Source organism: Saimiri boliviensis, chromosome 10, assembly GCF_048565385.1.
Source record: "Saimiri boliviensis isolate mSaiBol1 chromosome 10, mSaiBol1.pri, whole genome shotgun sequence".
NCBI lineage: Eukaryota > Metazoa > Chordata > Mammalia > Primates > Cebidae > Saimiri > Saimiri boliviensis.
In genome coordinates this window covers 29630638-29866301 of record NC_133458.1, presented here as the reverse complement: position 1 = coordinate 29866301, position 235664 = coordinate 29630638, and the positions used below count along the sequence as shown (strand labels likewise).

Sequence of the window (235664 nt, the reverse complement as noted above, 5' to 3'; positions counted from 1 at the left end):
AACTACGCAGTCTTAGGTATTTCCTTATAGCAATGTGAGAATGGACTAATATACCAAGCTAGATATGTAGCTGAGCCCCCGTTTGACCCCAAGCAGTTTGGGTCTGGAACTCATGAACTTAGCCATCACACTGTACTGTCAATATTATGCTGTCTTCACTATGCCATAGCTATCTTGGTTCACGTTGTATGTGAAAGATGAGCCAGTAGATCCTGCCAGTTGTGCAAGGTATTGCATATTAAAATGCTATGTGCAAGTTCATGAAGTGGAAATGGAGTTGCTCAGTTAGAAAATTTTAATTGAGATTTCACTGGGCTCTAGAACTTAAAGGAACCTTAGACATCATCTAGAATTATCACCCTAGCTATAAAAACAATGCACACAAACCATCCCAAAAAATGATCTCACTTCCCTTTCATTGTTCATTGCGGCAACCTAGGTGACACATTTCTTTTTTATCCTTAAAAGTCTAGCAGTACATTGTAATGCTTAACGTAAATCCATTTTATAGTTTAAAATTCTCTTATCCTCAAGGTGGCAGAACACTATCTCTCATACACACGTACGCATATACAGTATATTATTGCTGCATCGCCACCCCAGAATTGGTGGCTTAAAGCCATTTTATGTGCTCTCAATTCTGAAGATTAGTAATTTGGGCTGGCCTTGTCTATGGTCACTCACACAGATGCTACAGTCACCTAGCGGTTTGACTGGGTGCACTCACATGGTATTTGGTGTTGGCTGTTGGCTGGTCCTCTATTCTTGTAGCCTTTCATTCTCAAGGAGAGTAGCCTGGGTTTCCTCATATGGTGGCAGCATGCCAAGCCAGTACAGATTAGAAATTACAAGATTTCTTGAGGCCCTCAGTTCAGAATTTACATGCTATCACTTCCACTACATTTTGTTAGTCAAGTCAAAGAGCCAGCATACATTCAGGAAGTAGAGACTTAGACTCACATCTTGCTTGGAGAAGCAGCAAAATCACTTTGCAAAAGGATATGCATTCAGGAATAGGAGGAATTATCATAATGATTTTCACATTTAATTTATCACAATATAATTATTTTGAGAATGACATTAACTAATTAAAGCTGCTGATTTTTTTTAATGCTTTAAGAAAGTAAAACAAGAAAACATTAGACTTATTCTTTAAACTGACTGAGTCAGTTTGGTGGCCTTCTATAAGTAAACTTTGGCGATTCCTTAAGTTTTCCTGCTGGACCTGTTTTTCCCTTGTTTTTCTTGTTTTAAGATTCATTCTTAGTTTTCCATCTATTCTAAGCAGAACCTACTAAAACACAGATGCTCCTCTCTATAACTCCAAGGTTTCTACCTTGGGTGCCTGACTAGATAGCAACATTGATTAAAATCTAGAAGAGGAAGAACAGGTTTGGTGTTCTTCCTAACAGGAACCTAACATCAAATAGAAGCAATTAAAGTTCCTAAAGGACCTGTGTACTCTGGTCCAGATTTCGCCAGCTTTGATTATGATGTGGCATTTTACAACACATAACTAAATCCAAAATGATGCAGAAATCAAATTATGAGCCAAGATAGGGTCTGAGATTGTAGAAAGGGTCATGGACAAAATGATTTAGAAGGACAAATATTAAACTGTTGATCTATTACCAATTATGTAGATCATAACACCTAAGTATTTGGCAAACAACATAACAGGAAAAACGAAGATAATGCTTTCCCTAAAATACTTCTTTTAAAGAGGGAGGGGAGTAGACCTAACTGGGTTGCTAGCCTGGAGGTAAGCTCCCTACTGGGGAACTGCTGACATGACTTCGTATCTTCCATTCCCGGTGCTAAAAGCACTCGTAGGTCTTGCTGGCCAAATGACACAATGATGCATGCACAGTGCTGCCTTGTGGCTATCAAACCATACCTTACAGATCTTTGATTTAAATGTATTTCATATAGCATTTAAGCAAATTCCATGGGGGAAAAAAAGGTTTTTGTTATAGTAAGTCAGCTATTACAATAATAATATTATTATTATTAGCTATATTGCAATCTAACGATAACTAATGATAATTTTGTCACTTACTGAATTCAGACAATTGCTAAGTGCTGTATATTTTTCCATCAAATCCATACAAAGATCCTGGGTTAGATATTATCCCATTTTACCAATAAGGAAACAGACAATGAGTGTCTGAGCTAAACCTAGATTTTTTTTGGTTGTTTTGTTTTTTGTTTGTTTGTTTTTTGAGACAGAATCTCCCTCTATCACCCAGGCTGGAGTGCAGTGGCAGGATCTCGGCTCACTGCAACCTCCAACCTCCACCTCCTGGATTCAAGTGATTCTCCTACCTCAGCCTCCAGAGTAGCTGGGATTATAGGCACATACCACCATGCCCAGCTAATTTTGGTATTTTTAGTAGAGATGGGGTTTCACCATGCTGGCCAGGCTGGTCTCAAACTCCTGACCTTCTGATCCACCTGCCTTGGCCTCCCAAAATGCTGGGATTACAGCCATGAGCCACCCATGGCCAGCCAGACCTAGATCTTTAAGTCTAGATCTGTCTGAGTCCAGAGCCTGTGCTTCAAGTTACATATATATTCTGATGATTCCTTAAGTTTTATCTCCAGGTCGGACCTATTTCTAGATCCTCTAAATTCTACTTGTAACTGCCCATAAGACAGACCATCCAAATTTTCCCAGGCATGTCAAAATTAGCCAGACCAAAACTGAAATTTTCTTCTCACCAAACCTGTTCTTCCTCTTCCAGATTTTAATAAGTGTTGCTATTTAGTCAGGCAGCCAAGGTAGAAACCTTGGAGTTATAGAGAGGAACATCTGCAAAGATGCCAAGTAATGAAAATTACCTGTGTACAAGGTTTCTCTTCTCACTTGTCCCCAGCATCTAACCTGAAACCATACGCTATTGGTTATACTTCAAAAAGGCCTAAGCAATACAGTTTCCCCTCTCCATATGCACCATCAGTCTTCTAGTCCCAAACCTTACCTCTCTCTGAACCATTGCCACAACCACCTTTGTGCTCTCTCTATCACTGATCTCTGCCTCACTCCAATATTCCACACTATCAGAATTACAGTCCAAACAAATCTGATGTTACTCCATAATTCAAAATCCCCTTTGACTGCCAGCTGCATAGACTAATAAGTCAAATCAACAAAAAGCATTAGAACAAAGATTGTATTTTGGAGCCAGAAAGAATCTGAGCATCCTATCTCCATCACTCACAAGTTGTATGACTCTAGTGAGAATCTCTCTTGAGCAAGTGAGAACCTCTCTTGAGCCTTAGTTTCCTTCACCTATATGTTATTTTCTGAGTTGTAAAAATCAGTTAATGAAGAAAGCACCCAGGAGGACCTAAAATAAAGTACACCTGATCCTGCCACAACTTCACACACTTTATGTTCCAAACACATTAGATTTCTTACCCTGTGCAGAAATTCAACAAAGCAAAAATTAATTAAACTGGATGGGGAGGGAGAATAAGAAACAGGGGAATTTTAGGGGAAGAGAATAGAGCTGTTGGTTACATAAGGGTATCAGTTTGTTAAAACTGGACTACTAACATTTTTCAATGCATGTAAATTTAGCTTTAAAAAATGTAAAAAGTAATAGAGTAGGAGTGGATATGGGTGGCTATATAGATGATACAAGAATGGCAGAATTGATAACAGTGGAAGCTGTGTGATAAGTACAGGAAGATTTCTTATACTATTCTGTTTATTTTGGGTATGTTTAAAATTTTCTGTAAGTAAAAAATATGAAAATATGTTAAACCTTACTGACAAATAAATGCAAATTAAAATCACAGTGAGATAACACAATATACCCAGCAGTATGGCTAAAATTAAAGACAATTCCAAAGGCTGATTTGGAATTCCTGTTGAGAAGATGGGATGTGGAGGAATGGGAACACTTATAAATCGCTGATGAGGGTGTACAAAACTGTTTTGACATTATCTACTAAATTTGAAGATGTCACTATATTTTGACCTAAATTTTACTCCTAAAGTATATTACACCAGAAATGCATGCACATAAACACCAAAAAACAGGTACAAAAACCTTCACAGAAGCTTTATTTGTGATACCCAAAAACTAGTAACAATTCAAACATTCATCAACTGAATGGATAAATTATGGTAAGTTTATATACTGGAGTATGATCAATGAAAATGAAAAAGTATGGCTACATAAAACAATGGATGAAATCTAAAAAGAAAACAGTGTGGAATAAAAGAAGTTAAACATAAAATATACAGATAACATATGATTCCACACATAGACTATATGATTCCACAAAAGTAATGAGTGGTTACCTGTGAGGAAGAAGAAAGTGGCAGTAATTGATTGGAAGAGATCACAAGAAATGCTTCTGGGAAATTAGTGATGTTCTACTCCAATAGCTGTGTGATGGTGCTATGTCCCTTTTATGGGAAATCATTAAGTTGTCATATGTGATCGTGCATAATTCTCTGTATGTTTTACACCTGTTAAAATTTTTTTAACTATATATTGTTTAGAAATGCATTCTCTTTTTCAAGTTCTGGGATACATGTACAGAACATGCAGGTTTGTTACATAGGTATACATGTGCCCTGGTGGTTTGCTGCACCCATCAACCCATCATCTATGTTAGATATTTGTCCTAACGCTCTCCCTCCCCTTACCCCCTACCCCCTGACAGGCCCTGATGTATGACGTCCACCTCCCTGTGACCATATGTTCATTGTGGCATGGTTTAAAATAGCAAAGACCTGGAACCAACCCAAATGCTCTTCAATGATAGACTGGACAAGGAAAATGTGGCACAGAAACTCCTTTTTAAATAATTATCTTGATAATCTTACTTAGGTTTTAGAAATTATCAGTGTCAAAGCAAAAATAAAAGAGTAAACTGAATTGAATTGAATCTGTAAAATAATTAGAAACTAATGATCAATTATGTAACTGTAAACTACCTTTTGGTATACTCATATGTAAGATGAAGTTAGAAAATGCTTATCATTACCCTGTGATAATTATCAGTAAATCCATTCAAACAATATTTCCTGAGCATCTGCTATATTCCAAATATCATTCAAAACTGATGAGTAAGACAAGGTCTCTTCCCCTATATTCAACAAAAATTTACTTAGTGCCTATGTGCTATGTCCTAGGACTACATCCATAAATAAGATACGAAGTTCCTATGCTCCTGGGGTTTACAGTCTAATTACTGAAGTGCTCCAATTCTAACAGCAGAGGCATGTAAAGGCATATTTTTTCATGGTAATCACATAAGCCAGCCACAAGAGATGATTGAAGCCAGGGAATTTTTATGATATCTAGGTAATCAACAGCAACTTTTGGACACAAGGAAGGAGTGTTTGCAACATTAGTTTTTAAACTCACTTGAATTAGGGAAGAGATAATAATAATTGATGATGATAATGTAGGTTTGTTTCCAAGTAAATAGTATCATGTTACCAAGACTTATTTCTTAAAGACACCTGACTAATAGATTATCTACTGTGACATATAAGCAGGGTAATTTATCCTAAATCATAAGTTGTAAATGCTCTCCAATAAGTACCTATTCCTAATTGAATAGGTACTTATTGGAGAGCTTTGTGTTTGATATTATATCATCAAAAGGCATTTTGAGTTTTGCATTTATTCTCCCAACTGTTCCTCCTTATAGCCAGGAAGACTTACTTGCAAAAAGGCTGCAGTTCAAGACGGTAGAATTGAATGAAGTTAGCTCTTTTATGTGTATGAACTTGTTACTCTAACTTCAATCACATCCTATTCTCAATCAGTAAATCTGAAATCTCTGGAAAAGTGAGATTATGTCTCATCTCTAATGACAAAACATCAGAAAAAAATACTCACTTTTGACGTCTAGGAACTGAGTGAAAAGTTAAAAATTCATGCCCATACCTCAAGTCTTAATTCTAGTTGAACACACAGACTACTATGTACCAGACCATAACCTACAACAAATTAAAATGTTAATTAGATGGCTGGTATTTGCATATATGATCTCTCTAATATTTTAAATAATTTCTAAAATAGTGCCCTGATTTACAAAATGATTATATTTTGTATATTTTTAATTGACATTCATTTTTCTCAAACTCTATTATATATTCTATTCAAATGAAAATTGCACATCTTGAATCTGAGAAAACTCCGGAATCAGAGCATATGAAGGTACTTTACAAAAAGGCAAGGAGTTTAAGGTGTTTTTTTCCAGTTCTGTGAAGAAGATCATTGGTAGCTTGATGGAAATAACGTTGAATCTGTAAATTACTTTGGGCAGTATGGCCATTTTCACAATATTGATTCTTCCTAACCATGAACATGGAATGTTTCTCCATCTGTTTGTGTCCTCTCTTATTTCGTTGAGCAGTGGCTTTGTAGTTCTCCTTGAAGAAGTCCTTTAAGTTCCTTGTTAGTTGTATTCCTAGGTATTTTATTCTCTTTGTAGCAATTGTGAATGGCAGTTCGTTCTTGATTTGGCTCTCTTTAAGCCTCTTATTGGCGTATAGGAATGCATGGATGAACCTGGAAACCATCATTCTCAGCAAACTGACATAAGAACAGAAAATCAAACACTGCATGTTCTCACTCATAGGTGGGTGCTGAACAGTGAGAACACATGGATACAGGGAGGGGAGCATCAAACACTGGGGTCTGTCGGGGGAAATAAGGGAGGGACAGCGAGGGGTGGGGAGTTGGACAGAGACAGCATGGGAAGAAATGCCAGATACTGTATAGGTGATGGGGAAGAAGGCAGCAAATCACACTGCCATGTGTGTACCTAGGCAACAATCTTGCATGTTCTTCACATGTACCCCAAAACCTAAAATGCAATTTAAAAATTTAAAAAATTAAAAACAGGAAAAAAAAGTCAGGGAGCTTAGTGAGTGTTACTTCTACTTTCAAATCAGCAGCTATAGTGAACAGACTAGAAAGCAATTTTCAGTGTTGTGATCGTCATATACAGAGTGAAGAAAAGGTTCCGATTGCTGAGCATTTTGAAAAAGAACATCAGGAAATTACTACCTCCACTCAGGCAGACTTGTTTTTTTTCTAGTTAGGAGTAAACCCCACAGAATCCATAGTGTCCACATTCTTGGCAAGACGAGTGATGCCAGGCAGTACTAAATTATCCTGTAATACCTAGATGCTGAAGTTAATAGCACTGTTTTCAATGGCATAGAATGGCACTTTCTTCTTGGTTCTTTGTGACCAAATACCTAAATCTAGTGTCAGTCTCATTTCTAAAATAAATGCCTTTGTAAAAAAGTGGGTCAAAGTTCAATGTGTTTATAATGATCTCATTGCTAGAAAAGACCATGTGCCCTAGCTGTCGTTAACAGCAGTCTCATTTATGGGAACAAAATAGCTGTATGTTTCTCAGAAGATTTTTTTTTAAAGGAACAACTATTGTAGGATATTTAAAAATTCCCCCATCAGTGTTAGTTCTCTTTTCTTAATCACTTATTAAACTGACAGCTATAATTCAGGAAGGTGTGAAAAGATATCATTGAAACCCCTCCTTTTTAAAAACTCTTGTCTTTCTAGTCTTAAGAAACTCATTTTAAACACACAGCCCAGCCAGACGAATGAAGATAAAAAATACTGCTCAAGTAAGCTAGGTAAGTAAAATTAATGTCTACAGATTGTTCACTAAAGGCCAGACTTCAAGACTACACAATATATCCATATAAAGCAAGTGCACTTGTACCCCTTAAATTTATACAAATAAAAATAAATATTGTGAAAGTGCTATATTTTACTTGGAAATGTTTGAAACATATCTAGACTTTATTTTATTTAACTGTTCCTTAGGATGCCACTTAAAGAAAACAAAGAACTCCCAATAATTTACAGAGTCTACAGAAGATATTTTATAGTCCACTTGTTCATCCTTGCATCATCCTTATGCTTAAAAGAGATAGTAAATTTCCAAGAAAAAATATGAAGAGAGGCTGGGCCTAGTGACTCACACCTATAATCCCAAAACTTTGGGAGGCCAAGGCTGGAGGATTGCTTGAAGCCAGAAGTTTGAAACCAGCCTGGGCAACATAGGGAGACCCTCATTTCTACTTAAAATTTTTAAAAATTAGCTAGGCATGCTGGCATTTTTCTGTAGTCCTAGCTACTCAGGAAGCTGAGGTAGGAAAATCACCTGAACCCAGGTGTTCAAGATTATAGTAAGCTATATTCACACCACTGTACTCCGTCATGGGCCACAGAGTGAGGCTATCACAAAAAAATAATGTGTACATATTTGTGATATGTACACATTAATGTAATATATGTGTACATATATGTACATACATGATGTATACATATATAGATATACATATGAGATGTGAGATTAAGAGAAATACATATGAGATTAAAGGAAAGAAAAAGCTAATTAACACTTACTGAATCACTATTCTGTATGAGACACCAGCCTAGGCACTTTACATCCATTATCTTCCTTAGGGAAGTATGAGCCAAAACAAATGATTAACCAGCTTTATTTTAGCCTTCATATGTTCCCTAAGCATGGAGAGAAAAGGAGTTACATATTCTCTCCGATAGCTTTTTATGTGACCTAGGAAAGAATCACTGTTTCCAATCTTTCTTTAGCTTTACTTACACAGGAGGTTGTTGCAGATTCATAGAAATTGTCATTATGCACCCAGAAGAAAATGTCTTGACACGCATGGCTATCTACAAACCCAGTATTTTGGCTGGATCATGATTACTTTAAATAAACCACACCTGAAATACTGAGATCTTTCTGAACACCACACTTTACAGGAAACATAAAGAAATGGATACCCATTCACACAGGGAGAGGACCTGGAAAGGGAAAGAGACTTGAAACCATGTCCTGCATGGAATATTTGCATGAAGTGGGGAGATTTTGCCTAGCCAACGAAGTCTTCAACTGTATAGAGAGTGTTATATGGCAAAGGAATGTGTTCTATGTACTCATCCTTGCTGGGGTGTGAGAAGCACAGGAATGCCAATTCCAATGCAAGAGAATTTTCTGACCAAGCTGTCCTGTAATTGAATGAATTGCCTTGGGAGGTGTTAAGTGTCCAACTTTGGCCAGAATGTTAGTAGAAGTATGGTGAAAGGGATTCAAACACTTGATGGAAACTTGGAGTAAAAAGGATGGTTTTGGGGATCCGACTTTCAAGATGGCCGCCTAAGAACAGCTCAGGACTTCAGCTCCCAGTGAAAGTGCAGAGGGTGAGTGGACGCCGCGTTTCCAGACGAACTCTTATTGCCCACAGACCAGGAGATACCCAGGCAGAGGGGTCGCCAGCGTCGCAGTCCCAGCCGGTGCGGCTGTTTTGGCCCCCGCGGGGCTGATTCCGCCCGCGCGGCTGCTGTGACCACTCCCTGTTGCTGCGGTTCTCCGTACAAAAGCCACTGGTCTGGGAGCCCTCTTAGCTGGCGAGCAGAGCCTTGAGACGGCAGAATAGCCCATTCATCTGAAATAGCGAGCCAGGCCAGGAGATTCCTAGGCAAAAAATCCGCCAGGAGCCGGCGCCGCGGTTCGAGCCGACTCCGTGAGTCGCAGCACGGGAGATCCCGGCGCCTTTTCAACAAGCGACCGGAACGCGGGGTCGTTCGACTTAAAAGAAAAGACTCTGAGTCAGGGAGCCAGGTGATCAGGCTCGGTTGGTCCCACCCCTCCACCCCCAACAACAACGAAAACAAAAACAGTAATTGGAAACCCTCTGGGTTGAGCCCTTCAAACCAAGCACAGCTGAACCGGGACGGTCCGGCTCCGTGGGGGAGGGGCTTCCGCCATTACTGAGACTCTCCACCGCTACGAGGCAGGCTGCCTTTGCCGAGGCAACCCGCCGTTGCCGAGGCAACCCGCCACAACAGAGAGAGTCTGCCATAACAGAGGCGGGGCCACCATTGCCCAGACAGTTCTAACTACGCCCATATAAAAAGGACTACAGGGAAGAGCTCAGGGCAGCTGGGCGGAGCCCACAGCAGCTCAGCAAAGCCCCTGCGGGCAGGCAGAGGCTAGGCGTGCTGCTAGCTGGGCGGGTCCGACCTGAAAAAAAAAAAAAAAAATCAAAAAAGGCAGTAGTGCAACGGAAACTCATAAAGCTCCAACTCCCTGGGACAGAGACAGACAACAGGTGGATAAACCCACAAAAATGGGTAGAAACCAGCGTAAAAAGGATGAAAACTCCCGAAACCAGAACACCTCTCCTCCTAAAAGTGATCACAACTCCTCACCAGCAAGGGAACCAGACCGGATGGAGAAGGAGGGTGATGAAATGACAGAATCAGACTTCAGAAGATGGGTAGTAAGAAACTACAATGAGCTAAAAGAACATGTTCTAACCCATCGCAAAGAAAATAGGAACCTTGAAAAAAGATTGGACGAACTGCTGACGAGAATGGACAGCATAGAGAGGAGAATAAGTGAATTGATGGAGCTGAAAAACGCAACACGAGAACTTCGTGAAGCATGCACAAGCTTCAACAGCCGAATTGACCAAGCAGAAGAAAGGATATCAGAGGTCGAAGACCAACTCAATGAAATAAAAAGAGAAGGCAAGAACAGAGAAAAAAGCGCAAAAAGGAATGAACAAAATCTTCAAGAAATGTGGGACTATGTGAAAAGACCTAATCTACGTCTGATAGGTGTACCTGAATGTGATGAAGAGAATGAATCCAAGCTGGAAAATACTCTTCAGGATATTATCCAGGAAAACTTCCCCAACCTAGCAAGGCAGACCAATATTCAAATCCAGGAAATACAGAGAACACCACAGAGATATTCCTCAAGAAGAGCAACCCCAAGGCACATAATCGTCAGATTCACCAGGGTTGAAATGAAAGAGAAAATGCTAAGGGCAGCCAGAGAGAAAGGTCGGGTTACCCACAAAGGGAAGCCCATTAGACTCACAGCAGATCTCTCAGCAGAAACCCTACAAGCCAGAAGAGACTGGGGGCCAATATTCAACATCCTTAAAGAAAAGAACTTTCAACCCAGAATCTCCTATCCAGCCAAACTCAGCTTCATAAGTGAAGGAAAAATAAAATCCTTTGTGAACAAGCAAGCACTCAGAGATTTCATCACCACCAAACCTGCTCTACAAGAACTCCTGAAAGAGGCTCTACACATATAAAGGAACAACCAGTACCAGCCACTCCAAAAACACACCAAATGGTAAAAAAGCAGCAACACAATCAAGAATCTGCATCAACTAACCAACAAAACAGCCAGGTAGCATCAAAATGACAGCATCAAATTCACACATAACAATACTATCCCTAAATGTCAATGGACTAAATGCCCCAATCAAAAGACACAGACTGGCAAATTGGATAAAAAGCCAAAACCCATCAGTGTGCTGTATCCAGGAAACCCATCTTACATGCAAGGATACACAAAGGCTCAAAATAAAGGGATGGAGGAAGATCTACCAAGCAAATGGAGAGCAAAAAAAGGCAGGAGTTGCAATTCTCATCTCTGATAAAATAGACTTTAAAGCAACAAGGATCAAAAGAGACAAAGAAGGACATTACATAATGGTAAAAGGATCACTGCAACAAGAAGAGATAACGATCCTAAATATATATGCACCCAATACAGGAGCACCCAGATACATAAGGCAAGTTCTTAATGACTTACAAAGAGACTTAGACTCCCACACAATAATAGTGGGAGACTTTAACACCCCATTGTCAATATTAGACAGATCAACCAGACAGAAAATCAACAAGGATATCCAGGACCTGAACACAGACCTGGAACGAGCAAACCTGATAGACATTTACAGAACTCTCCACCCCAAATCCACAGAATATACATTCTTCTCAGCACCACATCACACCTACTCTAAAATTGACCACATAATTGGCAATAAATCACTCCTCAGCAAATGCAAAAGAACAGAAATCATAACAAACAGTCTCTCAGACCACAGTGCAATCGAGTTAGAACTCAGAATGCAGAAACTAACTCAGAACCGCACAGCTTCATGGAAACTGAACAACTTGCTCTTGAATGTTGACTGGATAAACAATGAAATGAAGGCAGAAATAAAGATGTTCTTCGAAACCAATGAGAATGAAGACACAACATACCAGAATCTCTGGGACACATTTAAAGCAGTCTCTAGAGGAAAATATATAGCAATGAGTGCCCACATGAGAAGAAAGGAGAGATCTAAAATTGACACCCTATCATCAAAATGGAAAGAGCTAGAGGAGCAAGATCAAAAAAACTCAAAACCTAGCAGAAGACAGGAAATAACTAAGATCAGAGCAGAACTGAAGGAAATAGAGACACAAAAAACTCTTCAAAAAATCAATAAATCCAGGAGCTGGTTTTTTGAAAAGATCAACAAAATAGACAGACCACTAGCCAGATTAATAAAAAAGAAAAGAGAGAATAACCAAATTGATGCAATAAAAAACGATAAAGGGGATATCACCACAGATTCCACAGAAATCCAAACCATCATCAGAGATTATTACAAACAACTCTATGCACATAAACTAGTAAACCTGGAAGAAATGGATAAATTCCTGGACACCTGCAACCTCCCAAGCCTAAACCTGGAAGAAGCCGAAACCCTGAATAGACCAATAACATGGTCTGAAGTCGAGGCAGCAATAAAGAGCCTACCACCCAAAAAAAGCCCAGGTCCAGATGGGTTCACAGCTGAATTCTACCAGACATACAAGGAGGAGCTGATACCATTCCTTCTGAAACTATTCCAGACAATCCAAAAAGAGGGATTCCTTCCCAAATCATTTTACGAGACAAACATCATCCTGATACCAAAACCCGGCAGAGACTCAACAAGAAAAGAAAATTTCAGGCCAATATCCATGATGAACATAGATGCAAAAATCTTCAATAAAATACTGGCAAACCGATTGCAACAGCATATCAAAAAGCTCATCCACCATGATCAAGTAGGATTCATCCCGGGGATGCAAGGCTGGTTCAACATACGCAAGTCCATAAACGTAATTCACAACATAAACAGAACCAAAGACAAAAACCACATGATTATCTCGATTGATGCAGAGAAGGCTTTTGACAAAATTCAACAACCCTTTATGCTAAAAACCCTCAATAAACTAGGTATTGACGGAACGTATCTCAAAACAATAAAAGCTATTTACGACAAACCAACAGCCAATATCATACTGAATGGGCAAAAACTGGAAGCATTCCCTTTGAAATCTGGCACTAGACAAGGATGCCCTCTCTCACCACTCCTATTCAATATAGTACTGGAAGTTCTAGCCAGAGCAATCAGGCAAGAAAAAGAAATAAAGGGTATCCAAATTGGAAAGGAGGAAATCAAATTGTCTCTATTTGCAGATGACATGATTGTATATCTGGAAGACCCCATCATCTCAGCCCAAAATCTCCTGAAACTGATAAACAACTTCAGCAAAGTCTCAGGATACAAAATCAACGTGCAAAAATCACAAGCATTCCTATACACCAGTAATAGACTTCAAGAGAGCCAAATCAAGAACGAACTGCCATTCACAATTGCTACAAAGAGAATAAAGTACCTAGGAATACAACTAACAAGGAACGTAAAGGACCTCTTCAAGGAGAACTACAAGCCATTGCTCAACGAAATAAGAGAGGATACAAACAGATGGAGAAACATTCCATGTTCATGGTTAGGAAGAATCAACATCGTGAAAATGGCCATACTGCCCAAAGTAATTTACAGATTCAATGCTATTCCCATCAAGCTACCAATGACCTTCTTCACAGAACTGGAAAAAAACACCTTAAACTTCATATGGAACCAAAAGAGAGCCCGCATAGCCAAGTCAATTCTAAGCAAAAAGAACAAAGCGGGAGGCATCACACTACCGGACTTCAAACTATACTACAAGGCTACAGTAATCAAAACAGCATGGTACTGGTACCAAAACAGAGATATAGACCAATGGAACAGAACAGAGGCCTCACAGGAAATACAACATACCCACAACCATCTGATCTTCGACAAACCTGACAAAAACAAGCAATGGGGAAAGGACTCCCTGTTTAATAAATGGTGTTGGGAAAACTGGCTAGCCATGTGCAGAAAGCAGAAACAGGACCCCTTCCTGACACCTTACACCAAAATTAACTCCAGATGGATTAAAGACTTAAACATCAGACCTAATACCATAAAAACCTTAGAAGAAAATCTAGGCAAAACCATTCAGGACATAGGTGTAGGCAAGGACTTCATGACCAAAACGCCAAAAGCAATGGCAACAAAAGCCAAAATAGACAAATGGGACCTAATCAAACTCCACAGCTTCTGCACGGCAAAAGAAACAGTCAGTAGAGTGAATCGGCAACCAACAGAATGGGAAAAAATTTTTGCAGTCTACCCATCTGACAAGGGGCTGATATCCAGAATTTACAAAGAACTAAAGCAGATCTACAAGAAAAAAACAAACAAGCCCATTCAAAAATGGGCAAAGGATATGAACAGATACTTTACAAAAGAAGACATACAGGAGGCCAACAAACATATGAAAAAATGCTCATCATCACTGGTCATCAGAGAAATGCAAATCAAAACCACATTGAGATACCATCTCACACCAGTTAGAATGGCGATCATTAAAAAATCGGGAAACAACAGATGCTGGAGAGGATGTGGAGAAATAGGAACACTTTTACACTGTTGGTGGGAATGTAAATTAATTCAACCATTGTGGAAGACAGTGTGGCGATTCCTCAAGGACTTAAAAATAGAAATCCCATTTGACCCAGCAATCCCATTACTGGGTATATATCCAAAGGATTATAAATCATTCTACTACAAGGACACGTGCACACGAATGTTCATTGCAGCACTGTTTACAATAGCAAAGACCTGGAACCAACCCAAATGCCCAACGATGATAGACTGGATAGGGAAAATGTGGTACATATACACCATGGAATATTATGCAGCCATCAAAAACGATGAGTTCACGTCCTTTATACGGACATGGATGAACCTGGAAACCATCATTCTCAGCAAACTGACACAAGAGCAGAAAATCAAACACCGTATATTCTCGCTCATAGGCGGGTGTTGAACAATGAGAACACATGGACACAGGGAGGGGAGCACTACACACTGGGGTCTGTTGGGGGGAAATGGGGGAGGGGCGGGGGGTGGGGAGGTGGGAAGAGATAGCATGGGGAGAAATGACAGATACAGGTGAGGGGACGGAAGGCAGCAAAGCACACTGCCATGTGTGTACCTATGCAACAATCTTGCATGTTCATCACATGTACCCCAAAACCTAAAATGCAATAAAAAAAAAAAAAGGAAAAAAAAAAAAAAAAAAAAAAAAAAAAGGATGGTTTTGAAGTTAATTCCAACCCTACCAGTGTGCAAAAATGAAAGGGATAAGACTGGTAATTGAACCAAATCTTCATGCCTCTGAACTCATATGCATAGAAATATAACAAATCTGAATAAAGTTTTCTCACATGAACCATGCAATAAGAAGTCAGGTTTTGACCACCCTAATTCAAAGTTAGAATATATTTTTACTCTGATTTCTTTCATAAACTGAAACACTAAGCAGCAACTTGACCTATTAACATCAACACTGAGATCAAGCATTGTTAATCCTCTGTAACTATCAAGTACATAATTCGATTGATTGAGCACCTACTATATACCAATCATGGTACTAAAGTTTGGGGGATATAATGGTGAACAACAGCAAAAAAAGTGATCTCTGCCTTCATGGCATTTATAGGCTAGTTTAATTGCTGTCTCCCACAGATGATATGAAGTCTACTGTTTTTAGTATAGCTTTCATTAATTTACTTTCTGATTAAAAATAATCAGTTTTTCAAAATAAGTTTTAAAAGAAAAAAGCATTTTCCTTCTATTAAACATTCAGCAGAAAATCCATGATTATCAATCTAGAAGTTTCCAATTTACATAATTTGAGAAACTCTACTTCTACCAAAAATACATTACTGCTTATACTTATGGAATTAGTACAAATATGCATAATATGTAAGAATGTTTTTTGCTATGACTAATTTATATAGAATAAGTAATTTGCCTAAAATATGATTTCATTGAAAATACAATTACTTATATAATCAAAAATCACTGATGAAAGTTAATCAGCTGGCTTTTTGCAGTCTTCATATAAGTAACACATGACTAGGTCAGGATTTGACACATTTGTGGTTATTATATCTAGTTCTTACACATACTGATAGTTTGATTTCTACAAAACCAATTTGCAATTGAGTGAGAAATCTGGAAGTAGGATTTAGGTTAGGAGGTAGAAAAAAAACTTTCAAGCTTAAATTATATAATTTAGTTGATTAAAATTACCAAGAATAATATATTAAAGAGTCCATAGGGATAGTCCATGAAGACTTAAGTTTCTGCCATATACACAGTCACATTCTAAGGAGACGAATTCCTGTATTCTTGCCAGGGCTCATCCAGAATCATTTATAGATAATCATTGAAGGTAAAATGACTCCTTCTACATAATGATAATTGATTAAACCAGTTATCATTTTATCAGTCACAGTCAATCAAACACAGTCTGACACATGGTAGGCACTCAATGAATACATAAATATTCTCTCTAGAGAATATAGAAAGAACATATATATAGAGAATATAGAGAGAGAGAATATATACATATATATGTATATATGTATATATATATATATATATATATATATATATATATATATATATACACATAGAGAGAGAGAGAGAGAGAGAGAGAGAGAGAGAGATTGCTCTGTCACCCAGGCTGAGTGCAGTTGCACAATCATGGCAGCCTTGACTTCCTAGATTCAAACAATCCTCCCAGCTTAGCCTGCTGAGTACCTGGGACTACAGGCGTGCACCACCACACCTACTAATTTCTTTCTTCTTTTGTAGGGACAGGTCTCGTTATGTTGCCCAGGCTGATCAAGCAGTCCTCCTGCCTTGGCCTCCCAAGTGCTAGAATTACAGGTATGAGCTACTATGCCCAGCCTCAATGAACATTTTTGAATGAAGGCACAAATGGACAGAAGTGGAAGTAAACTCAGAAATAGCATAACAAGGACTAAAGAGAAAAATGACTCACTCACTGACTCATTTAATAAATACTGACTGATTTCTATACATAGATTAGGCACTGTATATCAGACACTGTTCTAGGGTATGTATGGGTAAAAAAAAACAAACATGATTACATTGGCCCTCAAGAAGTTTACAGTCTAATTGAAGAGACAGATATTCATCCAAATATAATCCAAAATCACCAAACATAATATGCACAATATGATCAGTCATGTGGTTAGAGATATGGTGCTAGGATAGGGTTTAACAGAGGGATTTGACCCTGCCAGCAAGGTCAGGAAAACCTTGCTTAAGGAAATAAGGGATTGCCCAGCTAAAGTGCAGTGGAAAAAATGTTTTAGGCAGAGGGTCTGGCAAGTGCAAAAGTCTCCATGCAAGAATGAAAGCTAATGTGACTGCTGCACAGTGGCTATAGTATGGGAAGAGATCAAGAAGAACCTTGTAGGCCATGTACAGGTGTCATTTATCTTAACAGCAAAGTAAAGACATCAGAGTATGTAGCAAATATATAGATTTGCTCACTACACTCAAATGTGCACATAAAATGTGGAGTTGTGTTTGTGTGTACTTTTTGATTTAGGTATCATTGACATATAATAAAATTTACCCTTTTAAAATGAACAATTCAGTGGGGTTTAGTACATACATAGAGTTGTGCAGCCCTCACCACTATCTAATTTCAGAACCTTTTAATTACCCCAAAAAGAAATCCTGTACTCATTAGCAGCTGCTTTCTATTACCTTCTTCCTCCAGTCTCCAGCAACCATTAATCTGATTTCTAGCTCTATGAGTTCACCTACTCTGGACATTTCATATAAATGGAATCATAGAATATGTGGCCTTTTGTGTCTGGCTTCTTTCACCTAGCCTAATGCCTTCAAGGTTCACCTATGTTGTAGCATGTATCAATACTTCATTTCTTTTGAACACCAAATAATACCATATGGTACTAACATATCACATTTTTTTTCTTTTTACAAAGCAGACATTTATTAGCACCATTTCTTTGGTAAAATTTCTAAAGAAACAAATTCAAGACAAAAATCCCTCCAGTAGGTAAGAAAATATTGTTTCAATTCCTTCTGATCAAGTGACTTTAAATAGATGAATTTCCTGGTATGTGAATTTTATCTTGATAAAACTGTTACTAAAACACCATAAGGCACAATATTGTAAGGGATAGTCCTAAACACCACGAGACATCTGATATCCCTGAACCTGTTCAATTAAGTGCCAGTCACATTTCCCATTTGTTGTGCTAATAATACCTCCACAGAGTTCCAAAACATCCTCTAGTGAGAATCGTTGAATTGTGTATGGCATACAAAAATTCCACTCGTTTTGGTGGACTAGAAGGGAGGAGACAGAAATGAGGGTGGGAAGGTTGTTGAACAAATTCTCATCTTTGTTTTATTCAATGGTTTTTCGTGTATTCACAGTTATACAACCATCACCAGAATCTTAGAACATTCCATCACCCCCAAATGAATCCTATACCTATTAGCAATCACTCCCTATTTCCCATGAACTCTCCATCCCTAGGCAATCAAAAACCTACTTTCTGCCTCTATGACCTATGTTGTATACTGAATATAAATGGAATCACACAATATGTGACACTTCATACCTGACTTCTTTTATTTAGCATGTCTTCAAGGTTCATCCATTCTGTGCTTCATTCATTTTTATGGCTGGATAATATACCATTGTATTGATATACCACATTTTATTTATCCATTCATCCATTGGTGAATTTGGTTTGTTTTCACTTTTGGCTACTATGAATAATGCTGCTATGAACATTCATGTACAAGTGTTTGAGTGAACATATGTTTTCACTTTTCTTGGGGATAATCCTAGGTGTATAATCCTGGGTCATGTGGTAACTCTATACTTAACCTTTTGAGGAAAAGCCAGACTGTTTTTCAAAGTAGCTGCACCATTTTACAATCTTGCCAGCAGCATATGAGGGCTCCAATTTCTCCACATCCTTGTCAATACTTGTCTATCTTTTTTATTAGCTATCCTACTTGGTGTGAAGTGGTATCTCATTGTGATTTTTTTTCATTGTGATTTGATTTATATTTCCCTGGTGGCTAATTATGTTGAGAATCTTTTCATGTGTTTATTGGCCATTGGTATATCTTCTCTCAAGAAATATCATGGCTGACTTTTGAATATCTCACTAGACTTTCATAGAGGTGAAAACATTGCTTATCATTTTCTGAGCTTAGAGTCTAACTCCAGTTTACATGGAATCATGAAGTCGTTTTGCATGGTTTTGATATGCAGTGAATTCAAGAAATGCAACCATCATCCACATTGTGTGCCAATTATGCCTTGTTTTATTTGGAAGCTTAGCAATATTTGCTCATTATTTCAGAATATCTCATCACCAGTGGCAGTGCCCCCATAGTATTTGAATTGCAGGTTCAACATCCCTTTCTTTATCAGTCTGCATTTGTTGCTGTGGAGCACAAATATGCATCAGATGGAATTTGAGACTCCTTTTAACAGACTTAGAAATCCAGAACTATACTTGAATGTTAACAATAAGGGTTGTTTAAAAATATTTTATATAATTTCCAACTTACATATTTTAATGTTGTATAAAATGTTATCTAAGTTCTGAAAGCTACTTAACTACTAAGATTAAGTAATTTTTAATGGTTTGTTGGTTTTCAATCTTTCTTTGACTCTGTCCTCACAAGCCCGTCAAGTAACCCTTTTGGAAGCCCCTTCTGATGTTATTTTCTTTTTTAATCTGCCTTCTTCCTCTTTGCCTATCTAAGGATATAGTATCCAAATTCTTTTTAAATACCAAAAATGAAATGCAGTAGGATTTTAAGACAGGAGACATGTTTGTGTGTGTGTGTGATACAATCTGTCCAATGTCATAATAAAGGGACTCATTTTACATTGTACTAACAAACAAGACCAAATTCATTTGTACAAATATCATAATTCCTCATTTTCTCCTTTTCAACTGTCTGTAATTTGTCTCGGCTGTTATTCACACTTCAAGTACGGTTATTTCCCCTCTTTCTCTTATCACATACAAATAAGTCTGATCTTTTATTACACATCCTAATTCTAGTTTACATTTTCATTTCCATTGTACTTCTGGTCTTTCATTTTCTTGTATTTCTTACACAGAAGAGTTTCTTACTTCTCTTAAATTCAAACTTTTTCATCATAACAAGAGAGAAGCATCTAACTGTTTCATTATGTCTCCTAGACTAGACATGCCCAGGCATTTACACATTGAAAGACTTATTATTTTATAACAAATTGCTTTCCCTTTACGTCTCTTTTTTATTTGGCTTAGGTTATTATATTGATTTTTGGAAATTATATGTAGAGATAATTTCTGGTACCTATGATTTTCATTTCAGAATTAGAAAGGAGGCATTACAAAACATCAGTTATGAAGATGGGACTCTGGGTTAAAAACCACTGTTCTACATTGTATCTTTATCTACACCAGGGCTGCAAGCTTCATGGACTGGCTATCACAGGAGGAAAGGACATTTTCTCTGCTCTATGGCAGGCGCGATGATCTCGGGTGAGTAGGCTTGATTCTTGATATGCTAAAGGAATTTAGGTAAATAACTCTACCCCAAGCCTAGTTTCATGATTAAAGAAGTCAGGTAACTATTCTCTCATTCCCCCAGAGCAGTAAGTCTCAAGGCACAGCTTCAGAGGAGGAAGATAATAAAACTCATGATTTAAGGGACAGATTCAAAAGTATTATTTTAGTGATTCCTAGCTATAAATGTTTTAAGCAGGGTGGGAAGCAACAATAAACTCCAGCTGCTGTGAAAGAATGTTAAGAATCAAGCTCCTTTATATCCTAACTTTATAAATTTATTATCTTCAAGTAACATAGTTGCTCAGCTGTGGTCTGGAGCTCTGCAGTGTCTCACTAATAAAGGCAGTGATTCGAACAGAAGTCTAGTTGCTGCTGCATGAACTGGAAAATACAGAGGCTTTATGCATCTCGCCTTCTCTCCCTGAATCTTCTGATTGTATTTGTTTTAATATATGATTCAATAAAGTTGAACTAAATCCAGTATCAAGGTATCTTCTATAATTGTTACATGGTTTTATAGCAAGGGGAGTCACATTGGTCTGTGTAAATTGTTTAATGCAGGTTGTTTTATTGATCCAGCCACCAATATGGCTATGACTTTCCAGACTAGAGAGAAATAGAGTTATCAACTGCATTGAATCATTTTGGGGAGAAGGTGAGTATAAATTGTAGATTATGGAATAACCTAAGTCCAAATGACCAGCAAGAAAAAATTTCTGAGAAGGATCATAGAATCTTTTCAGGGGACATATTCAATATATCTATGTCCATTGAACATACACACAGAGAGCGAGGACAGGAGACCTGGATTTCTTTGTGCCTTTCAGAGGATTCCGTGATTCTTTAAGAACTGTAACTAAAATAGAAAAATTTAGGGTTGAGTCATCTGCTGGCAGATTACATTATTGAAATTGCTGGTTTATTCTGTATACCTTAGTGACACATGGTTCCTGTTTTTTTTTTCTTATTTGAATTAGTCAGTTCCTAATAAAATGGAGAATCTTTATGAAATATGACTTCTTATCTTACAGATTCAGCAATACTTCTGCTTACTATATTAGTTTTCTGGGGCTGCATTACAACACACCAAACAGATTGAGTGGCTTAAACAACAGAAATGTATTGTCTCATAGTTCTGCAGACTAGGAGTACAAAACCAAGGCCTCAGTGTGGCCATGCTCCCTCTGAAGGCACTAAGGAAGGATCTGTTCCAGACCTCTCTCCTAGCTTCTGGTAGTTCCTTTGCTGTGGGAGCAGAACTCCAATCTTCCCATGATATTTCCCCTGTGTGTATGTACCTCTATGTCTAAATTTCCCAGTTTTGTAAGGACACCAGTCATATTAAATTAGGGATACACATTACTCCAATATAATCTCATCTTAAGCAATTACTCTGCAATAAAACTATCTCCAAATAATGTTGCATTCTGAGATACTGAGGGTTCGCAATGCAACATACACATTTCTTGGGGAAGACACAATCCAACCCAAAACACCTTTTTGCTGAAAACAGTAATGCCTTTTCTTTGAAAGTGTGGCTAAACAAAAGGAAGTAAAATAGTGGTTTTGAATAGTGGTATAGCAACCACTACTTCTAGTTTCAATTTCTAGTCCTCCTGCTTATTATTCTTCTTGATATTGAAGCAGAAAAATACCAGAAGTCTGGCACACTTATGTGTCTATAAGTTACTCTGAGTGGTTTGTTTTCATGTGAGAGGTAATAAAATACCAATAGAGCTACAACTACTTGTCATAGAAGAATATGCAAAATTACCAGCCAAACTTCAAAGATTCTTTTAGATTTGTGCATATAAACACTGCTGATACGTGCCTCAGCTTCCAGCTGCCATTTTCCTCAATGTTAAGAATCTTCAAAGCAAAGCTCAACCCAAGCAAAGTTGTCAGGCAAAGGAGAATTGCCTTTTTGCCTATCCCCTTTCCCTCCACTCTGGCATCTCCTCTCCTTGCACAGCATGCTTAGGGCACTTCACTGTGTCTTATTTGCCTTTCCCAGCCAGGATCCTCTGAGGTCCTCTAACTATTCTGCCTCAGCCTTGCAATTTGGCCAGCCTGCCTCTAGCACTCAGGATTCATTATCAAGAGTTTACTTGGAGAAATCTGACAGCCCTGGATTTCCTTAGGATCAGACTAAGATGCCTTCTTTGAGCACAGTTACCAAAACTCATGAACTGACCCATACTAATGTGGTAGTGAAAGACAGATGAAAGGAGTTACCCAGAATCCTTCCAAACCTTCTAGATAAATCCATGTGTCAAAGAAAAGGAACTTCTGGAGACAATGGGGATGACCCTGTTATATAATTCAACATAGTGGCTTTAATTGGGAATCTCAGGCAAGTTCAGCTACATAATGTGCAAGGTCTAGTGCAAAATGAAAATGCAGGACCCCATGGTCAGCATCCAACATCTGGGCAACAGGCAAGCTCAAAGGACTGTCACCTTCATGTCAATATATGTTCAGTACCTTGATTGGGTGTGTTCAAGAGGCTTCCACCAAGTCACCTGTGCAAAGGGTTGTGGCATTTCACAATGTGAAAGGGTGTCAAGCTTGGGTTGGAGAGAGCTGCCACCTTGTCCTGCCCTGAGATACCATAGGGCATGCACAGATTCTGGCACTCCTTGTACCTGCACCCAGGACCTAGTTCCTGGCCCAGGCAGAGGGTGGCACTGGTCATAAGATGAGACTGGGAAGGAGACAACAGGGCAGGCCCAGGGCACCAGGTGCCAAAGAGCAGGCAGCAAGAGAACCTGTCCAGGGAAGGTAGAGAGGTAGCACTTTGTGTAAGTCTAGGCTCTGTGTCTCCAGCAAATGCTTCCTTGCTCCAATCAGATGTCACTTAAAAAACATAAAATCAAAGATAAAATTATTGGAATTTCAAGATGGCAACCACAGAGCATTAAACCCCAAGTGCAGGGAGTCCACAGCAAAGGGAACAATGTTTTCATACAACTAGGCCTTTGTGGTATTTCTTCAATCGTGTCATCATAAGAGACACCAAAACATCCTGCAAAGAGTATAGGATTTGGAGTGAGAAGATCCAGATTTGTGTCTTGAGTTTCAGACTTATTAAAGAAATGGCATTATCATTAAACTGTTCAAAACCATGTTTTTACCATCTTATGATGGTCTCATATTAGGTGTTATCCTCTAACGGCTAAACTGAATAAGGTTAGTGTCATAGAGACCATGAGCTAGCTACCAAAATCTATTTACCTTATCTTTGGGTACAGAATAGACTAGATTTCCCACTCTTCCTTACAGGTAGGCGGAGTCATATGACTGAGTTCTTTTCAACAGAATGTGAATGGAAATGACCTATGCTACTTCCTGGCCAGGCCCAGAAAAATCTCCCACAGCAGCTTCTCTGTGAACTCCGTAGACCGGATGGAGCTGACAACGGGGCCCCAGAAAGAGGAGTTCTTAACTAGAGGCACGTGGAACCCCAGAAATTCTCTAGATAGAATTCAAGGACTCAACCATGTAGACGAGAAAAACCTTTAAACTTCTATTTCACTGACCTCTATTTGGGATGCAGCACTTCCTTTCACTATTAATATAGGCAACAAAGCACAGTGTAATGAGCAGCAACTGACACTTTAACCAATAAAAAATCACCAGTGTTGTCATATTTTGTTATAGTTGCAGCAGACATCTCAAAATACAATGTATTCTCATCACTACTGTGATATTGTAGTAATAATTACATCCACAGCTAACTCTTACTATTTAAGAATGAACTAAAAAGCACATATACTAGCATATGACAAATCAGGTCTTTTAATATTTTTGAAACTAGATTTCAACATAGTTTTTATTATGTTATCTTAATATTTAATTTTATGCATTTGTAAACATTATTGCAAGAAGGAAGTCTTGAGGCTTGACCAGACCTCCTAAAGTGGCCCATGACACAAAAAGTTTAGGAACCCTGATAGGATTACGCTAAGGAGAAAAAATCTACATAGAAAAGGTTATTTACTATGTAATTCCATCTATATGACACTGTGGAAAAGGCAAACTTACCAGGACAGAAATCGGTGAGGAAAGAAGAAGACGGTTTATAAAGAGGCACAAGAGTACTTTTTGAAGCAATGGAAATATTCTGTATTTCGAATGTGCTGGTAATTACACAACTGTATACATTTGTTAGAATTCATTGAAATATATGCCTAAAAAGAGAGAATTTTACTACATCTAAATTATACCTAAATTTTGTAAATTCAACTTTAAAAAAAGAAAAAAAAAAGCCCTGTTAGGAGATAGCAGGCTCACAAGATTAAAGAAGCTGGCATGATGTCTTCAAGGAGAGCCACCCACTGACCTGAACAACTGCCCAGGGCTGTCATGTGAGAGAAATCAACTTCTGCGGTGCTGAGTTTGTGTGCTTGAATTTATCTGTTACCACATAAATTTAGAATGCCCTTACACATTTAGGAAAAGTATTTTGTACAACATAATACAAATGTTGGAATAAGAATATTCACGTTCCAGTCCTGATGCTGTTAGTCAAGAGGTCTGCATAATTTGGACAACCACTTAACTTCTCTGAAGTTCAATTTCCCCATCCATGGAATGAATGAAGTTGATAATAACCACTCACCCCCACACAACCCCTTTCAGTATGTTGTAAAGATGAGAGACTGCATAAATCTTAGCCTAGAGCACCAAACAAATGAAAAGCTGTTATTCAAGTAGTTACCTACTCTGATTATATCTGGATCATTACTTAATGTATTGGTAGTCCCAGCCCTATAAAATCTAATATTATACTTTCTTTAGAAAAACTATTTCTCAAGGTTTCACTCTCTTTTTTCAGCAAGTGATTTTCATATCTCAAAGTTAGTTGAGATGATCAAGACCATCTGATCCAACTCTTTCATTTTCTATTTCTGCTTAGGGTAACAAAATGAAAGTAATTGCATGGTTTTCTTCTGAGTGACAGAACTGGCAGCTCTGAGCCACTGCTGAAAAAGAAGATCAGAAAATCCCCACATTTTGAGTCACGGCTACAGCTGCTGAGGGCCAAGACACCATCCCACAGAACTCCACCATCTGGAAGAACTAAGGAGGAAAGACCTCGGAGAGGAGAGGTCACAATTTGGGAGGCTGCAGTTTTATTGAAATGAGCCTATTCTCTTCCTTTACAATTGGGAAGCCAAAGAAAGTTGATCGGAGAGATTGAGTATCCCCAAACTCTCCCCACCTCAACTAAGCTAGAGACTAGAGATAAAATATTGTCTAAGAGTGGATCAGGAACTGGATTAGTGAAGGGGCTGATGCTGCTTCAGAGACTGATGATAGATCTGAGAGGTTTGCCTGTGAAGGGAAACTTCCATTTCCACTATCGGCAACAACAAGGATTCTTGAATGCCTATGGGCCAAGACAAGATGACACTGCTAAAGGAGCCTAATCCTTAGCAATCTCGCTTCTACTCCACTGAACAATGGCCAAAGAGCCAATGGGACCCCAACAGCAAGAGGCAAGTGGTCGGGACCAACTGGGGCAGGGGTTGCAGTCATGATAGCTGTGGTGTCCAAGCCAGATGCCTGATGCCGGTGACTATGCGAAGATGAGGTCCCTAGTATAGCTCCCTTACAGGAACCAACAAATGCACCTCAAAAAATCAGGTGCATTTGCTACCAAAAATGCAAATGTGTCAAGAACCAGTCAGTGTTAGAGAATCAGGAACTCAGTCACAACAGAGTGAAAACTACTACCTCATCATAAGTCATTTTGTAAGGAGACCCCTGCCTCTACCTTTCCCACTCACTTCCTACCCCAGCACCAGAGGGGAAGCAGTGAGAAAGGAGGGGTGAAGAAAGGTGTCTCAGATAGTATCTGTTGGATGTGCTCTCTCCACACTCCTGCCAGCCAGCCCCAAATCACCACTCCAGCTCCTGCCACCACCACCATCACTACCACTACCATCACCACTACCACCATCACTACACCATCTACACCACTGCCACCATCACAAAAACCATTTTTTTCTAGATGGAATTTTGCTCTCTGTTGCTGAGAATGCAGTGGCATGATCTCGGCTCACTGGAACCTCCACCTCTCAGGTTCAAGTGAGTCTCCTGTCTCAGCCTCCTGATAGCTGGAACTACAGGTGCCTCACACCACAGTGATGACTACCACCACTACTATCACCACCACCATCACCACCACCACTACACTGTTGCACCATCACTACCATCACCACCACCACTACCACCACTACTATCACCACCACCATCGCCACCATCACCACTACCACTACACCACTGCCACCATCACTACCATCACTACCAACACTACCACCACTACTATCACCACCATCATCACCACCACTATCACCACCATCACCACCACCACTACACCATTGCCACCATCACTACCATCACCACCACCACTACCACTACTATCACCACCACCATCACCACAATCACCACCACCACTACACCACTGCCACCATCACTACCATCACTACCAACACTACCACCACTACTATCAGCACCATCATCACCACCACTATCACCACCATCACCACCACCACTATGCCATTGCCACCATCAATACCATCACCACCACCACAACTACCCCTATCACACCACCACCACCACTACACCATTGTCACCTTCACTACCAGTATCACCACCACCACCACATCACTACCACTACTAACATACCACCACCACCACCATCCCACCATCACTATCAGTAACAAGCAGCTAGAACCAGAGGTCTTACCAGTATATGTGAGGGAATAGTTAGAGATTCGGGCCAAGCATGAATTTAATACTGAAAAGTGAATACTACTGAATCTTAAAACATGTTTAATAAACTGTCTTAACAAATGTGTGTCTTCAAAGTTGTGGAAGTGCACTACTGTGCCCCAAAAAAGCCCATTACCCAAAGACAGAGCATCACTTGAAAAAATAAAACTATTTCATGTTTATACCCACAACATTTAGACTTTTTGATAGAATAAATAATAAATTCAATAAGTTGACATTTGCTGAGCACCAAGTAGATCTCAAGCACTTTAAGACTGGCATTCATTTAAACATGATCTCTTTCACACCTAGGAGAACCTCCTTGTTATAATAGCTCCCAAGCCAAGGTAAGCCGATGAAGTCTTCCCAATTCTAATGATAAAATAATTGGTTTGACAAAGGACTATGTGTAAATGTATTTTAACAAGTGCAGTTACTGGTCAGGCAATCATTAATGCCTCATAAATTAAGACCATGAGGCAGGAACAAAAGGTCCAGTGGATCTCAGAATTTTGCCAGGGAACTACTCACCAGGGCATCAGCTTGTTGGTTAATGGATGCCCACACAGCAGAAAACGTGGGATGTGAACATTGCTTCTTGCCACTAATGCATTTAATTAGTGGATGATCAGTATTCATTTGCAGAACATAAGGACATCTGTTCTGAGACATGTATTAGTAGCAAAAGCAAAGTCATGACCAGTTGCTTCCCTCTGGGTTTTGATGGTGGTGTTTTGGGTTGTTTTGTTTTTTTTTTTTTTTTTTTTTTTTTTGCTCTTATGTAGACAAAAGTTCACCATGAAATTACTCACCAAAACAGAAACTGAAAAACTAAAGGATAAATTCATCATAATCCTTCATCAAGCCCAGAAGGAAAAGGACCAAAATTGCATGCTTTGACATTGTTATGGGTTGAACTGTGTCCCCCTAAATTCATATGTTGAAGTCTTAACTCCCAGTACTTAATAATGTGCTTGTATTTGGAGATAAGAGTCTTCAAAAACGTAATTAACGTAAAATGAGGTCATTAGTGTGGGCCTTAATCCCAAAAGACTGCTGTCCTTATAAGAAATAAAAATTTGGGGGCCGGGCGCAGTGGCTCACGCCTGTAATCCCAGCACTTCGGGAGGCCGAGGCGGGTGGATCACGAGGTCAAGAGATCGAGACCATCCTGGTCAACATGGTGAAACCCCGTCTCTACTAAAAATTCAAAAATTAGCTGGGCATGGTGGCGCACGCCTGTAGTCCCAGCTACTAGGGAGGCTGAGGCAGGAGAATTGCTTGAACCCAGGAGGCGGAGGTTGCGGTGAGCCGAGATCGTGCCATTGCACTCCAGCCTGGGTAACAAGAGTGAAACTCCGTCTCAAAAAAAAAAAAAAAAAAAAAAAAATTTGGACACAGACACACACAGAGAAAAGAGCATGTGAAGACATAGGAAGAAGATGTCAAGAAGAGGGGCCTCCAAATAAGCCAATCCTGCTGATATCTTGATTTCAGACTTGCAGCCTCCATAACTGTGAGAAAATAAATTTTGGTTGTTAAGCTATTCAGTTTGTGGGTACTTCACCACAGCAGCCCTAGCAAACTAGTACAGGCCATCATTATTTTTCAACAGTATTTTCACTTAAAATCATAGGACTGTAGAGTTGGAAAGTACCCAAGCAACCATTATTCCGTCCAACTTATCATTTTATGTATAGTAATAATAACTAGCAGTATTGAGTGCTTAGTGTGACAGACACTGTAAGGCACATATAATATATTCTGATATTTACATCAACTCTGCTGTGTATTTATTGTCATCTCCATTTGTACAGATTCCCAGAGCCAGTGAACACCAGAAACTTGGATTCAAACTCTGGTTTGCTGGACACCAAATTCCTGAACTCTACAACACTACATAGAAGTGAGTTAAGCAATTTGCATCAAGTTAATAACCAAGTAACAGCAGAACTAGACCTAGAATGAAGGTCACCTAACTCCCAAACCATATCCTGCCTCAATTATTAGAAGGATTTTTTTAAACACAGAGTTTTATAAAGTGAATGGGCTGGCACACATTGCCTGGTGAAGCTGTGAGACCCACTGGATGTGCCTCACCACCACCATCTACTGCCACTACCACCATCACCACCACCATCACCACTATCACTATCACCACCACCACTACATCACTGCCACCATCACTACCATCACCAGCACCAGTATCATAATAGCTAGCAGTATTAAGTGCTTAGTGTAACAGACACTGTAAGGGACATATAATATATTCTGATATTTACATATCTCTACAATATGTTTACAAGTATTTCAATGAGTATCTGAGGATGAGTACATTGGAAAGCGTGTGAAGCGTCCAAGGACTGGACACTGATCAAAAGCAACAGAACCAGGACAGGACATGCCGATAAGGTTTAAGGTTTGAAGAGTAATCTTCAAGCAGTGGGGTTTTGAACATGAGGAACATTTTTGCCATACCTGCAGATTCATAGGCTCACATATACCCTAAAGCTTTTATACAGTTGGTACCTAAATAGGAAATTCTGAGATTTAGGAGAGTTTCTTTTGAAGGAATTGTTTTTCCTCTCTCATGCTTGTAGAGCTTTAAGTTGTACTCTGCTTTAAATAGAACTCCTATAGTCTACACTCAAGCTTTTTCTTGACATTCACATTAAAACTGGATTATAAAATTTCATTTTAGAAATCTAAAATAAAACCTACAGTTTATAACAGTGTGTGAAATATCGTGAATGAAAAATGAAACTATGTTTGCAGAGAAACTGCCCCATCTAAGCTGCATTCATGTGTCAGTGGTCCTCAAAGTGGGCTTCCTGGGCCAGCAGCATCAGCATTGCTCAGGATAGAAACTTAGAAACACAAAGGCTCAAGCCCCTCCCCTGGGCATTTTGAATGAGAAACTGCAATCTGTGCTTTAATAAGCTTTCCAGGTGATTCTGACACACATTTGTCTTAGAAATGGGCCGGGCGCGTTGGCTCATGCCTGTAATCCCAGCACTTTGGGAGGCCGAGGCAGATGGATCACGGGGTCAAGAGATTGAGACCATCCTGGTCAACATGGTGAAACCCCGTCTCTACTAAAAATACAAAAAATTAGCTGGGCATGGTGGCACGTGCCTGTAATCCCAGCTACTCAGGAGGCTGAGGCAGGAGAATTGCCTGAACCCAGGAGGCGGAGGTTGCGGTGAGCTGAGATCACGCCATTGCACTCCAGCCTGGGTAACAAGAGCGAAACTCCATCTCAAAAAAAAAAAGAAAAGAAAAGAAAAAAGAAATTCTGCCCTGCAGATACTAAAATGTTTTTAAAAGTCTTGAAATACTGAACTTCAAAATCTTGAACTACTTTACTACGTAGCTTAAAAGGGAAAGTTATCATAATGACCCATACCAATTGTTAAATCATGTTCTTCTATCAAAGACGCAACACCATCTGTGGAAGTGATTCCTGTATGTTGGCCTTTTAGGTGCCTTTGAACAACAAGAGTCTGTGAGCATTGAGGGAGAACAATATACAAAAATAATCATGTAATTATAAATCATTGGCACTAAATTTTCTTAAATGTTTGATATACCTACAAAAATATCTTTCTGGAACATTATCTATTCCATAAAGCATTCTGAAATCTAAGGAATACACCAAAATATTAACAATCGTTATCACTGAGCAGGGAAATTATGGGTGAATTTTATTCTTAATAATTTATATAAATATTTTTCTTAAAAATATTAAGGTAAGGTTAAATAACCAATATGAGGTTCTATTAAATTCAATAAAAAGCCATTATTTATAATGGCTGTAGCCAGATCCAATTTTAATAGTAGAGAAAGGGTTTTTTTCTTCCTTTTATTTTACATTTGAAGGTACATGCGAAGGTTTGTCACATTAGGTAAACACGTAACTTGGGGGTTTGTTGAACATATTATTTCATCACCCAGATATTAAGCCCACTATCCAATAGTTATATTTTCTACTACTCTCCCTCCTCTCACCCTCCTCACTCAAGTAGAACCCAATGTCTGTTGTTTGCTTCTTTGTGAAGAACAAAATTTTTACAAATAAGTTTAATGGAGGTGAACTGTCTCCATATTGAAAACTACAAAACACAGGTAAAATTATAGCCCATATTTATGAATTAAAAGAGCTAATATTAAAATGCCCATGCCACCCAAAGTGATCTACAGAATTAATTCCATATCCATCAAAATTCCAACGGCATTTCACAGAAATAACAAAATTTCCAAAGTATACATAGAACCACAAAAGGTCCCAAATAACTCAAGCTATATATATTGCTCCTAATCCTATCCCTCTCCTATCTCCCCACCCCACAACAGGCCCAAATGTGATGGTCACCTCCTTGCGTCCATGTGTTCTCATTGTTCAACTCCCACTTATGAGTAAGACGATGTGGTGTTTGGTTTTCTGTTCCTGTGTTTAGTTTGCTGAGAATGATGGTTCCCAGTTTCATCCATGTCCCTGCAAAGGACATGAACTCATTCTTCTTTATGGCTGCATAGTACTTATGGTGTATTCCAGCATGTATATGTGCCACATTTTCTTTATCCAGTCTATCATTGATGGGCATTTGGGTTGGTTCCAAGTCTTTGCTATTGTGAACAGTGCTGCAATAAATATAAGTGTGCAAGCGACCTTATAGTAGAACAAGTTATAATCCTTTGGGTATATACCCAGTAACAGGATTGCTAGGTCAAATGGTATTTTTGGTTCTAGATCCTTGAGGAGTCACCACACTGTCTTCCACAATGGTTGAACTAACTTACACTCCCACCAACAGTGTAAAAGCGCTCCTATTTCTCCATATCTTCTCCAGCATCTGTTGTTTCCTCACTTTTTAATGATCACCATTCTAACTGGCATGAGATGGTATCTCATTGTGGTTTTGATTTGCATTTCTCTAATTACCAGTGATGGTAAGATTTTTTCATGTTTTCTGGCCATGTAAATGTCTTCTTTTGAGAAATGTCTGTTCATATCATTTGCCCACTTTTGTCCACTTTTTGATGGGGTTGTTTCTTAACTTGTAAATTTGTTTAAGTTATTTGTAGATTCTGGATATTAGCCCTTTGTCTGATGGGTAGATCGCAAAAATTTTCTACCATGCTGTAGGTTGCCTGTTCACTCTGATGATAGTTTCTTTTGCTGTGCAGAAGCTCTTGTTTAAGTAGATCCCATTTGTCTATTTTGGCTTTTGTTGCCCTTGCTTTTGGTGTTTCAGTCATGAAGTCTTTGCCCATGCCTATGTCCTGAATGGTATTGTCTAGGTTTTCATCTAGAGTTTTTATGGTTTTAGGGCTTATGTTTAAGTCTTTAATGCATTGCAAGTTAACTTTTGTATAAGGTGTAAGGAAAGGGTCCAGTTTTAGTGTTCTGCATATGGTTAGCCAGTTTTCCCAACACTACTTATTAAATAGAGAATCCTTTCCCCATTGCTTGTTTTTGTCAGGTTTGTCAAAGATCAGATGGTTGTAGATATATGGTGTTATTTCTGAGGCCTCTTTTCTGTTCCATTGTTCTATAAATCGGTTTCGTTACCAGTAACAAGCTGTTCTGACTAACTAGACATGTAGTATAGTTTGAAGTCAGGTAGCGTGATGCCTCCAGCTTTGCTCTTTTTGCTTAGGATGTCTTGGCTATACGGGCTCTTTTTTGGTTCCATAAGACATTTAAAGTAGTTTTTTCTAATTTTGTGAAGAAAGTCAATTGTAGCTTGATAGGGATAGCACTGAATCTATAAATTAATTTGGGCAGTTGGCCATTTTCATGGTATTGATTCTTCCTATCCATGAGCATGAAACGTTTTTCCATCTGTTTGTGTCCTGTCTTATTTCCTTGAGCAGTGGTTTGTAGTTCTCCTTGAAGAGGTCCTTCACATCCCTCATAAGCTGTACTCTTAGGTACTTTATTCTCTTTGTAGCAATTGTAAATGGGAGTTCACTCATGATTTGGCTCTCTATCATTGGTGTATAGGAAAGCTTGTGATTTTTGCACATTGATTTTGTATCCTGAGACTTTGCAGAAGTTGCTTATCAGATTAAGGAGGTTTGGGGCTATGACAACAGGTTCATAAATATACAATCATCGCATTTGCAAACAAAGTCAATTTGACTTCCTTTCTTCTTATCTAAATATTCTTTATTTCTTTCTCTTGCCTGATTATGCTGGCCAGAACTTCCAATACTGTGTTGAATAGGAACGGTGAGAGAGGGCAATCTTGTATTATGCCAGTTTTCAAAGGGAAGGCTTCCAGATTTTGTTCATTCAGTATGATATTGGCTGTGGGTTTGTCATAAATAGCTCTTATTGTTTTGAGATATGTTCCATCAATACCTAGTTTATTGAGAGTTTTTAGCTTGAAGGGGTGTTGAATTTTATTAAAGGCCTTTTCTGCATCTATTGAGATAATCATGTGTTTTTTGTCCTTGGTTCTGTTTATGTGATGGATTATGTATATTGATTTCCATATGTTGAACCAGCCTTGCATCCCAGAGATAAAGCCAACTTGATCATGGTGCATAAATTTTTTGATGTGCTGCTGGATTTGGATTGCCAGCACTTTATTGAGGATTTTTGTATTGATGTTCATCAGGAATATTGGCCTGAAATTTTCTTTTTTTGCTGTGTCTCTGCCAGGTTTTGGTATCAGGATGATGCTGGCCTCATAAAATGAGTTAGGGGGGAGTCCCCCTTTTTCTATTGTTTGGAATCGTTTCAGAAGGAAGGATACTAACTCCTCTTTTTATCTCTGATAAAATTTGGCTGTAAATCTATCTGGTCCTGGGCTTTCTTTGGTTGGTAGGCTATTTATTACTGCTTCAATTTCAGAACTTGTTACTGGTCTATTCAGGGATTCGACTTGGTCCTGGTTTAACATCAGGAGGTTGCATGTGTCAAGGAATTTATCCATTTCTTCCCAGATTTTCTATTTTATTTGCATAGAGGTATGTATAGCATTCTCTGATGGTAATTTGTATTTCTATGGGATCAGTGGTGATATCTCCTTTATTATTTGTTATTGTGTCTATTTGATTCTTCTCCCTTTGCTTTATTAGTCTGGCTAGTGGTCTATCTATTTTGCTAATCTTTTTAAAAAAGAAAAAAAACAGCTCCTGGATTCATTGATTTTTTTTTTTGAAGGGTTTTTCATGTCTCTATCTCCTTCAGTTCTGCTCTGATCTTAGTTATTTCTTATCTTCTGCTAGCTTTTGAATTTGTTTCTTTTGGTTCTCTAGTTCTTTTAATTGTGATGTTAGGGTATTGATTTTAGCTCTTTCCTGCCTTTTCCTGTGGGCATTTAGTGCTATAAATGCCCCTTTAAATACTGCTTTAGCTGTGTCCCAGAGATTCTGGTACATTGTGTCTTTGTTCTTATTAGTTTCAAAGAATTTATTTCTGCCTTAATTTTGTTATTTATCCAGTAGTCAATCAGGAGAGGTTGTTCAGTTTCCATGTAGTAGTGTGGTTTTGAGTGAGTTTCTTAATCCTGAGTTCTAATTTGATTGCACTGTGGTCTGAGAGATTGTTCGTTATGATTTCTATTCTTTTGCATTTGCTGAGGAGTGATTTATTTCCAATTATGTGGTCGATTTTAGAATAAGTGCAATGTGGTGCTGAGAAGAATGTGTATTCTGTTGACTGGGTGTGGAGAGTTCTGTAGATGTCTATTAGGTCTACTTGGTCCTGAGCTGAGTTCAAGTCCTGAAGATCCTTGTTAATTTTCTCTCTTGTTGATCTGTCTAATATTGACAGTGGGGTGTTAAAGTCTCCCATTATTATTGTGTGGTAGTTTAAGTCTCTTTGTAGGTCTCTAAGAACTTGCTTTATTAATCTAGGTGCTCCTGTATTGGGTGCATATATATTTAGGATAGTTAGCTCTTCCTGTTGCATTGATCCCTTTACCATCATTCAATGCCCTTCTTTGTCTTTTTTTATCTTTGTTGATTTAAAGTCTGTTTCATCAGAGACTAGGATTGCAACCACTGCTTTTTTGTTTTTTGTTTTTTTTGTTTTGTCTTCCATTTGCTTGGCAAATATTCCTCCATCCCTTTGTTTTGAGCCTATGTGTGTCTTTGCATGTGACATAGATCTTCTAATACAGCACACCTATGGGTTTTGACTATCCAATTTGCCAGTCTGTGTCTTTTAACTGGGGTATTTGGCCCATTTACATTTTAGGTTAATATTGTGATTTGTGAATTTGATCCTGTCATTATGATGCTAGCCGGTTATTTTGCCCATTAGTTGCAGTTTCTTCATAGTGTTGATGGTCTTTACAATGTGGTATGTTTTTGCAGTGGCTTGTACCAGTTTTTCCTTTTCATATTTAGGGATTCCTCCAGGAGCCCTTGTAAGGCAGGCTTAGTGGTGACAAAATCTCTCAGCATTTGCTTATCTATAAAGGATTTTATTTCTCCTTTGTGAAGCTTAGTTCAGCTGGATATAAATCTAGCCATTCGTTTCTTTAAGAATGTTGAATATTGGCCCCCATTCTCTTCTAGTTTGTAGGGTTTCTGCAAAGAGATCCACTGTTAGTGTGATGGGCTTCCTTCTGCGGGCAACCTGACCTTTCCTCTGGCTGCCCTCAACACTTTTTCCTTCATTTCAACCTTAGTGAATTTGACAGTTATGTGTCCTGGGGTTGCTCTTCTTGAGGAGTATCTTTGTGGTGTTCTCTATATTTCCTGAATTTGAATGTTGGCCTGTCTTCCTAGTTTGGGGAAATTCTCTTGGATAATGTCCTGAAGAGTGTTTTCCAACTTGGTTCCATTATCCCTGTCTTTCAGATGACCAATCAAACATAGGTTTAGTTTTTTCACATAGTCCCATATAGTGTTTTCCAACTTGGTTCCATTATCCCTGTCTTTCAGGTGACCAATCAAACATTGGTTTAGTTTTTTCACATAGTCCCATATTTCTTGGAGGCTTTGTTCATTCCTTTTCATTCTTTTTTCTCTAATGCTATATTCTAACTTTATTTCATTAAGTTGATCTTTAATCTCATCTTTTCTTCTACTTGATCAATTCAGCTATTGATACTTTGTATGGTTCACAAAGTTCTTGTGTTGTGTTTTTCAGCTCCATCAGGTTATTTACGTTCTTCTCTTAACTAGTTATTCTAGTTAGCAATTCCTCTAACTTTTTTTCAAGGTTCTTAGTTTCCTTGCCTTGGGTTAGAACATGCTACTTTAGCTCAAAGGAGTTTGTTATTACCCCACCTTCTGAAACCTACTTCTGTCAATTCTTCAACTCATTCTGTATCCAGTTTTGTTTCCTTACTAGTGAAGAGTTGTGATCCTTTGGAGAAGAGGTCTTCTGGTTTTTGGAATTTTCAGCTTTTTTGCACTGAGTTTTCCTCATCTTCATGAATTTATCTATCTTTTGTCTTTGATGTTGGTGACCTTCAGACGGGGTTTTTGTGTCAACGTCCTTTTTGTTGATGTTAATGCTATTCCTTTCTATTTGTTAGTTTCCATTGTAACAGTCAGGCCTCTCTGCTGCAGGTCTGCTGGAGTTTGCTGGAGGTCCATGCCACACCCTGTTTGCCTGGGTATCACTAATGGAGGCTGCAGAACAACAAAGTTTGCTGCCTGTTCCTTCCTCTGGAAGCTTCATCCCAGAGGGGCACCCACCAGATGCCAGCCAGAGCTCTCCTGTATGAGGTGTCTATCAACCCCTGCTGGGAGGTATCTCCCAGTAAGGAGGCACAGGGGTCAGGGACCCACTTGAGGAGACACTCTGTACCTTAGCAGAGCTCAAGCGCTATGCTGGGAGAGCCACTCCTCTCCTCAGAATCAGCAGGCAGGAATGTTTAAGTCTGCTGTGGCTGCGCCCACAGCCACCCCTTCTCCCAAGTGCTCTGTCCCAGGGAGATGAGAGTTTGATCTATAAGCCCCTGACTGGGCCTGCTGCCATTGTTTCAGAGATGTTCTGCCCAGAGAGGAGGAATCTAGAAAGGCAGTCTGCCTACAGTGGCTTCATGGTGCTGCAGTGAACTCTACCCAGTCTGAACTTCCCGGAGGCTTTGTTTACACTGTGAGGGGAAAACAACCTACTCAAGCCTCCATAATGAAAGATGCCCCTCCCCCTACCAAGCTTGAACATCCCAGGTTGACTGCAGATTGCTGTGCTGGCAGCGAGACTTTTAAGCCAGTGGATCTTAGCTTGTTGGAATTCGTGGAGGTGGGATCCACTGAGCTAGACCACATGGTTCCCTGGGCTTAGCCCCCTTTCCAGGGGAGTGAATGATTCTGTCCCACTGGCATTCCAGGTGCCACTGAGATATGAAAATAAACTCCTACTGCTCTCTTGGTGTCTGCCCAAATGCCCACCCAGTTTTGTGCTTGAAACCCAGGGCCCTGGTGGTGTAGGCACTTGAGGGAATCTCCTGCTCTGCAGGAATCTCCTGCTCTGCAGGTTGTGAAGACAGTGGGAAAAGCATAGTATCTGGGCCAGGGTGCTCTGTTCCTCATGGCACAGGCCCTCATGACTTCTGTTGGCTAGCAGAAGAAGTTCCCCAACCTTTGGGCTACCCAGGTGAGACGACACTCCACCCTGCTTTGCTTGCCTTCCATGGGCTGCATCAACTAACCATTCCCAATGAGATGAACTGGGTACCTCAGTAGGAAATGCAGAAATCAATCACCTGCATTGATCTCCCTGGGAGCTGCAGACTGGAGCTGTTCCTATTCGGTCATCTTGCCAGCCACCCCAGGTTTTTTCAATTGACATAAAAAGCATTTTTAATAAACAGAATTGAACAAATTCATTGTTTTCCATTGCCTTTTTTTTTTTTTGCCTTCGAACATGTGATGGATGGACTGCTTATATTAGGTGAGGATTAAGTAGAGATTATTCTCGTGAAGAAGTCCAAATAGACTTATTTTAATTATAACTGAATTTATTAAAATATTGAAATGTTTCCTACTCCAAATAAAGAATATGCTTTGGAATCTATAGAGAAATTCTTTGTATAATACACAGAGTCACTGTCTATAATTTCTTGTCATGCATGGGCTGCTCCTCTCTTTGGTTGCGTGGCAGTTATACTGTAGTAAAAGAGAGTCATATTTTAGCGGCTTGCTTTTTATTGCTGCAACTGAGATTAAAGTTTTTTATTTTCCTCACTTTGATTCTTTAAGATGTTTTCTTTTACATAGACCTATTGTTTTCAGTTTTAAATGTTTTTCATTTAGATTTCTTTTAGGTACTTCCTGTGAATTTTATGGGTCTCCATTCTTATTATTGCTGTGGTTGTCATTTCTGAAACCAATGAAGCATAGCCTTTTGCAGGGTTGCCTTGTACCAATCTAGTGAGCTACAAGAAAGTTTGGCATTCCGTTTCTCTACAGTTTCCTACCCAGATAATGATTATGTATGTAATGTTGTTAGAATAACTTTTGAAATTCCAAATATGATCTTTTTTTATGTTCATTTTTGGCAATTCCCAAATACTCTGCTATTGTCTTTCTATTATGGCTTACTAAAGAAAGCACAGAAGTAGAGTCAAAAGCCCTGGATTAAGTCCAGTTTCCACCAGTTACTGAGTCTATGAATCACTTAACTTCTTTGAACTCCACTTTCCTCAGCTGTAAAATGGGAGTTATATTAACAACATCACAGAGGTTATAAAAACAAATAATATACTAGTAATGCTGTAAAATGTTAGAGTGATTAATTTTACTATTTTCTGCCCTGACTCAAGTGCCCCAGGTAGCATGAATTAAAGGGAACAGAAAGAGTGTAATTCAAAGGAATCAAAATCTGTCTTCAGAACAGAGCTTAGAATTTGTCCTTGTCACCTTCTCATTTCCACATATACACCCTACACTTACCTTACATACACCTTAACCTTTTTCAGCTTGTGATCTTTTTCAGGTGGTTTGCTTGAAGTTTTTAACCAGGCCTGGGAAGATTATTCTGAGCTAGAAAGCTTCTAGGATGAGGTTGAGTGGTGGCAGTAAAAAATTCCAGAAGAAAACAAAATCTAAATGCACCCTAGAACTGCCATCATCTATCCAACCTATCTAGTTCCTCTTCAGAAATCACTGCCACATTCTCTTCTCAAGCCAGGTTGGGGATAGATACACATTTTGAGAAAGTAACAAAAGCTGATGCATGGCTTTGCATGTATGTACTTAGATATACATAGGGTCACTTAGTCTCACAGAGATCAAGTGGAGTACTGGAAGGTAAGGAACAAATGAACTTTATGAAATGTGTGAGAGACATGGTCCCAGAGCAACTTCTAGGAGTTTGTCAAATCAAATAGAAACATGTCTATGGGGAGGTCTGAGAGAAGCGTAACAAAAGTAATAATCCTAGGCCACTAATACAGGAGATTGAAATGAGCTTGATAATGACATGGTGATTGGTGGTAAGTACAAATACAGGAAGGGATGCAATTTAGCGCTTAGTCTCTCTATTTCATTGTATTGTTTCCCCCTGTTAATTAAAACATTCATCGTTTGGAAGATACTTGATTTACTTTCTGAGATCTGTTGGTATTTTGCAGAATGATAAATTGTTTTGCACTAATTACAATTAATAATGATGGAAAACAGCATTCCATCAAAAGCATGTGTGGATTCTGTGTACCTAGTGGGATAATATAAGAATGAGAAAACTTTTATGACACTAAATAACTCAATACAGTCATATTGAGACATGGTCTTTCAATTTATCTACCTATGTGCAAAAAACAACAATATTTATTTTATAAAGATGTGATGATGGTGAACAGGGCTAATGTTTATAATACTGAAAATACTGAAGGTTAATTCACTTTGATGAGTTTTTCCATGATGAGGGCAGAGAGGGGAAAGTGTTGTGAACATTTCTCATCTTGAAGAGAAAAATAACAATATTCATTTTGTAGCCCCAAAAGGCAAAGATTAAATGCTCCTTTATTTTAAGTAAAAAGGAGATATTATTATCCTCTATTCTAAAGACTGCAAAAGATTTTATGTTATTCATAGACTGTGTGCTTATTCTTTCATTAGGCCTTACCAATAGCAACAGAGAAAAAATTCTTTCATTGACTCAAGAAACATTTATTGAGCATTTATTTGGAGTTCTATTTATTAATAACATATGATTCCTATTATCAATACAGATTGAGTATGTTTTTAAAAATTCTCTTCCATTCTAAAATAATTTTTAAAATAAACTGTAATCATCCATTTCAAAGTTTATTCTGTGGTCTAAGCAACAAAAATACAGTTTGCTCATGAAGAAGAATGACTATGAGTTTTAATTTGAAAGACAATTTGTAATTTTTGGTCCAAACATTTCTCTATATAAAATGTTTCAAATTAAAAGAAGTATTTTTAAACTATAAACTGTTTTAAAAAAAGATGTGAACTATAACCAAGAAAAATTATTTAATAGATTATAAGTAATAATGTTGTATTAAATATCAACTTTAATTCCATTGAAGTAATAACAAAGGATCTTCAAAGAGAAAGACTTACCACTGGTCCACCCTCATTTTTTAAAATAAGGCATTAAAAAGTAGTTGTTTCAGGCTGGGCATGGCTGCTTACACCTGTAACCCAGCACTTTGGGAGGCTGAGGCTGGAGGATCACTTGAGCCCAGGAGTTTGAGACCAACCTGGGCAACATAGAGAGATCCCATCTCTATAAAAAATTTAAAATTTAAAAAAAAGGTTTTAAAGTATTTGTTTTAGGGTATAATTAATGTCTATTCAATGTCAAATATATAATAACCCTTCTAGATTAATAAAGGTTTTACATCCCCTAATTTGGCTGTCCCAATATGCATGTTAACCACTTTTGTGCAGACTCATCTATCAATGAAATCTTCCCCAGAGAAGATATTGCTGCATTATGGAGGGTGATATCCAGCCATGTTACTTACTAATTGGTAAGTAACAAGGGCCTCTCACCAGCATACCACAAAATACATGGTAGATTGTGGTTTAAAATCAAAGAATTATGACCACCAAAGTTAACAATACCTTATCCAGGACATGGAACTGATTTAAGAAATACATTAGAAACATCCTCCCCAATTCCACTGTATACATACAAAATGATGAATCCTTTTAATAGGAGGAATAGACCTAAGCAAGCCTTCCACTAGACATAATCCCCAAAATCACAGGTGGTTCTAATCACTTTAATTATTATTATTATTATTTTTAGTAGAGACGGGGCTTCACCACATTGCCTAGGCTGGTCTTGAACTCTTGAGCTCAAGCAATCCACCTGTCTTGGCCTCTCAAAGTGCTAGGATTACAGGTGTGAGCCACTGTGCCAGGCCCTAATCACTTTAAAGCTACTAAATTTGCTACAACAAAGTTAAATATTACTAAATCACCACTATTAACAAACATTTCTGTAGTGTCTATGATGAGTAAAACATAACACACGCTTGTATTAAGTCTGTCACACTGCTATAAAGAAATACCCAAGACTGGGTAATTAATAAAGAAAACAGGTTTAATTGACTCACAGTTACACATGGCTGGGGAGGCCTCAGGAAACTAACAATCATGGTGGAAGGCAAAGGGGAAGCAAGGACCTTCCTTACTTGGTGGCAGGAGAGAGAAGAGGCGAGGGAAGGAGGAACTTGCCAAACACTTATAAAACCATCAGATCTAGTAAGAACTCGCTCACTATCACAAGAATAGCATAGGGGAACCATCCCCATAATCCAGTCACCTCCCATCAGGTTCCTCCCATGACATGTGGGAATTAGGGGGATTAAAATTCAAGTTAAGATTTGAGAGGGGACACAGAGTCATATCATATCAATGCTGCTAGAAATATACAAATAAAACACAATATCTGATCTCAACAAGCTTCTAGGGTTGCTAAAAAAAAGCATATACATTGAAAAGCGAAGTAAAATATAACGTAGCATGAAGCAAGTTATAGCACTAGATGAGCATTAGAGATAAAGAAAAAGAAGCTAGCATTTAATTATAGTCTATTATATGTCTATGAACCAGTCACTAACCAGGATACTTTATATAGTTACATGCTTAATTGAAATTTTAAGAAAATAGAAAGATTCTATCCTATGGAAGTAATTCATCACTTAAAAATCCAGTCACAAAATGTTCCAAAGCATTATTTGTGACATTGACCAACTGAGAACATTCCAGATATTTACTAGAAAAGAACAGTACAGAAAATTTTGATGCAACAATACGGAAAAATTGTATGTAGTCATTAAAGAAGAAATTTACAAATCAGTATGAGTCAGTATTTCCCAAGTATGAGAAAATGCTAACTCTAGTATACTAATTAAAAAGAAGTATCGGTCAAGGGTGGTGGCTCATGCCTGTAATCCTAACACTTTAGGAGGTCAAGGCAGGAGGATTGCTTGAGGCAACACCTATGAAACGGTCTTGCCAAAAACGTTATTCTAAATCTAAACAAGGCTTTTATCTAACTTCATTGATAGAAAATTCAGGGAGCAGAAGAACAAGGTAAATGTCACCTCGAGGAAATAGTCACCCACCAGAATGTGGGAAATTATATAAGACTGGCCTTTTCAAATGTCAATGTCATGAAAAGAGACTAAAGAAACATAACAACCAACTTAATGGCCATACTTGATTGCATCCTGGTTCTTTTAAAAAACACTTTTACGCTGTTGAGGTAAGTGTAAATTAGTTCAACCATGGTGGAAGACAGTGTGGCAATTCCTCAAGGATCTAGAACCAGAAATACCATTTGACCTAGCAATCCCATTACTGGGTATATACTCAAAGAATTAGAAATCATTCTATTGTAAAGACACATGCACAAGTATGTTCATTGCAGCACTGTTTTCAATAGCAAAGTCTTGGAACCAACCCAAATGCCATCAATGATAGACTGGATAAATAAAATGTGGCACATATACACCACGGAATACAACGCAGCCATAAAAAGGGATGAGTTCATGTCCTTTGCAGGGACACATATGAAGCTGGAAACCATCATTCTCAGCAAACTGACACAAGAACAGAAAATGAAACACCACATGTTCTCACTCATAAGTGGGAGTTGAACAATGGGAACATATGGACACAGCGAGGAGAACATTGCACACTGGGGCCTTTTGAGGGGTGGGGGAGCTAGGGGAGGGATAGCAGGGGGTGAGGGGATTGGGGAGGGATAACATTAGGAGAAATACCTAATGTAGATGACAGGGATGGATGCAACAAACCACCATGGCATGTGTATACCTATGTAACAATCCTGCACAATCTGCACATGTGTCCCAGAAGTTAAAATACAATAAAAAACACATACACATTTTTTAAATCAAGAGGAAAATTACCTGTGATTATGCTGAAGTAACTACTGTCAATATTTTGGTATATTTGGCATAATTTTTTTCTACACATATTTTAAACTATTTTTTAAATTGCATTTTAGGTTTTAGGGTACATGTGAAGAACATGCAAGATTGTTGCATAGGTACACACATGGCAGTGTGATTTGCTGCCTTCCTCCCCTTCACCTATATCCGGCATTTCTCCCCATGCTATACCCCCCCCCAACTCCCCAACCCCCACTGTCCCTCCCCTATTATTTTAAACTTTTTATGATAAAAATAAAATCATTTTCAAAAGTTCATGCTACAAACATTTAAATCTTTTTATACTGAGGACTTTGATAAAATTATATTGTTGACAGCTTATATTTTTCTACTAAGTATGGAAAATCAATGTCATCAGTTTAAAAGAAAATTTTGCTGCAAATTTCTGAAAGCTTGGTAAATTCTATAGAGACATTGCACTTTCCAGAAGAGTCTAATTTAAGTCTAATTAGATCAACACAAAAATTTATATTCAATTCAAAATAATTAAAAAGTATAAGTGATATTTATATAGAAGTACAATTTAAGAAAATAGAAACTAAAAAGTACATAACTACTACTGTAATCACTGAAAATACACTGAATAAGTGGTTGAACAGTCTTTATGTATATATCCAAATTGGTGCATACTTCACCAAAGACTTCATCAAAACAAAAATATAGGTTGCACCCAGTGGTTTATACCTGTAATCCCAACACTTTGGGAGGGAGGCTAACGCAGGAGAATTGCTTGAGCCAGGAAGTTTGAGGCCGCAGTGAGCCAAGATTGTATCACTGCACTCCAGCCTGGGTGACAGAGCAAGATTCTGTCTCAAAAAAAATTAAATTAAATTAAATTTAAAACATGCTGAAAACTAAATTTGATTTTTATAGAAAAAAATTCTGTAATTTCCAGTTTTGTCTTAATTATAATATGCTATTTTTATAATCAGAAATAATAAGAAAAGAAAATGCAGGCATTGGGTAGAATTGTGTGTGAAAAAATAAAAGCCTAAAGCCTACCCATTTAAGGCAATTGTGATATGGGCTATTGTTGCTTTGTTTCTGACATTATTATTATTATTTACCTTTTCTGAGATTGAGTTTCGCTTTGGTTGCCCAGGCTGGAGTGCAATGGCGCAATCTTGGCTCACCATGACCTCCACCTCCCGGGTACAAATGATTATCCTGCCTCAGCCTCTTGAGTAGCTGGGATTACAGGTGCTCGCCACAACCCCCAGCTAATTTTTTGTATTTTTAGTAGAGACAGGATTTCACTATGTTAGCCAAGCTGGCCTTGAACTCCTAACCTCGTGATCTGCCTGCCTCAGCCTCCCAAAGTGCTGGGATTACAGGCATAAGCCACCACACCCAGCCTATTTTTTTTATTTTTATTTATTTTTATTTTTTTTTTTTTGAGGCAGGGAGGGTTTCACACTGGTTGCCCAGGTTGGAATGCAGTGGTGCAACTACAGCCCACTGCACCTCTACCTCCTGGGCTCAGGTGATGCCCCCACCTCAGCCTCCCAAATAGCTGGGATTACAGGCACATACCACCACACCCAGTTAATTTTTTTGTATTTTTAGTAGAGACAGGGTTTTGCTATGTTGCCCAAGCTGGTCTCAAACTCCTGGACTCAACAATCCGCTCACCTTGGCCTCCCAGAGTGTTGGGACTATAGTTGTGAGCCACCACGCCCTGCCTGACATTATTTAATATATTAACAGTTTCCAAAAGGAAGCTCAAGGAATATTAAGTCATATTTCAAACAGTATCCTGGCAAGGCAATAGGAAGTGCCACAAAAACAGCCCAACCCAGACACAAACTGCTCACATCATTCAATAATAAACACGGACATTTTTTAAATCTTGAAAAAATGCAGTTCAGTACCTCTGGGGAAATTCTTTTCTGCATAGTTATTCAATAATAGAGAAGACTGGCAAGCAACAAATGGCAAGGAGGAAAAACAATGGAGAAACGGGACAAGATCTTTGAATGATAATGAATAACAAGTTAGAGATTAGTTTCCAATGACGTAAGTGAAGAACAGGTCAGTGCTGATTTGGACTAGGTATAGAGGCAAAAGGCTGCCTGCCGACACCATCTAGTCCTATGCAATGTTCAAATTGAGAACGCAGGACAACTGAAAACAGTAGGTCTAGGAAAGCATATAAATAGGAGCCTTCAGGGATTCATTCATAAAAAAAAAAGAAAGAAAGAAATTAAATATGCAGAACCTGCCAAGAGATGACAGAATGAAGAGATAAAGTTACAAAAATATGTAAATGATACTAATGCCAAGAAGAAAATGTTTAGCCCAGAGATAAGAATAATAGAATTAAATACATTAAGAACTGAAAACAATTGTGAAAATTGTTGAAATGGTGTCACTGGTCCATCTCTTACCACCTGCCTTTACACGCTACTTCGTAATTTGATAATTATATTCTCCCAGTCCTGGTGACTCACATAGGTTAATTCTCTTCTCTCATAGTCAGGGAGTGCCTTAGGCTGCTTAAATTCCTTAAATGATTATTTAGCACAATAGTGTCTAAATTTTGCTGCACATGAGAATCATCTGGGGAATTTTTAAAGTCCTAGTGCTCAAGCTATATCCCATACCTATTAAAGCAAAGCATCTGAGAGCCAGAGCTGAACATCGGTATACTTCCAAGAGCACCAGGAGATTCCGATGTGGAACATGCAGCAAAGTTTGGAAGCTGCCGGTAAGGCATGCAAAGACAAATGTTGGGAGCTCTACTGATTACAGAATTCATGCTCATAAAAGTATTTCAAGAAAAACTTACCCCACAAATGCAAACAGCTCAGTCAAATCCTGTAACTTCTACATAGGAAGAGGCAGGAATTGGGACACTATAGGCAAAAAAGTATCAAGATGAGAGAGTCAGCAACCAGAAGTAGAAACTGGTATATTGTACCCCAGATTGAGCTTGGTGGGGAACCTTTGCTGGAATTTGTGATGATTGATTCCATACTGGCTAAAAATGAGAATATTGTTTTTTTACCTTGTTTTTGTGGACAGTAATTGAGAGTTTAAATAACGTTATTGTTTGAAACCAATGGCATCAAAACTATCTTCATCATTAGTCAATGGTGGTTTTATATCAAATTATCAAAACCAGTTTTGAATTGTTTCCATTTCCTTTTTGCTTTCTGTCTGATAGAGTATTTATTAGCATCCCCCCACATAATAATTTGGAGGATTTCTTGAATCACTGTAATTTTTAAAATATATGCTATAATGTAGCTATATAGATTTAAAAGTGATTTGAAAAGCATATAAAGTTGACTTCACTTGAAAAGTCTATGATAAATTGTTTTGAGTTTCACTTTTGAAAGCAAATTTATGATTTATGTGTATATATTCAAGAGGCCAAAGATTATCTCCTCTGTCTCAAATATTGTCCTTTACCAAAAGCTGATATATTCTTCCCTGTTTCCATTCCATTGTCCACCAGTCTCTCTAATCTGTCTTTACCCTGGTCCTCTCCATGGTCCCTACCCCTCAGTGAGAAGGAATTTCCCAGACCAGAAGGGAAGGCTTAGCCACCTAATTTAGGATAGGAGTAAGATCAATGTCTCCCACAAATGGCCAAGTCTGATCTATCCTAGGGAAGTGGAGAAAAGATGAGACCCGGTAATCCTAGCAGGTCTGACTTGTAGCTGCATACCCACTAACAAGTGGGATGGGAGCTTCTTTTCAGAATGGTCTCACTTCTGTAAATTCAGTGACCCAGAGCTGAGACTGATGCATTCACCTACAACCCTTTCTATGCCTCCTCATTTGAAGGCCATGATATCGCCCTTTGCAATTTTGGTTATCTGGTAATGAACCATCTGACTCCTTAATCTCAGCCCCTTACTCTCTTTGACTCCACTGAATTTCATTGTTTCCCATCTCTTGAAGTCCCCAGATGGTCCACATTCCGGACTCCTACATCGCACAGCCCTAAAACACACCTAACAACTCAGAATCCTCCCAGTGAAATAGCAGCTTGTCTGCCTGTTCGCATTCATCTGTTTGACCAGCAATTATTGGACTGCAACTATGTGCTCTGCACTGAGAGTGTAGCAATAACCAAGACACAGATAGTCCTGCCCTCATGGATGTCGCCATCTTTCTCACATTGTTGTACACAGTGAACCTAGTTTTTTCCCCTTCGTCAGGTTTCTAATTCCCTCCATCTTTAAGGCTCTTTCCAAGTGTACTTCATTGAACCAGCTTAAGTGTCTATGTTCCTTGGGTGTAAGTATTACAATGCCTGCTATACTAATTTCCAACTGGCTCATTCTCATGGTGTACTTTATTTTCTATTTTTTTATTTTTATTTTTATTTATTTATTTAAGACAGAGTCTCACTCTGTCATCCAGGCTGGAATTCAGTGGTGCAGTCTCAGCTCACTGCAACCTTAGTCTCCTGGGCTCAAGGGATCCTCCCAATCTCAGCCTCCCAAGAAGCTGGGATTACAGGTGTGTGCCATCATGCCTGGCTAAATTTATTTTTTGTACAGATGGGGTCTCCTTGTGTTGCCCAGACTGGGCTTGAACCCCTGGCCTCAAGTGATCCTCCCTCCTTGACCTCCCAAAGTGCTGGGATTACAAGCGTGAGCCACTGTATTCAGCCACCCAGTCTGCTTTTTCTGTTCCTGTTCCTAGATAACCACAAACACAAAATACCAAGAACACCTTTTACCACCACAGGTTGATATTTTCTAACTACAGAGAGGAGGGAGGTAGGGCTCCTGCTAAGCAGCAATTATTCACTCCTTCTGTACTTTATTCCCACAACAATTCCATCTCTACCACTCCTGTCAAGTCTCTAATCTCACCAGTTATCTGGTTTCCAAAAGAAGCCCTCAGCATGAGCTTTTTCACTGACTGTCTTCCCCACAAAACATTTGTTTTGACAACTCTCCTTTGAACCCCTCCTTCAGTATAAGAGAAAAGGAAAAAAAATCCTCCTCCTCTCCACACCTATCAGAATCCCACCTGCAGCCACTGCTTCTGGTACTTTTCCTTAGCTAGTCATAATTGTTTAAAATGTACCCTGTGGAGGAAAATACAAACCAAATGATATAATTCAATATGTACATATGGAATAGAAGGACATGTATACAAAAATCTGTGAAGGATGCACATCCAACTGCCCATGTTGCTTACTGTTGACAAACTGTACTGAATTGGAGTGGGGAGGATTTCAGCAAGAATCTATTTGTGTGTTACTGGCACAAATTAAAGTAATTCCCAGAGCCTTTAGAACAGTCTCACATGATTATCAGCTATTTTAGATAACAACAGTTTAAATATACACACACATTAAAATAGATAAATATTTTAGCCAAACTATGACATTTCATCCCAGTAAGACGCTTACCTAGCACCTTTCTAACAATATAATCCCTTAATCAACATTTCAGCATCTGTAACTTACCAGAGCTATCTGGACTGAATATAGATATTTGGAAGTCATCAGCCTATCACTGGTCAATGAAGCAAGTGAACTAGTTGATATCACCCTGGAAATACTTATAAATAAAAAGAGAAGTGATGCAAGATCAAAACTAAGAAAAATGTTGACACACAAGGTGAAACAGAGGCACCCCTGAAAGATGGAAGCAGAAGGTATCTCTGCCACTTTTGTCACTGTCTGCTAGTCCATTCTTCTCATCCCATGGCTATGGTGACACTATGTCATGCTGTTCCCCTTTGGCTTGTGGTCCTCACCCAAATCTCATCTTGAATTGTAGCTCCCATAATTCCCATGTCTTGTGGGAGGGACCTGGTGGGAGATAATTAAATCATGGGGGCAGCTCCCCCATACTGTTCTCATGATGATGAATAAGTCTCATGAGATCGAACGGTTTTGTAAGAGGAAACCCCTTTCACTTGGTTCTCACTTCTCTCTTGTTGGCTGCCATGTAAGACATGCCTTTCACCTTCTGCCATGATTGTGAGGCCTCCCAGCCATGTGGAACTGTGAGTCCATTAAACATTTTTTTCTTTATAAATTACCCAGTCTCATGTATGTCTTTATCAACAGGATGAAAACGGAATAATGCAACTATTTATTCATTTAGCAACAAAATGATCATCGGTGCTACAGCTTGAATGTGTCCCCAAAACTTTATATTTTGAAATGCTAATCCCCAAAATGATTCGGAGGTGGGACTTTGGAAGATAATTAGGTCATGAGGATAGAGCTCTCATAAATAGATTAGTGTCCTTATAAGAAGAGATCAATTTCTCTCTCTCTCTCTCTCTCTCTCTCTCTCTCTCTCTCTCTCTCCCTCTCTCTCTCTCTCTCCCCTGGTCTCCCTCCCTCCCCCTCTCTCCCTTTTCCTCTCCCTCTCCTTCCCCTTCTCTCTGCCATATAAACATTCAGCAAGGTAACTGTCTACAAGCCAGAAGTGGGCTTTCACCAAGAACCCAACTATGCTGGCACCCTGATCTTGGACTTCCAGACACTAGAACAGTGACAAATAAATACTTGTTGATTAAGCCACCCATCTATGGGACTTTTATTATAAGTAGCCCAAATTCATCAGGACAATTGATGACCCTGGCTCCAGCAGATTCAGTGAAGTGTCTGTATAGAAATTAGAGAATACCTGACTAGGGAGTGACTATTAGGTGAAGAAGTGGAGACAAGTGTAAATTCAGAAAAGTGACAGCAACAAGGGAGAGGCAGAGAAGTAGCTATGGAGAGATGGAGGTCAATGTGTGACTTTTCATCAAGCTACTGGCATGTATTTAAATTCTAGTGGCAAGGATCTAGCTCACAGGGAAAGGATAACAATTAGCCGGCATCCTTAGCACTCTTCAAAAACACATTCGGAAACACCACAATTGACTACTGCTCACAAAATGTGATGGCCTTTCCTCAGTTCTTTCTCCCTAACTTTCTGCAGCATTTAGTAAAGTCAATCATCCCCTTCCTTGAAATTCTCTCTTGGATTCCTTAATATTTTTCATTCACCTATTTCTCTGCCTCCCTTCTCTTCTGGCTTCTGTTTCCACTGATTGGCAGTGTTTATTCCTCAAGGAGCATGTCCTTGACCTTTGAGTTTTTCACTCTGTGTTCTCTATTCAGTCAGTCTGACAGCAATGATTTAACCCATCATCTCCTTGCTAATAAGGCACAAATCCCTATCTCCATGGCCAACTTTTCACCCATGCTAATTCACACATTTCCAGCTTCCAACAGGATGACTCCCCTTGCTTGTTATTATCCTATCCAAAATTTAAACCATTAGCTTTTCTACTGAAACAAGCTTTCTTTTCAAACCTTCCCTAATTCTATCAATTAACATCATTCTCCTAGAAACAGAGAATTGAACACTAATGGACACTGAATCCACTGATTTCTTTTTATATTTTTTTTATCACTGCCATCCCTTCCTTTTTGTTCCTGTTTTAACGTCCTCCCTGCAGAATCTTTTTTTCTCTTTCCTTCTTTTTTCTTTTCCTCCTTTCTTTATTTTCTTTTTCTCTTCCCTTCATTCTTCCTTCCCTCTGGGTCTTATTTCTCACACACACACACACACACGCACACACCAGCTTTACTGAGATACAATTCAGCCATTTAAAGTGTATAATTAGCCAAGTGCAGTGGCTCATGCCAGTAATCCTAGAACTTTGGGAGGCCAAGGCAGGTGGATCACTTGAGGCCAAGAGTTCTAGACCAGCCTGGCCAATATGATAAAATCCTGTCTCTACTAAAAATACAAAAATTAGCTGGATAAGGTGGTGCATGCCTATGGTCCCAGCAACTTGGGAGGCTGAGGCAGGAGAATCACTTGAACCCAGGAGGCAGAGGTTGCAACAAGCTGATATCGCACCACTTCACTCCAGCCTGGGTGACAGAGCCACAGCAAGACTCCAACTCAAAATAAATAAATAAAGTGTATAATTCAATAGTTTTTGAATTATCTTCATTTTGAAGATGAATGCCAGTTCATCAAGGATCATATAAGACTAACGTGATGAAGGCTTAGGCACTGATGCCTTCATCACTGTGATGATCCACAAAAGACGTTGTAAACCATAACTCTTCTTTGCTGACCTCTGACCCTCTAATGTTTGGGGTTATAACAGGATTTTAAAAAGCATTAAATCTTCTTTTGCTTAAGTGAGTGGTGCTTGGACTTATTCTGTCTGCTTTGCTTAGACTAATTGGAAAAAACTTAAGTGGTCTTCAGAAGAAGGGAGTAACCCTGATATTATAAAAAGAACCCTTCATACTCTAGCTATAAATAGAACCAAGATCACCAAAAAACATTTTTTATATTTTATTCATTATATCTAAACTTGTTTGTTTCTATTGCTATCAATCACCTTCAGAAAGAACTTCAAACTCTTCAGTATGGTATCTATGGCTCCTGTGATCTGGTTCCACCTTTTCTACTCAGATTTCCATCATCTTTTTTCAGTACCAACACACTTCCTGGTATCCACCCCTCCTGCCTCCCAATTGTGTTATACTAACTCCCAACTCTGCCAGAGCTATCTGACTTTTTCTCCCTCTGAACAGATTCCCCTTCCCCCACCCTCTGCTTTTTCAAATTATGTTGCAACTCAAGCTCCTGGCAAATAAATGACTGGGTTGGGAAGTCAAGAAGCTACGCCCAAACTCAGTGCTTGAACTCAATAATGCGGTATGTTTCTATATCCTGTCATTACATTTTAGAAAAGCAATTTAGTAACAGATGGTGAATGCTTTCCATTTCTTAGCTATACACTTAACAATTTTCTTTTGGCCCTAGCTTATTAGTTTTATTTTTTTATTCCTCCAATCAAAAATTTAATGTCAAAAGTTATAGAAGTAGATGCTCCCAAGAACAGGAAGAATAGAGCAGTTAAATATATAGTACTCAAATATGTATTTTCAAATATCTAAAATAATAAGCAAAATCAACAATGCAACAACCAATGCCCTACCTAACAGCAGACTTTTTAAACCACAAAGAAATATGGGTAAAGAATAATAAATACTTACTGTTCAAGCTATTTTGGTTATCAACTTCCTCAAACTGAAAGTATTTAAAGTTAAGTTAGTGATTTTCCCAGTAAACCTAAAGAATACTTAAAAACTTTCAAGAATTTTAAAGTAAAGATTTAAAGTATCTTTTGTAACCCATGTTGTGGTACAATAAGTAAAGGTCTTAAGAAAATACCAAAACCTCACTAACCAGGTATGCTCTCAATAAATCAAACCCTAATTTTATCCAAATTCCCTTAAAAAACAGTTGACAAATAATCAAATACTTAACGTATTAAGGTGAAATACTATTTCTGTCATCCAAACTGGCTTTATTATCTAACTATGTCACACACACATAGGATTATACCATTTCCTATTTTTTTGAAAGTACTCACTGCAACAAGATTAAGGTTAGATGGACACTCTCAAACACCAATGTAGACATATAACTTGGTTCAACCTTACTTGAAAACAATTTAGCATTTTAAATTATCTATCCTGTAATCTTACAATTTTTTCTTTAAATGTTTAATGATTACCTAACATTTTGTCAAATGCCCATATCTCTGGTTATTTAATTATTCCCCTATCATTTAATATTTATATTTTTTCTAGAGAATGCCATCATAAATGCTGCAATGAACATTTTACATAAATTTCTGACATTATTGTCTTTGGTTAAATTCTTAGAAAATATTGTAGAAGGTGAAGGATAGAAGAATAGTTTTTAAGGTTCTACTTTTAATCAAGCCTGTAGAGTGGAAGTTCTCCACAAGGCGAGAAGACGGGCTCTTAGGGTCGGAATTTTTGTCATCTGCTCTGTTAACAGCTACAACCACAGCATCTGAACAGTGCTTGGTACATAGTATGCCCCTTAATAAATATTTGTAGAGTTAATGATTGAACAATAGTCATACATGTGCAAATTTTGACACTTGCCCTTATAAACTTCTGGGAAGACATCTTAACATGTCTTATTAAGGATGGCTGAAGGCTCACTAGCACTTGGTGAAAATATACCATGTGCAGTTATGAAATTTGGGCAGACTCATCCAGACAGTCTGTCCTTGAATTTTAAAAGAGATAGTACTTTTTTCCCATGATGGTGGATTAGAGGCTTTTAGTGGGCCTCTACCACTTGAAAATAGCAAGGTAGTACATAAAGATCAACTCTGTGAGCTTTAATTGAAGAAGGAAAATGGGACTTCACCAGAATTGTGAAGGACACCTCAGATTCTAGGGAGGAGAATGTGGAAACAGCCACTATAATGCATCTGGCTGATGAAAGTAAGTGAAGCCCCAGTATGTGAGGAAGCAGAGAGTCCCTCTCTGTGACTCACCTTTCCATTGGGGATCCAAGCAACCCGGTCAAGGAGAAGCTTTGTTTTTCCCAAGCCCTGTAGCTAATGTGGGGAGAGGCTTGGAGACTCTGTGAGGGAAAGACAGTAGGAAAGCTGCAGACATTTTATCAGAGGTGGGACCAAGAGCTGGATGCCATTTTTAATCCAGGCACATACAACGGCAGCCATTCTAAGGCAATCCAACAGTGTGACTGTGCAGACATTTTAGTTTCAAGCCAGAGACTGAAGCGCCTGCTCTGGAGAAGGGTAGGGGCCGCCCTAGCCAGAACTATGAAAACCACATCAGCAGTAGGTACTGCGATTGTGCTTTCTCCTATCGCAAGCCTGGAGCCGGAGGAGAGCAGCTACAGCTGCAGTTTCTCCTCAGTAACCAGTCTTGCAGCCGGGGCCAGCTTGATGACCTGTAACTGATCTGCATGTGCCACTGCTGGGTACCCTAGACTGCTCCCCTGAGAATGTGGTGCAGTGGGGCCCTCTCTGTTCCACTCCAAGGCAGATTTCCTAGCATTCAGGGCACCCATTCACCTAGTTCAGCAGCCTGAGCCACCTCAGCCTTCCCAGGCATAGATCATGGTGCAGCAGAGCTCTCTCCACTCCACACCCAGACAGATCTCTAGGCATTTGGATTCCACTCACCTGGATCAGCAGCCTGACCTGCCCCACCATTCCCGTGCAAAAATCCTAATTCAGGGGGGCCCTTTTGCTGTCTCTGCTTCATGTCAAGGCACATCTTCAGGCATTCAGAGCACCTGATCATCTGGTTCAGAAGGCTGAGCCTCACATGACCCTTTCCTGGACATAGATAGTGGTGGAGTGACTCTCCACTCCATGCCCTGGCAGGTCTCCAGACATTCGGAGCACCTGCTTGCCTGGTTCTGCAGCTTGAGTCATCCCAGCTCTCCTGTGCAGAGGCCTTGGGGCACGAGGGCCCTTTTGGGGTTCCATATCCAGGCAGATCTTCAGTCATCTAGAGAACCCACTATCCTGAAATAGGAATTTAAACCACAAATGCAAAGAACTTGGGACTGAAGAGGTTTCCCTGCTCCATGCCTAGACACACCTCTAGGTGCTTGGTGGTTGCCTACTGGATTCTCCTTTGGTGTTGGTGCTTGTGCCTGTCATCAGGAGATCTATAGGTGGACCTGCCGAGTCCAGCCCCACCCTTCATGGACCCTGCCCCTCCACTGCTGAGTATGGAGTTCAGACCACTGCTCATCCCAGGCAACAGAGGACAAAAGAGAGCCTCTGCCAGTAAACAAGAATCAAGTACATGCCCAGTCACATTGGCCATAGCAGCTCTTACCTATAACTGCCATCTACTGGCCTGTAAGTCAAACTGCATTGCCCAATATAAAACCTGCTGAAAGAAGTGCATAGAGCTATAGAACCAAAGCCAAAAGACTCTACCCAACATTCTCTGCAGTCACACTCTGGGGGTACAGGGAAGGAAAATGAAAGAAAAAAATAATATTATTATAGGGGAAAAAAGAAAAGGAAAAACCCCTACCCACATGGAAATAATTACAAAAATTAGGAGTGCCACTATCTCCAGATGAGAAAGAATCAACACAAGAATTCTGGCACTATAAAAAATCTGAATGTAGTGACACCATCAAAGGGTCACACTAGCTCTCCAACGATGGTCTTTAATCAAAATGAAAACTCAGAAATGACAGAGAATTCAAAGCATGGGTTACAAGGAAGCTCAATGAGATACAAGACAAGGTTGAAAATCAACACAAATAAACTTCTATAGCAATCCAAAAAATGAAGAGATGGATAAACATCTTAAAAAGGAATCAATCAAAAAAAAAAGGAATCAATCAGAGCTTCTGGAATTGAACCTTGTAAAGCAACCACATAATAGAAACTACACAGCAATCAACTAATAACTTCACAATAGGATCAAAACCTTACTTATCAATATTAACCTTGAGTATAAATGGTCTAAACACCTCACTTAAGAAATTTCAAAATACAATTGAAAGCTTTATCAATACACTGGGCAAAGCAGGGGAAGAAATTTCAGAGCTTGAAGATTGGTCCTTTGAATGAACCCAGGCAGACAAAAATAAAAAACAATTTTAAAAGAATTTTTAAAACTGAACAAAGTCTTTGAGAAATATGGGATTATGTAAAGCACCCTATTGGCATTCCTGAGAGAGAAGAAGAAAAAGTGAGCAATCTGGAAAACATATTTAAGGAAATAATTCAAGAAAACTTTCCTAATCTTGCAAGAGAGGTAGATATCCAAATACAATAAATCCAGAGAATGCCTAAAAGATATTATACAAAATGAATGTCAATAAGGCATATAGTCATCAGACTGTCCAAGGTCAATGCTAAAGAAAAAAAATCTTAAAGTCAGCTATAAAAAAAGGTCAGATCACATACAAAGGGAACCTTATTAGGCTAATAGTCAACTTCTTAGTAGAAATTTTATAAGCCAGCAGAGATGGGTGGGGGGAGTATGCTCAGCATTCTTAAAAGAAATTCCAAGTAAGAATGTCATATTCTGCCAAATGAAACATCATAAGCAAAAGAGAAAGGAAAGCTTTTTCAAATAGGCAAGTACTAAGGAAATTTGTTACCAGTAGACCAGACTTACAAGTCATAAACATGGGAAAAAAAGAATACTTGCTACCAGAAAATCACACTGAAGTACATAGCCCAAAGACCCTGTAAAGCAACCACACAATAGAAACTACAAAGCAATCAACTAATAACTTCACAATAGGATCAAAACCTTATATATCAATATTAACCTTGAGTATAAATGGTCTAAACACCCCAATTAAAAGGCACAGAGTGGCAACTTGGATTGAAAAAAACAAAACAAAACAAGATCCATCTGTCTGCTGTCTTCAAGAGACCCATCTCATATGTAATGACACCCAAAGGTTGAAAGTAAAAGGTTAAGAAAGACCTACCATGCAAATGGAAAACAAAAAAGAGCTAGAATCTCTAAGATGAAATAGACTTTAAATCAACATCAGTAAAAAAAGGACAAAAAGGGCATTACATAATGGTAAAGAGTTAAATTTGACAAGAAAACTTAATTACCCTAAATATATATGCACCTAACATTGGAGCACCCAGATTAGTAAAACAAATATTTCTATGCCTACAAAAAGATTTAGACAGCCCCAAAATAAATTGAGAGACTTCAACACTCCACAGATAGCATTAGACAGATCATTGAGGCAAAAAACTAACAAAGAAATTATGGACTTAAACTCAACACTTCACCAATTGGATCTAATAGGCATCTCTAGAATACTCTACCCATCCACCACAGAATAAACAATTATCTCATCAGCCCACAGAACATATTCAAAGAACAACCACATATTTGGCCATAAAGTATGCTCAATAAATTTTTAAAACTTAAAATTATACCCACCATATTCTTGTACCACAGTGAAATAAAAATAGATATCAATACAAAGAAGAGCTCTCATTTCTTTGAAGTAAATGAAAACAGACACAACATACCAACTCTGGGATGCAGTAAAACCAGTGGTAAGAGGAAAGTTAATAGTGCTAAAAGCTTATATGAAAAAGTTAGAAAGATCTCACATTAATGACCTAACATCACCCCCAGAGAAATTAAAAAAACAAAAACAAGAACAAGCTAACTCCAAAGCTAGAAGAAATTATAAAATCAGCCTGGGAGTGGTGGCTCAAACCTGTAACCCCAGCACTTTGGGAGGCTGAGGTGGGTGGTCACATAAGGTCAAGAGTTTGAGATCAGCCTGGCCAACATGGCAAAACCCCATCTCTACTGAAAACACAAAAATTAGTGAGGTGTGGTTACGTGTGCCTGTAATCCCAGCTACTTAAGAGGCTGAGGCATAAGAATCACTTGAACCCAGGAGGCAAAGGTTGCAGTGAGCTGAGATAGCACCACTGCACTCCCACCTGAGTGACAAAGCTAAACTTTGTCTCAAAACTATAAAAAAGAAAAGAAAAAGAAATAAGTAAAATCAGAGTAGAACTGAATGAAGTTGAGACCCAAAGATGCATACAAAAAATCAACAAAACCAAAAGTTAATTCTGTGAATGGATAAACAAGACTGACAGATCACTAATTAAATTAACAAAGATTAAAGAATGAATGTCCAAATAAACACAATCAGAAATGACACAGGTGGTATTACAACCAATCCTGTAGAAATACAAAAGATCCTCAGAGACTATTATGAACACCTCTATGAACACAAACTAGAAAATCTAGGGGAAATGGGTAAATTCCTCAAAACATGCAATCTCCCAAGACTGAATCAGGAAGAAACTGAAATGCTGAACAGACAAATATCAAGTTCCATAATTGAATCAGTAATAAAAAACCTATCCACGTGGATTCACAGCTACCAGACATACAAAGAGAGGTTGGTACCAATTACCAAAACTATTCCAAAAAATCAAGGAGGAGGGACTCCTCCCTACCTTGAAAGGTTATGCAAAGCCAACATCACCCTGATATCAAAACCTGGCAAAGACACAACAAAAACAGAAAACTACAGGCCAATATCCCTGATGAATATAGATGCAAAAATCCTTCACAAAATACTGGCAAACCAAATCGAACAGGACATCAAAAAGTTAAATCACAATCAAGTAGGTTTCTTTCCTGGGATGCAAGGACATCAAAAAACGTGATTCATCACATGAACCAAAAAGAAACAAAAGCTATATGATGATCTCAATAGAAGCAGAAAAAGTTTACAATAAAATCCAATATCCCTTCATGACAAAAGCCCTCAACAAACTAGGTATCAAAGGAAAATACCTCAAAATTTTAAAAGCCCACTCTCACCATTCTTATTCAACATACTACTGGAAGTGCTAGCCAGAGCAGTCAGGTAAGAGAAAGAAATAAATGTGATTCAAATAGGAAAAGAAGAAGTCAAACTATCTTTTTTCATGGAGGATATCATTTTATATTTAGAAAACCCTAAATATTCCACCCAAAGGTTCCTGGAACTGACACACAACTTCAGCGAACTTTCAGGAAACAAAATCCATGCAAAAAATCAGTAGCATTTCTACAAACCAATCATATTAAAACAGAGCCAAATCAAGAATACAAACCCATTTACAATAGCCATAAAATAATAAAATACCTAGTAATACATCTAAATAAGGAGATGAAAGATCGCTACAAGGAGAACAACATGCTGCTGAAAGAAATCATAGACGACACAAACAAATGGAAAAACATGTCATGCTCATGGATTAGAAGAATCAATAGCATTAAAATATCCATACTTCCCAAAGCAATCTAGAGTCAAAGCTATTTCTATCAAACTATTCGTGTCGTTTTTCAAATAACTAAAAAAAGATTCTAAAATTTATGTAGAACCAAAAAGGAACCCAAATAATCAAAGCAATCCTAAGCAAAACAACAAAGCTAGAGGCATCACATTACCCATCTTCATCCAACACTGTAAAACTACAGTAACTAAAACAAGATGACACAAAAACAGGCACATTAAACCAGTGTAACAGAACAGAGATCCAAGAAATGAAGCCATATCCTACAGCCACCTAATCTTCAAAGTCAACAAAAATAAGCAATGGGGAAACAAATCCCTATCCAACAATCAGTGCTGGGATAGCTCACTAGCCACTATGCAGAAGAATGAAACTGGACTTCTACCTCTCACCATACATGAAAATTACCTCAGGATGAATTAGAGATTTAAATATAAGACTTCAACCTATAAGAATCCTAGAAGAAAACCAAGGAAACACCATTCTGGACATCAGTTTGGGGAAAGAATTCATGGCTAAGTCCTCAAAAGCAATTGCAACAAAAATGAATTCACAAGTGGGACCTAAGTAAACTAAAGAGATTCTTTCCCACATAAGAAACTATCAACAGAGTAAAAAGACAACCTAAAAACAGGGAGAAAATATTCACATACTATGCAGCCAACAAAGGTCTAATAACCTGAATCTATTAGGAACTTAAACAATTCAAAAAGCAAAAATCAAATTATCCCATTTTAAATGGGCAAGAGACATGAATAGATGCTCTTAAAGGAAGACATACAAACAGCCAACAAAAATACAGAAAAAAAAATGCTCAACATCCTTAATCATCAGAGAGATGCAAATCAAAACCATAAGGAGATACCATCTCATACCAGTCAGAATGGCTACTATTAGAAAGTCAAAAAACAACAAATGTTGGTGAGGCTACAGAGAAAATAGAACACTTATACACTGTTAGTGGGAATGTAAATTAGTTCAGCCACTATGAAAAGCAGTTTGGAGATTCCTCAAAGAATTTAAATCAGAACTACCACGCAACCCAGCAATTTTATTACTGGCTATATATAAAAAAGAAAATAAATCACTTTTCCAAAAAGATACATGCACTTGCATGTTCAACACAGCATTAGTCACAATATAAAAGACATGGGATCAACCCAGGTGCCCATCAATGGTGGGCTGGATAAAGGAAATGAGGTACATATACACCATGGAATACCACATGGTCATACAGAAGAATGAAAGAATGTCCTTGGCAGCAACGTGAATGCAACTGGAGGCCATTTCCAAAAAAAAAAAAAAAAAAAAAAAAACACAGAAACAAAAACAAATACTGCAAATTCTCACTTATAAGTGGTAGCTAAATATTGGATACTCATGGACATAAAGATGGGAACAACAGACCCTAGGGACTACTGGAGTGGGAGGGAAAGAAGGGGGACAAGAGTTGAAAAACTATTGGGTACTAGGCTCACTACCTGGGTGATGAAATCAATCATACCCCAAAATTCAGCATCACACAATATAACCATACCCCTGACTCCAATATAAAAGTTGAAATTATTTTTGAAAAAAGCATGGTGCTGTAAAAATAGAATATATACATATAAAAATAAAAATTAACTTCAACACTTTACAAAAATTAACTCAAAATGGATTACAGATCTAAATGTAAAAGCTAAAACTATAAAATATCTAGAAGAAAACAGAAAATCTGGGAGTAAGATGGCCCAATAGAAGGCTCCATCAGTGGTTCACTTGAACAACTTGAACAACGATCCATGAAAAAAAAAATGCACCTTCATAAGCACAAAAAATCAGGTGAGTGGTCACAGTACCTGGTTTTTACTTCATATCGCTGAAAGAGGCACTAAAGAGGCTAGGAAAGAGTCTTGAATTGCCAATGCACCCCTCCTCCATCCCCCAGCTGCAGCCATGTGACACAGAAAGAATATGCGTGCTTGGGGAGGAAGAGCACAGTAACTGTGGGACTTTGGAACTCAATGTTGCCCTGTCACAGCAGAAAGCAACACCAAGCAAAATTCACCCAGCACCCACAGAGGGAAGATTTAGACCAACCCATTTATCACCAGAAAGTGATAGCCCATCCCAGCAGTCAAAACCTGAACTCCAGCAAGCCCTGCCACCATGGGCTAAAATGTTCTGTTATCCTAAATAAACTTGAAAGGCAGTCTAGGCCATAAGGACTGAAATTCCTGGGCAAGTCCCAGTGCTGTGATGGGCTCAGAGCCAGTGGACTTGGGGGACATGTGACCTAGTGAGACACTAGCCAGGGCAGCCAAGGGAATGCATATACTACCCCTCTCCCTACCCCAGGCAGTGCAGCTCACAGCTTCAGGAGACTCCTTCCTTCTACTTGAGAGGCAGAGCTGGAAGAGTAAAAAGGACTTTTACTTGCAACATGAATACCAGCTCAGTCACAGTAGGATAGGGCACCAAACAGAGATTTGAGTCCCCATTCCAGTCCCCAGCTCCTGGATGACATTTTTAAATACATCATTGGCCAGAAGGGAACCCACTCCCTTGAAAGGAAGGACCTAGTCCTGGCAAGATTTATCACCTGCTGACTAAAAGAGATCCTGAGCCTGAATAATCAGCAGTTAGGCAGGGAGGGCTCACTGTGGGCCTTGAGTCAGGTTCAGAAATGTACTGCCTTCCCAGCTGTGGTCACTACAGGGAGAAAAGGAGAGGGACAAGTAAAGAGGACTTTGTCTTGCAGCCTAGGTACCAGCTCAGCCACAGTGGTTGATATAATTTGGATATTTGTCCCCACCCCAATCTCATATTGAAATGTAATCCCCAGTGCTGGAGGTGGGCCCTGGTAGGAGGTTTTTGCATCATGGTGTGGATACCTCATGCATGGCTTCGGCCATCCCCTTGGTGATAAATGAGCTTTCACTCTGAGTTCACACAAGATCTGGATGGTTAAAAGTATGTAGCACCTCTCCTCCTTGCTCTCTGTCTCACTTGCTTCTGCTTTTGCAGTGAGACATGCCTACTTCCCCTTCACCTTCTGCCATGATTAGAAGCCTCCTGAGGCCTCCGCAGAAACTGAGTAGATATGAGTACCATGCGTCCTGTGAAGCCTACAGAACTGTGGGTAATTAAACCTCCTTTCTTTATAAGTTACCTAGTCTCGGGTATTTCTTTATAGCAATGCAAAAATGGCTTAATACAGTGGGGTTACAGCGGCAAGCAGACACTTGGGATTCCAACTTCCAGGTCTTGGCCCTTAGAAGCCATTTCTGGACCTGCCCTGGGCAAGAGGGGAGCCCACTGCCCTGAAGGGAGAGTCCGTGGCCTGGTGGCATTCACCATATGCTGATTAAGGAGCCCTTGGGCCTTGAGTGAACATCAGTGGGAGCCAAACAGTATAGGCCATGGGCCTGGGGTGGTCGTGACCACAGAGAGAGACTACTGTGCTTGTGGAAAGAGGAGAGAAGAGTGGGAAGAACTTTGTCTTATGGCATTGGTGCCAGCTCAGCCACAGTAGAATAGAGCACCAGGTAGATTCCTAAGATGTCTGACTCAAGGCTGTGGTTCCTGGACAGTATCTCTGGACCCAGGAAGAACTCACTACCCTGAAAAGAAGAACACAAGCCTGGCTAACTTCATCATCTGCTCATTTTAGAGCCCTAGGGCCTTGAGGGAACATAGACAGTAGCCAGGCAGTGGTTACCATGGGCCTTATGTAATATTGATTGCTGTGCTGGCCTCAGGTCTGACCCAGTACAGTCCTAGTGGTGGTGGCCACAGGGGTACTTGTGTCACCCCATCTCTAGTTCCTCAAAGCTCAGCACAGAAAGACTACATTTGTATGGAAGAGAGTAAAAGATGAGAACAAGAATCTCCACCTAGTAATCCAGGGAATTCTTCAACATTTTATCCAATACCACCAATGTGGTACCTCTTCAAGTCTGCAGGAGCCACAGCATTACTGGACTTGGGTTGCCCACTAATGCAGATATGGCTGCAGTGACCAAAAATTTAGATCACAAAACCCAAGTCCCTTCAATATTTGGAAGGATGATTACAAACAAGCCCAGATTATGAAGACTACTATAATAAATACCTAACTCTTCAATGCACAGACACCAACAAACATCCACAAGCACCAAGACTATCCAGGAAAATATAACCTCATCAAATAAAAAAGTAAGCCACCAGGGACCAATCCTGGACAGACAGAAATATGTGATCTTTCAGACAGAGAATTCAAAATAGCTATTTTGAGGATTCAGTGAAATTTAAAATAGCATGGAGAAGGAACTCAGAATCCTCTCAGATACATTTGACAAAGAGATTGAAATGATCTAAAAGAATCAAGCAAAATTCTGGAGCTAAAAGTGCAATTAACATACTGAAAAATGCAACAGAGTCTCTTAAAAGCAGAATTGGTGAAGAAGAATAAAGAATTAGTAAGCTTAAAGACATATTATTTGAATATATACAGTCAGAAGAGACAAAAGAAAAGCATTTAAAAGAATTAAACATACCTAGGAAATCTAAAAAGTAACCTCAAAAGGGCAAATCTAAGAGTTCCTGGCATTAAAGAAAAGGTTTCCTAGAAGATTGTATCCAGAAAAATATCCTTCAAAAGTGAAGGAGAGGCTGAGCCTGGTGGCTTACGCCTGTAATCCTAGCACTTTGGAAAGATGAGGTGGGTGGATCCCTTAAGCCCAGGAATTCAAGATCCGACTGGACAACATAGAGAGACCCCATCTCTATTTTTAAAAATTAAGAAGAAATAAAGTCTTTCCCAGACAAGCAAAAGCTGAGAGATTTCATCAACAGCAGGCCTGTACTACAAGAAAGTTCTAAAGGGAAGTCTTCAATCTGAAAGAAAAGGATATTAATGACCAATAAGAAATCATCTAAAGGAATAAAACTCACTGGTAATAGTAAATACATGGAAAAACACAGAATATTATAACACTTTAATTGTGGTGTGTACATTACACATATGTTGAGTGGAAAGACTAGAGATAAACCTACTAAAAATAATAACTACAGGCCAGTCTTGGTGGTTTACTCTTATAATCCCAACACTTTGGGAGGCTGAAGTAGGCAGACCCCTTGTAATTTTTTTTAACTAGCTGGGTGTAGTGGCATATGCCTGTAGTGCCAGCTACTCAGGAGTCTGAGGTGGGAAAATTGAGCCCAGGAGATCAAGGATGCAGTGAGCCATGATCACACCGCTATACTCCAGCCTGGGTGACAGAGCAAGACTCTGTCTCAAAATAATAATAATAATGACTACAACAACTTTTCAAGTAATAATCTAGAAACAGAAACAACAAAAAGTTAAAGAGTGGGGATGAAGCTAAAGTATAGAGTTTTTATTAGTTTTCTCTTTGGTTGTTTATACAATCAGTGTGAAGTTGTCATCAGTTTAAAATAATGGATTTTAAGATATTATCTGCAAGCCTTATAATAAGCTCAAATCGAAAAACATATGACAGACACACAAAATAAAAGGTAAGAAATGAAAACATACTTGTAATAGTCTGTTGTGACACTGCTAATAAAGACATACCCAAGAACAGGTAATTTATAAAGGAAAGAAGTTTAATTGACTCACAGTTCCACATGGCTGGGGAGGCCTCACAGTCATGGTGGAAGAGCAAAGGACATCTTACATGGTGGCAGGCAAGAGAAAATGAGATCCAAGTCAAAGGGGAAACTCCTTATAAAATCATTAGATCTCATGAGACTTATTTGCTACCAGGAGAATAGTAGCATAATAATAACTGGAGATTTCAACATTCCTCTTTCAGTATTAGACAGATCATCTAGACAGAAAATCAACAAACATTGGACTTAATCTGTACTATATATTGATCTAATAAATATTTACAGGACTTTTCATTCACTGTCTGTAGAATATATACTCTTCTACTCAGCATGTGGATGATTCTCAAGGATAGACCACATATTAGACCACAAAAGAAGTCATAAAAAATTCAAATAAATGAAAGTCTATCAAGTATCTCTTTGGACCACAATGGAATAAAATTAAAAATCAATAACACAAAATGAAAAAAAAAGAAAAATTTTTTAAAAATCAAATAACAGGAGGAATTTTAGAAACTACATGGGTGCAAGGAAATTAAACAACATGCTCTTGAGTGGCCAGTAAGTCAATGAAGACATTAAGATGGAAATTGAAAAATTTCTTGAAAAGAATGGTAATGGAAACAAAACATACCAAAATCTATGGGATACAGCAAAAGCAGTACTAACAGAAATGTTTATAACTATAAGCACTTACATCAAAATGGTAGAAAAACCTCTAGTAAACAACCTAACAATACATCTTTAAAAATGAGAAAAGCAAGGGCAAGTCAGACTCATAATTGGTAGAAGAAAAGAAATCAAGATCAGAGCAGAAATAAGTAAAACTGAAATGAAAAAATACCAAGGATCAATGAAACTAAAACTTGGTTTTTTGAAAAGATAAACAAAATCAACAAACCTTTACCTAGACTAAGAAAAAAAGAGAGAAGACTCGAACAAACAGCATCAGAGATGAAAAAGGAGACATTAAAACAAATACCACAGAAATTCAAAGGATGATCATTACAGGCTACTAAAAGCCAGTATATGCCAATAAATTGAAAAGCAATGGACAAATTCCTAGATACATATAATCTACCAAGATTGAACAATGAAGAAATAAAAAACATGAACAGACCAGTAACAGTAATGAAATTGAAACTGTAATAAAAAGTCTCCCAGCAGAGAAGAGCTTGGGATCCAATGGCTTCACTGCTGAATTCTACCAAACATTTAAAAGAACGAATATTAACTCTACTCATATGATTTCAAAAAAATAGAGGAGGGAATGTTTCCAAAATCATTTTATGAGTTTTACTGTAATACCAAAAACAGGCAAAGACACATCAAAGAAAGAATACTACAGGCCAATGTCTTTGATGAACACTGATGCAAAAAGCCTCAACAAAAAAACTAGCAAATAAAATTACACAACTCATTGAAAATATCATTCATTATGACCAAATGGGATTAACCCCAGGAATATGTGGATAGTTCAACATATGTAAATCAATATGATACATCATATCAACAGAATGAAGGAAAGATGAACAAAACCATAAGATCATTTTAATTAATACAGAAAAAGCATTTAACAAAATTCAGTATCTCTCATGACAAAACCCCCAAAAACTGTATATAAAAGAAACACATCTCAACACAATAAAAGGGATATCTGACAGACCCACAGCTAGTATCATACTGAATGGGAAAAGAATGAAAAGACTTTCCTCTAAGATCTGGACAAGACAAGGATGCCCACTTTCACCACTGTTATTCACCATAGTACTGGAAGTCTTCAATAGAGCAGTCAGACAAGAGAAAGCTATAAAGACATACTTCCTTTCCATCTGAATTGAAAGGAAGAAGTCAAATTATCTTTGTTTGCATATGATATGATCCTATATTCGAAAAAAACTAAGTTTTCCACAAGAAAATTATTAGAACTGATAAATTCAAGAAAGTGCAAGAGACAAAATCGACATACAAAAATCAATAGTGTTTATATATACCAACAGTGAACAATATGAAAAAGAAATTTTAAAAGTAATCTCATTTACAATAGCCACACATAAAATTAAATACCTAAGAATTAACTTGATCCAAAGAAATGAAAGATCTCCATAATGTAAACTATAAAACACTGATGAAAGACATTGAAGAGGACACCAAAAATGAAAAAATATTCCATGATTATGGATTGGAAGAATCAATATTGTTATAATGTCCATACCACCCAAAGCAATCTGAAGATTCAATGCAATCCCGGTCAAAATACCAGTGATATTCTTCACAGAAATAGAAAAAACAATCCTAAAATTCATGTGGAATAACAAAAGACCCCAAATAGCCAAAACTATCCTAAGCAAAAAGAACAAAACTGAAGGAATCACTTTACCTGACTTACAATTATACTACAGAGCTACAGTAATCAAAATTGCATGGTACTAGCATAAAAATAGACACATAGACCAGTGGAACAGCATACAAAGCCCAGAAACAAACCCACCTACCTAGAGTGAATTTATTTTTGACAAAGGTCCCAAGAACATACACTGGGGAAAAGACAGTCTCTTCAATACATAGTGTCTATCCATATGCAAAAGAATGAAACTAGACTGCTATCTCTTAACATACACAGAAATCAAATTGAAATGAATTAAAAACTTAAATCTAAGATCTAGAACAATGAAACTACTAGAGTAAAACATTGGGAAAAATCTCTAAGAGATTGGTCTGGGCAGAAATTTCTTGAGCAATATCCCATAAGCATAGGGGACCAAAGCAAAAATGAACAAATGGGATCACATCAAGTTAAAAAGCTTCTGCACAGCAAAGGATACAATTAACAAAGTGAAGAGACAACACACAGAATGGGAGAAAATATTTGCAAACTATCCATCTGACAAGGGATTAATAACCAGAATACAGAAGGAGTTTAAACAGTGCTTTAGAAAAATATTAATAATCCAATCAAAAATGGGCAAAAGGTTCGAATAGACATTTCTCAAAAGAAGACCTACAAATGGCAAAAAGTATATGAAATGGGGCTTGACATCACTGATCATCAGAGAAATGCAAATCAAAACTACAATGAGATCTCATTTCACCCCAGTTAAAATGGCTTTAATCCAAAAGATAGGCAATAACAAATACTGGAGAAGAGGTGAAGAAAAGGGAACCCTTTCATGGGAATGCAAATTAGTACAACCACTATAGAGAATAGTTTGGAGTCTCCTCAAAACAAAAAACTAAAAATTGAGCTACCACATGATCCAGGAATCCCACTGCTGGGTATATACCAAAAAGAAAGGAAATCAGTATATTAAAGAGATCTGCACTCTCCATGTTTATTCCAGCATTATTCACAATAGCCAAGATTTGGAGGCAACCTAAGTATCCATTAACAGACCAATGGACAAAAAAATGTAGTATATATACACAATGGAGTACTATTCAGCTATAAAAAGGATAAGATCCTGTCATTTGCAACAACATGGATGGAGCTACAGATCATTATGTTAAGTGAAGTAAGCCATTCACAGAAAGACAACTTCTCATGTTCTCACTTATTTGCAGGAGCTAAAAATGAAAACAACTGAAGTCATGAAGATAGAGAGTAGAATGATAGTTACTAGAGATAGTGGGAGAGGGATTATCAACGGGTACAAAAATATCTAGTATTTGACAGCACAATAGATTGACCCATCAACAATAACTTATTGTACATTTAAAGACAACTAAAAGAGTACAACTGGATTGTCTGTAACATAAATAAATGATAAATGCTTGAGGTGATGTATATTCCATTTACCCTGATGCGATTAATACTCATTGTATGCCTGTTTTGAAATATCTCATGTAGTCAGGCATGATGACTCAGTCTGTAATCCCAGCACTTAGGGAGGCAGAGGCAGGAGGACGGCTTGAACCCAGGAGTTCTAAACCTGCCTGGTCAACATAGCAAGACCCTGTTCTCCACAAAAAGGGAAAAAAGACCAAAAAACTTTCACGAATTCTGTAAATATATGCACCTACCATCTACTCACAAAAATTTTAAAAATAAAAAACAGAAAATCTTATTGATCTTGGGTTAGGCAAAAAACTTTTTAATACAACACAAAAAAATATAAATTCTAAAAGAAAAAACTGACTAATTGAACTTCATCAAAATTTAAAACTTTTGCTTTTCAAAAATAACAGTTTGGTAAATAAAAAGATAAGCCACAAACTTGGAGAAAATATTCATAATACTTATATCTGATAAGAAACTGTGTCCAGAATAAAAACAATTTATAGCTCAACAATAAGAAGATGAACAATCCAATTTTTAAATGAACAAAGGATAAAATAAAGAGTTTCTAAAAGATACATAAATAAGTATCTGAAAAGATGCTCAACATAATTACTAATCAGGAAATCATGAGATACTAACAAAAAAACCCTTAGAATGGCTAAAATTAAATATTGACCATTGTCAAGGATATGGAGAGACTGGAACTTTCATACTTCTCTGGTGGGAATGCAAATTTGTTTAGCTACTATGGAAAACAATTTGGAGGATTCTTATAAAGTTCAATATATTTTTACCATGTGACCCAACACTTCCACTCCAAGGTATTTACCCAAAAGAAATAAAAACATAGATCTACACAAAGACTTATATTCAAATGTTCATAGGCGATATAGTCATAAAAACCCCAAACTGGAAACAACCCAAACAAAGGTATTCATCAACTGATCAATGGATAGACAACTTGTAGTATATTCATAGAATGCAATACTACTCTGCAATAAAAAGGAACAAACTACTGATACAGGAATTAACTTAAAAAGCATTAGGCTAAGTGAAAGAAGCCAAACACCAAATATTTCATTTCTATGAAATTCTAGAAATAGAAAAACTATAGGGATAGAAAGCAGATTGGTCATTACCATAGGCCATGCTGTAGAGTGTTGGTGGACACATGGGAACTTTTTAGAATGATATAATTATTCTATATCTTGATTGTAGTGACTGTTATATGATTACATACATTTTTCAAAACTCACTGAATTGTCCACATCAAATAGGTGGATTTTATTGTATGTATATACCTCAATAAAGCTGATTGAAAAGCCTCTAGATAATAATAGTTTCTTTTTATTTTTTAAAATAGGGAATGAAAGAAATACTCTAATGTGAATATTTTTATGTGGATGGGTAATTGGCTTTATAAAGATGGGAGATGATGGGGTAAATACTGAGTAAAACTTTCCCTGGGTAGAGATGTGTCAAGAACAAGATTTCTTCCCCTAGAGACTAGTGCTCAAATTGATCTTATTTAATACTAAGATAAAGAAAGATGACTGTGTAGAAAGCAGAATTTATAGATGAGCTTTAAACTTCCTTCAGTGGTGTATGTCAAGTGGATGAAAATGAATTGCTGGATGATTTCATACTGAGTACATAAAGATAGGTAATACATTTTAGGAAAATCCATTTAACCTATATTAATACTATTATAAGGGCTCAAGTTATTTTCTTGGGATACTTTAAATTGTTTCCTGAAAATATTAATAACTATTGTAGACATGATATGGTATTCCAGTTAAAAAAAGAATTTGTCATCTTTTAGAGGTAAATACTGAAGTATTTATAAATGAAGTTATATGGTATCTGGGGTTTTTTTTAATCAACTAAAAATTTATTTAATTAGGCATAAAGTTACAGTCACATTTGTCTAAAACCACAGTAAATAAGTATACAAATATTGTCAGGTTTCTTGCTGTGGTTCCTGATGGTCAGTAGCAGGCTTATTTGAAGGCAGAGTCAACCCTGACAGGGACTCGAGATCAGTCAAAATTGCTTTATAGAAGAATACAAATACTGTCAGCTTTCTTGCTGTGGTTTCAGATGTTCAGTAGTAGGCTTATCTAAAGGCAGAGTCAACCCTGATGGGGATTCATGATCAGTCATGCTATTTTCGAGGAGAACACAAATACTGTAAGCTTTCTTGCTGTTGTGCCAGATGTTCAGTGGCAGACTCACTTGAAGACAAAGTCAACCCTGATGGGGACTCAAGATCAGTCCCCATCAAGGGATCATATGTTGGAGAATAACACAAATACTGTCAGCTTTATTGCTGTGGTCCCGATGTTCAGTAGCAGGCTCACTTGAAGGCAGAGTCAACCCTGATGGGGACTCAAATTAGTCACAACTACTTTAGAGGAGAACACAAATACTGTCAGCTTTCTTGCTGTGGTGCCAAATGTTCAGTGGCAGCCTCACTTGAAGGCTGAGTTAACCCTGTTTGGGACTCAAAATCAGTCACAAAGACATTAGAGGAGAACACAAATACTGTCAGCTTTCTTCCTGTGGTGTCGGATGTTCAGTAGCAGGCTCACTTGAAGGCAGAGTCAACCCTGATGGGGACTCAAGATCAGTCACAACTACTTTAGAGGAGAACACAAATACTGTCAGCTTTCTTGCTACGGTCCCAGATGTTCAGTAGCAGGGTCAGTTGAAGGTGGAATCAACCCTGATAGGGACTTGAGATCAGTCACAATTATGTTGGAGAACACAAATATTGTCAGCTTTCTTGTTGTGTCAGATGTTCAGTGGCAGGCTCAGCAGAAGCCAGAGTCAACAGTGATGGGTACTTGAGATCAGTCACAACTACTTCGGAGGAGAACACAAATAGTGTCAGCTTCCTTGCCATGGTGCCAGATGTTCAGCGGCAGGTTCACTTGAAGGTGGAGTCAACCTTGACTGGGACTCCAGATCAGTCACAACTGCTTTAGAGGAGAACACAAATATTGTCAGCTTTCTTGCTGTGGTCCCAGATGTTCAGTAGCAGGCTCATTGAAGACTGAGTTAACCCTGATAGGGACTACAGATCAGTCTCAACTACTTTGGAGCAGAACGAAAATATGGTCAGCTTTTTGCAGTGGTGCCAGATGTTCAGTAGCAGGTTCAGTTGAAGGTGGAATCAACACTGATAGGGACTTGAGATCAGTCACAATTATGTTGGAGAAGAACACAAATATTGTCAGCTTTCTTGTTGTGGTGCCAGATGTTCAGTGGCAGGCTCAGCAGAAGCCAGAGTCAACAGTGATGGGTACTTGAGATCAGTCACAACTACTTCAGAGGAGAACACAAATAGTGTCAGCTTCCTTGCCATGGTGCCAGATGTTCAGCGGCAGGTTCACTTGAAGATGGAGTCAACCTTGACTAGGACTCCAGATCAGTCACAACTACTTTAGAGGAGAACACAAATACTGTCAACTTTCTTGCTGTGGTCTCAGTTGAGTAGCAGACTCACTGAAGACTGAGTCAACCCTGATAGGGACTACAGATCAGTCTCAACTACTTTGGAACAGAACACAAATATGATCAGCTTTTTTGCTGTGGTGCCAGATGTTCAGCAGCAGGCTCACTTGAAAGTGGAGTCAACCCTGAAAGGGACTCAAGATCAGTCACAACTATTTCAGAGGAGAACACAAATACTGTCAGCTTTCTTGCTGTGATGTCAGATGTTTAGTGGCAGGCTCACTTGAAGGCAGAGTCAACCCTGAAGGGGACTCAAGATCAGTCACAACTATTTTGGAGAACACAAATACTGTCAACTTTCTTGCTGTGGTGCTGGATGTTCAGTGGTAGGCTCACTTGAAGACCAAGTCAGCCCTGAAGGGGACTCAAGATCAGTCATAAGTATTTCCGAGGGGAACACAAATACTGTCAGCTTCCTTGCTATGGTGCCAGATGCTCAGTGGCAGGCTCACTTGAAGGCTGAGTCAACCCTCATGAGGACTCAAGATCAGTCACAACTATTTCAGAGGAGAACACAAATACTGTCAGCTTTCTTGCTGTGTAGCCCGATGTTCAGTGGTAGGCTCACTTGAAGATGGAGTCAGCCTGATGTGACTTGATATTAGTCCTAACTACTCTGGAGGAGAACACAAATATTGTCATATTGCTTACTGTGGTGCCTGATGTTCACTGGCAGGCTCACTTGAAGGCTGAGTCAACCCTCCTGGGGACTCAAGATCATTCACAACTATTTTGTAGGAGAACACAAATACTGTCAACTTTATTACTGTGGTGCCAAATGTTCAGTGGCAGGCTCACTTGAAGGCAGAGTCAATCCTAATGGGGACTCAAGACCAGTCACAACAATTTCATAGGAGAACACAAATACTATCAGCTTTCTTCCTGGGGTGCCGGATGTTCAGTGGCAGGCTCACTTAAAGGCCTGCCACTGAATACATGGCACCACAGCAATGAAGCCGACAGTATTTTTGTTCTCCTCCAAATTAGCTGACTGATCTTGAGTCCCCTTCAGGGTTGACTCAGTCTTCAAGTGAGCCTGCCAGTGAACATTCAGCGCCACAGCAAGAAATCCGACAATATTTGTGTTCTCCTCCAAAGCAGTTGGGACTAATATCAAGTCCCCATCAGGCTGACTCCTTCTTCAAGTGAGCCTCCCACTGAACATTTCGTACCACAGCAATAAAGCTGACAGTATTTGTGTTCTCCTCCAAATTGGCTGTGACTGATCTTGAGTCCTCATGAGGGTTGACTCAGCCTTCAAGTGAGCCTGCCACTGAACATCCGGCACCACAGGAAGAAAAGTGACAGTAGTTGTGTTCTCCTCCAAAACCCTGAAGAGGACTCAAGATCAGTCACAACTATATTGGAGGAGAACACAAATATTGTCAGGTTTCTTGCTGTGTAGCCAGATGTTCAGTGGCAGGCTCACTTGAAGGCTGAGTCAACACTGAAGGGGACTCAAGATCAGTCACAGCTAATTTGGAGTAGAACAAAAATACTGTCAGCTTCATTGCTGCAGTGCCGGATTTTCAGTGGCAGGCTCACTTGAAGGCTGAGTCAACCCTCATGGGGACTCGAGATCAGTCACAACTACTTTGGAGGAGAACACAAATAATGTCAGCTTTCTTGCTGTGGTGCCAAAGTTCACTGGCAGGCTAAGGTGAAGGCAGAGTCAACCCTTACGGGGACTCAAGGTCAGTCACAACTATTTCGGAGGAAAACACAAATATTGTCAGGTTTCTTGCTGTGTAGCTAGATGTTCAGTGGCAGGCTCACTTGAAGGCTGAGTCAACACTGAAGGGGACTCAAGATCAGTCACAGCTAATTTGGAGTAGAACAAAAATACTGTCAGCTTCATTGCTGCAGTGCCGGATTTTCAGTGGCAGGCTCACTTGAAGGCTGAGTCAACTCTGATGGGGACTCAAGATCAGTCACAACTACTTTAGAGGAGAACACGAATAATGTCAGCTTTCTTGCTGTGGTGCCAAAGTTCACTGGCAGGCTAAGGTGAAGGCAGAGTCAACCCTTACGGGGACTCAAGGTCAGTCACAACTATTTTGGAGGAGAACACAAATATTGTCAGGTTTCTTGCTGTGTAGCTAGATGTTCAGTGGCAGGCTCACTTGAAGGCTGAGTCAACACTGAAGGGGACTCAAGATCAGTCACAGCTTATTTGGAGTAGAACAAAAATACTGTCAGCTTCATTGCTGCAGTGCCGGATTTTCAGTGGCAGGCTCACTTGAAGGCTGAGTCAACCCTCATGGGGACTCGAGATCAGTCACAACTACTTTGGAGGAGAACACAAATAATGTCAGCTTTCTTGCTGTGGTGCCAAAGTTCACTGGCAGGCTAAGGTGAAGGCAGAGTCAACCCTTACAGGGACTCAAGGTCAGTCACAACTATTTCGGAGGAGAACACAAATATTGTCAGGTTTCTTGCTGTGTAGCTAGATGTTCAGTGGCAGGCTCACTTGAAGGCTGAGTCAACACCGAAGGGGACTCAAGATCAGTCACAGCTAATTTGGAGTAGAACAAAAATACTGTCAGCTTCATTGCTGCAGTGCCGGATTTTCAGTGGCAGGCTCACTTGAAGGCTGAGTCAACTCTGATGGGGACTCGAGATCAGTCACAACTACTTTAGAGGAGAACACGAATAATGTCAGCTTTCTTGCTGTGGTGCCAAAGTTCACTGGCAGGTTAAGGTGAAGGCAGAGTCAACCCTGACGGGGACTCAAGGTCAGTCACAACTATTTCGGAGGAGAACACAAATATTGTCAGGTTTCTTGCTTTGTAGCTAGATGTTCAGTGGCAGGCTCACTTGAAGGCTGAGTCAACACTGAAGGGGACTCAAGATCAGTCACAGCTAATTTGGAGTAGAACAAAAATACTGTCAGCTTCATTGCTGCAGTGCCGGATTTTCAGTGGCAGGCTCACTTGAAGGCTGAGTCAACCCTGATGGGGACTTGAGATCAGTCACAACTACTTTGGAGGAGAACACAAATAATGTCAGCTTTCTTGCTGTGGTGCCAAAGTTCACTGGCAGGCTAAGGTGAAGGCAGAGTCAACCCTTACGGGGACTCAAGGTCAGTCACAACTATTTTGGAGGAGAACACAAATATTGTCAAGTTTCTTGCTGTGTAGCCAGATGTTCAGTGGCAGGCTCACTTGAAGGCTGAGTCAACACTGAAGGGGACTCAAGATCAGTCACAGCTAATTTGGAGTAGAACAAAAATACTGTCAGCTTCATTGCTGCAGTGCCGGATTTTCAGTGGCAGGCTCACTTGAAGGCTGAGTCAACTCTGATGGGGACTCAAGATCAGTCACAACTACTTTAGAGGAGAACACGAATAATGTCAGCTTTCTTGCTGTGGTGCCAAAGTTCACTGGCAGGCTAAGGTGAAGGCAGAGTCAACCCTGATGGGGACTCAAGGTCAGTCACAACTATTTCGGAGGAGAACACAAATATTGTCAGGTTTCTTGCTGTGTAGCCAGATGTTCAGTGGCAGGCTCACTTAAAGGCTGAGTCAACCCTGAAAGGGACTCAAGATCAGTTATAGCTAATCTGCAGGAGAACAAAAATACTGTCAGCTTCATTGCTGCAGTGCCGGATTTTCAGTGGCAGGCTCACTTGAAGGCTGAGTCAACCCTGATGGGGACTCGAGATCAGTCACAACTACTTTGGAGGAGAACACAAATAATGTCAGCTTTCTTGCTGTGGTGCCAAAGTTCACTGGCAGGCTAAGGTGAAGGCAGAGTCAACCCTTACGGGGACTCAAGGTCAGTCACAACTATTTTGGAGGAGAACACAAATATTGTCAGGTTTCTCGCTGTGTAGCCAGACATTCAGTGGCAGGCTCACTTGAAGGCTGAGTCAACCCTCGAGGTGACTCAAGATCAGTCACAACTATTTCAGAGGAGAACACGAATACTGTCAGCTTTCTTGCTATGGTACCGATGTTCAGTGGCAGGCTCGCTTGAAGACAAAGGCAGCCTGATGGGGACTTGATATTAGTCCCAACTACTTTGGAGGATAACACAAATATTGTCAGCTTTCTTGCTGTGGTGCCAGATGTTCACTGGCAGGCTCACTTGAAGGCTGAGTCAACCCTGTTGGGGACTCAAGATCAGTCACAACTACTTTGGAGAACAAAAATAATGCCAGCTTTCTTGCTGTGGTGCCAATGTTCAGTGGCAGGCTAAGATGAAGGCAGAGTCAACCCTCATGGGGACTCAAGATCAGTCAAAATTATGTTGGTGGAGAACACAAATACTATCAGCTTTTTTGTTGTGGTGCTGGATATTCAGTGGCAGGCTCAGTTGAAGGTGGAGTCAACCCTAATGGGGACTCAAGATCAGTCACAACTATTCCAGAGGAGAACACAAACACTGCCAACTTTATTGCTGTGGTGCCAAATGTTCAGTGGCAGGCTCACTTGAAAATGAAGGAAGCCTGATGGGGACTTGATATTAGTCCCAACTACTTTAGAGGAGAACACAAATATTGTCAGATTTCTTGCTGTGGTGCCGGATGTTCACTGGCAGACTCACTTGAAGGCTGAGTCAACCCTGTTGGGGACTCAAGATCAGTCACAACTATTTCAGAGGAGAACACAAATACTGTCAGCTTTCTTGCTGTGTAGCCAGATGTTCAGTGGCAGGCTCACTTGAACGTTGAGTCAACCCTGAAGGGGACTCAAGATCAGTCACAACTATTTCAGAGGAGTACACAAATACTGTCAGCTTTCTTGCTATGGTGCCGATGTTCAGTGGCAGGCTCACTTGAAGATGGAGGCAGCCTGATGGGGACTTGATATTAGTCCCAACTACTTTGGAGGAGAACACAAATATTGTCAGATTTCTTGCTGTGGTGCCAGAGGTTCACTGGTAGGCTCACTTGAAGGCTGAGTCAACCCTGTTGAGGACTCGAGATCAGTCACAACTACTTTGGAGAAGAACAAAAATAATGTCAGCTTTCTTGTTGTGGTGCCAATGTTCAGCGGCAGGCTCACTTGAAGACAGAGGCAGCCTGATGGGGACTTGATATTAGTCCCAACTATTTTGGAGGAGAACACAAATATTGTCAGGTTTCTTGCTGTGTAGCCAGATGTTCAGTGGCAGGCTCACTTGAAGGCTGAGTCTACCCTGAAGGGGACTCAAGATCAGGCACAACTATTTCAGAGGAGAACACAGATACTGTTAGCTTTATTGCTGTGGTGCCAAATGTTCAGTGGCAGGTTCACTTGAAGACAAAGGCAGCCTGATGGGGACTTGATATTAGTTCCAACTACTTTGGAGGAGAACACAAATATTGTCAGATTTCTTGCTGTCATGCTGGATGTTCACTGGCAGGCTCACTTGAAGGCTGAGTCAACCCTGTTGGGGACTCGAGATCAGTCACAACTACTTTGGAAGAGAACAAAAATAATGTCATCTTTCTTGTTGTGGTGCCAATGTTCAGTGGCAGGCTAAGATGAAGACAGAGTCAACCCTCATGGGGACTCAAGATCAATCAAAATTATGTTGGAGGAGATCACAAATACTGTCAGTTTTTTTGTTTTGGTGTTGGATATTCAGTGGCAGGCTCAGTTGAAGGCGGAGTCAACCCTGATGTGGACTTGAGAACAGTCAAAATATGTTGGAGAAGAACACAAATATTTTCAGCTTTCATGTTGTGGTGTGGATGTTCAGTGGTAGGCTCAGTAGAAGCCAAAGTGAACCCTGATGGGACTCAAGATCAGTCACCACTATTTCAGTGGAGAACACAAATACTGTCAGCTTCCTTGCTGTGGTGCCGATATTCAGTGGCAGGCTCACTTGAAGGCTGAGTCAACCCTGATGGGGACTGGAGATCAGTCACAACTACTTTAGAGGAGAACACAAATATTGTCAGCTTTCTTGCTGTGGTCCTAGATATTCAGTAGCATGGTGAGTTGAAGGTGGAGGCAACCTTGACAGAGACTGAAGATCCGTCAAAATTATGTTGGAGGAGAACACAAATACTGTCAGCTTTCTTGCTGTGATGGCAGATGTTCAGTGGCAGGATCACTTCAAGGCAGAGTCAACCCTGAAGGGGACTCAAGATCTGTGAAAATTACATTGGAGGCTAACACAAATTGTCAGCTTTCTTCCTGTGATTTCGATGTTCAGCGGCAGGCTCACTTGAAGGTGGAGTCAATCCTGATGGGGACTCGAGATCAGTCTAAATTACTTTGGAAGAGAATCAAATACTGTCAGGTTTTTTGCTGTCATGCTGGGTGTTCAGTAACAGTCTCATATTAAGGCAGAATCAATTCTGAGGGAACTGGAGATCAATCTGAATTATTTTTGTTCACTTGCAGGGTCATTAGAAGATGGAATCAACCCTGCAGGGATCTCACTTCTCCCTTCAGCATATGGGGCTAGGGAGGAAAGATCCAGGTCTTGGTGGAAGGTAAGGAGGAAAAGCCATGGGTGGATAGGCATTCCTCATTGAAAATGGAGCATATGGTGGACCTGGGAAATCTCTTGGTGGAAAATCATGTGGAGAAACTCCCAACCCGATTCCTGGAGGAGGTGGGGGGCAAAGAGGTCCTCTTCTCATATCGGTAACATATGGGTAATACTCTCTGCCAAATCCTGTTTTTGGAACATCAAGTGCAGAAGGATCTTTGTGTAACATTTTGAATTTAAACTCCATTTCAGTTAATTTTTGTCTCCTGTGAGCATTTTCTTTCCTGAAATCATCAAGGATTCCTTCAGCAGTCTGAGCTGCCAACCAATTTTCATGTTCTTTTTTCTTACAGGAAGTCATCCACCCTTGGTAAGAAAGAGTCATTCTTTCCAACTTTTCTCCAAGATCTTTGGCTTGCTTTCTATAGTTCTCCAGCTGGTCAGTGGTATAGTTGATCTTTCTGTCTACTTTAGAAAGCTTCTCTTCACTCTCTAACTTTTTATAAAGTCTCATTGAAGTTTCTTGATATAATTCAGTCATTACTTTAAGTTGCTGTTGAAGCTTCTGATTCTCACTTTCAAAATGTGTGCTTTCTGACTGTAAAGATGCTTGTTCAGACTGAAGATGTTTAATACGGTCTCTAAGATCTTTCTTCGTTTTATTAATTTTGGACAACTGAATATCAATTTGGTTTTTTTCTTCTTCTATAGTTTTTAAATCAGTATATAACTTAGCACCATGAATCAGTTTCTTCAAAGCTCCTTTTGGAGTATCATCTAAATAGGCACCATTTTCCAATCCATTGTTCATTTCCAGTTTCAAGTTATGATCATCCATTCTGTCTTCTCCAGGCATAGCAGTCCAATCTTTCATCTTCAGCAAGTGTTCAGTCGGAGTCTTGATATGATTGTCTTTACCAATTAGAACTTGTTCTGTGTGCACTTTGGAGTCTTCAAATGATATTTTCTGTTTATTAAGTTCACTCACTTGTTCTTTCCATACTTCAGTTTCTTGCAAAAGCTGTTTACAGCTTTCCTGAAGTTGATAATTTTCATTCAAAGCATCTTTTATGGCTATATGCAGTTGTTCTCCATTCATTTGAAATATGCTGGAGGTCATTTTGGCTTCTGCTATTTGTGATTTGAGGAATTTTGAGTGATCTTCTAGTGACTCTATCGTTTTTGAAATATCCGCTACCAACTTATCTTGTCCTGTATATTTAGATTTCTCTTCCTTTAACTCTTTTTCTAGATAGAATATTTCATCCTCAACTTTAGAAATGGATCTGTTAAGCTTTTCACAGGCTGCCTCCAAACTTTGTGCTTCTGCTGTCTCCTTCTCAAAGCTGTTATCCTCTAAAGATGACTCTACCTCATAGTGCTCATACTCTTTTTGAACATGCCTAGATTTTTCAAGCAGTTTACATTTTTGTTCAATTAGTTCAGAAAGCAGTGCAGCAAGCTTTTTCTCTCTTTTTACATAAAGCTGACTCCTACCTGATCTGATACTTCTCCACAAAAAAAGGGGAATAGCAAAAAATCCAATAATACCTGCCCATACCACTAATTCCCATGGAAAACCATTAGAATTTGATAACATACTTTTTAGCAGTGCTGCCACAATCCTGGGTAGCTCGTAGAAGACCATCCCCAAGTCTGGCTGAGGGGTAGCTCATAGAAGACCATCCCCAAGTCTGGCTGAGGGGTAGCTCTGGGCTCCTCCACAGTGCCAAGGCTGTTCTGGTGGTCACCGCAGTAACCCCAGCCTGTTGGGGTCACAATAAGCACTTGGAACACATAGCCTTCTGTTTGGAACTGGAGCGGACCACTGTGGAGCTGGCTGCAGGGGGAGCTGGGGGACCCAGGAGGTGGGGAGCACTGGAGAACAGGTAGCCTTCAGTCTGGAACCTGAATCAATACCTGGCAACAAGAGAGGACCACTGTGGAGTCAGCTGCGGGGGGAGCTGGGGGATGTGGGCACCCACAGGCCTCACAGGCCCACACTACCCACCCTGATCCCCTTGTTACACTTTACATCCTAAGTGCAGGTCCGGACCCGAGCCCCATTTAACTGTTTTATATTGGTAATATCACATTGTGTTAATTACTTTAGCTTGTTAATAATAAAAACCTTTGTCAAGGAGAGACTGCTAATTTGTATTTCTTCAAAATTGCCTTGGCCATTATTGACATTTTGCTCTTCTATGTGAACTCTACTATCAACATATAAAGTTTTATTTTAAAAAAGATCATTTTAGCTGTTCTTTTTTTATTTTTAGAAACAGGGTCTCACTGTCACCCAGGCTAAAATGCAGTGGTACGATCATAGCTCACTACAGCCTCAAAACCCTGGACTCAAGAGATCCTCCCACCTCTGCCTTTCAAGTAGCTAGGACTACAATTGTGTGCCACCACACTGAGACATTTTGGCATTTTTAATTGCATTATATTTACAGATATTTTGGGACAAACTTCCATAGCTATGGAAATTGATTTCTTTGTATCATGAAAGCAACATTTTCCCCCTTTAAGATTATCTTTTATGTCCTTCACAAACATTTCGTAATTTTCTGTTAATGTTTTGTGGTTTTTGTGCATACTTTGTTTTTATTTATTTATTTATTTATTTATTTATTTATTTATTTATTTTTGGTAAGAAGGTCTCTTTTATTCACAAAGTGGTGGTGGGGAAGCTCAAAGGTAATCGGATTCAGAGACAGAGTCACAGCACTAACGAACTGGAACCTTCATCCACATGGTAGACCAGTCACTTAGGATGGACTGAGGAGGTGCTGCCTTTGTTGAACTCTGCCACACCCACACCATCTGTCATGCCCTTGGCTCTCCCAGCTTTGAGAACCCAACTCCCATTCCTTACATGGGGTGATTTATACAGTGCCCAGGATATTTCTTCAGAAGAAAGAGCTGCCTGTCCTCATTTTTTTAACATAATGGTAATTCAGTGAGGTTGTGGGGAGAAGTTAGGGGTGAGGGTGGCTAGGAACATGGATAAAATAAGATTAGATATGTACTGATAACTGTTAAAGCTGAATGGTGAGTACAGGGTGTTTACTTTTCTATTCTCTTTATTTTGTGTATGCTGTGGTTTGAATATTTGTCCCCTCCAAAACTCAAGTTGAAACAATCCCCAATGTGGCAGTATTGAGAAGTGGGGCTATTGAATGGTAATGGAGTTGATGGACTAGTGGGTTAATGGATCAATGGGTTATCATGGGAGAATAACTGATGGCTTTATAAGAAGAAGCAAGAGAGGCCTGAGCTAGCATGTTAGCATGCTCAACTTCCCCCTATGCAGCCTCCAGACTCTAGAAAGTCCCAAACAACAAAAACCCTCATCAGATGTGGCCCCTGACCTTGGACTTCTCAGCCTCCATAACTGAAAGAAATAAATTCTTTTTTAATATAAATTACTCAATTTCAGGTATTCTGTTATAAGCAACAGACTAAGACTAAGATAGCGTATGTTTCAACACCTCCATAATAAAGAGTTGAATTTGTTTGGTTTTTAGTTTTCTGGGGGAAAAAAATAACTGTCTTCACTTAGATGGTTTAGCCTGGAGTCACCCGGGACTCAACTAGATGGTCCATAAGGAAGTCAAAATAAGTTGAAATTAGGCTCTCTAAAAGTGTCTTTTTAGGGCAAGGGCATGGGTTAAACAGCAGAATCACCAGGGATGCTCATCTATTCTAAGCTGAGGATCTCTCCAGAGGATTTAATTTGATTGAGTGGCAAGTTCAGCAGGTATCACCTGACAGAGGTGACACCCGAAGTCTAATGGGTACAGGTTTGTGGTTCGGAACCAATCTGGTTCTGTGCTACTTGAACTGGGTTCCAAGGTAAAAACTGAGGCTTTAGAAGACAGTATTCAATCAGTTGGGGAAAAGAAAGTACTACATAGACTTTAGGATCCCTGCCAATGAGAAATCATTTTGGCAATACCCATAATCAATGGGAATGGAGAGGGTCACCACATTATTCTAACAGGTTGCTGTGAATCATAAACCCAACAGAATGCTAGGATCAGGCAGAACATGGAACATAAAATTACTCCATCTCATACATTAATTGCCAATCCTTAAAAAATACATACTGGAAATTAAAGAAAAATTAGAGAAGTAAAACTATCTTATTAGAAAGTCAATGAAAATCTATGTAAACAACAGATCAAAAGATGACAATTTTGGAGATTTGAATGCTGTAAAATCATAGAAATGTAAATACGGTAATATAGACGTTTTCACTAAATCCTAGTATGCCAGACCTAGAGAATGCAACTCAAAGCTTAAAAGACATAATTTTATCTCAATGAAAGGAAGTACTACTTTATAAGAACATTTCAGCTAAAAACAGGAAAATCCTCATGCAGGGTTTAACTATCAAATAATAAAACATAATTAAAGTAAGATAGGGTGTTTGAGAAAAAAAAAATCCTAAACATTTTGAGGCTGACATCACAGAAGTCATCTAAGCTTTTTAACTATGTATCAATTGGCACTACTTCCAAGGCTGAGCTGGACAGATCATCTGTGTTGCCAAATACTGCAGTTCTTAAATTTTCAAGATGTGAATAAAACCTACAAGTTACTGCTAGAATGGCTATTGGTCCTTGTATATACAAAGAGTCTCCATTTCTATAGTTAGACATGAGAATACACTCTAACCAGGAGCAGAATTATGGGGCACTGTGCCATCCCAGCCACCATCCCCTGAAAACCTACCCTTCCGGCTATGTAACTGTGTAACAGCTACCACAAAATTTGTACCTTAAAACAGCATCCAATTCGTTTCATAGTTTTACAAGTCATGAATCTGAGAAGGGCTCAGCTAGGTGAGCCTTCTGCTCCATGTGTCATCAACTGGGGTCACTCGTGCTATTCAGCTGGTGGCTGGGCTAGCCCAGAGTATCCATGATTCTTCTTTCATGAACCTGATGTCTCAGCAGAGATTGCAAAAGGCTGGGTTCTGCTGAGTCTCCTTCCCTCCCTATGTAATATCAGGGTCTCTCCACATATTTACTTCATCAGAGTAGTTAGACTTCTTATCTGACAGCTGACTTAAACTCAGGTGCCAAGAACAGAGGAAGCTGTCAGACCTCTTAAAATTCAGGCTCACTACTGGCATCATGTCACTTCTGTGGTACTATGCTGATCAAAGAAATCCAGACAGTCTCAGATTCAAAGGGAGAAGCAATGGATCTCTCAATGGCAGTTTTAAATAACTTGAGGCCATCTTTAATTCACCACAGATGCCCTTAAAAAAAAAAAAAAAAAAAAAAAACTGTCAGGAACTGAAAGATATCCCTGTCTACATTTAAGGAAACCCAGAACGAAATTTTCCTGGACTAAATTCTTTTTCAGAAAAAAAAAAAAAAAGATAAATAGTTCTACATACTTTAATATTCCTGTCCTTAACCCAGCAAAAAGAATATTCCCAGGCACATATGGAAGTGTTCTGTTCCTCAGCTTGTGTGTAGTGTTATGTGTATGTCATATGGAATATGCATCCATCACATTCATGTGTTGAAATTCTCACCCCCAAGGTGATGGTGACCAGCCTGGCCAACTTAGCAAAACCCAGTCTCTACTAAAAATACAAAAATTAGCTGGCTGTGATGGCAGGTGCCTGCTTCAGGAGGTTGAAGCAGGAGAATTGCTTGAACCCAGGAGTGGGAGGTTGCAGTGAGCCAAGATTGTGCCACTGCACTCCAGCCTCGGTGACAGAGCAAGACTCCATCTCAAAAAAACAAAAACAAAAACACGTCAGGCTTTCAGGAAGTGATTGAGTCATAAGGGCTTTCAAGAATAGGACTGGTGCCTTATAAAAGAAGCCTGAGAGACCCCTCACCCCTTCTGCTATGTAAGGACACAAAAAGAAGGTGTCATCTATGAACAAGAACACAGGCCTTCATCAGACACCAAATCTACTGGTGACTTAATCTTGGACTTCCCAGCCTCCAGAACTGTGCAAATAAATTTGTGTTTCTTATAAGCTACCCAGTCTATGGCATTTTGTTACAGCAACCCAAATAGACTAACAGAGGCATCTCTTAATACATTGCATCACATAATTATTACAAGAACTTGGTAAGCAGAGATGATTAATCCAATGTCACATACTATGACCTGAATTTGAAACCAGGTTTATTATGACTCTAAAGTCTACAGTCGCATTACAAATGTAGTAGATAAATAAGTATTGGCAAGAATTTGAAGCAACAGAACTCTCCCACACAGCTGAAGAAAGCATACGCTGTTGTAGTTATTACAACCAATTTGGAACACACTTATTCAAAAGCAGATCTTGGGTGACCCAGTATTTCCAATACCAGATAAATTTCCTAGGGACACTCATGCACATATACACAAGAAGATGTGCACATGTATTTGTAACTTCATTGTTAGTAACACCGCAGAAACAGGAAACAACACAAATTTCAATCAATAGTACAACAGATAGCTAAGTGGTGGTGTGTTCATATACTGGAATATGTAGAGGTGAAAATGAAACATGTGGAATAGCATGCATCCACAAGGATGAATCTTGAAAATCAAATAATAGTAATAGACACTGGGGACTCTGAAGTGGGAGGGAAAGGGGAGAGGGCTAAAAAAAAAAAGTACCTATCAGGAAGAATATTCACTATTTAGGTGATGGGTACACTAGAAGCCCAAACCTCACCATCATGCAATATATCCCTGTATATCGGCTGAATTTTGTGTTTTATGTTTTATTACCTTCCTTCTTCATAGTTTTATCCTCAATGCTGTATTTTAACTAATACACTGTTCTTGTTTATGTTTTTAAGCTTTATACAAATAGAATCATAGGCATTTATCCATTACATATCCATGTAATGAACTTGTACATGTACCCCTGAGTCCAGAAAAAAATAAATAGTAAGATTAAAAAAAATCTAAAAAGAAAAAAACAGGAAATCTAATACTGAGACACTGGAGTAAGCCAAAGATGAATCCTTAGCTAGGATTCCATTTGCATAAAGCATAAAACAGGAAAAAAAGAACAATATACTAGTTTCAATGCAACACAGAGGATAAAACTATGAAGAAGTAAAGTGCTCAAACACAAAATTCAGCCAGGAAGAAGAGGGGTGTGATCCAGCAGCAACACACAAGGGCCATCCAGAATACGACAGCCTTTTACGTCTTGACCAAGGTGAGAGTTTATTTGTGTTTTTCTTCTGACTAAAAATTTGTTCTTTTTTTTTTTTTTTTTCAGAGCAGGAGTAAAAGTTTATTAGAAAGGCTTTAGAACAAGAAAGAACCCTTGGAAGAAATTTAAGTGGATGCCTGAAAGTCAAAGAGAGAAAACAGCCTGACTAAAAATTCATTCTTTACACAGCTAACTATCTCAGTTGTCCTCCTATCACATTTCAATACCCACAGCTACTTAGCCACACTGCAGTTATCTGTTGATTGCTTTCCCGTCATCCATCCCAGCATGACTGGGCAGGATAAACTACTATGATTGATGTCCCTGCTCCTACACTGGCCAGCTGTCACTGAAGGTCCATTAATAAGCCAGGGCAATCTGTTTTAATATGTGTTTGAAGAGCTGTTACACAAAAAGATAGGTTATTGTTTTTCTAATAAATCTCCATGAAAGAACATTTTTAACTTATTTTGGTAAAATATATTATTCTCAAGTTTTCCTTTGCATCTCACTTTATATTTAAATAAATATATATATTTAAATTACACTTTAGGTTCTGGGGCACATGTGCAGCCACATACAGGATTGTTGCATAGGTACATAAATGGCAATGTGGTTTTCTGCCTACATCCCCTGTTGCCTATATCTAGCATTTTTCCCCATGTTATCCCTCCTCAACCTCCCTACCCCCAACTGCCCCTCCCCTAATCCCCCCGAACAGACCCCAGTATGTGATGCTCCCCTCCCTGTGTCCATGTGTTCTCACTGTTCAACACCCACCTATGAGTGAGAACATGCAGTGTTTGATTTTCTGTTCTTATGTCTGTTTGCTGAGAATGATGGTTTCCAGATTAATCCATGTCCCTACAAAGGACACAAACTCATCATTTTTTATGGCTACATAGTATTCCTTGGTGTATATGTGCCACATTTTCCTTGTGCGTCTCATTTTTTAAACCACCACTACATGCCACTGTGAGATATGTTATTTTAGAAGCAAAAGACTCATCATATCTATAAAGATTAACCATAATCTCCATTGTAAGTAAATTTGCCTATATTTGTCATCTATTTAAAAAAAAAAAAAAACAGGAAAAACATGTTTATAGCTTGATATTGCAGAGAGATGTAATGAAGGGGGATGGGAAATTTCACTGCCCCAGGGTAGAAAAACAAAACTGTTAGAAAAGTAACCAATGCATTTAAATAATATATTCTATTTTGCTTTATAGCTATGCTAGAGCAAATAAAGATTTCTAAAATTATCAAAGTTTTCTACCTCCACAAAGGAAATAAATACAATAACTAGAAAAATCCAAGTGAAATATATTTTATTTCTGCTTGTTGGCATAAAAGCAAAGCAGAAAGACTTCTTAGGGGTTTTTCCCCCTTTAACAATAAGTTAATGTCAAAATAACTGAAAAATTTAAAAATTACAGTTCTCTCTCCCCTCCTATCAAAGCCCTAATAGCTCTTAGTTGGACAAGAAACTATTAGGTACAAGAGAATGCATACTGTACTCCTCTTCTACAGGTCACAAAGGATGGATCTTCTCAGAGTTCAGTCCTGTGCCCTCTTCTCTTCTGTCTATATTCTTGGTTGCTTTCATTTGTTCCCACAGGAAGACTGTGTCTTATATTTACCAAGAGCTTATTGGCCCCAGGGCTTATAGTCCATTGAACAGTCACCCGAATGACCTAAAATCAACACATTCCCAAATGAAAACCTCACCTTCTTTCTGATGCTGCCTTTGGATTCCTCCTTTGATGGCATCAGCTTTTCTTTACCTCACCCCAATGTGCAATGATTCACTAAGTCTTATTGATTATACTTCTGAAATATTATTTTTAAAATATGTCTTATCATGTCCAGAGCTCACAATCTCTGGTAAGTCTAAGAGATAACATTCTAAATAAACGGCTTTTGAAACTCTAGGAACTTTCTCCCAAACTGTGTTTTTTTTTCTTAACACTTTCTTCAAAGTTATGTTTTAGAACTCAGATCTAATCATGCTGTTTTTTCTATGTAAACAGATAAACAAAGAAGAAAAAAATTAGTAGTTCGGCTGGGCACAGTGGCTCACACCCACTTTGGGAGATTGAGGCAGATGGATCACAAGGTCAAGAGACTGAGACCATCCTGGCCAACATGGCGAAACCCCGTCTCTACTAAAAATACAAAAATTAGCTGGACAAGCTGGTGCACACCTGCAGTCCCAGCTACTTGGGAGGCTGAGGAGAATTGCTTGAACCCAGGAGGTGGAGGATGCAATGAGCCAAGATAGCTCTACTGCACCCCAGCCTGGTGACAGCACAAGACTTTTAATTTTCCATCTCAAAAGAAAATTAAAAAAGAATTGCTAGTTTGACATATTTCTTTTTTTAAATTTTATAACTAATACATTCCCAAATCATGTGATTTTCTATTACATGTGCTTAAAATAACTATTTTCAAAGTAAATAACAAAATCAAGATATATGATAAGGGTTTATGTTTGCCTTTGATGGTATTACATAGGATTCCCTAGTAACACTCATTATCATTATTAATATAATACTACATTTCCTAAATCTTTCCCAGACAATAGAGAATATAAATAATATAAATCAATTCTGCCATTTTGTGCTAAGCCTTATGTGTTATCTCTAATGCTTAGAACATCCAAACAAGGTTGGATTATTCCCACTTTATGCATGAGGGCACTGAGTCTTAGAGAAGTTGAACAACTTGCTCAACATTGCATTGCTAGTAAATGACCTGATGGGGATTTGAATCCAGATCTTCCATTGCTCTCATTTATTATGGAACGTATTAAAGGTGTTATAATCCAAAAGCTTAATTTATACTTATGTCAGTTAAAATATAGCTTTTGGGCCAGGCACGGTGTCTCATGCCTATAATCCTAGCACTTTGGGAGGCCAAAGTGAGTTGATCACTTGAGGTCAGGAGTTTGAAAACCAGCCTGGTCAACATGGTGAAAACGCTATCTTTACTAAAAATCCAAAAAGGTTAGCTGGGTGTGATGGTGGCCACCTGTAATCCCAGCTACTTGGGAGGCTGAGGCAGGAGAATCACTTGTACCTGAAAGGTGGAGATTGTAGCTATATATATGCATAACTTTTGGATTATAACACTAACACAGCAATGCCAGTCACAGATGAGAAAATTTGTAATGTTCCCAAAAGACTATAATTTTAAAAGTTTTGACTCTCAAGGAGTGTTTTCTGCTATTTGAAACTTGATTAGAACATAGATTCATCCTGTATAGCTACTACCCTTAAAACACTACAAAGGCTGATGTAGGTGAATGTTCCAGACTAGCAGTCAGTTGTAAATGTTATTGCTGACAGTTAACTAAAAACATAATATTCAATAAAGATGTTACTTTACCACTAAAACTCAAAGCACAATTTTAAACTGATCTTTACTTTGATGATTTTAAACTCAGAATCCTACATAAAAGAGTATCTTTGGAAAATAATATAACCACCTATATTTTCAAATAGATTTGCACATTACTGTTTGAAATTTTGAAAAACACTGCCCTGACAAAACTTACTGTGCTCCAGTGATGAACAAGATTCTGATTCTGTACATACTGCAGTTCTCATAGTAGGAGCAGAAGAGAAAATGAAAAAACAGAAGAAGGAAGATGAGAACAAAAATAAGGGTGAGGAAGAGGAAGGATGAGGAAAGAAGAAAAGGAAGAAGGAGGAAAGGAAGAGGTAAAGGAAGAAGAAAAGGAATAAGTGGAAGAAGAAGTGGAGAAGTAGGAAGAAGAAAAGAGGCAGGAGAATGAGAATCTACTATGATAGTCTAACTTCAGATAACCATTTGGAATTCTGTTCACAGATCTTTGGAATACCTCCAAGTTTTTCTGAGTACTTGATTTACATCACTCTACTAGACCCTACTTGGGGTCAGAACCCACCCCCCCTCAAAAAAACTAAGTCGTCTCTGTCCCTAAATATAGACACTACCACTAGAGAGCAGACTCTATACAATAAGTTAGGGCTGGCCTCATTAGGAGTACGAAGTTCAACTTACCAAGAGTGGAAATAGAACTAATATTTGTTGTATGCCTACTAGGTTTCTGACCTTATGTTAAGTGCTTTACATATATTTTGTTACTTGCATTATTATCACAAAATTATTTTTATTTTATTGATACATAATTTTACATAGTTATAAAGTATTTGGGATATTTCGATCCATGCATACATTGTATAATGAGCAAATCATGGTTATGGTCCATCCATTACCTCAAATATTTATCATTTCTTTGTACTGAGAACATTCCACATCTTCTCTATTAGTGATCTTGATATATACAATAAATTATTGATAACTGTCACCCTATTGTACTATTGAAGACTAGAATTTATTCCATCTAACTGTATTTTTGTACCCATTAACTAACCTCTCTCTATCATGCTCTCCCCTTACCCTTCCCAACCTCTGATAATCATCACATTTTTAGCTCCCACATAAAGAGTGAGAACATGCAATATTTGCTTTTCTGTGCCTGGCTCATTTCATATTATCATAATATTATCATAGCTATTTCCAGATTGGAAAACTGTGACTTGAAGAGGTTAAGTAACATTCCCATTGTTGCACCCAAGTAAACAGTAGCTCAGAATTTAATCCTGCTTGGCTCTTTAAAAAAAAATAGTTTAAGTTCTAGAATACAAGTGCAGAACGTGTACAGGTATACATGTGCCATGATGGTTTGCTACACCCATCAACCCATCATCTACATTAGGTATTTATCCTAATGCTATCCCTCCCCTAGCCCCCCACCCCCCCACAATCCCCAGTGTGTGATGTTCCTCTCCCTGTGTCCATGTGTTCTCGTTGTTCACTTCCCACTTATGAGTGTTTGGTTTTCTATTCCTGTGTTAGATTGCTGAGAATGATGGTTTCCAGCTTCATCCATGTCCCTGCAAAGGGGATGAACTCATTCTTTTTATGGCTTCATACTATTCCATGGTATATATATGCCACATTTTCTTTATCCTGTCTATCACTGATAAGTATTTGGATTGGTTCCAAGTCTTTGCTATTGGGAAAAGTGCTGAAATAAACATACATGTGAATCTCTTTTTGGTAGAATGATTTATAATTCTTTGGGTATATACCCAGTAATGGGATTGCTGGGTCAAATGGCATTTCTGGTTCTAGATCATTGAGGAATCACCACACTATCTTCCACAATGGTTGAACTAATTTACACTGCCACCAGCAGTGTAAAAGCGTTCCTATTTCTCTACATTCTCTCCAGCATCCATTGTTTCCTGACTTTTTAATGATCGCTATTCTAACTGGCATGGAATGGTATCTCATTGCGGTTTTGATTTGCATTTCTTTAATGACCAGTGATGAACTTTTCTCATATGTTTGCTGGTTGCATAAATGTCTTCTTTCGAGAAGTGTCTGCTCATATCAATTTTGCCCACTTTTTGATGGAGTTGGGAAAACTGGCTAGCCATATGCAGAAAACTGAAACTGGATCTCTTCCTTAAAACTTATATAAAAATTAATTCAAGATGGATTAAAGACTTAAACATAAGACCTAAAACCATAAAAACCCTAAAAGAAAACCTAGGCAGTATCATTCAGGACATAGGCATGGGCAAAGGCTTCATGACTAAAACAACAAAAGCAATTGCAACAAAAGCCAAAATTGACAAATGGAATCTAATCAATCTAAAGGGCTTCTGTGCAGCGAAAGAAACTATCATCGGAGTGAACAGGTAACCTACAGAATGGGAGAAAATTTTTGCAAAGGGTAATGGAACAGAGGACTAATATCTAGAATCTACAAGGAACTTACATTTACAAGAAAAAAACTGCTTGACTCTTTCTATGTTTATCTCCTACCTCACTGCCCTACATGTGTATGGTGTTTCTCAAGCTTCCCTTCCTCCCACTTCTCTTTGAGGAGAAGAGCTATTGTGGGCAGGACTAAAGTCAGTGCAACTGGACTACGGAATTTTGGAGTGAAGTTCTCAGTATAGGTCAAAGTCTCTTGTGTCTACTTTGCTTGCTGCCTTGGATTCCTTGCTTTAGCCACCCCTCCTTGGCTTCTCACTTGCTCAGACTTAAGTACGGTATGAGTAAAACTATTTGAGGAGAGGGATAGCCATGTGTGCTATTGTCCATGGTCCTGAAACATCATGCACATTATAGATTGCTTCCCTAGGAAGTAGATATGACTATGGACCTGGGATAGGGACACCAAACCTAGCAGAACCAGATGTGATCCAAGGAAACTGAAGCACAGAGTTGATGGTTTAAACAGTACTGTCAAATAGAACTTTCTGCAATGACAGCAATGTTCTAATTCTGCACTATCTAATACAGTAGCTACTAGCTATGTGTGGCTATTAGGCTCTTGAAATTTGATAAGTAGACAACTAATTGTTTAAGTTTATTTAACTTTAGCCAATTTATATTGAAATAACTACATGTGTACCATATTGGACAGCACAGGTTGGGTCATGAATATTAAGCTGTTTACTGAAAACACAAATTATTGGGCACCATGTAAGATATACTAAAATCAGAATCTCTTGGGTAAGCTCAGGTATGTGCACTTTTAAGCAGGAAGTTTCTGTGCTTCTTGATATTTGAGAACAACTATCCTACCAGGCATTTGTGTCCACCTTCTAAAAGTTCCTACCTGTGCCCACTAATGCCTTCTACTTTTACCTCATCCTCAGGTTCAGTCCAACTCAGCATGTTTAATAGCCTGAGCCACACTGTCAGCATTGTCTTCAAACCTCAGACCCAGTGGCTAAGGATAGTTACAAAGCTTCCACAACCTCCCCTTGAATTCTGAGATTCCTTAAAGGCCAACTTTAAGGGCATTCATGACAGGTAAAGTCTACACACCTAACTAACATTACGCTAAGCACAGTCCTCCCAAATTCATATACTATTGGTCCTTCTCTTCCTGCATTTTTTTCTAGTCCAAAGAAATAGGCTCTTGCCTTGGTCTCTGCCTTCTTAAGATTCCTGTCCTCACCTTAATCCCCTCTGGTTCTAGGGTTAGTTCCCACTTCTCTGCCTCAGATGGATCCTCATCTCCATAATCTCCCTCCATGGTCAAGATGTGTGAAAAGCTGTCATGAATTCTACCCTTCAGACTTTCAAATTAAGTCACCTAGACTGAGCCTCTATGTTCTGAGGAATGACCAGTTTTCACCATTAATTTGGTAAATTTTTGAAACACTGATCCTCAGACTCCCGGTTCTGTGTAGCTGAGTCCATTTCTCCAAGCTTCACAACTCTTCCCCTCCCAGCTAATCCCATTACACAGGTTCCAGCATGCTATACTTGAGTGCACCTGAGTTAAAAATTTTAATGTAATTATGACAGCCAGAGGTAAAAGATTATTTCCAGGCCTGTAAATTCAATGTCTATTAAAGTTTTCAGGCACATGCCTCCCCATCACCATTCCCCAACTGCCAGCACCCATACACATGCAGACACACACCAACAACATTTACACTGATATAACACTTCAAAAATAATTTCCCATGTATTGTCACATTTGACTGACAGAGTGTATATATTATTACACTAATGGTCCCTCATAAATGAAGCCTCTACCCTCAGCACCATTCCTTCTTTCATGGACCCTGGGCTTGGTCATGTGACTTGCTTTAACAAGATATCAGCAAATGTGACACAAGGAGAGGCTAGGCAAACACTTGCACATTGGGATTGGCCTTCATGAAATCATTGTCATTTTCATGTAAGAAACCTGGTTTCCACTGCAGAAGCAGCCACATAGAGAACTGAGGTATTCTGCTGACAGTCCCAGTTGGCTGCCATGTGAGAGTAAGGCCAGCTTGGATCATCCAACTCTAGTCAAACCCCTGGATTGCTATGTCTGTATGAGAGGCCCCAGGAAAGATCAACAAAAGAACTACCCAGCTTAACCCAGCCCAAATGTAAGCAAATAATTATTGTGTTTTAAGCCATCAAGTTTTGAGATGGTCTATTATTTAGCACCAGTTAACTGATATATAAAATGATTCTGAGAGATAGTATTATTATTCCTATTCATGAGTTAGGAATATGAAGTTCAGAGAGATTAGGAAATTTATCCAAGATCCTAGAGCCAGAAAGCAGCAAAAAGAGGCCCAGAACTTCAGTCTGTCCCGAAGTTCAGTATTTCTGCACTATACTAGGCTGCATCTACACAACCTCCACTCAATTAGTAAAAGGTCACTGATAATCCTAGTCCTCCCAGATCCCATTTGCTGACCTAGTTACCAACCTCCAGCACCCCTTTATTGAGAAAGAATGTCCTCCCAGCGCCTTCCTGGCCTGCTAGTGAGTTCACCTTGTTACTTTCCTTCTGTAAAAACTAAAGCCAGGAATCATTTTAAGTGAATCGATTGAATACAGCTAGTGGAAACATAAAAAGGTAAGAATTATTTTATATTAAAAATGAATATTCTGATTCACATCTTGATTTAGAGCATCATAATGGAGAAAAAAATGGAAGCATATGGTCTGGAGGAAAATATAAGAATTATCAAAGGATTAAGAGAAGTTAATCATTAGTCAAAAACAGATTTTAGAATTAAAGTTCTTATTCATAGAAAACATTATTGTTTATGCTAATTCCTAACTAAGAAATGAAAGTGATTCAAATGACAAAACTGTGAAAACATGCTAGAAAACTGGATAAAAAATGTAAATGGAAATCTCAGGTAAAATACAAAGAATAAGGCTCTGCCTGATGTACAATGAAAAATGTCACCCTTCAAGAATGACTTGTATAGAAATTATCAAAAGAAAAAGAAAATGTGAACAGGTTATCCCTTATTTTTTCCCCAAATTTTTAATCACATCATCATAACCATTGGGATAATTCATAAATTTTATTCTAGATGAAGCAAATGGTTTGAAAAAGCCCCTGCTTTTCAGCTAGAAGTATGTTTACTTTGCTATGAACAAAAAGCAAGTTAACCAGTCTTGCAAGTTTTTTTTTTTTTTTTTTTTTTGAGACGGAGTTTCGCTCTTGTTACCCAAGCTGGAGTGCAATGGCGCGATCTCAGCTCACCGCAACCTCCGCCTCCTGGGTTGAAGCAATTCTCCTGCCTCAGCCTCCTGAGTAGCTGGGATTACAGGCACGCACCACCATGCCCAGCTAATTTTTCGTATTTTTAGTAGAGACGGGGTTTCACCATGTTGACCAGGATGGTCTCGATCTCTTGACCTCGTGATCCACCCGCCTCGGCCTCCCAAAGTGCTGGGATTACAGGCGTGAGCCACCGCGCCCGGCCAGTCTTGCAAGTTTTTGACTTGAGAGCCCAAAACAATTTTAAAACTAAAATCTTCATATCAAAATGTTATTTTGCAGATGGCAGTTAAACAGTAAGAAAGCATCTGGCATAAATTAAGTGAACAGATTTCCAAACCATTTGAAAAACAAGTAAGTCTCAATTCAACAATCTAAAGTCATGAAAACTGACTTGTCCACAGAGTTTGAATGACAGAGTAGGTAAAACACATGAACTCATACACAAGCTTTCTCTGAACAAATTAATTCGCTTTCCTGCAGCCCTCTGTCCATGCCATAGACAGCAGTCACATAAGTGAATCAAGCAGCTGTGCTTAGCCTTGCTCAGTGATGGTTTCAGGAGAACTTGTGTGCCCACATAATTTCCTAGGAAGAAAAACAGCATGGGATAGTGGGAGGATGCTGCTGCCTTTAACCCATCATTTAACCTCTGTGTGGCTCGCTGCTCTTATCTGTACAAGGCGGGTAGAAAACCCCATGCTTCCTACTTCACAGAGTTGTAAGCATAAAGGATGTAAACAGACTTTGAAAAAGTTAAAAGAGCTGTGCAAATACAAGGTGCTTTATACCTGAAGAAGAGCCTAAAAAGGCAGGATCTGTGATGTAGCAGCAGCAATTCTCCCAGCCACAAGGCTGCTGGTGATGTCCCACATGTAAGCAAAGGCATTTTAAAACATAAAGACTTAACAGGGAGCAGAAATGAAGAGACATGCTATTTGCAAAAATGACTGTGTTTAGTCTGGGGTCTTCACATAAGAAAATAATATTGCCGGGTGCAGTGGCTCAAGCCTGTAATCCCAGCACTTTGGGAGGCCGAGGTGGGTGGATCACGAGGTCGAGAGATCGAGACCATCCTGGTCAACATGGTGAAACCCCATCTCTACTCAAAATACAAAAAATTAGCTGGGCATGGTGGCTCGTGCCTGTAATCCCAGCTACTCAGGAGGCTGAGGCAGGAGAATTGCCTGAACCCAAGAGGCGGAGGTTGCGGTGAGCCGAGATCACGCCATTGCACTCCAGCCTGGGTAACAAGAGCGAAACTCCGTCTCAAAAAAGAAAATAATATTTTGAGAAATTGTCATGTTAAATTTAAGCTGCTCTTGGGTAACTTCAAACTATGAAATTTGTATATATTCCATGAGTAACCATCCTAGAAGAATTCCTCGAATTCTCTTTCATGACAATAATCTTGCAAAATTTAACTTAGCTCCATTTACAAAGACTTAGGCACAAGGTTAACAATAATGAATCAATAATTTTTTCATATACTTTTTTAATAATGATTCTCTGTCTTCTGCAAAGGCTTCTAAATTCTGTTTACATATAAACCACATATATTTCCCCCAAACAATTATATCTCCATACATAATTTCGTCTGCACTAACACTGAAAAAAGGAGCGCTCCATAGTCCAGCCAGTGTATTCTATTCAATTCAACAGATGGGGCTGGACACAATGACTCATACCTATAATTCCAACACTTTAAGAGGCAGGGGAGAGAGGATCACTTGAAGTCAGGAATTCAAGATCAGGCTAGACAACATAGAAAGACCCTCATATCTACAGGAAAAAAAATTTTTTTAATAGCTGGGCACCTATAGTGTGCACCTGTAGTCCAGCTGCCTGGGAGGCTGAGGTGGGAAGATCGCTTGAGCCCAGGAGTTTGAGGCTGCAGGGAGCTATGATCATGCCACTGCACTCCAGCCTAGGTGAGAGAGCAAAATCCTGTCTCCAAAAAATAAATAAATAGATGGTTTTAAAAATTATATCTGGTGCTTTTCTTGTACCTACAGCACATGTATTTGGCACTGGTTTTGGCATTTGGAGGGAACACACTTAAAAGTAAGAGTCTGCATCCAAGAAACTTACATTCTGAGAGAGAAGATAAGAAAATTAAGGTAAATAACAATGGCAGGGAGAATAGAAAGATGTGGGAGGGTTGCTTGAGCCCAGGAGCTCCAGGCTGCAGTGAGCTAAGATCATGCCACTGCACCCCAGCCTGGACAACAGAATGAGAAGCTGTGTCTTAAAAAAAAATACTGATTGGGTACTGCTTTGTTCTTTTTCTTACATATTTACAATATTTGTGCTTGCTATAATTATTATCCCTACAGTTATTACTAACCCTAGCCCTAACCCCATCAAAAGCATTACCAGACATTTCAGTTTCTGGTTGTCAATTGCTAACTAGTTATTAGTAAAGTTTTCACCAATATAATTTCAAATTGATATCTGGACTTCTGTTTCCATCAGTATGATAAATAAAGTATCTGCTTAGTCCTCCTGCAGAAAACAAATTAAAATACTGAGTAAAATACAATAAAAAGATTTTAATACATTAGTTACCTCTCTAATTAGTAAAGGGAACTCAATGAAAGTAGACCTGAAGCGATAATCAAAGAAATAAAGCCATCTTGTGCCATGCAGATCATTTTTCAAACTGAATGTACTTCATCTTTGTGTTTTCCAGCTCTGTAAAGCTATAGAATAGTGAAAATACAGCCCAAGATTCACTCAAGATCTTCCTTTATAAAACTGAGACTGCAAAGGGCCACACCTCCACATAACAGTGAAGTGGGAAAACATTCTACCACCCAAGCCACCAAAACCAAGATTGCCTAATTAGAAATTTAGCATTGGAAAGAGTGGGACTTGTCTCTAAAGATATGAACCATAAGTCAGTCTTCTTGCAGTTTTGCATGCCAAATTCACACTTCTTGGCCAAGAAATCTCAAGCCAGTAAGTCAGTTAAAGTTGTCCTGGGCTGGTAGTTCCTCCAGGTTCCTGGCAGAAATAAATTCAATCCTCTTTGGAATATTAGTTTTATCACAATCTGAAAGAATTCATTCAAAATAGTTCACAAAACTATAATGCCACAGTAAACACTGTATTTGTCTGTTCTCATGCTGCTAATAAAGACATACTCAATACTGGGTAGTTTGTAAAGAAAAGAGGTTTAATGAACTCACAATTCCACATTGCTAGGGAAGCCTCACAAACATGGCAGAAGAGCAAGGGATGTCTACATGGCAGCAGGCAAGATGAGAGCATGCACAGGGGAGCTCCTCTTTATAAAACCATCAGATCTCGTGAGACTTACTCACTATCACGAGAACACCATGGCAAAGACCCAGCCCCATGATTGAATTACCACCCCTCAGTTCCCTTCCACAACACCTAGGAATTGTGAGAGCTACAATTCAAGATGAAATTTGGGCGAGGACACAGCCAAACACACACACACACACACACACACACACACACACACAGAGAGAGAGAGAGAGAGAGAGAGAGAGAGAGAGAGAGAGAGAAAAAAAACAGTACCAAGAGCAAAAGCCAATAGAATGGACCTTTTTAAAAATGTCTAAAAGGCTATATGTCTAGATAACTTTAAAAGTGAGTTAAAATACAAAAAAAGGGAAAGACACCACAGAAATGAAGCCGATTTAAAAAAAAACAAATTCTAAAAATTAAAAAATACAATAAAGTTTAAAACTCAATAGATGAGAAAAGCTGACATGTGAAATTGAAAGATAGATCCAAATAAATCACCCAGAATGCAGCATAGAATGATCACGATACAAATTATAAAACAGAGATGGAAAGACATGTCAAAGAGCTCTAAAAGGACAATAGAAAAAAAGGATAAGTGAAATAATATTTGGATTGATGGTTACTGAAAATTTTTCAGAAATAATAGAACACTTCTCCACAGGTTGAAGAAGTCCAGTGAATTCCAAGCTTAACAATAAAAAGAAACTCATGGCTACACACATCACATGGAAGCTATAAATAACAAAGACAAGGGAAATATCTGAAAAACAGCCAGAGAGAAAAGACAACTAAACTTTAGCTGAAGAACAGAGACAGACACAGTAAAGGCCAGAAGAATGCAGAGCAATATATTCAAAGGGCTGAGGAAAAAAAAATAGCTGATAGCCTAGAATTGTACACACTGTGAAACATGTTTCAAAAAATGGGACAAAGAAAAATATTTTTAAACAAATATATCCTAATAGACTGCTACCGATAGATAGTAAGGGAATTTCTAAAGAACATATTTTATGCAGAAGAAAATTGTTCCCAGATGAAAGATCTGAGATGCAAAAAGAAATTATCAATTAAAAAACATTAAGTATATAGATAAAACTAAATAAACATGGAGAGAAATATATGGATAAAATAAAAATAGAGACAAAATAATAATATTATTATCTGGTGGGATTAAAACAAAGATAAAATAAACCTAAAATGCATGACAAAAATAATACATTTCAGGAATGAAATAATTAGAGTTCACACATTTTAAGATAATTGTATTGCTAGAGACGAGGGTGACAATATGATTGACTTTAGCACTTGAAAAGCCAAATATGTTTGCTAAAATGTGTAGGATAACAATTAAAAGAATAGAAACAAAGTATGTAGCTTCTAAATTGCTAAAAAAGGAAAATAGAATGGATGAAAAACAAATAATCCAAAAGAATGCAAGAAAAAAAAATGACGAAGAAAACAAAAAGGTAGGACAAATAAAAAGCCCAAGACAAGATGGTAGAAATAAATCCAAACATATTAATAACTACAAAAATAAATGTAAATGGATGAAATATCTAAGTGGGAGAAACATATTTTTCAACTAGCATGGGGAGAAATGCCAGATATAGGTGAAGGGGAGGAAGGCAGCAAACCACACTGCCATGTGTGTACCTATGCAACAATCTTGCATGTTCTTCACATGTACCCCAAAACCTAAAATGCAATTAAAAAAAAAACCTGCCTAGACTGTTTAAAAAATTTAAAGGATTTTTTTACATATTCATGAAATAAATGAATATCTACAAGATAGCCACAAAAGGGTATATAAAAAAGAAATGGCCTGTACCCTTCATAAATATTAATAACATGAAAGAAAGACTGAGCATATGTTCCTGGTCAAAGAGACTAAAGAAATACGGCAAGTAAATGCAATACTGAGTTATGAATTGGATCCAGGACCAGAAAAAATATTTTTCCTTTGAAATATAGGCTATTAGAGAGCCAATGGTGATATTTAGATGAAGTCTGAGTATTAGATAATAGTACTAGATCAGCATTAGTTTCCTGATAGTGCCTTGCCATGCCATGAGAAGCACATGCCCTTTCTAGTCTACTGATCCAAGAAGGGTGAGAGACATGTACAGTTGCCCCAGTACAGCCACATGCATGTAGTAAGAGGGTGAGGTGCACCTGCTTCCACAGCCTGAAACAAAGCCACCAGCCTAGATCAGCCAGCACCCAGATGACTCAAGATTTCTGGGAATAAATACTGATGTACATGACATTGAGATTCGGGGTTGTCTGTTTTGCTGCAATAAGTAACAGATACAGATGAAGTTAGATTATTCCAGGAAGAAAAATTATTTTAACCATAGAAGAATCAACTGTGGCCAGTTGCAGTGGCTCATGCCTGTAATCCTAAAACTTTGGGAGGTGGAGGAGGGCAAATTGCCTGAGCTCAGGAGTTCGAGACCAGCCTGGGCAACATGGCAAAAGCCTGTCTCTACTTAAAAAAAAAAAAAAATTAGCCAGGCATGGTGGCATATACCCCTAGCCCCAGCTACTTGGGAGGCTGAGGCATGAGAATTATTTGAACCTGGGAGGCAAAGGTTGCAGTGAGCCAAGATTGCGCCACTGCACTCCAGCCTAGGCAACAGAGTCAGACTCCATCTTAAAAAAAAAAAAAAAAAGGAAAAAGAAAAGAAACCAGAAACCTATTGGCATAATTCACAATATTATTAGAGTAAAAGAAACAATGTGAGCATCTCAGTCGGCACTGAAAAATATCATTTGATAACATTTAACATTCATTTGTGATGGTTAAAAAAAAGTAGGACTAGGAGAGCTTGTTCCAACAGATGTGTACCTATTATGAAACTATAGCAAATCACATTCATATGGTTTGGCTGTTCCCACACAACCAAATTTCATCTTGAATTGTAGCTCCCATAATTCCCATGTGTTCTAGGAGGGACCTAGTGAGAGATAATTGAATCATGGGGCAGTTTTCCCCATTCTATTCTGGTGGTAGTGAATAGTCTCACAAGATCTGATGGTTTTATAAGGGAAAACCCTTTTCTGTTGCTTCTCATTCTCTCTTGTCTGCCACCATGTAAGATGTGTCTTTTGCCTTCTGTCACGAGTATTAGGCCTGCCAGCCATGTACAACTGTGAATCCATTAAACCTCTTTTTCTTTATAAATGACCCAGTCTTAGATACGTTTTTATCAGCAGTATGAAAACAGACTAATACAAAGATGATGTAGTATTTGCACAAAAATAGCCAAATAGAAAAAATGAGAGAGTCCAGAAAGGATACACTAATACAGAGACAATTTATAATGAAGAAAGGTAGTATGGCAGTTTAATTAGGAAAAGACAAGTGGGTCTTCAATAAATGGAACAGTAAGTTATTCAAATGAAAAATATTAAATTGTACCTCTATATCACAGGATATGTAAGATTCAATTCCAGATGGATTAAAGATCTAAATATAAAGATCTAAATGTAGCAAGAAAAAAACCATAAAATCATTCAAATAACAAAGGAGAATATATTTATGACTCAGGATAGAGAAGTATTCCTTAAACAAGATGTAAAAAGTAGAAACTCTAACAATAGAGATTGATAAATTATGCTACATTAAATAAGAACTTCCGTTCATGAAAGACACCATAAGAAAATGAAAGCAGCCACAGAGCAGGAAAAGGTATTTGCGAAGGACTAGTATCCAAAATATACAAAGCACTAGAGTTGACAGGAAGAATAATCAGGATAAGAAAAATTCCAACGAGCAATATGGAGACTAATAGCTTTAAGTTTTATGAGAACTGTGGAATTGCTGAACTCAGTGTTCTTTAGAGATCATCACGCTAACTACTCAATCTCTTTCTTTCACAGCTGAACACGCCAAGACCCAAGGAGCCCAGGGCAGGCTGTGCAGCACACCCTGTGCCCCAACCACACTGCTTCCTCTTCTGAATGTCTGCACCCCCAAGTTTGGTTCATTTTGAGCTTCAGGTGTGGTCTCATTTCTTTGGCACTCCTCTCCAATCAAAAGATCTCAGTTTCAAAAAACTGTGAGCATATTCAATGATTAAAAAGTCTGTTTGACAATAATCTGCAAATTTGCCACATAAAGCATGAACTTTGCTTCATAAAGCTTAATTCCAGCTGCTGAAAGTTGTCCTGCCCTTTCTTTATGGGGTCTCCAAAGAGAAGCTTGTTTTATGTCACATTATTTTCTCCCCTCTTTATGGGCCAGATTCAATTAGTCACTACTTGGCTATTGAACACTTTTTGCAAATTAAAGAGAAAGTCACCTCAGGCAACTTAAAAATAGAGGCTTATTGGGAACTTGATGATACTGCAACTCATTAAAGAACTTAGGTCCTATACCCCTGACCTCACTGATCAAATAGAGGCCACTGCTTTGAAGCCAGCAAGGACCCATGGGACTGACCTAATGCTTCTTGCCTTCAGCTTCTGGAGCTTATCACATTACTAATGTTTGAGTCTCTAATCCAGCTGGCTAGTTTAATCATCTTGAAGTAAAATAATACTATTAACACTGTTAGAAATGATTTATCCTTCTCTGTGCTGTTACCCTCTGCTTGATTCATTCATTTTACTTATAATTTTGCAATTACAAGTTTTCTTCTCAGAATCCTTCTCTTTCTCATTGTTCAAAGTAAAGACTATATCATCCTCTTTCTTTTACAATAATCTGTTGCTATGAAAATAGAAGTTCCAAACAGAGATTAATGATCCAGGGATAATAAAGAAAGAAAAAAGATATTCTCTAAGAGAAAATTTGTTTCCAAATGTATTTTAAATTAATCTGTCATATAAAATTATACAATTATTGGTTAGCACAGTGCAACTAGAAAGGTGCTAGGTCTTAATCAAAACAGAGAAGTAAAGACCATAAGACTGTATTCTAGCTAAGGAAATAAGATGTATGACACAATGTACAAGCAATACGGTACTGTTCATATATAATTCTGGTGCAAAAATTTGTGTTTGACTGCATGTTCTCACTCTTAAGTGAGAACAACACATAGACACAAGGAAGGGAACATCACAGGCCAGGGCTTCTCGGGGGGTGGGAGATAGGGAAGGGATAGCAGGGTGTGTGGGGATTAGGGAGAGACAGCATTAGGAGAAATACTTAATGTAGACAACAGAGTGATGTATGCAGCAAACCACCATGGCACGTGTATACCTGTGTAACAAACCTGCAGGTTCTGCACATGTACCCCAGAACTTAGAGTATAATAGTTAAAAAAATTTGTGTTTGAGATCATAAGAGCAGTCAAAACAAAATCGAAGTATAGAAACAAAGACAGATGGGCTTGATATGAACAAGCCACTGGAATAAGATTTAAAGCCAAAATCACGAGTTTTAATTTCATAACTAGAAGTTAGGATTAGAAAGAATGTGTAATGTGATGATCATGCTGCCCAAGGAAGATGACTTCATTTGTCTATTTGGTGAACAGTTTCTGAAGGCCTAGGAGGCTTTGAGTCCTGGGCTAAGCATGAGGGCATGGGACAATAGAAATTGTCAATGAAATAATGAAATAATAGAATTGACAATGAAATAATGTTGTCTTGAGTCATCTTCCCTAGAAGCAGAGCCTGAGACAGGAATTTGGGCATACATGATTATTAAGGCAGTTCCCTAAGAGCAAGGGAATAAGGAAAATGAAATGGGGCAGGGGAAGTAACTAAATGGTATCTGCAGGTGTCTGGCTTCAGCTTACCCCAGGGAGAGCCCTAGAGCATGAACATTACCTTAGGTAGTTCCCATGTTGAGGCAAAGGGAAAAGCCTTTTGTAATCCTCTGTCAGCCAGCAATTGGCCTGCCCCTAGGGGAAATGGGTGCATAATTTACCAACTGAGTTAGCTCTCACTGAGTAAAGAGCGATTCTTTAAAGGAATGGGCATGAGTGAGCTGTTAGTAGCCAATGCTTATAACAGTTGAAGGATGGATGACCTAGCATGGTCAAGGGGATTTGAGTAGGGCACCAGCAGCATATAAAATGTCTTCAAATTATTGAGACAGATTAACTTTGAACTCAGAACCCTGTACCTAGCCCTCAAGCCCGTCTCTGAAAGAATTACTGGTGGGCACTACTGTGGCAACAAGATACATGAATTCGAGAAAGAGGACTGTATGGCATATAAGAAAAAATGATGAAAAAGAAATGTGAAACATTTTAGGAAGTCCAACAAGTGATAATGCAGAATGCAAGAAAAAAAAGGGAAACTAAAATCCCAGATGATTACAATACGGCAGATGGTGATGAGGGACGGGAAAGAGAAAAATCAAAGTGTACTAACATTAGTAGCAGTGTATCTGGTGAGAAAGCAATAAATACAGATTAATTCTGGATCCGTATTTTGTGGTGCTGTCCAATATGGTTGTTATGGAATGAACAGTGTCCCCACAAAATTCCTATGTTGAAGTCCTAACTCTCAGCATCTCAGAATGTGACTGATTTGGAAATAGGGCCTTTAAAGAGGTGATTATGTTAAAATGAGGCCATTAGGATAAACCTTAATCTAATCTGACTGATGTCCTTAGAAGAAGAGATTAAGACTCACAAGGCAATACCAGGGATGCAGGCACACAGAGGAAAGACCATGTGAGGACACAGTGAGAAGGAGGCATCTGAAAGGCAGGGAGAGAGGCTTCAGAAGAAACCAGACCTGCCGACACCTTAATCTTGGACTTCCAGTCTCCAGAACTGTGAGATAATTAATTTCTGCTGTTTAAGCCACCCAGTCTATAGTATTTTGTTAAGGCAGCCCAAGAAAATTAACACAATAGTAGTCAGTGGCTACATGTTGCTATTTAATTTATATTAATTAAAATTAAATAAAAGTAAAACTTCAGTTTCTCCATCATATTAGACACACATTACATACTCAATAGCCACATGTAGCTAGTGGTTACTGTATAAGACAGTGTCAGAGATATAGAACAGTTTCATCATTGCAGAAATTTCTGTTGGACAATGTTGCTCCTCTAGAGACAGGTTGAAGCAATTTTTGTTTAAATATATGGGATAAAAATTTTAAAGATAATGATTAAGAAAAGAGAGATACCTGTAATCCCATACTTTAGGGGGCTGAGGTGGGTGGATTGAGATCAGCCTGGGAAACATGGTGAAACCCCACCTCTACAAAAAATACAAAACATTAGCTGGGCATGGTGGCACATGCCTGTGGTCCCAGCTATTCAGGAGGCTGAGGTGGGAGGATCACTTGAGCCTGGGAGGTCAGGCTATAATAAGCCAGGATCACACCATTGTATTCCAGGTTGGGTGACAAGAGTACAACCCAGAGAGAGAGAAAGGAAGATGGGAGGAAGGAAGGGAGGAAAGGAGGGAGGGAGGGAGAGAAAGAAGAAAGGAAAGAAGGAAGGAAAGAGGGAGAGAGAGAGGGAAGAAAGGGAGGAAAGGAGGAAAGGAGGGAAGGAGGGAGGGAGAGAGAAGAGGGAAGGAGGGAGGGAATTACAAAGAAAAATTTTAAATAACAGTATATAAAATATGCAATTGCTAACAGAAAATGTAGTAATACTAATACAGTTTTAAATAAAATAGAATTTAAGATTAAAAACAGTAAATGGAATAGAAAACAATGTATTATAGTAATAAAAGGTACAACTAGTCATGAATATTGATAACTTTACAAATATAAAGTAAAATCAATGAAACATGAATTGTTATATTCAGAGAGAAAATTTTACACTCACAAATAGAAAATATACTCTTGGATCAGTAACAAGATGTGACATATATTAACTCACAGGTAAAATTTCAATAAATTCCAAAAACCAAGCCACATTAACTGACTGAATCACAACGGAAAGAAATTAACAACAAAAGGAAAGTCAAATATTTATTGACTTAAAAATATTTTAAACATTTTTCTAAAGAAATTTTGGGATAAAAAAGGAAATCAAAATACAATCACTGTTTAGAATGGAACAACAGTGAAAGCAGGTATTCAGTCAAGATTCTTATTTGAAAGCAATAGAAACCAACTCTTCCTGGCTTAAGCAGAGAAGGTGTTTACTAAGGACATTGGTTAGCTCACAGGACCATTGGCTTGGCAGTAAAAAGAAGCTCAGAGCCACACAGTTAAGACAATGCCTACCATAGTGCCAATCTGGAAAGACACATAACCAGCCTACAGAGGACACTGTTACTGCCACCACCAGATATCAGCAGCTGCACCTTGTACCTCTGACCCTGATAACCCTAGCTGCTGAGACTGCCCCTGACAAACCTCACTGTCATCCCAAGAACTTAGTCTTGCTGCAGATACCACTGCTGTCACTTCTGTGCATTGCTAACTCTCAATTCAAAACCAGGGTAGTATATCTATGCAACTTTGATCATGTGTCCACGTACCAGCTGCAAGAGATACTGACATTTTCAGCTTTTATAGAGAAGGCAGATTTTGCCTCCTACCAAGACTCAACAGCTCAAGAGCAAAATTAAGCCCAAAGAAGGAAGAAGAAAGCAATTAATGAAGATAAGGAGAGATATTAACAAAATAGAAAATAAAAATTAGATAGACTTGATTTTTTAAAAGACCAATAAGCTAGACAAACCGATTAAAGGGAGAGAAAAAGAAAGAGGAAGGAAAAAAGTCCCACAAATACCTTTAGAATGAAAAGGGGAACATAACTATAGATAGAGCTATTTTTAAAATGATATTACATGTAGGTTACTATTAATAATTTGAAACCTAGATTAAATGGATGTTTTTAAAGAAAATATAAAATAACTGACTCCAGACAAGATAGAAAAATCAAAGAGATCAAAAAAAAAAAAAGGAAAAATCAAGAGATCAATAACCATTGGAGAAAACAGAAATGTAATTTTAAAAGTCTATACCTGAAAAGTGATCCAGATGGCTTTACAAGTGAGTTCTAGAAAAAAAAGATGAGGGAAAATGTGATCTCTATTTCCTACAAACAATTCCAGTTTGATCACGGGAAAGCTGAAGTTTTCTAATTATTGTATAAATTAGGCATAACCAAGTTACCAAAATTGGACAGAAATTGCATGCTAAATGAAACAATTATTGACCAACATTATTCAGAAGATACAAAAATCCTAAATCAAATGAGTAAACCAAATACAGCAGTATATTAAAAGAAAATATATCATGACCAAATAAGGCTTATTGCAGGAATGCAAAGATGATTCAACATTAAGAAATCTCATTAACAGAGAGGAAAATATCAGGATTTGCCCCATTTTAATAATAATTAATATTGCAAATGCATTGTGAATACTGCAATCTTTTTGAGCTAAAGTTACATTCTAAATTTTAGAAAACTTTTTATAAGGTAGAAATAGGAAAACATTTTGTTTCTGGATAGAAGTTAAATAACTATCAGAAACACACAAGTCAGCTGGGCGCGGTGGCTCAGGCCTGTAATCCCAGCACTTTGGAAGGCCGAGGCAGGTGGATCACGAGGTCAAGCGATCGAGCCCATCCTGGTCAACATGGTGAAACCCCGTCTCTACTCAAAATACAAAAAATTAGCTGGGCATGGTGGCGCGTGCCTGTAATCCCAGCTACTCAGGAGGCTGAGGCAGGAGAATTGCCTGAACCCAGGAGGCGGAGGTTGCGGTGAGCCGAGATCGCACCATTGCACTCCAGCCTGGGTAACAAGAGCGAAACTCCATATAAAAAAAAAAGAAAAGAAAAAGAAAAAGAAACACACAAGTCATTTTGGATGGTGAAATATTGGAGGCACTCTAATTGAACAGGACAAAGAAAATGTATCAAATAAGAGTTCTTGAGTTGCAAGCAACAGAAATCAATTCTAATTTAATCCTCCCAAAAAAGGAGAATTTATTGGAAAGCTTTCAGAAAGCTCAAAAAAGCAACCAGAAGGCTGGATAAAAGGCTCAAAAGCAGACCTGGAATTACTTGGTTTCTGGAATCAACAAATTCCAGTTTTTCTTGCTTGTTCACACACAAGTTCCTTTCTTCAAGAGCCAGAGTCCTAGGACAGTAAGACCAATTGACTAAGCTTAGGTTATGGACCTTCCCTTTGGATGTGCAAAACCACTAATGAAAAAGATCTAATGATAGAAATGTCCAAGATCACTTCCTTCTATGATAGGAAAACAGGGTCCCCTGGATCTACCTTTCTTCAATGACTATCTGCAATGGAGGAGAGATAATTTCACAAAAATGATCAATCAGTCAAGGCACTGTAGGATGCTAGGATACAAACAAACAAAAATTCTTGCACAACTCTCTAGCCTGTCTCATTAGGTCAAAAAAGAAAAAAGAAAAAGGAAATAAATGGTAAATATCTCAAGGGAATAAATTAAATATTTATTATTTGAAGATACTATAATAGTCAAGTTGGAAATTCTAACAGAATAAACTGAAAATTATTAATATGTTATACTCATAATACAAGTGCACTAAAGTGGCTGAATCCAAGATCAAATGAAAAATCAATAAATTTCTTATATATCAGCAATTTCCATGTAGACAATGTAATGGGGAAAAAAACCATTTACAAAACCTAGGAAACATTCAGAAACAATCTTAACAAGAAATACATACAATTCATCTAAATGAAAATATAAAAATTTGTTGAAGGATGCGCTGAAGAAAGCCTAAGTAAATGAAATGTACCATGTTTCTGAATGGGAAAACTCAACATTGTAAAGCTACCCAATAAATCTATAAATCCAATAAATTTCAATGAAGATGGAAGCATGATTATTTTATGAAACTTACAAGCTTTTTACAAAGTTCATCTTGAAGAGAAAACACACAAGAATACATTTTGAAAAGAATATTAATGCAGCATTTTCCATGCCAGGTTTCAAAGCTTAAGCTTTAAAATGTATTGTAGTCAACAGAAGACAAGAGAGCTTCTAGAAATAGCCACATATTCATAATTTATGTTGTGATCAAATGGCATTGGTAAAATTGGCTGACCATTTGAAAACAAAATTAGATCCCTACAACCTATGTTCCACAAAAATAAATCTACATAGATTAAAGAGCTAAATGTAAAACCAAAACTATACACAATAATTTTCATATAATCTTGAGGTGAAAGGGTTTTTTTTTAATCAAACCCAGAGGCCATATATTGACCATTTGACTATATTAAAATGTTAAACTTTTGTATAATAAAAGGCACATTTAAAAGGGGGGAACAAGGACAACAGATTGTGAGAAAATATCTGTAAAAGCTCCTAAAAATGAGTAAGAAAAAGATAAACCAATTTTAAAATAGGCAGAGGATAAAACAAGAATTTTACCAAAATGTTTCACACTACATATGTGAAAAGATGTTTAATATTACTGTTGATCAAAAGAATGTAAGTAAAAGCAACAATTGAATACTTTTTATAATCTGATTTGCAAATGTTAAATATTTAGTATTGTCATAAACTTTTCAGAAAATGTATAGGAAAATACAAATTGACTACAGCTTTTTGGAAGTCAATTTGGCAGTATCTACTAAAATTTTAAATGTGTACACTCTTTGACCCAGCAATTCCACTTCTAAGTATCTACCCAACAGAAATACACTCTCAATTTTGATACAATATATATATGTGCAAAGATTTTTATAGCAGCATTGTCTGTAATGGCCAAAAATAGAAAATAATCTAAATGTCCATTAGTTGGAGAAAGAAAATTAAGCCTATGCCATGCAAAGTGCAGCCATTTGAAAGAATTATGTGGATATGTTTATACTGATATGGAAAGTGTGTTATGATATATTATAAAAAAAAGTGAACTTGAGTGAACAGTATAATCCCATTTATGTAAACTCTAACCCTGCATTTATGTTTATGAAACAGATGTATGTAAATGCATAGAAAAAGGACTGGAAAGATGCACACCAAATTGTTTATGGTGATTGCCTCTGAAGAAGAGCAAGACTGGGGGAAAGAGACTTTGATTTCTTACTATTTGTTTAAAATTTTTACAACAAAAAAAATATGCTAGTGCCTACTTGTACGATCCTATTACAAATTTCAAAAATTGAAAACTATTCCAATGGCAGAGTAGAAAAAATTAAAGAGGAGCAAGATTAGAAACAGGGAGATTAATGAGGAGGATGCTGTCATTACGCAAGCAGGAAAAAATGGGAACCCAGGGTGGACAGTGGCACTGGGATAAAAAGGACATGGATTTAAGAGAGAGAGGGAAGTGGAAATGGTGGCTGTTCAGGTGTGGGCATGAAGGGGGAGGAATGCTAAAAGATACATAAGTTTATGGAGTAACTTAATTGGTGGAGGATATCACATACTGAAAGGGAAAGCCTTAGAAGAGAAGCAGGTTTAGAGAAAAATATAGTGAGTTCAGTTTTAGTCGTATTTTGGGATGCTGTGGAGAACTCAAGTGGAGATGTTGCTTGAACATCTTGGAGGTACAGACACAAATAATCAGTATACAAATGGTGCCTGAAGCTATGGGTCTAAATGACATGCCCCACACACTGCATAGAATGAGAAGAAATATAAGCAGAATGCCCGAGAAAACACTAACCTTTAAGGGGTAACCAAAGGAAGAGGAAATCATGAGGAACACTAAGAAGACATGACTATGGAGGGCAGAGAAAACTTGAGGGAAAATGGTGTCACAGAAGTTAAATGGGGTTGAATTTGAACAAGGCAGAAATGGTCAATAGGACTTATCACCAAGAAGAAAACCAAGAACCAGAAAATGTAGAAGTAACTAATAAGGGACAGGATCAGCTTCAATGAAAAGGAGTAGCTGACACCAGGCCACAGAGGCTTTCAAGGGGATGAATGTGAGAAGGACAACAACAGGATTCCTGTCTTTGTTTTGGCTGCAATAATAAAATACCTTAGATGGGTAGCTTATAAGCAACATAAATGTCTTGCTCGCAATTGTTCAGGCTAGGAATTCCAAGATCAAGAAACCAGGATATTCAGTATCTAGTGAGGGCCCACTCTCTGGTTCAGAGATGGCTATCTTCTGGCTGTGTCCTTACCTGGTGGAAAGAGCTAGGGGTCCCTCTCAAGCTTTTTTTAATAAAGGCACCAATGCCATGTATGAGATCTCCACCCCTGTTATCTAATCACTCCCCAAAGGCCCCACCTCCTAATACCAGCACCTTGGGGGTTAGAATTTCAAAACATGAATTTCAAGGGTACATAAATATTTAAACCACAGTAATGCCCAATAAAAAGGAAAGGATGAGCTCCAAATCAATAGGAGAATGGTACCATCTCTCTTATTAAGACAGAAAATAAGAAAGAACAAGATCAGATTGATGTGTATTTCTTGGTAAAGGAGAAGAATTTTTCCAGGGAATTTTCACCTGATAGTTTCTATTTGCAGTGCAAAGGAGGCAATAGAGAAAAGAGTGGAAGACTAAACAGAAATGTTTAAATAGTTATGGAAGGCATTGGACATACTGAAGAATTGCCATATGATATAGAGCATTAGCTATCAAACACTTTTATTCTACATTAAGAAATAAAGTTTATACTATGGCCCAGCACACACATACATATATAGGTATATAATTAATTTTTAAAATTGTGAAACAATAATTACACTTAATTTCTGAAATATTTTCTACTCTATTTTATTTACTTTTTAAAAAATCCACTACTCATGAAAAATCCTCAACAGACTAGAGATAGACGGAATGTATCTCAACACAGTAAAGGTCATATATGACAAACTCATAGCCAATATTATTCTCATAAGTCAAAAGTTGAAAGCTTTTCCTCTAAGATCAGCAACAAGATAAGGAAGCCCACTCTCACCACTTCTTTTCAACATAGTATTAAAAGTTTTAGCCAGAGCAATTAGGCAAGAGAAAGAAACAAAGGCATCCTAATAGAAGAGGAAAAAGTGAAATTGTCTCTTTTTGCCGATGACATGATATTATATAGAGAAAACCCTAAAGACTCCACCACAAAAACTGTTAGAACTGATAAACAAATTCAGTAAAATTGTACAATAAAAAATCAGTACACAAAAATCAGTAGCATTTCTGTACACTAATAATAAACTACCTAAAAAGGAAATTAAGAAGATAATTCACAAAGGCAACAATTTACAATAGAAAAATAACAACAAAAATAGTTAGATATAATTTAACCAAGGAGGTAAAAGACTCATATACTGAAAACTATAAGACACTGATGATAGAACATTTCTAAAATACAAATAAATAGAAAAATATCCCATGTTAATTGATTGAAAGAATTAACAATATGAAAATATCCATACTACCAAAGCTTTCTACAAATTCAATGCAATCCCTATCAAAATTTCAATGCCATTTTTCACAAAAAAAAAGTAGGAAAAAACAGTCCTTAAATTCTTTTTTTTTTTTTTTTTTTTTTTTTTGCATTTTAGGTTTTGGGGTACATGTGATGAACATGCAAGATTGTTGCATAGGTACACACTTGGCAGTGTGGTTTGCTGCCTTCCGTCCCCTCACCTGTATCTGTCATTTCTCCCCATGCTATCTCTTCCCACCTCCCCACCCCCCCGCCCCTCCCCCATTTCCCCCCAACGGACCCCAGTGTGTAGTGCTCCCCTCCCTGTGTCCATGTGTTCTCATTCTCACCTATAAGTGAGAATATACAGTGTTTGATTTTCTGCTCTTGTGTCAGTTTGCTGAGAATGATGGTTTCCAGGTTCATCCATGTCCCTACAAAGGACGTGAACTCATCGTTTTTGATGGCTGCATAATATTCCATGGTGTATATGTACCACATTTTCCCTATCCAGTCTATCATCGTTGGGCATTTGGGTTGGTTCCAGGTCTTTGCTATTGTAAACAGTGCTGCAATGAACATTCGTGTGCACGTGTCCTTGTAGTAGAATGATTTATAATCCTTTGGATATATACCCAGTAATGGGATTGCTGGGTCAAATGGGATTTCTATTTTCAGATCCTTGAGGAATCGCCACACTGTCTTCCACAATGGTTGAATTAATTTACATTCCCACCAACAGTGTAAAAGTGTTCCTATTTCTCCACATCCTCTCCAGCATCTGTTGTTTCCCGATTTTTTAATGATCACCATTCTAACTGGTGTGAGATGGTATCTCAATGTGGTTTTGATTTGCATTTCTCTGATGACCAGTGATGATGAGCATTTTTTCATATGTTTGTTGGCTGCATAAATGTCTTCTTTTGTAAAGTATCTGTTCATATCCTTCGCCCATTTTTGAATGGGCTTGTTTGTATTTTTCTTGTAGATCTGCTTTAGTTCTTTGTAAATTCTGGATATCAGCCCCTTGTCAGATGGGTAGGCTGCAAAAATTTTTTCCCATTCTGTTGGTTGCCGATTCACTCTGCTGACTGTTTCTTTTGCCATACAGAAGCTGTGGAGTTTGATTAAGTCCCATTTGTCTATTTTGGCTTTTGTTGCCATTGCTTTTGGCGTTTTGGTCATGAAGTCCTTGCCTACACCTTTGCCCTGAATGGTTTTGCCTAGATTTTCTTCTAAGGTTTTTATGGTATTAGGTCTGATGTTTAAGTCTTTAAGTTAATTTTGGTGTAAGGTGTCAGGAAGGGGTCCAGTTTCTGCTTTCTGCACATGGCTAGCCAGTTTTCCCAACACCATTTATTAAACAGGGAGTCCTTTCCCCATTGCTTGTTTTTGTCAGGTTTGTCGAAGATCACATGGTTGTGGGTATGCTGTATTTCCTCTGAGGCCTCTGTTCTGTTCCATTGGTCTATATCTCTGTTTTGGTACCAGTACCATGCTGTTTTGATTACTGTAGCCTTGTAGTATAGTTTGAAGTCCGGTAGTGTGATGCCTCCTGCTTTGTTCTTTTTGCTTAGAATTGACTTGGCTATGCGGGCTCTCTTTTGGTTCCATATGAAGTTTAAGGTGTTTTTTTCCAGTTCTGTGAAGAAGGTCATTGGTAGCTTGATGGGAATAGCGTTGAATCTGTAAATTACTTTGGGCAGTATGGCCATTTTCACGATGTTGATTCTTCCTAACCATGAACATGGAATGTTTTTCCATCTGTTTGTATCCTCTCTTATTTCATTGAGCAATGGCTTGTAGTTCTCCTTAAAGAGGTCCTTTACGTTCCTTGTTAGTTGTATTCCTAGGTACTTTATTCTCTTTGTAGCAATTGTGAATGGCAGTTCGTTCTTGATTTGGCTCTCTTGAAGTCTATTACTGGTGTATAGGAATGCTTGTGATTTTTGCACGTTGATTTTGTATCCTGAGACTTTGCTGAAGTTGTTTATCAGTTTCAGGAGATTTTGGGCTGAGATGATGGGGTCTTCCAGATATACAATCATGTCATCTGCAAATAGAGACAATTTGATTTCCTCCTTTCCAATTTGGATACCCTTTATTTCTTTTTCTTGCCTGATTGCTCTGGCTAGAACTTCCAGTACTATATTGAATAGGAGTGGTGAGAGAGGGCACCCTTGTCTAGTGCCAGATTTCAAAGGGAATGCTTCCAGTTTTTGCCCATTCAGTATGATATTGGCTGTGGGTTTGTCATAAATAGCTTTTATTGTTTTGAGATACGTTCCGTCAATACCTAGTTTATTGAGGGTTTTTAGCATAAAGGGTTGTTGAATTTTGTCAAAAGCCTTCTCTGCATCAGTTGAGATAATCATGTGGTTTTTGTCTTTGGTTCTGTTTATGTGGTGAATTACGTTTATGGACTTGCGTATGTTGAACCAGCCTTGCATCCCCGGGATGAATCCTACTTGATCATGGTGGATGAGCTTTTTGATATGCTGTTGCAATCGGTTTGCCAGTATTTTATTGAAGATTTTTGCATCTATGCTCATCATGGATATTGGCCTGAAATTTTCTTTTCTTGTTGAGTCTCTGCCGGGTTTTGGTATCAGGATGATGTTTGTCTCGTAAAATGATTTGGGAAGAATTCCCTCTTTTTGGATTGTCTGGAATAGTTTCAGAAGGAATGGTATCAGCTCCTCTTTGTATGTCTGGTAGAATTCAGCTGTGAACCCATCTGGACCTGGGCTTTTTTTGGGTGGTAGGCTCTTTATTGCTGCCTCGACTTCAGACCATGTTATTGGTCTATTCAGGGTTTCGGCTTCTTCCAGGTTTAGGCTTGGGAGGATGCAGGTGTCCAGGAATTTATCCATTTCTTCCAGGTTTACTAGTTTATGTGCATAGAGTTGTTTGTAATAATCTCTGATGATGGTTTGGATTTCTGTGGAATCTGTGGTGATATCCCCTTTATTGTTTTTTATTGCATCAATTTGGTTATTCTCTCTTTTCTTTTTTATTAATCTGGCTAGTGGTCTGTCTATTTTGTTGATCTTTTCAAAAAACCAGCTCCTGGATTTATTGATTTTTTGAAGAGATTTTTGTGTCTCTATTTCCTTCAGTTCTGCTCTGATCTTAGTTATTTCCTGTCTTCTGCTAGGTTTTGAGTTTTTTTGATCTTGCTCCTCTAGCTCTTTCCATTTTGATGATAGGGTGTCAATTTTAGATCTCTCCTTTCTTCTCATGTGGGCACTCATTGCTATATATTTTCCTCTAGAGACTGCTTTAAATGTGTCCCAGAGATTCTGGTATGTTGTGTCTTCGTTCTCATTGGTTTCGAAGAACATCTTTATTTCTGCCTTCATTTCATTGTTTATCCAGTCAACATTCAAGAGCAAGTTGTTCAGTTTCCATGAAGCTGTGTGATTCTGAGTTAGTTTCTGCATTCTGAGTTCTAACTCGATTGCACTGTGGTCTGAGAGACTGTTTGTTATGATTTCTGTTCTTTTGCATTTGCTGAGGAGTGATTTATTGCCAATTATGTGGTCAATTTTAGAGTAGGTGTGATGTGGTGCTGAGAAGAATGTATATTCTGTGGATTTGGGGTGGAGAGTTCTGTAAATGTCTATTAGGTTTGCTTGTTCCAGGTCTGAGTTCAGGTCCTGGATATCCTTGTTGATTTTCTGTCTGGATGATCTGTCTAATATTGACAATGGGGTGTTAAAGTCTCCCACTATTATTGTGTGGGAGTCTAAGTCTCTTTGTAAGTCATTAAGAACTTGCCTTATGTATCTGGGTGCTCCTGTATTGGGTGCGTATATATTTAGGATCGTTAGCTCTTCTTGTTGCAGTGATCCTTTTGCCATTATGTAATGTCCTTCTTTGTCTCTTTTGATCTTTGTTGCTTTAAAGTCTATTTTATCAGAGATGAGAATTGCAACTCCTGCCTTTTTTTGCTCTCCATTTGCTTGGTAGATCTTCCTTCATCCCTTTATTTTGAGCCTTTGTGTATCCTTGCATGTAAGATGGGTTTCCTGGATACAGCACACTGATGGGTTTTGGCTTTTTATCCAATTTGCCAGTCTGTGTCTTTTGATTGGGGCATTTAGTCCATTGACATTTAGGGATAGTATTGTTATGTGTGAATTTGATACTGTCATTTTGATGCTACCTGGCTGTTTTGTTGGTTAGTTGATGCAGATTCTTGATTGTGTTGATGCTCTTTTACCATTTGGTGTGTTTTTGGAGTGGCTGGTACTGGTTGTTCCTTTATATGTGTAGAGCCTCTTCCAGGAGTTCTTGTAGAGCAGGTTTGGTGGTGATGAAATCTCTGAGTGCTTGCTTGTTCACAAAGGATTTTATTTTTCCTTCACTTATGAAGCTCAGTTTGGATGGATAGGAGATTCTGGGTTGAAAGTTCTTTTCTTTAAGGATGTTGAATATTGGCCCCCAATCTCTTCTGGCTTGTAGGGTTTCTGCTGAGAGATCTGCTGTGAGTCTAATGGGCTTCCCTTTGTGGGTAACCCAACCTTTCTCTCTGGCTGCCCTTAGCATTTTCTCCTTCGTTTCAACCCTGGTGAATCTGACGATTATGTGCCTTGGGGTTGCTCTTCTTGAGGAATATCTTTGTGGTGTTCTCTGTATTTCCTGGATTTGAATATTGGTCTGTCTTGCTAGGTTGGGGAAGTTTTCCTGGATAATATCCTGAAGAGTATTTTCCAGCTTGGATTCATTCTCTTCATCACATTCAGGTACACCTATCAGACGTAGATTAGGTCTTTTCACATAGTCCCACATTTCTTGAAGATTTTGTTCATTCCTTTTTGTGCTTTTTTCTCTGTTCTTGCCTTCTCTTTTTATTTCATTGAGTTGATCTTCGACCTCTGATATCCTTTCTTCTGCTTGGTCAATTCGGCTGTTGAAGCTTGTGCATGCTTCACGAAGTTCTCGTGTTGTGTTTTTCAGCTCCATCAATTCACTTATACTCCTCTCTATGCTGTCCATTCTCATCAGCAGTTCGTCCAACCTTTTTTCAAGGTTCCTATTTTCTTTGCGTTGGGTTAGAACATGTTCTTTTAGCTCATTGTAGTTTCTTACTACCCACCTTCTGAAGTCTGATTCTGTCATTTCATCACCCTCCTTCTCCATCCGGTCTGGTTCCCTTGCTGGTGAGGAGTTGTGATCCCTTTTAGGAGGAGAGGTGTTCTGGTTTCGGGAGTTTTCATCCTTTTTGCGCTGGTTTCTTCCCATTTTTGTGGGTTTATCCACCTGTTGTCTGTCTCTGTCCCAGGGAGTTGGAGCTTTATGAGTTTCCGTTGCACTACTGCCTTTTTTGATTTTTCTTTCAGGTCTGACCCGCCCAGCTAGCAGCACGCCTAGCCACTGCCTGCCCGCAGGGGCTTTGCTGAGCTGCTGTGGGCTCCGCCCAGCTGCCCTGAGCTCTTCCCTGTAGTCCTTTTTATATGGGCGTAGTTAGAACTGTCTCGGCAACGGTGGCCCCGCCTCTGTTATGGCGGACTCTCTCTGTTGTGGCAGGTTGCCTCGGCAACGGCGGCCTGCCTCCGTAGCGGTGGAGAGTCTCAGTAATGGTGGAAGCCCCTCCCCCACGGAGCCCGACCGTCAGGGTTCAGCTGTGCTTGGTTTGGAGGGCTCAACCCAGAGGGTTTCCAATTACTGTTTTTGTTTTCGTTGTTGTTGGGGGGGGAGGGGTGGGACCGACCGAGCCTGATCACCTGGCTCCCTGACTCAGAGTCTTTTAAGTTGAAGGACCCCGCGTTCGGGTCGCTTGTTGAAAAGGCGCCGGGATCTCCCGTGCTGCGACTTACGGAGTCGGCTCGAACTGTGGCGCCGGCTCCTGGCGGATTTTTTGCCTAGGAATCTCCTGGCCTGACTCGCTATTTCAGATGAGTGGGCAACTCTGCCGTCTCAGGGCTCTGCTCGCCAGCTAAGAGGGCTCCCAGACCAGTGGCTTTTGTACGGAGAACTGCAGCAACAGGGAGTGGTCACAGCAGCCGCGCGGGCGGAATCAGCCCCACGGGGGCCAAAACAGCCACACCGGCTGGGAATGTGACGCTGGCGACCCCTCTGCCTGGGTATCTCCTGGTCTGTGGGCAATAAGAGTTCGTCTGGAAATGCGGCGTCCACTCACCCTCTGCACTTTCACTGGGAGCTGAAGTCCTGAGCTGTTCTTAGGCGGCCATCTTCCCAGCATTCCAGTCCTTAAATTCTTATGGAACTACAAAAGACTCCTAATATCCAAAATAATCTTGAGCATAAAGAACTAAGCTGGAGGCATCACACTCTCTGATTTCAAAACATACTATAAAGCAATTGTAATCAAAACGGCATGGTACTGACATAAAGACAGACACATCAACTAATGGAACAAGAGAGAAAGCCAGAAATAAATTCACATATTTATGATCAATTGATTTTCAACAAAGGTGCCAAGAACACACAATGTGGAAAGGACACTTTTGTCAATAAATGATGTTGGGAAAACTGGCTATTAACATGCAAAAGAATAAAATTGGATTATATCCCACACCATATATAAAAATCAATTCAAAATGAATTAGATTTAAATATAAGACCTAAAGGTGTAAAACTAGCAGAAGAAACATAGGCAAAAAGTTCCATAACATTGGACTGGGCAATGATTTTTTTGTACATGACCCTAAAGCACAGGAAACAAAAGCAAAAGTAGACAAATGGGATGGAGTCAAACTAAAAAGCTTCTGTACAGCAATAGAAACAATTAACAGAGTGAAGAGATAACCAGCATAATAGGAGAAAATATGTGTAAATCATACATCTAATAAGGGGTTATTATCCAAAACATATAAAGAACTAAAACAACTCATTAGGAAGAAAATAACCCAATTAAAAATGGGAAAAGGCCTGAATAGATATTTCTCAAAAGAATACATACAGCGCTGGGCGCGGTGGCTCAAGCCTGTAATCCCAGCACTTTGGGAGACCGAGGCGGGTGGATCACAAGGTCGAGAGATCAAGACCATCCTGGTCAACATGGTGAAACCCCATCTCTACTAAAAGTGCAAAAAATTAGCTGGGCATGGTGGCACGTGCCTGTAATCCCAGCTACTCAGGAGGCTGAGGCAGGAGAATTCCCTGAGCCCAGGAGGCGGAGGTTGCGGTGAGCCGAGATCGCGCCATTGCACTCCAGCCTGGGTAACAAGTGCGAAACTCCGTCTCAAAAAAAAAAAAAAAAAAAAAAAAAAGAATACATACAAGCCAGGCACAGCATCTCATGCCTATAATCCCAGCACTTTGGGAGGCCGAGGCAGGTAGATCACTTGAGGTCAGGAGTTTGAGACTAGCCTTACCAATATAGTGAAACCCCATCTCTACTAAATATACAAAAAAAAAAAAAAAAAAAAAATTAACCAGGCGTGGTGGTGCACACCTGTAATCCCAGCTAACTTGGGAGGCTGAGGCAACAGAATCATTTGAACCTGGGAGGCGGAGGTTACAATGAACCAAGACTGCACCATTGTACTCTACCCCGGGCAACTGGAGCAAAACTCCATCTCAAAAAAAAAGAAAAGAATACATACAAAAAGCCAATAGGTATATGCAAAAATGCTCAGCATCACTAATCACTAGGGAAATGCAAATTAAGACCACAATGAGCTATCACCTCTCACCTGTTAGAGTGGCTTTTTTCAAAATGATGAAAGGTAGCAAGTGTTGGCAAGGATGTGAAGAAAAGGGAACTCTTGTACATTGTTGGTGGGAGTGTGAATTTGTACAGCCATTATGAAAAACTGTATGAAGGTTTCTCAAAAAACTAAAAATAGAACTACCGTATGATCCACTAATTCCGCTTCTGCATATATACCCCAAGGAATTGAAATCTGTATCTCAAAGGGATATCTGCCCTCCCATTATCTATTGCAGCATTATTCACAATAGCCAAGATATGATATCACCGTAAGTGTCCATTAGTGGATGAATGGATAAAGAAAATGTGCTATATATACTCAATGAAATGCTAATCCACTTTAAAAAACAAAAGAAATTCTGTCATTTGTGACAACATGGATGAACCTGGAGGACATTATTCTAAATGAAATAAGCCAGGTATGAAAAGACAAATACTGCATGATCTCACTTTTATATGAAATTTTAAAAAGTTGACCTCACAAAAGTAGAGAGTAGAAAAATGGTTACCAGAGGGTAAGGGATTGGGGAGGGAAGGAATGGGTAATTTTTTATCAAAGGATATAAAGTTTCAGAAAGTTAAGAGGAATAATTTTTTAGATCTATTACACTGTAGAGTGACTACAGTCAATAATAATCCATTGCTGATTTCAAAATAACAAAGAAAGTAAACTTCAAATGCCTCACCATAAAAAGTGATAGGTAAGCAAGGTGATGGATATGCTAATTAGTTTAATTATCTCACATTGTACACATTGTACACATTGTACAATATATCAAAGCATTATATTATACCCCATAAATGTATGCAAGTATGATTTGTCAACTCAAATGTTAATTCTTGAAAATTCACTAAATTTAGTTCATGATTTATCAATGGGTTGGATCCAGTATTCAAAAAACACTAGTATAGAGCACCTAACTTCAGTTGCATATAATTTTCTGTTTTCCTGATCCACGTACCTAATATGGGACCAGAGATATAAAGGAGGAGAATGTATTAGAAGGACAAGGGTTTATATATTCTAGGATAATGGCAAGAGAAAGGTTTATATATTCCAGGAAAATGGCAAGTGTACAAAGATGGACACTTGGCTGAATAAGAAAGGCAGAAGTAAAATGAAAACAAAGGGAGAGGCCCAGAAACTGCAGGTCTCAGTGTAGTTGAAGAATAGGTGTGGCAGGTATTAAAAGGAAAAAATAGCTAAGAACTGGTTCTTAGATTCAAAGTGCCAGAGGCAGAGTAATTCTGGATGATGACAAGCCCAGGTGTGACTCTGAGATTCTGGACAATTAATGGAAGTAGATGCAAGGACTGAGGAATCAGAGAGATACCCTAAAGTGTTTGTTGCAAAAGTCTAGGCATATTGTGAGTATTGCCTAGGTCAGTACTAGGCAATTAAAAGCTCGAGACAAATATGAGAAATGTTTTGAATCAGCACTGTCCTCCAAAAGCACTTCCTCCAATGATGAAGGTGTTCTCTATCTGCCCTATTCAATTCAGTAGCCACTAGACACATGAGGCTATTGGACATTTGAAATGTGGCTAGTGTGCCAGAGAAACTGAAATTTTAATTGCATTGATTTCAATTAATTTAAATTTAAATAGTCACATGTGGCTATTTAGTGGATGTAACAGTAGGCAGTACAGTTCTAGATGAAGAATTACCAGGAAGACATAAAGTCAATTAAAAGTTCCACAATGGGATGGGTTTATAGCACTGGGGACCTGTTGGTGCCATTTCTTTGACAGGAGAAAGCAATGTAACCTTTTAATTTTACTTAACAAAGTTTTAATCATGCAGAAATGTCCTCTAGAGATTCAGAATCCTTTGTCTGCAGAGAATATAAGATATTGGGGCAAGAGATGTAGAAATACAATTTATCTGTGTAAGCTGGTACATAAACCAATGAGTGGATGAATTCCCCAAGACAGTGAAGGTGCTTATAAACCAATAGTGATTTATGTGACCACTATCACACACTTTGGGGGGCTTGTAGATTAATAATGTGGGAGTGAGACTGAAGGGTTTCATAGAGGGATATAAGAGGAAATTTTTTAATGCTTTAATAACTTTCATAAACATGTAGTTGCATATTTATAGCTCTTTCCATTAATTTTTCTACTTAACTCCCATACGGTTTTTTTTCCATTTAACTCTAGGAGACTCAGTTATCAATCAAAGCTATCACAGGTTTTGAAGCAAACATTATCTTAGCCTTAACTGAGCTACAGCTCACCGAGCAACTGCTTCCCAAGTCTAGAGATCTCAAATACAATGAAACATCACATACATTGTATTCTCCAGGCGGGAACTCGAGCTATAGAGAGAATAAGTGCACTTTGTAGAGTATACCAGTGGGGAAACTCAGGTGAACCCCTGAGCACCTAAAACTTTACCATTTTGTCCATATCATCAAATTTTATGGGGCCTGTGGCATCCTAAATTCCAGGTAGAAGGTATCTGTCATGGAGAGATACTCTTGATTTTATAGAATTAGACAGCTAAGAGAGAAATCTCTTTCATTAAGTTTTCAACATTTGGTGTTAAGCATTATGCTTACTTTGTACGTGTGCCCCTAGACTCTCCTTCCCCTAATTTTTCCTGACCCAAAGCCTGTTTCCCACACTTATGATGTCCTATAACACTCCTTGTAAAAGCAGCCCCTTCCAGAAACGGAGCTTACTCCAATCTTAGGAGTCTACCTTTCATCATAAAGTTTCTTTCACAGCAGTGCTATTTGCATTCACGTAACTCACTTGCTCTGTCTCAGTTCCACTCTATCAAGTGTATGATCAGATGAGAAAAACTATGCCAATCAAAGTAGAATTCACAAAAGGTCACTTATAAAATTTGTACTAATCTTCAGGCTGCTATGCTCTGACATTTACTAGGACCATACAGTTTAAGAAAAATAAAAACTCACCTAAGTCACAGAATCATAGAAATACCAAATTGCATCATTCCTTAAACACTTACATGGTACAAATCAATGAAGCTGTAACACTGAATTCTTCTTTATCCCACATTCAGGAGCCAGCCTATTGCCAGGGACCCTGGTCCTTCCCCTCCTCCATAATATGGCCCAATTTTTAGTCATTTGGCTACAAATTGCTCAAACAAGTAGGAAGAAAGAAAGGAATTAAAACTCATAATGGGTGTACTTTGTGGTATAAACAAGTATTATAAACTTTTAACCATGTTTAGAGGATGGTTACTAATGCAAATTACTAAAGCACATTTGCAAAATTCTCTGTCTACATCTCTATGGCATATACCTCTGCCATCTCACTTATCAACACCACAAGTGACCAAGACCAAGCATAAATGATGCCTCCTTTGAGAAAACAGCCTCCATTTCCCCTTACAGAGTTTGTGCTTCAGCTCTCCTTGTTCTAGCAGCACTAGGCTTGGTACCTACTATATTCTCATAGTTGACATATTATATCTTAAAAATTTCCAGGTATGTCCTGCTCTCCAGTTTGTGAGTGCCTCATAGTTAGGAATCTATCTGATGCATCTTTTACTGTTTGTGTTTCTTGTGCCAGCCACAGTGTTTGATACATAGGAGATAAGTAGAGTTTTGTTGAATAAATGATGTGACTTTTTTCAGCAGTTTATCACTTTTTACCAATCTTGCTTGGTCCACTATGTGTGCCTCTTCCACCCCCCAAGGAATCCAAGTTTATTCCTTCCCTTTTTAACATCAGTTCTCTGGAACTTCTTACCTCCTTATTCCTTTGCAGATAGACATCATCCCAATACACTCCCTCTTCATTCAGACTCAAAAAAGAGGAAGAAGCAGGCAGGAAAGGCAAAAGAAAAAGGAAACTTAGTTCTATAACTGTTAGGAGCCATGTAATTTGGACAGTGGCTATATATACTCCAAGCTTTATAAACAGTCTAAAAATTTCCAGGGGATGTGTTTTGAAATTCCAGCACTGGGGAAATAAGCAATCCTTAGAATGTTGCAAAGGAAATAAATACTGAAAACATATGAACAGCATAATAATAATAGCTAACATTTATTGAGCACTGAATTAGGGTCAGCTCCTGTTCTAAATAATTGTAATTATACTATAGCATTATAACTGGTCCTGATATCTGGTAGGACAAGTCCCTCATCTTGCTGTTCTTCAATAGTATCATGGCTATTTTTGGTTTGTGGCTCTTTTATATAAACTTTGCAATCAGTTTTCCTTTTTAATTTTTTTTCAGACAGGGTCTCACTCTGTTGCCTAGGCTGGAGTACAGTGGCACAAACATGGCTCACTGCAGCCTCAATCTCCTGGATTCACATGATCTTCCTGTTTTAGCCTCCCAAGTAGCTGAGACCACAGGTGCATGCTACCACCACACACCACCACTCATGCCACCATGCCCAGCTAATTTTTTAATTTTGTAGAGTTAGGGTTTCACCATGCTGCCCAGGCTGGTCTCTCACTCTTGGGCTCAAGCAATCATCCCACCTTAGCCTCCCAGAGTACTGGGATTACAAGTGTGAGCCACTGTGTCCAGCCTACAGTCAGTTTTCCAAGTTCAACTAAAAATGAAACAAAACTGTATTGAAAATCTTTATTTTCAATACAGTGAAGCTATAAATCACTATGGAAGGAATCAATGTCTCATGATAGTGAGTCTTCTAATATATCAACATGGTATATCTCTCCACTCTAAGAAGAAATTATATCTTCTTTGTTTTTCTATAAAGTTTTATAATTTATTTCAAAAAGGTCATAGACATCTTTTGGTATATTTATTCCTAAGTATCATATTTTTTGTTACTATTGTAAATGAGATTTTCTTTCTTCTGTTGTACTTTCTATTTGTTGATGGCAAAAAAGTTTATACAACAATATTATCCAACCATCTTCTCAATTCCATAAGAAGTCTATTGATTCTTTGAACTTTCTTGGTAGACAGTCATATTATCTGCAATGACCATTTTGTGACTCAATTATTTCTTGCCTTACCGAAAATCCATTAAAATGTTGATGAAAATTGATAATGGTAGAAGCTTTTGCCTTTTCCTGGTCTTAAAAGAATGTTCCTAAAATTTCACCATGAATAACATTCTATTATTCACTAAGAATAATGTTCTAGTATTGGAAGTCCCGGCCAGAACAATCAGGCAGGAGAAAGAAAGAAAGTACATCTAAATAGGAAGACAAGAAGTCAAACTATCCCTGTTCACAGATGACATGATTCTGTATCTAGAAAACCTCATAGTGTTGGCCCAAATGCCCCTTCAGCTGATAAACAACTTCAGCAAAGTTTCAGGACACAAAATCAATGTCACAATGATCACTTGTGCTCCTATATACCAACAACACCCAAGCTGAATGCCAAATCAGGAACATAATTTTATTCACAATTGCCACAAAAAGAATAAAATACCTAGGAATACAGCTAACCAGGGAGGTGAAAGATCTCTGCAATGACAGTTACAAAACACTGCCCAAGAAAATCAGAGATGATACAAACAGATGGAAAAATATCCCCCATGCTCATGGATAGGAAGAATCAGTATCACTAAAATGGCCATACTGCCCAAAGTAATTTACGCATTCAATGATATTCCTATCAAATTACCAATGACATTTTCACAGAACTAGAAAAAAAAAACTATTTTAAAATTCAGATGAAACCAAAAAAATAACCCAAATAGTCAAGGTCCTAAGCAAAAAGAACAAAGCTGGAGGTAACACGTTACCTGACTTCAAACTATACTACAGGGATACAGTAACTAAAACAGCATGGTAGTGCTACAAAAAAGACACATAGACTAACAGAACAGAATAGAAAGCCCAGAAATAAAGCCACACACCTACAATGACTTAATCTTCAACAAAGCTGACAAAAACAAGCAATGAGGAAAGAACTCCCTATTCAATAAATGGTGCTGGGATGACTGGCTAACCATATGCAGAAGATTGAAACCGGATCCCTTCCTTACACCACATACAAAATCAACTCGAGATAGATTAATGACTGAACTGTAAAACCCAAAACTATAAAACCTTGGAAATAAACTAGGCAACATCATCCTGGACATAGGAACTGGTGACGATTTTGTGACAAAGATGCCAAAAGCAATCACAACAAGAACAAAAATTGACAAATGGGATCCAATTAAACTTAAAAACTTCTGCACAGCAAAAGAAAGTATCAACAGACATGGGATATGTTAATTAATTATTAAATTAATGTATTAATTAATACAGAATGGGGAAAATACTTGCAAACTATACATATGACAAAGATCTAATATCCAGCATCTATAAGGAACTTAAACAAATTTACAAGATAAAAACAAACAACACCATTAAAACGTTGGCAAAGAAAAGAATATGAGGAGACACTTTTAAAAAGAAGACATATATGCGGCCAAAAAGCATTTGAATAAAAGCTTAATAACACTAATCATTAGAGAAATGCAAGTGAAAACCACAATGATACCATCTCACACCAATCAGAATGACTGTCATTAAAAAGTAAAAAAATAAGACATACTGGCAAGGTTGCAGAGAAAAGGGAAAACTTATACACTATTGGTGGGAGTGTAAATTAGTTCAACCATTGTAGAAAGCAATGTGGTGATTCCTCAGAGAGCTAAAAACAGAACTACTACCCGACCCAACAATCCCATTACTGGGTACACCCAGAGGAATACAAACTATTCTGTCATAAAGACACGTGCATCCAAATGTTCACTGCAGCACTATTCACAATAGCAAAGACAAAAATCAACCAAAATGCCCATCAATAACAGATGGAATAAAGAAAATGTGGTACACATACACCATGGAACACTATGTCACCATAAAAAAAGAAGAAGATCGTGTCTTTCACAGAAAAATGTATGGAGCTGGAGGCCATTATATTTAGCAAATTAACACAGGAACAGAAAACCAAATACCAGATGTTCTCACTTATGAGTGGGAGCTAAATGATGAGAACACATGAACACAAAGAAGACAACAACAGACACTGGGGCCTACTTGAGGGTGGAGGATTGGAGGAGAGAAAGAAGTAAGAAAAAAAAAGTAACTGAGTGCTGGGCTTAGTACCTGCATAGCCAAATAATTTCTACAACAAACCCCCGTGATGTGAACTTACCTATATAACAAACCTGTACATGTACCCCAAACCTAAAGTAAAAGTTAAAAAAGAATAATATTCACTGTAGGCTGATTTGGTTTGGTTTATATATCCTTTATCTGGCTATGAAATTGTCCTTCAATATTTAGCTTCATGCAAATTTTTAAAATTATGAATAGGTTTTGAATTTGTCATAAGTTTTCTGCTGACTTCTCATGCAAGCTTGGGGTTCAGTTTTCCCAGGTTGTCAAAATCAGTTACTGCTCATCCAACTGCCTTTCACCTTCTTACCATTGATAGCTATTGTCTCCTCACTTTACTTACAGGTTTATTTAAATCTTTTAAAAAAACATCCATTGGTTGTCATTTTTGTAATTTGGGGAAGGGAATGAAATAAATGCATATATTCAATCCATAATCTTTAACTGGACAGTTTCCATCCTTAAAATTTTTCCTTCGCATTTAAGTTAAATTCTAAAGTGTCACTTCTAGACACTCCCCACAACTTGCATGCTATTTTCACCCTTTGCAATTTGTATTACTGTTGTCTATAATTTAACTTTAATTTTTTTAATCCCCACAAAAGATATTAGTATTTTAGATAGATAAGATTTGCTAGATTACCAGCCTTTTTTTGCCCACTGGACCTTCTTCTATTTCAGAACTTACTTCTGGAGGCATTTTTCTTATTCCTTCAGAATCCAGTCTCAAGGTGTAGTTTATCGACCTATAGTGACCCTGAGACCCTTTCTGGGGCCCACAATGTCAAAACTACTTTCATAATAATAACAAGATGTCATTAGTGTTCTTCACTGTGTTGACACGTACAGTAGCTGTGCAGAAGCAATGGTGGATTCAAACCTTGGTGCCTTAGCATGTATCAAGACAGTGGCACCAAACAATGCTGGTAATCTTGCATTCTTCACTGCCGCACACTCACAGTAAATTTCAAAAATGTCAGTTGTGCTTAACAATGTGCTTGGTGAAGCAGAAAAAATATATATTAATTTTATTAAATCTTGACCTTTAAACAATGTCTTTTTAATATTCTCTGTGACCAAATGGGAACTTCAAAAGGCACTTCTCCTGAATACTGAAGTATGATTGTTTTCTCAAGGAAAAACACTTCTGTGATTGAGTTGCAAGCTGACGTAACCTGTTTTTTCATGGAACACTATCTTTACTTAAAGGGATGACTGACAGATGAACTATGGCTATTCAGACTTGGATAATTGGCAGACATTTTCTCAAAATTGAACGAAGTGAGCCTGCTACTTCAAGAAAAACAACCGACAGAATTTGTTGCCAATGATAAAATTCAAGTTTCTGAGTAAAATTAGAATTTTAGAAAAGTTGTATTTGCTACCATGGGTCTAACAGCTTCCCAATACTGAGACTTTTCTAATGAGAACAGTGGTGATGTTAATGAATGAAATTTTTGTGTAAATGTTTGGAAGATCTACATAATTTAATGAGTCAACATTTTCAAAACAGAAAAACATAAATGTTAAAAAAAATTTTAATTAATGGGTTGATTAAACAGTAAACAGTTGAAGAGAGAATTATTGATATGTAGGTTTTTTTTTTAAGTACTGACAATATAGCAAAGAAAACAAGGATATGGAAAAAATGAAAGACAATTTATCACAAACAGCCCTGTTTCTATTTCGCAAATTCTGTGTGGTTTCTTTTATATATTACTGCTTATTGTGGCTAGTTCCTTATTGCTTTTCATTTCTGTGAGATATCTGGGTATTTCTTTAAACATTTTATACATAATTGTTTGATATTCTACATCTTGATAATTCCAAAATCAGAATTCATGAGAACTCTAAGTCCTTTGTTTATTATTTCTGCTGACTCTCCCCATGGTGTGACAGAGGCTATTTCTTCTGTCATGTTGGTAATCTTTGATGGTGAGCCCACGTTTGGTAGATCTTCATCTACGGAATCCTGAGGGGCTAATTGAGGCTGACTTCTTCCAGAGCAGTTTTACCCTTGCTTCCGCTGGAGGCCAGGGGGCACTAGATGTGAGCTGCCTTATTGCCTTCTAGGTTCCATTCACTGGCCTTGGGTTAAGCCCAAAGCTTAGTCTCCTGATCACGTTTGCTTACTGCTCACTGTATCTCCTTTTCAGATTTCAACAAAGTATTCTCTCTTTTTTTTTTAAACACCTATGGATATTTTTCTCTCATTTCCTCCAAACCTAGCACTGCATTTGAAATTATAATGTTACTCAAGCACATATAATATAATCAAAATACAACTTTATTTTTTTCCTCTCACTGTTCCATTAGGCTTTATTTAGCAAGAGTAATATTTCCCTGAGCCTGGATGAAAAACAATCTTGATTCAGAAACTAGATTGTCCAACTCTGTATAATAATTGTAACTCTGGACTTGACTTACAGTAAAACTTTTCCTCCCCCAGCTTGGTTCTGCTTCAGGCTGAAAGCCTACAATGAGAAAGAGTGGCTGATTAGCTTCTTCCCTGATTTACTGCCTTGTGCTTCTCTTCTCCCCCTTCCCCTTCCCTCTCCCAGCTGTTTTCGTGCCCTCAAAGTCAAAGCAAAAAGATGGTAAACAGGAAAAGAACAAAATATTCTATGAACTGATATCTTCATGATCTGAGGGTCATGAGCTCTTCAAAGTTTTCTATCACTGCACACATTTCTCCTGCAACTTCTAGATCCAGGTAGGTGCATTTGTGGCCTGAGTGATCATTCATGATTCCTCTCTTTGTTACTGTCCATCAATGGTTTGTAACCAGCTTCTATCTTCAGAAATCACTCCTTTCTTGCAGATGGCAGTCTCTAAGAGAAACCATGCTGGCTCTCAGTACCCACATGTAGTCCCTTTGAAACAATGAAACAGGCTTTGCTTAAAAAAAACAAAACACAAACACACACACACACACACACAAGAAACCCTAGGCCAACTCCTTCCCATGTCTCCCAAGAGAGTGGTTAGTCAGTTCTTTTCTTGCCCTCTAGATTTCCAACATCACAGTCAAACCCCAGCCCACACATATCAAAGCTCTCCAGGTGCCATGGTAGTCCTCCTCACTAGACCTCAGATGAAGAAGAAATGAAGAAGAAAGCATCGCCCTCTGTGTCAGGGGAGGAAGTGAGACTTTACTGTTATCTCCAAAGATACTTCCTCACTAAATACTTTTCCTCCATGCGCTAACCCCGTTTCATATTATTGATCTACCATATGTGTCATGGAATGGGTTCTTCAAATATTCACATTGTCCTTGGTATCTGTCATATTGGTGTTTCAGTCAACCTAAAAGGAAAGAATTTCCATCCAACATCCTATTACTCATCATAAGTGTGTTTTACCCATGCTCTAGCTGTAGATTTAGTTCACCATACTGGAGCAAGCAGAAGACGTCTAATAAACTTACTGTGAAGTAACTCATTTAAGTTGCATAAATATATGATAAACTGATTTAAAAATAAGGAATAAAGCTGTAGTGTTTATTTAGTCCTATGCTAAAGGCCCTGAGCTGTGAAAGAAGAGTGTAGCCATATATCAATGTCATCCCCAGAAAATAATGATCAAGTATACTATAGAGAAGGGCCTGGGTTCTTCATTACACATTGTGCTTCATATACCATGTTACATGAGTATGCCTGAGCCCACTTTTACCTCATTTGGATGCACATGAGGCTATTTATTCCTCCAGATACACATTGCATAGTTTCTGCTCTAGTAAATTAATAGTTTAATTAGCACCTTAATTTGATTTTAAAGGCTGAAAATATAGGTAATAGTGTATTCTTTTTAGAAAAAAATTCTAAACAATCACACTTCATGTCTAGTTATTAAATAGGCAAACTGCATAATTTTTATACAGAAATAAAAAAAATCAATATCTACTAAAAGCTACTTTGGGCAATTAGGAGGAATTCTCTTGTTTACATTAGAGGAGAAATAGTACAAAAGTAACTGAACACATGCCAGAATAATTAGCAGGCTCTTGGCTCATTTAAATTATGTGCACACTGCCATTTTAATGCATTTTTTAAATACCCACTTGCGATTCTATTTTATTTTGGGAAGAAATTTAGTAGCTTTCTAATAGTTATGACGAGCAAAACAAGATTTGCTTTCTGTTTTCCTGGAAAACATAAATCTTCTTGGCTTTATAGACCCACTTTTAATAATAATTAAAAACATAAAATAATAATAATCATACTTTGGATTTATACAACACTTGTGCATGGAAACTGGAAGCATTATTTATGTAAGATAATTTCTCTGTAAGAATATTATGCTGTTTCTTCATGATCACTATATAACACGTTGATTCTAAGGATCATCTAATATTAATAATAAAAGGATTAAGACTGCAAGTTTCTTTTTTTAGGAAAATACTCAAGTAATCTCCTCAAAACAAATTCAGGGCATGAATTTTACACATTTCCTTCTAAATTTAGGGTCTCTGATGATTAGTTACAAAGTAGTGATTAGCAAGAAGTGCCCCTATGAGCATGCTTTGTATCCTGAGAAAGAAAAATGAAGAGCAAAGAAATAAGACAGGCAATTCTCTTTCTGAAGGCATAAATGCAGAGAATTTAGTCATAAGGATGGCAGACCCACTGATCTAAAAGCCATAATGTAGACCAATAAAAGCCTTGTCATCAAAATGTTACAACATACGCAGCTCAGCCAAGTAGCATATATGCCTCACTCATACTTCAGACTATATGGAAAACATAAACACAACCTGTCCACAGTTATCCTGTGACCAATCTGCTCTAGGCCTCAACGAGGTGCTATGTGAGGTTATGACGGTAACTGTGACAAGGTAAGAGACCTTTAGAAGGTTCCAGTCTATTAAGAAAGATGACCAGTGTACAGATGGCTATTATGTCAAGGTAACTTCAGAAAATCCCTAAGAGGGAATCAAAGTGCTGAGGAAATTCACAGAAGAGAGCTATTACTTTTGCAAGGAGGGACTGGGGAAGTCAAACACTGCCCTCAATCAAATGGCCATACAAAGCCATAGGAAGGGCCCTTTGAGGCTAACGTGAACATTTGTCACACTCAATCATTGGGCAGGGACACAGACTCACTTCATTCATACAAACTCTGCTTGCAGAAATTATGCAAAAATAAAAGTATAAGGACACATCTATCATGGAAATGTCTACAAGCAAAAAATGGTGAGGCAAGTTCAGAAAATATGATCAAGTTATCAAAAAAAGACAAAAGCAGAGACCCTGGTGGAGTAATTAATGTCACACAGGATATTTTATCTGGGCTTCTTTAGCTCTAGATTCACGTCTTAAGCAGGATATTTAGAAGGTGTGATCTGGTCCCACCCAAACTGGACACATACTGTTAGGAAGCAGTCACCTAATGACAGAGTCTGCGTGTCATATGATATTTCTGTACTCTCACCAAGACTGAGAATGAGGAACGACTAGCACATTAAGTTGAGACTAAGTGGAAGAAGGAAACTTTATTGTGAGCTCAAGAAGACTTAAGTTTTCTGCCTTCATTTCCCTCTGCTTTGAAAGAAAAATGCCAATCATAATAGTATCTTCTTTACTTTTAGAGGCTTATTCCTGTTGTTTGGTTATCGATAATCAAACTACAATAATGGAAAATAAATACATCACCAAGGTTTTTGAAATTATGTGTTGAAAACTTTCAAGTATGTGTGCAATAATAATATACTATTTTATCACAGTTTTGATAACAAAATAACATGTGTAAAATATTTGTCTTCAAAACTAATAATTTTTGCAAAAATATAAAGATCTGATTATATACAGTATCATAAAATAGTTCTTCCAGCACGTGTAGCTACTAGTTTGTGAGCTGATTTAACTTGACATGTGAAAATTAATCAATGTTCTATCTTTGAACCATGCATGTAATTTCATTGATTTCAGTGGAATCTATCTTCAAGGGCCAAGGGTAGAATCACTCCATAATTATCTTTACAAATACAGTTACTATATTTATTACAAAAGCCACTCTACTTTTTGAAACTCAGAGTGCATACATTATACTCTATTGGATTTGTTTCTTCCACATGCAGAACGTAAAATCCATCATGAAATCTGTAATATAAAATAACCAGAAGAAGAATTTGTCTGAACTGATGACAGTGAACACTCCTACATATTTCAGAGGAAGATACAAGTTGATGTTTACTTCTATAGTATGTAACCTGGGATGTAGTCAAAATCATCTGATTGTCCCCTCTACAAGTCTGTTATTACTATTCAGCATTAATATTGACATGTATTACTATATGCAAACCTCATGTTTTTGTCTCATCCTTCAAGTGATATCTTTAAGCTTTTACAAGTCTCTTTCTGACTTCTTTCCAAAATTCATTCTATCATATGCCTCAGCAGTACCCTCTAGCCATAAGTCCAACGATATGACACGGAACTTAGATGCTTAACCACTTCCCACCTTCAAAACCAGAAGAATAGGTAATGAAACAACCAGCACCAAGAAAATTATAACCAGTTCACAGGGCCTTTTCATAAGGCATGAGTTAAAATTTCTCAAATCTACAGCAAAACAAATTGAATATGATGTCATATATTCAAAATGTCACAGAATCTTTTTCATTATTTTTCTTCAGAAAAGAGCTACAATGTTACAAGTACACATGAAAAAGAGCCCAGGACTATGCCCAAGATAATCAGGAACATTTTAGATTTCTTTTTGCTATAAAAACCTGCCATTGGGTACAGTTTATCTGCAAAGTACATAGCTACATTGGCACCAACTGACAGTCTTATTAAACTAGTGTCATCATGAATACAGAAGCCAAAAGATAATAAAATCAGCTCATCTCACCAATTTTTTCTATTAAAAGTATCTATCTCTTCTATAAAAATTAGCTCAAAATTGATTATGGACTTCCATGTAAACATAAAACTATAAAACTTTAGAAAAAAGAACACTGGAGAAAAATTTCAGGTCTAGGGATTAGGCAAAAAGTCCTCAGACCTGACACAAAAAGCATGATCTATACACAGAAAATGATAAATTGAACTTCATCAATTAAGAATTTTTGCTTTCAAAAGATAATAATATGAAGAGGATAAAAAGTAATCTCCAGACTGAGAGAAAATATTTGCAAACCACATATCTGACAAAAGACTAGTATTTAAAATTATAAAGAATTCTCCAAATTCTGGGGTTTTTTTTAATCTATTAGAAAATGTGCAAAAGCCAAGAACGGGTATTTCAATGAAAAGGACACATAGTGGTAAATAAGACCGTGAAAAAATGTTTGCTGTCATTAGCCATCAGGGAAATGCAACTAAGAGCCAACCACAATGTGATATCGCTACACACCTAATCAGAATGACTACAGTGAAAAATGGTGACAACATCAAATAATGTTACTGAAAATCCAGAAAAAAAAATGAATCACTCATACCATGGTGGTGGAAATGTAAAATGGTTTGATTACTCTGGAAAACAGTTTGGCAGTGCGGGAGGCTGATTGGTTGCCCCCAACCAAAGATGTCCATGTCCTAATCTCCCATACCTTTGAAAATGTTTCTTTATATGGCCAAAGAGACTTTGTTAAAATCTTGAGATGAAGGGATTCTTCTGGATTATCTAAGTGGATATATAGGTGCAATATAATCACAAGAGTCCTTCTAAGATGAAGGCAGGAGGTCAGAGAGAGGAGAAGATGTGACAAACCTGGCTTTAAACATGGAGAAAGGAACCACAAACAAACAGCCTCTAGAAGTTAAGTGAGGCAAGGAATAGATTCTCCCCTGGGGCCTCCAGAAAAAAAAAAAAAAAAAAAAAATCAGCCTCTACTGACCCTGTAAGGCTCATTGCAGACTTCTGACCTCCAGACTTTCAAGAGAACAAATTTGTGTTTTCTTTAAGCATCAAGTTTGCAGCAGCAATAGGAAACTAATACAGGAAAGTTCTTAAAAATCTAAATATACAACTCCCACACGGCACAGTAATTGTACTCTTGGGCATTTATCCCAGAAAAATGAAAAGCTTATGTTTACACAAATTGTTACAGCAGCCTTTTCTGTAATAGTCAAAGCTGCAAACAGTCCAGATGTCATTTAACAGGTGGTTTAAACAAACAACAGTATATACATACCTCATACCTACATACCTTTTATTGCTGAGAATATTACTCAGCAATAAAAAGAAATGAACTATTGATACATGCAGCAATTTGAATAAACCTCAAGAAAACTATGCTGAGTGAAAAAAGCTAACCCCAAAATCTTACAGACTGTATAATTCCATTTGTCATTCTTGAAATTACAAAATTATAGAAATGGAGACCAGATAGGAACAGAACGTATGGCAGGAGGGAGAAACGTGGGTGTGATTATAAAAGGTCAACATGAAGGATCCTTGCAGTGATAAAATTGTTCAGGATCTTGACTGCAGTGGTGGGTGTATGAACCAACACGTGATAAAATCATATAGAACAAAATACACACATACACAGGTACAAATAAAACTGGGGAAATCTGAAAAAGAAAAGAAGGGCCAGGCACAATGGCTTGCACCTGTAACCCCAGTGCTTTGAGATACCAGTGTGGGAGGATTATTTAAGGCCAAGAGTTTGAGACCGGCCTGGACAACATAGCAAGACCCCATCTCTAAAAAAAAAAATTGGGGGGGCCGGGCGCAGTGGCTCAAGCCTGTAATCCCAGCACTTTGGGAGGCCTAGGTGGGTGGATCACAAGGTCGAGAGATCGAGACCATCCTGGTCAACATGGTGAAACCCCGTCTCTACTAAAAATACAAAAAATTAGCTGGGCATGGTGGCACATGCCTGTAATCCCAGCTACTCAGGAGGCTGAGGCAGGAGAATTGCCTGAACCCAGGAGGTGGAGGTTGCAGTGAGCCGAGATCGCGCCATTGCACTCCAGCCTGGGTAACAAGAGCAAAACTCCGTCTCACAAAAAAAAAAAAAAAAAAAAAAATTAGCCAGGTGTCACAGTACATGCCTATATTCCTGGCTACTCAGGATACTGAGGCAACAGGATTGCTTGAGTCTCGGAGCTTGAGGCTGCAGTGATCTGTGACTGCAACACTGCACTCCAGCCAGAGTGACCTCGTAAAACGTTGTCTCTTAAAAAAAAAATTAAAAAATCAAAATTTAAAAAGGTAGGTTTTATCAATGTCTGTGTCTTTGTTGTGATATTGTACTATAGTTTTGCAGGATGCTACCATTGGAGAAAATTGAATAAGAGTAAATGGGATTTCTCTGTATTATTTCTTATAAATGTATGTGAATTTATAATTATCTCAAAATTTCAATTAAAAGAGACATTTATTAAAAAGGAAGTCCTGTCATTTGCAACAACCTAGATGAACCTGGGAGACATTGTGTCAAGTGAAATAAGCCAGACATAGATATGGCATGATCTCCCCTATATGTGGAATCTAAAAAAGATGCACTCACAGAAGCAGAGCGTACAGCTTCTTCCAACTTCTGATTGGAAGAATGCTGGCCCAAAGAGGTAGTAGGGGGGACAAAATTCTCGGCAGGGCTTGGATCAAATTGAGGACTAGCTGAAACAGGGACAGGGTGGAAGCAGCTTTCCATAAGACATGCCTACCAGGGTGCCATGTCAGTTTACCATTGCCATGGCAACCCCTGGGAGCTACCACCCCTTTCCATGACAATGACCTGACAACCCAGAAGTTACCATCACCCCTTTCCTAGAAATTTCTGCATAATCTGCCCTTTAATTTGCATATTCTAAAAAGTGAGTACAAATATGAGTACAGAACTGCCTCTGAACTGCTACTCTGGGCACACTGCCTGTGGAGTAGCTCTGTTGTGCAAGGAGCAGTACCTCTGCTGCTGCTGCTGTACACTGCTGCTTCATAAAAGTTGCTAGCACCACCAGCTCATCCTTGAATTCTTTCCCTGGCAAAGCCAAGAACCTTTCCAGGCCAAGCCCCAATTTGGGGGTTGCCCGCTCTGCATCAAAAAGATATAAAATTTCAGCTAAACAGTAGGACTAAATTCAAGATGTCTAAATTCAAGATGTCCATTATACAGCATAATAACTATAGTTAATAACAATGTATTAATACTTGAAAATGGGTAAGAGAGTAGATTTTAAGTGTTTTCACCACAAAAAAGAAATGATATCTGTAACACATATGCTAATCAGTTCATTTAGTCATTCCACAATGTATACATAATTCAAAATATCATGTTGATAAATATATATACAATTTTTGTCAATTAAAATAGGTAAAGAAAATTTTTAAAAGGCATTCTTAACTAACAGCATGCTAAAATCATATCTTCCTCTTTCACAGGCATTATAAGTCCCTCCTACAACCAAATTCTATTAGCATCTCAGTAGAACTACTTTTGTATCTGTCACAAATATTTATATATTTATATATGAACAATTTTTAGTAGTTGAAGAAAAAGTACTATTACGTCAGATATTATTTCATTCTCTAAATATTTACTTTTATTTTTGCCATATATACATTTCTGAACACTCTACCCTACTATATGCTCTTCATTTCTACTGTATCTTATACAATGGTGGTTAAGACCTCTCGCTCTAAACTCAGATTATTTGAGTCATGTACAAACTTCATTATTTATGATTTGGGTGTCAGTAAGTTCTCTATGACTCAGGTTCCTCAACTGAAAAACTGGGTGGAAAATAACACTTCCCTAAAAGGATAATGTGATAACTAAATGAGTTAATGTGTACACATAAAGACTTGGCAGAGTCTTACACAGAGTAAGCACTCAATAAACATTACTTATTACTCTAGTATATATCATTATTCATGCTATTTGATCACAGCCAAAGCATACTATGATTGCACACAGACAGGATCCATAAATCTAAGAAAAAAACCGTAGGGCGCAAGACATTCCATGATAAGGGAGCATCCATCCTCATGATGGCATTAATGGAACTCTTGTTCCCAGTCAAATGACTAATTCCTGGGGAACTCCTTTCTTTCCCCTACCAATAAGTCACTTTGCTATTTTCTTTCCTCTCTTGTCGTCCATTCCTCACATTTCTATGATACAAACCAATCTCTTTGATCAAATTGAATTCAGGGTACTTCCAACCAAGTAACAGGTTATGTTCTCATGTTTCATTTCTAAGTTGTAGGTTTGGAATGTAGGAAAACTTGTTTAATTTCGTAAAAATAAAAAAGACAAAGAATTAAATTTTTTATCATGGTTTAAAAAAATGTAACATAAAATTTACTGTCACAAACATTTTTAAATGTACAGTTCAGTAGTGTTAAGTATATTCACATTAAGTATATTCATTATGTTGTAGCATGTAACAGGATTTCCTTCCTTTTTATAGCTAAATAATATTCTATTTTAGGTATATATCACATTTTGTTTATCCATTTATCCAACCATGAACATTTGAGTAGCTTCCACCTCTTGGTTATTTGAACAATGCTGCTATAAACATGGGTATGAAAATACCTAATTAAGACCTTGTTTTCAATCCTCTTGGACACACTCAGAAGTGGGATCTCAGGATCATATGGCAGTTCCATTTTTTTTTTTTTTTTTTTTTGAGGAACTGACATACTACTTTCCATAATGGTTGCATCATTCTACAATCTCACCAACAGTGTACAAAGGTTCCAATTTCTTTACATCCTCATCGACATTTGTTTTCTCTTTTATTGATAAGCAGCCATTCTAATGGGTATGAGGTGATATTTCACTGTGGTTTTGATTTGCATTTCTCTCATAATTATGATATTTAGCATCTTTTCATGTGCTTATGGGACATTTGTGTATTATCTTTGGAGAAATATCTATTCTGGTCTTTTGCCTATTTTAATTGGATTATTTGGGGGGTTTGTTGAGTTATAGGAGTTATTTATATGTTCTGGATATTAAAAGGATATAACTTTGAAGACAGAAATAAAAGTAGATTTTTTTGTAATGTTATGACTCAACAAATATTCTAGTTTATTGTATCAATAGCCTGAATGACTTTTATGTTCACTGAGGTTTAGGGCAGTGTCTTAATGCTTTCTTTGTTGCCCCCTACAGCACCTTGCTTGTGCTCAGCACCCAGAATCCACACTGTATTCCTAATCAATGGCTTTATTCTCCTCTCTACTGACCAAGCCAGAAATTCCAGTCTCCTCTTACCTCCTACATCCAACCAATTTCCAAATATTATCTATTTCATCCATAGCTGGTTAACCCTATAAGAAGATATTTACCTTTTCAGGACACCAATGAAGCAAGAGCACCAAAAATAAGAAAACGAAATTTGGGCAACCAGAGCAAAACTCCATTTCAAAAAAAGTAAATAAATAAAAATTTAAAGTAATTATTATAGGATGACTCCAAAATTTATTGGATTTTGTTACAATTGTTTTACAATTAACTGCTATTTTTATTTTAAACCACATGAGAGCTATGGAAGATACCATTAGCTTATCAGTTAAGATCTCTAAACCTTTTAATCCAATCCTAAAATATCTTCCATGTTTCACTGTTCTTCATCCAACTACTCAAATTCACACTCCACATTATCACTTACACGACCTTCCCCTTTTAAACTGGAGTCTCTGCCTGTAATCTCTTTTTAAAATCAGACCTCTGCTGCCTGGATTGTCCTTCCAAAAGACATATCTGTTGACATCATTTCCCTGCTGAAAAGACTCCCGTGACTTCCCACTGCCTACATGACCAAACCCAGATTCCTTCACATAAATTTCAAGGCTCTCTGAGACCTAAACCCAAACCACTTTCAAGCCTCATCTTCTACTATGTCCTTCCATGCACCTTGCCAGGCTACACAGCCTACGTTCTCTCACACAGGTCACGTACCCCAAAAGTCCACATTTACTCATGCTGTTACCTTGGGCTAGAATTCCTAACATCATTCCTCCCCAGCAACCTAAACAATGATGCTATTTTAATGTAAACAATGATCCTGATCTTAGATCAACGGAGTTGTTTGTAGGTTGAATTCAATGCTGTTAAGGCAGCCATGACAGCCCTCTATTTTAACCCCAAACCTAACCATCAACATAGGAAAGCATATGAGCTCCTTCGAAATCTACCTCCTATCTTTCTGATATGCAAATCTTGATTACCTCACTCCGGCATCCCAGAACAGCTGCATGCCAGTCACTGGCTAGTGCTCAAAAGGAAACAGGGCAATATGGATTACTTTGCCATCACAATTGGCTCGACTGCTGGTAACCAATCTGAGGTCTCTCTACTTTGCATCAGCTGGTTTGGGCTTTCTGAGTCATAATCAGATACAGACACAATTTCTACAACTTCTGTTGAGTCGCCAGTCTTTCTAGCACTACCTCAGCAAAAGCACTGGTGCCAAATATGTGCTATTAAAACGCTAAGATCTATCTTCATTGTCCACCTGCCAGGCTTCTGCTTTCTACCTTACACTCAGCCATTAATAGTAAGACTGGCACAGTGTGGTCTCATGTCACATCCAGTAAAATGTCTCAAAATGCATGATGGCGTCATTAGCATCCACCTGTGTGCTAATGAAATTAACCGTTCAATAGTCACCATGGCTAAGTCATAACCATGTGCAAATTCTTCTAATTGCTAGGGAAGCCAATAACTAGAAAAATAGTTTTTTCTTATAACTAGAAAAAATGAGTCTTGGAATTCAGGATTATTTCTCTAGTACCAATAATCGGAGTCCAAATTTCCATCCTTTCAGACTGAATTTTACACACACACACACACACACACGTATACACACACACACACACACACACACACACACACACATACACACACACAATTGGTCATATCTAGAAAGCCAGACAAGAAGGAAAGCAAAATTCCCAAATGGACATGAGAAGATGGGATGGCTGGCCAACTGCCGATTCCCAGAAATGTAGCTTCTCTTCCCTCGGCTTAGCCCCTGTGCCATCCTCTCTCCTCACCTGCACTTTCCCCAGATAGTTTCTGATGCTGTTAGCAATAGCCACAGGAACAAGGCCTGAAAGAAACTGGACTTAGCCAAAAAGAATTCCATCTGCAAGCTTATCATCATTCAACTAAAAGTTTAACATCCAAGTGGCCACTTTGCATAATGGCCTAAAGAACAGCAGCCTACTGATACATGTAGATCAGCCTCTAACAACATGTTCTTTTGGTCACAGTATCTGGCTGTTAGAAGAATGAGAAGAAATCAACTGTTTATCCCACTCTTGGTACTCTCAGGGCTGCCCAAATCCCACAAAACCACTGGGCCCAAGGATCTGTAACACCTAGACATGAGGCGAGAAGAGTGGAGCATACCATAGATGCAATAGAGCTATTGCATCTCCTAAGTCAGCATAAATTTTCAAAGGACACAATGGAGCCAGATGAGAGGGTAAATATGGCATTCTTAAGAGCCAGTGACTGTGTCCAAAAACTGTATATATATATTTGTTAACATTTAGCCAATTTATTCTTTACCATTAACTCGCCCCTCCCTGCAAAAAGCCCTGGTCCATTCCAAGGCATTCATTATCAGACAATTTCACCCAACTGCTATCATGCTGCAGTTTGTTGCAAAAAGATGTATTGAAATGGCATCAACTCTCCTCTGTTCTCATGATCAGATGAAATTTCCAGAATGTAAGAAGCTATTCTCTGTATACAGAAAAGCTTTCATTATAATAAACTTGTATTGACACTTTTTAAAGGGGAGAGGTAGCTGACAAAATTCACATATTAAATAAGAGCCTAAAGTATGGCATGAGAGGAGACTCCAAAACCCTTCTGTATATTGTATCACAACACTGACATCTGTTGGCTACAAGTGTACTGAATCCTCCTTGAGTCCCGTTCCTGCTTTTCCTGCAGCTTTCACAGCTCCTTCTAAATCAAATCTCCTACTGGCCCTAAACCATTTATGGTGTTTTATATCCTTCATTCCTAAAAGATTGCAAACTCATATTAATGGTTTCTTATGTTAGCCTTTGACTCTCTTAGGAAATAACATTTTATGCTATTTTAATTATTTTCTAAACCAAAATCAAACACCTGTTTAGGCAACAGCCCCATTAACCCAGGCATAAGCTACACAAATGAGAACTGGCATTTTACTGACAAAATTATAAAATGTAACTTACGAGAAAGATTACACATGTTTTTTGAAACATCACATGTTCCCATATAAATACTTCCTGCATTCAAGCTGCTAACTACTTTCTCCTCCTCGACTCTCCTCTAATTCTCCTTTCTTCACCCCATCCTCCACTAAGTGTTCTTCTCTTCTCTGTGATCTTACACTCCTTTTCTTCCTCTGCCTACTAACCACGGGGATGTAGAAAGACTCCCTATTCAGCCCTTCAGAGGTTCCCTTCCAATACTTAGTATCTAGGGGACTGCATCTAAGCATATGGCTTAATTTGCTATATAATCTGAATGCATAAATCTATACCTGCAGTCCTGATCCTCCCTTCTTTCTCCTAGTCAATATCTCCTGATGTTTCAAAGGCTTAGAATAAGAAGATTGCCTTCACAGTCCCTTCTTTGATGCTATAATTTTATATCCTATCAATATCTATTGCTTTAACAGGCTAAAAATTAAGAATTGTCTCCCTACTGAATCATCACCCCTTTTCAATTCCCCTATTTCATCAAATGTAGCATAATCATCCCAACCTTGTCATGGATACTGTGGCTGGCTCCTCTTTTACCCTGTATCCCTTCCTACAGTAAGAGCTCTAATCTCAAATCCCACTGCCTTTCACCTAGACAAAAACAATGGAGTGCTTATCTTCTTTGAAGATACCAATCACGATGTACTGATGACTCCCAAATCCCCATCTCTGGTCCAGACCTCTCACCTAAACTTCAGGCCTACATAATCTAAAGCAGTTATTGGTCAACCTCTCTTGGATAACCTCAAGATACTGAAATTTCACATATTCAGAATCAAATTTCTTTTCCCCCCCATTTCCACACACACACACACACACACACACACACACACACACACACACCTGCCTTCCTCCCCTCTGTTCCTTATCTCTGTAAATGGAAGAACCAGTGATTTACTGTCCAAGCTAGAAACCTGGGAGTCATCTACAACTCCTGCCTGTCCTTCAGATATCATATCCAATCAATGACAGAAATTTAATGTGCCTGTTGATTCTGGTTCCTGAGTAACTCTTTATTTCATTCATGGTGCACCAATTAAACCGTAGCAGAGACTGCTGTCTGACCACCCAAGATTTGTGCTCCTCTTCTGTAGCGTGGAATTGTTACTGGAAACCACTAGTATCCGGGGTGGAGAAGGAGGTATACAAGTAGTTCTTGCTCATGAAATGTAGCTGATGTTACTTGTACTACTTAATATTAAAGAAGCAGATGGGTCTTCCTCAGGCTGCTTCTTCATCCACCAGCTGAATCAAGCAGACACTCAAGACTTGCATATTTGCCATGAAATAGAAGAAGCCTGGCTCTGTGACTGAGCACTTAGAAGGCCACCTACAAGGAATACCCATGTTGGGCTGTGACACAGCATGAAACAAACTTTATCATGTCAAGCCACAGAGAATTCTAGGGTTACTTGTTACAGTGCCTACAATACTCTGACGGCTATCTAGTTCAGGCCACTATCATTCTTCCCCAGACTATTTCAGGTGGTCCCAGTTGATCTCTGTGCCTTTGGTCCTTATCTATGTCCTCCTCTAGATTGTAAATTCTAGGAAGGCAGAGGCTGGATCTGCCTTGTTTACAATATACAAACAAGGCAGCACAGAGGCTGAAATTCAATAAAAATAAGCAGGGTCTTTCTTCCCAATTACTCCCTAACTCATACCTTCCACTCTTGGATTTTACTACCTAATGTCCCTCTCCCTATCTCTTATCCCAACACACAAACACACACACACACACACACACACACACACACACACACACGCACATTCATGGCAGGTTGACTTGAGCCTTCCTTCTAGTCCCAGTTGTTGGCAATTCCCCCACATCCTGCTTTCTCTCATTTCCTTCCTATCAAGGCCCATAAATTTTTCCCTGACTTCATTCAAAACTGATTATTCTAACACCAAGTTATCCCATTGCCTTATGTACCTTGTTCCAGGCTTCTCTTGCATTTGTGATAAGTCCTTTGTGCCTGGTGTGTGTTCTTTCCTCCCTCACTTGCAGAGGAAAGCATCAAGGTTCACTCTTTTATAGAGCTCTTCTGTGAATGTTCAATAAATGTCATCCACTGAATCCAATACTTTGCTTTGTGTACTACTCTATCTGACATCTTCAGGAGTACCTCCGGCTCCAACCTTTTCTTAATATGCTTCAATGTGAGGGATTTTCATGGAAATTACACATAAATCTAAAATGAAACACAGTATTTACAAAGCAAGGTATCTTCCTATTACCTCCTCTGTGACTATGTAATTTTCCATAAAGTGGAAATCGATTGTTAGAGCATGAAATAAGCAATTAGGTGTATAATTATTATTAACAGTTAATTAATATTAATGACAATAATAATTTAATGTATAATTATGACAATAATAATTTAATTTAAATCAGTGTCTAGCACAGGCATCCCCAAACTTTTTACACAGGGGGCCAGTTCACTGTCCCTCAGACCGCTGGAGGGCCGCCACATACTGTGCTCCTCTCACTGACCACGAATGAAAGAGGTGTCCCTTCCTGAAGTGCGGCTGGGGGCCGGATAAATGGCCTCAGGGGGCCGCATGCGGCCCGCGGGCCGTAGTTTGGGGACGCCTGGTCTAGCACATATAAATATTCTATAAACATCTCATTTAATTCCAACAATAACTCTGTAAAGTGGTCTTCCTTCTGGCCTAAATTTTAACTGTTTTTTCCTGGGCTTGCTTTCTCAAAGGAGCCCATCACTGAGGAAAGGGGCTCCACTGGAGACATCTGAAAGGCTGACTGTATAGGGCTTCCCCAAGATAAGAGTATGCCAGAAAACAGCTGAAGAAGAGGTGCCTGGGATCAGCCTCAGAAAAGATGCTTCTGTCTTTGTAGGGTAGCTGCTGGGGCAGCAGGGAAATCCTGGCATTGCCAGAACCTATTTCTAATATAGCCACCATTATCATCATTGCCATCTACCCAGTCCCTGTGCTCCACTCATCACACAACTCTATATGCCAGTGTCTGACATTTGGTCTTCCCAATGGTCATGGGTCATCTTAACCACGCAGAAGCTGTGCACCCCGCATTACTGGGATGTCAACATACAGGCTAGCCCAGGAGCAAAATGTCTTCAAACTATTCAGTTTAGCCTTCCTCAAAGAGATGTAACCTAGCTCTCAAGTAAATTTGTTAAAGCTTTCAGGCATGCCTCACCCTGCTTTCAAAAAATTATTTTTCATTTATGTGCTGTACATTATTACTTTGCGTGCAGGCATCATCTATATTGTACTGCACAAAAATAATTGATTACTCATGAGTGACAGAATAATTGGCACTACCCTGGTTATTCAGCTATTTTTATGCATAATAATTATCAGCTTCACTACACTAGACAGAATTTAATGTTCTTGAAAATTAATATTATCTAAGGACTTGATACAAAAGAACGTAATGTTCTTAAATTAAAAACTTGTCGCACACTGATAGAGTCTCACATTGTTGGGTATTTATCAACATTTTGTTTTAATCATTTCAAACCCTTTATCAAACTGCAGAGCCTGTAGTCCAAATCAATTCAGTACAACTGAATTCTAGTAAGTTTCCAATCTGAATTAGTGTTTGCAATAGCAATATTACATGTTTACAGCTCTACACGTGTTGAAGACCTAGAATCTTTTTGCCTACTGACCTGCATTAAAATTGTGAGTTTCTTGAAAGCCAAAAAAAGGGGGGGGGGGTATTTGTATAAGATTCTAAGTGCCTCATATGCTAAGGCTGCATGAAATATATTAAATAAACAGAATAATGTGCAACTATAACGCCTAAGAGCTAGAAGAAATCCTATCCTCTGCACTGTGGTCTAGCTGTTATGCAAGAGAGAGAGACCTATCCAGAATAAAGGCATGGTATGAAGCTGAATCTGGCCTTTAGTATCATTCTACCCATGGTAGCAGGATGAAAATAGGATAGCTTTAATTATGCTTTTGACTGTATAAAGGGAACCCTCCTTTAAAATGACTTAATCACAGTATGCCAAAATGCTAATTATTCATGAAATTGGTTTTCTATTCACCACTGTGTATAATTCCTATGTTTACTCCAGTCTCTTTCTTTCCTCCTGTATTTAGTCTACCTTTGTATTTTTACAAGCACAGGAAAGTTTACACATTTGTCATCAAGTGCCACTCATCAGGATGGGTCCACAGTCCCCCACTCCTTATTGCTCACCCCTTGTTGCCTCCCAAACCATGTGCACTGTCATCTGCATGACAGAAATGACTATCCATCTCTCTCCTCCTTCATTTTACCTCATCCTTCCCTCCCAATCCCTTCTATCCTTTTTTTTTTTCCTCTCAGCAGTTGATCGATATATAGAACTATAGCACTTCAATAAAGGGCATCCAAATTGGAAGAAAAGAAGTCAAACTATCCCTGTTTGCAGATGACATAATTCCATATGTAGAAAAACCCATGGTCTAATCCCAAAACCTTCTTCTTCAGCTGACAAACAACTTCAGTAAAGTTGCAAGATACAAAAATCTAAGGACAAAAATCACTACCATTTCTATACACCAACAACTGCCAAGCCAAGTGCAAAATCAGGAATGCAATCCCATTCACAATTGCCATCTAGGAATACTTCTAAGAAGGGAGGTGAAAGATTTGTACAAGAACTACAAAACACTGCTCAAAGAAATCAGAGATGACACAAACACATGGAAAAACATTCCATGCTCGTGGATAATCAATATCATCAAAATGGCCATACTGCCCAAAGCAATTTACAGATTCAATGCTATGCCTATCAAACTACCAGTGACATTCTTCACAGTACCTAGAAAAAATTATTTTAAAATTTAGATAGAACCAAAAAGAGCCTGAATAGCCAAAGCAATCCTAAGCAAAAAGAACAAATCAGGAGGAATCACATTACCTGACTTCAAACTCCACTACAGGGCCACAGTCACCAAAGAAAACAACATGGTACTGCTACAAAAACAAACAAATAGACCAAAGGAACGGAATAGAGAGCCCAGAAATAAGGCCACATGCCTACAGCCATCTGATCTTCAACAAAGTTAACAAAAACAAGCAATGGGGAAAAGACTCCTTATTCAATAAATGGTGCTGGGGTAACTGGCTAGTCATATGCAGAAGATTGAAACTGGACTTCTTCCTTGGACCAGATACAAAAATCAACTCGAAATGGGTTAATGACTTAAATATAAAACCCTAAACTATTAAAGCACTGGAAGACAAACTAGGCAATACCATTCTGGATCTAGGAACTGGTAATGATTTCTTGACAAAGATGCCAAAAGGAATTGCAACAAAAGCAAAAATTGACAAATAAGATCTAATTAACCTTAAGAGCTTCTGCACAGATAAAGAAACTATGAACAGAATAAACAGCCTACAGAATGGGAGAAAACATTTGCAAGCTATGCATCTGACAAAGGTCTAATACCCAGCATCTATAAGGAACTTAAGCAAATTTGTAAGATAGAAACAAACAACCTATTAAAAAGTGGGCAAAGGGGCCAGGCTTGGTGGCTCACACCTACAATCCCAGCACTTTGGTAGGCCAAGGTGGGCGGATCACCAGGTCAGGAGTTTGAGACCAGTCTGGCCAACATAGTGAAACCCCATCTCTACTAAAAAAAAAAAAATATATATATATATATATATATATATAGCCAGGTATGATGGTGTGTGCCTATAATCCCAGCTACTCAGGAAGAGGCAAGAGAATTGCGTGAACCCTGGAGGCGGAGGTTGCAGTGAGCCAAGATCACACCCTTGCACTCCAGCCCAGGTGACAGTGTGAGATTCCATCTCAAAAAAAAAAAAAAAAAGTGGGCAAAGGACATAAACAGATACTTTTCAAAAGAAGACATTCAGCTAAAAAGCATATGAAAAAAAGCTCAGTATCACTGGTCATTAGAGAAATGCAAATCAAAACCACAATGAGATACCATCTCATAACAGTCAGAATGACTATTAATAAAAAGTCAAAAAATGCTGGCAAAGTTGCAGAGAAAAGGGAACACTTACATACTATCAGTGGAAGTGTAAATTAGTTCCATCATTATGGAAAGCAGTGTGGTGATTTCTCAAAGAGCTAAAAACAGAGCTACCATTCTACCCAGCAATCCCATTACTGAGTATATACCAGAGGTATATAAATCATTCTATCATAAAGACATATCCATGCATATGTTCATTGCAGCACTATTCAAACAGCAAAGACATGGAATCAACCAAAATGCCCATCAATGGCAGACTGGATAAAGAAAATATACATATATACCATGGAATACTACATCGCCATGACAAAGAATGAGATCACGTCCTTTCAGGAATGTGGAACATGGAGCTGGAGGCCATCATTCTTAGCAAACTAGCACAGGAACAAAAAACCAAATACCGCATGTTCTCACTTATAAGTGGGAGCTAAATGAAAACAGCTGAGGCCTATTTGAGGGGGAGGGTGGGAAGAGGGAAAGAAACAGGAAAAACAACTATTGGTTACCAGGCTTAGTACCTGGGTGACTAGATAAACTGTACAATAAACCCTGTAACACAAGTTTACCTATATGACAAACCTGCATATTTAATTACTTAGTTATTTAAATTGCCTGTTCCTAACGCAAGAACTACCTGTTCCTAACGCAAGAACTAGATTGGTAGACTTTTTTTTCAATCTTATTTTAAATAACAATTAGGTTGATTCCATATTTCTACTATTGTGAGCAGTGCTGCAATGAACATAGGAGTTCATGTATCTTTTTGGTAGGACGATTTATTTTCCTTTGGGTATATATCCAATGATGGGATTACAGCGTCAAATAGTAGTTCTGTTTTAAGTTCCTTGAGAAATTTCCGAACTGCTTTCTATAGTAGCTGAACTAATTTACATTCCCACCAACAGTGTATAAGCATTCCCTTTTCTCTGCAATCTCACCAACAGCTTTTATTTTTTTACTTTTTAATAGCCATGTTTAGTACTCATCAATGATGGAGTGGATAAAGAGAATGTGGTCCATATATACCATTGACTACTACGTAGCCATAAAAAAGAATAAAAGCATGTTCTTTGCAGCAACATGGATGTACCTGGAGGCCATTATCCGAAGCCAATTATTGCAGAAATGGAAAAAAAAAATACCACATTTTTTTACATATAAGTGGGAGGTAAACATTGAGTACACACAGACATAAATATGGCAACAATACACACTGGGGTCTACCGGTGGGCGGGTGGGGCTGAGTGTTGAAAAACTGCCTACTGGGTGCTATGCTCACCATAAGGGTAACAGGATCATTCGCATACCAAACCTCAGCAACAGACAATTTACCCATGTAACAAATCTGTTCATGTACTCCCTGAACCTAAAATAAAAGTTGAAATAAAATAAAATAATTTGAAAACAATGCGTCTTTTGTAGAAAAATAAAATAAAATGATAACGTTACTTTTATTCCTGTAGCTTCTGAATTTCTTTTTATTCCCTGTGAATTAGCAAAAGCCCATTGACATATTATTTACCACTCCAGCATAATGGTTTAAGAGATGTGAATCAAAGGAATCAGAACATTTAGTATTATTGGCTTTAGAAAAATTAAACTTAGAAGAGACAGGACTAGGATCAATCCTAAATTTGGAGCCAAAATTCTATTTTTTGAACAATCATATTAATAGATTAACATAAATGCAAGTAATTGACTATATTGTTTAATGTATATCAGTTCAGTAATCAAAATGACATCTGCCAACTTGGTTAACTCTCATAAATTTGCATAAAGAGGCTGGGCATGGTGACTCATGCCTGTAATCCCAACACTTTGGGAGGCAGAGGCAAGCAGATCACCTGAGGTAAGGAGTTCAAGACCAGCCTGGCCAAGATGGCAAAATCCAGTCTCTAATAAAAATACAGAAATTAGCCAGCATGGAGGCATGCACCTGTAATCCTAGCTACTTGGGAGACTGAAGCAGGAAAATTGCTTAAACCTGGCAGGTAGAGGTTGCAGAGAGAAGAGATAGCGCCACTGCCCTCCAGCCTGGGAAACAGTGAGATTCTGTCTCAAAAAAAAAAAAAAAAAAAAAAAAAAAAAAAAAAAAAAAAAAACTGTATAGAGAAAATGCTCATTATCTCCTATCATATACAAAAATTAGCTCAAAATGGATTATAGACCTAAATGGAAGAATTAAAACTACAAAACTCTTAGAAGAAAACACAAGAATAAGTCTTTGTGACTTCATGTAATATTTCTTAGATATGACTTTAAAAGTACAAGTGACAAAAGAAAAAAGTAGATAAATTGGGCCTCATCAATATTAAAAACTTTGTGCTTTAAAGGACACCGCTAAGAAAGTAAAAAAACCCATAGAATGGGAGAAATATTTGCAAATCACATAACTGATAAGGATCTAGTATCCAGATTATATAAAGAACTCTCAGAAGTGAACGGGCAAATGATTTGAATAGATATAGCTCCAAAGATGATATACAAATATCAATAATCACATGAAAAGATGCTTGACATCAACTGTTACTAGGAAAATGCAAATCAAAACCTTTATGAGATACCACTTCATACCCAATAGGATGGTCACAATAAAAAAAAATAGACAATAGAAGTGTTGGCAAGGATACAGAAAAATTGGAACCTTCATACATTGCTGGTGAGAATGTAAAATGATGCAGCCACTGTGGAAAACAATTTGGCAGCTTCTCAAAAAGCTAAACATAAAGTGACATATGACCCAACTATTACAATCCTAGGTATATATACACCTGGGAGATAAATATATACACACACACATACACACACAGTTTGAAAACATATATCCACACAAAAACTTGTACATGAATGTTCATAGCAGCACTATTCATAATAACTAAAAAGAGGAAATAACCCAAAAATGTCCATTGATTGATGAATACATAAATAAAATGTGGTATATTCCATGGAATATTATTCAGCTTTAAAAATCAACTGATTAATGCTGCATCATAGGTAAACCTTGAAAATATGCCAAGCAAAAGGAGCTAGACACAAAAGAACTTACATATTGTGTGATTCCATTTCCACAAAATGTCCAGAATAGACAAATTTATGGAGACAGAAAGTAGTTGCCAGGGGATGGGGAAGCAGGGTATTAGAGACTGACTTCTAACGGATGTGGAGTTTCTTTTTGGAGTGAATAAAATACTCGGGAATTAGAAAGCAGTGATGGTTACACAACTTCGTGAATATACTAAAAACAACTGGATTGTGTACTTTAAAAAGGTGAAAGGGAACACTTAACACACTATTGGCGGAAAAGAACCTTTATATACTATTGGACATATTATAGTATGTCAATATTATCTCAATAAAGCTGTTATTTCTCTGCAAATTCTTATCAATAGGAAGAGGTTTTTGCTCTAATTAGTGAAGAAGTCTCCAGAAAGAGATGGGCATGGGCCTCCTAACCCTTGCAGGGGTTAGAATTTCATTCCTCTCAGAGCACCAGGTTCTTGGCCTTGGCCTTCCCCTCTCTCTCTCTTTTTAATTCAGAAAATCAGTGGTGTGTTGATGTTACTTTAGGTAAATTAATTTCTTCTGACCTCAGTTTTCTTTTCTAAAGTATTCACCCAAGGGAGTTGTAACCTAGATATTAAGCATACACATTGGAATCAGCAGGGCTACTATTTTCATCTCAGCTCACTCTGGTCATGCTATTTAACCTTGCCAGCCTCACTTACGCTCACTGTAAAGTGACGGATAATTATACCCACCTCACAGATTGTAGAGAATGAAACAATCTACATAGCACTAATTGGGGTCTTGACAGGGAATGAACGCTCTGTAATTATAGCCATTATCTCAAAGGCCCTTTCCAATTCTAAAATTCTCTGAGATGTCTAATATAATTGTATTTAAATCATATGTATTATAAAAATAGTAATAAACATAGAATAATAGCTTATGATAACATAATACAGAGCTTAAAATAATAAGAAAATGTGGAAGAAGTCTTCTGATCATTTGCACAAACACTTCCATTACAACAGTGTGTACTCAAATACTTTTTTCCATATTTTGCCAGTTGTCAGATTTCTCAGCTAGAATTATTAGATAGAATGTCTAATAAGGTTTGATGTGGTAGTTCAGTTGTCCCTCAATACACAAACATTTTTTTTCTATAATACAGCTAAATTCTGGGCCATAACTCTCTTATCATACTTAACATTGCTCTTGTGGGTCACAAAATTGATGGATGTGCACATAGCAAGTCACAGCAAGAGCCACTGTTGTCTCTGCCTTTTATGTTCCGAATCAGAGAGAAGACACTTTGATGATGGCTTAGGGGTTATTTCCAGCTAATTTTGATGCCTGTGTGCTTGAGATGCTATTTCTTACATCATCAAGCAAACATTACTGGCATCATTTGAAAAATGACAAAATTATAGGGATGTTTCCATTTACTGTTTTGACAGACTGAATTCTTGCTCGCAAGGTGCCTCCCCTTCAAGCAGTAATTTATCAGTCATTAGTTCCCACATGACCTAGCCCAGAAGTCTAAACTAAGAGTGAAAAAAGAGGAAAATCATATAACTTACCCTCAGTGCAGCCACCAATTTTTCTCAGAAAATAGAGAAACATAAATGACTAAAGGAGAATTTAATTAATTACAGTAATAATGCCAACAATAACAATTCCTGCAAAAAAAAAAAAAAAAGAAAAGAAAAAAACCTCCCTTAGACTTAGTAGTGAGAAAATGATGCCTCATTTTATTTTTAAATGAATACATGCCACATGAAGAAACAACAGCCTGTGGTTAAATCCAGAGCCATTCAAATCCCTCCAAGCCTACAAACATAAAATAAAAAATATTCTGGTATTCATAGGTAAGCACACCTGTAGTGAATTTGCTAACCTAGGGAAGAGAGAGAACAGACACGTTTCAGATAATTCCTCTAAAACTTACTAGGATTTCCACATCAGGCTCGTCCTTCATCTTCAAAGGTCCAATGGGAAAACAATAATCAGTGAACATAAACAAACGACACATTCAATTGAATCATAATGTCAAATAAATGAAAATGACACAATTCAACGAATTATTCCCATTGTTTCCCTAAGATGGTAGATTAGAGGCTTTCATCATGCTTCAGCCACTTGGAAACAGCAAGACAGTACATAAAGATCCAGTTTGTGAGCTTTAATTCAAGAAGGAAAATGGGAATCCACCAGAATTATAAAAGATACCCCAGATCCTGGAAAGGAGAACACCAGCAAACAACCGCTGTGACAACATCTGGTTGATAAAAATAAGTGAAGCCCCAGTACATGAGGAGGCAGAGATCCCCTTCTCTGTGCCTTACCTTTCCACTGGGGCTCTGAGCAACCCAAGCCGAGGGAGACAACTTTGTTTCTCCCAAGCCCTGGAGCTAAACTGGGGAGAGGCTTGGGGAAGCTGTGAGGGAAAGACACCAGGAAAAGCTGCAGACATTTTTCCAGATCCAGGACTGAGAGCGGGTTGCCATTCTTAATCCAAGCACAGAACAATCAGCCACTCTTAGGCAACCCGACAGAATGGCCACACAGGCATTTTGGTCCCAAGCACCTACTCTGAAGTGTGAAAGGGGCCTCCATAGCCAGAGCTGTGGAAAGTGCCTCAGCAGCAGGGCTAGAATTGGGCTCTCCCCAGTCACAAGCCTGGGGCATGAAGAGGCTACTACAGCTGCAGTTTCTCCCTGGCAAAGCTCAGGTGAATAAAATCGAGACCCAAAAATCCATAAAAAGAACCAACAAAACCAAAAGTTTGTTCATGAAAGGATAAACAAGACTGATAGACCGCTAGCTAGATTAACAAAGAAAAAAAAGAAGATCCAATTAGGCATTATCAGAAATGACAAAAGTGATATTACAACTGATCCCTCAGAAATACAAAAGATCCTTAAAGACTATTATGAACACCTCTATTCTAACAAACTAGAAAATTTATTTTAAAAAATAGATAAATTTCTGAAAACACACAATGTTCCAAGATTGAATAAGGAAGAAATTGAAATACTGAACAAATATTGAGTTTGGAAATTGAATCAGCATTTAAAAACAAAAACAAAAACAAAAAAAACCTACCAACCATAAAAAGCCCTGGACCAGACAGATTCACTGCTGAATTCTATCAGGCATTCAAAGAAGAGCTAGTACCAATTCTACTAAAACTATTACAAAAAACCAAATAGGAGGGACTCCTCCCTAACTCATTCTACAAAGCTAGTATCACCCTGATACCAAAACCTGGCAAAGACACAATGAAAAAAGAAAACTACTAAGTCCTCAAAAGCAATTGCAAAAAAAAAAAAAACCTAATTAAAGAGCTTCTGCACAGCAAAATAAACTATCAACAAAATAAGAAGACAACCTACAAAACAGGAGAAAATATTTGCAAACTATGCATCTGACAAAGGTCTACTATCCAGAATCTATAAGAAACTTAATTTAACAAGCAAAAAACAGAAAGCCCCATTTAAAAATGGGCAAAGAATATGAACAGACACTTTTCAAAAGAAGACACAAGTGGCCAACAAACATGAAAAAATGCTCCACATCACTAATCATCAGAGAAATGCAAATCAAAATGACAATGAGGTATCATCTCTCACCAAAGTAGCTATTATTAAAGTCAAGAAAACAAGAGATGTTGGCAAGATTGTGGAGAAAAGGGAACGCTATACACTGTTGATGGGAATGCAAATTAATTAAGTCACTGTCAAAAGGAGTTTGAAGGTTTCTCAAAGAACTTAAAACAGAACTTCCATTTGAACCAGCAATCTCACTACTGGGTATTACCCAAAGGAAAACAAATCATTCTACCAAAAGGACACATGCACTTGCATGTTCATCGTGGCAGTATTCACAATAGCAAAGACAGGGAATCAACATAGGTGTCCCTCAGAAGTGGATTGGATAAAGAAAATGTGGTGTATATATACCATAGAATACTACACAGCTGTATAGAAGAATGAAAGCATGTCATTTACAGCAAGATGGATACAGCTGGAGGCCATTATCCTAAGCAAATTAACATAGGAATAGAAAACCAAATACCACATGTTCTCACTTACAAATGGGAGCTAAACATTGGGTACTCATTAACATAAAGATGGCAATTATATAGACACTGAGGAATACTGGAGCAGGAAGGGAAAGATGGGGAACAAGGGTTAAAAAACTAACTTGGGTACCATGTTCAGTGCCTGGGTGACAGGATCATTCTTACCCCAAACCTCAGCATCATGCAATGTACTCAGGCAACAAACCTGCATATGTACCCCTGAATCTAAAATAAAATTTGAAAAATAAACATATTCCATAGCACTAGTAAATTATGCAGGATTCGTCGAAATAGATAACATGCACAATGACATGTAGAATCATATCACCCTATCTTGATTCCATTTTGTCATCTACAAGACTCTACAATTAACGCATCTTGCTGTAACTTTACTATTTTGTCAAACTGGAATATCGTATGTAGGTCCAAAATCTTTGTGAGGTAGACACTCAATGTTTAAATTGATTTAGAAAAGGGAACCAAAACAAATTCCAGAAGATTCAGGGCATGTTAAAATATTTGGCATTCAAATAGATGACCTGTTATAAAGCCTACACATTTGCATACTTTTGGAAAGGGGCTGGACTCCAGAGCCAGATGAACTAAGTTCTGTTAAGCTTTGACACGTGGAAATTTTAACTTCTCTGTGACTCAGTTTTTTCATCAGTAAAGTGGGGATAGTCGTAGTATACATCATAGAGTTGCAAGGAGAACTAAAAATGAGTTAACATATATAAAATACTTAGAATAGTGTCTGGCACATAGTAAGTACTGTGTGGGAATCAGCGGTTTTTACTTCTTAGGTACTAGAAGTAGGAGCTCCAGTACGGTGCCGTTTTAGCATGACAATACAAACTAGTCACTTTGCTTGGTACTTCAGGATTCCTGAACCCAAAGATTCAACTGGGCTAATGATCTAAGCTAACAGATGAGCCCTTCTATTAGCAACATAATGAGTTTGGAATTCTCTTTCCTCCAAATGCCTTCAACCCTGAACATCCAGGTGCTGGAGAAGAGCATGGTCTGGATCAGCAGCTGATAATTAATGAAAAAATACCATCAGGAGACCATCCATGGATATCACTTTGCAGAAAAGAGTCATACAGTAGAGTCTACCCATAATAACACTTATAAAACATTTTTAATAATTGAAAAGCACTTTAAGATTCAGTAATATTTCAGAACTGTTATGAGCATTAGTTATTGATACAGTTTGGATTTGTGTCCCTGCCCAAATCTCATGTCAAATTGTAGTTCCCAGAGTTGGAGGAGGGGCCTGGTGGCAGGTAATTGGTTGGTGAGGACAGATTTCCCCTTGCTGTTCTTGTGATAGTGACTTCTCATGAGATCTAGTTGTTTAAAAGTGTGTGGTACCTCCCCCTTCTCTCTCTATAATGGGCTTGATGCTCTGGAAAGATGGGCTGGCAGGGAAGAAGAGAGCTTCACTTACATGCTCATCCCTTAGATCCTGCCCCTCCCATTCTGGAGTCTGGACCTGGGACAGTTGTCCCAATTCTCACTCACATCCTTCCCCATATAGTTCAATCCTCTGAGCCAGGGTCCTCTATCCTGGCTGCACACCAGAAACTCCTTAGCAGCTCTGCGAAAATGCTGATAACTGGGCTGCCTCCCCAGCAAATTAAATTTGATTCCCTGGGAGTGGGAGTGGAGCCCAGGCATTTATCAGTTGTAAAAATTCCCCAAGTGATTCCAGTGTGTGGCTAGGGTTGAGCCTCCCTGCTCCAGGCTCTAGGAGTGTAAACCGAGGGGAAGCAGGGATGAGATCCAACTGCTACTTCTGTACCCACAGCACCTGATACAGTACCCACCTACAGAAGGCCTCTGATATATATTTGGTAATTTTTTTAGTGAGTGAATAATACAGAAATGATCAAAGACTGGAACTAAATATCACTTACTTTGTCTCTGTTGCTTGAAACCGAAGAATAAAATCAGGTGCAAGGTAAACTGTAAGGTAAGCCTACCTAAAACTAGACTGTCCCCACACCCTTCCTAATCTCCCAAAAAGCATATGGAGTTGAAAAGTTAAGAAATTCCTCATTGCATCAACGAGCATTTTTATTCCCATCATGTTACAAATGGATATTTGGCTCTGGGACAGTGAGAGTGCACCTCATCTCCAGGTGAGTTAGAATCCAGAGCCCCTGGCAGCATCAGCCTCAGCTGGGAGCTGGCTAGAAATGCAGATTGTCAGGCCCCATTTGGACCAACTGAATTAGAATCTATCTTACCAAGAGCCCTGGTCATCCACATGTTCATTAAAATTTGGGAAGCACCCGTCCAAACCAACTGGCTGAAAAGTGATCGTGGTACCTGGAATCAGGTAGCTGTCCTGGACTCCGCATCCCTTACCCCAATCAAGCCTGTGAAGGAAAGAGACCCTCAATGAGGTTGGGGAAGGGGGTGGAGCCACACACAGAGGTCAAATCACAGCATTATTGGCCTTCACAAAATCCTGTGGCATCTTAGGACTTGAATCCTTAACTTTTCAAGTCTAAGCCGGGAGCTTGGAAGATTCATGAACGAGCAAACTGACGCAGCAGAGAAGAACCTGCGGATGCCCTGTCATGTGTTTTTAATTTCCTGAAGGAGTTGGGTGATGACATGTCTAAGTATCATCCTGAGATGGACTGAAGAATGTGGCAGTGTCTATGAATTACCCAGCAGCAGAGGCAAGCTCCCTGGAGTTGCTGTGGGAGGCAGGCGGGGGTGGGCCTCCTCGATCCCTCCCCCACGTGGCCAGAGTTTTGTAATTCCCACATGACGTCCGCTGTGCTGGGCAGTCCCCTCACAGCACAAGTCCCCTTAGAAATCCTTGCTTATCTCTGTCCTGTCTAGTACTTTAATTAGCATGTCAGCATCCTCACCAGTGTTTATGATTGGGAGCTTATTATTTTCATCACTTCTTTAAAAGCAGCCATTGCTGGGGTTTGATGATGAAAAGGATGGCTGTGGTCATTTTGTATATCAGGGGCACTAATACCTGCAAGGAAATAATTTATTTTTTTTGCAAATTCTAGATACCTGATTGTACTCTTTTATAATCTTCTCTAGATTCTAGTATTATCCTTACATCCCTCCTGCAGAGACGATAGCTTATACCCACCACAAGTTTACAGAGAACAGCTCCTAAACCAGGGTAAGTAGCAATGAAAGAGCTGAAACCTCAACAAACTTCATCCTAAGCCCCTCTCTGCCCTCAACCCTAACTTGAGGGTGGTGGCAGAGACACAGAAGCATCAGAATGGGCTCTCTCGGGTAGAAACTGTGCTGAAACAATTATGCTTTACCCTTGATGAAATTGCTTAAACTATTTGCTGCTTTACAACATCATACACCAAAAACACTTTTCTTGCCTAGGCATGGCTTGAGGCAGTTTTTGCATTCTGCATCAGGAGGAAATTGATTAATGTGAATGTTTTAGCTGTGGTTGTTGTTTGTGTATAAACTTTTGTTGAAACAAGTACGACAGAATAAATGACCTTTATGTAGACACCTATTAAGGCACTAAAAGGCTTGGCTACATTCATCTGAGACGCGTACACATAACGAGTAGAACAATAAGGGGATCAGCAGCTGCAAGGAGTTGAATTGAATTCTTCAACAATAGAAAAGTTTTTCAGACCCAAATACCAGCAATCAAAGAGAATTTTTGCAGATAATCCAAGAGAAAGAAAAAAAAAATGCTAGCCAACTTTGCACCAGTTAGCATAAGGTTGCCATCTGAAACATGTCAGCTTAAGAGTAGACCATACCTCCATTCTTTCGCCCAACTGCAGTATTCAGAACTGTTTCCCCAAATAATCCCAGATGGCATGCCACAAAATTTCAATTCATTTTAAAAGCTTTCTTTGCTGTTATTATGTGATTGAAAGTGCAAAAGCAAGTTGCCATTCTCATGGCACTATTTGCATTGGCTATTATCCCCTAAAATCCCCTTTAAACAGCTACATTGTCAGCCCATAGGCCTCATTTAGAACTACAAAAAAGCCCAGATTAATTCGATCAAAGAAAGAGCCAAGTACAAAATGCACTTTTCAAACTGTATCAGAGTGGGTTCGCTTTACAGATCGCTTTGGGGCAAGAACCGCAGGGGAAAGAAAGTCCTGAAATAAAGCCTGGTTACGAAGCGAAATAACTAGGTTTGGCTCCCTGATTTATTTGAGCATCTCTAGGCGATATCTCCAATTAAAAATTCTTCGAGGGAAATGTATTTAAATATAAATGCTGAAACAGATCCCCACAAATTGCAGCATCCCATTTGTACCACTGGCTTTCAGCCACCATTCTCAGGGGGAAGCTTGAAGCCCTGCCTGGGTAACCTGGTTAGTATGAGGCATTTCTGAAATCTCACACTCTGAATCAAGCCAAAGTACTTTGCACTTGTAAAAATGTCTATCTGATTTTTCTCAGCCCATCCCAGAGGAAATCTTTTACGTTACCGCAAGAAAATGAATTGCTGGAAAACAATGATGACAGCATTTCTTTCCGCAAAACAAAACATGCTAGGATTCGTGTCGAATTCCGGGATGACCCGCACGCTGCAAGCCCAGGTTCTTAAGGGAACGCTGACTGGGCTGACTGCTGGTCGCAGGTGTGCTTGTTTGTTTTATTCTCACCTGGGGGTCTGAAGGTGGGGGAGAAGGCTGGGGTGAGCCAAGCTGGAGTTTGGATTTCTTAGGGATGCTCCATGAGTTTCCTAGGCAGGGTTAGCAGTGTTTGTCACCACTGGAGACGGTGCAGCCGCGCGCTGCAGCCGGCATGCTGCACCGAGGCCGTTCCCTTCAGCGGCTGCTATTGTGTGCTGAGAACATTTTACTGAGGAGGGAACGGCTGCACAAAGGTAGGGCTGCAAGGCGTGTGCAGCAAGATGTGCAATTGCCTTTTCAGGGACAGAGCAGGACCCAAAAAGCGCTGAAAACAGGCAGCTGCAGCAAATAAGGAAGTCATCTGTAGGAAGGAACAACCAGGGACGATTTTCGCCGGTTTGTTTGGGCTCAATCTTTTGCTCCAGAAGAAATGAACTCAAAATTCTGGGCTGTCTGCTGCTTCCCAAACCTACCCCGGAAACAAAAGACCATCATGCTGCTCTAATCATGGCTCAAAATGTTTGGAAAGGGCACTATTACAAGGGGTTCCAAACTTAATACACTGGTTCAAACTTCTTGGTCACATGCTTAGCTGGAAATTGGCAGAGCTAATAAGTTATTCAGATTGCACACAGGTGTTCGCCATCCTCAGCCACCAAATCCTTCTAATATGGATGCAAAACTCTGCAAACTGAAAATGTTACCCCACCTCCACCCCTGGAGTCAGGAAGACAGGGAAAAAAGTCAATGGTGAGCACATACACAGGAAAGAGAATATGGAATTGAATTGTTTTCAGGGATGGGAAATATTCAGTTTTCTTCCAAATCTTCTAAATTATTTGCATTCCTGACAGTCCTAACAATTAATTGCCACAACACAGTACAAAGAAAAAGAGTTCTGATTTTGTTAGAGCTATTTAAACTTTCTGAAATTCTTCAAATCTAAACCTGTAAAGGAAAGGTAGAAAGACAACCACAAATGTTGATTCCTTAGGAGACAAACTATGTCACTGCAAGAAAATATACTCCAAGGAATTTATTTCTAGTGAGTTTCAATAGAGTGTTAACTGGCTGGAATGAGAATGTTTGCTGTGATTTTTTAAGTCTCACTGGAGCCCTGGATGAAAATACAGTCACTTCCTTTTGATGATAAATATTTGTTTGATGATGAGTCAAGAATATTCTAAGCAAAATGAGAAAGGAAGATCAGCGCCTTCCTCATTACCACCACTGCAGGCTTCAGAGACCAAGGCGATTCCACCAGCACTCACAAAGACATTGTTTAAGACAAATCTAAGCGGGTTTGTGTTTTGATTTTTCATGAGAATGTGACAATAAGAGAAAGGATGCCATGGTATATTGTAAAAGTCTTCTTAGGAGCTCTGAATTCTGGTCCTGGCTCTGCCTCTAAGTAACAGAATGACCTTGAACTAGTCACTTTATCTCTCTAGTCCTTACTTTCCTCATCAATAAAATGCAAAAGCTAAACTAGATGATTTCCAAGGGTCATCCAAAACGTAACATCAAAAAACAATGAGAATGTTCCTCTGGAGAGTGCATATAATAGTAATATAATGGTTCTAGAATATACTTCTTGTCTTGTGTGCTCTCTATATAACAGAAGCACCTTCCTGGCACAGCACGGAGATTCGAAGATTTTCTCTTAGCTTCTTAGAGTCCTCTCTATGCTACACAAATGAATTAACTTGAATGTGGTCAATTTAAACTTTTCAGCCGTGTTAGTCATGACTGATTGAACCAACTGACCAAAATCTGAATCCTCCTTAGGAAATCTTGCATTACCTATCAGAGCCACAGACGTCCAAATGTTAGTACTCTGGAAACAGCCTTTATGTCTTCTTCAGCAAATAGGAAAATAGGATGCCATCGTAAAAAAAAAAAAATTATTCAACAATTACATCTCTTGGGCATTTTGTATGTATAAAGTCCTTAGTTATAGATACTTCCGTTACAAGTATCAGTATCCATAAACTCATTCAAGAAATATTTATTTATTTTTGAGACGGAGTTTCTCTCTTGTCACCCAGGCTAGAGTACAGTGGCGCCGTCGCAGCTCACTGCAATCTCTGCCTCCTGGATTCAAGCGATTTTCCTGTCTCAGCCTCCCAAACTGGGATTACAGGCGCATACCACCACACCCGGCTAATCTTTGTACTTTTAGTAGAGATGGGGTTTCACCATGTTGGCCAGGCTGTTCTGGAACTCCTGACCTCAGGTGATTCACCCACCTCAGCCTTCCAAAGTGCTGGTATTACAAGTGTGAGCCACCACATCCAGCCAAGTAATATTTATTATTGAGTGCCTAGTTTGTGCCAATCTCTCTTCTTATATTTATAGGTAAGTAAATATAAGAGCAGAAAAGAATGACAAGTTCTCCGCTCATGGAGCTCATGCTCTAATGGGGGCAAGACAGAGAAAATAAACAAGCAAAGATAAAATTAGAGATAGGGAGTTGTGATAGATATTGGACACTGAACTGGGTGGACTCTTTGAGATAACCTTTAGGTTAAGTCATGCATCACAAGAACCACTCATGCACACATGGGGAGAAGAGCATTCTGGCCAGAGGGAACAGCTAGTGCAAAAGATATAGGATTTAAAAAGAAATTATTTACACAGATAGTGAGAGTATGGAGTCCTTGGCAAGGTTTTCCTTCTAATGAAATGGAGCCCCCAAATCATTTTCTTTTCTAACAAAGAGCAGCCTGTAAAATCGACCTGTAGACATAGACAAGCAAGCTGGAAGCTTGCATGAATGAATGCCAGCATTTGTGCCAACAGGAAAAGGCCACCTGGGACTGACATGTTCAAAATGGCAGCTCCATGTTTCCTTCTCTTTGCCATCCACAGGTACAGTAAGGAGCAGATAAGATAGCACTGGCTGGCCGGGCGCGGTGGCTCAAGCCTGTAATCCCAGCACTTTGGGAGGCCGAGGCGGGTGGATCACGAGGTCGAGAGATCGAGACCATCCTGGTCAACATGGTGAAACCCCGTCTCTACTAAAAATACAAAAAATTAGCTGGGCATGGTGGCACGTGCCTGTAATCCCAGCTACTCAGGAGGCTGAGGCAGGAGAATTGCTTGAACCCAGGAGGCGGAGGTTGCGGTGAGCCGAGATCGCGCCATTGCACTCCAGCCTGGGTAACAAGAGCGAAACTCCATCTCAAAAAAAAAAAAAAAAATAGCACTGGCTGAGTGGAAAGCCCATTTACATAATAAGATTAGGGTGGGATGGCCAGCCTTCCCACATGCTATGTAAACATCACACCTGGTCCAACCAATCTGTAAGCCATATATAAATCAGACACAACCTCCTCAAGCCTGCCTATAAAATCTGCTGTGCAACTGCCCTGGGCTGGATTTCCTTTTCGGGCACGCTTCTCTCTTGCAAGAGAGCTGTTCTCCTTTCTCTTTCTTTTGCCTATTAAACCTCTGCTCCTAAATTCACTCCTTGTGTGTGTCTGTGTCCTTAATCTTCTTGGCACAAGATGACAAACCCAGGTACTTACCCTAGACAGCAATGGCACTTCACAAAGTCCTCAAAACAAACAAAAAAGACAGAAAGAAAGCCAGTGTGGCTAGAGAGGTGAGCAGGAATCAGATCCTGTCCATCACTGAATTTTCCGCTAACTACAGGAAGGAGCATATTAGAGAGTTTTAAGCAGGACAATGACATGATCTACTTCACATTTTTAAAACATTGCTCCTATTGCTATGTGAAGAAATGGATTCTAGGCAAAGCAAGTGTAGAAAGAAGAAGTATTAGGAAGTAATTGCAATAGTACAAGTAAAAGAACATGACTTTGACTGCGAAGCAGTCATAAAGATCAAGAAAAATGAAGAGAGTCAAGACATATCTTGGAAGATTTGTTACTGGAGTAAATGGGGGTAAGTAGAGGGGGAGGATACCAAGGAAAAGAGAGAGCAAGTGTAACTTGGAGATGTTGGAATTCAGCAACTCATTGGGGAAGAAGCAAGTCTGATGTGGTGGGAGGAATAATGAGTTCCATTATGGCCATGTTAAGTTTGAGATGCCCTATTAAATGTCCATGGAGAGAGATTAAGTAGGCAGCTGGACACATGAGTTTAGAGTTTCAGGGACAAGTCAGGGTTGCAGATGAGATTTGTGCATCATTAGGATAGGGTGAATGATACTCACAGTCAATTCTAATTACGACACTTCATCTTGAAGATAAATGGCACAGAAACCTTCTGATGGGATCCACCTAGGGCCTATAGTTGATTGATAAGCCAGACATCTCTTATGTGCCACTTGAGGGCTCTCAGTCTCACTTGAATCCAGGGATTTTGGTCACTTGCTTTGTACCCAGCTGCCAACCCAACAGCACTTACCTTTGTGCCTTTATACCACATCTGTCATATCCAACTCCCAGGTTTTCCAGGGATCATCCATATCAATATGCCAGACATCTATCAATATGCCAAAGACCTCCTACTACGGTCTCAGCCTCACCTTAGTACATTTGGGAAGTGCAAGAAAATTCCTGCCCTGTGGCGTACATCTTTGAGGTATGATGGCAGCTGACAGAATTCTTCTCCCTTCCACTTCTATATGAACTGCCCTGAAAAAAAACATCAAATGATCCCACAAGATTGAGAAATCTGTCATTCTCAAATGCAAGTGGTGGCCAGTTGAATAATAACATGCTTATCTTTTCTCACTCTCTTCTCCCACCTCACTTCTAGTTTTCCCTCACCCTTCTCCCTTCGATTGCATTCAAAAGGCAGCAATCCACTCAGGGGTGCAAGCTGCTCTGCCACTTTGTCACTTGGTAGATCTGGTGGTGCTGGAAGTACCTGGTGTCTGTGGTGGATAAGAATAATTCATGAAGCATCTGGAAATTCTCAATAGGAGTGTTAGCTAGGGTTCTAAAGCAAGGCCACAGCTTCCGTGGCCAAGAATTATTTTCCATTTGTAAAACAGCTGCTGGTATACCACTGAGACCTAGTAAAGATTGAGCACCTGACCTTGGGGCACCAAATGACTATGCAACTAAAATTGCCCATCAAGCCGGATATGAATAGATTCACAGAATTGTGAGTTCAGGCAAGCACAGCAGCAATTCACTGTACGATGAAAACGGCATATTCAGGATTGGGCCTGAGCCAAGTCCAGAAGGAATGAATAAATCACATGAATAGGTAGCCCAGATTCCCATTCACCTATCTCCATTGCACTAACACCTCTTCCTCAACTCACTCTCACAGCCTTGTAAGGGGTTTTCTAATACCAATTAAGAGAGGAAGGAAAAACTCAGCCATGATTCATATAATACAGATGGGCCAATATAATATATTGGTGGTCAGCTGGGCATGGTAGCTTACACCTGTAATTCCAGCACTTTGGGAGGCCAAGGCAGGTGGATCACAAGGTCAGGAGTTCAAGACCAGCCTGTCCAACATGGTGAAACCCCATCTCTACTAAAAATACAAAAATTAGCCAGGCGTGGTGGTATGTCCCTGTAATCCCAGCTACTCAGGAGGCTGGGGCAGGAGAATCGCTTGAACTCAGGAGGCAGAGGTTGCAGAAAGCCAAGGCAGTGCCATCGTACTCCAGCCTGGGTGACAGAGCAAGACTCCATCTCAAAAAATATATATATATATTTTTAATATATATATTATTTTTATATTATTTTACCATTTATATATATTATATATTATTATACGTAACTGTAGTATAATTTTATTTTACCATTTATATATTATATATTATTATATATATAGAATATATAATTTATTTTATTTTACCACATATATATTATATTAAATTATTAAATTATAATATAATATATATGTGGTAAAATAAATATATATTATATATAATATATACTTATTTTAACATATATTAAATTATTAAATCATAATTTAATATAATATATATGTTAAAATAAGTATATATTATATACAATATATAAATGGTAAAATAAAATAAACTATACTGCAGCTGCATTACCCAGGAGGAGCCTAAAGGGCAGTGATAAAGAAAATTCTCCCTGTAGGCATAGCTGTAAGCAGTATACTTGGTGATTCATTCTATATGGAATAGCTTGAAGTAAAGATATATATTGATTCCTAGGCAGTGGCAAAAAAAAAAAAAAGGTTTAATTATTTGGTCAGAGTCCTGAAAAGAACAAGATGAGAAAACTGGAAATAAGGAGGTCTGGGGAAGAGGCATGTGGCTGAACGTACGGATATAGGTACTAAGTACCCAGATCTTTGTGTCCCACCAGAAAGCACCCCTCCTAGACAAGGCTCTCACCATCTGGATGAACAGGCTGACTTGTCTTATGAACATTTTTGGTCACCACAATGCTGGCGCAATAGACCCATCCATTTGGCTCATACCTAGGCCCCATCCATGTTGCCATGCCAAGGATGCACCCAATAGCATAAATTACACCTCACTAAGGTCAGCAAAGCTAATACCACTGCTGAATGCCCAACCTTCCAGCAGCAGAGACTGATCCTGAAATATCGATACGGCACTACTCCTCAAGGAATTACACTTATATCACCTTCTACCCCAGATAGAACAGATCTTTTCAGATTTAATACCTGTTTCAGATTAGGTTTGCCTTTCCTCTCCATAATGCCTCCACCATCCAAGCCATCCAAGGTTTACAAATGCCTATTCTGTTGACAATGTATCACACATAATATTGCATGGTTTGAGGGACCAATTTTACAGCAAAGGAAGATGACAATGGACACGTGACCATGAGCTCCACTGTCTTAGAACAAACTTCATCACCCTGAAACATCCAGGCTAATCAGACAGTGTAATAACCTGGTAGGACTCATTCAATATACTAGGATAACACTCTGCAAACTTACTGCGCTCTTTTCCATTTTATGATCTAGGCATTGAACTAGGAAGCAGTAATATGTGGTTCTGTGTCTCCAATAACTAGAACACCCAAGTCCAAGAACCAGTGGGTATAAGAAGGATTAATGCTTGTCATCATAATTCCCAGTGACTCACATATAATATGTGCTTCCTATTCCCTAAGCCTTAGGCTCTGCTTGCACTCTTATACGAGGGGGCCTGGTCCTGGGTGGGGATACTTTCATCAGGAAATACAATAAGATTTCTGCCTTGAAGCCTCAACTCCTTGCTCACTTTTATCTCCTCCAGTAGAAGAGTAAGCAGATGCATAAGTTTATTTCTAATCATCATGAAAAGCTATGACATGCTACACAATGGGATCAAGGAGTATGTCAGAAACCGCAGAAGACTCACTGGGGTATTTCCTGGTGTTTCCATGCCCAGTGATATCAGTAAATAGACTGTTGCCGGGTGCGGTGGCTCAAGCCTGTAATCCCAGCACTTTGGGAGGCCGAGGCGGGCGGATCACGGTCAAGAGATCGAGACCATCCTGGTCAACATGGTGAAACCCCGTCTCTACTAAAAATACAAAAAATTAGCTGGGCATGGTGGCGCGTGCCTGTAATCCCAGCTACTCGGGAGGCTGAGGCAGGAGAATTGCCTGAACCCAGGAGGCGGAGGTTGCGGTGAGCCGAGATCGCGCCATTGCACTCCAGCCTGGGTAACAAGAGCGAAACTCCGTCTCAAAAAAAAAAAAAAAAAAAAAAATAGACTGTTGAACAACCAGTGCCTGACCAAGCTAAGGCAACTAAGGATGAGACCCCTCAAGGGTGGTCGAGGTCACTCTACCAGCTAGAAACGCAGACTGGTCAAACTACTGGCCAAGGGAGAGGGAAATCTGGAATAAGCAGTAGAGGAGAGAGATGATGGGGCTGTAGTTCGTGTTGCTCTCTCACAATCTTTTCAGAAATTGCAGCTGGCAGCACTCTTGAAGATGACTCTGAATTATTGACCTTGTACCTCATTACTCAGGGAAGACATAAAGACATCTTCACATCACAAAAATAAAGGCCATATATTATAGTATGAAAGCCTGATATAATGCGGTGGGGAGCAGAGCTGCTTTGAGTGATGCAAGGGGAGAATTGTATCAGCACCTCTTATGTGCCAGTTCAGATCTTGGCCCTGCCTCACCCCTGGGCCTTTGGCCACTTGTTTCAGACATAGCTGCAACTGTAGTGGCTTCCCTGTGGCCTCTGATCCACTTCAGTCAAAGGAAACCTGGTAATATCTTGCCCCATACCTCTGCTGCACACTCCTACCACCTGCCTCAGTGCATCTCTATTCACACCAAGACATGATACAAACAGACCCACTTAGTGCCCATCAGAGTCAGCTGCATAATTTTCAGGTCCCAGTATAAAATAAAAATGTAAAAAGCTTTTTTCTTTCTTCCATAATGTCTCTCTTGGCCTCTCATGATCTATTTTATTTACTACTTAGTGTTGTACTCCCTGGAGCACAGGCTAAGTGCAAACACTACCAGGAGTCAAGGACTCCTCCCCATGACTGAGCATGCACAACACAGCCCTCCCTATGCTGGAGTCAACGTCCCCACAGAGAAAGAGGGCAGAGGCAGTAGGAGTAGGGGAGCAGGCTGCTGAGAACGCACCCTCCTGAAAGGCAGGGAAAAGTGGGGGAAACAGGATTACCTGTGAGCCCAGGCTCCAACCCACCAGCACATACTTTCTTGTCCCTCAGACTTCACTTACAAAACACAAATTCAGACATAAAATTATTGAGAATTTCAAAACAGTGACTGCAAAGCACTAAACCCCAAGAGCAGGACCTCTTGGGATTTACTGCTTTGCAGACGCTGCTTTGAAATTCTCAATTTCAAACTGAAGAGGGACCAGCCTCTTCAGTTGGGCATGCATGAGGACCAGGCCAGCACCTGTGAAGTTGGCACTGGTCCTCATGCATGCCCAACTGCAAGTTTAAGGGAATTAATGCCCCATGGAGCAAACTTTTAACCAATGCAAGATGGATACCTGCAAGTAAATGCTTCTTTCTTATTACTATATGTACCATCCTAAGAAGCACTCATTTATATAGCCTCTTGGAAACTGTATTAGTCCATTTTTACACTGCTGTGAAGAACTTCCCCAGTAGTGGTTAATTTATAAAGGAAAGAGGTTTAATTGAATCACATTTTCACACAGATGAAAAGGCCTCAAGAAACTTACAATCATGGTGGAAAGGGAAGCAGACACCTTCTTCACAGGGTCAACAGGAAGGAGAGCAACAAAGGAGGCAATTCCAAACACTTATAAAACCATCAGATCTTGTGATTCAACCCGCTAAACTGAATGTGTAAGCACCTCCTGGGAAAACCAGTCACAGCTTGAAGAGTAGGACTGGCTGCCAAGTCATCTCCCTCTACCTCTTCAATCCCTCTTTTTTCTCATCGATGCCCCCTGGCAAGATGGGCAATAGTTCCAGAGGCATCTTGTTCAGCCTGACTGTCTTTAACAGTGTGTCATGGGAAGTGTGCTACCCATTGTGCTCAGAATCGGAGTCCTGGGACTCAGGGCTCCAGAATTCACTCCTGATTGACTCAGTTGCTCTGGCTTGTATAGCCTTAGCTCCTACTCATTTTCAGACTAAACTCTCATATTTGACAGAAAGTGTGGGTACACCTTCAGCTCCTGACATTTGGCTGTGTGTTCTAGATGCAAAACTTGCCTTGACTGTCTGAGATGATGTCTTCATGGATCAATCATTCCCTGACAGCCATTTGGATGTGAGCCAGAATGACTGTAGGCTCACTCATTGTCACTCAGTGTCCTTCAGGGCTTCACTCACCCTAGAACCAGAATGAACACTTCTGCCCCTTCACTTCCATCTTCCTAGCCATCCACCCAGGATTTTAAAACTCTATTCTTTCTAGACAGGTAAATGTAATCTTTCCAGAAAGCACTGATGATAGAGGTGATGTCTGATTACTACCCATCAAAGGAGGCATACTGAATGACACTCACCTTTTAAATGGTCCAGCCAGGGCAGAGCTGAATGCTATGATGTGGGTGGGGACATTCTTTATGTTGGGGACAAGGGAGTTAATGAAGTTCTTCTTTTAGATTTTAGAATAATTTTTAGATTTACAGAAAAATTTCAAAGACAATGCATACAGAGCCCATGTACACCAAGCCGAGCTTTCCCCATGTTGAACCTTTTACAACAGTATAGCACATTGTCACAATTAATGTTGATAACATTATTATTAATTAGTGTTCATACTTCACTCATACAAACATCCAGCCCTGAAATATCCTTAGTTTTTATCTAATGTCCTTTTTCTGTCTCTGGATACTATATTACATTTAGTCATCATGTCTCCTTGGGCCTCTCTTAGCTGGAACAGTTGGGAACTATCTTTTACTATGGCTCTGACATTTCAAACTCAATCTCCATGCTTCTCCACACCACCTAGACTCCAGGAACACATGTGCACAGGGAGGAAAGTCATAGAGGAAGGTAAGTCACTTAGAGAAATGCGTGGAGCCTGATCCAAACTACAGCTTCTAAAGGCCTCCTAGAACAAGTGAAATAACTTTTACAATGCAGAGTCGTATCTTGTCCTGTAAGAAATAGTACTTTGGTTTCTACAGCACAAGACAAGAATCAGGGAGCAGATCAAGAAACAAGACACACAGCTGGGAAGGAGACATCAGGATGTGTGTTAATGAGGAACTGTTCTATCAAAGGGGACAGAGAGAAGGTAGACAGCCCAAGGGCCCTGAGTGCAGGCCAGCCGGAAGGCAAAGACAGACACTACTAGCTCTCCACTGTGGAGATTAGGAACATAGTTAGCTTTGAGCATTGCCACCCCAAGATTCCTCATTCTCCAAACAGCTGGGTAAACTGTGTAGAGGGCTCACAGGACCTGGCATCCCAAGGGCATTTGTTCCCCAAAGCCAGAGGTGCCTCCCATGTGGGAATGCACTCAAGAGTAAAGGGCATGAATCCTATTCCATTCTCTATTTTCATCAGCACATCTCCATTTTCTCTGCATAGGGAATGGAACTTCCATCTCTCTCCTTGTTTGGGATCAGAGTCAGCCTTACATAGTAAATATCCTGTTGATTGTAGTAGGGGTGTAGGTAAGGGAAAGAAATACATGGGAAAAAAATGGCACCACTCTGAGACCTGAAGAAGAAACCCAAGAAGCAAAAAACTAATCAGAGGTACTTTTCTAATCTCTCCTTCATGTCTCTAATTACTTACCACTCATTTTGTCTCCCTGATCCTTTTCATAATTTTTAGTAATTTCATTGAAATATAATTCACATGCAAAACAATTCACACATTTAAAGTGTACAATTCCATGAGTTTTAGGGTTCCTATTACATCTACAAAGTTGTGCAATCATCGCCACTGATATGCTTTGACTCTGTCCCCACCCAAATCTCATCTTGAATTGTAGCTCCCATAATTCCCATGTGTAATGGGAGGGTTTCAGTGGGAGCTAACTAAATCATGGGGCTGGGCCTTCCCATGCTGTTCTTGTGACAGTGAATAACTCTTACAAGATCTGATGGTTTTATAAAGGGGAGTTTCCTTGCACATGCTCTCTTGATTGCCACCATGTAAGATGTGCCTTTGCTCCTCCTTTGCCTTCTGCCATGACTGTGAGGCCTCCCCAGCCATGTAGGACTGTGAGTCCAGTAAGCCTCTACCCAGTCTTGAGTATGTCTTTATTAGCAACATGAGAACAGACTAATACAGCCACCATCTAATTTCAGAACTTTGTCATCACCCCCAAAATAAACCCTGTACTACTAGCAGTCATTCCCAATTCTCCCTTCTCCAGGACCTAGTATGCGTGAATCTGCTTTCAGTTTCTATGGTTTTGCCTATTCTGAACATTTCATGCACATGGAATCATATAATATGTGGCCTTTAATGACTGACTTATTTCACTTAGTATAGTGTTTTCAACTTTCATCTATGTTGTAGCATGTATCAATACTTAGTGTTTATGGTTGAATAATATTTTATTATATGGATATACCACAGTTTGCTTATCCATTAATCAGTTGATGGGTATTTGGGTTGTTTCTACTTTTTGGCTTTTATGAATAATGCTACTATGAACATTCACGTACAAGTTTTTGTGTGGACACACATTTTCTGTTCTCTTGGATATATACCTAGGAGTAGAAATGCTAGTTCACATAGTAACTCTATATTTGACTTTTTGAGGAACTGCCAAACTGTTTTCCAAAGTAGCTGCACCAGTTCTTTCACAAGAGCAGGAGATAAATTTTTCATTGGGCTTTTGGTGTTGTACAGTCGCTCTATATAATTATAACTCCCACATTTGGCCCTTAAGTCTTCAGTGCTTTGTAAATGTTGGGATTACATTTTTATCTTTCCACATCTCCCAAAGAGCCCAGTATGGTGCCATGCCCCAAACAGAATTAATTTAAATACTTCTGGATGGATGCATGCATGGATGTGGGAACTCAAAATAAATCAAAAAATATAGAGAAGAGAGAATTCCAGCCTTCTCTCTCCTTGAATAATGAGAATTTCCTTTTTCCATCATCAGTCACTGAGCTTAATTACAGGTCACTTTAAATAAGCTTACTGTTGAAATTTATTTGGAGAGACACTAGGTGTTGCTGGTTACCCATGAAAAGGATATTGTTAGGATTCATTCAGTAGAACGTGAAGCAAATTAGGAAGAATTTTGACTTTCCATTGTTCTTTCCAGACAGAAAGTGCACAAAATATATATTGGGGTAGTTAGACTAATGGCACACTACAGATGTCCATGTCCTTATCCCAAGAACCTATGACTATGTTTGGTTATGGGGCAAAGGGGAATTAAAGTTGCTAACTGACTGATTTTAAAATAGGGAGATTATGCTAGATGATCTGGGTGAGCCTAATTGATATGGTTTGGCTATGTCCCTACCCAAATCTCATCTTGAATTGTAGCTCCTATAATTCCCATGTATGTCATGGGAGAGACCCAATGGGAGGTAATTGAATCATATGGGAAGGTCTTTCCAATACTCTTCCCATGATAGTGAATGAGTCTCATGAGATCATGGTTTTATGAATGGAAGTTCCCCTGCACAAACCCTCTTGTCTGCTGCCATGTAAGATGTACCTTTGCCTCTCCTTTGCCTTCCTCCATGATTATGAGGCCTCGCCAGCCATGTGGAACTGTGGATCTATTAAATCTCAGTCCTTTACAAATTACCCAGTCTCAGGTATATCTTTATTAGCAGCATGTGAACAGACTAATATACTAATGTAATCACAAGGGTCCTTAAGAGTGAAAGAGAGAGGCAGAAGAGAGGGGAAAATGTGACCACAGAAGAAAGGCACAGAACAATGTCATGTGGCTGGCTTTGAAGATGGAGGAAAGGGACCATGAGGAAAGGAAGGCAGTTGGTCTCTGACTGCTGAAAAAGGCAAGGAGCCTCCAGACTGGAATACAGCCCTGTCAACACCTTGATTTTAGCCCCATCAGACCCCTTTCATGCTTCTTTCCTCCAGAACTGTAAGATAGTAAATTTATATTGTTTTAAAGACACTAACTTTGTGATAATTTGGCAGCAATAGAAAATTAACACATATACTCACCAACATAGTTAATTGTATTATGTTATCTAATGTGTATAATGTCAGGCATTAACAATAATTACATTTTATGGTACTTTACACTTTCCCAAGGACTTTCAACATTTTGTCTGATTCAATCACAACAATAACTTTGAGAAGCTGTGTAGACACATTGCTTCCCATTTTGACAGGTAGAAAACAATGAGTCACAAAGAGGGTCCCTAAGATAGGCGACAACAGAACCAACACCTTGTTTTTATCTCTTTCAGGACTTGTCTTAGCCTTTTATATCTTACTCTTTCAAATAACTTGGGTCCCAGAGCACCAGAAACAAAAAGCCCCAAAAATGAGGACATTTGTAGGTATTCTGCCACCATCTCTGGCACTTACAGAAAGAGTTCCAAGACATCAAAGTAATGTTAAGTATTCACCACCTGGCTTCTAGACAATGGCCTGGAGTCAGGTAGGAAGGCAGGGCTTACATATTCCAAACATAGCTTTGCACCACAATTGCTTCCCAGGGCAAAGGGGAATTGTCAGACCCAAAGACTGCTGCAAGGATTGACTCCTCACTCTCCCTCTCCTTCCACCCAGCCTCCACCTTCTTCTGAACTCTGGTCCCAGCCCTGTAGGCAGGAGCTTCACCGTTTGACTGACATCAAGAGTCTCTGGCTTGGGGCCAGGCATGGTGGCTCACACCTGTAATTCCAGCACTTTGGGAGGCAGAGGCAGGTGGATCACTTGAGGTCAGAAATTCTAGACCAGCATGGCCAACATGACGAAACCCTGTTTCTACTGAAAATACAAAATTTAGCCGGGCATGGCAATGGGTGCCAGTAATCCCAGCTATTTGGGAGGCTGAGGCAGGAGAATCGCTTGAACCCGGGAGGCAGGGGTTACAGTGAATCAAGGTCATGCCACTACACTCCAGCCTGGGCAGAAAAAAAAAGCATGTCTGGCTTGAATTCATCCTTGTAGTCCATCATATTCTGCACCCCTGAAACAGAAGATACAACCCTGTTTTATGGCTCCCAAAGTCTAATTCCCATACAAGTCAAATAGACACATTCTATATTACAATTTATCTCACCTGCCTTCTCAGTCCTCAATCTATACCCTACTTTCCGCCTTCCACTTTCCTTCCTTTCTTCTTTCCTTTCTTCCTTCAATAAATATTGAGGATCATATCTGCTTTACACACTGCATAGTGCATGAGGGATGTTGTGATGAGTAACAGGCCCACTCCCTAGCCTCGGGGCCCTACAGCTATTGAATGCCCCTATATGTAAAACAATACATTCTAAAAAGGGAGAAGCACGGGGCACTGGCACTCACTTAGCAGGGAGGCTGGCTCCCACTTCCTTAACAACTTTGGATTTGGTTATTTTGAGCTCAGGGATGCCATTTCAGGGGGGCATTGTAGTGGTTAAAGAACCCAGTCTCCAAAGCCAGACTTCCTGGGCCCAAATCCTGAATCTACCACTTGCTTGCCATGTGATCTTGGGCAATTTATTTAACTTCTCTTTGCCTCAGTTTCTTCAGATGTGAATGGGGATGATGATAGTAATACTCAACACTTCCAATGATTTTGATGATTTAATTAATACATGTAAATGCAGGGCACCTGACATACATTGGATTGAAAATCATATGAAATTGCTGTTATCAATGATTGACATCAACAGCAGCAACTCCATGGTTTAATCTTAGCAAATACTATATAAATGTTTGTCACTGGCTTTTCAGCAGGGTAGTGGGGGAGCAATCAGATGCAAGGGGCAAACTTATCCAGTGAAGCCATAAGAAGCAGGAAAAAGGCCTCTTCCCTCTCTTTAATCAGTAAAGCCATTAAAACAGGCCAGAATGAAAGGGACACAGATACGTGGAAAATGAACATGTGTTACAAGAAAATCTCAGGTAAAAAGCAAAACACCCAGTTATAATGCATAATGCTACAATTAGCATCAAGAAACTTATTTTACGGACAGACATTGGAAGGGACCATCAAAGGGAAAACAGTCACTGAATTAGATGTCAGGAATGTGAGGAAATGTTTAAAAGCTTTTTATAATACTGTTACAAAGTGGTTTAAATGTTTCTTTTTTTTTTTTTTTAAGCAAAGATGTGTGTTAATAAAAAGAAGGCAAGCATAGGCTGAGGGAGTCTGTTGATGCTCTGTGTGGGCAAGAACCAGGTGTTCCTTACTCTGAAGTTAGAAAGCCTGAGTGCAAATCCCAGCTCTGGGGTTGCATACCTGTGTGGCCTTAGGCAAGTAACTTACCTCTGTGCTTCAATTTCCTCTTCTTGAAGACAAGAATAGTGTATTAGTCAGAGTCCTCCAGTGGGACAGAACTAATAAGCTTATATGTATATAGGAAAGGGAGTTTATTAAGAATTGGCTCAGACAGACAATCACAAGGTGAAGTCTCATGATAGGCCATCTGCTAGCTGAGGAAGAAAGAAGACAGTACTGACAGTCTGAGTCAAAAAGCCTCAGTGAGCAGCAGAGCTGATAGTGTAACCTTCATTCTATGGCCAAAGGCCCAAGAGCCCCCGGTAAACCACTAATGTAAGTCCTAAAGCCCAAAGGTCAGAGAACCTGGAGTCTGATGTCCAGGGGCAGGAGGAACAGATGGAGGCATCCAGCATGGGAGAAAAATGAAAACCAGAAGGCTCAGCAAGCTAGTTTAACCCACCTTCTTCCGCCTGCTTTGTTCTAGCCATGCTGGCAGCTGACTGGATGGTACCCATTGAGGGTGGACTTCCTCTCCCAGTCCACCAACTCAAACGTTAACCTCCTCTGGCAACATCCTCACAGACACACCCAGAAACAATACTTTACCAACTATCCAGGCATCCTTCAATCCAATCAAGTTGACACCTAATATTCACCATCACAAATAGAAACTGCCACTAGGTTCTCATTGATACTAACTGAAGTAATAAACATAAAACAATTACAGCAGTGCCTGCCATATACCATGAGGTTTTAGTGTTATCATTCCCAGCAACTAGCAAAAGAGCAACATCTTGGAACATGTCACAGGGCTTATGGTCCAATGAGAGAGACAAACAGGTGACAGTAATGGTAACACGTAACACTAAGTGCTTACTATGTGTCACACACTTATTAAGCTATTCACAGGAATTCACTCATTTAATTCCTCTCTTTTCTTTTTTAAGAGAGATAGGGTCTCACTCTGTTACCCCAGCTGGAGTGCAGTGGCATAATCATAGCTCACTATAGCCTCAAACTCCTGGGCTCAGGTGATCCTCCCACCTCAGCCTCCCAAGCAGCTGGGACTACAGGTGTGTACCACCATGCCCAGATAAGATTTAAATTTTTTTTGCAGCTACAGGGGCTTGCTGTGTTGCCCAGGCTTGTCTCAAACTCCTGGCCTCAAGTCATCCTCCCACCTTGGCCTTCCAAAGCGCTGGGATTACAAGCATGAGCCACTGCACCTGGCCTTACTAATTTAATTCTTACAACAACTCTAAGAGCTAAGTACTATTATTACTGCCATAGTATTGATGATACCGTTAAGGCACAGAGAGGTGAACTAGCCTAAAGTCACATAGCTAGTAAGTGATGGAACTTTTGGTATTATAACATAGTGTGAAAAGGATCTCAGTGAGGTAATTAACAGATGCACTAAGAACAGCCTATCCTCATCCATGGATTCTGTATTTGCAAATTCTACTTGCTAACATGTATTTGTAACCCTCAAGTCCATACTCCCGGTGCTGTCAAGGTCATTCACAAACATGCACAAAGTAACAATAAAAATGTGAGTCACCCCATGTTTATATTCCTGATGAGCTTTAATAAGGTGACATTTTGCCTTTTTATTTCCACTCTTATACTATAAACACATGTCCATTTCAAGGTCCATTAGAGCCACATTTTTTTGTATCCTTGTGCTTTTTCTTGGTGATTTCACTATTTATAATCACCCCCAGCTTAGTGCTGAAGCACTGTCTAGTGTTCCTAAGCATTAGAAAACTGTGATGTGTCCTGTGGAGAAAATCAGGTGTTTGGATAAGCTTCACTCAGGTGTGACTCACAGTGCTGTTGGTTATGGGTTCAATGTTAATGAATCAACAACATATTAAATAAGAAATACACACAGAACAAGGTTATGCCTTTAAATAGAAACATTCCCAGAACAGGTTGTGCTTTAATCAGTTAATGACAATGCATTGACCAGAAGCTTGCAGGAATCTAACCCTGTGTTACCTCTAGGAGCCAGGGTTCAGTATTTGCTTAATGCAGTGCTCACAACAACTTTCTAGAATGTAACTACTGTGGATAATGAGAATCAACTATACTAGGGAGGTCACTTTCCCCAGACTCAAGGGTCAGGAGGGTTCTAAGATACCTGAGGTAGGAGTGAGCCAGGGGAAGTGAGAAATGGGAGAAAGAGTGTCCCAGGTAGAAGGCACAGCAAGAGCAACGCCCTGGAAGCCTCCACCAGAGCAGAGGCTTTGACGGGCTGAGGAGCAGTGTGATTGGCAGGGAGTTGGAGGAGGAGAGGCCGGAGGACTAAGCTAAGGGCCAACCATGCAAGAACTCATAAATCCTATTAAGGTGTGGGACTCACATATTTAAGCGATTAAGCTCTGTGAGGTCTACACCATTCACATTAAAGTTCACTGATGGCCAAATCTGACAGTGGGTTCTCTGTTTCCACCTCCCCTGACCCCAAAGAAAGTAGCTTTTGACAGCTGTGTAATATTCCGTGGTGTATATGTACCACATTTTCCCTATCCAGTCTATCATCGATGGGCATTTGGGTTGGTTCCAGGTCTTTGCTATTGTAAACAGTGCTGCAATGAACATTCATGTGCATGTGTCCTTATAGTAGAATGATTTATAATCCTTTGGATATATACCCAGTAATGGGATTGCTGGGTCAAATGGGATTTCTATTTTTAGGTCTTTGAGGAATCGCCACACTGTCTTCCACAAAGGTTGAACTAATTTATACTCCCACCAACAGTGTAAAAGTGTTCCTATTTCTCCACACCCTCTCCAGCATCTGTTGTCTCCAGATTTTTTAATGATCGCCATTCTAACTGGTGTGAGATGGTATCTCAATGTGGTTTTGATTTGCATTTCTCTAATGACCAGTGAAGATGAGCATTTAAACGATGAGTTCGCGTCCTTTGTAGGGACATGGATGAACCTGGAAACCATCATTCTCAGCAAACTGACACAAGAGCAGAAAATCAAACACCGCATGTTCTCACTCATAGGCGGGTGTTGAACAATGAGAACACATGGACACAGGGAGGGGAGCACTACACACTGGGGTCCATTGGGGGGAAATGGGGGAGGGACGGGGGGTGGGGAGGTGGAAAGAGACAGCATGGGGAGAATGACAGATACAGGTGAGGGGAAGGAAGGCAGCAAACCACACTGCCATGTGTGTACCTATGCAACAATCTTGCATGTTCTTCACATGTACCCCCAAACCTAAAATGCAATAAAAAAAAAAAAGAAAGTAGCTTTTGACAGGGCAACCCCTGCTTCTTGGTGTGCTTTTTTGTTTGGGCTTCGGTGACTCCATGCTCACCTGGTTTAATCCCTACTTAATGGGCCTCACCACTCACATCTCCTATGCCAGCTCCTCCTTCCCTGCCTACCTCTAAAAGCTCATATGCCTCAAGCTCTGTCCTCTGATCTCCTTAGTGGCTTTCATTCAGGCCCACAGCTTTGCTATCTATATGCCATTGGTTCCAGCATAAGTCAGGACCCTAGCAAGAAGTGTATGGCACCCTCCCTGGGTCATGAGACAAGTTTAATAAAAGGCAGGATTTAGAGAAACCACAAGGGACAGTTCAGCATGACTGGGCTAATAACACTGACATACATTATCATCCCTAGGCTTGACAGAGAATGGAGAGAGTAATTTCTGAAAACCGGAGACAGGAGCTGTGATCTTCGATTGAAAGACACAGTAAACCCTAAATGATATTACATAAAGAGGGGACTAGAGTAATAAAGAGCCCAACCTCACTCTCCTCCCTCATTTCCCCCAGATCTTCTTCTAGGGCTCTTTATTGGCCAAATACAGTGGGAAGCTACAGGACAAGAAAGACTGTTGAGTCAATACAGGTCAGATTATTAGAGTTCAGTACAGGGCAAAAAAAGAGTGGAACATTGTTCTGAAGGGCAAATTGAAGACACTAGGCAAAAGTTCTAAATCTGTCTCTGGTCCTGACCTCTCCCCTGAGGTCAAACTCCTATGACTAACCATTAACGCAACTTTTCCACTTGGACTATCTAAGAGCATCTCAAACTTAACTTTTGACAAATCAAAACTCTTGGTGTGCTGCCCCCTACATTGACCTCCATCCTCAAACCGACTTTTCTTCCTTAGTTTTCTCCACTTCTGTAAATAGTACCACCATCACCTACTTACTCAGGCCAAAACCTCGGAAGTCATTATTGTTTTCTCTCTCTCTGTCACAGTTCACATCCAAACCATCAGCCAATCATATAGGCTTCCTCCAAAATATATCCCAAGTCTCATGACTTCCATTGTTAAACCCCATTTCAAACCATCATCAACTTTTCCCATGTCTGCTACAATAGTGTCTTAATTGACAACCTTTCTTCCACTGTTGGACTCCTTCCACTCCATCCTCCAAATAGTAACCAGAGAGAACTTCTCAGAAAATAAACCAGAATACAGTCTCCTCTGTTTTAAAGGACTTCATATAGTAATTTGAATAAAATCCAAACTCCTTACCATGACCCCAAGGCCTCCATTATCTGACACACTGACGCAGTTGACTTACATGATTCATCTCTTACTTCCTTCCTCTTCTTTCCTTCCACTGTGGCCAGTCTGGTCCAATTTTGTATCTCTCAAAAAACTCAGCCAGGCATGGTGGCTCACACTTGTAATCCTGGCACTTTGGGAGGCTGAAGTGGATGGATCCCTTGAGCTCAGGAGCTTCAGACCAGCGTAGGCAACATGGTGAAACTCCATCTCTACTAAAAATACTAAAATTAGCCTTGTGTAGTGGCACGTACCTGTAATCCAAACTACTCAGGAAGCTGAGGTGAGAGAATCACTTGAGCCCACGAGGTTGAGGCTGCAGTGAGCTATGTTCATACCACTTCACTCCAGCCTGGATGACAAAGCAAGATCTGTCTCAAAAAAAAGAGAAAAAAAAAGAAATCTGTTCCAATATCAGGGGTTTTATACCTACTTTTTCTTCTGCCTAGAAATCTTTCCTTCCTGAAAATCTTCAAAGGGCTGCTCCATCTCATCAAATATTTGTGTTTTAATTCAGTTGTCATTTTCTCAAAAACACATTCCATTTTACATAAAAATAATCCATCCAGAATCAGGGAGGGGTAAGAGATGCAGGTGTAAATGAAACAACATCGGCCCTGAGTTAATAAAAGTCGATGCTGGATGATGGATATGTGGATGTTCATTACTCTGTTCTCTTTATTTTAAATACACTTGAAGTTTTCTGTATAAAAAGGCTTCTCTCTTTACTTCTCTTACTTTCTGCGGCTTCACCTGCTCATGCCTGTTGGGCATGTGGTGCTGTTTCCTCTGCTTGGATTCTCTGCTCACCTCCTCCTCCAGACCAGCCTAATTTCTACTCTCAGGTCTCAGATTATACATGCCTTCCCTAGGAAAACCTTCCCTCACTCATTTATGTTCCAAATTATCTTATTCACAAGTGAGAACTCAAACTGATTCAGGTAAGTACAAAGTCCAGAGTTAGTTTCTGGCTTGATCCTGGCCTCAAAAAGTGTTACCAGGACAACTTACCTCTCCATCTCCTGGCCCCATTTTCTCCATGTTGGCTCCCTCAGAGAATCTCACCCTCCATAGTGATAAGATGGCTGCCATGTCTCCAGCTTTCTCCTTCACATTCAAATCAAACATGAAGAATGGAGTTAATTTCTCCAAGAGGGTTCCAAAAAAAAAGCCCCATAGCTTATTCTTACTAGCTTGAGTGAGTTGACTCTGGACATATTCCTGTTTTAGAACCAACCATTGGTACTATGGAAAAGCAATGATCTGATTGACCAAGCAGGACTGTATCTTCCCTGACACTGATTGATAATATGTGGGGTGAGTTGCCAAACCCCAACCAGAATTACAGGAAGTCTGAGGAAGGAATCTGGAGAGGCAAACAACAAATGTCCACCAGGAATTTCTTAGCTAAATGTTTGCATAGCAACTTGTCCTTCCCTTTAATAGCACTACAATAATTATACATTTATGTATATAATTTGTTTAATATATGTGTCTCTCATAACACTGTACAGTCACCTTGAGAAAGACTGTCTCCTTTTTTTACTGTTCTATGCCCAGGGCCCAGTACAGTTTTGGCACAGGGTAGATACTCAGTACATTTTTTTTCTTGTGTTTGTTTGTTTGTTTTTTGAGACAGAGTCTCACTATGTCACCAGGCTGGAGTGCAGTGGCACGATCTCAGCTCACTGCAACCTTCGACTCCCTAGTTCAAGCCATTCTCCTGCCTCAGCCTCCCAAGGAGCTGGGATTATAGGCACATGCCACCACCCCAGCTAATTTTTGTATTTTTAGTAGAGACAGGGTTTCACCATGTTGGCCAGGATGGTCTTGATCTCCTGACTTTGTGATCTGCCCACCTCAGCCTCCCAAAGTGCTGGGATTACAGGCATGAGCCACCAAGCCTGGCCAATATTTTTTTCAGTAACTATGGTACCAACACACACACACACACACACACACACACACACACACACACACACACAGAGAGAACACAAAGCAGTACAAAATAAAAAATTTTTCAAAAACAATTTCTCCATAACCAAGCTAAGTAAACACCCAATCCTCCCATTTATCACTCACTAAATGTTCTTTTTTATTTTCTTCACAGCAAGTGACACTATCTGAAGTTATAGCTCACATATTTACTTCTACGTTTACGATCTGTTTCCCTGCCCCTCCCACCACCATACCTTGCAATAGATTAACTCCATGACAGCCAGTGTCTTTGCCTTATTTATCACTTGACATGTCACCAACGTCCAGCACAGCACCTTCAGAGTGAATGTTTAATAAATATTTGTCCAATGAAGGAACAAAGGCTGGCAACAGTGGCTAATGCCTATAATCCTAGCCCTTTGGAAGGCCAAGACAGGAGGATTATTGAGGCCTGTTCTTATTCCAGGCTGGAGTTTAAAACCAGGCTGGGCAACATAGTGAGACTCTGTCTTTACAAAAAACTTAAAAATTAGCCAGGTGTGGTGGCTTGTGCCTGAAGTCCCAGCTACTTCGGAGGCTGAGATGGGAGGATGCCTTGAATCCAGGAAATGGAGGCTTTAATGAGCTGTGATTGTGCCACTACACTCCAGCCTGGGTGACAGGGAGCAAGACTCAAGAAAGAAAAGAAAAGAAAAGAGAAGGGGAAAGGGACGGGGAAGGGAAAGGGGAGAGGAAGGAAGGAAAGAAAGAAGGAAGGAAAGAAGAAAGGAAGGAAGGAAGGAAGGGAGGGAGGGGAGGGGAGGAGAGGGAGGGAAAAGAATAAATGAAGGCTCCAAATTTTCCACTCACGGTCATGAGCTCTCTCCTGAGTTCAAATCTATCCTTGAGCATGCTTTCTGGACAACTTCACTGGATCCCCATAGCAGTCTTAAATTCAGTACACTCAAACTTGATACATCCAAAATTGATCACAATATGACCAAAATCTTCCCCCAAAATATGTTCTTCTTCCTCTGTCCCTTATTTTAGTGGAAATCAAATCTGACAGGGCTAAAGTGCATTTCTCCCTGGACTTCTTTGATATCCTTCTTCTGATTTTCTCTTCCTTTTCTGGTTAGTCCTTGTTGTTTCTTGTCTGTCTCTGTGTGCTCTTCTCACTGCCTACTTTTTAAATGCTAATGAGGCATTTAATACTAATGAAAGATTGAAACAGCTCCATCCCAGGGTTCTTGCAATAGAAGAAAAGAAATACAAATATGGAATGGGTGATGGTAAGGAAAAACCCTGTGAACATGAACTGGAATTGGAGATACTGTTATAAGTTCATGATTTCTAAAATGTGTATGTGTATATGTATAGTTACATGTGTACATATGCATTATATACATATATACAATACACACAGACATTTCCTACCTCTGTCTGCAATAGGAGCCTAGGAACAAGACACCCCAGTAGCCATGAGCTCACAGCGTCCAGATATTGGTCTCTAACACTAGTCACTACTAAAAGGAACCAGAAATCTATGAGCAAAGAGCTGATTCAAGGGCTAGGACACAGAAGCTTTTTTTTTTTTTTTTTTTTTTTTTTGAGATGGAGTTTTGCTCTTGTCACCCAGGCTGGAGTGCAATGGCATTGTCTCGGTTCACTGCAACCTCCACCTCCAAGGTTTAAGCAATGCTCCTGCCTCAGCTTCCCAAGTAGCTGGGATTACAGGCCTCTGCCACCATTCCCAGCTAATTTTTTTTATTTTTTAGTAGAGACAAGGTTTAACCATGTTGGTCAACTGGTCTCAAACTCCTGATCTCATGTGATCTGCCCGTCTTGTCCTCCCAAAGTGTTGGGATTGCAGGCATGAGCCACTGCACCCAGCCCCAGAAACATATTTTTATGCAAGAAAGTACTCCAAAAAATGATGGAGGTATATCATAAGTATACAAGAGTTTGAAGGGACTCTTATTCTCCAAATCCAATTTTAAAGGGAAATTTGAGCACAAAATAATTGAGTAAAATAACAAACTGCAAACCATTGAGAAACAGGAATCCATTAGTTCACACTTACGATAAATGGATGGATGGATGGATAGATGGATGGATGGATGGATGGATGGATGGATAGACAGACAGATAGATAGATAGATAGTAGAGAAGGAAGGGCTCTTGCTTAGAGGATGTCAAGAACTAAAAAGTAAATGCAGTGCAATGCTAAAGAGGAAAATCATCATTTTGCAACCATCATAGCAAAGATTGGATTATTATCAATAGATGCTAAATTTAGGGGGGGGAACTTTGATGAGGAGCAGAATATTTGCATGAACTTAAGTGTATCCCCATAAATTACTTATTAGTAGCAAAGAAGACAATATTAACTGTATAGTAAAGAAATCAGACATCTTGTCCAAGTAATCAAAATTAATAGCACCAATAAGGAGAAGATGGATATTATCTGCCTCTGGATGTGATACCTTAAGAAGATCACATCTCCGACAGGGAATACATAACCTGAATCCAATCCTGAAGAAACATCTTACAAACCCAAAATCAAGAACCTTCTATTAAAAGGGAGTGGGGAGGCTGTATTATTTTTTAAATGTCAGTATCGTAAAAAGACAGTGAAAAAATGAGGAACTATTCCACATAAAATTTAACTAAAGAGACATGACAACTAAAAGCAATATGTAATCCTAGACGGGATTCTGTACTAGAGAGAGAAATAATCCTGCAAAGAACATTATTGGGTTAATTAACAAGTTAGAATGCAGATGGTAGATCAGATCATACAATTGTAGATGTCAAATTTACTGAAGTTGATAACTATACTGTGGTTATGCAAGAAAATATCCTTGTTCTTAGGAAATACTCACTGAAGATTTAAAGGGCAGAGGGCCATGACACATGTAATTTACCATCAAATTGTTCAGAAAATATATATATATGTGCACAGAGGAAGTAAAGGATAAAGAAAAGGGAAAAAAATTAAAAATAGATGAATCTGGCTAAAGAATATATGAGTGTTCTTTGCAATATTTGGAAACTTTGCAGTCAATGTGAAATTACTTCCAAAATTTTTTTTTTTTTTTTTTTTTTTTTTTTTTTTTTTTTTTTTTTTTTTTTTTTTTTTTTGCTGTTGGTAGATAAGTAGGTCTTGAATTTATTTTGCAAACAAGACCTGTTCTACCTACCTTTTCATTTAGGAGGCTAACAGCAGAGTCAGCTTGACTTCAAGGACTCAATTTTCTTAGTCTCCAGCAAAAAGTTTTTCTTGAAGGGGCAGATGCCACTGTTGACCCTCTTGTCTCCAGATGCTACACATTCCTCACCCACACTAATGCCTACATCCATACTATGATCATCTTTATCTCTACTCCAGCCTGTGCTCTTGAATTCCCCAACTCGATTTTCAACTCACTTCTAGACATCTCCACCCAAATGTGCTCTGGGTATAACATATCCCCATCCTAAAGGCATCTTCTTTCTTCTCTGAAACGGGCACCATTCTTCTCCCAGCTGCTTGGGTTCCTCAAAGAGAGTCACACTCCCTTTGCCACAGTCTAGGAAACAGGGAGACACTGGAGCCACACCAGAAAAATGGAAGCCTCACTTGCGACCCACTGTGTCCCACTTAAATCAGTTCCTCATTCTAATCTCCAGTGTAGCTTCAATTACCTCAGGAATCCTCGTTGCAAAAGCAACGGACACTGTTTTTGACGTGCTAGTCTCTGCAACTGAGAAAAATGGAATCACGGCCTCCCGCGGCCCGCCGAGCCGGCGCCAAGATGGCGGCGCTGACGCCTGGAGGGCGGCCGTGCCTGAGGCCGCGGGGGCCGGAGCGGAGCCGCCGCGGCTGAGGTTCCCGAGCCGCCGCTCGAGGCCGCGCTCCACCGCCGGGACCCCAGCCTCTGGCCGTGCCGGCGCCGCCGGGACATGGTGCGAGTCGCGCCGCTTCCCCGCCGCCGCTGAGCTTGCCGGCCGCGCCCGGGCCGGGACGTCCGAGCGGGACGATGTTTTCCGCCCTGAAGAAGCTGGTGGGGCCGGAGCAGGCCCCGGGCCGGGACAAGAACATTCCCGCCGGGCTGCAGTCCATGAACCAAGCGTTACAGAGGCGCTTCGCCAAGGGGGTGCAGTACAACAAACATACGAAGACAAAGAGATTTTGACGAAGTTCACATTGGAGTGCTCATCAAAAAGAAGGCGCGTCTAACCACGTTGAGGAACAGAAGTGGATTATGCTGAAGACAAATTATCCATTCAGTTTGTGTTCAGTAACCCAAACATCAAAGGAACTTGAGGCTATGGAGAAAGCTTTACTATTTTAAATCTCAGGACTCCTCTGGCCAGGAGCTCCTGGAAATCCTATGGCAGCCCTGGGGCGCTAAGAAGAAGGAGTCATGACGGTAACGTGCTGCATCTGTGGCTCTGTCTGGTAAGGAAAATAAAGCTGTGCATTTTGAATAAAAATAAAAGCAAGCTCATTAAAAAAAAAAGAAAAGAAAAGAAAAATGGAATCTCAAGGAGATTGGAACAAATAGAAACACTAATCTACTCCATCTGCTATATTCCCCCCTGCCCATAGTCACCACCTATGCCTGTCCATGTAACTAATGTCAGTTGGCTCTCACCTTACAAAGCTTGCAAAGTGGAGTGTCACCTTCACTTGAGTTTCCTGATTCCTTGCTGACTGAATTTCGGGTCCTGTCCCTTCTTTGTATTCCTCCATTATAGCACTTGCCACGTTGAATTATAATCATTGCTCTTTGAGCCTATATCCTGGGCTAAGCATTGATAGGATGCATTTCTAGTACCTAGAATAGTGCCTGGGGTAGAATAGAATGGATAAGCAGTAACATGGTCATGTGCCACACAAGGACATTTCAGTCAACCACAGACCACTTATACAACAGTTGTCCCGTAAGATTACAATGGAGCTGAAAATTCCCTGTTGCCCAGTGATGTCGCAGCCGTTGCAGTGCCAAACCACCATGTATGTTTGTGGTGATGCTGGTATAAACAAACTCACTGTGCTGCCAGTCATATAAAAGTACAGCACACACAATTATGTACTGTACAAAACACTGAATAACAGTAAATGACTATGTCACTGGTTTAAGTACTCACTATGCTACACTTTTTATCATTATTTTACGGCATACCCCTTCTACTTATATACATTTTTAAAGTTAACTATAAAACACCCTCCAGCAATTCTTTAAGGGGCATTCCAGAAGAAGGCATTGTTATCATAGGAGATGACAGCTCGATGGGTGTTATTGCTCCAAAGACTTTCTAGTGGAAAAAAATGCAGAGGTGGGAGACAGTGATCTTGATGATCCTGACCCTGTATAGACCTAAGCTAATGTGTGTGTTTGAGTCTTTTTGTTTTGTTTTGTTTTGTTTTGTTTAAGATGGAGTCTTGTGGCTGGGTGCAGTGGCTCAAGCCTGTAATCCCAGCACTTTAGGAGGCCGAGGTGGGTGGATCACAAGGTCAAGGGATTGAGACCATCCTGGTCAACATGGTGAAACCCCATCTCTACTAAAAATACAAAAAATTAGCTGGGCATGGTGGCCTGTGCCTGTAATCCCAGCTACTCAGGAGGCTGAGGCAGGAGAATTGCCTGAACCCAGGAGGCGGAGGTTGCAGTGAGCCGAGATCATGCCATTGCACTCCAGCCTGGGTAACAAAAGTGAAACTCCGTCTCAAAAAAAAAAAAAAAAAAAAAAAAAAAATGGAGTCTTGTTCTGTTGCAGAGGCTGGAGTGCACAATCTCAGCTCACTGCAGGCTCTGCCTCTCAGATTCCAGTGATTCTCCTGCCTCAGCCTCCTGGCTAGCTGGGATTAAAGGCATACACTACCACATCTGGCTAATTTTTGCGTTTTTAGTGGAGATGGGGTTTTGCCATGTTGGCCTGGCTGGTCTCAAACTCCTGACCTCAAGTGATCTGCCTGCCTCAGCCTCCCATAGTGCTGGGATTACAGATGTGAGCCACTGCACCCAGTCTGTGTCTTAGTTTTAAACAAGAACGTTTAAAAAGTAAAAAAATAAGTAATTTTTAAAATAGAAAAAATCTCTCAGAGTAAGAATATAAAGAAAAAAAGGCCAGGTGTAGCGGTACACACCTGTAGTCCTAGCTACTTGGAAGGATTGCTTGAGCCCAGGAATTTGAGTCCACCCTGCGCAAGATAGCAAGAGTCTGTCTCTAAAAATAAATAAAATACTTTTGTACAGCTCTACAATGGGGTTGTGTTTTAAGCTTATTATTATTATATGAATCAAAAAGTTTTTAAAATGTAAAACTTCATAAAGTAAAAAAGTTACAGTAAACTAAGATTAATTTATTATTAAGAAAGAATAGGCTAGGCGTGGTGGCTCACGCCTGTAATCCCAGCACTTTGGGAGGCTGAGGCGGGCGGATCACTTGAAGTCAGGAGTTAAAGACTAGCGTGGCCAACATGGCAAAATCCTGTCTCTACTAAAAATACAAAAACTAGGCTGGCCACGGTGGCTCATGCTGTAATCCCAGCACTTTGGGAGACTGAGGCACACGGATCACGAGGTCAAGAGACCAAGACCATCCTGGCCAACATGGTGAAACCCCATCTCTACTAAAAATACAAAAAGTAGCTGGGTGTGATGGCACACACCTGTAATCCCAGCTACTCAGGAGGCTGAAGCAGGAGAATCTCTTGAACCCAGGAGGCAGAGGTTGCAGTGAGCAGAGATCATGTCACTGCACTCCAGCCTAGGCAACGAATGCAGACTCCATCTCAAAAAATATATGTAATAATAATCATTTTTATAAATTAAGAGTAGCCGAAATATACAGTGTTTATAAAGTCTACAGTAGTGTACAGTAATTCCTAGGCCTTCATATTGACTCACTCACTCACTCACCCAGAGCAACTTCCAGTCCTACTAGCTCCAGTCATGATAACTGTCCAATACACATGTACCATTTTTATCTTATAAAAATTTTTTCCTTTAGTGCTGTATTTTTTACTGTAACTTTTTATGTTTAGATACACAAATACTTAGAATTGTGTTACATTTTCCTACAGTATCCAGTACAGAAACATGCCACGCAGGCTTGCAGCCTAGGAGCAACAGGTTTCCATATAGTCTAGGTGTGCAGCAGGCTATACCATCTAGGCTTGTGTAAGTACACCGTACGCTGTTCACACAATGACAACATTGCCTAACAATACATTTTTCAGAAAACATCTCAGTCATTCAGCGACACATGACTGTATAACCTAAATGTTCCAGGCTCTACCTATAGGGTTAATATTTTGACCCATAAACACTAGCCCTCGAAGGTGGGAGTTCCTGGGTAGGTTACCCTTAGTTGCCCAAATCAATAGCATCATACTTCTGGTCACTCCATTTTTGTTTTTATCTTTTTTTTTCTGAGACTGAGTTTTGCTCCTGTTGCCCAGGCTGGAGTGCAATGGCATGATCTCTGCTCCCCACAACTTCTGTCCCCTGGGTTCAAGCAATTCTCCTGGCTTAACCTCCCAAATAGCCGGGATTATAGGCATGTACCACCATGCCTGGCTAATTTTTGTATTTTTAGTAGAGATGGGGTTTCCCCATGTTGGTCAGGCTGGTCTTGTACTCCCAACCTCAGGTGATCCACCTGCCTCGGCCTCCTAAAGTGCTGGGATTACAGGCGTGAGCCACTGTGCCTGGCCTTTTTTTTTTTTTTTTTTTTTTTTTTTTTAAGGATTCTTGTTCTGTCACCCAGGCAGGCTGGAGTGCAGTGGCACAATCTTGGCTCACTCTTCTTCCCTGGTTCAAGCAATTCTCCTGCCTCAGCCACCCAAGTAGCTGGGACTACAGATGCACGCCACCACGCCCAGCTAATTTTCGTATTTTTAGTAGAGATGGGGTTTCACCATGTTGGCGAGGTTGGTCTCGAATGCCTGACCTCAAGTGATCCACCCACCTCCATCTCCCAAAGTGCTGGGTTTACAGGTGTCCCACTGCACCTAGCCTCTCTTCTTGTATCTCTTTCAGAGTCCCAGGAGCAATGGTACAGGAGAAAAGGGAAGGCTGGCTCATCGATGGAGCTGCTGCCTTGCTGTCCCCCTCCCTCTGTGCGTACTGCTGCTCTGCTTGCCCAGGCGGACAGTGCACAAACCCCCCATGAAGCTGGCATCCTTCTCTGCTAGCCATCCAGTCATGACCCATCACTCTGGACAAGAGCTTCTACTCCACTCCTAAGCCAGATTGGTGATAGAGCCAATTTGTCCTGTGTGGGTCTTGGTTTCCTCTTTTGTTAAGAGAGGGGACCAGGCGTGGTGGCTCACGCCTATAATCCCAGCACTTTGGGAGGCCAAGGTGAGTGGATCATGAGGTTAAAAGATCAAGACCATCCTGGTCAACATGGTGAAACCCCATGTCTACTAAAAATACAAAAAATTAGCTAGGCATGGTGGTGCATACCTGTAGTCCCAGCTACTCGGGAGGCTGAGGCAGGAGAACTGCTCGAACCCAGGAGGTGGAGCCGAGATTGCGCCATTGCACTCCAGCCTGGGTAACAAGAGCAAAACTCAGTAACAAAAAAAAAAAAAAAGAGAGGGGCGTGATCAAACATGAGCTAATATCCCTTTCAACTCTAACATCCTGTGATTCCATGTTATTCTCCCTCAATATCCAATCTATTAATACGATGGACTTGCCCAGTCTGGGCCTTTGGTCCATGCTTTTCTGCTGTGGTGGTTACGTTTCCCCATCTCACGCACTTTATGCAGATCAGATCATCACTCGCAGCCTAGTTCATATCCCGAAGCCTTTCTTCATTGCCCTGGATCACTGGCTTCCTCCTTGCCCTCATACAATCCACTGATCAACCACTCTCAGCATAGAGTCCTCCTGGGATTGCAGTCTGGATGCACATGCTGTGTGAACCTCAACAGACTATAAACAACTTCAGGGCAGGAATTGTGATTTATATTGGAGAAGCAACAGGGCTGAAATGGAGAGAGGAGGAGAGACAGGTGCAGCAGCATCACTCATACTGGGTTAGTGAATTCCCTCTGGTTTGAAATCAGGTTCTGATTCCCTGGCCCTGTTGGCCACCAAAACTTGAAAGACACATCCAGATACAACCAAAGTCATCCTCAGGACTGAATGACCAGGGGCTGCTGACTTTAGTGATTTGGGCCCCAGGTGTCTCAAAAGTATGGTTCACCAACCACTGAAAATGCTGTTTCCTTCTGTACCCAGGGGACTCACTGACCACCAACCATTCACAAATACTGAACAAGGCACGGGCTCCCAGCAAGTGCCCTTGGAAAGATTTCGAAGAGAAATAACACACCATGGTCGACTCTTACCTCATGCCAGGCAAGCATATCTCACTTAGTGCCTCTCCAGAAGTTGGGTGCTGATCTGAAGGGGCAAGTGTCAGCCCAGAGAAAAACATCAACTCTTTTTGTTTATGACTGAGCCTAGGCATCAGAGAAAGAAAAAATTCAGTTTGTCAAGAAGTTTGCCACAGCCATAGGAAGACAGGGAAGGACAATCCCTAATCCCCTTGAGAGATCAGGTAATGGAGGTACCTATTCTATGCAGCCCTCAAGTCCAGGTGCCTCTGATATACAGGTTCCTCAGCAGGGAAGCTTACTGTTGGAGTCTTCATCAAGGGTGACACCTGAGAGGCCAGGCACATTGGCTCACACCTGTAATGCCAGCACTTTGGGAGGCCAAGGCAGGAAGATTGCTTAAGCCCAGGAGTTCTAGACCAGCCTGGGCAAAATAGCAAGATGCCATTTCTAAAAATAAAATTAGCCAGGCAAAGGCCAGGCATAGTGGCTCAAACCTGTAATTCCAGCACTGTGGGAAGCTGAGTCTAGTGAATCACTTGAGGTCAGGAGTTCGAGACCAGTCTGTCTAATATGGTGAAACCTTGTCTCAAAAAAATTCAAAAATTGGTAATCCCAGTTACTCAGGAGGCTAAGGCAGGAGAATCACTTGAACCCAAGAGGCAGAAGTTACAGTGAGCCGAGATAGCACCACTGCACTCTAGCCTAGAGGACAGAAGGAGACTGTCTCAAAAAAAAAAAAAAAAAAATAGCCACACATGGTGGTGCACACCTGAAGTCCCAGTTGCCTAGGAGGCTGAGGCAGGAGGATCACATGAACCCAAGAGCTCAAGACTGCAGTGAGCTGTGGTCATGCCACCACACTCCAGTCTGGGCAACAGAGCAAGACCCTGCCTCAGGAAAAAAAAAAAAAAAAAAAAGTCCTCTAGATATGGGGGTAAAAAATAAAAATTAAAAAAAGAGTAAGACCTGAGACCCAAAATTTTGCTATGTGCCTGAGCCTGGAGTCCTTGCCACAACTTATTTTCTCCTTTTCTCAGCGATCTTCCAATTAACTGAAGAAAATTCCCTGATGGGACCAGGACTAGCTCCCCAAGTCTTCTAATAACTAAAGGAAGCTATTTTACTTAATATCAATTCTAGTCATCATCCCAGAGACCTACATTAACAAAGCACATTCACTAATACGGCTAAAGAAAAAACTAGCAGGAAAGCAGCCCAGTGGGAGAAAGCAGTATACTAGCAAAAATTAAATCTCTTGTTCTGAAGGTACAAATTAGTATTTTCCAGTCTCTTATTGATTTGTTCAGCTATTTATTGAGCACTTACTATGTGCCAGGATATGAAAAGTCCTAAGAGCACAAAGATGAATGGGGCATGGGAGTGACCTTGAGAAATTTATAGGGCAGTCAAGGAAACAGAGAAGTAACTTGAAACATGAAAGTATAAGACATCACTTCTGTGTCCAGGGTCAATGTGAGCAAAGTACTGGAGGATCTCAGAGGATGAAGTCCCTGGGTATTAGAAAAGTCAGGATGGAGAAAGTGACATTTCCATTGAATCTTAAAGGATAAGATCATACTATAGAGGTTTGGGATGCAGGTGGGGAGGGACTATGGAGGCAGAGAACAGTGTGCCTGAGGATTCTAGATGAGAAAAATTTAAATTTGCCAGGTAATACAATGCAGGCACTCAAAGACACCAAACCAAAGAAGCTTGGCCTCCAGACTTATCTCAAATCTCATCTCAGCTGGCTCCAGGTTCCATGTCGGACAGCTTATTCCAGTGGAATGAAGTAAACAGAACACCAGGGCAGAATGCCCCCACAAGGCCTGTGAAATTGCCTAGACTGAGGCTTCCCTCATGCTCAAAAGCCTGGTACCTGTTGAACTAAGGGAAAGACAATGGACTCCAAATACTAGCCCTTCATAGATTTTCACTGTGGATAGCACAGCCGCCTCAGTTAATATAAAATGTATGGAACAGGTGTGATGGTTCATGCCTGTAATCCCTGCATTTTGGGAGGCCAAGGCCGGTGGATCATTCAAGAACAGCCTGGCCATCATGGTGAAACCCCGTCTCTACTAAAAATACAAAAATTACCCAGGCGTGGTGGTGCATGCCTGTAATCCCAGCTACTCAGGAGGTTGAGGCAGGAGAATCACTTGAACACAGGAGGCAGAAGATGCAGTGAGCTGAGAGCCGAGATCGCACTACTGTACGCCAGCTTGGGCGACAGAGTGAGACTCTGTCTCAAAAAAAAAAAAAAAAAAAAGTATTAAATGTATGTGTAAGCCTACATTTAAAAACTCATTCGTGTAAAGTGTTATCAGGACTGAGATTCTTTCTGAGAGATATGGAAGTAGACCATGGCAATGGATGAATTTATACTGAACCAGAGATGCTCTCCTTGCTAAAGTCAAGGGACGGACAGGGATTTTCCTCCTAGGAGGGTCATTTCCTCCAGGCATCCTTTGCTTTTATGAGCTCCCTGCAGTGTGAGTTTGTCAGCACCTTCAATATTTAGGTTACCCAGGAGATCTGGGTCCCAGGAAAAACAGTCTGTCACTACTCAAACTCTCATAAAACTGACTTGTAATAAGAGTCCATTTCATCGATTTCAGTGAAATAGCTCTGCTCCTAGGAAAGTAGGTTTCTGAGAAATTAGGAGGCAGTCATTTGGCACTGAAGATTGGACCACCTGGACAAGAACCCCTTCTTCCTTAGCCCGTGCCAGCAACTCGGCACCCTAAATTTCTCAGTGAGCAACACTTCTTCAGGATTCCACGTTACCCTCTACTGGGAGACAGCACAGACATCAGAAAGGGCCTGGGCCTTCTGGTCCATAGAAACATGTCCGATTCCTGATTCTGCCATGACTGGCTCTGGGCCTTGGCCAATTCATCTCATCTTGCCAAGTCTCCACTTACTCATCTGCAAAACAGATATGCTTCAGATTGTTGTGTGATTTAAATAAGGTCGGGGAAATGTTAGTAGTCTCCCTCAGAGCCGGGACTTGATAAAGGACATTTTTCTTTTTGTTTACAGCAACACTTGTGACTAAGAAACACCAGATTTAAATCCAGAAGGCCTCCGTCTGATTTCTAATTCTGCTACTTAACATTCTTGGTAGAGATAAGTGTTTTAGCACCTACCTTGTTTCAGATACTATGCTGGCTTTTTATGTACTTAGGGGGTTTTTGCTCCAAAATCATCCATCCGAGGTCACCAGACTGCCTGGGGGAGAAGAGGGTTGAGGGGAGGGGAGGGAGTAAAGTGACTCATTCATCAGGATTCTATTTCCAATCCCCAAAACTGTTTCCCCAGTTTTTCCAGAGTTGATAGTTGGAACACACTGTAACAACAGCTAGTACCCAGTCCTCTTTTATTGTGTTACAATTATACAAGTTCTAAAGTTAGCAATGATCTAGAAACTGGGGACAGAGCAGCTTTAGGGCTCTTACAAAGAACCACTGTTGCCTGTTCAATCCTATAGCATAGCAACTTTGCTTGGCTGCAATTTACAGCTGGAGACGTTCTCTCCATTTGAGCCAGCCCAGTGCAGCCTACAGAGCAGGCTCCCCATCCCTAGAAATCTAGGGAGAAAGGCTCTGACCCTTCCAAGGACTGAGGAGGCAGGAGCATACCGATTAAGGGGGCTCTGGGGCTAATCAGACCTGACTCATTTATTAGTTACATGATCTTTCCACAAATTTAACATTTATAAGGAGGGGAGGGGAATAGCCCCTGTGAGGAGTAAATGATAAAAATGGGTGTAAATGGTGCAAATGGCTCAACATGACACCAGCACACTCTACAAAAATAAGCAAAAATAATCCTTAGTAGCAGCTTCACAAAACAGTTTGGGAGCCTGAGTTCTAGGTAACGGACAGTGATTTAACAACATCCAGGGCAGGATATAGGGACATGTTTATTCCCCAGATGCGAGGTATCCAAGAGGGGGTCAGACTACCTTCCTTCCACCTCTTCTTCACAGCAATCCTCCTCTGACTTGTGTGATAATGGCTAATCACATAAGGCTCAGTCTCATTACCGACACATCGCATATACTGTCTGATATTCTGGGACAAGGGCCAGAGGAAAATGTATTTATCTCTAATTTTGATCTCAATTCTCTTACCCTCGATCTCCCTTTCTTTCCTTAGAGCAGGCGTCCCCAAACTTTTTACACAGGGGGCCAGTTCACTGTCCCTCAGACCATTGGAGGGCCGCCACATACTGTGCTCCTCTCACTGACCACCAATGAAAGAGGTGCCCCTTCCTGAAGTGCGGCAGGGGGCCGAATAAATGACCTCAGGGGGCCGCATGCGGCCCGAGGGCCATAGTTTAGGGACACCTGCCTTAGGGTATCTGTCACAGGCAAACCAGCCAAATAACTGGAAAACTTGTTTCAGGGGAGGATGTGAGAAGACAAGAAATTTTGAATTTAGCATATCTGCATTAATTTTGTCTCTTTCTAGGCTCTGTGTCAAGGGTAGTAAGGGAATAAGTCTTTTAGTTTCGGCTGGAAGCCCTCACAGTTTTATGTATCTCCAGATTCTTAAAATTATTAATCAGAAATTGAGTTGCTTCTTTTCCTGTTTGCCATCTTCTCAAAGTCAAAAGCACAGGAATTAGTTCTAGGAAAGCAACTGTGACTCTGCATCTTTCTACTCTGTCCACAGCTACCTAGAAATAACAATTACAAGATATCCTACAGTTAGAGAGAAAAAGAAAATTAAGCATGTCTATTATTTTTGAGTTTAGCTTGATGTCCAGAGACACTTTTTCAGGACACTATGAATCCTGATTTTAAGGATAATAAAGCATAAACAGATTACTTATAGAGTTTGAAGTAGTGATTACGGAAGTTTTAAGCCTGTCCAATAAACCGGTAAAAAAGCATTTTCCAGAGTATGTGGCCACACACAAACACATATACACACAATTCCAGGCTAAGAAATGTGTGTTAAAACTAAGGTGTTAAAGCACTGAGATATTCCTCTCTGGATTCAAGCTCATGGATTAACATATGAAAACATTATTTCTATCCTTTTCATTCACCATTTACATTCACATTCTAATCTAGAAACATACATACCATTAAGGAACCACACAGGCCAAGTCACTCAGGTTTAATGATTCCATGGTTTATATAATCATTTGGACACATAACTTCTGTTCCATTTAAGTCTACTTACTGTAGATAATCCAGGTCACCCAGCCTCCCATTTAGAAAATTTAATCCAAGTTTTCTGTACCCCAAAACTCTCACAAAACAGACCTCTATAATGAAATCACAGAAAGACACATATTAGTCCAGTTAGCAGCCAAACACTAGTCTTTAGAGTCCAAAGACCTCAATAACCACTAAGAGTGGGTAAGAGTAGATGGGAGAAAAGAAGGAACAGAGGAAATGAGTTTTCTGAGAAACTCTTTTCCAGGCTGCCTCAATAAGTTGCCTTTCCTTAAAAGAGCAAGATTAATCTACTTATGCCAAGATCCACTGGGCAGAAAGCACCCCTACGCAGCTTTAGCTATCTTTACCACTTCTCTGTGAGAGCTACAGCAATCTTTCAGAATTTTCTGCAGCAAGTTTTCCTCTTTTGCTGTCCCTACAAAGGCAGAAAAGCTAGGGGCCAGTCTCTGAGCTAATTCCTTATATTCAGGCAGGATGAGCGTTCACCGTTTGGACCCCCCTCTGTAAGAAGCTAAGACTTTATTTTATTTTATTTTTTTTGAGACAGAGTCTCACTCTTTTGCCAGGCGCCAGGCTGGAGTGCAGTGGCACAATCTCAGCTCACTGCAACCTCCGCCTCCTGGGTTCAAGCAATTCTTCCGCCTCAGCCTCCCAAGTAGCTGGGACTACAGGCGCACACCACTACGCCCAGCTAATTTTTGTATTTTTAGTAGAGACGGGGTTTCACCATATTGGCCAGGATGGTCTCGATCTCTTGACCTTGTGATCCGCCTGCCTCGGCCTCCCAAAGTGCTGGGATTACAGGCTTGAGCCACCACGCCCGGCCGCTAAGACTTTATTTCTTAATGAAAGTTCAACACTTTCATTCACTTTCAGAAGACAGCAAAGTCGTTTACTCACAATCTCAGGCCAACCTCAGGCAGATAGGTTAAGGCAGGGACAAGCAACATAGGCCTATTTTAACCCTATCCAGGCCAAAAGCAGGTTACTCAGGAAACCCCTAAGCTCAAGCTGGTGCTCAGGGCCCTCTCTAGGATGGTCATAACCACTGTTTTATCTAGATTGCGTAAGTCATCCCCAGGCACTAACTAGACTAAGCTTCCCAGTTCCTTCCAGAATAAACTCACTATTCCTTGGCCCTTGGGACTAGTGGATGATGGGCCACTATTTCAAACTTCCTGGTCCCTTTCCAGCCTGGCTCTATGTCCCCAGAGAATTGGGACAGCAATGGACCAGACTTGGATTGTGATGAGATGGAGAAAACAGCTGGTTTTTGTGCATTCCAGAGATTAACTGCACTCCCTTTGGAGTCACATTTACTCCTAGCTCCGTGCCAGGAGGATATTATTAAAACAAAACATCTTATTTTAAAAAAACCTTACCACTGTCCCAATTTTTGCACCTCTCAGTCCTAACCTCACCTTCTCCTCACATACACACCATCAGAAGATACTGCCCCAACACTTTCAGTATCTCTAGGGCCCAAGAATAAAGCAGCATTAATGGCATTTGGCAGAAAATCCCATCCCACATTGAAGACTCCTCCCAGCTCAACACAGTGAAGAAATAAATGACAATGTAAGAGAAGCAGCAGAAACCAGAGCCTGCCTGTTCCCACATAAAAGAGGCACAGAGATTCCAGGAGCGAGTGAAAATGGCATCATCTCTTGCCAGAAGGCCACCAGCTAGCACTGGTTGGGAGTCGCATTATCACTTTCTTCTCCTCCGGACTGAAGTGCAAGATAGTCAATATGGCTGTGAGAGTCTGCTGGCGGCCCAGGGAGTCAGGTAAGGTCAAGAAGCGGTAGATGATGTTTTTGAGGTACTCCAGGTTGGCTCCCTCCCTGCTCTGGTCCCTGATGTTCTTTTCGATGTGGCTCTGCAGGGCTGCAACCTCCTCACGATGCCGTTCGCCCTCCTCCAGCAGCCGATCCTGTAGCTGATGCACCTCGACCTCCAGCCTGTGCTTCTGCTTCCTCAGCGATGTGATCTCCACCTCTTTGCGGGCCAGCTGCTCAGCGTACAGAAAGAAAGTGGGCTCACTGGCCACTGCAAGTTGTAATGCTTGGGTTAGGCTATCTGAGGATGATGTTTCAGCCACGTCCCCAGGACCCCCACCGCCCACAGGACTCCTGCGTCCTGGCAGCCCAGAGGCCAAGGCTACAGAACGCAGTTGTTCCAGTTCCAAGTCCTTCTCAGCGAGCACAGCCAGGGCACGATCCCGTTGCTTGTGCAACTCCTCCTCCAGTTTCAGTGTGCGGTCCCTGAAGTCCAGCTGGCACCGCTCCAGCTCCTGCCGGTGGAGCTGCTGCAGCCGGGCCAGCTCCTGCTTCCAGTCCTCAGCCTCCTGCTGGTGTTGGTGCTCAAGCTCCTCGCAGGACAACCGCAGGGAGACATACTTCTCCTTCAGCTCTGCAAGCTGTTCCTGGGCTGCCTCCAGCTCCTTCCCCAGATTACCATCTTTCGTATTCTTGCTTTTGAGGACCACCTGGGCTCTCATCTTGTACCTCTCAAACTCTTCCTTCAGCTGTTTCAGCTCCTGTTGGTAATAGAGTGCAGTAGCCTTCTCCCCATCAGCAGTCTCCGAGCTGGTCATTATCTCCAGGTCACAGAGCTTCTCCACATCCAGGGTTACCTGGCTTTTCCTGGCTGCAACCTGCAGCAGTCTCTTCAGCTTCTCCATTTTATCCTTCAGGACATTGACATCCAGACTAGACTCCTCTCCATGGCTGTCCAGAGGGGACCTGCTGGAGACTGCTAGAGCCAGTGTCTTGTTCTCCAGGTCCAGCTGCAGAACACGCTCCTTCAGCTTCTGGATGGCCAGCTGGTCCTTCTGCTTGGCTTTCTCATAGGTGCCCAGCAGCTCCGACACCTCAGATATTTGATTCTCCAGGGCTGCCACCCTCTGTTCTTCCACCTGAGATTGCTGACGGAGTTGATCCTCTGCAAGAGCTGTCTGCAAAACAAGGGAAGAGAAATAATGCATCCACAAAAGCCCCACAGCAACTCTGAGAAAGCGGGAAAGGGGAGCAAAAGGGTCACTGGATTGGAATGGCCTGACAAGAATGGGAACTAGGGATTTTTCAGTTGATTCAGGAACTAACAAAAGTTCCTATTACCTGCCTGGGTTCTGCAAGACACATATTATACTAAACAACATGAAGCACCTTGTTATATCTGCCATTCCATTCTGCTTTCCACCTAACTCACATGTAATGTGTTACTGTTGTTTTTCAGGTGCTTCCTCAAATCTTATTAAGAAATCATACAATATTTTTCCTTATCTAATATTCCTAGTAGTTCAAAACTGAGCTGGATCTCCCTCTCCACATTGAAAGGAGGCACCCTTTCTCCACCAGAAAGAAGGCCTATTCTGGAAAATAGCATTTCTCCAGAACAGGCAAATCTCAAGTAAAGGCAATGACAAGAGGTTACTTCTGAGAAAATTCCCTTTTGCCTTCAGCCACCCTCCCTAGTACAGCTGCCACTATACTGCTTCATAGAACACAGCTGGTAAGATGCCAATGCCCAGAAGCGCAGGGCTGACTGGCTCCAACCCAGCCTACACTGAGAAGCTCCACATCCTCCTGAAAGCACCTATGTCAACACCACATAGAACAGCACTTCCCGGGACTCACTAATGGAACTTTTCAGGTAGCATCAAAAATGACAGTGTAGACACTTAGCTCTTACTAGCAAAGGAGGAAAAAAACCCTAGTTATTTCCCACTTCAGATCAATGACTAATGTTTGAAAGAGATGTGGATAATTACCTTTCTCATTTCCTGCTGTAACTGGGCCTGGAAATGGCTCTTAAGGCGGGCGGCCTCTTCCTGAAGTTCTTGCAGCCGGGGGTCTGGCTGATTCTTCTCATCTCGAATGGCCTGCAGTTCACTTTTCAGCTCCTCCACCTCACGGGTCAGCTGCTTGGTCTGCTGTTCAAATCCTTCCATCTGTTCAGCTGCATATGCTCGTCCTGCCAGGGCCTCTCGGGTCTCTTCTAACCTAAGCTCCAAGTCCTGGCGCTGGGTCCTCTCCTCCTGCAGCAGCTTCTGGAGCTCACGCAGCATCAAGGCATGGTCACTCTGCTCTTGGGCCCGATCATGCTGCTGCGTGATAAGTCGGGCTTTGGTTTCTGCTATTTGCTCCTGCAGCCCCTTCAATTCTCCCTCCAGGCGGGCCCTCTCCTCCTCTGCCTTGTTATTGGCATCCTCTAAGTCCTGTTTCATCTTCTTCTTGTCAGCCAGGTAAGAAGCCTCCATGCGAGACTTCTCCTGAGTGACTGTGGCCAAAGAACTAGTCAAAGTAGCCAACTGAGTCTTCAGCTGGTGCAGTCTTTTGTCCACCTCCCCACCCGCAAACGGCCCATCCCCACTGCTACTGCTAACACCACTCTCTGACCCACTGGCCTCTTCGGACTTTGGAGGTGGTGGTCCACGGGCTGGTCTGTCATCTTCTATCCCAAACTCGCCCTTGGTGCTGGTGAGACTGGCTGCCGTATCCACGCTAGTGGCGGTCCCAGTGCTATCCTCGCTGTGAGTGGAGCACCGGTCATCCACAGAGTCAGGAAAGGCGAAGCCTGGAAGCTGGACACCTGCGAGGCCCACATCTGCCTCGTGGGATACCGACAGCACCTTGATGCTGGCCTCTAGCGCCTCTTTCTCCTTCAGCAGGCTTTTATAGGCACGGACCACATCCTTGAGCCGTGCCTGGTACTGGAGAAGCTGCTTCTTCTGCGTCTCTATAGTCTCCAGCAAGTCTTTCTTGCTTGGGCCGCCACCGAAATTCATCGCAAACTTCTCCATGGAGGTTCTGAACGGATTGCTCCACTTCAGCTTTCCAGCAGCCCGAGAGAGGGCCGCGAAGAGGCAGGCAGGGGCTTAAAGAAACAGCCAGCGGGCTGTCCGGCGGCGGGCCGCACACCTGCTGCACCCAGTTATCCCGGACCTAATGCGGACAGGCGGAACCGACAGGCAAAAGTAATCGCCTGGTACGAGGCCCGGAGGGTGGGGGCGGGTACTACCCCGGAGGCGGGGCGACGCTGGCACCAGAGGCGCGCTCGGCCAGGGCTCGTCCGCGCTGGCCCAGAAGCCGCTCCACACTCTCCGCTCTGTCCAGGCCACAGGAGCCCGGGCCGGCCCCCTCGGCCCACGTCGGTCAGGTGCTCACGCTGAACCGAGTCCCATCACGATTTCCTAACTACAACGGCCAGCCTACTACCGCGCTTCCGTGTCCGCTGGAAGTGACGTCAGCTAAGCGCCGCGGGCCCCGCCCCCAGTGGGCGCGAGTTAGGCGGAGCTCAATTCACCGGCGGGTGGGCGGGGCCTGCTGAAAACGCAGTAGGGCAGCGAGCGGCAAACAGGCTTGGGAAGAGAGAAGCAAGCAAAGTCGAAGACACCAGAGTGGTATTGGTTTTGTGAGAGCGCCTAAGCTTGACCTGGGGCTACGATCAGCGAGCGACAGAGGGCGACGTCGCACTGCGTTCTTAACAAGCACTTAGGTGAATGACGCATCCAAGGATTTGGGGGCTCAGGTCTCAAGTTCCTAAAAGGCAACAATTAAAGACTCGCATTTAGACCGCGAAAACAGGAGTCCTGTCTAGCACAGTGCTTGGCACCTAGTAGGTATACAGCGTAATAGTACGCTTCCTTAGTTCTGCTGAGTTGATTCAACAAATATTTATGGACGGCACTCTATAGCCATGTCTATCCTGAGTGCCAGCTATGTACCAGGAGCTCACAAGAGTTTTGCTATTTAGTCTTTACAATAATTATTATAAGCACTATACTCATTAGCCCTATTTTACAGATAGCGGAACATGAGGCAAAAAGGTTATATGTAACATGCCCAAGATCACACAGGAAGTTTAGTTCTATCTGAATCAGTCTGATTCTCAACATATTACGTGTTGTACCAGACGATAACACCATTAAGAGATACGACCTTGCTTTAAGGGAACTCACAACCTAGTGAGGAACTAGACATACAAACATGTCCTGCTATAACACCAGTATGTATGGGTATATTCAAAGTGGTAGGAAAGTTAAGAGGAAAGAGGCCTGGCTAGGTGAGGCATTGAAAGCTCTTGGGAATAATACTTTGGAATTCAACGTATGAGCCCTGATTGTCCACCTAACCAGAGATCAGGAAAACCAGCATTCCAGGTAGGTGGAAAAGATGCAAAGACCTTTAGGGCATCAGAGTTTGACTTACCCAGAATGCATTCAGTAGCTTAGGGTATGTGAAGGAGGGGACAACAGGGGGGCTGGCATTAAGAGGCAGGGACTCAACTTATGACATTTAAATTTTATCTTGGGTGATAGTAAGGCCCTAATGGATTTTAATCTGAAAAGTGGAATGTCATCAAGGCTTGTATGAATGACATGGTGGAGGGAACAAGGGACAGGAGACCTGTGAAGAGAGTCTTTCAGTCATGGGGAAGATAATGTAGTGATAACAGAGATGGAGACACAGGCTGATAAAAGAGCTAAATGTAGACTTGACCTAACTTGTTGACCACTAGTTCTGTTATTATGTTGGGACTCTCTAAAATGTACTCTTCAGCCTTGTAAAAGCCTTCTTAGGGATGCAAGTCTATGACTGAAGAGAAGAGGAAAGTCATGTGCTCACTCATTCCTGTTTCCCAAAGTCTGTCCTTGTTACACACTTTGCAGGTAGGGATGGGGCAGGCCCTGGTGGTTTGATCAGACCCCGTTTCTCAGTGGCCTAAATGACATCTAGCTGTATTATACATAACTTTCAGTCACATTATCTCATCATTTTAATATTTACCATAACCCCTTAAGTTAGAACAAGTCTCCTTTTATAGATGATGAAATAACAGAAGAGTTATGAGGAGTGTTGAAGCCAAATGAAATGGCAGCATTAAGATTTGAACTAAAGCCTGAAACAGTACTGGCACATGGTGGGTGCTCAGTAAATATTTGCTAAAAAAGTAAATGAATGAGTGAAGGGTTTTTTTTATTCCCAGCTCAGTTTACCTTGAGTCCATAAACAACTGATCCTAGAAGCCCACAGGGAATCCAGAGTAGGCACCTGCGCTTGCTCCACTGGAATCTATCAGTCCAGTTCAACTGAACAAGCATTTGTTAGGCCTATATTAAATGCCTGGCATTGAGCCAGTCTCTCACAGAAGAATTTCGTTCCTATTTTGCTATTCTCCCCTCAGATGCTAAAATGAGGCAGGGAGATGACATGTGAAGCTCTTTGGGTCTAGGGAATCAAGATCCTCACAAAATCCTGAATGGATGTGCAAGAATAAGCCAGGTCCACAAGTCTGTGGCATAGTGAGGAACTTCAGCAAAGCGGCCTGCGCCTGGACTGAAAGGCGGGGCCCGCAGGGCCATCCGGGCGAAGGTGGACTTCTCCAACAGCCCAGGAGTGGGTCTGCGACCACGACACCACGATTCCTAATTCTGCTGATTGGGAATCATCTATGAAGTCCGCGTTTTAAGGACCCACGGAAGCTAGCTAGCAGTCGGGCACCTTCCTCTACCTCTGGCGCACTCCTCACAAGACCACTTACTACGCCAAGATCCTCAGTGGAAGATGAGGGGGTAAAGAGGGGACTAACACCCCTAAGCGCAGCTTCTGCTCCCCAAAGGAGAGTAGTGCACACGTTCAGTGCTGCTGGTTCCCAAGAGCTAAAACCCGAGCCGCTAGGGGCCTGGTCCCAACAAACCAAAGTCCAGCGGCCGGCCACTGAAGATAGGGGCAGGGGCCGCTGCGGAGCGATGAAGCCTTTTCCTCAGCCGCGCTCCGGCTGCCGATTCGGCGGCCACAGGCCTGGCAGACGCGCTAGAGACCCAGTCCCTTTCCCAAGTAAGCCCCGCGCGGGACCCAGGCCAGCCGCCGCGACTCGCGGAGTTTCGGATTCCCCAGGCGCCAGAGCCGGGGGGCGGGGCCGAGGGGCGGGGGCGGGGCCCGGGCGGGGGCGGGCCCACGGTGACGTCGGGAGGGCAGCGACGCGCGGAGGCGGCGGCGGAGCCTCCTCCTGCTGCTGCTGCTGCGCCCCATCCCCCCGCGGCCGGCCAGTTCCAGCCCGCACCCCGCGTCGGTGCCCGCGCCCCCTCCCCGGGCCCCGCCATGGGCCTCACCGTGTCCGCGCTCTTTTCGCGGATCTTCGGAAAGAAGCAGATGCGGATTCTCATGGGTGAGGCAGATCAAGCGCGCGGCCCGGAGCGGGGCGCCGGCCCCGGCGCAGCCCTTCCGCCCCCGCGTCCCTCCAGCCCCGCTCACCTGGGTCTCTGGCCCTGGGTCACCCACCTCCTAACGCCCCGGGGCCTCTGCTCTCGAGCAGGTCCGGGTCTGCAGCCCCGACCCCAGGGCCTGACACCCGGAGCTGCGGGCCTGGGTGGGGTGAAGCTCCCTCCGCCCCAGCCCGGCTGGTAAGGGAGGATTCCGCCCTTGGAGTCGACTTTTAAAAGGAGCTCGGCCTTCCTCCCGTAGCCCTTGCCTCCCAGCCCTCTCCCGCTCTGCTCCCTCTTTGGAGTTGGCTCACGCCACCCGACTGCCCTCCAGGCCCCAAAGGTAGATAACGACGCGCACCTGGAGGCGCTCCCGCTCTCAGCCACCGTCACCATCAGCTGTGTGGCCTCTCCCTTTCCCTGGTCCCTAGGGGGCTCCCTCGCTCCCATCTCCATCCCTGTGCCCCTCTCCTTTGCAGTTGGCTTGGATGCGGCTGGCAAGACCACAATCCTGTACAAACTGAAGTTGGGGGAGATTGTCACCACCATCCCAACCATAGGTGAGCCCGGGGACGAAGCAGGGAGTGGGAGCGCCTCGGCGGGCCCTCTCAGGGTCTGCTCCCAGTTCTGCCACTTTTCTGGAGCTGACCCTGACATGAGATACAGCTATTTGAGAAGTGGGTCAGGGTATCTCTACGTGGATACCAGAGGATACCAGAGGCGCGGTGGATGTGACCTAGCCCCGCCTTGTTGACCGCCAGTTCTGAGGTTCCCTTCCCCTGGGCCTTGATCATTGCCTTTCTGGTTTGGTGTCCCTGCTGAGATCCAAGTAGTTTTAGTGAGTTCCTTTCCTTCAGGAGTTTTTCTCATACATATTTTTTTCCCAATTATCTGCAGGCTTCAATGTAGAAACAGTGGAATATAAGAACATCTGTTTCACAGTCTGGGACGTGGGAGGCCAGGACAAGATTCGGCCTCTGTGGCGGCACTACTTCCAGAACACTCAGGTGGAGTGTTGGGAGGGGACTCCCTACCCCCAGGAGAAACGGTGTTAGGGCTGGGAGAACAGAGTTGTTGGCCTAGGCTGGGTCCCCAGACCAAGGAAAACACCCTTCCCCGCTTCTATCCCTCTCTTTGGCTAGCCTCTGCTCATCTGCTCACCCTTCAGAACTCGCCTTAGTCTTCCTCACCTTGGACTTCTCATTAGAGGCAGGATTCTGGGATCCGGCTGCCTGATTTAGCCCTCATCACATGTCTTTATTTTCTTGCACATCTTTAGATAAACTACTTCCTCCTCAGGGACAAAGGCCGTATCCTTTGCAGTGGGGTCTCTAGTTTGTGCCAGGATTCCTGTAGAGCTTCTGTGGAGTTCTGTAAACTTCTGTAGAGTTTACTAGTCGAGAAGGATTGACAAAATTACAGATGGGAAGGAAAGAGAAAGGGCCACTCCACCGTGTGTCCCAGGCAGGAGTGATTGCTTCTTCCTTCCTTCCTGCCCAGGGCCTCATCTTTGTGGTGGACAGTAATGACCGGGAGCGGGTCCAAGAATCTGCTGATGAACTCCAGAAGATGGTGAGTACCCAGAGCCCTGGGAACTGAGCCCTCAGCTTGGGGATAGAGTGATCTCTGTAGTTGTATAGAAGTCAGGGAGCCCCCCCACAGGCATTGAAGACCGGGAATATGAGTGAGTTTCTCTTTGTGGACAGACACATTGTGTACCTCACCATGTTTTGGATGGGACTGACTTTTTCTGTGCATTCTCATGTCCTTTTTTTTTTTTTTTTTTTTTTTTTTGAGATGGAGTTTTGCTCTTGTTGCCCAGGTCTGAGTGCAGTGACACAATCTCAGCTCACTGCAACCTCCGCCTCCCAGGTTCAGGCGATTCTCCTGCCTCAGCCTCCCAAGTAGCTGGGATAACAGGCCCCTGCCAACATGCTTAGATAATTTTTGTATTTTTAGCAGAGATGGGGTTTCACCATGTTGGCCAGGCTGGTCTTGGTCTTGAACTCTGACCTCCGGTGATCCTGGTCCCCCAAAGCACTGGGATTACAGGCGTGAGCCACCACTCCCGGCCACATTCTCAATGTCTTTACATCTGAGTTTGAGAAGTTGTAGGGGAGCTGGGACTTATATGTGGTAAAGAGAAACATCTTATTTTCTTGCCTTTTCTATTTGGAAATGTTGTCATTTTGCCTGGGCAAGTACTCAAATTAGGAAAAGGTCTTTCTTTCCAGGACTTACATCCCAGGTGACCTCAAGCTCATTTACAACTATGTCTTGTTTTCAGCGGCAGATTACACAATACTTTTTTTCCAATAAAGATGCTAGGAGGTAGAAACGGAATTCCCCAACACAGTAGGGAAGAGGGAGCCTGGGTCCCACCTTCTCTTCTCCCCTCTCAGCTGCAGGAGGATGAGCTGCGGGATGCGGTGCTGCTGGTGTTTGCCAATAAGCAGGACATGCCCAACGCCATGCCCGTGAGCGAGCTGACTGACAAGCTGGGGCTACAGCACTTGCGCAGCCGCACAGTAAGGGTCCTGCCCGCCTGCTCTGAATCCTGCCTCTTTAGGGAAGCCACAGGCTGGGGCAGGAATGTAAGGGCGTCTCTTGTTCCTGGTTGCTGACCTCTTTCTTTTTTTCTCCCCACAGTGGTATGTCCAGGCCACCTGTGCCACCCAAGGCACAGGTCTGTACGATGGTCTGGACTGGCTGTCCCACGAGCTGTCAAAGCGCTAACCAGCCAGGGGCAGGCCCCTGATGCCCGGAAGCTCCTGCGTGCATCCCCGGGATGACCAGACTCCCGGACTCCTCAGGCAGTGCCCTTTCCTGCCACTCTTCCTCCCCCACAGCCACAGGCCTCTGCTCCTGCTCCTGCCTGCATGTTCTCTCTGTTGTTGGAGCCTGGAGCCTTGCTCTCTGGGCACAGAGGGGTCCACTCTCCTGCCTGCTGGGACCTATGGAAGGGGCTTCCTGGCCAAGGCCCCCTCTTCCAGAGGAGGAGCAGGGATCTGGGTTTCCTTTTTTTTCTGTTTTGGGTGTACCCTTGGGGCCAGGTTGGGGGGGAAGGTGAGGGCTCCGGGTGGTGCTATAATGTGGCACTGGATATTGAGTAATAAATTTGCTGTGGTTTGTACCCAGTGTGGTCTGTAGCCTGCAAACGGGAGGTTGGGTTACTGGGTACAAAAAGACAACGTGGGAGAGGATCAAAGCAGCTAAGGCTGCAGGGCGACCCCACCCACACACACCCTCATGCAGCTCAGCTTCTCCTTCCTTATTCTTGGGCTGGAAATACTGTAGGATTTTCAGTGGTGGAAATCTCATTCCTTCCCTAGCTCCAAGGAGCCTTTGCTGAAGATTACAGGATCTACCCTCATAGTTCCATGAACCACATAACTCCGCTTCCCATCATTCTCATAGCTACTTAGAGCAGTTCTTAATGTTTGCCTTCCACATTAAAATTTGAAGGGGAGAAAATGTACATTAATACGAATCTTGAGGTACATTTCAGAAAATGTGATTCGTCAGGACTAGTCTTATGCCCAACAATATGCACCTTTAAAATTACCCAGAGGATTCTACTACTAATAGTCTATTACCGTTATTTCACAAAACATGGGTGGGGTCTGGGGCTTATAGTTCCTTGCTGCACACCACTGAGCACTGAGACTTGGTACTTGGGAAGACCCCACCTATGGGCAATAGGAAAGCAGGCGTAAGGAACCAGGGGTGGCTAGGCACCGTGGCTCATGCCTGTAATCCTACCACTTTGGGAGGCTGAGGCAGGAGGAGTTCAAGACCAGCCTGGGCAACATGGCAAGACCCCATCTGTACAAAACAAATTTGCCGGGCACAGTGGTGCACACCTGTGATCCTAGCAGCTCAGGAGACTGAGGTGGGAGGTTCACTTGAGTTTGGGAGATCGAGGCTGCAGTCAATGGAGATGCACTCCAAACCTGGCTAGCAGAGCAAGACCCTGTCTCAAAAACAGGAACCAGGGGTGTGGCCTATTCTAGTGTGACTGACTGCCCATTTTCCCTTGGATCTTAGCCATGCTTAGGCAGAACTCATCATCACTTCTTTTTGCCTTTCTGTTTCTTTCATGTCATATCTTCCAGTTCTAAGCTAGGTTTTCTTCTCAAGCTTTGCAGGAAGCGAGTCCCAGAGATGATCACTCAGAGACTCTTTGGAGGGGAAACATATCCTTGCAGGAGCTCTGACTGCTCAGCCAGCTGTGCTACCCACCAGCAGTGCAGCTGGGATTGAGGAGAGGTGCTTGGTGCTCTCTCCACCAAGGCCTTTCTTACCCAGGTCCTGAGCCAGGCTTCCTGATGAATTATTTGATGTCTGCTGATTAGGGTTTCCTCATACTCCCTGCAAAGCAACATCTGGAACATTTTGGCCTCATCCTCCTAAGGGCCATAAAAGCTGATAAATTTTTCTTAGATATCTTGAACTTAATAAAATACTTGAGCTGCAAGGGAGCCAGGCAGAACCCACTTCCTTGGGAGGAAAGAGGTTGATTTCTATCCTGTTACCAGAATGAGAAACAGAGGTGAAGAAAGGGAGGGACTTGCCTAAATTCACAGGTTGAAGTTCCAGATCCTGGTCTCAGCTCAGCCTAGCTTGGTACCCAGAGGGGAATAGGAAAACAAACACCATAGGCTCTGGACCCATCTTGTCTAGGCCATGGATTAATGCTGCTGAGCAAGGGTCCTTTCCCCACTGCAGTGGGATAAGAGGCTGCTCTCACAGTCACAATGCTGCCGGGTCACAGAGGTGTTGGGCCCCAGGCCAGCCTCTGCTGGGAAGTTCCCTCTGGGAACATCTGGTGGGTACTACAGGCCCTATGGCCTGTGGAACCTCACTTCAAGGGGGAAGGCTGGGCCAGACAGAGTCATCACCTGTGGTGTCGGCCCCATGGATGAGGTGGAGTGGATACACAGACATCCCAAGACTGAGGACCTAAGGGTTGGGCTCATCAGCTGGGCAGGAACCTACCTCACCTTTGAGGCATGCAAGAATACAGTCACTGCAACCGCGAAGAGTTTGGGCAGAAGACAGGTGACAAAGCAAACGTGTACTGGAACCAGTTTTCTGAGTGGTGTGTGTGTGTGTGTGTGTGTGTGTGTGTGTGTGCACTTGCTTGTATATGAAAGCAAGTTGTACACTCAACCTAATCACTTTCCTAGGCTCTGCCATTGCCAGGCCTGAGACTTTTCTACTCCAGGCTTTTGTTCACAGACCCCATTGCCCCATCTCCTACCTCTCAACTTATTCCACAAGGTGAAGCATCAGCCCTGGCCTTGCTGCCTTGTCCTGCTCTTACTGTCCCCTGTTCCGCATCTCAGCATAGGGTACTGTGTCATAAAGAGGAGAAGTGGAGAGCCCAGGGTGGAAAGCAGAATTGTGGGCATCCAGAGGAAGTTGGAGCAGTGGAGCTACTGCAAAGCCTGTGTTTCTCTTCTGGTTGTGGCTTGAGAATGAGGAACTCCAGAAGCCCTAGCAGTGTTGGTCTTCATTTTAGAGAGGAATGTAGGCACCTCTGGGATGGGTGCCAGAGTGAGGCAGGGGCGAAGTTCTTCCTGTTATAACAAAGTTGATCACGGCTGAACCAGACAATAGCATCTGAACTGCTCATGCTCCCATCTTCATCCCTGGAGCCACGGCCTGCCTATAAGAGCTTTTGCTCCTGTCTTGCCATGCTAGGGAGGCAATCTTTGGGGGTGGAGATATTGGCTAAGTGTGCTCTCTGCGGTCAACAGTGAGGAAGAAAAAAGAAGCCTTAAACCAAAGCATTTCTTTAAAAATCAGGTATTGAACAGTGGGATTAAGAAGGGAGAGAGGTTTACCTTCTGTCAGCTGAAGGAAGTGGACATCTAGAACTTCTTTTTGGATCTTGCCGTCTCTCTGCAGAGGTGGAAGGGCTCAGAGATCTTTTGATCAGGAGAGAGTGGGAAAGTGGAAGAGCTGACAGCAAGGAGACACCAGGGCTGATGTGGAAAGGGGAGGTGGGTGGTGCTGATGAAGGTGCTGGGGTGGTGCCAGCCATGACTGTTGCAGGGCTCCTGGGTCTGGTATCTTGGTGATACTGATTTCCCTCTTTTCCCTCCTGATGTGTCCAGACCTGGGAGATCCTGGTGAGCAATGAGCATGAGACACAGGCCGTGGTACGACTAAAGAGTGTGCAGGGCCTCTACCTGCTGTGTGAGTGTGATGGCACTGTGTGTTATGGCCGCCCAAGGACCAGCCACCATGGGTGCTTCCTGCTGCGTTTCCACCGGAACAGCAAGTGGACTCTCCAGTGCCTCATCTCTGGTCGTTATCTGGAGTCCAATGGCAAGGATGTGTTTTGCACTTCCCGGGTCCTCTCAGCTTACCACATGTGGACCCCCCGACCAGCCCTCCATGTCCACGTGATCCTCTACAGCCCCATCCACCGCTGCTATGCCCGGGCCGACCCCACTATGGGCCGTATCTGGGTGGACGCAGCAGTTCCCTGCCTGGAGGAATGTGGCTTCCTGTTGCATTTCCGAGATGGATGCTACCACCTGGAGACCTCTACACACCACTTCTTGTCCCATGTAGACCGGCTGTTCTCCCAACCCTCATCACAGACAGCTTTTCACATGCAAGTGCGGCCTGGAGGATTTGTGGCACTGTGCGATGGAGAAGGAGGCATGTTATATCCACAGGGCACGCATCTGCTCTTGGGCCTGGGCTGCAACCCTGTGAGGGGTGAGGAGTGGTTCATCCTACAGCACTGCCCAGTCTGGGTCAGCCTCAGGTCAAAGACTCGGCGGTTCATCTCAGTCGTCTACGGCAAGTGCTGGGCCCAACACAGCGGTGGAGGGAGGAAGGAGTGGCTGCTGAAAAGAGGAAAATGTGTTTGGGATCAGCAAGGATTTTTGAATCTGCTAATAAGGAGGATCTTGGAGTCCCAAGTGGATCTTTTGTGCCATCGATTAGGACAGAAAAGCATGGGTATGGGATTTAGGAGAAAGTGCCCTGGGTCTTCTCCAGACCTGCCATGGTCCAACAGAAAGTGATCAAGGTTGAGGAGGGAAAGAACCCCGGCCATAAAGCATGGATGAGGGGCTGAGACTGAGGGTGAAGCTTTTACTGACATGCGCTTCCTCTGCAGATGATGAGGTGTGTGCCGCTTCTGAGCGCTTAACTCCAATGTCCTTGTTCCAGTTTGAATGTGACAGTGAGAGCTCCGCTGTGCAACTTCGTTCAGCCAATGGCTACTACCTAGCCCAGGTGAGACCTTAGCTTTCTGAGCAAAAGAAACCTTAAGCTCTGAGCTCTCCCTCCCGATACCTCCTCCTCCTTTTTCTTCTTACTTATTTTATTTATTTATTTATTTATTTATTTATTTATTTATTTATTTATTTTGAGATGGAGTCTCACTCTGTTGCCAGCGTGGAGTGCAGTGCTACGATCTCGGCTCACTGCAACCTCCACCTCCCAGGTTCAAGTGATTCTTCTGTCTCAGCCTCCTCAGCAGCTGGGACTAGAGGGGAGCACTACCATGCCCAGCTAATTTTTGTATTTTTAGTAGAGATGGGGTTTCACCAGATTGGCCAGGCTGGTCTCAAACTCCTGACCTGGCGATCCTCCCGACTCGGCCTCCCAAAGTACTGGAATTATAGGCATGAACCACTGCACCCAGCCCTTCTCCTTTTTCAAGGCAAATGACTAGAGGATGATGTGGGCTGTGGAGGCATTTATCGATAAACATTCATTTTCACCCAGTGGGGCCTCTTTTTTGCTTGTTTTTGGGTTTTTTTTTTTTTTTTTTTTTTTTTTTTTTTTTTTTTTTTTTTTTGAGATGGAGTCTTACTCTGTCACTCAGGCTGGAATACAGTGGTGTGATCTCAGCTCGCTGTAACCTCTGCCTCCTGGGTTTGAGTGATTCTCCTGCCTCAGCCTTCTGAGTAGCTGGGACTGCCAGCGCCCACCACCACGCCCAGCTGATTTTTGTATTTTTAGTAGAGACGAGGTTTCACCATATTGGCCAGGCTAGTCTCGAACTCCTGACCCTGTGATCCACCCGCATCAGCCTCCCAAAGTGCTGGGATTACAGGTGTGAGCCACTGCGCCCAGCCATGGGGCCTCTTTTTTGAAAAAAATAAAAAGCAACTTTATTAAGGTATAATTTGAATGTATGTAAATTATATAATACACATATGTATAAATTATGTATATTATATATATTTTATAAATAAAATGCACCCATTAAGTATAAAATTCAGTAGGTTTTGACAAGTGTATCCATCCATGCAACCATGCCATAAGCGTATCACAAGTGAGAGAATATTTCCAACACTGAAAAATTCCCTCTTGCTTCTTTGCTGTCAGTTCCCCTCCACCCCTGCGCTCCCTCTCCTGGCTACCACTGATCTGTGTTCTGTCTCTGTGAATTAGATTTGCCTACCTACCTTAGCATGTCTGATAAATGGAAACATACAATATGTATGGTATATATGTTTCTTTTGCTTGGCACAATGTTTTTAAGATTCATCCATAGTGTTCATGTATCAGGAGTTCATTCCTTTTTATTGCCGAGTAGTATTCTGTAATGCTGCTCATAAACATGATTTGTTTAATCTAGTCACTTGTTGATGAACACTTGCGTTGTTTCCAGTCTGGGCTGTTAGGAATACAGTTGCTATAAGCATTCATGTACAGGTCTTTTTGTGAACTTATATTTTCATTTATCTTGGGTAAATACGGTAGGAGTGGAATTACTAGATTGTATGATAGATATGTGCTTAACTTTATAAGAAAATGTCAGTTTTCTAAAGTGACTGTACTATTTTACATTCTTTTCAATAATGTATGAGGGCTCTAAGAATTTCATATTCTCACCAACGGTAAAGCTGGCTATTGGATTATCTATCTTTTGTATTTTAGCCACTCCATCTGATATATAATTTATGGATTTAATTCACATTTACATTATACTTAGTAATGTTTAGAATCTTGTTTTTTGTTGTTTTTTTTTTTCTTCTTCGAGATGGAGTCTCACTCTGTTGCCCAAGCTGGAGTGCAATGGCATAATCTTGACTCACCACAACCTCTGCCTTCTGGGTTCAAGCAATTCTCCTGCCTCAGCCTCCCGAGTAGTGGGGACTACAAGCATGTGCCACCATGCCTGGCTAATTTTTTTGTATTTTTAGTAGAGACAGGGTTTCACTATGTTGGCCAGGCTGGTCTTGAACTCCTCACCTTGTGATCTACCCGCCTAAGCCCCCCAAAGTCCTGGGATTACAAGTGTGAGCCACAGTGGCCATTTTTGTGTGCTCATTCGCCATTTGTACATCTCTGTTCAGATCATTTGCCATTTGTTATTGGGTTGTTTGTCTTATTAATGCGTTGTAAGAGTTCTTTATGTGTTCTAAATTCAAATCCTTTGCCAAACATATGTATTGCAAAAGTTTTCTCCCAGCCTGGGGCGTGCTTTTTTATATGTTGAATGGGTCTTTTGAGAAGAAAGTTTTTAATTTTAGTGAAGTTCAGTTCGTCCATTTTTAAAATGGTTACTGTTTTTCTTGTCCCAATAAATCATTGCCTATTCCAAAGTTGCAAAGAACTTCTCTTATGTTTTCTTCTACATCTTTCATAGTTTAGCTTTCACTTTTATGTCTGTGATCTACTTCAAAATGATTTTGAAGTCGAGGCTGAGGTTTATTTCTCTCCTTATGATATTCTAGCCTAGTTTTTATGCTGTGCCCTGGGATACAGCACGGACTGGGGGAAGGAGGAGAGCTGAGGCCACAGAACATTTTCCAAAAAGGTTCTGAAGGCATCGACTCTGGGAGCATGAAAAGGGCTGGTGGGTGGGATGTGGGAAGAGGCTCTAGGAATAAAACTGGTGGGAAGAAAACTGAGATTGTCAGTCCTTACTCTTCATCTCTCTTCCTGACATGCTTTCCAGAGGCGCCACAGGGCAGTGATGGCTGATGGGCACCCCCTGGAGTCTGACACCTTCTTCCAAATGCACTGGAACTGTGGCAGGATCATCCTGCAGTCCTGCAGTGGGCGATTCCTGGGCATTGCAGCCAACGGTCTGCTGATGGCCAATTCCACCCTTCCAGGTGGGTGGAGCAGCCTTCCTGCCAGATGATTCCAAGTCAGGGAGACTTTTAGAGGGAGGTGGAATATGATTGTTAAAAAGAACACTGGAGGCCGGGCGCAGTGGCTCATGCCTGTAATCCCAGCACTTTGGGAGGCCAAGGCAGACAGATCATGAAGTCAGGAGTTCTAGGCCAGCCTAACCAACATGATGAAACCACGCCTCTACTAAAAATAAAAAATTTAGCCAGGGATGGAGGTGTGCACCTGTAATCCCAGCTACTCAGGAGGCTGAGGCAGGAGAGTCGCTTAAACCTGGGAGGCAGAGGTTGCAGTGAGCCATGATTGCACCACTGCACTCCAGCCTGGGCGACAGAGTGAAACTCCATCTCAACAACAACAACAACAACAACAAAGAGCACTGGAGTCGGGGTCAGAAGATTTGGGTCTGTACTCGCTCAATCACTGAATTTTTGTCATCTCTTGAGCAAAGCATCTCCATGGACATTTCATTGTCTATAACTCTGCAGTCTCACAGAGTTGCCATGAGGATTAAACACATCAACACACCTCAAAAGAAGGAAGAATATTAAAGGTTCTTGGGTTTCACATGTGCTAGGTACTCTCACAAACATTTCACAAGCACCATAAGACCTGACATGTAAGTGTTCATTCAGTGTTAAAATACTGACCACACCCATCTGCAGTTAGTGTCCCTTGCTCCTACTTCACTTGGGAAAACAGAGGCAGCCCAACCAGATAACTCATTCCCATTTCTTTCAGGCCCAAATGAGGAATTTGGGATTTTATTTGCCAACCGCCCCTTTCTTGTATTGCGAGGTCGTTATGGTTATGTGGGTTCCTCATCAGGCCGTGACCTCATACAGTGCAACCAGGATCAGCCCGACCGCATTCACCTACTACCCTGCCGACAGGGTATCTACCACTTCCAGGGTGAGTGGCTCCTCTTCCCCACCTGAGGGTTCGCAGTCTAGCCCCTGACTTAGCCCCAGCTCAGACTTCAGGGCCTGCCACTCAGGGCCTGCTCATTATAAAAGGAGAAACAGGACTTCAGTCTGTTTTCACACTTCAGAGTCCCAGAGTGGGTTGGCAGAACAGACCAGTGGAATCCTACTGGCCCTCTTGCATTTCCATAGAAGGACCTGCCAATGCAGGCAGGATGGGGCAGCCAGGGGAGGGTGGCATGCCTCCAAGAAGCCCCTCCCAGGCCAGGTTGACTGGAGGACTCGCCTATGAATGGCCTACCAACCTGAGCTCTTCCCTCTCCAGCACATGGAGGATCCTTCTGGTCAATAACACCCTTTGGCACCTTTCGTCCTTGGGGCAAGTTTGCCCTCAACTTCTGTATAGAGCTTCAGGGGAGCAACTTACTCACTGTACTGGCCCCCAATGGTTTCTACATGCGAGCTGACCAAAGCGGCACGCTGTTGGCAGACAGCGAAGACATTACCAAAGAGTGTATCTGGGAATTTTAGGTAAGGGAGAGAAAGAGGTAAGGGGCTAGGGGAGCAGAAGCCAAGGGGCAAGAGGAGAAGGGAGGTGGGTGGGGGAGCATATGATGGGAAGACCAGAATGCACTCCCAGGCTGACTTCTGTCCCATGATTTGATCAACTCCAGACATTTATTCCAAATCTGTGCCATTCCTTGAGAGCTTATAAACCTGGGCTTGCTAGAGAGGGGAGATGGTTTTCCACTGCTATGCCACAGTGACACGTGGGCTTGCAAGCAAGCCTGGAGGGGACAGGGTGAGGTGTTCTTGTACATCTCTCTCTCCATTAAGATGCGGAATTTCACCCTTTTTTCTTTTTCTTTTTCTTTTCTTTTTTTTTCTTTTTTTCTTTTTTGAGACAGAGTCTCACTCTGTCACCCAGGCTGGAGTGCTGTGGCACGATCTTGGCTCACTGCAACCTCTTCTTCCAGGGTTCAAGCAATTCTCCTGCCTCAGTCTCCCGAGTAGCTTGGGTTACAGGCATGCTCCACCATGCCTGGCTAATTTTTTGCATTTTTAGTAGAAATGGGATTTCACCATTTTGGCCGTGGTGGTCTTGAACTCCTGACCTCAAGTGATCTGCCTGCCTTGGCCTCCCAAAGTGCTGGGATTACAGGCGTGAGCCACCATGCCTGACCATTTCACCCTATTTTTAAGGCAAATGAATGACTTTGATAATGTGTGTAGGTGAAGAAAAAGATGTGTTTTCTATCCTATCCACTTTCTATCCCTACCTCTTGGACCCCTGGGGCTCTTGAATATTTGTTTCCAGCCCTGATCCCTCTCCTGACCTCTAATGTCACATCTCTCCAACCTCCTGATAGACAGTCGACTTGACTTCTGTCCTGCCATTTCCTCAAAATTAGCATAGCTGATATCAGCCTGCTCACCTTCCCTTCCTAAGGCCATCCTGTTTTCCTGCATTCCCCAGGGCCATCGTGGGCGTTCCTTCCTCCCAAATGCCCAGGCTCAAGACTTCAGCACCATCTCTCCACCCTTTCTTTTACTTTCTTCATCAAATCCTGCAAATTCCTGGGCTCTTCTTTAACAGTGCCTCTTGCCTGCTTGCTCCTTCTTAATTATCATTGGCCCCCACTTGGTCCCAGGCTTTTCTCCAGAAGCACTGCTTCTAGGGCTCTCCTAAAGCATTTCCTGGGGCCAGATCCATCTATCCAATCTCATCTCAATGTCCAATCTTATCTCCACACTGTTTACTTTTGTAACATGTACCCATCATTCCCTGTTCACACTCTTCGAGGCACCTCGTTTCTCTTAGTCCTGTCCCTTCCTAATGGACCTCACTTTCCTGGCTTACTGTGCAGAGCGCTTTCATCACACAGAACTGGAATCAAGAGCTATTAAGATTCTTTCTGTAAGTTAACTTCACCACGTCCAGCTAATTTTTGTATTTTTAGTGGCGATGGGATTTCACCAAGTTGGCCAGGATGATCTTGATATCTTGACCTCATGATCCGCCAGCCTCGGCCTCCCAAAGTGGAGGCTGAGGCAGGAGAATCGCTTGAACCTGGAGGGCAGAGGTTGCAGTGAGCCAAGATCATGCCACTGCACTCCAGCCTAGTGACAGTAAGCGAGACTCTGTTTTGTTTTTTTTTAAAAAAAAAGAAAGAAAGAACTTCACATATGTCTAGGGTGGATCCCTCATCAAGAAAGGGATAAATCACTTTATTCTCTTTTCTCCCACAGGATCTTACCAAGTATTCTAAAAACCAGAGATCAGCAAATGACTGACTTGATTGCTGACCATTTATATTTCCCCTTTCCTCTCCAGGTCAATGGGATGTCACCTACCAAAATCCAAATCCTCCAGGAAAAACGACTACACTAAACGGAACAGGAACCCCAGAGTCAAGATCGAAGAGAAGAATGTCTGTTACAACTTTTCCTACCCAGTTTAGCAAAACACCTGTTTTATGCAACAATACATCACAACAGGCCACCCCCAACATCCTTGTGTGCTGCTGACTCAGTATAGAGTAGGGGTCTGGATGAGGGTGAAAATAGAGGCTCCAGGCTGCCCTACGTTCTATCCAGGAGAGACCAAATGGCAAGCAGCTCTTCCACTGATCCTCCCCTATCCCTGTCCAGAACCACTAGACTTTTTCCAGTGACCCTATTAGGAGCCAACATTGCCCTGAAGGGTTTAGAATCCAGTTATAACGTTAAATATCTTTTTGATTTAGAAAGAAGGAAAGATTGTTAATCCTGTGGGCACAGGATAATGTTAATAACACCTTATGCCCTTATAGGCCACTTTACCTCCTCCTACCACGACTTACCCAACTTTCCCACCCATCATTACCTTTGATCCAGTGAAGTGGGCACTTCCTCCACCACTGCTTACCTTTTTTTTTTTTTTGAGACAGACTCTCTGTCACTCAGGCTGGAGTGCAGTGGCGTGATCTAGATCCACAGCAGTCTCCACCTCTCATATTCAAGCAATTCTCCTGCATCACCCTCCCAAGTACCTGGGATTACAGGCACCTGCCACCACGCCCAGCTAAATTTTTTTTTTTTTTTTTTGTATTTTAGTAGAGATGGGGCTTTGCCATGTTGGCCAGCCTGGTCTCAAACTCCTGACCTCAGGTAATCCACCTGCCTCAGCCTCCCACAGTGCTGGGATTACGGGCGTGAGCCACTGCGCCTGGCCGATTTCTTACCTTTTACAGACAGCGAAAGTGATTTGCCCAAGGTCTTATGATAATCACAACACAGCTAGGCTTCTGACTCAAATCTGACTCTAATGTCACCATTCTTTCAATCAAAGCAGTTTCCAAAATGTCTGTCATTCTTGCACTGTCTTTGTGATTTTGACCTTTATCTACCTACCATCTGCCCTATTAATATTTTTATTGACATAGACTCTTAAATACATTTATTTAGAAAGGAATATTTTTATCGCTATCATAAAATGGAAAACCAGAATCACTTACCATAAGTGGAAAATGACTATAACAATAAATACAGGTATATCTCACAGGTATTGTGGATTCGGTTCCAGATCACTGTGACAAAGCAAATATGGCAATAAAACAAGTCACACAAATTTTTTGGTTTCCCCAGACATATAAAAATTATTCTTACACTATACTGTAGTCTATTAAGTATGCAATAGCATTATGTCTTTAAAACAATATGCATACCTTAATTTCAAAATACTTTATTGCTAAAATTTGCTAATGATCGGCCAGCCATGGTGGCTCACACCTGTAATCCCAGCACTTTGGGAGGCCAAGGCTGGAGGATCACTTGAGGTAAGCAGCTCAAAACCAGCCTGGCCAACATGGTTGAAACCCTGTACCTACTGAAAATACAAAAACATTAGCTGGGTGTGGTGGCAGATGCCTGTCATTCCAACTACTCTGGAGGCTGAGACAAGAGAATCGCTGGAACTGGGAGGCAGAGGTTGCAGTGAGCTGAAATTGTACCACTGTACTCCAACCTGGGCAAAAGAGCAAGATACCATCTCAAAAAAAAATGCTAATGATCATTTGAACCTGCAGTGAGTCATGCTCTTTTTGCTGGTGGGTTTCCTTCATGAACTTTTCTTCTACATCCACTATTTGCTAATAACTGTTTGGCATAAGAGGCTTCACTTTCCACCTGTCTCAGCTCTCAACAGGTCTTCCTCCCTAAGCTTCATCATTTCTAGCTTTTGCTTTAAGGTGAGAGACGTGTGGCTGTCCTTTCTTGAACGCTAAGAGAGAATTGTAGAGTTCATTGGCCTAATTTCAATATTGTGTGTCTCAGGGAATAGGGAAGCCTGAGGAGAGAGAGAGAGAAGTGGGAAGGGCCAGTCAGTAGAGCAGTCAGAACACACATCACATTTATCAATTAAGTTCACCATCTTATTTTTATTTTATTTTATTTTGTTTGAGACAGAGTCTTGCTCTGTCACCCAGATTGGAGTACAGTGGCACAAACTCAGCTCGCTGCAACCTCTGGATTCAAGGGATTCTCCTGCCTGAACCTCCCAAGCAGCTGGAATTACAGGCACACACCACCACACCCAGCTAATTTTTTTGTATTTTTAGTAGAGATGGGGTTTCACCATGTTGGCCAGGTTGGTCTCGAACTCATGACCTCAAGTGATCCACCTGCCTCAGCCTCCCAAAGTGGTAGGATTACAGACGTGAGCCACCGAGCCCGGCCAAGTTCATTTATCTTATATGGACATGAGTTGTGGCACCCCAAAACGATTACAATAGTAACACCAAAGATCATTAATCACAGATTACCATACCAGATAATAACAATGAAAAAGTTTGAAATATTGGAAGAATTACCAAATTACCAAAATGTGACAGGGAGACACAAAGCAAGCATGTGCTGTTAGAAAAATGGTACCAATGGACTTGCCACAAACTTTCAATTTGTTTTTTTAAAAAGCAGTATTTGTGAAATGCACTAAAGCAAAGTCAAAGTGCACTAAAAAGAGGTGCACCTATGTAATGAAAATAAAGTGATAATATTAAATCCTAGTCAAACTTTTCTTTTCTTCCCTGCCCAAGACTCAAAGCCTGCAGTTCCTTTCCCTTTGCTAATAAAGGATATGAACAATTTTCTTTTTTTCTTTCTTTCTTTCTTTTTTTTTTTTTTAGACAGAGTCTTGCTTGCTCTGCCACCCAGGCTGGATTGCTGTGGCACAATCTGAGCTCACTACAAACTTCGCCTCCTGAGTTCAAGCAATTCTCCTGCTTCAGCATCCCGAGTAGCTGGGACCACAGGCACCTGCCACCACGTCCAGCTAATTTTTGTATTTTTAGTAGAGACGGGGTTTCACCATGTTGGCCAGGCTGGTCTCAAACTCCTGACCTAAGTGATCTGCCTGCCTTGGCCTCCCAAAGTGCCGGGATTATAAGTGTGAGCCACCACACCAGGCCAACAGCTGTTAAAGAGGCATCAAAGACTAGGACAAAAATGAAACTTTCTCCTTGTTAGAACCAGAATTGAAAGGGAGTTGAAAAGGGAATAATTTTCTCACTTCGGACTCAGTATTATTTGAAGCAGCATCCCAACGCCTCCTAAAGTGTTCTTCAATACCAACAGTGCTGCCTACTTCCCACTTTGGAAAATTTGCCCCATACCATAATGAATGTCTGATTTTTAAATCTGTTGACAAGAGAAGGCCGAAACTGGAATGTGAGAGAGATTCAGTTTGGATAGAGGAAAACGACTTCATTTTTTGTAAGTATATCACCCCTCAAGACATATAAAAGATTTTTTTAAAATTTCAGTCCAGTAATAGATCAGTCAAATGACAAGTGAGACTACTGGAGAGCAGGGCATCTCCTTTCCTAGAAAGTATTAGGAATATGCACCTGCTGGGTGCAGTGGCTCATGCCTGTAATCCTTGGGAGACCAAGGCAGCAGGATCACTTGAGCCCAGGAGTTTGAGACCAGCCTGGGCAACATAGTGAGACCTCATCTCTACTAAAAATACAAAAAAATTAGCTGGGCATGCTGGTATGCACCTGTAGTTCTAGCTACTTGGGAGGCTGAGGCAGAAGGATTGCTTGTGCCCAGAGGTCGAGGCTGCAGTGAGCTGAGCTTGTACCACTGCACTCCAACCTGGGCAACAGAGAAATAACCTGTTTAAAAAAAAAAAGATAGGCCACATATGTGCAGTGGGGTACACTCTTCAGAGAGATAGGACCTTGGAGGTCATTTAATGCAGCATCTCTTCCTCAGCATTCTAATCCCCACAACTACCTGCAGGAGATGTGTTTCAAGACTTTGGGCAGATACCTGAAACCACAGATAGTACCATATCATACATATACTCTTTTTTCCTATACATACACATCTAGGATAAAGTTTAATTTATAAAATTAAGCACAGTAAGAAGTAAACAATAATAATAACAAAATAGAACAATTATGATAAATGAAATTATCAGTACTCTTGCACTTAGGGGCTATTTTATTTTAATAAGTAAAATAAGGGTAACATGAACATAAGCACTACAATGCCATGGTAGTTATCTGATAATCAAGACTGCTACTGGCTAGTGAGCAGGTAACACAGACAGTATGAAGATACAAGATGTCTCAAGCTACTCAGAGTGACATGCAATTTAAAATCAATGAGTTGCTTATTTCTGGAATTTTTCATTTAATATTTTCAGATTGTAGTTAATGACAAGTAACTGAAACCCAAAAAACAAAACCGTGGATGGGGTGGAAATACTGCACACATTCAGATGCATGAGCATGCATGCGTGCATGCATGCACACACATACACACACACACACACACAATCTTGTGCCACGTTCCCCACGTGACCAACTGTCACAGAATCCTTGAGGTGTCACTGTTCTGTCTGGAAACCTCTGTGGCTGGTGGTGCCTTTGCCTGAGTTTTGCTCATTCCACCCACTCGACCAGGTAGGCTGCACTCAGCTTGTGCTACTGGCCTGGATCCCACAGCTGCCAAGAGCAAGCCAGGAGTGGAGCAGCGGGGGGAGAGGTGTGTGAACAAGCTGGGGGTCTAGCCACTGTTCACAATCAGGTATGCCAGCTGTGGCGGGGCAGGCACTCCAGGTGTTGACAGGCCACGGCTCTGTGCAAGGCTGCAGCAGGACCACAAGGGGCTTCCACTGCAGGCACTGGGGAATGCAGTGGTGCCTGGGAGCGTGGAGATGCCAGGAATCACAGGGCCCCAAAGAGAATGTCACAGCCATGGCTCAAGGAGCCCCTAGGTCTGGACTCCCTGAAGGATCACAACTCTTCTTTCTTTCTCATCACCCACAACGTGGTGAGTGGAGGGTTTGTTTCATTTCTGTTTGTGTTACAGTTCTTTCATTCCTGCCATTTGGTGGATCTAGAGTTTTTGCCCCATGTCCAGGAAGAATGAGCTATGCGGACAACTTGGGGGTGAGCAAGGCAGAGAGGAGCTTCATTGAGCAAAAGAACAGCTCTCAGGAGACTGGAAGTAGGTAGCCTCTTTCTGCTGGCAGGCCATTCCAACTAGTTGAGGAAACCTGAAGTGGGTAACTCCTTCCTGTAGCTGGTAGTCCCGATGTCTCTGTGACTCTGGCTGAGTCCTGGGGTTTTTATGAGCTCAGAAGGGAAGAGTGTGTGCTGACAGGTCCATAGGTGGCCATGGGCAGGCCTGGAAAAAGCACCATCCCACTGACCAAAGGGTCATCAATGAAGTCCTCACTCTGGGAGTCTTCCTTCACCCAGAACTGGCAGCCTGGCCCCCAGGCTTCAGGCTGTTCGTGGCTTAAAGGTGGGGTTTCACTGGGAACTTGCCACTTTCCACCCAGGAACCTGTCTGCCTCCCACTATCAACATGCTATTCATGGCACCCAGGCTGTTTGTGCTGAGGGGTGCCTGCAGGCCCACACCAAGATGCCCTCAGTCCTCTCCCCATGGCCTTTCTCCTGCACTCATTGGCACCCAAAGTCTGGAGGGGGCCAAGGTGGTAGTAGGGCTGGTGTGTCAGTGCCACCCAGAGCACACACACACCTAGCCAGGTTGCATAGCATCCTGGCGCAGCCACAGCTTTGCTCCACACCACAGTGGACTCCAGAAGCAGGGAGAAGCTAGGGAGTGGGAGCAGGCACTTCTGAATCTGCAGGGCAAGGGCTTCCTGGGGCCCTGAGAGTGCAGGGATGACTAGGTCTGGAGCCACAGCTGGGTAGCTGCAGCTGTGTCCAAGAGCACCGGGCTCCCACCCCGCCAACTCGGTTGGGGGCGTGGCTCGTGCCTGTTCCAGTTCCTGCTGTCCCTGTGGAGCACATAACCCCACTGTGCCTCCCCTTGTGCAGCCAGCATCTTCACAGCAGCTGCTCCAGATGAGCTGCCACTACTAACACAACCATGAGACCTCAGCTGAGACAGCTCCTTCGGTGGCCTATGTTAGTCCTGTCATTGAAGTGAATGCTTGTTCTTAATCTTCACTGTGCAGATTGTCACCCCATAAAACCTCACCTATTTCCCAGGACCGTTCTGCCCAGCAGGGCCTCCAGCTTGAAAGTAGAGAAGGCAAGGCAGGGGCAGGATGTGCTCTATTACCCTTGAAATTTCATTCTAGAGCTGTGCAGTCCCATCGTTCTGCAATGACTGAAATGCTCTATAGTCCTTACAAGCCACATGTGACTATTGGGCATTTGAAATGTGGCTAGTGTGAGTGAGGAACTGCATTGTTCTTCTACTTTTTTTAAAAAATGTGAATTACATTCAAATAGCCACATGCAGTTGGTGGCTACTTATTAAACAGCACAGCACAGTATTTGATAACAAAGAGACCTCTTGAAGGACATCGTCTGGATCAGTACCTATCCCAGATAGGCGTAAACAAACCCCGCCACCAGCACTGCACCATCATCCATCCCCTGCCTTTGAAAAGGGAAAGAATTTGGAAGGATGAGCCTGTCCTCCTTTCTGAATATCCCCTTCTTCACCTGCTTTCTCCCATATTCTTCCCTTTCTCCACATCCTAAGACTTCTCAGGAAAAGCCTAGACCTTTATTTGAAGGGACAGAATTGGGAATATTTAGAACTTACTGCCAAAAGAACTAAGTAAACATGCCCCTGGAGCATGTATAAATAAAGCACTTACATATGGAAAGCAGAATATGAAAAATGGCACTTCACTCTGTTTGCTGCCATGACAAAAATATATATGCAATTAGGGAATGAATGTCTATTTTCTTAGATTAAGGAATTACAGTAAATTTTCTTAGATGAAGAAATGATATTGTGATTATGTAAGACAAGTTTCTTATTTTGGGGGATGCATGCTAGAAGACTTAGGAATAAAATGCCATGATGTAATATCTGTGTGTGTGTGTATGTATGCACACACATGTGCATACATGTAGGCATATGAGCACTTAAACACCAAGATAGATACATGTATAATACACAGAGATACATAGATAAGATAAATTGATGCATTGATGCATAGATAAGTACATCGTTTAGATACATATATTGGCTACATACATACATACACGCATAGATTAGATGGTAGAAACATAGATGTAAATAGATGATAGGGCAAACTGTCTATAATTGTTAAATACAAGAGTGGGCAAGGGGTGCTCACAGGGGAAACATGATGAATGATGGAACTACTGCTAATAAAAACTTTTTATTACTGCTGAGTGGAGGCCTCTTAAGGCCAGTGTGAGAAGTGGGTGGGTGTCGCTTCACCAGCCCCTCCAATCAGGTGACGTGCTGGAGAGGCAGCAAGGCGGGGCCAGACAAGGTGCGCACAGGAGGGAGCGATCACAGGAAGGAGGAAGGAGCCATAGTCTGCATGGGCAGGACGGTAAGGACAATGGGCAGGATGGTATTAGATCCTCCCTAGGCCATCTCCTTCCCACTCCTGCCTCATTCCAAGCTTACAGTAGTGGGCAGCCAGGCCAGAGCAGGGCCTGAGAGCCATCAACACTGGCCAGGGGCCAGTGGGAGGAAGAACAAGGAAGGCAAAGCAGTCCCGAGTCCAGGGAATTCGGCTGTGGGGGCAGGTGGCCTGCAGGGACAGAGAGGAAACTTAGGTTTATTGCGCTCACCCCACCTCTCAAAGTCACTGAGGGAGAGAGGCTGAGACATCAGTTTCTAACCCTGCATATACACACTTGAATCCCAGTCTCACACCCTTTACCTGCTATGGCTGTCAGTGATACCATAGACTCAGGGGTTACTAGTCTCCTTAAGTTTGTGGGCTATGCAAAGAATGAGGAAAGCTGTATCGAGTTTCCTTTGATGACCCCCACTGGAGATCCATGCCCTCTTGGAGGTTGAGTCAGCTGGCTCTCCCCATGTCCTGCAGTACTGAGGCTTGGCCTGAATTCTTACCCCAGCAGGGCTTGAGACAGGATTTAGGTGGGGTGTCACTCAGACACCTGTCTGGTGCTGTTGCCCAGCACAGCTGATAGCAGGAGGGACCCAGTGGTTCCAGGGCAGGCAGGGCTGCTGTGGGCACACTGCCAGGGGACTGCTAAAAAAAAAAAAAAGCAAGAGAAGAACCTTAGCTGCCACTGATGCCTCCCGTTTAGAATGCCGGGACTCCAGGGCTGCCTGACACCCAGGTTGTATCCTGCTCAACTCCAGAGAGCACCATTCACATAGTAGACTTTGGGGATAGTACTTTCTTGACATGGACACTGTGGGGTCCTGAGGAGCCAGAGATCCTGGCTCAGGCCAGAAATGGGAGAAGTCATAAGCCCTTCAGTATTTCCAGGGCACAGACTCCTCTCTCTTCTCGATTACCTGTGCAGAGATGATTCCTGGGGCAACACTTGGCACAGTCAGCCCCTGGGAAACACCTGTAAAATGAGAGTGAACCCAGAAGGAGGAATTGGGGTTGGGTGCAGGAGGAACATGGTGAGAAGCAGGAAGGTTAAATGCAAGGAGGATCTAGGAAAGTCAGCAACTCCTGGCTGGGGTGGGAGGAGATGGATATTTTAACCCAAAACTGCCCTCTTCCCCAAGACAGGTCCTTGGGAAACTGGAGAAGAATGATTACATTCCAGTGATGGTACTGGGGACAGTGCAGCCTTAAGAGCAGGGACTGTGTGTGCCCAGCATCTAGCACAGGGTCTGGCACTTGGGAGATGCTGAGTAAATGTTGGATGGATGGGTGGGTGGATGCATAGATGAATGGAAAAATAGATGGATGGATGCATGGGTGGGTGGATGGATTCATGGATGCATGGGCAGATACATGGATGAATGGGTGAATGGATGGATAAATGGATAGGTAGATAGGTGGGTGGCTGGGTGACTGGATGGCTGAATAAATGGATTCATGGGTGGATGGATGGATGAAGGGAAGGATGCATGGATAGATTGGTGGATAAATGGGTAGCTGGGTGGGTGAGTGGATGGATGAATGGATGCATAGATGGACAGATGGATGGATTGGATGGATGGATGGATGGATGGATGGACGGATGGATGGATGGATGGATAGATGGATGGATGGATAGGTGAGTGGGTGACTGGCTGGCTGGAGGGAGGAATGGATGACTGGCTGGCTGGCTGGCTGGCTGGATGGATGGATGGATAGACGGATGGATGGATGGATAAATGGATAGATGGATAGAGGATAAATGGATGGATGGAGGGTAAGTGGGTGGGTAGGTGGGTGACTGGATGGATGGATTGATTGATTGATACATGGGTAGATGGATAAATGGATGGATGAATGGAGGATGGATGGATGGATGGATGGATGGGCAGGCAAATGGATGATGGTACAGAGCAATTACCTGGAAGCTGCATTTCCCACTTGAGCTTCTCTTGTCGGCGCCATTTGGCTCTTCTGTTGGAAAACCAGACCTGAGCAAGGACAGGGACAATGCAACTGGTTGTACTTTATGATGTCTGGCACCTGCTGATCTCACCACATGTTCCTTCCTAGCCTGAACTCACAATGTTGACCCTTCCTTGGGCCTGACATCCTTCCTCCCTGCCCTAGCTTTTGCTCTCTGGCCCCTTCCTCAACTCAAAGGTTTTGGTTGGGGAAGAGAGGAGAGCAGTCAGCAGAAGGTGAACAAGGAGGGTCTCATCTCTGATTTTTGCTCCGAACAAGTTTGCGTCCACCTTCTCACCTCCCCTCTCCACCCCATTGGAACCCAAAACCCTGCCGGCATAGACTCTTCCTCCTTGTGGTTTGTGTACAGTGTTGCAGAGCTCACTCACCCTCACTGTGTCCTCAGGCAGAGAGGTGGCAGCAGCCAGCTTTCCACGGGCCACTGAATCAGGATACTGCCCACGTTGGAACTCTGCGGAGATAGAGGCTCACACAGTAAGGGCACCAGGAGAGGAGCAAGGCAGGGATCTCCCCTCAGGCAACACTCCCCACCTGCTACAACCCGAAACTACCTTCCTCCTCAAGGCAGGGCCACTCACAGCTTGTACCTCTCAGCCTTTGCCCACAGGCCTCAGGGCCACTGTCCCCGTGTGACACCGAGGACTCTCTGACCCTCCATCTCCCCCAGCCCAGCACCTTTCTCCAATGCCTCTGCTTGGCCTGGGGAGAAGATAGTCCGATTCCGGTGGCTGGTCCCTGGGTGGGGACCCCGGGGAGTCTCAGAGCCACTATGGGGAGTGGGGAGAGCGGGAGCTGAAACAACTAAAAAAAAGACAACAGTTTGTTGTGGTTTGTGATGGTGATTCCTCTGGTCAGATGGGGTCCCTGAGTCCCTGGAGCTGCAGCCAGGAGACACCATGAGTGGAAGGGCAGAGCCAAGATGCTAGGGCTTTCACAGTTACTTGGAGGTCACTGCAGGGTCACCTGGTGGAAAGGGTGCTCAATACCACAGTGGGGTGCATGCTTAATGTGCAAGGGTTTGGGGGGATCAGCAGCAGGCTTGGTCCAGGTGTGTGTGATCCCAATGAACATGAATGATGCTCTAAGAAGCTATGCACGGGGCAGAGGGAGGGTATGAGACCCAGTCCTGCCTCTTCTTCAATAGATCCTGTGAACCCAGGGGCTAGGGAATCTGGGTTCTGTTCCAGGAACTGCCATCAGCTAGCTGGTGACCTTGAGTAAGTTACTTCACTTTTCTGGACCTCAATTTTCTTCTGTAAGGAGAGAATAAGACTCCCTGCCCAGTCCTCCTTATTGGGTCGTTGAGGTGAACCGAGAAAGAACGAGACAGGGCTTTGAGAAAGCCCTTTTAAGAAACGGCTATAAAATGCTGGGCATTTGATTCTGATTAGCCCCGGAGACTAACTAACTCCAAGACCCACCTGGTGACCTGAACTGTGCCCACGGTAGTCCCTGGTTCTCCTGTAGTGCCCGCAGGACTCGGTTGATGGAGGAGACCTGGGAGTGTCGGAGTGTTGAGTGGAGAGATGGTGCTCAGACCCCGTTTGCACCCTGAGGACATTCCTCTTAATATCCTTTCTCCCCTTCTGTCTCCACCCACACATTGTTCCCAAGAGCAGCCTCCTCTCTCCCTCTATGCTTTCTTATGCTTTCTCCTTCCACTTCTCTTATTACCACCACTTTTCAAAGGAAAAACTTAAGGGTCAGAAGAGCCCAGGAGTCCCGTCACCAGCCTGGGATGCCCACATTGCCAAATAAGAAATGCTCTTTGTCTCCCCAGAAAGCCTGTTTTCCAGCCTCAGTGTGGGGAGGGAAGCATACTTACACTGGGAGTCTTGTCCTGGGTACAAAGCCCTTCAGCACAAAGCTGGCGTTGGATCTCCCAGGCAAAGAGGGCCGGACACTCACCCTTCAGCTGGGCAATTCGAGCCACTACTGGGGGTGTAGCCAGCCGTGGCTTGCTTCCCCCAATGCCCTTGGGCTCCAAGACACCTGTGCGGTAGTAACGCCCTAGGATCTTGCTCACACAGCCGTTAGATACCTGAGGCAGATGAGAAGCAGGGACAGGTGAGGCATAATGGGCAGAAGGAGGGAGAGGGTCCCTGAGACAAGAGGAGGCTACAAGACAAAGCCAAGACTTACTGGACCAGACCATGGAGTTGGGAGTCCAGCCTCACCTTTGAGGGCCCGAAGCTCCCCTTTTCAACCTCCAAGAGGTTGAAAAGAGCGACCCAAGTCCCAAAAGCCCTCCAAGCTTGCAACAGCACCAGGCTCTTGCTTTCAGAGGAGCCCCTTCTCCCTGCTTCCTGTCCCTATCACTGTGTGAAGGTGCTGGCTCATTACCTTCAGGCTCCGTGAGATGTCACAGGGTCGCATTCCACTGACTGCCAGCCGCACAATCTGCTGCCGGGTATCCAGAGGCAGGGGCCGGCCATTCACAAAGAGCCCCCCGAGCTGGTTCATGCTACTGATCCCTGGGCATGAGACAGAGGTATCCACACACCACCTCTCCCACTGCCCTGCCCCGCTGCGGAAAGGATTACTCAGGCCCCTCCAGCTTGGCTTCCCACCACAGAGAACGTCCTCTCCCGGGAGACCGCATTCTTGCTGCCCTCAGGCAATCAACATAAGTTGCTTTCTTAGGGAGATAGCTCACGGGTGAGTCTTTGTTCCTTGCCTGTACCTGCTGACTCTCCTGATCTAAAGAAAGCAGGACAGGGCAGGAAGGGAGGGACTGGAAAAAGCTTCCCCAGAACACCGGCCAATGGCAGATGAAAAGGTTGATGGACATAAAGCCCTGAGGATTCCCCTGTCTCTCTTGTCCTCCCTGTCTTCCCACTTCCTCCAGACTCCTCACCGTCCTGCTGCATGCTCCAGGCTGACGCTCTTCGCAGAAGGATGAGCCACCGCTGGGAAGCCTGGCAAGGCAAGTTTCTTCTCCTTTTCCAGCTTGGGGCCCAGGTCTGCAATAAAGGGGTGGGTTGGGGGTTACTTGGGTGAGGTCTTTTGCTTGAAATGGTCTTGGGAGGTAGCGTCTTGTGATAGAAGATCAGGTTTCTAAAATTTGCCTGTGGGTTGGCTAAAATTAGAAAATTTGAATTTCTTTTATTTAAACGTTTATGTGATAAAAACGAAAACACTGCAGGTTGGCTGGAGACTGGATCTTTCTTCAAGTCCTAACAAGGGGCTGTGAGGATTGGAAGGATTCTCATTTCCCACACATTCATTACAAAAGGTTGGGGTGGTAGAAAGCGATGATGCTTTCAAATGCTCAAGCTTTCCCTTTTGCAAATGGGCAGCTGTTGTCTCCAACTGCTCCTAAGCCTTCTCAGTCCTGGATGACACACCTGAGCCAAAGATCCTGGGGTCCCCAAGTTCAGGGGTCCTCCTTCACTATTAGACAGTCTCGGTTGGGCTCTCCAAATTGCCAACCAAATGCTGCACTTCAAAAGGGCTTGCTCCTATGTTTTTTATACTCTCCGGGAAGCTCTGGGGAAACTGGGGCTCAGCTCTACCCCCCAGGCACTGAGGCTCTGGTCCTACACACTGGGCGTAGAGACGAACACACCTGAAGTGCCAGCTTCTCCTAAGAGGCACATTCTTAGCATCTCTAACCTGCTGGGGTTGTTCATCCCTATTAACTCTGAAGAGTTCTAGATCTCACAGTGAAGCTTCAATGTCAGAGACCACCTTTCTGGTATCAGATACTCATTCATTCAACTAATCCCTTTATCAAAGGCATATTGAAGGGAGGGGATCAGAAGCAGGCGAGGACTGTCTGCTGACCAACACAGAAACCATCATGAGCCCAAGAGAGTCTCTGAGCAGCAAGGGACACAGGTTCACAGGCCACCATACCTCTCCTACTTTCATCAGTAATCAATGAGAGATGAAGATGCCTCCTTTCATGCCTGGTAAAGCTGGAGGTCACCCCAAGGAACAGCTTATGCACAGAACTTTCTTGTAATAAGCATGCCATCTTGGCTCAGTTAATTCATCTGCAGTTATATGCTGAATAAGATATTAAGCATGAGCACATTGCTGGTTGTTCAGAATGAAGGCAGTAAACAGAAAAGGGTAAAGTCTTTGTTTTCCAGCGGATTACAGACCATCTGTAAAAAGGAGACTAGCACTAGTGAAACAAAGAATTACAAAGAGTTTGGAATCCAGAGTCTAATTATTAAGTTCAATAGCTAAATTGGCTTTTACTCACTTTTTTCTAGGTAGGTAGAGGCACAGACCCCTTCAAATCTTCATCTTTCCAAAAAGTCAGGCAGGAAGGCAGAGGTTTTCCAAAGAGAAAACTGAGGCACAGATTGGGATTGCCACAAGTCAGGGGCCGTCCAGAGAGTACAACTCAAGGTTTAGAAGTCAGTTCCTCACCAGAAGCTACAATTTCTGGCTCCTAATCCTGGGCTCTCTTTCTCTGCTCCCACCCCTGCTTCACGTTTGTGTAATTGCCACAAAAACAATGGAGAGGAGAGAGTCAAACAGAATGTAAGGGACTGCCAAGACAGGATGAAAGAGCTCAAATTATCAGCCAAACCCTAAATCCTTGACAGGACTCAGTTCTCCTAAGTGACCAGAATACAAAGAAGCAGTGGGGATGCAGGTTCAGTATCCAAACCTAAATAATCTCCAAACCTAAATCATTGTGCCCCAACTCACAAACAGAAACCCCATTCTCAATAGCCACACCACATATTCCCAACATTCATATTAACATGTCTGAAAAATAACTGGCGCTTGCAAGATGGAAAAACAGGAAAGGGGGTGGAAAGGGCAGGAGGGTGGTAGCTGCAAAGACAGAACGGGAGAGAAGTTGGGTTTGGCCACACAGAGGCATGGAGACAGCATGAGAGGCAGGGCAGACAATGAGCCTGCAGGTGAGCTACCTGTGTGGAGGAAATGAGGTGGGAGCTTCAGTGGGAGGTCTCAGCTTCTGAGACCCCTGCAAGCTCCAGGGGTGGTGATGGTCTGGTCTTAGCAACAGCCTCCACTCTGCTCCTGCTTCAGCCCTGCCAGGGGGTCCAGAGCTACAGAGAGTCTGAGCTCAAAAACAGAGGGCAGCCTTCTGGGAGTAGCCAATGATGTCACAGGCCATGAGCAGAGGAGAGAGGAGGAGGGAGGTGTGCATGGGCTGACAGACACCAGCCCCGAGACAGGGCAAACCACAGCCAATGACCCACTCTGTCCTTCCATGAGGAATCCTCAGAGCCCACTTTGTGTCCACCTATTACCCTAAAGCAGAGACAGAGCCATTCTCATGCAGGAAAAAGTGCACCCACACAAGGACCAGTACTCCTGAAGGATATGCTAAGCATGGAAGATGGGGAATTTCAGGCTGTGTCCTTAAGGCTTCGAATGCACAGAAGCAAAAAGATGCCTCCCCATACCACCAACACAGCTTCCCAGCCACAATGCACATGACTGGGCTTTGGGGTCAACTCCTGAGTCGTGTGTGTTACTGTGAAAGAGAAATGAATATACAGACTGTTGCCTAAATACTGACTGAATTGGCTCCTAGCACTCTAAGACAACGAGAGTGAATGGAGAACAGTGTGTGTCCCCTAGCACCAGCTGTCCCCAGAGAGTGTCCTCACCAATTCTCCAATTGACTCCTTGACTGAGGTGACAACAAGTGTGAATTCTTGCCTGGAAATGGGAGGATCTTGGACTTCAGGACACTGACAATGGTAGTGTGGTGGAAATAAGCCTCAGGATAGTCAGAGATGCATGTGGGTGTGTATAAGGAGACTTGCAGCAGGATTTTCCTCCTTCAATCTTTAGATGTTATCAGGCTCCATTCTGTTAGGAATTTGATGCTTTTAGACTCTAAATTAGTAACGGCACTGTTGTTACCACAAGATGCTACAGGTTGTCTGGGTCACTGGCGAGGTGAGAGGCATCAGTAGCTGGCCAGGTGGTAGTGGGATGCTGGAAATGAGACGTAGCCTCTAGTGCGTGGAAGCTTCGTTGCCAGCCATCAGGGTCTTGGGCAGATCCCTGGGGGTGTGAAGGTGCTAACATGGAAAACTCTTTGGGTCCATTCCCCATCTCAGAGTCTGTGAAGCCATTGCCAAAGTCAGACTGAAAGCAGGCAGGGTGTAGGGCAATAAAATTAGACCCAGAAATCAGAGAGTGGAAGACTGTATTTCATTGTAGATGCTTTGAGGTTTTGGGGTGAAAGTGGTTGTTGTGAGTTCAGCTTGATCCTAGGCTTGGGAAATCTTGCTCTCAGAGGCCAAATGTCTCACATAAGTGGGTTTTCCCTTTACCCTGACACTTACTGTCTTCCTCTTCCACTCTCCTCCAGCATCCTCCAGCTGATATTGGGGTACGGGGGAGACTGACTGCAGAGGGTGATTTCAGGACCTCAAGCAGGACAGCACTTGCCCAAGTGCCCTTACAGTCATTCCATCCCAGGGCAGCTGGGGACTGCTGGTCACGCTACTTAGCCATGCCTTGGTGGGAGGAAGTCCCCAGCAAGGCCTGTGGTAGCCCTGCTCTTAGTTCCCCATCCCTGCCTCGTCCCTCCCTGCTAGATGTGCCGTGCATCTAGGGGCTCAAGTCTCATGTCCTGACCAGCTATTCCTATAGACAGCTGCATGAGGGTGGAGATAGGGGTATCAGGGGGAGCAGGGACAAGCCCTGGCAGATGGTGGTGGCAGCGATTTACCCCATAAACTACCCTTTCCCTCCGCCTTTATGACGCCCTCTTGGGTCTGAACAAACAGAGGCTTTCGACCCAGAGGTGATGGGGGAGGGAAAAGTGGTAAAGGGCCCTGGCAGGGGGGCCTAGCCAGCCCAAAGGCTCTGCCACTCAGCCCTCTGCCCAGCGCACTAGACTGTTTGAGGAGCAAATATCTGCCTTCACTGTCTGACTCTCTCAACCACCCCCACCGGGTTTGGGGCTAATTGTCCCTCATTAGCTGGGCCCAGGCCCCGGGCTGCCGCCAGCCCCCGCCATCTGCTCACAATTATACATTAACTCAAAGGTCTTGCCACCCGCCAACAGGCTGTGCGCCCCTCTCCGAGGCCAGCCATGGCCATTCCAGCTTGTCCCTCGCCCTGATGTAGAGCCCTGATCGCTGGCTTCTTTTACCCTTAGGACTCCCTGGTAGAAAGGCCCGCGTCTGTAGGGAAAGTTTTGTCCTCAGGAGAGGCGGCTGGAGTTCCCCTGCCTTCCCGAAGGGACCAGAGGGCGAGCCAAGCCCGTGCGTAAAGCTGGAGAGGACTGGGCGCGGCCAGCGCAGAGACACGCTGGCGCTGGTCTGACACCTTGTCTTGGGCTCTTGGCACTTGCTGTGGGAGTTTGACACCAGCTCTAGGCTGTTTCCATTCCTCTGGTGCATTTTCGTAGGCTGTAGGATCCTGGGCCCCTTCTTCTCTTTCTCAGGAAAGCCCCATCTCCTGTCAGCCCTCAGCTTTCCAGAGCGCACGCGCCACCTGTCCAAAACCGCTCCGGCGGCCTGTGCCTCCCACTTCAAAGTCAAAGTGATTTCCTTGCTACAGAAACACGGAGCTCTTCGAGTTCCCTGAAAATTCTGAACTTGAGA

General features: G+C 41.0%; 5 protein-coding genes and 1 non-coding gene across 6 annotated transcripts; 2 read left to right on the top strand and 4 right to left on the bottom strand.

The window, feature by feature from the left end:
• Positions 1-69482: 69482 nt before the first annotated feature.
• LOC101033324 (melanoma inhibitory activity protein 2-like) lies at positions 69483-195066 on the bottom strand. Its single transcript, XM_074379105.1, has 6 exons — positions 194595-195066; positions 191220-191927; positions 182734-187293; positions 181553-181648; positions 180796-180912; positions 69483-80714 (listed from the first exon to the last, which is right to left on the bottom strand). The coding sequence occupies exon 6, from the start codon at positions 80440-80442 to the stop codon at positions 78751-78753; it is 1692 nt and encodes a 563-aa protein (XP_074235206.1). The 5' UTR covers positions 80443-80714; positions 180796-180912; positions 181553-181648; positions 182734-187293; positions 191220-191927; positions 194595-195066; the 3' UTR covers positions 69483-78750.
• Positions 185602-185728, bottom strand: LOC120365495 (small Cajal body-specific RNA 15). The gene has a single exon (XR_005580420.1).
• Positions 195067-196921: 1855 nt separating the features above from the next.
• GCC1 (GRIP and coiled-coil domain containing 1) lies at positions 196922-205597 on the bottom strand. Its single transcript, XM_003921020.4, has 3 exons — positions 205569-205597; positions 200774-202544; positions 196922-199957 (listed from the first exon to the last, which is right to left on the bottom strand). The coding sequence occupies exons 2-3, from the start codon at positions 201803-201805 to the stop codon at positions 198662-198664; spliced, it is 2328 nt and encodes a 775-aa protein (XP_003921069.1). The 5' UTR covers positions 201806-202544; positions 205569-205597; the 3' UTR covers positions 196922-198661.
• Positions 204962-208340, top strand: ARF5 (ARF GTPase 5). The gene is made up of 6 exons (XM_003921022.3): positions 204962-205173; positions 205687-205767; positions 206105-206214; positions 206708-206779; positions 207610-207735; positions 207857-208340. The coding sequence occupies exons 1-6, from the start codon at positions 205107-205109 to the stop codon at positions 207941-207943; spliced, it is 543 nt and encodes a 180-aa protein (XP_003921071.1). The 5' UTR covers positions 204962-205106; the 3' UTR covers positions 207944-208340.
• A 1605-nt stretch (positions 208341-209945) lies between these two features.
• FSCN3 (fascin actin-bundling protein 3) lies at positions 209946-219107 on the top strand. Its single transcript, XM_003921021.3, has 7 exons — positions 209946-210268; positions 211330-212026; positions 212349-212467; positions 215148-215307; positions 216068-216238; positions 216575-216780; positions 218585-219107. The coding sequence occupies exons 1-6, from the start codon at positions 210125-210127 to the stop codon at positions 216778-216780; spliced, it is 1497 nt and encodes a 498-aa protein (XP_003921070.1). The 5' UTR covers positions 209946-210124; the 3' UTR covers positions 218585-219107.
• Positions 219108-223210: 4103 nt separating this feature from the next.
• PAX4 (paired box 4) lies at positions 223211-230571 on the bottom strand. Its single transcript, XM_074378823.1, has 10 exons — positions 230449-230571; positions 229931-230146; positions 229527-229602; positions 228781-228906; positions 228474-228556; positions 228041-228110; positions 227040-227095; positions 226626-226767; positions 226173-226299; positions 223211-223439 (listed from the first exon to the last, which is right to left on the bottom strand). Exons 1-10 carry the CDS (start codon positions 230566-230568, stop codon positions 223211-223213), a joined length of 1245 nt encoding a protein of 414 aa, XP_074234924.1. The 5' UTR covers positions 230569-230571.
• Positions 230572-235664: the final 5093 nt, after the last annotated feature.

What these genes read in the sequence shown, in the direction of transcription:
- LOC101033324 (XM_074379105.1), bottom strand. Translation starts at nt 80,442, where the DNA reads ATGGTCTTCTACGAGCTACCCAGGATTGTGGCAGCACTGCTAAAAAGT.
- GCC1 (XM_003921020.4), bottom strand. Translation starts at nt 201,805, where the DNA reads ATGGAGAAGTTTGCGATGAATTTCGGTGGCGGCCCAAGCAAGAAAGAC. An exon ending in TACAGCAGGAAATGAGAAAG is followed by an intron (nt 199,958 to 200,773) that starts GTAATTATCCAC and finishes CTTGTTTTGCAG; the next exon opens with ACAGCTCTTGCAGAGGATCA.
- ARF5 (XM_003921022.3), top strand. Translation starts at nt 205,107, where the DNA reads ATGGGCCTCACCGTGTCCGCGCTCTTTTCGCGGATCTTCGGAAAGAAG. An exon ending in GCAGATGCGGATTCTCATGG is followed by an intron (nt 205,174 to 205,686) that starts GTGAGGCAGATC and finishes TCTCCTTTGCAG; the next exon opens with TTGGCTTGGATGCGGCTGGC. An exon ending in CTGATGAACTCCAGAAGATG is followed by an intron (nt 206,780 to 207,609) that starts GTGAGTACCCAG and finishes CTCCCCTCTCAG; the next exon opens with CTGCAGGAGGATGAGCTGCG.
- FSCN3 (XM_003921021.3), top strand. Translation starts at nt 210,125, where the DNA reads ATGGATGAGGTGGAGTGGATACACAGACATCCCAAGACTGAGGACCTA. An exon ending in GTTCATCTCAGTCGTCTACG is followed by an intron (nt 212,027 to 212,348) that starts GCAAGTGCTGGG and finishes CTTCCTCTGCAG; the next exon opens with ATGATGAGGTGTGTGCCGCT. An exon ending in ATGGCTACTACCTAGCCCAG is followed by an intron (nt 212,468 to 215,147) that starts GTGAGACCTTAG and finishes CATGCTTTCCAG; the next exon opens with AGGCGCCACAGGGCAGTGAT.
- PAX4 (XM_074378823.1), bottom strand. Translation starts at nt 230,568, where the DNA reads ATGAACCAGCTCGGGGGGCTCTTTGTGAATGGCCGGCCCCTGCCTCTG. An exon ending in CCCAGGACAAGACTCCCAGT is followed by an intron (nt 229,603 to 229,930) that starts GTAAGTATGCTT and finishes CGACACTCCCAG; the next exon opens with GTCTCCTCCATCAACCGAGT. An exon ending in GGCACAGTTCAGGTCACCAG is followed by an intron (nt 228,907 to 229,526) that starts GTGGGTCTTGGA and finishes TCTTTTTTTTAG; the next exon opens with TTGTTTCAGCTCCCGCTCTC.